A 286,660-nucleotide genomic window follows, 5' to 3' on the forward strand; every position below is an offset into this window, starting at 1 on the left:
ATTTTAAGCTAACTTTCTGTTACAAGCAAAAGGCTGCCTGCCCCTTTAAGAGCTCCATTTGCAATCAGCCCTCAGCAGGGCTTTTTTCAGCTGTACTTGACTCTCAGCCACAGTGCAGCTAACTTATCAGTTTCTGCTGTGCTGACTGAGACTGCTTTTTAAACAAGTTAAAGAATGGACAGCCAGCAGATAAAGTTTTAACCAATTATATTTTTCAACATGAAACACAGAACAACAATCATTCAAACAACCAAACAAAAACAAACATGAATTGACAGACATATGGACAATTTGGTGCACCAAAAACAGACAATAGACAGACAGGGAATAGAACTTGGTGTCTCAAAGGGACACAGATATCCTAACCAGAGCTAAGAATATCTCCATAGAAGCCAGAGAGGAAGCAGGACGTCTCCCATTTTCCTTCTGTCCCTAGGAGAGCTCTGAAATAGCTTATTTTCATTTTTTTCCTTCTTCTGGGAATTCTGCACAGTGGCTGCTTCTAATAGTTACTCCTCTTTCCCTGAGAGCTATCTTTAAGCCTTTGATGAAGGCTGCCTCTTTAGTCAAAGTCCTCGAGAGGATGGTAAATTGACTTAATTTTTCATTCTTTACATTATCTTATGAATCTTTATATTTTGGTTTCTTTTCCTTTTCTCTCTTTATATCTCTTCCTCTACTTATTTTTCTGCGCATGCCTTCTTTTTCATTCCTCTCTGTTTCTGACATGCTTTCCTGGTGCTCCTGCAAAAGTCGCTGCCCTTCCTTAACAGCTAGTTCACATTTCTTGTCCTGAATACAAGCCTTAATCAACTTCCATAACGTCTTGTTCCTGCTTTCACTTTCCCTTCGGCTTCCTCTCTTGCTATATCTCTCCCTAATTTTTCCCAACTAGGCAGCGTCAGCGACCCAGTGGGGGCAAACCAAGGAGCGAGTCTGTCTATCTCTTTTAAGAACCCACTCACTGTACTTTCAGAAATCTTTAAACCTCGTTCTTTAAGCAAGGCTACTAATGGCGTAAACTGGCCAGTACCCATGATCATCCTGGACTAAAGTGTTCCTGAGACACTCACTTATCTTAGTCCCAAGATTGACTCACAAGTTTATCTTATGTACCTGCCAAGCTATTCCCAGCAGATACACTCATGTCCAGGGCGATGACAATTAAGGCAATGGCATCAAGGCAAGAAAGAGAGCAAGCAACACAACCCTAGCAACAACCACAGGATCTATTCCGTAGGAAAGCATACCTCTCAGAGACTTACATTAATTTCTTTTTACTTACCAGTACCACCATTCCCCAGCTGAAGAGTTCTGAATCCACGCAGTTGAATCCTTCTCAACAGCCGTTATTACGGGAACACTTCATTAACCGCTCTTCCCCGTGATGCAGTTCTGAATCCTCCCTGTAACAGGGGGTCTTCACTCATGCCTGAAGATGTTTCTTTTTCCCGGGTTTCGGCCCCACTTGTGAGCGTCCGACTCACCAGCAAGAAAAATGCCACAACAGGATCCTTCTGCAACACGTTTATTGGGAGAGCATGACTGCGAATGCGAAAGACCCCGAGCCCCAGAACTCGTGCTGCTTATATAGGCCTAGGAGAGGCATGTCCACACCCGATTGGTTATGCATTCAGTACCTCGTTTCCATGCCCCAGGCCAGGCAGTGACTCTGCAAAAACTCTATTGCACATGCGCACATTGGTTGTTTACCCAAACTTATGGGTGGTGGCCAGCAGTAGCCAGCGCCACCTTGTAATGGCATATGTGGCTTCCCACACAAAACCAACTCAGATGAGGAAAGTGTTTATTTCTGAGAAGGACTTCTCAGAAAGACCACTGTGGGATAACAGAGCTAATACCAATCACCTGATAACAATTTCCTGAAAGCTGGTTTTTACTTCACATCTGCCCTTTTGTCTACGCCTTCCCTCTGCTACAGAAAATCTGTCCAGATGGTGGGAGCATGGGGCAGTCCAGTGCCTGAGTGTGTATCTTAACTCTTGCCTTGCCTAGCCTGGAAGAATAAAAGTGCCTGGAGCAGACAAAGGACCTAGTGCTCCAAGACTAGGCCCAGTGCCTGGTCCTGTCAGAGCTGGAGTCCTCAACCCAGCTCTGCTGCTTGCTAGTGGGGACTGAGCAAGATACCACACTCTGTGCTTCAGAAGTTTGTGAAGACAGAATAACTTGGTGGCATTGAGATGGCTCAGGGGTAAAAACGCTTACTGCCAAACCAGGTGATCTAACTTCTGTCCCCAGAAGTCATGAAAAACCTGGATGTGGTGACTCTCATCTGGGATCCCAGAACACCCACAGGGAAATGGGAAGCTGAGGCAGGAGAGCTGGCTAGAAGTTCCCTAGGCCAGCTAATCCTTGAGTGAGCAGTACAGTGACAGAAACACAGTCCCTGCCTCAACACGGTGGAAAAGAGAGCTTCAAATGTTGTCCTCTGGCCTCCACACACATGCAGTGGCATGCATGCACCCCACGCCCACAAAACACAAATGCACATGCATGCACACACGCACACATGTGAGGAAATTAGGAAGAAAGGGAGAGCCTTTGAAGAGATGGCTCAGGAGTTAAGATCATAGATCTTGTGGGCTTCTTACTTTTTAAGTTGGAGTTGGAGGATATCTTTGAGAGATGAATGCTTGCAACAGACTTTCCAGTAAATGCCCCCCTAAAACCATGGGATATGAATAAGAGTGCTGTCCCTAGATCTTTCTGTGATGATGGAAATGCCCTAGAATTGAGCTGTACCATGTGGCAGCCATCAGCCACCAACCCACATGTGGCCCCTGAGTCAACAGGAGACCAGTTCATTGACAATAGAACTGAGTTCTTTGTTTTACTACATTTTGATCCTTCAAGTTGAGATGCACAGGCCACCTATGGCTTGCATCTGAATTGTACCTCTCTGAGGATGTCACTTCCTCCTCATAGATGGCGCCTGTAAATCAGGAGCTAGTATGTTCACACAATGGGAAGGAGAGGTATCCTGTATGAGATGCAGCCAGGGAAGTGGGCCTTTGGGGAAGGTAATAAGGTGTGTTGTGCTTCCAGATATTAGTCTACAAATGTTAGCATGGGTTTACATGCCTGATTGGTTTATCCCGAGTATTAAATGAATTTGTAGACATGAAGCTCATTGAACTGAATGGTGCCTGGTACCTGGTAAACATTACACAGGATGTCTTTTGTCAGCTCAATTGAAACTCTACTCTTGATGAGTGTGGTGGCACACACCTTTAGTCCCAGCACTTGGGAGGCATAGACAGGCAGAGCTACAAGAGTTCGAGGCCAGCCTGTGGGTTAAGAGGGGTCCCACATCCACTCAGGGCTTGGGCCACTTGGTGAGGTAGGACACAGGAGTTTTGACTGCACTTACCCTACATCTGCACTGGGTAGGCATTGGGATATGGGAAGCTGCTCCGGGGGTGGGGAGTGCAGTCTGAGGTCTCTGGGGACTGCTGGAGCTGGCTCAGGATCCCCAGGCCTGCAAAGAGGCCAGTCTGTCTGGTTCTCAGACTCTTGGTCACCCAAATACCCTCTGTCTTAGAGCAGCAGAAGAGCTGAGAACAGAGTGGAGGCCTGTGGGCTGGATCTAACCCGGGGCCAAAGGGAGCTCCAGTTCTGTAGGCGGCTTGGCTTGGTGGAGGCCATGTCTGAGAGCACTAAGAGGCCTTCTGTGGGAGACTAGACTTGTCTCTTTAGACGAACCCCTGTTCCATTGCTCCCCACAGTGGATCCCGATGAAAAGGGACAGTCCATGGTTTTAAAGCATTTATTGTCACAGCAGAGAGCTGATGAGTAAAACTATACCTACCCCCTCTCCTCTTTCTCAGGGCAGACCTGAGGTTAAATACTTTTTGCAGAGAGGAGTGTCTGGGAAGGGGAGTTTATTGGCTAAGCCTTTCAGGCCTTTAGATGCCTCATTAAAATGGAGATCTGTCTTAAGGCTATATGATCTGTGGTCATGTCCTCTACCTGTAGAGGGGCTTGGGGCATTGCCCTTATGTGACTGATAGCCAAGAATTATGGAGAGCTGCATAACAGGGCGAAACACCTACTGTTCCTTGCAGGGTGATCTCCTGAGGGGTCACCTGCAGGGTCACCGGGGTTTCAAATCTAGCTCAATCAGAAACCAAGCTGCCTTTCACAGTCCCACTCCAGCCTACTCTTCAAAGGAAGTTCCAGAACAGTTGGACATTTATTGTCACCTTGTTTAAAGGCCTGGGGATGAGAGCACAGCTGTTAAGAGTTGAGATTTAGCAAAGTCCTCAGGAACCTCGCAGCTGCCTCAGGTGGGGACTTTAAGGCACATGAGAACAGACACAAAAAAATGTGGAAGGAATTATTTAAAAATGAAGTCTTAAAACCAAACATGGTGGCACACACCCATCCTCTACTTGGGAGGTAGAGACAGGAGGACAGGAATTCAAGGTCATCCTCGGCTACATAGCAAGTTCAAAGTCAACCTAAGCTATGTGAGGGCTTGGTTTAAAAATAAATAAAAGAAAACAAAACAAAACTTTCCAGGGCCTGTTGGCACACTTTTAATCCCAGCAACTGGGAGGCAGAAGCAGGTGTACACAGTGAGGACAGTGAGGACTACGTGTGGCAGGAGAACCACAAGGACAGAGGGAGGGAGGGAGGGAGGGAACCAAAAAAATAAGTCAGTTCCTCCCTTCTAGCCTCCACCCTCTCCCCAGCTCTCATTAGTGAGGAGGGAACCAGAGCCTCATGGATGCTAGGCAAGTGCTCTTCATTAAGCTTTAATCTCAGCCATCCTCATCTCCTCTTAAGGGAAAATTCCCAAGAACTATCCCATGACACATTCTCTCACTTCCCGTTATTCCCATTAGCTATAGGCCATGTTAGTTGCAAGGGAAGCATAGTTTTTAAGTCTGGGGAGCTCTTATACAGTTATGGAAGGAGAGGGAAATGGATGCTGCCCATGCTTATGAAGGACATGTCAGGAAGTGAAGCTGGAACAGTTAACAGGGCTGGGAGCAGGGGGTTAAACATGACTCTGAAAATGACAGGAAGCTGGAAAGGTATTAAATACCTCAAGATCACACTGACAAGCTGTCCAGACCACTAAATTTTCTCTGCTCAGCTACTTAAACCAATGGGCAGTCCAGAGATAACCATCAACACCTGGCCTACCCAGGGAGAATCGGAATTATCTCTGCTAAATACTTTGCCCAGCTCTCTCCTTCCTTGCTTCCTTCAGCCCCTGCTCCTCCTGACATACAACCAGGCCTTCCGAGGCCACCTGACCATTCTCCATTCCCCAACTCTCTATCCAGCACTCTGTACTTTTAAAATATATTTGCTTGTTCTCTGGCCCTTCCTCCAGCAGAACAGAAGTATCATGAGAGCAGAGACTTGTCTGTTGTAACCTCTTCCCTCGTGTCCCACACCTAGGAGACATTCTGATAGCCTTCTTGTCTTTGATAGATATTTGCTTAGAATAAATTTTTCCCATGATCACAATAGTGTGCTTCTATCCTGGCAGAATATACACGTGTGCTCATCTACATGTGCTGCCATGCCTGCCTGACTCTCTACATCCATGTGTCTCGGTGTGTGGAGGTGTCTGCTCAGGATTGTATAGCCATCAGGAAAATAGCAACAGAAAGCAGTGGCTTCTGCAAAGTTGGTCGAGGCAGCTTGGGATAGCCCAGAAACTTGATGCTTTACTTACAAGGAAGATGTGGCCTTGATGGTCACTTCATTCTGCCCTGCTTCTAGGGAAAAGAGATGAGAATTCACCCGGAGCCTGGAGTGTCCATGGGCTCTCCCTGCCCCATCTTCTTCTGCAATTGGCCACATTTCTTCTTTGAGCCCTGACATTCAGATAATCCAGGGGGTGAGCAGAAAGCAAATAGAGGACATGAGATTCACATTTGCCTCAGCTACAGTTTAGATCAAAGTGTACCCAGAAGTGAGCATGTATTCAAACCCTGGCCCCTGTGTAAGTGTTGATCAGAGGTGGGGATTTCAGTGTGAGCCTGTGTAGGCCCTGTGTGGGATCCTAGGGACCAGATGCCTTCATGGGTAGATTCATCCACTGCTAGATTTATAATCCAGTGGGTGGAACATTCTGGAGGTGGAGCCTCGCTGGAGACAATACGTCATTGAGCCTTTGGGTCTAGCTCTTGGCCTCCCATTACCTGTGCTCTAGCTCCCACAGTTCCAAAGCAATGGAGCTAGCAATGCTGGACCTCTGAAAGCATGAGACAAAAGAAGTCATTATTTCCTTAAGTGGTTTTTCTTGAGTATTTATCACAGCCACAAAAATAAGTGACTAAATACAGCTCCAACCTTAAGCACTTACCATTCTCAGCATTCTGAACAGGATAAGGTTTACCTAAGGTGTAATACTTGTGTCCTATTTCATTTTATGCTAGATTCCAACTTAGAAAGATCTGGGATCACTGTTACTGGAGACTTGATGACTAGATCCGTTAGTACCTGCCAATTGCTTGTAAGGATGCTAAACGCAGGGTATACATAACAGTGGGAAGAAACAAGGGGCATGCTGGCTAACACACTCCGGATCCCTCACCCTCCAATTTTAATCCTCACCACTTAGTGGCTGAGTGATCCTCCAGCCTGCCTGCCTTGACGGAATAAGGATATTCTAAACATAACACACTTTTGCCCCTCCCTTTGGCTATGAGATTATTGAAACAGTCAACCTCCAAATTTTGATTTTCCCCAACAGTCCCAAGCTAGGAGGAGATAAAGGTTAATGCCAAGGACCAAACAGATGAGTCACTGTCTTCCAGGAAGAGAATTACAACTTTTCAAAACTCCTTGCAGGATAGATTGAAGCCAAAAAAACAACAAAAAAAAAAAAAACAAAAAAACAAAAAAAAAAACACAAAACAAAACAAAACAAAAAAAAAAACAAAACAAAACAAAACAACAAAAAAAAAAAAAAAACGGAGCAATGATGGGCAGTACCACACCCAAACCAGGACTGCTTAGCTATGCATAACTATAGCGCTCTACTTAAACATAAATATCCTATCAGTGCCCGGAACATGTACTTGGGTGGGTCATTGTATGTTTTTGTCTTCTGCTTTTGCCTATTAACTGTTTCCTGGGCATACTTAGGAACAATGGTTAAATACAGCTTATTAGGACTCTGATCTTTAATGACTCTGCTAACACTTAAAGCAAATTATTTAACTTTTTTTTCTTAAGCTGAGCTCTCCACACCGCTGAGATTCTTAGCCATATTTAAATTCTTTACAGGAGGGATTCCAAACACCGAAGTGCAGAGGCGTCCCCACTCTGGACGGCCATATGAGCAATCCAACCAGGTGATAGATAAGCCTCCAGTGGCCGCCACAGGGCTGAGCGAGAGCATCAGGTGTTAGCTAGCGGCTGCCGCCGCGTGCGCATGCGCAACCCGAGCGGGCGCTTGGACCACGCCTGCGCAGGCTGTCCGTCATGGCGGCTTCCTGAGCCCCATGGCTAGGGTTCCGCGTGGGACTTCAGACCAGTGTCATGGCGGGTAAGCGCCCGGGAGAAGGGGCAGGACCGGGAAGAACCCAGGGAGCATCTTGGCTTTGAGAGCCAAGCTTACATGACCTTGAAGTCTGAACTCTCAGTTTCCCCTTCTGTATGGGACGTCCAGGTTTCCGTGCTGGGTGAGGCAGTCCCACTTTGTCTCGGTTTAGGAAGGGAAGGAGAGGCCCAGTCAGTGACGGGCTTCTTCAGAGTGCAATGGCTAGCCCACAAATCAGAGTGACTGGCCGCAAAGGGAGGAGGTCCCTGAGGCCGCTGACGCCGCCCTGCGCGCGTGGCCAGCCCTTTCGTGCACCTCTGAGCCCTGCGCCCTCCAGCTTCCTGGCGTTCCCTTTCCCAGCTCCTAAGTTTTGATTGTCCAGTGGGTGTGCATCCACCTGCCAGGGAGGAGGGGAGTTCTGTCCACCCCGGTAGACTGGTTTGGGGAATAACAGTGGCTGTAACCCTTGAAGAATTCGTGGGAATCCAACTCCGCCAGCTCCCCTAGCGGAATGAATTTGCAGCGTGAAACCTGCGACTGCTTTTCCAGCAGTACCTAGGAGGAACTGGACACCTCTCCATACCATACATTTTCTAAGTAGAGAAAGTGTCTCAAGGTCTTTAGCCATCTCCCCAGGACACTTTTCTATAAACTGTAGCTACTTACAGGTTACTGATGATCCCTGAAAGGGACGGTTGTCACGTTTAATCCTCACAGAGGCCTCAGTGCCTCCCTATTTCCAGAATGCTGATTCCCAGGCGAAACCCTTAAAGGAGACTCATGACCTGGGACTTCTCTCTCAGGCCACATTTCCTGGGAAACCGGCTTCATTCATATTTTTAAGTAGACGAAATCGACCAGAGGTTAGTAGAGAATTTGTTTTCCACCTATATGTTAGACAATTTGGCCCTCATATAATTCCCACTTACAGAATGAGCAATGAATATGCATTCTCTGAGGTGTAAATATGTGCAGCATAACAACACATTCTATCCTCTTATTCATGGTCAGTGTTCCCAAAGATGGCAGAGAGGATTTTTTGGACCAAAACCAAAGCCAAGTCTTGTCTTCCATTCAGAACTAGGGGAGCCAGTCTACCTCGAAAGAGTAGGTGGTTAGGGCTAGGCTGTGTTTCCTCTGCCTGAAATCATGTCTGATTTTTGTTGCCAGTGGTTTTGCTGAAGGCGGAGTACTTCTTTGATTTCATTCCCATGAAATCCCGCATTGGTTTCATTCCCAGCCTCAGTTCACACCTGCTTACCCGCTTACGTTTTTGCTGGCTTATTATGCTGTGGAGGGAAACAAAGCAAGCTTGGAGAAGAACTTTCTGGGTTGGCGCCATTGCCGTTCCCTGGCACTCATCCATATACAAAGCTCCAGCTGTGGGTAGTTAGAGCATGAAGACATCTGAATTATGATAATAAAATTAAACCGTTTCCATCTTCCAGTTTGAAAACAAATGGAGGTTCCTAAGAGTTTGACACACAGTAAGCACACCAACCACGTAGGAATTGTCCCTGTAGGCACTGGAGAAGGGCAGGTTTGGGCCAAACACTTGAAACCAACCTCGTGGCAAAGAAGTCGCCGCTATTTCACACCTGTTGTAATTGAAAGACTCTGCTCAGAGCTTTACCCACACCTCACCCTACTCCCACACTCCTGCAAGGTGGGAATATGGCTGATAGAACAGGTCCAGAGAGGAAAGTGATTTTCCCCCAAGGTCTGTAACTGGGAGGCGGGGGACCAGAGTTTATACCTAGTTGTCTAGCTTCGAGGCCCGTCAGACTTCCGCTGGTGCTCTGTGGTGAGGTAGAACAGTTTGTTGGAAGGAAATCCTTCCTGTTTGCAACCATTGTGACTTGGATATGGCTTTCTAATTGTAGTATATAGTTATATAGGAAAGTATTCCTCAGAGACAGGTAATGAAAGAATTCAGTAGTAAAATGTCATGCTAGCCAGGCGTGGTGGCACACGCCTTTAATCCCAGCACTCGGGAGGCAGAGGCAGGCGGATTTCTGAGTTCGAGGCCAGCCTGGTCTACAAAGTGAGTTCCAGGACAGCCAGGGCTATACAGAGAAACCCTGTCTCAAAAAAAAAAAAAAAACAAAAAATGTCATGTTGTCTTCAGTTCACTCTTAAGAGAGTTCAAGGGAGAAAATCCTAGATAGATAGATAGATAGATAGATAGTAGGTAATAGGCTTTACTGGATAAGATAGATAATATGTATTAATAGATGATTGCTAGATAATACATTATTAAATATATGGTCTCTTATTAGGTAGATGGTCTCTTAGATAGATGGATATATATTATTTGATAGTCTCTATTGTTAGGTAGGTGGTCTCTATTAGAAATATAGTCTGTTATTAGACAAATGATCTATTATATATAGGGACTCTATTGGGGGGGTTGTTTGTTTGTTTGTTTTGATTTTGAGACAGGATTTCTCTGTGTAGCCATGGCCGTCCTGGAACTCACTCTGTAGGCCATGCTGACGTCAGACCCACAGAGCTCTGCCTCAGCCTGAGTGCTGGAATTAAAAGCATGCACTGCACCGCCACCCAGCTGCGTGCCTGTTATTACACAGGCAGTCTCTACTGTTAGATTGATGGTCTCTACTATTGAGTAGATAGTCTTTTGTTAGGTAGATGTTCTAGTATTCATAGATAGATGTTCCCTATTATTAGGTAGATGTTATATATTCTTAGATGGATTGTGTAACTACACATAACAAAGTGCTAGTTTTCCATCAGTCCAAGTGGTGGATATGCCATTGTTTACTGTGCGCTTTCCCCGGCTTTCTTGGCTGCTTGAAAAGTGCAGGTAGCACAGACCTGTTACCCCACTAAGACCACAAACTCAAGCTTGTCTGAAATACAGAATAAGTCAAGGCCAGTCTGTCTCAAAATAAAAACATGGCTGAGATATAGCTTAGTGATGGAGAGCTTGCCAAGCCGGTGCAAGGCCTTGGACGGATCCTCAGCCACAGAAGAGACATGGGGGGCAGGGCAGTATAAAGGGTGTCATCCAGGAAGATGGTCCAGGCTTTCCCTTGGCCACCTGGACTTGTTCTTCTGTCTTAGGTGCATCCCAGGAATAGCATGGGCCCAGCCATGGACGAGGTCACCTTCAAAAGCGACACTGTGCTGTCAGATGTCCACCTGTACACCCCCAACCAGAGGCACCTCATGGTGCGGCTGAATGGCATGGGGCAGCCAGGTAAGATCCGGGTCTGAGTGGAGCAACTGGCTGCCTGCTGGGGCCCTTTATCTTCTTTTCTTTTATTTTATTTTTTTTTTTTTTTACATACTTCTTTAGGGGGAAAGCTCTTCTTTTTTTAATCAAAACTTTATTGCAAAAACTGACAAAGAAAACAAAATTCACCTACAAGATTTAATGAGACTCAGCCAACTTCTATATGTCTCAGCCAACTTCTATATGTCTCAGCCAACTTCTATACACTTAGCCATTTTGTATACCTCTATACAGAATAGCCATTCTGACACTGGGGAGCCTCACATTGGATTTTATGATTTCACTCTTAAATGTTCTCTCTCTCTCTCTCTCTCACCACTTACCATCCACCCAAAAAACCAAAACCAAACAAACAAAAATCCATGATACAGTTAGAACTAGAAGCCACAAACGTTCTATGTTCTTTAGTGACTCGGGTGTTACTTCATTCATGGTGTCACTTAAGTCTTCCTTCACTGTGCACATGCTGTGCTTTCCTGCTGTACCACATCTGACCTACCACCGACATGCAGAAGTGAGCAAGCCCACATTGTCATGCAGGAATGATGTTGGAGCTCTGTGTGACTGTAGGCCCCAGGTGCATAGATGAACAGGTACATAGATGGTGGTACTGCCTTGACCCTGTGCCTGGCTGGCTTTGTTCCTTCTTCCTCGGCTTCCTGTCTTTCCTTCTGCACAGGCTCCCTGATTCCTCTTCCTGCATCTTGCAGCCAAGCATAGCTTTTGAAAATGCAAACCCAACCAAAGCACTGCCCTGACATGGATTCCCCACCAGTCCCCCATGGTTCTAGGGAACATGTGGCCTTCGACTGGGCTTCTAGCCAGTGTGCCCAGCCTGTCGCCCTCCCCTCCGTGATCTCTGTGCCGCTTCAGTAACTGTCCCAGTTGGATGACGCATTATACCACGCATTGACAAATTACAGCCTGTGTGGCCAAACCTGGTCCTGCTTTGTTTTTAAAAATAATGTATTGAAAGACGAACAGAGCTGCTTGTTACTGTGTTTTTATGGCTGTAGACAGCTGGGTCGTTGCAGCAGAGATCCTGTGGCTCAAAGGGCTTATGATACTCGTTTCTTAACCTGCTAAAGGAAAGATTTGCTGGCCTTATATGGTTGCCACTATGTATCACACAAAATACAGTTTTATTATGTCGGGGCAGGGAGCTCACAGTCTATAATCACCTTGTTTACTTTGATGTTTTGCCACTACAATCCCTAGATTGTATAAGCTCCCTAAGATGCTGCATTCTGGTTGGTGTCTCCAGCCCAGCCGATGATCAGTGCATGTTTGTTGAGTGGATGGATAGATGAATGGACTGGTGGGTGGTGGATAGGTCAGATGAATGAATAGATGGTGGGTTGGTGGATGGATAAATGGACAGGTGAGTGGAAGAAATAAATGATGGTCAGGGTGGGTAGATGAACAGGTACTTAGATGGTGGTAAGTAGCTGGATGGCAGGAGTAAGATGGATGAATGGATGGGTACATAGAGTAATAGATGATGGATAGTTGGGAAAGTGAATAGATGATAGATAATAGACTGGATAAATAGATGGATGGGTGGATGACTGAGTAGGTGGATAAGTAAGATGCATGGATGGATGAGTAGGTAGGTGGTTGGGTGAATGCTCAGAACTTGATGTGGGATGTGGTACTATAGAAGCCTGAAGCAGAGCTAACTGACTGAGTACTAAAAGCTAGAAAGGCATCCCAAGAAGAGGAAATGGCTGCACAAGGCAGTAAGGGCTCGCCTCAGGTCTTCCCATGTCCCCTGCTCCTCGATGATGTCTGCAGTGTGAGAAGTTGGTAGCAGTGAACTGGACCTAATATCAAGTCAGTTAGAGAGGACTGGGGACTCTGAGCCACTGCAGTTCACTGGCCTTGGCCTTGGCCTTGGCCTTGGCTGGCTGCAGGTGGATTATTCCTTATTCCTGGGATGCAAGTATGGAAACAGGCCCAGAGTAGACAGATGCCTGACCCAGCCTAGGGTTATCCATTCTGAACTCCTAGCTCTTTTTGTTTCTGACATACCTCCCCTGGAACGTGCACTCATACTGATATCTGTCTCAGTGACTTTCGGGCTACCTGGTGGTGAGGGATAGGCCAAGAGTGAGTGAGTGAGTGAGTGAGTGTGTGTGTGTGTGTGTGTGTGTGTGTGTGTGTGTGTGTTTGGGATTGTTTTGACCTAGCATCCTTAAGAAGCACCTGAAGCTGCCTTGGCCACTTAGCAAGCTCTCTCACCCTCTGCGCCTCAGTGTTCACGCACCTCTGAGATGGCCGCCGCTGTGCTCTCTTCACAGTTACACTGCAGCTAATCGACTCAGGCCAGGTGCCTGCACAGGTGCTCACTCAGCAGAGGCTGCTCCATGGGAAGCTGGTGGCTGGTGGCTTCTGCTGCCCAGATGGTCACTGTTAAGTGCAGCAAGTCTCTGCTGCTTAGCCCATTCACCCCTATATGGCCTTTAGAAATATCTCTAGTTGAGCTGGGCATGTGACTCAGTTAGTAGGGTGTTTGCTTAGCGCACACAGCCCTGAGTCTTAACACCAGCAACACATAAAAGTGGGTGTCATGGTGCTTGTGTACAACCCAAACACTGGGTTGTAAAATTAAGATCAGCATTGGAAGGTCACTGTCATCTACATAGTGAGTTTGGGGCTAGCTTAGGCTACACGGACCCTGCCTCCAAAGAAAAACTAACTATCTCCTGTCGGCAGTCAGACTTGTCAAAGCAGAGGAAAGGAACAACGACCTTGGTGTTGCTCACTCTGTGTCTCTCGCTTACAGTCTTCCTGTCCCAGTTCAAGCTCTTGTGGAGTCGGGACTCTTGGACAGACTCGGGGGCTGAGGACAGTGGTCCCAGAGACGTCTCCACAGAGGAGATGCCTCCTACTGGGTCAGGAAGTGGCCACAGTCATGAGGATTTGTCCCTCCAGGCTGGGGATGACAACACCATCCAGGAAGGGTTGAGTGTTCCCCTGGACGAGGATGGGGACCTGGATGTGGTCCGAAGGCCACGGGCTGCTTCTGATCCCAACCCGGCAGAGCCCGCAAGAGACAAGGTACACCCCACGATTCTAGCACAGGAGGAAGATGACCTCGTGGGAGACCAGGCGCATGAGAGCTGCCCCCACAGCATCATCAAAATAGGTAAATAAAGGCTGTGCTCTCTGGCCCCTGAGGGAGCCACACTGGCTGTTGGGGCACAGTAGAGCTGTGGGCATCAGTTCTTAGTTCAGATTGGTTCTAGTGAGCTGAGCCCAGGCAGTGCCACGGCCAGCAGAGTCTATTCAAATCCTGTAGATCAACTAACTTGCTGAAGACTTCGCAGAGGCTCCCATTGCCCTCTGGATGGACTACAGATGACTCAGCTTAAGAAGCGGGGAGGTAGGGGGGACACAGTTCTCACTCACCTCTCATCAGCACTGACCAGGACCCCAGACCCTTCTGTGCTTTCCTCACTCTGGTTCTCTGTTGGGCTGCACAGTCACCTCTGGTGCCTGCTACCAACCTCTACTTTCTAGCATGCTCCCAACTGCCCAGCTCCTGACTCAGGTACTACTTCCTGCAGAAAGCCCTGCTCCTGCCTCCAGCTCCCCGGTTCTCTAACCTGGTGTGTGGCTCAGGACGGAGTTTGTGAGGTGCTTAGCTGGGTTCAAGGAGAAAGGAAGCCGTGGGAAATTGAGTAGCAGAGCGTGAATGGAGGGAGGTATCAGTTCACAGCAACCTGGAGTGGGCCAATCAAATGGGTCGGAAGCTGGGGCAGTGGGCAATGAAAGGAGAGGTGAGAAGGCCCAAAAAGGGGTTTTGACAGACACTCGGAGACAACACTGTGAGGCCTGCTGTCTGGGCTCAACAGGCAGAGCAAGGGTCTTGTGACCTCAAGTGTTGTGTGACACTCATTTCTGAGAAGACATAAACAAGCCCCTCATCCCAGAATAGGGAGCAGATGACAGACCCACGTAAGGACACCGCCAAAGCCTAACTTAGTGAGCCAATGGGCTTTATCTGGGGACGAAGGGTTTTATCTGGCTTATGTCTGATCACAGTCCACTACTGAGGCAAACGAGGGTAGGAACCCTGGAGGAACACCACTTCCTGGCCTGCCCCAGCCACCGTGAGCCACACGACCCATGGGCTGGTGGTCGTGGACTGTATGAGAAAGGAATGAGCCAGTAAGCATCACTCCCCTCAGTCTCTGCTTTAGGCCCTGCCTCCAGCTTCCTGTCCTAGATACCTCCTTGTCTTCCCCTTGATGGACTGAGATGTACAAGCATAAACCAAATAAGTTCCGTTTAGCCAGTGTTTTATCACAGCAATGGCAAAGAAACTAGGGTGTTCCCTCCCCTCCAGGACCAGAGTGTAGAGTAAGTGTTCCATAGTGACTGGCCTCCAGCTAGTGTGTGCTAGGAATACTGTCTTAGAAGCTAACAGCAAATTCCCATGGGAAAGCTGCCCCTTCTCCTGCTTTCCTGTGGCCTTGGGTCTTCAAACATGACTGTTCTTCCCTCTCAGCCAGGGGCTCAGGATAGCATTAAGTTTCTGAAGTGGTGGCTCTTGGCGGTGTCACCATCACCACAGCACAGTCTTCCGCCACAGTTGCATGGGTTGGGCTCACTGCTCCTCTGCCAGGACATCTACCCTCAGAGTGCACACAGCCTTAAGCAGGCTCCCAGTCACTCACCCTAGAGCACCACACCTCTACACAGAGTCAAGGATACAGCTCTCGCTGGGTGCTAATGATAGGTTAGCAGACTCAAAGGGGTTGATTTAAAAATTCCTCTTCTGTTTCAACCTGACATTAGGAAAGCATTTTGACACATTTTGACTTAATAAGTTTTCTCTTGAGCTGGTCATTTTCATGGCCCAGCTCCACTGACTACAAATGTGTGAGTGTTGGGGACATCGATGAGATTAGCAGTTTCTAGCCATCCGCTGAGCCCGATCCCTGTCAGCATGGTCTGACTGTACCAGAGCGCAAGGACAGAAGTTATCTGTGTGTGTATGCAAAGGAACTGGGGCTCAGAGCTGCTAAGGGTCAAGTCACCCAGGGACAGTGAAAACTCTGATACTCGTGAGTGGCAGTCTGACCAAAGAGCCACGTTCTGTCCCTCAAGGGGAGCAGACTTCCCATACTCTCCAGATTCTCTCTGCATCTGTGAAATGGGGTGACCCAATCCAACTCAGTCTCAGGGTGTGCACCCCAGGCTGGCTCATGTGAACATGCACACATGTTCAGTGAGGCAGTGTGTCCCTGAGAGGTTGGTGGGCGAACTTTGTTCTGATTCCCAGCTGGTGGCGCATACTGAGCCCCAGCATGCCTCTTCTGAGTCCATATTTTGTTGTGTTACCCCTTGTCTTTAGGGCTCATGTGCCAACCTAGCTCCCAGAGGCAGAGAGGGAAGGCATCCAATTTGCTGACCTGGAAACTCGGTCCCTTTTTGCTGGGCCCTGGGAATCACTCAGACATCAGGACTGGCCATCATCCCCATAGCAGAGGCCTGTATAGGTCAGGTCGCACCTCTTCTTCTGAAAGGCATGGGAGTGGTTTAGTCCTTCAGACCAACAGCCAAGACAGAGACGGCTACTGTTTGGGCTTTAATCTTGTTTCATTTGGTTTAGTTTGTGCATGTGTGTGTATTGGTGTGTGTACACATGCACACATGGGGAGGTCAGGGGTCAACTTTGTGAAGCTAATTCCCTCCTTCCACCTTTGTGTGGATTCCAGGGACTGGACTCATGCCCTTGCCTGAGGTGCAGTCTCTCCAGCCCTTGCTTTGTTTGTCTTTTGGAAGGCTCTTGCTCTCCAGGCCACGCTGGCCTCACGCCTGCAGGTTTATAGATGTGAACCTGCTTGCTCCTCGGGTTTTGTTATAAGACTGTTTTAGTTTGTGTGAGTTTGGCAGGCCCTGGAAACATCTCTGCTGTGTTTGTTCATTTGTTTGTTTGAACCTCACACAGCTGTTTGCAAACATTTAGTACATAGTCCCTTGGCCAATTTGGGCTATGGTATGAGACCCCATTTCAAAAAAAAAAAAAAAAGAAAAAGAAAGGAAAGGAAAAGACTGCTATTGAGTTGTAACGTCACCGCAGAGATGATATTTTTGCAGCGTTTCTTTTTCTCCTTCATCTTGTGTTTCCACTCCTTCCCACCATCAAAATCTTGTTCTAAGATAGTTTGGACTTGAGAGTGTATACCAATCACCTGTCTCATGAACATTTTATTTAAAGAGATGTAAATGAAACTTACTCGTTAGCTTCTGGTGCGGTTGTTAGCACAAGAACATACTTTGGAAGGAGCTGTATTTATTATTAGTATGTACATCTGTTTCAGTTTTAGAATAGAAGTTCGGGTTGTGTGATACAGGTGTGTACTTTAGCTGGGTTCAGACCTGATGTGCCTTGGTCCACGGGACACATAGCAGTCATCCAGTGACCTAAAGGCCTCTTACCTGCTCGCACCTGCTCCACCTGCTCCCACCTGCTCCACCTGTTCCCACCTACTCCCACCTGCTCCACCTGCTCCACCTGCTCCCACCTGCTCCCACTGCTCCCACCTGCTCCCACTGCTCCCACCTGCTCCCACTGCTCCCATCTGCTCCTACCTGCTCCACCTGCTCCACCTGCTCCCACCTGCTCCCACTGCTCCCATCTGCTCCTACCTGCTCCACCTGCTCCACCTGCTCCCACCTGCTCCCACCTCCTCCTGCTCCCACCTGCTCCTCCTGCTCCCACCTGCTCTCACCTACTCCCACCTGCTCCACCTGCTCCCACCTGCTCCCACCAGCTCCACCTGCTCCCACCTGATCCACCTGCTCCACCTGCTCCACCTGCTCCACCTGCTCCTACCTGCTCCCACTGCCTCTGCCTGCTCCCACCTGTCAGTGCAACCCGTGCTTCTGCTTCTCTTTTGGTTGTTTAACTCTGCCACCTGTCTAGCCAGAAGGGCAGACACCCCCACATACATACATTACCCCCACCTCTGTTTTCTGTCCACTTCCGTTTCACAATGGACACTTCTTTCTTGGTTTCTATCCTTTCCAGAGCACACCATGGCCACGCCCCTGGAGGATGTAGGCAAGCAGGTGGGTAGGCCCTGTCCACTTCGTGTGGCCCCCTCGAGGGTCTCTCCTGAGCCTTGACTCAACCTTTGCTTCTTTGTCCTCTCATACAGGTGTGGCGGGGTGCCCTACTCCTGGCAGACTATATCCTGTTCCAAAGAGACCTCTTCCAGGGATGCACCGTGCTGGAGCTTGGGGCAGGCACAGGGCTCGCCAGCATCGTGGCAGCCACGATGGCACACACCGTTTATTGTACAGGTAACAACTCTTTACCTGTACAATAGGGAATAGTGGGCCCCTGATTTGTACCATCTGTAAAAATGAACAAGGTCACCAGGTTCTCTCTGCCCCCCACCTCCCATTTTTTGTCTAAATGACTATCAACACCCAGTCACCACAGTGTCACCCTGTGGTCAGGAGATCATGGGCATGCAGTGTCTGGTGTCCTTTTTCTGCTCACCCTCCCAGAGCAAATGACTCAGGGAGTCCCTAGGTTGTGCTCTTCGTAGGCCTCACACATTGACTTAACATTTGTGTCTAATGACAGAAACAAGCTTGTTCTTAGGGAAAAGTGAGAAGCAGAAGATGAAATGTACTCATAATTTCCCGAGTGATTCAACAGTATGCAATGTCGTAGGCACCCACTGTGGGCTAGATACAGTTCCAGAGAGTTAGCAAGTAAGTCCCTGCCCCAGGGACTCAAAAGAAATGTGCTTGTAACCGTTCATGTATGAATGTGTGCATATGTCTGCATGTGTGCTATAGTTTCCAGTCTTTGTAATTATCATCTTTTTCCTCTTACATGTTCTCCTTTCTCCCCCCCAAATTTTGTTTTGTTTTGTTTTGTTTTGTTTTGTTTTTCGAGACAGGGTTTCTGTGTAGCCCTGGCTGTCCTAGAACTCACTCTGTAGACCAGGCTGGCCTCGAACTCAGAAATTCACTTGCCTCTGCCTCCCAAGTACTGGGATTAAAGGTGTGCGCCATCACTGCCCAGCCTCCCCCAAGATTTATTTATTTATTATATATACAATGTTCTCCCTGCATGTATGCCTGAACGCCAGGAAGAGGGCACCGGATCTCATTATAGATGGTTATGAGGGTTGCTGGGAATTGAATTCAGGACCTCTGGAAAAGCAGCCAGTGCTCTTAACCACTGAGCCATCTCTCTAGCCCCTATATTCTACTTTTTTAAAAAAGAGATTTTTTTTTTTGAAATTTTGAGACAGTCTCACCATATTTCTCAGCTGACCTGGTACTTACTGTGTAAACCAGGATAGTCTTGAACTCAGAGATACATTGCCTCTGCCTCCCAAAGTGTGGAATTAGAGGGGTGTTCCACCATGCCCCACTTATTTTTATTTTATATTGTATAATGTGTGTGTGTGTGTGTGTGTGTTAGGAGTATGTACATATGAGTACAGATGTCCTAGAGGGCATAAGATCCCCTGGAGCTGGAATTACAATTGGTTGAGAGCCATCTGATGGGGGTACTTGGATGTTCTGCCAAAACAGTGTGACATCTTAACCATGAAGCCATCTTCCCATCACGCTTTAATGCATACTCTTAAGGAATAACTGAAATCTCTATTAAATAGTTGTATAAATATAAATAGTGCATATACACATGCACATACATGTACACACATGCACACAAACACACTCAACCAAAATCTTGAAAAGTATTGAAAAAACATGGTCCTGTGCCCTTAAACATTATTCTAAATGACTCTTAGTAAGGAGATCATCGTTGCCATCTGTTTAGCCCTTTGCCAAGCACTCTGTCCATGCTGTTCTTTCCCCGTTTGTCATCTGCAGCAGTGAACACCTGTGTGCCTCATCTGACGATCCTTAGGGTGATGAGTGGTCCTGGGTAGAAACTGAGCACTGTCTTAATATTTGCATTTGAACTTACATCACACTCACAGAGAAGTTCCTAAGATCATTCAGAATGTGTCACAGGCCCGTCATCTGGCTTCCAGAGATGCCACCACCTTAAATGAGCGGAGCTCAGTAGTCTGGCCATTGGTGGTAGCTCGCCATGAAACATGCTGGAGACAGGTGTCTTAACCCCTATGTCACAGTGCACCCTTCTGTCATTCTAGATGTCGGCACAGACCTCCTGGCCATGTGCCAACGAAACGTTGCCCTCAACAGCCACCTGACTGCCACTGGAGGTGAGGGCCAGCTGCAGAGGGGTGGGGTCAGGTGGGAGTCACCCAGCGGGCCCAGTGTTGGTGGTGGCTTCTCTTTGCATCAGATGAAGGAGAGATGCCAGGTGTTCCCTTGGTGTAGCACAGTTTCTGAGCATAGATGGCCTGCCCTGACACCGTGAAGCCTTCCTGACATCCCTGGGCTGACCGGCAAGTTCTTTCCCTCATGCATTTGGCTCATCCTCTTAGTACTGCCATAAGCATGCAGTCTTAAGTCATCCACCAAGCTGCCGTCCCCTGTTAGGGTGACCAGTCCTGTGTCTTATTTATAGAGTCACTGTCATTGGTCACTGTGAACAAGTAGGAAGAGAAGGGGGTATGGGAGAGAGTGCAGACAGAGGAACTGAGGAGGTAGATAGGCGCCTGTTTAGATCGTGAGGGTGGGTGGCGGAGTCAGGGTGTTTCTGTGGCCATTTGTATGCAGTCTGGGAGTTCTGTCTCTGCTTTTGCAGGTGGCGTGGTTAAGGTCAAGGAGCTGGACTGGCTGAAGGACAACCTCTGCACAGGTGTGTGTTTCGTGTGTCCCCTTGCTTTAGTGACTCCTCTGTGGCACCTAGAGTTCTCAGCTCTTTGACCTCATTGAGCCAGAGCCCTGGCTATTCTATGCTGGGCCCATGATCACCTGCTGCGCACACCTCCAGGGCCACCATGGCGGAATCAGTTCCGAATGGTATGGAGAGACCAGCACTCAGAGCGGCCAGGGTGTGACCCCAGGTCTGTGACCGGGGCCTAAACCGCTTCCCAGAAAGCATCGTGAACGCCTGCAAGACCAGACGATGTCAGACCCGATGCTTGCTATTTATACAGCAGCTTCTTTCCTTTTATCTGTCAGTAAGGAAACTCGAAGTACCTGTCACCTGACAAGCACACTGTGCTGTGACCCTTTGACCCTTGGCCTTCCCAGACTTCTTCTGAGAGAGGTTTTAGTAACCTTTCTGTAAACACAAAAACTGAAATCCAGAGTGATGTAACCAGTTTCCTGGTGTCACATAGTGAATTGATTGGGATGATGATTGACAGATAATGTTCTCACAAGGCCTAGGGCAAGTGAGGATGGAACCAACCTGCCCCTCACTGGTGGCAAAGGTCCCCCTTAACTGTGTGTCTGTCCCTAGGTACAAGTCGACTTGTTTCCAGCCCCATATCTATCTATCTCTCCCTCTCTGTCTCTCCCTCCCTTCCTCATTTTTCTTTCTTTTGTGCAACAAAGCCTCATTAGGTGGCCACAACTGGCCCAGCACTCACAGAGATCTGCCTGCTGAGTGCTAGAATTACCAGGGTGTACCAGCACTCTCAGCTCAGCACACACAGCTCAGCCTTGTCTCTTGTTCCGAAGCTTCCTTCAGAACGTTTGCAGTAAGAGCTGGTGGCCAGCACAGGAAGGAGTGGGCCACTCAGTCTTCTCTTCTTTGTAGATCCCAAAGTTCCCTTCAGCTGGTCAGAAGAAGAAATCGCTGACCTGTATGACCACACCACTGTGCTGCTTGCAGCCGAAGGTGAGACCATCCTGTCATCCTGTGTCCTTGCCATCACCTGTGTGTGTCACAGTATCCCCTGGGGTAGAGGGCACAGGGAAAGCGGGAATGTTAAATGCTCCAGGTTGCCTCCTCGGCAGTGGAGATGAACACCTGTTTGCCGCCCAGAAGGCTGGATGTAGTTAACAGCCCAGTGATCTGTGCTATCTGCAGGTCAGGCCAGACTTTCCCTCCCTAGACTTTATCTTCAATTTTGTTTCTTAGTCAATAGGGAGATGTCATATATACTAGGTAGCCTTGTGACCTCTGGAATGACCTAGACCACAACCTACCCTCCATTAAGCCCTTAAGGTATAGAACCCATTTTTATGGAAACGGTCACATGTACTTTGCAGAGGAGTTTTGATGCAGTCACACCCTAAGCTTTATTGAGATAATTGTCACCAGGAGACCTTTTTCCAAAGTTTTACTGTGCTTAAATATGTCTAAAATAGGGGCTGGAGAGATGGCACAGCAGTTAAGAGCACTTACTGCTCTTCCAAAAATCCTGAGTTCAATTCCCAGCAGCCACATGGCAGCTCACAACCGTCTGTAATAAAATCCTATGCCCTCTTCTGGTGTGTCTGAAGAGCACACAAGTGTACTCACATACATAAAATAGATAAATAAATCTTTTTTCTTAAAAAAAAAAGTCTAAAATAACCTGCCCGGTGACAACCTGTCCATCTGAACCAACAGCAGCTAATTAAGTCCTGTTGAACTGGATGTCGTTGCTCACGTGGATCGGGACTCTGCCAGCCCTGGCCCCTGGCCTACTCTGAGTCACCTCTTCAGGGAGATACCAGATTAGCACCTGCCCTGCAGTGGGAGGTACCAGCAGCCCAGAGAACGGCTCCTTCAACTTTCACTAAGGAGGATGAGTTTGTTGGGAGTTACTTACAGACAGACAGTGGCCATCTGTGTGTCCCCAATGTCACTATGCCCAATTTACCAAGCTCCTATTTTGTATGCCTATTAGTCCACAGCAGAATTGATGAAGACCCATGTCCAAGCAGTGGAGGTGACTACAGGCTCAGATACACGCACACACATACACACACACACACACACACACACATTCTAGGAAGGTCAGAATCTTCATGCATGCTCCATCCTCGCCCTTCTGAGTGTCTCGGTAAACTGTCCAACCGTGAAGAGGCTGGCTTTGATTTTCTGTGGTTTGCTGTGTAGAACAGCTAACAGTAACTTTCTGTGAGAGACCCTCACCAGAACAAGCCTCACTTCACTCTTAGACACATCCTGGAAGCACCGTCCAGAGCATTCCTCCTCAGTGGCTACTGTTTGTGATGCTAAGGAGCCACTCCGTAGTGATTCCATGGGTCCCTTTGAATAGATCTCTGCCAAAGGTGCACTTTCTTCCTAACCCTCTTCTTTCCCTAGTGTTCTACGATGATGACTTAACCAACGCTCTGTTTAACACACTCTCCCGACTGGTCCACAGACTGAAAAATGCCTGCACCGCCATCTTCTCAGTGGAAAAAAGGTGAGCTGTGCTGCCCTGCAGCTGCATCCCTCCCTCGATGCAGTCATCACTGTGCCTCTCACACACCTACTGTGTGCTGGGCTGTGGCTCTCCCAATCTCCCTCCCCTTACTTAGTCTCTTTAGGCTCTATTGTCGGGCTTGGCCAGCCTGGCCCCATTTTCAGATGGAGCAGGGAGGTTATGAGACATCAGGGTAATGGCCCCAGAGCCACAGTGAGACAGGGAGAGGACCTGTCCAAGACCAGGCCACAGCCGTCTCCCACGTGCTAAGGCCATTGTCATTAAGGCCTGCCGTTGGCATCACTTTTACTCTGGTTTTCTGTAGTCCCAAGTCTTCAACAAAACTTAAAAATGAAAGTTGAGCAGGGCAGTGGTGGTGCACGCCTTTAATCCCAGCACTTGGGAGGATTTCTGAGTTGGAGGCCAGTCTGGTCTACAGAGTGAGTTCTAAGATAGCCAGGGCTACACAGAGAAACCCTGTCTTGAAAAACCAAAAAAAAAGAAAAGAAAAGAAAAGTTGAAATGGTTAGTAATAAAAATAGAAAGGCAGGGTTCTCTTGTAAAGACACATCTTTCCACACACTGCCCTCCTGCCGTGTGCTAGCCCTACACAGTACCCCTCACACTGCCCTCCTGCCGTGTGCTAGCCCTGCACAGTACCCCTCACACTGCCCTCCTGCCATGTGCTAGCCCTGCACAGTACCCCTCACACTGCCCTCCTGCCATGTGCTAGCCCTGCACAGTACCCCTCACACTGCACTCCTGCCATGTGCTAGCCCTGCACAGTACCCCTCACACTGCCCTCTTGCCATGTGCTAGCCCTGCACAGTACCCCTCACACTGCCCTCCTGCCATGTGCTAGCCCTGCACAGTACCCCTCACACTGCCCTCCTGCCATGTGCTAGCCCTGCACAGTACCCCTCACACTGCCCTCCTGCCGTGTGCGAGGACCCGCACAGCATCTCTTGGCTACGGCCTTGCTGCTTCCACACCAGGTTTTCGGTCAAAGCCAAACATTCTTGGGCTCTCCTCACAGCCTGTTTACCGGGCCGGGCTTCTCCCTCAGACACAGTGACCGGGAGAAGGAAAGGCCCTCAGCTTGATCCCCACTCAACAGCTTGTAAACAACAGGCTTGGGGCAGACGGGAAAAACTGAACTACAACTGGTGTTTAAAGGGTTGTGGTTTGGCCATAGTGGCCCCCAGCGCTTGGGAGAGAGCACCCGGAGGATCCGGAACGCCAGGCCAGCCTTGGTTACACAGTGAATTCCAGGCCAATCAAGTTACTGTAAGACCCTGTCTCTGAAAAACAAGAACCAAACTAAAAGTTGTTAATTTAATTTTGAGGAAAGAATTGTTACCTTTTTCCAGCCATGGCAGACATATTTGCTGGAGAGATGCTGGAGCATCTGGCACTTGCGTGTTCGTGAGCGAGATGGGAGGGACTTTGGGGAAATGGGGACAGAGTGGCCCATAACCAGCAATGGCTGAAGCTGGCCGTGGCAGCTGGTTACGCAGTTCTCACTTATTTGGATATGTGAGATTTTTCACAATAGAAGATTTGAGAGAAGAAGAAGAGGTGATGGAGCTGGTCCAGCAGGTGAGGCACTCGTTAGCTGGGATGAGCATCCCAGCACCCATGAAAACGCCACACAGGCGGGGTGGCCTCCAGATCACAAGCCTGGCTGCAAGTACAAGACAGCCCTTGTCAACAGAGAAGGTAGAAGAAAATATCAACCTCCAGGCTCCACACTTACACACACACACATACCCTATCAACACATGAACACACACAAATACAGAAACACACATGTATGTAACACATGTGAAGAAAAAAGAAAAGGATAGACAAGTGAAGAGGTTCAATTCAAGGTAAATCATTTTACAGATTCTGGTGTCCAAAGGTACAAATGGCAGTGCCGGAGAACTCTGTGCGCTCCTTCCCCTCTCCCCTCCCCCTTCCCCCTCCCCTTCTTTCTTCTGCTCTCTCTTTCTCTCTCTCTCTCTCTCTCTCTCTCTCTCTCTCTCTCTCTCTCTCTCATCTCTGCCTTTGCTCCCAGCATGTTCTGTGCCTCCCTTTGCCACAACATCATAGTTCCCAATCCCATAGATAGTACCCAGTCCTCAGCACCCAGCCAGCAGATCTGCCCAGAATCCGTATGCAGGAACTGGTATCCAGAGTGCCATCTTTGCAGCTGAGGTCAGCTTCATATAACCACATTTGAAGTGGAGCCAGTAGCCATTCTGGGAACCCAGGTGTCCGGGGAGGGTCAGGAAAGAATTTGCTCAAAGGCTGGGTGCAGAGTAGCCACTTAAAGGCCAACCTCGAGACGTGCACTGAGCAGGAGGCAAGCTGTGAGATGAAGCAGACTTTTCTGGTCATGATGCATGTGTTGCTGCTGGTCAATCCACAGGTTCAACTTCACACTGAGACACTTGGACGTCACGTGTGAAGCCTACGATCACTTCCGTGCCTCCCTGGACTCATTGGAGAAGCTGGCCGATGGCCAGCTGCGCTTCATGGTGGAGCCTGTGGAGGCCTCCTTCCCGCAGCTGCTCGTCTATGAACGCATCCGGCAGCTGGTAGATGCAGCCCCGTGAGGGTGGTGGGAAGCAAGGCAGTGGACCTGTCACACACCTACTGTGTGCTGGGCTGTGGCTCTCCGCTCATCTCCCTCCCCTCACTTAGTCTCTTTAGGCTCTATTGTCAGGCTCAGCCAGCCTACCGTCCATCCATGGTCTGCCCAGGAGACAGAGATGCTGCAGACGCTGTGATCTCTGAGCCGGCTTAACCTGGTCTCAGCAGTCACATGACCACAGCAGCTCTGTGGCTAAGTCTCAGGTTCTCTATGGGCAGTTAAGACACCAGAGGAAACTGGGATGGGAAGAGAGGTGCCAGTTACTCTCCTCCTTACTGAAGTGACATCACAGTTTTGAGGACAGCCCCTCACAGCAGGGAACTGCAGGAGCTAGAACCTTGCATCTGCAGTCAAAGCAGAGAGGGATGGTGCTGCTCAGCTTGCTTTTTTCTCCTTTGTATTAAATCAGTGGCCAGCCCTCAGGACAGCGCCACCCACGTACAGGATGAGCCTTCCCACCTTAATTTACCAACTCCGCCACAGACACGCACAAAGGTTGTCTCTCAGTGATTCTAGATCCTGTCAGTTTGGCGGTTTTAACCATGGTGCTAATGGGCATGTTTGCTCTAAGGAGGCTGACCCTCTGGCCAAGCACAAAGGCTCGTACTAGTAGGCTCTTGGCAATCCAGCAGCAGTTGTCGCCAACATATGTCAGTGCTACACACCTTCTGTCCATTGTCTTAGCACACCCAGCCAGGAACTGGCAAATCTGGGACAGACAACATCTTAAGAGCCAAGGCACCTGCTATTCCAGCTTCTGAACCCAGCACTTAGAGGAAATTTGAAAACCCAAAATTACCTTGAAAATTACCAGGAGCTGAATTCACAGAAGTCCATCTGGCATCTTCTGTTCTCTTTGCCTTTTGGCTATGGAGATGAGGCCTCGTTCTCAGGAGAGGGGAAGACAGTCTCAGGAAGGCCAGCCTTCTCACGCTTCTTCCTGTGTTCCTTCTTAGGAAGTGGGGCACTGCAGACTGCATGAGGCCCCCAAATAGCAAAACTGGCCACCTGCTACCATTTCTTTAGTCCCTGTGACAATGTAACAAACCAATATCCTATGGCTAGTTCCAGACTTGGTCTACCCAGCCACTGTGCCACCATATAATGGCCAGATTCTCAAAGACAGGAAGGACTCGCTCTGGCCCTGGCCCTGCCCTGGTGTCATGTAGCTCTGCTTTGTGAAACCTCAGAAGTTTTTATCTCTGTGTGTTACAGGAGCTCTGGAAGATCGTTGTGGAACCAGCAGCATGAGTCGCCCCTGTGACCTCTTGACTAGTATTTTAATGTATTTCGAATAAAGACAAACCCTCAGCCATCTTGCCTTTGAGACGCTGTCATTTTAAATACAGTGAATGGCCCTTGCACGACCCTAGCTGGTTTCCTGGGGCCCATCACTGCCTACAACAGTAACCCAGATGTATAATTGCTCAAGAGTGTGGTGCTTAGCACTTGTCACACAGCTCCTGAGTGCTCCCGAGCCACTTGGTCAAAATGAGCAAATGCCGCCTCTCTGCACTGGTTATGTCCACGGTGTGCTTCCCTGGCAGGGCCATGGCTCTGCCTTCACTTTCATACTCCCTCTGCTCAGAGGACTGGCTATCACCCAGCATGTGTGTGCTCCTGGGTTCCACTGAAAACTACATAGAGGTGGGCTGAGATCCAGTGCCGTTGGCAGGGTGCTTGTCTAGCAGATACACGGCATGACAATTTTCCCCTAGCACCATGTAAAATGTATGTGACCGTACATAGCTGTGATGTCAGGGTTACAGGGATTCCACGAGAAAAAACTGCTTGGCCACAGTCGTCTGGGTGTACTGGTGCATCCTGGAATTCCAGAGCTCAGGAGGCACATGCAGTGGGAACTCTGAATTTGAGGCCAGCCTGGTAGAGACCCAGTTCCAGGACACCTACACAGAGAAACCCTGACGTGGATAATTAACCAGCTGGTAACTACACAAGTGCTCTGAACCCAAGTGCAATCCTGAGCATAAAATCCACACCCTATGTTGACACCACACACAGTTAGCGAGAACAGCCAGACATGGAAGTACAGAAACCAAAATACAAGCTTAATACTGTCCCAGAACTGTGGACTTTGGTGGATGAGGTCTTTGTTCTCATTTTGATAGATACTGGTGTCTGCATGCTGAATCCCAAGGACTGAATGGTACTTCTATCATGGGATCGATCGAGTGTGCCATGATCAAGGCACTCAGGGGTTGAGGCAGGAGAATGAAAGTTGAAGGTTGGGATGGTAACATGGCTGCTTCTAGCAGAGCTTGAGGACCTGACTTCAGATCCCCAACACTGACATAAAATCTAGGCACAGCCCTGCAGAGGGGAGCAGGGCCAGGCAACGACAGGCAGATCCAACCAAGCCAAACCAGTGAGCTCCAGGTTCTGGGAGAGCCCTTATCTCAAAATAAGGTGAGGAGCAATTGAGGAAGATGCCTGATATCAATCACCCTCTGCCCCTAACGTATTAAATAGACACTGGGGGGAGACAGACAGAAGCTCATTGGCTGGCCAGTCTGGCCAACTCAATGAGCTTCAGGTTCAGTGAGACTAAAAAGGTAAAGACCAAAAGAGGAAAGACACCCAGCATCAACCTCTGGCCTCCACACACATTCACATAGATGCACACACATCTGTGTGCAGGTGTATATATATATCCATGCTAACGAGTACATATACCATAACACACACAGACTGTCTCTCCCTCTAAAATACAGTACTCTTCAAGACGACCTTTAGAAAGATCCAGGCATGGGGGCACACACTTTTAATCCTAGTACTTGGGAGACAGAGGCAAGTGGATCTATGTGAATTTGAGACCAGCCTTCAGAGAAGAGAAACCCCATCTCAAAAAACAAAGCAAAACAAAGGACCAGAGAGGAGGACCAGTGAGGGGCAGTTCCCTAGCCCCTACGTATGATTGGCTCCAAGCACTAGAGTGGCCTCAGCTTTGTCACCTAGCTCCTGAGGGCGGCTGCTTTTATGTCTAGGCCACTGTCCTAAGAACTTCCTCCTGACGCAGCCCAGAATTCATCTTGGCTGTAATCCACAGCGCTATCAGAGCTTCCTGTCCCAGTTCAGACTCTGTGTTTTACAGCCTCCAGAGAGCCTCTGCCAGAAGCGATGAGATTTCAGAATCTTCAGACCATTGAGATACATGCTAGGTAATTAACCCAGGTCATTGGACTCAATTCTTCTCTTGACACAGTCTAACATTTACTGAGAAATTTATGGCCCAAGGAGATGATGCAGCTGCTCAACCATAGCCTGAACAGAAAAGGTTGTTCAAATCAACAAAGCATGGTGCTGTAACCCCCACCCCCAGCTTCTCAGATGAGAATCAGCAGGGGTCCAGATGCTGCCATTTCTAACCTGGTTCCTAGACAGGGCCTCACTCGGCAATTAACTCTGCCCATGAAGTGGTCCGTGATGCTGGTCCAGAGCACGTGGGCAACACCAAGGCTGCAGTGTGTCATTGCTGGTTACAGACACACTCGGGGCTTGGGATTTGAGTCAGTTGCCTATCGTGCAGAAAGGCTTGAATTTAGTCTCCAGCACTGCATGAAACTGAGCACCTGCCTTTAATCCCAGCACTGGGAAAGGGGGAGGGGAGACAATCAACTCTGACTACAGAGTAAACCTGAGGCCAGCCCCAGCTACATGAGAACCTGTCTCGACAACAGTGAAGGCTCGGTACTGTATAAACATGAGGACCTGAGTTTGGTCCCCAGGCATGGTGGCACGCACTTGTAAGCCCAAGTCTGAGGAAGCAGAGACACAAGGATCTTTGGGGCTAGTGGGCCAGACACCCTAGCCTACTTGTTGAGTTTCAGGCCAATGAGAGACCTTGTTTCAAAAAAAAACAAGGTTGGAAAGATGGTTCAGAGGCCAAGATCACTGACGGCTCTTGCAGAGGACCTGGGTTGCATTCCCAACATTTCACAACCTTCCACAACTCAAGCACTTGTAGTATAAAAATAAAATATTAAATATTAAAATAAGCTATGGGCCAGTGAGATGACGTAACAGGTAAAGGTGCCTGAGTTTGCTGAGTTTAATCCCCAAGGAACCACAAGGTAGAAGGAGAGACCCAACTCCTGGAGGATGTCCTCTTGACTTCCACATATATGCCATGCATGGCACATTTGTGCCCACATACATAAATAGATACATGGGGAGGGAGGATGGGGGAGAGAGAATAAACTGGTAAAATTTAAAGAAGAAAACCATGCTAGGTGCTGACCTGTGGAACAAACTCAAGGTTGACCTCTGGCCTCAATATGAACACATATCCCCAAAAACATGTGTGTGTGTGTGTGTGTGTGAGTGAGTGTATCATGAAGTGCATATCTGTACCTACCATCCCAGCATCTGAGAGGTGAAAACAGGAAGACTAGAAGACCAAGGCCAGTCTCTGCCACAGAGCAAGTTCAAGGTCAGCCTACAATAGACCCTATCTTAGTGATAATACATACCAACTCAGGAATTCAGGTCCTAGTCCTAGATCTACTGCATACCACCCAGGCGGCCTCTGGCAAGTGCACAGGCCTCTTAGCATCAAATTCGTTTGTATAAAAGTAAGACTCCTTTCTCCATGGCACCATGAGGGTCTTCATTGGGTGATTTAAGGTTCACCTTGGGGCTATTGACATGTTGTTTTGCTACACTGTTAGGATGTTGGGGAATTAGGTGGTACTAAGTGCTTTCTGTTGACTTATTTTCAACGTAACAGCAGGTCTGAGGAGACTTCCCAGTTAACTGAAGAGCGGCTACCCATGCATCATGTCAGGGAGCGTAAAGAGGTGAGGTGCAACGTGACCTTAGACCAAGACCTTGACAACAATGTTTTTATACATCGTTGATTAGAATGTGTGAGTTTTACAACACCATAAAAACTAGAGCCACAAGATGTTTTTCTGCACCGGGTGATAGTTCCCATGGAAACTCTGTAGGACATTTGCTGGGTTTATGTCTCGCAGTGCTTGTGCCTCAGCATTTTGCCCCATCCCCATTACCTATCAAAATCCCTGGGTTCTCATATCCTTTGGTGAATGTTTTGCTGTCTCGTCCTTCATTGATAAGGAAGACTTTGAGGTGTGTTATCTCTCATTTTTTAAGACAAAGCCTCATGTAGCTTAAGCTGGCCTCAAACTCATTAGATAGCTGAAGATGACCTTAAAGTTATAATTCCTCTGCCTCCACCTCCTGAGTGCTAGGATCATACCCACCAGCACATCTAGTTTATGTGGTGCTAGGGATGGAAGTCGGGGCTTCTTGGGTTCTAGGTGGGCCTTCAAGCAACAGAACTGTAGTCCTACCCCTCATCTTTGTTCTTGATCCCACTTCTGAGATCATCAGGGAAAGAGACTCCTAGAGATGAGATTCCTCCTTTGTGGTCCAAGGCTGGAGAACATCCAGTATCCCCGCCTGTAACACTTCTTACCACAAGGTGGCATCCTAACTTCATGAATCACCAGTGGGGTGCATGTGTAAGGCATCTGGAGGTTTTGACCTTGACAACCACTCCAAAGTGTGTCCCCAAGGACTCTTGAGATTCCTTCAGGGACATGATCACACCATACAGTTGTTGGACAGTAGCTCTGTGTATCTTAGCACTCAGCCACTCCTGTACCCAAATTCAAATCCCACCCTCAAGACTTAAGCATTTACCGACTCTTGATCTCAGTTATCTGAGTGTTATAACTCTTTATCCATTTTATTTCTGGCAGTGTTGGGGATGGCACCCAGGGCTTTATACAGGCTAAACAACACACTACCTCTAAGCTACATCCCCAGATTCTATATCCATTTAAGATACTCATAAGCCAAGGCCCATAGGCTTTCATGGGCTAACCAAGGTCATGGGGCTCAGAAATAGCAAGTATGTAGTTTAAACCTTAGTCTATCATCTTGAAAGCAAAAGTCCAGTGTTTTCTTCATTCTGGCTGCCTGGGAAGGAAGCAGGAGGTCAGGGGCCAAGTGGAGATCTGGCTATTCCAGTCCTAGGATGAATAGAAGGGCTAGTCCTGCCAAGAATAAGATGTGGTCCCAGCCTTTTTCTTACTTTTTTGGAATTCAGGAAACAACTAAGTTTGAAAGGTGGGAGCCTTTGTGTGGTGGTCCCCACTCTGGTGGATCATCCACCACACAGTCCATGGTCCACAAGGGCAGTGGAAGCAGAGACAACAGGGGAGATTAGGATTTGGAAGTTCTGTGAGTGTGTACAGCGAATGACCACAGCGGGGCCAGCTATCAGGAGGCAGATCAACTTTACTTAGGATGATTCAAAGCTTATAAAGTTTTGTGGGACTGAAAATAGGAACATCCAGGATAGGCAAAAGTCATGGGTGGGGACTTAGAATACCAAAATGCCTCATTAGCATGGGGAAGCATTTTGGGTATCTCAGGTGCTGGCTGAGCAGGTTCTTATCAGGAGAACAGAAATTGATCCTGTGATCTAATTTAGGCTATGTAACATTCCTCAGATAGAGGTGTATGTGGGGGCTTAGAATTTCCCAGACATGGTCAGAGAAGAAGGCCCACTAATGAAGGGAGCACCCTGTTATGCTCCGAGACCCAAAAGGCCATCCGATCAATGGTAGACTTCAACCTTAATTAGCAGAGTTTCCCCACACCTCTGTTTAGAGCTGCAGTGTCTCAAGCCAAGTCCCACAAGCAGATGGTAAAATCTCCAGCTTCAGAGGTAACCTGGAAATGGCTCTGCAGTTGGTGGCCTGATGCTAGGGCAAAAGACAGAGCAAGCACTCTCCCATGTCCTTTTCCTCTGGGGTTTCCTGAGAAGTGAAGCTCGGTAACTAGAGCCTAGCTCCTGGCATCCAAACTCCAGTCCACCCTGCCTTCTCTCAGTGCCCTGGCCTTGTCAAGGTTGCATTTGGTAATGCGACCACAGTATCTAGCATGTGAGCTGCAGCAGAAGGACTTAAGACATGGTAGCTTACACCACCACCACCACCATCCTTATCACCACCACGACCATCACTACTGTCACCATCATAGCCAGCATCATGACCATCATTGGTATTACCATAACAACGATCACCACCACCACCATTGCGTTGGTTTGAATGAGAACAGACCAATAGGGGGCTCTTATATTTGCATGCTTGGTCCCCAGCTGGTGGACTGATTAGGAAGGATTAGGAGGCTTGGTCTTATTGGAGGAAATGTGTCACTAGGGACAAGCTGTGAGGTTTGAAAATCCCACGCCAGCACCCCCTTGCCCTTCCTCTCCCTCTCTCCCTTTCTCTCTTCCCCTCACCTCCTCTCTCTACCTTGTGCTTGTGATGAGAGCTCTAAGCTACTTCCTGCCTGCCTGCCCACTGACATGCTCCCCATCATGATGGCCATGGACTCTGGTTCCTTGACTCCTCCAATTAAGTGCTTTATTTTATAAGTTGCCTTGGCCATGGTGTTTTGTCAGACAATAGAAAAGTACCCAAGACAACCCTCATCATAACCACTGCCTCTTTCTATTAACTGCCTACTTCTAGGTGATGAAAGCTCCCCAGGTAGGTGCCTCCTAGACGTTAATGACGGTAAAGCCATCTTACTTATCTAACTGCTTCACCTGAGCGTTACTTGATTGATGAGGTGGGTTATTTTGGGGAGGAAAAAAAAACCTGCCAAGTTCTTAAGAGCATTATCACTGAAAGGTTTCTATGACAACACACACCTAGATGTTCCAGGGGAAGGGCAACCACCCAGGGAGGAGTTAAGAGAATCACGAGATGGGAATCCTCCCACTCCTCTGTTTCTGGCTGTGCTCACCCAGCCCCAGCTGTATCACTTCTGGGTTAGATGCTTCATTCTCTAAAACCTTAGACAGCCCTATGGAACAGTGCTATGATTCTGACCTCCATCCTACAGATGAAAAAACTGAGGCTCAGAGAGGTTAAAGCTTTGTCAAGATGAGTCAGCTTGTCATATAGTGGCGAGTTGGACCTTTGAAATTCTACTTGCTAAACTAGAGGTGTGTGGCTGGAGCAGGTTTCTCAGGATCGTGCTGGGCTGCTACGGGACTCCCTGTGCACTGACCTATGCTCACCATTGTCACCCATGGGAAGTGAAATGGCTCCCTTCCCCTAGCATCATAGTAGTGACATCCAGGGTGTCCCCAGGGCAGTAGCACTTGTGCTGCTCAAAATTCATCCTGGGACTGGCAGGATCGCTCAGTGGGCAGAGGTGTTTGCTGCCAAGCCTGATGACCTGAGTTCAGACCCCCCAACACCTGTGCAGAAAGCCCACCGTGATGTTACATGCCTATACTATAACCCAGTGCTTAGGGAATGGAGACAGATCCCATGGGCCTGGCGGTCAACCAGAATGGCCAGAACAAGAAGCTCCAGGTTCAGTGCAAAGCCCTGTGTCTTAGTCAGTTTTCCACTGCTGTGAGGAGACACCATGGCCAAGGCTACTTATAAATGAAAGCTTGCTTAGTGTATTAGAGGATTAGTCCCTGGCCATCACAATGGGGAGCTTGGCAGCAGGGAGCCACACATGGTGCTGTTAAGGTAGCTGAGAGCGTCATCCTGAACTGCAGGTAGCAGCCGGGGTGGGGTGGGGTGGGGTGAGGTGGGGGGTGGGGGTAGGCTGGGGGGGGGGACCGGTTTTAAAAACTAAGGTAAAGAGTGATTAAGAAAGACATCTGGCATCAGTCTTTGAGCTACACACATGTATATCCTCACACACATGTATATCCTCACACATATCCTCACACACACACACACGAATATCCTCTCACACATGTATACACACACACACATAGACAGATATCATCCTCACACACAGGTATGTCCTCACACACATGTATATCCTCACACACACGTATATCCTCACACACACAGATATTCTCATGCACACACACATATCCTCACACACATGTATAATCTCCTCTCACACACACATATCCTTACCACATATGTTAAAGTAGTTTTGAAAGTGGTAGTTGTTTTTCTTTTAATCCTGGCTAGCTCCCAAATAAATGAGACAGAGACTAAAGATTTATTTGATAAGCTTTACAGCATTAATATCTGAGCAGTTATTAATCTATTCTAATCCTCTAAGCTAATCTGGCTACCTCCCAACCAATATCCCCAAGATGCATGCATTTTCCTATTGGTCTGGCTCTCTCTGCTCCAGGTGTTTCCCCATGGTGTCTCCAGGCCCTCTCCACAAGGAGAATCTTCTCTTTCTCTCCTCTCCTTGCTGGCAGAAGTCCAGCCCTATTCTCTCCTCTACTGTGCTATCGACTGATCAGTTTTATTGACAAATAAGGGAATAAATGAGGAGCTATGTTTACACAAACTTGAGATAGGAGATCCTTAGAATAAGCATTCCAATGCCATGTCTGGATTGTAGCAAGACCCAGGGAGCAGAGAAATTAGCATTTACATAATACAAGGATAATCCTTACGTAGTGCACAAACACATTATGCCTACACATGTATATTCTTACACACATCCATAACCTCACACACACATTCACACACAGGAACATGTACACACATACACATCCATAACCTCACACACACACATGCACACACAGGAACATGTATACACACACATCCATAACCTCACACACACATGCACACACAGGAACATGTATACACACACATGCACACACAGGAACATGTATACACACACATCCATAACCTCACACACACATGCACACATGGAAACATGTACACACACACATGCACACACAGGAACATGTATACACACACATGCACACACAGGAACATGTACACACACACACATCCATAACCTCACACATACCTATGCACACACAGGAACATGTATACACACACATGCACACACAGGAACATGTATACACACACATCCATAACCTCACACACTCATGCACACATGGAAACATGTACACACACACATCCATAACCTCACACACACATGCACACACAGGAACATGTATACACACACATGCACACACAGGAACATGTACATACGCCGCACACATATCCATACTGCAGTGGTATGGAAGAGGCTGCCCCCCACAGGCCCAGATATATGAACACATGGTCCCCAGTGGTGATGCGGTTTGGGAGGTTTAGGGGGTGTGACTTGGATGGAGGAATTATGTCACTGGGGCTTTAAGAATCGAATGTCCGCTTACTTCCAGTCTGTCCTCTCTGCCTCTTGCTCACAGCTGAGGATGTGCTCTCTCAGCTTCCTGCTCCAGCTGCAATGCCAGCCGCCGCCTCCTCAGCCTGATGGACTAATATCCCTCTGAAACCCTAAGCTGAAATAAACCCTTTCCTCTAGAAGTTGCCTTGGGCTGGCATTTTGTTACAGCAGTAGAAAGTAAGACACGGGCTGGTGAGATGGCTCAGTGGGTAAGAGCACCCGACTGCTCTTCCGAAGGTCCGGAGTTCAAATCCCAGCAACCACATGGTGACTCACAACCATCCGTAACGAGATCCAATGCCCTCTTCTGGAGTGTCTGAAGACAGCTACAGTGTACTTACATATAATCAATAAATAAATCTTTTTTTTTTTTTTGGTTTTTCGAGACAGGGTTTCTCTGTGTAGCCCTGGCTGTCCTGGAACTCACTTTGTAGACCAGGCTGGCCTCGAACTCAGAAATCCGCCTGCCTCTGCCTCCCGAGTGCTGGGATTAAAGGCGTGCGCCACCACGCCCGGCGGGAATAAATAAATCTTTAAAAAAAAAAAAAAAGTAAGACACACACACACACCAAAACAAACAAATCCTAAGAGAGAGAGAAAGTCCCTAACTCTCAGCATTCCTTATGTCTTGGCATGTCCACCTGTCCTCTGTCCCTGAGACTCGGTCTGAGGCCTCTCTTTGTCCATGGAACTGGCTCGGTCTGAAGGATCAGGGGAACTGCTGAGGAGTGGTTGGCCAGTGAGTAGATCTTGATTAATGGCCCATAGCTGACATCCTCCAGCTCCCTTCCCCCTTGGTGGGCTGACTGGGATGACTATTCTGCCCTGGCCCCAGCATCCCCAAGAGAATGGAATCCCAGTTCCCCTCCACAGTCGTTAGCTAGGGAATCAAATAAACCCCTCAAGTGCTTATCTCAAGATCATTGGTGTTTGAGGAACACAAATTATAGTTCTGATGACCATAGTAAGACTCACAATATCATAGGCTAACCTCATTCAGAGCTTCCTGCCTGTCAGCCACTCCACTCCATGCTACAAATTCTAAGGTGTTTCTCCCACATAACACAACATTAAACCATTAAACATTCAACACACTCATGCATTAAAACCACCATCCCCTAGCCCGGCATGGTGGCGCACGCCTTTAATCCCAGCACTTGGGAGGCAGAGGCAGGCGGATTTCTGAGTTCGAGGCCAGCCTGGTCTACAAAGTGAGTTCCAGGACAGCTAGGGCTATACAGAGAAACCCTGTCTCGAAAAACCAAAACAAACAAACAAACAAACAAACAAACCACCATCCCCACATTGTAGATGAAAACTTACTGATGCTCAGAGATCTTAGGTGACCCATGTAAATTCACACAAGTATTTTTATATACACCAGCGAGTATATTTTTATTGTATGTGCATTGTTGTTTTGCCTGTATGCCTGTGTGAGGGTGTAAGATGCCCTGGAATTGGAGTTGCAGACAGGTGTGAGCTGCCATGTGGGTGCTGGGAGTTGAACCCAGGTCCTCTGGAAGAGCAGCCACTACTCTTAGCCATTGAGTCATCTCTCCAGCTCCCTCACACAAGTATTTTTTAATATTTACTTTTAATTTTATATACTTGTCTATGTATGGATATGTGCATATGGATTTGGGTAACTGCAGGGACCAGAAGAGGACACTGGATCTTCTGTAACTGGAACTAAAGGCAGTTATGAACTGTCAGATGTGGATACTGAAAACTGAACTCTAGTCCTCGCCAAGGGCTTGACCACTGAGCCATCTCACCAGCCCCTATGGAAGTCTTAATAGTTGCAGTTAGAATTATGAGCTCAGCCAGGCGATGGTGGCGCATGCCTTTAATCCCAGCACTTGGGAGACAGAGGCAGGTGGATTTCTGAGTTCGAGGCCAGTCTGGTCTACAAAGTGAGTTCCAGGACAGCCAGGGCTACACAGAGAAACCGTGTCTCGGAAAAAAAAAAAAAAAGAATTATGAGCTCATATAACTACACATAACTACATATAACTACACAGTTTGAGAGCATATCCTTTGTGTCACACTCTTTCCTGGGGTGGGAGGTTGTTTGTGTTTTGTCTTTCCTTGACTGCTAAGAGGGAAAATGGAGAAGAGGAGAAGAAAGGATATTTGGATTTTCTGAGCCAGTGCAGTAAAAGGTCCAACTTAGTTTGAGTTTTAGCTACTGTGAAATTTCAGCAATGGAGGCTCTGGACAGCTCCCCCGGGCAGCGGCTCCCCTGGGAGGGGGAGATGAGACTGCAAGCCTATTAGGAAGCAGAAATAGACCATTCAGCATAGGACAAGCGGCATCGGAAACAAAGCCCTACAGGCGCTCACGGGGCACATCAGGCTGGCAGTTCTCTCCAGCAGTGAACATGGCAGTGCCTCTCTTCTGAGTCTTGGTTCTGCTAATGGCTGACTGAAGGTCTTCAAGTGTCCACACAAACGCCCTGCAGCTCAGCCTCTTGCTCAGACTTCCAGCAGTGAAAGTGGGAATGGAAATCACGTCTCATCCAACCCCGAGCCTCCCTGGAGATGTAAAGATGGCACCAGATTTACAATGGGGTTTAAAGGACAATTGCCTCCTCACAACCTCCACCAGCAGGGCCATGAAGCAAGCCCAACTTTTCAAGAAAATTGCTGATGCTGGAGTTCTGGAGAACAGCCACCCTCACGCCACAACTCTTGAGCATGGAGATTGAAAAACCAGGCAATCTGACTGAGCTGACTGACTACCCTGACGTTAGGAAAAACAGTTCACCCAAAGAGCAATTTCTGGGCCAGGCCCTCCCCCACTCCTTGTTCTCAACTACAAAAACCTATTCTCAGACCCTGTGCCATGTGTTCTTCTATACCCCCATATTCCAAGCTACAGAGTTTGGGATACCAACCTCTCACACCTATGAAACGTTGCTGTAAGTGTTCTAAAGGTAAACCGAATATTTTCTTTTCCTCCACTGACTTATTACTTACAAGGTTACCTTGTGATAAACCCATCTTAAGTTGAAAATGTCAATAAGTCCAAATTAACACACCTCAATCCTACCCATCTTGAGAGCTAAACCTGGCCTGCCTTAAACATGCTCAGACTTACATCAGACCACAGTTGGGTAGTCATCTAACACAAAGCTCGTTTCATAATCAAGAGCTGCCTATTTCATATCATCTGTTCAATATGGCACTGAATGTGAAAAATGTGGCTTTGTTGAGAGTGATTCCGACCTGCAGGAGGTCAAAGACACTAAAGTTATTGGCTGTGACTCGAGGATGCCACAGCTTCAGGGCCATCAATTTCTGTCCGGTTGCTACTCAGCATCACAAGACCATTACACCCTGTGAACTCAAAAAATATATCAAAATTCAAAACCCGAGGTACAGTTCCTATTGGATGCACATTGCCTTGACCTCATCATAAAGTAAAAAACTATAAACTAAATTGTGGCTGAAAGACTCCAAACTCCCAAAGGGAGGCACTTACTCAAGCCTCGGGTCAGCCGCGCACCCAAGAAGACACTGAGACCGGTACTTAAGATGTATAGATAGTAAGATTTAATACAGCAACGACAAGAAAGCAGACAAAACAAACAAAAAGCACATATATACCAGATATCTGGGGCCGGACCTCATGCAGCAGGTGCAGAGGAGATCCGGCAATTAGCCCAAACTTTTCACAAGCTTTTATAGGTAGGAGGTAAGGGGGGAGCAGGGCAGGGAAAAATACAGGTTTTACGTCACTAAGTGATTCAACCAAGGGTTTTTCCAAAGTGCTTTTGCAACCGCGTCCCACACTTTGGCCATGTACTTGATTCATTAGAACTGAGGTTTTTACTCACACCCTTTATCTCAAAAATGTCCCTGGCACAGTCCTCAGTTGGGAGGGGTTGGACTGGGTTCGTTCCAGGAGACCCTTATCTCAGAAATGTCCCTGGAACAGTTTTCATTTGAGAGGGGGTCTGACTCTGGTGTGAGAGTTCAGAATGTACTCTGGGGTGAGAAGTTCTGGTGGTCAGTAATTTTCTTCTTTCATTCCCCCCTTCTTTTAGTAAATAATTCTAATCTTAGAATTTCAGATACTGCATAATGCACCAAATGAAAGACTCTATTTTAACATGGGAACAAAAACAGAACAAGAAGCATTAGTAAACAGAACTAGGCAGGGGCCCTTTTAGCGAGGCTTGAGGGTCTGGGCACGATGTAGGTGCACGTAGATCAGATCTCTGGCTGGAACTGGTGAGATGTCCTTGGGATACCCAGCTCGTTCACTGTCTCAGCTGTTGGGATCCCTGGAGCAATGTTGTCCATGTACTCAGTCCAATTTTTCCCAGTTGTGACCAGACCACCTGCAAGCCTTTTAACTTAGCATACAGAGCATTATTATAACAGCATAGGTTTAAACACATCATTTAAGACTATGATGGGCATAGGAGTTTCATAAAGGATTTTAAACAGAGTAAAACTGAATACGTTTGAATAGGGCATAGGGAAGGAACACCAAGTCCATGCCAGTCTCTACGATTAATTTAGTCAAGGTCTGTCATAGAGTTTTAAACTAATTTTTATCTATCCTGAGCTCTGAGGTCTATACACACAATGTAATTTTTATTTGACCTCTAAATGCTTGGCCACACCCTGACTTACCTGGGCAACAAAGCAGGGCTATTATCTGACACTATTGCTTTTGGCACTCTGAACCTTGGAAAAATTTTCTTACCTTCAATCATGAGGCTACTGCTGTCCGTGTACCAGCTCAAACTCTCAGGCCAAGGCTGATCTGATCTTTACTTGCCGAGGTAAGTAGCCCCCTCTGTTGGTAGATGGCCCCATGGATATGAGCTGCTTTTCATCAACTACTGCTGCTCCTGTGACAATGCTGCTGCCATCTGTGTACCAGGCAGGCACACCTGGCCAAGGCTGATCAGTCAGATCTCTCCTTGTTCCAGTTTCCTCAGCCAGGACATCAGCACATTGATGTACAGGAGTGGAGTCATCCGCCAAGGAGCAGTAAACTCTGGTAGTGGGTATAGTCACATGCTGACCCAGAGTAAGCTTGTCAGCGTCTTTAACAAGCAGGGCTGCCTTTATGCTGTCAAAGGCTTTTTGGTGTTCCTCAGTCCAAGTGAATGGGACTTTTTCTTTCTGCAAAAGCCCGCCGTCCCCAGAAACTCACGTACTTGGCGCGGGGTGGTGGGGGTTGGGATCAGCATCACAGTCTTTTTTCTGGCCTCGGTGAGCCACCGCTTTTCGTCGTCTCGGCACCTCGGTCTCTGCCTTTAGCCAACCGCAGGGCTTGGGTTAGTGCCAGGAGTTCATGTTTTCCAGAGCATTAGTCAGCCATCGGTCAGGGGGCTGAACCACACTTTTAGGGCATGTGCCAAGTTTTGTCTCAGAGTCAGTTTATCTGCGTCCTTGACTAGAAACCACTTATGTGCAGACAAGCAGGTCATCTTACAGTCACCAGGTCTAATTTTCACAAGTATGCCACCGGTCTTTTTCAGGGTCCCAATTCTCTGAGTAAGAACCTCTTTGGCAATACTTTTATTCTCAGTCACATCTAGGAGTCCCAAAGTTAGGGACAACATTAGGGCAGTCTCAATAGCATCTAAGGCCATCCAAGGTTGTTCTTTATTTCTTATACGAAGGGCTGTTTATCTTTTTAATTCAGCAAAACCTGGAATCCACAGTCTGCAAAGGCCTGCAGTGTCCAGGAACCTTTTAAACTTGCTTTGCATTGGTCAGTGAAGGAATATGAAACACAGTCTCTTTTTAGCTGCTTTTAACAGGTAGACCACCGGTCTCTTTTAAGGACTCAGCTTCTGTGTTAGCACCCCTTCTGCTTTTTCTTTACTTTCAGCCACAAACAGGTGAAGGGTTTGGTCATGAGGGGGGGCTCCTCTTTTTTTTTTTTTTTTTTTGTTAGGACAGTCTCTCACCCAGTGCTCTTTTTCTTTAACAGATAACAGTAAACACTTTGATCTTCAGCCAAAAGCTTGCTTTTGTTGCCGGGTACTAAGTTTTCTAGCTTCCCTGACTTTTGTGACCAGCATTTCATTTCTCTTATCTTTTTAGAAAATTTTCTGGCTCCCTATTTCTTACAGATCATCTCTAAGTGCTAGTATTATTAGCAAGTATCACTGTGCTAAGTTCTAATCTTTGTCATTTATCTCTCTTTGCTCCTATTTCTTAACTGCAATGGAGATCTCATATAATGTCTCTCTTTCTATCTATATATATCTCTTTCTTGTCTTTGCTTACTTTGAATGTTATCTAATTATTACATCTATATTCTGTCACTTAACTTTTTCCATAGTTCGACTACCCTGGTTTATTTTTCTGTCTTACAGCACATTTCTGAATCTGACTCTGGTCTCTGTACTTGCCAGCCTCATTTTACTGGTTCCTCTTTTAAATATTTCTCATTTCAGACCTAATTTTCTTTATCTCTATTTTTACCTCTTTTCACTGTTAACCTATCTCTTCTGAGTCTGCTGAAGCTTTGCTCTCAGCTCTTTTTTTGCAGACCTCTATCCTTCATCAGAGCCTGGCAGTTAGACCCGCAGGTGTTCCTTACCTTGGATATCTCCCTCACCGGAGCTTAAAACAAACTCACACAGCTCAGGGCAGTGCCTGAGAAGAGAAAACACATGGGGCAGAGAAGGGAGTGCAGCTCTTACATCATCTGGCTGCACCAGACCACTGATATCTCAAAATGAACACAATTTTTTCTGTTAACAGTTAGCAAGAGACAGGATACAGGGGACAGGAGAATGAGCCTTTCTCCCACCCAGGAGGCAGGCAAAGGCTGAGTCTCCGCCGCGCGCCACAGCGAAAATGTGGGAGTGGCAAACAAACGCTGGCAGGCAGAGGAACCAATTTAACTATTTAACTACCTGATAGACTCCCGGTGTTCTCTGCACTGTCTTTGGGGAGGGAGCACGCAGCCGGGCCGGCACAAGGGAGTGCGGGTAGACTCTGGGGGGGGGGGGGGACCAAAAGAGGGACGCTGTAGTCGGCCCCTCCCCAGCTGTGGCAAGCTTCACGGCCACTCCGGGACTGGCAGGCGGGGGCTGGCAGGCCGCTGCACTCACTATCAGCATTTTACAACTCGGGGCACAGACAGCCTCTGCTTCTGCCGTGCCTGCAGAAGCCAGAACCTCAGCACCACTGCTGCTATCAAAGCCCCAACTGCGCCACCAGAGCCGGAAATCTTTAGCCCAGCTCTGCATTTCAGAGCTCTTTTGAGCAGTCTGGGACTCACCAGCACTGAGTTTTTTTCCCTTTTTTTCCTTTTTTAAAACTATTGCTGACAAATTCTGTCCTGACGTCAGTCCAAGTCTACAGTCGACAAAGGGTTAACACACACACACACACACACAGTCTTGTCACGTGACACAAACACAACCAGCCAAACGCCACTTTCTGACGGGGTCGGATTCTACATTGACTCTTTTTCCTGATAGGGGTGGGATTCCACATTCACTCCCGCTCTGGCAGAGAGGACACTCTCTCTCTCTCTCACTCTGCCAGGCAACAGCCAGGTCTTTTTGACTGTTCTGTACCCTGGGCACTCCTTCCAGGGTCTCCCTTGGAACACCTTTTTGGGGTGCAAACTGTGAGGCCATAGACAGTCGTCCTCTCACAGCCACTGCCAGAATAAACCCACAATCTCAGAATACACAAATGCAGCAGTTCCACACCTACACACCCAGCAGATTGTCCCATTTCTAGAATAATAGCAAACACGACAAAAGCAGACACAAGACTGAGACAGAAAGAAAAAAAACCAAAGCACGAGGTGGGACTCCAACCCACGATCTCGCAACCAGAAGCACGAGGTGGGACTCGAACCCACGATCTCGCAACCAGAAGCACGAGGTGGGACTCGAACCCACGATCTCGCACCCTGAAGCACGAGGTGGGACTCGAACCCACGATCTCGCACAGAGGGGTCCACTAAGCGTCCTTAGTCCTCCCCTTGTCTTCCTGGGGCGTCCCCCAGGGCGATCGGACGGTGGGCACCAGATACGTCTATCCTACCCACCCCGTGCTCTCTATTGAGACCTGCTTGGTCTCCAGTCAGATGGCCTCTCCCAGGCCCACAGTCCCGGAGCACGGTCTCTGGTGCTCGTACTGAGCACAGAGCGTCAAGCAAACCCAAAACAGCGATCGCACCAGATACAGATTCAGATGGCCTCTCCCAGGCCCACAGTACGAGACCTTCCTGGCCTCCAGAAACAGAACACAGACACTAGACCAAAGCAGAACAGTAAATCTTACTTCTGGGCGGGTCCAGGACTTCTGGGTAAACGCGCTGTTTCCCGGCCAATGCACCAAATGAAAGACTCCAAACTCCCAAAGGGAGGCACTTACTCAAGCCCCGGGTCAGCCGCGCACCCAAGAAGACACTGAGACCGGTACTTAAGATGTATAGATAGCAAGATTTAATACAGCAACGACAAGAAAGCAGACAAAACAAACAAAAAGCACATATATACCAGATATCTGGGGCCGGACCTCATGCAGCAGGTGCAGAGGAGATCCGGCCATTAGCCCAAACTTTTCACAAGCTTTTATAGGTAGGAGGTAAGGGGGGAGCAGGGCAGGGAAAAATACAGGTTTTACGTCACTAAGTGATTCAACCAAGGGTTTTTCCAAAGTGCTTTTGCAACCGCGTCCCACACTTTGGCCATGTACTTGATTCATTAGAACTGAGGTTTTTACTCACACCCTTTATCTCAAAAATGTCCCTGGCACAGTCCTCAGTTGGGAGGGGTTGGACTGGGTTCGTTCCAGGAGACCCTTATCTCAGAAATGTCCCTGGAACAGTTTTCATTTGAGAGGGGGTCTGACTCTGGTGTGAGAGTTCAGAATGTACTCTGGGGTGAGAAGTTCTGGTGGTCAGTAATTTTCTTCTTTCATGGCAAGTTGCAGACTGACTGCATTGGCAAGAATTTGTGGTAGGTGTGGGGAAGATATCCCCGGGCACAAGACAAAAGGACCTAGGATGTGTTCAGCATCTTCCATGTTCTTGAAATTCTGTACACATTGATGAGTGCATCTCTCACAAGCTTACTGACATTTCAAGACATCCATTGCTGCCATGTGCATTGTCTGCCCAAAAGAAGCAGTAGTTGTGACCCAACTGCAATTATTCCAGTGTGTTCTGTGCTAGCCTGGGATCAGCACAGTTCTTCCCCTTCCTGCTCTCTCTTCCCCTCCTTCTTTTCAAGACAAAAACTTTCAATAGACTGGGCTGACTTTGGGCTGATAGGAATCCTCCTGCTCTAGCCTCCCAAGTTCTGGCATTATAGGCAATGTGTACCACGATACTCTAGTTATAGGAGGTTTGGGAAGAGGGAAGAGAAACTGAACAAGGTGTCATGTAGCTCAGGCTGGCCTCAAACTTGACCCTTGCACTTCCTAAACCCACTTCCTGAGTGGCTGGATTGCAAGTGTGCACCTGGTCCATAGAGTGCTGAGAATCAAACCCAGGACTTCACACAAGCTAGGCAAGGACTCTGCCATCTGAATCTCCCTCAGCCCCCTGCCATGGTGTCTCTCTCAAGCTTGGAACTCTGAAAATCTCAGGCATCACTGATTGCAAGATAAAGTTATGCCGGATCAGCTCCGTGTCAGACGCGCAGCAGCTTCAACTATAAATGCTGTTGGGTCTTACTAGTGAGGGTCCTCTCAGATGAGGAAAGGGAAAGGCAGCCCGGGTCTTCTGGTACCCTAGCACAGAGGCAAGATACCTGGGAAGAAAGAGGAAACCCATGCGAGGCTCTCTTTTCATAGTTATACCTCAGCTAAAATGTCACACTGCTCCAGATGGCCCCTAAGCAGCAAGACTGAAGCCCCGCCCTTCCCTGAATAAGTCCTCTTATCACTTCTTCCTCCTGAGCACTTTAAAAAAAAAAATGGACTTAGTTTTCTCTTCAAGACAGAGTCTTGCCAGGCGTGGTGGCACACGCCTTTAATCCCAGCACTCGGGAGGCAGAGGCAGGCGGATTTCTTGAGTTCGAGGCCAGCCTGGTCTACAAAGTGAGGTCCAGAACAGCCAGGGCTACACAGAGAAACCCTGTCTCGAAAAAACCAAAAAAAAAAAAAAAAAAAAGACAGAGTCTTATTCTGTAGCCCAGACTGGCCTAGACCTTACTACATAGCTCAAACTTGAGGCAATCCTCCTGCCTCCCGAGTGCTAGGATTACAAGAGTGTACCACCATAGCCAGCTGTCTTTGAGTACTTAGGAGAGACTACTTCCCTTAGTTACAAAGTTCTAACTTTTTGTGCACTGTATCCCAACTCCTGATGGAGGCTTCTAGGAGCAGGGCCTCAAACCCCGCCGGCCGGCCGCCGGTGAGCACCTAACACACAATAGCTACTAACTGCATTAAGTGTTTGGTAGACTAATGGGTGGGAGATCACTGGGGCGCTGGAGGGAGGTTATGGGCCTGCTGTTTCTCAGAGGGCTCGCACTTTCCAGCACCATATCAGGTAGCTTACGACTGCCTGTGATTCCAGCTCCAGGGACTCAGACACCTCTTCTTGCCTCTGAGGTTGCACATACATGGCACCCACAGAGAAACATATACATATGCAAATAAATAAAGATAATTATAATAAGTGAATGCTGCAGTTTGAATGAAAACGGCCCCATAGTCTCATATGCTTGAATCCTTACTTGGTCCCAAGTTGGTGGAACTGTTTGGAAAGGATTAGGAGGTGTGGCCTTGTGGGAAGAGGTGTGTGGATGGGCTTTGAGGTTTTAAAATCCATGCCATTCCCAGTTAGCTCTCTCTTTCTCTCTCTCTCTCTCTCTCTCTCTCTCTCTCTCTCTCTCTCTCTCTCTCTCTCTCTCTCTCTCTCTCTCTGCTTTATGATACTGTCTTAAGATGTAAGTTCTCGGCTATTGCTCCAGCATCATGCCTGCTTGTCTATTGTCATGCTCCCTTCCGTGATGGTCATGGATACTAACCCCCTGAAATAGGAAGCTCTTTTCTATAAATTACCTTGGTCATAGTGTCTTATCGACGTACTGGAGAAGTAACTAAGACAGTGAGTTAATTAATGAACTCTAGTCATCTTTCCCAATCAAGGAGACAGTGTAGTAGAACTATGCAAACAAAAGGTACACAGTGTGAAGTCAGACAGGGTGGCCCACCCTTGTAATCCCAACATTCAGGAGGCAGAGGCAGGACCGTGACAAGCTCAAGGCCATCCTAGGCTACATAGTAGCCTCTAGACGAGCTAGGAGTACATAAAGAAACCCTGTCACAAAAAAGTTACAATGTGTCTGTCCTCATTAGGAGCCAGGAGATAGCTCTTGGATAGCTCTGCATTGGATACTTCTTATTGCTACAAGCAACAATATTAACCATTTTAATCATTTTTAAGTATACAGTGGAGCTCTGTAAGCATAACCACAATGTTGTACGCTGAGCCATAACTATTTATTTCTCAACACACACACACACATCCTAGAAAACGGAGAGAGAAGGGAGGGAATAAGGGAGAAGGAGAGAGAGAGAGAGAGAGCAGTGTTGTTGTGGTGGCCACTCCTGTAGACCCAGTTACTACAAGCAGAGGCAGGCTTTTGAGTCCCATAACAACCTGGGCTACATACTAACAGTGTTTAAAAGGGGGAGGGGTAATGGTAGAAGGCTTAGATAGCTTAGTAGTTAAAAGCACTAGCTTCTCTTCCAGGGTCCTGGGTTCAATTCCCAGCACCCACATGGTGGCTCATAACCTACCACCAGGGAATTCAGCACCCTCTTCTAGCTTCCATGGGCACCAGGTACACGCATGGCACACAGACATACATGCAGGCAAACCCAACCACACAAGTTTTTGGTTTTGTTTTTTAATTGGGCTATGGGCGTGGCTTAGTTGGTAGAGGGCTTGCTTTGAATGCATGAAGCCCATGTTCCATAGCCAGCACTACATTAAACCAATGAGGAGGTGCATGCGTGTAGCTCCAGCACTTGGTAGAGGCATGTGAATCAGAAGTCTAGGTTTTTGTTTCCTCGTTGTTGTTTTGTTTGTCAACTTGACAAAAGCTTGAGTTTGCTGGGAAGAGGACCAGTAGGACTATCCCTTCATCCCAGACTGGCCCGCATACAAGTATATGGGGACATTTTTCTTGATTAATGAGGGCTGTAGGAGGGCCCTGCAGGGAGGACCATCTGTGGACACTCAGTGGTCCCGAGTGCTGTAAGAAAGCAGGTTGAGCAAGCCAGGGGCAAGAAGTCTCAAAGGCTTCCTCCACATCCTCTGCTTCAGGTCCTGCCTCCAGGTTCCAGCTTGACTCTTCCCTTCATGGTGGACCATGCTGTAAACTGAAATAACCTTTTCCTCCCGGGGTTGCTTTGGCCATGGTGTTTATCACAGCAATAGAAACCTAACTAAGACCCAGTCAAAGGCTTAATGCTAGAGAGTGTCTGTCTGGTGCTCACAGTGTAATGCCATCCGTTTGTTCACAGTACTGACGGAGGAAAAGAAGAAAAACCATTGCAAGTGCAAATTTCAGTCATGAAGGTTTGGCTCTGCCTTTCTGTGTGTTTGTTTCCCTAACGAGTTTATAGTTGTAGATCCTAAATCAGCTTGCCTCTGCTTTCCCAGCCCTGGAATTGCAAGCATGCACACCACGCCTGGACTTCTTTGGGTGGTGGTTGTTTTGTTCTGGGAGTCATGACCTGATTATGGTAGCCCCAGATGGCCTGAACTCAGTGTAAGCCTGGGGCTAGCTTCTTACACATAAAGATCTGCCTGCCTCTGCACCACAAGTATATGTACCGTAAACCCCTGGCTACGCCTGGGTCTTTTTAACCCGGGTTTTAGGGATTGAACTCAGGCCCTTATGTTTTTGAAGCAGGCACATTACTGACTGAGCCTTCTCCCTGACCCCTTAGCTTTTGGGGTGTGTGTTGTCCAAAGCACAGGCCTGGAAAACAGATGTGTCTTGTAACTGGACTCCAGACAAGTTCTTCTGGGTCTCTGGGCCTCAGTTTCTTCTTCTTTGAGTGAGAGAGGGCCATTATCTCTGATCAGAACCCAGGCTCCCTTTAAACTTCACACTCTCCACACTCTTCACCTGCATCCCCACAGTGGTACCCCATCCCTACCCTCTCACCCCTACTCCCCATCCCCTACCCCACCCCCACAGCTAGAGCGGCCCTCTGTCCTAGAGGACAGTTGCTGAACATAGGAAAGTCCTCCAGAAGGACTCAGTATTCTCTCTGCACTCCCAAGGCAACCACTGTCCCAGCAGTAGGAAACCTGCAGGACTGTGGAAGTAACTGTGCAAACGGCTGCCTCCAGAGGCTGACAGTTTTCTTCACAGGTGGCAGAGTGGAGCTATTTGAGAATCAGCTTGCAAAGCACCTGGCCCTAAACACCTCCTTCCTACTCCTGCTTAGCCAGAGAGAAAGCAGCAGCTTCCCTCTCAAGGGAGCCCCGAGGTAGGGCCCTACAGTGCTGTCCAGACCTGGTTGGGTGAAGAAGGCAGAAGAGATTAATAATTAAAGGCCTTAGCTAGGGATGAAGCAAACTTTTCCAACCAAGAGCACATTGCAGCCGCTCAGCTCTGTCATAGCAGTGCCATCGGCCACACAGAAATGAATCTGGGTGGCCTTCTCCCAGGAAAGCTTTAGTCATGCTCACTGAAGATTCCATTCCTGAATGATCTCACAGGGCTTTCTTCAGGTTTTCTCCAGCCATTTAAAATATATAGCCTAGATTTAGTTCAATTTCATTAAAAAAAAAAAAAAAAAAAGATGAGTCCTGGGCCTTTAATCCCAGCACTAAGCAATTTGATACAAGAGGAATCAGGAGTTCAGGACCAACTTGGGCAACATAAAAGACCCTGTCGAAAATAACTATCTCAGTCAAAAATAGTGGTACATGCCTTTAATCCCAGCACTCAGGAGGCAGAGTCAAGTGGATCTCTGTGAATTAGAGGCCAGCCTGGTCTACAAAGTGAGTCCAGGACAGCCAGGACTGTTATACAAAGAAATCCTGTCTCAAAAACCACACACACATACACATACACACACACACACACACACACACACACACACACACACACACACACACAAAGTATCTCTTGATGCATTTGGCTCATGAGCTAGATTGCCAACCTACACTTAGATATTTGCTTTGGTGTTTTTTTTTATTTAATTTTAACTATTTTTTTTTAATCAGAGGAAGGTATGCATGCGTGTGTGTGTGTATGCATGTGCATATTGTGTGTGTGTGTGTGTGTGTGTGTGTAATTTTATAGCACATGCTCACAATCTCAGCATGCAAGAAGTTGAATCAGCAAAATTTAGCCAGATATGGGGGCACATGCCTTTAAATCTAGGATTTCAGAGGCAGATGCAAGCGGATCTTCGAGTTCAAGACCAACTTGGTCTACAGAGTGAATTCTAGAACAGCCAGAGCTAAATAGAAAGACCCTGCCAAAATAACAACAAAAAGATTGCCAGAAGTTTAAGGGTTATATGGCTAAGAATAATAAATAGCAACATTAAAAACAAAATCAAATTAGAATAATTCATAGTTTCAATATGCAGAGGTATCTATTCCTACCAATGAGATGATTTACCTGTCCTTCCTGTCTAGGTAGCTTCTTGTATCACTTCTGTCTAATATGATAGCTACTCATTTTGTTTGTTTGTCTGGTTTTAGTGAGCAACAGGGGTGATGTTTGAGACAGAGTCTCAATCCCACATTGTAGCCATGCTGGCCTAGAATTTGATAAATAGCTCAGGCTAGCCTCAGACTCTTGGCAATCCTCCTGCCTCAGGCTCCTGAGAGCTGTGATTGTGTCAAGGATGACCTTGAACTCCTGATCTTTCTGTTTCTACTTCATGAATATTGAGATTATAGGTACGCACTATAAGATTGTATTTATCTACCTATCTATCTATTGATCGATCGATCTATCGACAAGGTCCTGTTACCTGGAACTCACTATGCAGAACATTCTGTCTCCAACTCTGCCTCTACCTCCCCAGTGCTGGGATTAAAAGTGTGTGCCACCACACCTGTAAATTTTTTTTAAGGTGGAAATTCCAATTTCTCTCAAGCATGGCTGAGATGAGACTGAGGCAGCAGTACACGAAACTGCACAGTTCTTCGAAAGCCCACAGAAAGCAATAAGGCCAGAGCCATCTTGAGGGCTGAAAAACAGGCGTTCCCATCCTTTTGCTTTAACTTGCTTTTCTTTACAAAGTATTCATTGTCCATTTGCTCTCTTTGGGCAAGCAATAAATGGATTATCAGCAGGCTTAGGTTTTAAAGAAGAAAGTGCTAGATTTACAACACAGCCTCCGGAAAATTCCTTGGGTCAGGTGACAGGGATAACATGGCAAAGCAACTGACAGGATAGCTACTCATTTTGTTTGTTCCCAAGGGACCGAGGATCTAGGCTCTCACCTGCTCAGTCTAGTCATTGTCTCTTTGGGGTTCAGTTAGGGATCGCAGTGGATTGCTTACTTGGAGTTATTTCATTTGTTTGTTTGTTTCAGGCCTATCTTGATACCTTTATTTCTAGGTTTACAATCCATAATAACTATATATGAGGCTGCTTGGATTCCTGGACTCAACAGGGACCTCCAGGCTCTGTAAAAGTTGGCCAGATCATGACACAGTTGCCTGAGAAAATCCTAGAGGTGGTTAAATGTTTGCATCTTTGATTTTATCAATGAGTGATAACACCTTGTGTCCAAATAACATTGGAAAGTTATAAGACCATTAAATATGAGCAAACAAGTGAGCAACACACACTGCATCCCATCAAACTAAAATAAATCCTCCCTCCCTTTAAAAATAAACAAATAAATAAAAATAAAAAATGAAAAAGGAGCCAGGCATGGTGGTGCCTTTAACCTCAGCACTCTGGAGGCAGAGGCAGCCAGATCTCTGTGACCTGGAGGCCGGAGTGGTCTATATTGCGGGTTTCAGGATAGACAGGGCTATGAAGAGAGACCCTGTCTAACAAATAAACAAATAAATAAGTGAAATAAGAAAGAGAAAAGGAGAAAGGGGAGGAGATGGCTGAGCAACTAGGGCCACACATTGCTCTTGCAGGGGCCCTGAGTTCTATTCCCAACACCCCATTCTGCCAGCTCACAACCACCAGTATCCACAGCTCTAGGCAATCCCAGGATTCCAACAGTCTCCTCCAGCATCCATACACATATACATAGACAGAAAGACACATGATTGAAATAAATTTTATTTTTAATGAAAGAAAAGGTGTGGGACTTGGTCACTCACATATTCGTTTTAACTGGTTTCCAGTGCAGCTTCAATTTTCTGAACGCATCTCTATTACATCTAAGATCTTGTTTCTACTCATAAAAGAGATAGAACTGATTCTGCCTTCCTTTACCATTAAGGAAACGGAGGAAGGATTGGGAAAGAGACCTGCCCTGAGCCCTGGTCTGACTCCCAGTTTAGCACTCTTATTGCCCTGCTGTGCACCACTGATGCACCAGAAGGTGGCATGGAGGGCCAGTGCCGACAGGTGCTTTAGTTCTGTTTCAGGGCCCCGGATTCTCAGGTTCCAGAGACCAGATCGAAGCACAGAGGTCGGGGTTGGGGTTCAGCTCCATTCATCAGCAATTCCCAGGATCTTAAAATAGTGATGTGGGGTGGGAGTACACTGAAGATTCGCCTTAGCCTACAAAGTCCCTCCCTCCTGTAAGGAGAGGACTCCTAGCCCCCATCTGATTTGCTGGGGATCCTTCGGCTGCCTCTTCCCCAGTCCATTGCTCCGGCCCTCGCGGCCCTCCTCGGAGACCCCCGGGCGCATCCTATCCACGGAGGTCGGACTCTGCCCCCGCCCCGCCTTCCCCCTCCCCCCGGGGGCGGTGGCCCATGGCGGGTGCTCTCATTGGCTGAAGCGCAAGCAAGGGCTAGAGGCAGTGGTGCTGATTGGCCAGGGCGGCTCGGCGAAGCTTGGGAGCCTGGTGAGTCGCTGGGGGAAGCGGAGCAGACGCCAGGCGCAGCCAGGAGCATCGGAAGGTGATCGCTCAAGTCGGACCCGCGGATCGCAGCCTGTAGATCGCAGCCCGGGCCTGGAGGTAAGTGCGACGCGTCTGGACGCGCATGGCCCGCCCTTCTGAAGGAAGCCAGAGAAGGACATCTTCCTCTAGAATCTGGGCCCTCCATCCAACCAGGACGCGGGCTCCTGCTCCGAAAGGAAAGGGTCTCCCACCTCCCAGGCCCCAGAAAGCAAAACAGCTTCGTGTAACCTTCAGAAATGGGGCCGTCCGTCCTGCCCACTGGCTGGAGGGGGAAATCCCTCCCTCCTCGTTTAGTCCTTGGAATAGAATGCCCCCCCCCCCAACCTCCAAAGTGGAGTCCTGCCTCCGCTAATATCTAGACCCTTTCTCATCTTCCTTTCCTAAAAATCTAAGTTAGATTCTCTTGCTTCTCTCTCTCTCTCTCTCTCTCTCTCTCTCTCTCTCTCTCTCTCTCTCTTTCTCTTTTGTCTCCTTGGAATGTTGAGGACACAGCTCGACTGAAGGGTCCTATCCCTCCCCGACTGTGAAAGTCCTGGAGAGTAAGACCCTCCCTTCAACAAGGCCATCCCAGGCCAAATCACCTGCATGCCCATTCCAGAAACTAGGTGCTGGATTCTGGGGACAAATGACTTCTCTTCTATTCCTATGAAGACTCTTCCCACCTATAGGAGAAGCCATAACCCCCTAAACAAGGCTTTTAGGGCCCCCCTTCCCAGGCCTAGAGCTTCTTTCGGGAGCCTCCAAACTCTAAGAGCACAGATGGCCTTGGCACTGTAGGACCAGCAGGCACCCCCTTCTACCCTCACCTCCAACACAAATGTAAAAGTCTGTTATTCAGTGTTATCCTACAGACGCAGGTCTCTCTCCTCCTGGACAAAGGGCTATCAACATAGAGAAGAGCTGTTGGCCCACTTCCAAGGGTCCCCTGTTTGTTTCTTGGGGCTGCCCCCATCAACTCCCGTGGATATTGCCTGATGGAATTCCCTGGGCATTAGGCCAAGAGAAGGCTGCTGCTGGGCTTGTCCACTGGTCTAGGGACACTGTTGGCTTATCTGTGTGCCTCCCTCACACTAGCTTGAGGAGGTCTGGTGGGGGCAGGTCAGGAGACCGGAAAGAATTGAATCTTGGCCTGTTCTCTGGATCTGGGTTGGGGAGAGAGATATTTCCTGGAGGCCATAGGACAGCTCTGGGAGGGACAATTAACCCTGTCTGCAATCCTACGATGTAAAAGAGCATCTACATTAAGACTGACCATTCATTTGGTACTTGAACCAACTGAGGCACTGGCTCAGAGAGAAAGGAATGGCTCAAGGTCACCCAGCCAGTCACTGACAAAACCAGCATAGCTCCTATAGGGTCACTGGGGCTCCCCAACACTAGCTCCAGTCTTCACATGTACAGTGGGGACATCTGGGCACCATGTCCACTCATCACAGGATGCAGCAACACTGAGAAAGGCAACACAGAAGGAGCAGAATTTGTAGGTCTGTGGACACTCCACAGACTCTGGTGGGATCCATTCCTGGGGGCTTAAGGGTTTCTGTTTTGCAACTTCTGCAGTGAAAAGCTTGCCAAAATCCATATCAACCCAGTAGAATGGGTGTTATCAGTTACAATAAGCTAGAGCCAAGGCTACTGTGAGGACCTCGGCTGCGTGACTGGGTTTGCTCCAGGAAGAGGTGCCTGAGGAAGGTGCACCCTTTCCTTTCTGCCTCTGCTCATTCTCTCTGGCTCCCATTCTCTACAGCAATGGCTTGTCCCTGCTTAGATCCAGCGCCCTTTCCTGGCACACGGGTGATTTTCTGGGACCATTTAGTGATCACCAAGCAGTAGTGACCAGACCCTCACAGATAGGAGAGCTGGGGGACCAACTCTCCCTGCCCCTTCCTCTGTCCAGCTATCAGCTGGAGTGTAGCTGTCACACGTCAGGGGAGAGTCAAGAGCTGAGTTCAAGGTGAAAACGTAGGGTAGTGGCTTCCATCTGCTTCTTGGTGTGTGATCTTGGGAAGATTTCCTTTTCTCTTTTCTTTTCCTTTCCTTCCTGTTCTTTTCTTTCCTTTTTAAAGGCAGTCTCATATAGGACAGGCTAGCCTCCATCTCCCTGCATAATGGAAGATGACCTTGAACTTCTGATCCTTCTGCCTTCACCCCCTGAATGCTGGGACTGTGTGAGTTTACCACATCATCACAGCCAGCTTCCATGCAGGGCTGAGGCCAGGGCAAAGGGCTTGCTCCATGCTAGGCGGGCACTTTACCAGCGGAGCTATATCCCCTGACCTTTGGGGAAGTCCTCCTCTCTCTGTTACTTATCCTCAGAGTAAAATAAGTTGGTCCTCAAAGTATATAGCAGTCTAATAAGTACAAATGGTGCTCACCATTTCAACTACAAAGGCAAATCAAGCCAGGCAGTGGTGGCACACAACCAATCTCAGGTGAGGTGAGGCCAGCCAGGTCTACAGAACAAGTTCCAGGATAGCCAGAGCTACACAAAGAAACCCTGTGTGGGAACCATCCTCTCAAAAAAGAGACAGCTGGAATGGGTAATGTGTCAGCAGTGCCTCTGGATGCACCCAAGAACCTCTGTTGCAGACAGTCCACAGGACAAAGGCAACAGACAAACCCGGGCCATAGGAGAAGTGAGCATTTCAAGGAAACAGAGCAGTGTGTGCAACAGACCTTAAACCCAGTTGGAACCTAGGGCCAGCCATCTATTGACTACTTCTGCCTGGAGCAACATGCACAGTCATTGACTTGTCTGAGTCTCGGCTCCTTCTCTCTAGCCTGGAGGGTGGGCATCCATAGGGGTGGGCATCAGGTAAGGGGTGGGCATTGGTAAGGGGTGAGCATCAGGCCAGGGGTGGGCATCAGGCCAGGGGTGGGCATCAGGCCAGGGGTGGGCATCAGGCCAGGGGTGGGCATCAGGTAAGGGGTGAGCATCAGGCCAGGGGTGGGCATCAGGCCAGGGGTGGGCATCAGGTAAGGGGTGAGCATCAGGCCAGGGGTGGGCATCAGGCCAGGGGTGGGCATCAGGCCAGGGGTGGGCATCGGGTAAGGGGTGTGCATCAGGCCAGGGGTGGGCATCAGGCCAGGGGTGGGCATTGGGTAATGGGTAGCTTGCACTGAGGTTTCTTATTTTTAACCCACTGGCACTTTGAGTTGGGTGATTCTCAGCTGTGAGTTTTATCATCTTCATTGCATTTTACACACTTAGGAAATCTCTCCCGTTAGGACAGGATGGATCTATGGCTATGATGTCTGATGTGTGAGCATGAGTTTGGATCCCTGGCACCCACCTAAGCCAGGCTAGCCATCTGGGGAAAGGAGACAGGTAGATAGATCCCTACTGAGCCAGTCTTGCCAAAAAGATGAGCTCCAGGTTCAGTGAGAGACCCTGTTACAGAGAATAAGGTGAGTAGCAGTAAGACACCTACTGATGACCTCTGGACTCCACACCACACACACACACACACACCATACACCATACACACACACACACATACCACACATACACACACACACCACACATACCACACATAAACTCACACATGCACACACACCATACACACACATACACATGGGCATGCGCACATACACGCACACACACACACACATATACACATATACACACATACCACACATACACACCACACCACATACCACACATACACATAAAACACACACACCACAATACCCACACCACCACACAGCACACACACACACACACTTCACATACACACACACCCTTACATCACACATACACACACACATACACACACCACACACTCATACCCATCCACACACACACATACACTCTCCAGATGACTCAATGTCTGGTAGAGGATAAATTCTTCCTCCTCTCCTTCCTCATTGGGGACAGCTGGCCCAGTGTGGCTTCAGACATGGCTGGTGTTTGAGTTAAGCCCACCCTGTTGCCCCAGCTCCTTGCTGTGGTTTCTCCCTGATGGGAAGGTGGGGAGCACTCTGTTGGTAAGCCTCCAACATCTGTGTCCCTTTAGTCTCTGTCCTTTCAGGAGAACTCTGCCATTTGCAGGGCACCATTAGGATTCCCATTTCGCAGACCATAGAGATGAGAAGTCTGGTCAGAGAGCATCTCCCCTTTCCGCACAGAGGCCTAAGTGCTGCTCAGGGAGAAGGTGCTGGACATTGATTACATCTGTTTCTCTCCATGGGAGGGGGTTTGTACACGCCACAACGTGCATGCTGAGGTCAGAGAACAACTCTTTTAGGGTCCACTCTTCCCTAATTGGTGGGGCCCCAGGATTGAATTCAGGTCTTTAGTCTTGGGAGCAAGTGCCTTTACCTGCTTGCTGAGCCCTGCATGCAATTTTAGAGACCATCTTGTTCGAGAGACTTTCTCAGAAAACATGAGGCTCTCACACAGTTTAAACTCCATGGAGACCCAGCGGCCAGGGATCTGCTCCAGCGATGTCTCCACCTGTGTGCAGATTACTAAGGAGCACCCACGTGTCATCCCAGTGTGGGAGGGGCAGCGTCCTGTATGCTCCAGTGGAAGAAGGAAGTGACTTTTTAGAATAAGGTAGATTTAGGCCCCGAGCCTGGAAAGGTCTCAGAGATGAGTGATTTAGTGAAATACAGTCACTGGGACAATATAGAGAGGATGGTCTCATTTTTAAAACATAATATAAATACACAAGAAAATGGGAAGTTAGGGGCCAGGGAGATGCCTGAGTGGGTGGAGAGACTCCTCACCAACGACCTGAGTTCCATCCTCAGGGCCTACAGAGCCAAGGAGAGAAACAACTCCTAAAAACTTGTCCTCCAGCTTCCATGAGGATACTGTGACGCGCACACACACACACACACACACACAGATAAATGTATTTAACATTTTTAAAGAAGATGAATCACCTTCTCGGCACTTCACACAGCTCATCAGTCTTATAGGAAGAAAAAAATGACAGTTGAAAGGATTAAAAGGAAGTCCTGGGGGGGGGGGGCAGCCCATTCGCTTGTGTTCAGGAGGAGCCCCGCCAGTGGCTCCTGCTGGCACAAAGCGAAGCCCATGCTTTGTGGATCCATACCTAATCCATACCTGATCCATACCTCAAGTTGCCAAAGGCAGAGGTTCAGACTTGTCCCCTGGCAAAAGACAGACCACAAAACCCTCCTAAGTGATAGCTGGGTGGCCCAGGGCCTGCAAGAGAGCTCAGCAGAGCGGATTGATAGCCTCATGCACCACTGTGTCTGACAGGGTTCTCAACTGAAAGTCAGGGGAGGACTCTGGGGGACCGTGCTCCAGGGCCTCCTCCCACGCCTGACTAGCCTCTCTATAACACTAAACACTAAACTCTTAAAGACTGGCTTCCAATCACACATTCCCTCAGTAATTCCAACTCCAAGGGCAGATTGTCCTTCAAAAGCCGCTTCAAAAGCTGTCTTATTTTCTCTTCCTTTTTCTCCTCTCCTCCCATCTCCCTTTCCTTCTTATCTTCTCCCCTTCCTCCCCCTCTTCCTTCCCCTCCCCTCCCCTCACTTCCCCTCCCCTCACTTCCTTTCCCCCAGCCCTTAATATTTTGAGACAAGGCCTTATGTAGCCCAGGCCAGCCTTGCATTGGATATGTAGCTCAGGCTGCTCTCAAACTCATGACAGTCCTCCAGCCTCAGGTTCCATGTGCTCAGTTGTAGACTCTGGCACCTTTATGGAAATTTTCCTTTAACCCTTCTCTACCCTGAGCCAGAAAACCATTTCTCCCTCCACCCACATCCTAGTCTCCCTTAGTTCCTTCACTGTTGCCTGGTTTTCTCCCCTTCATTAATTCCCTAGCAAGCAGGGCTTGTGCCAGTCTTATTTGTGCCCACCTCCCAAATGCACTGCCGGGTTTCTAGCAGTAAGAGACATCACTGCATGAATCTCTGCATTTAGAAAAATTATTTGTGGGGCTGAATAGATGGCTCATCAGTTAAGAGCACTGCATGCTCTTCCAGACAACCTGGCTTCAATTTCCAGTAGCCACATGGCAGGTGGCAGGTCTCTGTAACTCCAGCTTCAGGGGGCTGACATCCTCACACTGACACCAATGCACATAAAATAAAAATCAGTCAGGCATTTAAGGAAAAGGAAAATTATTTGTATTTTATGTGTATGACTGTTTTTGCCTCTGTGTGTGTGTGTGTCTGTGTGTGTATGTGTGTGTGTGTGTGTTATGTGTGTGTGTGTGTGTGTGTGTGTGTGTCTCTGTGTGTGTATGTGTGTGTGTTTTGTGTGCGTGTGTGTGTGTGTCTGTGTGTGTGTGATGTGTGACTTGTCCCTGAGCAGGTCAAAGGAAGGCACCAGATACCCTTGATGAACAGTTCTGAGTAGACATGTGGCTGCCGAGAACCAAACCCAGGCCTTCTGCCAGAACAGCAAGTGTTCTTATCTACTGAGCCATCTCTCCAGGGCTAGAGTCTAGTGGACTCTGTGAATTGTCATTGTGAGAAAACAGACAATGCATTAAACCGAGTGTTTAAAGTACCTTATAGGAGAACGTTCTGTGACATTAAGCGTATCCACAGTGCTGCTCTGCTGTAACATAGCTCTAAGCTATCCTCATCACCCTCTAAGGAAGAAAAAGTGGTCACTCCTCACGCCTTGGATCCCGGTCTCTGCAGATTTGTCTGTCCTGAGTACTTCCTATTGGTGGACCCGTATTCCATGTGACCTGTAGTGTTTAGCTTCTCCATGTCTGTGCATGCAGCAGTACTGCTTCCTGTTTTAGGAATGAACAATATTCCGTCATATAGGTTGATCGTGACTTGCTCCGGCATTTATCAGCCACCCAATAGGTGTGAGAAGGTGATAGAAATCTTGCCTACTGTGAACATGTGTGTGCTGGTCATGGCTTAAGGACCTGCTTTTGAGCCGCAGGTGCAGCTCATTTGGTACAGTGCTTGCCTAGCGTGTACGAAGCTCTGGCTTTACAGTCATCCACAGCTACAAATGAGCTTGAAGCCCACCTAAGGTATGTGCAGACCCTGTCTTTAAAAGGAGGGCAGGTATCTGCTGGGGAGGTGGCTTAGCAGGGAAAGTGCTTTGCCTGCAAGAATGAGGAGTGGAATTTGGATCTGCAGAGCCTTTATAAAAGCCAGGCAGACTCACTGGCCACCACCACCACCAGCACATCACACTAAACATACACACTGGACATGCAGGACAAAGAGAAAGAAAAGCCCACTTTCAGTATATACCCAGGAGCCAACTGACACTCGGGCTGACACCCTGTCAACCTGAGGAGCTTGGGCAACACTATTTACATTCCCACCTGCAGTGCGTGAGGGCTCCAGTGTCCACAAGTCCTCAGTAAATTCCTGTCTTCTTCTCTGTTAACTTAGCCTGCTCAGTGCCATGTTGCTACATTGTTGTTTTGACCTATATTTTGGTAACCGCTGGCTCTCGCTGTGGTGTTGAGTATCTGCTGCTCACGTGCTTGCGACTCCTTAATGTCTCTCCAAGTCCTTTTTCTACTTAAAAAACAATTATGGACTCAGTGTGGTGGGGCACCTGTTTAATCCCAGACCTGGGAAACAGAGGCAGGTGGATCTGAGCCCAAGCCCAGTCTGGACTCAGAGAGAGCTGCAAACCAGCCTGAGCTACTTTGTGAGTAATCTCATTAAACTAAAGTTTCAATTAAAAAAAATTATCACAGCCGGGCGTGGTGGTGCAAGCCTTTAATCCCAGCACTCGAGAGGCAGAGGCAGGCAGATTTCTGAGTTCGAGGCCAGCCTGGTCTACAAAGTGAGTTCCAGGACAGCCAGAGCTATACAGAGAAACCCTGTCTCAAAACAAAACAAAACAAAAAAAAATTATCACATTAATTTATTAAGGGGTCACAAATGTATTGTGTGGTTGTGGAGGTCAGAGAGCAACTTCCTCCGGGTGACTTCTGGGCATCAAACTCTGGTCGTCAGGCTTGATGGCAAAGCCTATACCCGAGTTATCTTGATGCCCCTCATGTCCCCTTTGCCTGCTTTTCTACTGGGTTTGCCTTTCTAAATTGAAGTTGTGATTACTTTCTTTATATTTATGTTAGTTGGTTGGTTGGTTGGTTGGTTGGTTAGCTGATTGGTGTGTGCGTGCATGTATGTACATGCCACATATGAGGTCAGAGGACAACTTTTGGGAATTGGTTCTCTCCTCCATGTGTGTTCTGGCATTGAACTCAGGCTGCTACGCTTAGCATCAAGCCCCTTTACCCACTGAGCTATTTTGCTGACCCATGAAGTTGCGATCTGTGTCACTATTTCCTGGTCCATTTAAACTGTTGCTCAGTTCCTGTATAAATCAGGAACTGTCTGTGACCTTGGAATACAGGTGACTCCAGGACAGTTCCTGCCCACAAGGAAATCACTGTGTAAAGCAGGTTTGCAGCCTCGACGCGGCTGGCTTCATAGGAGGGGGCAGCCATCTGCTTTAAAGCTTCTCTCTGAGATGTCGGTAGCATACCTCCACACAAGTGGTGACAACCACAACCTCTCCATCACTGAGTGAGTGTTCTGTTCCAGGTTGAGAATCCCCTGTTTAGAGGTGCTGTGTGACTGGTCCTTGGAGACATGTTATTGGAATACCCAACAACAGACCAAAGAAAGCTTTGGCCCAGGTCAGTCTTGGTGAACCAATATGTTTCCCAGAATTCTCTACATGGGGTGAGTAGCTCGGAAGCATGGGTGACGCTCACAGAAGCTTGTATGTCTCCTCGGCTTCCTGGAGTCCTGTAAGTCTCCCTGTCCTTGCTCCGGGAGGAGAAACAACTACAAAGAGGCTGAACAAACATAGACAGCCATAATTTCTGTCTTGAGGCATATTGTTGGATGTTGGACAGGTGGGTGGGTAGATAGATGGATGCATGCGTGCATGCATGGATCAGCGGATGAGCAGATGGATGGATGGATTCAACTGCTTTATTTGTTGGACAGATTGATGAATGTGTGAACGGATGGATGGATGGACGGATGGATGGATGGACGGATGACAGGCTGTACTTTGTAATATTTGGACATGTTCCTGAGGCTGTACTGAGGTTGCACTTTTCCTACTGGAATTTGCTACATTCATTTACTTCACACTTTTAACATGGGCATGCCCTAGAGCTTTGTAAAACAGACAAAAAGCTTAATAGAATTGCCAGCTGATAGACCACTCTCAAACCAGCTTCCTTGCCCTCTGCAAATCTTGACCAATCCCTGTCCTACCAATCTGACAATTCCCAGAAGTCCCATTGCCTTCTGCCAGACTCTTCATTAGATACTGACGTCATAGAGGAGCATGCTGACAGCACAGAGTCCTTTGGCTGCACTAAGTCCTTCAAACCTGGGCCCACTGAGCTTTAGAACCTCTTTATTTGCACTGAGGAGATGGCTCAGGGGATAAAAGTACTTGTCATACAAGATGAAGATCTGAGTTCCAATCCCTATAACCCACATAAAAATCAGATGCATCCCAGTGCTTCTTTGAGGAGATGGGAGATGAAATCAGGATAATCCCAGAAGCCAACCAGCCAACTAACCTTGTGAGCATGTGAAACACCACCACCACCACCACAGGGACTGACACCTGAGGTTGTTCTCTGACCACCACCACACACCCCAGCACACACAAGCACTGATGTTCACATGAGAGGCCCTGGGTAGGCCCAGCATTTTCTTCAGTACAGAAGGAAAAAGAAACAGAGAGGGAGAGGGAGAGGGAGAGAGAAGAAAGTCTTTAAGAACTGGAAGACCACATAGTAGGTAAAGTGTTTGCCACAAAACCATGAGGACCTGAGTTTGATCTCCAGCATAAAAAGCCAGGCATGGCGGTGCAGTGGTCACCCTGCACTGGGAAGGTAGAGCCAGAAGGATCCTAGTACTCATTGAATCTTCAGTGTAGCCTGACCATAAGAGACAAGGCGGGGTGTTCCTAAGTAATGCCACTCAAAGTTGACCTTTGTCCTACCCCCACATATGTCACACATGCATTCTCCCATGTGCATGTGCATACAACAGAAAAATAAGTTGTGGGGGAAGGGTGAAAAAATCACGGCTCTTGTGAAATGGAAAAAACCAAATACTTGTCATTGGGTTTAACAAGCAGATGTTGCAAGTTCAAAGGAAAAGCCAAATACAGCACACCGAGAGAAATGATGGTGTGGATCACAAGTGGAGGCAGAAATGGTCCTGATGGGGCAGAACTTGCTTATCTATCGGTTTCCTGAAACTTACAAGGAATTTTAAAAGAAAACAAGCTGGGAAAAGACTGGAATCAGATAACCCAAAGGCTGGGGTTTCTGTAGCAGGGGGCAGTTTCCCAATGATTTCTCCCTGTAAAACCAGGGTTTCCAGAATGGGGAGGCTCTAGGGGGGGACGGAGGCAGGAGAGTTCAGGACAGAGCAGCCACCAGCTAGGTGACCCCTCTGTGAGTTTGGGCTGTACTCAAAGATCCCCTGGGACCACAGTGGGGTTCTGAGCCAGGTAGTGAGGTGATTTCATTAGCTCTTGAAGAAACCTCGCAGCGTGTGGCAGCCTATCTTCTTCCACGGTTGAGTCCAGGTTCCATTCGGGAACCAGCCAATCCTGGCCTCGCACCCACCGAGAGCTTTTAAGACCTTAAAGCTCCTTGGGGGCAAGGTTGGCGGAATGCCAGCCGAAAGAGCAAGGCTCCACCACACAGGCAAGCCTGTTCCCAAGCAGGAACAAAGGCAGCCTCCCCTCTCCTTGTCCACTGCTGTAAATAGCTCTCCGCTGGCTCTGCAGTCTGAGCTCCTTTGTGGGGACAGGCTGGAAATGAACATACTGGGAAGTGTTTGTGCAAATTACTGCCTGAATGCACAGTGTACACCTGGCAGCCTGCCCCGGCCCTGTGTGCACCACCTCCCGGGACCTGCAAGCCAGGCTCAAAGAACAGACACACACAAGAGCGTGGACACTGTGACCTAGGGACAAGCTTGAGGAAGACGTCCAAGCTGAGCTAGTAGTCAGGTTAAAAAGAGAAGAAAATCTTCAAAGGACCCAGACCAAATTTCATTATCCTGGCAGTAACTCACAAAAAACAAAGGGGCAGACATCCTAAGAGCACGCCTGAACTATGCATCCCGCAAGACAGGACTGAGATTTCAAACATGGGAAACAGACTCAGAAAGTAGGCCCCAGAGAGGGCTGTTCGTACAAGCAGCATCCACTGTCTACTGGCCACATGGATGTGTCTGGGAAATCTTGCAGCTCCCTGGTTTCAGGGGACTCGTCTGAAAGTTCAAGCAAGAATGTTTCTAGTCGCTGTGGACTGGGGTGAGGAGGCCCACATACCACAACAAATAGAAAAGTAAAATCAAAACATTTTTTTTTTAAATGGGGCTGGTGAGCTGGCTCAGCACATGAAAGGGTGGAGTGGGATCTCCAGGACCTATCCTGTGGGAGCGGAGAACCGGCTCCTGCAGGTTACCCTCTGCCTGCCACACGTTCGCCACCATGCTGTGTGCAGTCCCAAGTAAACCGAGTACTTTAAAAACTGTAATTAAAAATTCTGCTGTGTGGGATGATGAATGGCCGTAATCTCAGTATTCTAGAAGCGGAGGCAGGAGAATTGTGAGTTTGAAGTCAGCATGGTATATGGTTCTATCCAGCCAGGGCTGTATAATAAGATGGGGTGGGAGGGAGTGGGGTGGGGGGTGTGCTGAGGGTGCAGCTCCATCGGTAGAAAATATACACAGCACACACACATCATTAGCACCACACAAACCAGACATGGTAGTGCATGCATGCCTGTCACCCTGGCACCAAGAACTAGAGGCAGGGAGATAAGAAGTTCAAGGTCATCCTTAGCTACAACTATTTAGCAAGTTTGAGGTTAACCTGAGAGGGGTGAGACCCTATCCAGAGGGAGTGAGCGCCCTGCATTCCAGAGACTGAGGCAGGAGGATCACCTTTAGTCGCAGACCAGTCTGGGTCACAGACTAAGACACTACTTAAAACAAATGAACAGCCAGGCTAGGTGGCCCACCCCTTTATAATATCAGCACTCAGGAGGCAAAGGCAGGCAGATCTTTGTGAGTTCAAGGCCAGCCTGATCTACAGAACAGCAGAACTATATAGTGAGACAATCTCAAACAAACCCTCACATAAACATTCGGAGGGAAGCTTGGCCCCTGCGTGCTGATTTCTGAAACCTTTCAACTATTGTCAATTCAGAGATGAATTGGTTAGCTGATGAGAGGGACATCTTCCCCACGGAGTCGGGAAACTCTTAGCAGCCACCGGGTTCTGATAGTGCTTCTTGGAATGGAGTAGGCTCAACAGTTTGCATTCTTGTTGCTTGCCATGGCACAAAAGGTCACTGTCGTTATCCAGGTCAGCTCCCCACACATGTGTCCTATTTGGATCCTACTTTTCTATTTGTGGTAAATGGTCCCCCTCACCCCAGTTCCCAGTGACTATTTAGACTTGTATGGGAAGGGGTGGGGGGAGGAGAGGTAAGCATACATATCTTGCCTTTTATATTCTCCTTTTCTGGTTGGTGTTTTGCTCCCTGCTCTGTGAATGAACACTTCCTCCAATGAATGGAAAGAGAGAAGGGCTCAGGATCCAAAGGATATTTCGCACTAGGCCAAAGATACTTTATCCTAAATGATTATAGATTACACCTGGGGCTCATCAAGACTGCTAATCTTTAACTTGGGAAAGAATACAATGGACGCATAGCCCTTTTCCCCTGAGCTGACAGTCAAGTCTCTACAGATAGTCAGATAGGAACTGCAGCTGTCCCTCTCTTCTCCAACTTAGGGAGCAAGGACAACTGCAGGAAGCAGTTGCACAAGCCCCTCACATGGGAACTTGTCACTTATCTGCCGGCTCTGGGGGCCACACCCAGGACCTGAAAGGAGTGTCGGGTTGTTGAAAGGAGTGTTGAGATGTTACAGCTATTAATCATTGAACCCTACAGCAACACCCAGGGTGCTGGTCGGTATTTCACAAGCAAGGGAAGTGAGGCACATAGAAAAGAAGAAAATGAAGCCCGAGCTATAGACACCTGAAATTCCCAACTATTTCATTCAAGTTGTACCAAGGGCAAGGCTGTAGTAGTGTTTGGCTACCACGGATGAGGCATTGGGTGGACTGGGGGACACAATAAGCACAGCAGTTCAGAGAAGCATCACCACTGGTTGCTCTTTGGGGAAGGAATTTCCCCTGTCCCCTTTAAGGGAGGTTGACACTTAGTAACCTTAGTTCATCTCCCTGTCCCTAGCAGGAGACCACACATCTCATAGGTTAAGATTCAACACATCTGAGCCCTTTCTATGTCTCTAGCATCGTTCTAGGCTCAGCATCAGAGCCACGGATCACTGGTAGCCGGATGAGTATGAGGTATTGTTTTTTAGTGCTTCTGGGATGTTCGGTGTCCTGATTTGCTCAGACAGGCTTGTTTTCTTTTACCTTGCCTGCCGCCTTCTCCTCTTTTCTTGTTTTGAGACAGAGTCTCGGGTAGCACACAGTGGCCTTAGACTTGCTGCGTAGGCAAGGCTGGCTTTGGATTGCTGTTCCTGCTGCCCCCACTTCCCTAGTGTCAGATAGGATCAGAGGCGTGAGTCACTGCGTTCAGGTACTTGCCTTTTTTTTTTTTTTTTTTTTTTTTTTTCCATTTTTCGAGACAGGGTTTCTCTGTGTAGCCCTGGCTGTCCTGGAACTCACTCTGTAGACCAGGCTGGCCTTGAACTCAGAAATCCGCCTGCCTCTGCCTCCTGAGTGCTGGGATTAAAGGTGTGTGCCACCACTGCCCAGCCTGGTATTTAACCTTCTTATAAACTTTTTACACGAAAATGACCATCAAAGTGTAAGAGGTACAAAGACCCCAGATGCCCTTCACCAAATGTCCTTAGGTCCTTGCCTTCTTATAAATAAGCATTTTACACTGAGATGGCCGTGAAAGGGTAAGAGATACACAGAGACCCCATGTGCCTTCATCAACTGTTTCCCCATGACACCCATCTTACTAACCCATAGATAACACACTAGATGGACTCGGAAATGGATATGGACACAACCGCCCTTCAGTGGGATTTCCTCCCATTTACACAGATCCACTGTGTACATCTAGGTTTTTTGGTTTTGAATTTATTCTTTTGATGATTTTTTCTTCTCTCTCTCTCTCTTTCTTCCTTTCTTGTGTGGTGCTGAAATCAAACTCAAGACACTGTAACAAGCTACTATTCTCTCAGCTCCCACCCCCACCTCCAAGTATTTTTGAGCAGTTATCAATCTCATTGGGAGGCAAGTGAAATCAGCGGGAGCACCGACTCAGGACCACCCGAGTCTGCAGGAGAGGCTATGCAGAGTGAGCGGAGCTATGAGCCAAGGAGTCAAGGATGAAACATCCTAAAATCTGCCTCTGTGGGACAGGGAGGACCCTGCATGGAGGACCACATGGTTTTGAGAGTTTAAGCAATGCAGCTCATTGTTTCTGCAGCCCCATCCTCTTCAGCACTCACTCTGGGGGTTTGTCTTTGCCGAGCGCCACCTAAACCTAGTTTACAGGTTCGAATCCCAGCTTAGCTGCTTCCCAGCAGAGAAACCTCGGTCAGGTTGACAAACCTCTGCACACCTCCTTTGTAAAATGGGTCAACAGTTGTATGGATGCAGGAGTTTTGAGGGGGCTAAAGGGGGGATTTTCGGGAAGGCCTCAGAAACAGGAGCAGTTCCGAAGTTTGGTGATGCTAAGTAAATGCAACTGCTATTTTTAGTACCCATTATTTCTTTTAATTAAACTGGTCTGCTTAATTATGAGCTTCAGCTATAGGTGACGGGTCACAGATCTCTGATGTTTGCTTATTTGCTTCCTTCTCTTAGAGACAGAGTCTGTGTAGCCTGGGCTATCCTTTTCTTTCTTAGAGAAAGAGTCTGTGTAGCATGGGCTATCCTTAAACTCTTGATGCTTTTGTTCTACTTCCCAAGTGCTGGGGCTCCAAGCATTCGACTTCACCATGCCTGGTTCTCTGTCACCGTCTTCTCTCTCTTTCTCTCTCTCTCTCTCTCTCTGTGTGTGTGTGTGTGTGTGTGTATTCATTCCAGGACACACACATATATATGGAGGTTAGAGAACAACTTGTGGGGGCCAGATGTTTTTAGTTCAAACTCGGGCTATCAGGCTTGTCAGTAAAAACCAGACTGAGGTTTTTATCCAGTCCTGCAAGGGTTTGATTCAAAGCCATCAGCTGTTACAATCACTTGATTAGGAGTGGGAAGGGCTTGCACCCAAGGTCCAGTAATAGTATGGCTGTGACAGGCACATTTGCAAAGTGGAGACATCCCTGAGGTAAGTTCTGGTTTCTGTTCTGAGCTAGGTTAAGCCAAGAGTTCCTGAACAAGGAAAGAAATGCAGAAAAAATAAAAACCCAGCAGGCTGCCACATCCTGTTAACTCCATTCCGGTATGGAGCCCCGGGGTCCTGGTGCTTGGAGACATGGAATCTGTCTGACCAGTGCCTGAGTCTGTGTAAGTGCAGTTTTTCCTGGGTCTCCTTGAGTCTGAAATAGCAAGTTCCAGCCTTGTCTTGGGATGTCCTCTGGGAACAAGAGTGACGTGCTGACACCACAAGGCTTTTGGGGAAAGTTGCCGAGTCGACAGGACAGCTCCCCGGTTGAGCTGGTGGTGTGGCAGGGAGGAGAGCTCCTCAGAGGCTTCTGTCTAAAGATGGCATGAGAACCAGATGGCTTCCGGGTGCTTCGATAAGAGCCTGGCTCTAGCTGCGGTTTTAATTTCCTGCAGGAGCCAAATGATCGTGAAGATTGTCTCTGCAGAGCGCCCCTGAGCTCCGGCTTGTGACTCTGCAGAAAAACGACCCGCAAGAACAGAGGCAGGTTCCCTGAGAGTCAGTTTCTCCCTTGACAAAATAGCACAATTCTGTGTCACAAGACACATGACAATGACTGACTGTCACTGGGGCTGGGGACGTGACTCAGTGAGTAGAGCGCTAGTCAAGCCTGACGACCTGAGTTCAGATCCCCAACACCGAAGTAAAAATCCAGGCAAGGCAGCATGCATTGTAACCAGTGCTGAGGAGAAGCAGAAAGACAGACAGATCCAAGAGCTTGCTGGTCAGCTAGTCCAGTCCAAACAGCAACCTGCTGGTTCAGTAAGAGACTCTGCTTCTTAATTAACTAGAATGAGGTGAAGTGACTGAAGAAGCATTCCAGTGTCAGCCTATGTGTGTTGCCTACCCAGACAAGCATGCCTGTATTACACACAGACTACATAAGCAGTAAAGAGTTAGCCATGTCTGAAAATTAGTTTCCATAGGGTGAGCACCGGAGACACCTACCCCAGAGGAGTTGGGGGTGGGGGCTCTGCAGGAGATCTCCCTGTGGTGGAGAGATGCTGAGTCTAGTCTGAACACAGACAGTACTCATGGTTCAGAGAATCACAGGGCAGCTTTGGGTGGGAACTGAAGAGTGGCTTGCCCCTGGGTCACCGGAGCATGGACCTGCCATTCCTTGGAGCAGAGGGTTTGCCCAAGGGAGTTTACTACCAACAAGGAATAGAAGCTCATTGTGTGAAGCAAGCCTTTCACCCCAGCTACTATGGAAGCCAAAGGAGAATCACAAGGTCAAGGCCAGCAGAGACAACTGAGCAAGACTTGGCGTTTGTGTGTGCTTGTGTGTGTGTGTTTGTGTGTGTGTGTGTGTGTGTGTATCTTTGGAGGTGCTTGTGGTGCTTGTATAGAGGAAAGATAACAGCATCAGGTGTCCTCCTCTGCTGCTTTTCCACCTTAGTTTGTGAGACTGAACCCTGAGCTCACCAACTGGCAGGACGATGGGGTCCTCCTGTCTCTGGCTCCCAGCCTGTAATCCCAGCTGAGATCATGCAACTCCTCACACTTGTGTGCTCACACTTGTGTAGCAAGCACTTTACCCATTGTGCCGTCTTCTCAGCCCTTTGTTTTTTGAGACAGGTTCTTACTGCACAGGCCTGGCTGGCCTGGATCACAGTAGGTAGCATTGAGCGGCCTTGAACTGGCAGCGGTACTTAAGGCCTCTGCCAGTTGTGTGTGATTTCAGATATGTGCCACCATGCCTGATATTTAAAATGATTTTAAAAGTCTTGGGAAATTAATAAAATAAAGTAAAACAGGGCTGGGTGTAGCTCAGAAGTAGAGTGGTGCCTGGCACATGCAAGACCCTGGGTTCAGTCTCCAGTAGCAAAGGGTGGATGAATCCAAGAACAGTGCATAGAAGCTCAGAACCTGGGATGTGGGGACCCTCTGAACTACTGAGGAAGCTAATGCTTGAAGCTTCTCTCCAGCAGCCTAGACCAAAAGGGACCAGCCTGGGACCAAGCTCATACAGGAAGCTTCCGGTTCGTTCTTTCTTTCCCAGTTTGCATTTATAAAACTCTGCATGTGGGGTATCAGGAGAGCTAGAACTTGAATCCAGGTCAGAGTTCACAAAATCACATCTGTGACCCCTGAACCCTGTGTCCTCTACCACCCAGCTTTCTCCTGCTGTATGACATTTTAACCACGGCTTAGCACAGCGTGTGGCACACTAAGACTAAGGAGCCTGACTATTCATGAGGAACAGGAAAGGCAGGTCCCTGTACCCAGGAGTTCTCCGGAAGGTTTGGGATCAGCAAGCAGTCTATCTGTGTTGCTAGAGCAGTAGTCAGTTCCTATCTGTGGGTGCTTATGGGAGCTTATGGGGTTATGGAGACATTACAGGGAGAATAAGGGCAGCCAGGTGTCTTAAGGGACAGTCTTTTAAAAAAAAAAAAAAGATTTATTTATTTCATTTATATGAGTACCCTGTAAATGTCTTCAGACACACCAGAAGAAGGCATCAGATCCCATTACAGATAGTTGTGAGCCACCATGTGGTTGCTGGGAATTGAACTCAGGACCTCTGGAAGAGCAGCCAGTGCTCTTAACCCTGAGCCATCTCTCCAGCCCAGGAAGCCTGATCTTGTGTAAACCTGTCTCAGCTGACCAAAAGTGGTCTATGAACCTTGTGGAGGAAGCACCTCAAGTGGAAGTCATCATTTGTTGATTTTAATTTTTCCTGTTGTTAAGTTGCCACGTGTCCCCATTGCAGGAGCCGCTAGGCTGCAGTAACAGAGGCGAGCAAGGGAGATGTGGAGCCCACGTGCCTGAGAAGATTGGTGCACCAATCACAGATAAGCACAAATGGAATATGGTGCTCCAAAGTGGCGGGACCGCTTTGATCAAGTCACACCTTAAGCAAGGTCTCACTCGAGGAGTGATGTTTAGCATGAGGAAGAAGCCACCAGCATCCGGTGGAGGCCAGTCAGTGTCCAGAAGGGCCTATTGGAGAGAAGACATCAGCCTATGGTTAGAGAGCTGTCCTTTCCTCTCTTTGCAACCAGCCCTTTGGCAGACATTTCCTCTCAAATTGCCACAACAAAATAACCTGTAACAAAAAACAAACAAGGAAACAAGGGCTTCTTTGGTGCGAGGGGTGGGGGTGGGTGTCTGAAGGCTCAATCTTGTCACGTGGCCCCACGTAGAGGGAAAAGTATCACAAGAGCGGAGCCTGTGGGTTTGAAAGCTGTTCACCTCCTAGCGGACAGGAAGCAGCGAGGAGGAGCTGGAAGGCATACTCCCTGTGTCAGTAGCTAGTATTGGTCAGGGGGAGGTGATTTGAAGTACACAGGAGGGCACTCACAGGTCTTGTGAAAATGCTACCCTGCTTTATACCTGAGTTTTAAACATGCACAGCCTTTTAATCTCACAAGGGCCCTGGGACAGATCCCTTCAGGTACCAATTGCTGACAAACTGGTTTCCTAGGATTGCTGCAAGACGTGAGCATTAACTGGGTTACTTAAAGCAGCAAGGATAGATTCTCCTACAAAGCCAGGTTGTTAGTAGGACCCCACTCTCTGATGGCCGGACACTTCCCCATTAACTACTACCTGAGGAAGAACTGAGGGAGTGCAGAGCAAAGCGGAACTGACCACAGCAGAAGACAGAAGGGCGCCGTGGAGAGGGTGGCCATAGATGAGATTTTTGAACAGTGGAGAGGGAACAGCAAAACTTTGGGAGTCAGGCTCACTTTGCATAGTGTAGGGACAGCAAGAAGCATGCTGACTGGGAGGAGCCGGAAGGAGAGAAGCAGGTGGCAGGGGTCATGGAGAGCCTCCTGAGCCCATTGGGACAGGGTTGTCTTTCACCCTGGGACAGGGACCATTGCAGGACTAAGGCCAGAGGCAGGCCAACTTTTACACAGGATCACCTTGGCATACAGACCACAGGAAGCTGAAAAAGATCCAAATGGGGCAGGGGTGGCATGGTGGGAAGTCTAAGCTTAGACCTGGAGGGTGAGGGTGAGGGTGGGAATAGAAGCGAGGGAGGAAGACCATTCTGGAGCTGTTCTGAAGGTGGAGCCTAATCCTAGGCGCCCGCGTTCAATAGAGTTGAGCAACAGCCTTGTTGAATAGCTTTTATAGGAGCTGTTTATCCATATGAAACTATGTGGACTTTCTAAATTCAGTAGTGATACAGCTGTCCACTTAAATGTATTGCTGTTAAATGTTAAGATGCAGGGCTGGAGAGATGGGTTAGCAGTTAAGAACACTGGCTACCATTCCAGAGGACAGAGTTCCATTCTTTTTGTTTTGTTTTGGTTTGGTTTGGTTTTTTTGTTGTTGTTGTTTTTCGAGACAGGGTTTCTCTGTGTAGCCCTGGTTGTCCTGGAACTCACTCTGTAGACCAGGCTGGCCTCGAACTCAGAAATCCGCCTGCCTCTGCCTCCCAAGTGCTGGGATTAAAGGCGTGCACCACCACCGCCTGACTTGAGTTCGATTCTTTGCACCCACATGGTGGCTCACAACTGTCTGTCTGTCTGTAACTCCGGGTCTGGCTTGGGTTAGAAATGACTGACACCCTCTGCTGGCTTCCACAGAGACCTGACACACATGAGGTTCATAACATACATGCAGGCAAAACTCTCATATAAATGCAATAATCATCAAAATAAAAAAAATTTAAGTTATCTACTCTATGAAAAAACTTAGGATGATTTCAAGAAGATACCTTCTGTTCCCCATTTTGTTTTGTTTTGTTTTCTTAAACAAGGTTTCTCTGCATAGCCCCGACTGTCCTAGAACTAGCTTTGTAGACCAGGCTGGCATTGAACTCACAGAGATCTACCTGCCTCTACTTCCCAAGTGCTGGGATAAAAGGTACGCACACACCACCACCACCCTGCTTATGTTTCCTCTCCTTGTAGTTTGGATTTCCACTTTTATTCTGTGTGTATGTGGTGGGGGTAGTGCCTCTGCTTATGTGAAGTTCAAAGGACAACTTATGGGAATCAGTTTGCCCCTTCCACCATGTGGGGCTCAGGGATCAAAATCAGGTCCTTGGTCTTAGTGGCAGGCCTTTACACACTGAGCCATCTCTCCAGCCATCTGTTCTCATTCATTCATCCCCACCCCCCTCCTCACCTCTTCCCCCTCTCCCCCACACCCTCCTTACCTCCTCCCCTCCCCCTCCTCCCTCTCTCTCTCCCTCCCTCCCTCCGCCTCCCCCTTCCCCCTCCCTCTCTCTGGTCTACATTCCCAGTCCAAGGAGAAACGCTATAAAGGACGATAGATATGCTAAGGTGGAGTTGGGAAGAGATGTATTTTGTGCCTTGCTGACACATTAGGGAATGCGTCACATGAGGAACACATTAGGAGATGATTTCTTATAGCAAAGGGACCTGAGTCTGGGAGCATTCTCTTAACTTCAACTCCTGGTAACCAAGTCCAGAGCATCCCCATTTCTTCCCTACTGTTTGCGACCGCACAGCTAAGCCTGGAATACCAGGTTAGGGGCCATTTTCCCAGCTACTAAACTCAGCTCTAGTGCAAAGGCAACCAGTGATGAGAGGATATAGCTGTGTTGCAATAAAAGTTTATCTTAAAAGGCCATGTGGCCATGGGTTGCAGACTCCTAATCCAGAATAGGCCAGCGTAACCTGGTCCCAGGAACACCTTCAATCCTGGCCTTCCAGGAATTCTGGGTCTTGTCCTCCGAGCTTCGCTGCTATCCACTGATGTGAGATAATAAAGTTTCACTTTGTGCTGTGAATGTGCTAAACTCCCTGATTGTGCTGACCTACTTTCAGCTTTTAAGTGTTTCCCCCTGGGGACTGGAAGCCATTTTGACCTGGTTCAATGCCAAAACACTAATGTCCTTTTATATCCGTTTGGAAGCTCATCTCTTTTCGCACTGCTCAAAACCAAACTGAATACAGATCAATGTCCAAGCGCCTTTGGGCTCTCTGCTAATACCCTGTCGTGTAACTCAAGAGTGTTTTTTCATAATTAACTATCTAGAAACATTCCATTCTGTTGCTGTCCTCCCATGCTTCCCTCTGACCCTCGACTGTTCCCCTGTTTATTGAGGCAACCAGACATGGTCTTTTACCTACTTGGTAAAATTAACTTGGTGAAATTAACTTGGTATCATTAACAAGCAATCAGAAGGTAGGCTGCGGATGTGGCTGTTGGTGCAGTGCATGCCTAGTGTGCCCAAGGTGTTCGATTCAGTCCACAGTACCACATATACCACAGGCCACAGAGTGGCACATGCCTGTAACCCCAACTCTTAAGAGGTAGAAACAGGAAGGTCAGAAGTTCAAAGTCACCTTAAACTACATAGCAGGCACAGTCTGCGTCATAGACAACACTGTCTCAAAAAAAGTGGAGCAAACTGGAAACAAAGAGGGGAGGGGAGGAAGGAGAAAAGGGTAGAAGAAAGTGGCTCCCACCTTATATCCTAAAACACATAATGTTAGACAGGCTCTGCTCTTCTGCCAACCTTCCTTCGCCCTGGGCTTAATTTATGTCTTTCAGACTTTACATAAAATTCTATGGGCTTCTGTGGCCAGGTATCGGTGACACACCCCTTAATCCCAGCGCTTGGGAGGCAGAGTCTGGTGGATCTCTGAGTTTGAGGCCAGCCTGGTCTGCAGAGTGCGTTCCGAGCCAGCCAGAGTTACACAGTGAGATCCTGTCTCCAAAACAAATAAACAAAGAGACAGAAATGTAAGATTCCTCTTCTCTCTCATTATGTGGCTTCAGAAATCATATTTCCGACTTTTTGCAGTTTCTGCTAGCTGTCAGGAGTACAGGGGTCTTCACACGGGTGTCTTCTCTGGGCAGACCTCAGCGTGAACAGCCTCCATTCCTTCAGTTGTCCACTCTCGTGTATCGTAGATGTGCTCGAGAACTCTCCCTTCACTGGAAACTTCCTGAATTAGCTAATTTCCTGGAGTAGAGATTATTTAAGATCTCGCCCTGGGGAGAAGGCTCAGGAGCTGAGGGTGCTTGCTTTGCAAGCCCAAGGACCTGAGTTCTGATCCCAGCCCTACATAAAACCAAACAGCGAAAATAGGGGAGCAATAGAGTCCCTGGGGCTCACCAGACAGACAGGCTAATGGAGAAATGGCAAGTCTCGTGTTCATCAAGAAATCGAGTCTCAAGGAGATAAGGTGGAAATGGATAAAGGACACGTGATATCTTCCAGTCTCTGCCAGCACAGACAGACACTTGAGAGCCTTCACAATTAAAACAACAACAACAACAACTTACAATTAAAATCAAACGAACAAAACCCAGAACCTCTTTTTAGCCCTTGAAGCCATATTGTTTCCCAAAAGGGTTGGACACAGGTGGTCCTGGGAGAGTTTTGACTCTCAGACATGTGATTCGCAGAGAGCATTAATGCCTGGGTGGTTTCTTAACTGACTCACAGGCTGAACACACACCTTCATTTTTTTTTATTTTTAGTTTTTTTAGTTTTTGTTGTTGTTATTTTTGTTTGTTTGTTAAACATTTAAGAAAGAGGACAGATTCCACAGTCCTCGCAGCTGACGATGCCATGGCCCATGATCCTCAGTAGAGCATCTGTTCCCTCAGAATTGGATCTTGTGCACAGTAAGCTTTCAGGCCACCATTTACAGAGGGCTACGTTCCTTCTGCACACTCATCTCCATCTGTAGACTGGAATAGTTACTCAACAGAGGCTGGTGAGAAGGCTCAGTGGGTCGAAGTATGTGTTGCCAAGTCTCTGGGGGGCCCACATAGAAGAAGGAGAAAACCTACTACCCACAAGTTGACCTCTGCCCTCCAGGAGTACACCCCATACCTGTGCAACAGAAACACACACACACACATACACACACACACAGTGAGTCAGTTATGTGTGGGTCAGCTACTCCTGAACGTGAAGCCTACCCTGGAGTGGTTGGTACACCTGTATCACGCATTGGAGAGAACGGATTTTCACTCTCCCAGCAGGTTTAAGGGTAGTATAAAGTATAAGATAAAACAAAAATTATCACATCAAAATTGGACAAGACAAAGTAACAGAAAGAAAAGAGCCCAAGCGAAGGCACAAGAATCAGAGACTCATTCATTCACACACTCAGGATTCCCATCAAAACACTAAACTGAACCCATGAGACACACACAGAGGACCTGGAGCAGACCCGAGCACGCCCTGTGTACACTGCTTCAGTCTCTGTGGGGTCCTGTGAACAGCAAGGGCTCTTAAACACTGCACCCTCTCTCCAGCCCCTGTTGTATACTTTGTAAGTGAATGCCTAAACAATGTGTTACATATTGGCCAATCAGTTTTCTCTATGCATGTGTGATTGACAGTAACGAAATGTTTGTCATCGATCACCAACAACATGATAGGTCAAGTTTTTGGTGAACTCTGCTTTCCACAGCAGCTCCTCAGATTAGTGTTAATATGCTGGACAGATTCCTAACCACTGAGGCACCATAGCATAAATGCATACCTAATTCAGAGGTGACGAATATGAAAATCTCATGTACTGGCTTTTGTGCTGATTACATGTTGATATGGTGAGGTTTTGGACACAGGCTAAATAGAATATACTTCTTACATTAATTTATCAATTTCTTGACTTTTTATTGTGAACTAATAGAAAAGTTTATGTCATAGATATTACTCTGTGTGTGTGTGTGTTGTTGTTGTTGTAGGGATTGACCTCAGAGCCCCTCCTGCCTGCTAGGCAAACACTCTACCGTGGAGGTACATCTCCGTCTCCTATGTTTCCCTTCAACAGCACTTTCCCAAACATATCATTTAAGAAGTAGAGACGATCCCACAATGGGCACAGCATAAACTGTGTAATCTGAAAGATGTGGGGTAGCCGGGCGTGGTGGCGCACACCTTTAATCCCAGCACTCGGGAGGCAGAGGCAGGCGGATTTCTGAGTTCGAGGCCAGCCTGGTCTACAAAGTGAGTGCCAGGACAGCCAGGGCTACACAGAGAAACCCTGTCTCGAAAAACCAAAAAAAAAAAAAAAAAGATGTGGGAGCTGCTAGGATGGCAGATGTAAAGGATGACTGGGAAACAGGGTAAAAGAGCAGATGAGTGAGCAAACAGAAAACCTAGCGGACTTTACTGGGTTTCCGTGGAACCACAAGTACTTGGTTGTGTCCTTTTATACAGGCTGGAGCATTTTAGGAACAGGAACAGGATCTGCAGTTTAGTTTAAAATGCACTGAAAAGTCAGCCAGGGAAGCCCTCACGGTGACAGTTAATGCCTGAGTGTGGTGGGCACACACGTATTCATTTTAGACTTTGGTCCAACTTTGCTGTGCATCGGATATTCCCAAGCTAAATTCATAGAAAACATTTCAACAACAATTAATTGGCAATTTCATGTAGCTTCTCCTAATATTTATTTGTCCCTTGGCTAAGCAATCCTTCCAAGTTTGCCATCTGTAACATCAATGTTTCTACCTCTCGGGGCCTCCTTTGGCCTATTCTCCCCAGATCTGGGGACCAGCAGTTGCATTTCTCCTTCCTGGGGTTCAGGTTGAATCACCCTGACATGCTGATTACTGTGCTGAACACACCAGTATCTGGCTTGTAATAATTATAGATTTCCTCTGCTATTTGATCCAATTAGTTGTCCCGGCAACGGCGTAATAGCTCAACTGAAGTGCTGTCACTGTGATTTAGAACCAGCGAATCTCAGCCTCCTGTCTGGGTGCCCCTGTTGTTGCCATGGCAACCGATGAGCAGCACATGACCAAATGCTCTGTATCATACCCCTTAACTCCCCCACCACTATACTGTGACCATCCCCTCTTCCTCTTCAGAACCCCAAAGTCAATGACCCTGGTTTGGGCTATAGGACGAAATACTTGATTCCCAAGGTCATCATCATCTCATCCTGAGAAGGGAGGGCAGGCGGACCACAAAGCCAGAGAGATCTCTGGTCCCTGGAGGCCTTGGAGTTACTACATATACTCTTGCATGGCAGGGCTGCATTTGCTCAGCATCAGCACAGATACCAGAGTCCAGGGAAGCCATTTAGGGATCTGAGGCTTTGCCTATCAGCACATTCCTCAGGAATGTCTCAGCCTTCCAAGGAAATGTCTGAGGAGAGGCTCCCTCCTGCAATGAGAAAGAGGGGAAGAAGCCAGTTTCAAGAGGTCCCAGGTGCTTTGTTTCTTCCTTTGGGTTTGAACCAAATTGGGCATAACACATCTTTTTGAAACAGCTGTGTTCTATTACCTCTCTGCCTTTCTTTGCCTGTGCCCATTTTGTTTGTTTTATTTGTTTTTCTCTGGCTACTTCACCTTCTCTCCATCCCTTTCCCACATGCATGACCTGGGTACCAACTCGGTCAGTGCATCATCTCCCCAGGACTGTGTTCCTTCCAGAGGGCCCCCTTTGCCTTGAGTCTGTGTTTTGGGGACTCCCTGGACATTCAGAGCTTCTTATATTCAGAGGATGAGCCCAGCGACATCTCTGGCTCCTACAGAATAACAGAGGAAATGTTTTACGACAGGAGAACTAAGCTGGTTTCAGAACGCTGGCCCAGCGAGCACGTGAGTGCAAGTTTGTGTGTTTGTGTGTGTGTGTGTGTGTGTATGCGTTGCATTCATACCTTTCTCCTGGTATGTATGGAGGCGTCTCTCAATGTGATGTCAGAATATGTAATTGTATGCTTGTAGCCCTATACAGTTGTGCGTGTGACCTGTGTGTGGCTTTGTGTGTGAAGGTCACAAAGATGTACATAAAAATTTTGAAGGATGCTTTATGAAAAGAGCAGGTTGAGCCGCTTTAAAGAGGGAACAAAATAAAGACAGTTGTAAAGACAGTAGATCAGGAGTGCCCTTTCATGGAGAAGATGGAGAAATGCTGAAGGCATTTGTTCTCTGGAAGAGGTGTAAGGGTCACCTTGAAAGGCATTTCCTCAAGCCCCAGAGTATGTTTGTCCCCCCCTGCTCAGGACTGACATTTTCCTGGCATCTCTTTGTGTTTGAAGCCACTGAACAGGGTGCCCAGAGGTACAACCTGCATCACAGTTACTTGCTTCGACAAGACAGAAAATTTCCATTAAGAATCACAGGCACAACCTGATAAGCTGGGGCTGAGAGCAGTGGGGCAGCTTTGGTGCCCAGCTCCTTCCTTGCATGTTTCTTGCTCGATTAGAAGTTCATTTTTAATTTTTCTCTGGGAAGCATCCCGTACTCCCCAAGAGGCAGCCAGAGGAAGTGATTTCAGAAAACAAAATTTCATTTGCAGGGTGAGATGTGGGAATCCTGGCAGCCTGCCTGTTGAGATCCTGCGGCCAGTGTCTGTGAGCTGGCAGCCAAGTCACCCTGGCAGGGAATCCTTTGTGCTTAGTCTGGCCCTGAATACTTGGGAGACTTGGCAAGCAGCTGCCAGACAGCAGGCTGTGTGAAAGCTGACTGTGGTGTGGAAAATGTCCCAGGTACCCTGAGAGAGGGGAGAGCACCCTCTGGGAGTCTCTACTCCAGGGCAGAACAGATCAGATGGCTCCAGGCTCACATGGAGCCCCCACTCAGAGCTTCGTGGCCAGTTTCCTCCTCCCCAGGGCCCATCCATCACTCTTTCTGCACTCCGTTCTGCTTCATAGTTGATCTATCCAGCCTCTGTCACGGCCACTTCTGTCATCTTGTGGAGATATAGCCATCTGTAAACGTCCCTGTCCATTGCTTGCAGAGAAGTGTCGGTTTGTGACGGGGCTTCAGATAACCTAGGTCCTCATTGAGCTGCCACAGGCTAGCCTTGAATTCTTCTTTCCCAATTTAAAGGAGGATTTTATTTTGCCAATGATCTCATTTATTAATTGCTGATCGTCTTTAAAAGATATTTAACAACTTCATACATATATAATGTATTTTGTCATATTTGTCCTCATTTTTATTTTATTTTACCATATCTATCCCTCTTGCTCCCCTGCCATTTCACCAAGGCCCTTACTCCTCCTTGCTGTCTCCTGGGGCGCCTGTGACCCACTGAGTTGGTTTAGGGCACTTGCATGAAAGAGCAAGGAGCTATTTGGAAGAACTTAAGCAACTTACTAGTGGCGATATCACTCGCAAAAATGGCTCCCTCTTTAATCATCATCTTCCAGTAGCTCCTCCAATGGGGTCTCCTGAGCCCCACCCCTGGCCTTGAACCCTTGAGCTTCCTATGTCCATTTCCCAAATAATGACCACAGGTGGTCACTACCCCACACAACTTCTGGGAAACCTTTAACCCCTACCCACACAAGCCTCTCAGATGTCTGCCCTGACTCCTCTCCTCACATTTGCCCTTGACTCCAGTCTTTTTTGCAGAGAATTAAAGAGAAATATTGATCAACTAAGAAAGAGTATGTGTAAAGTAACTGCCTTCAGCTCTTAAATGTCAGTGTCTCCAAAGGCAAAATAGCTAAGGATTGCTTCCAGGTTAAATGAGATAAAAAGCTACAGATTGAAATGCAATGTGTAAACTGGGGTGGAGCTGAACCTGGGGAACCTAAAAGAGCCACAGAGACATTTTGGAGACAAACGGAGAGAAATTTGAGCGTAGACTGTGTATTAGATAATATCTCAGTGATCTAGTTCACTCGCTTTGCTCTGAGTGTCCACAGGAAAGTGTCTGGTTCTTAGAAGGTACAGGCTGGGGATGAAAGGATGAACTATCACAATGGTGGTGACTCGGCTCAGAAGGCAGATTTAATGGCTGGGGGCGGTGGGTCAGGAGGGGAAGGTTGGAGGCAGCTCAATGGATTCTACAGTATTCAGTAAAATGTAATCTATAAGAACCTGAGTTCAGATCCCAACACCCATGTGAAAAACTAGGTGTGCTACTCACAGACCTGTGGCCCCTGTGCTGTGGAGGTTAGAGACTAGAGGATCACTGGGGAGTGCTGGCTTCCAGTCAAGGTCCAGTTTCAGTGGGAGACCCTGGTAGAGCAGGACACCCAAAGCCCTTCCCTGGCCTCTGTGTACATGCTCTAGACATGAAAGGAGAAATAAACAGTGTGTAAAGAGTGTGTGTGGGGAAGTGTTCATCTAACACTTGAGGGTTCGGTGGTCACTTGTGCTCAGTTGTAGTTTTTGTTTAAATTTTTGTTCTCTAGGTGTACTGGAGGTGGGATTCAGGGTCTTGTGTATGCTGCAAAGCTACGTGCCTATCCTTTATATTTATTAATGTTTATTTTGCGACAAGATCTCATCAAGTTACTGAGACTGACTGGCCCTTGAGTCATTCTGTATCCCAGGCTGACCTTGAACGTGTTCCTCTTGCCTCAGCCTCCCCAGTGCCCGAATGATTCCCAGTGTGTCATCACAATAGGCTACCAGTCATCACTGAACCGTGCTCATGACACTCTTAAAGGCATGAAAGTCTGTGTTCTGTCTGTACACAGATTGTCTCCTTTTGCCCTCAGAGCAGCCTGGGGATCAGGGAGCCCCTCAGACCATTTTCTCGTTGAGGAATAAGAGGCAGATCCATGTTTGCTGACTGCTCATTTATAGCACAGTGTCAGAAGCCTTCCATAAGCTGAAAAGCAAGATGAGTCTCTAGGACTTGCTTGTAAAACAGATGTTCAGCCTCTGGGTTGCAGGCCTAGGACTCTGTCTGGAGTTCTATAAGAACTCCATGTATACAGGCCTGCTCAGTAGGCATTTCATAGACGGGCAACCTCACCAATGCCTCCAAGGTTGGACCCTGCAGAGCTGGAATGGGCTCCTGTATTGTATTTGGATTGTGGTATTTCCCTTCCTCAGTATGATCTCTGATTCCTCAGAGGAATCAGAGACTGAAGTATTTGGAATTGTTCTCCTGGTTCTTCAGACTCTTTGGAGAAGAGATGGAGGAGGAGCCACCATTTGGAGCAGGTGGGTAGAGCCCTGTCAGTCAAGTATCTGGAGTGTAAAGAACGTTGCTCTGTGAAGTCAGATATGTGTCTCCTTGTTTCTGGTCTGCCTTTCCTGATGGAAAGGATGCAGAGGCTTTCCTACCTGCTTCCATACCCCCTCTCAGGTCCTTAGAACTTAATATTGTATCTTGTGGCAGTGAGTAGCCAGGAAATATCAGTATCTAACAGTGAATGGATGGATGGATGGCCTAAAGGGAAAGACCAATACAAAAATATTGCAGGTAAACAGTGAAACAGTCCTCGCTGTACTGGGCTGAGGCTAACTCAGTTGTAGAGTGCTTGCCTAGCATTCACAAAGCTCTGGGTTTGAGCCTCGGTACCAACTGCATGTTGTGATGTATGTCTATAATTCTAGGACTCAGGAGGTAGAGGCAAGAGGATCAGAGGTTCAAGGTCATACGTACTGACATAACAACTTCAAGGCCAACTGTCTCAAAACATAAAGGCCATCTCATTTACGTTTGTAGATAACCCAAGTATGCATGGTAGATATTAGCAGCTGTTAATACTGGACAGTGGAGGATGAGCATAGCCCAGGGCTATTCAGACACCCTGTATACCTGAAATCTTTTATAACAAAGCCAGGCATGCTGGCCCATGACTATAATTCTAGCACTTGGGAGGCTGAGACAGGAGGATCACCATGAACTTAGCCTGGGCTTTAGAGTGAATTTCAGTCCAATTTGAGATACAGAGTTAGGTTGTCTCAAAAACAACAGAGAGAGGGTGGGAGGGAGAGAAGTAGAAAGGGGAGATGGAGAGAGAGAGAGAGAGAGAGAGAGAGAGAGAGAGGAAATGCAGATAAATGGTCTCTAACCTGGTAATAAAGGTAAGAAGGCTTCCTAGAGGGGGTATCCTGAGGTTCATAAAGATGCACGAGGGAAGGCGGCTCATTTGGCCTCAAAAGCACGAAGGCCTGAATTCAGATACCTAGCACCCAAGAAAAAACTGCCATGCCCATTACCATAAGACTTGGGGAGCAGAGGCAGGAGGACCCCTGAACCTCACTGGCTGCCAGCCTCGCTGATCAGTGGACTCCTGTGAGCAACCAACCGTCTCCAGACAGTAAGGTTGAGAGTGATGCAGGAAAGTACTCACCATTAACCCCCAACTCCACATGCAGGTGCACACACATGCACACACCCACAGGACAAACTCAGCTGTAACACACACACACATACACACACACAAGAAAAGAGGAAAAAGATGCCTAAGGCTCTGGAAAATGTCAGCAGGGGATGCAGATGAGTTAGTGATACTGGTTGAACAACAGAAGGGCACAGTAGGGTCAGCTCTGGTGAGGCAGACAGCAAGGGAGTTGGGAGCACATTGTGCCCCACCAAGACCTCAGGGTACCTGGGAGCCAGGTGATGTCCAAGCAAGAGAGTGACCTTCCATAGTTTCACTATGGAAGAAAATAAAGGGGTTTGAGGAAAGCCCTGAGGCTGACCTTTGTGACCCTTCCCCCTCCCCCTCGAGGGCAGCTAGGGGTTCAAACCTTTCCCTAGGATTCTCTTTAAGGTCTGCTTTACTTCAACTGGCAAGTTGCTTTTTCCATATAAGTGTCAATCAGAATAAGAAATAAGAAAGGGGAGTTTTTCTCCAAACTACGTTGGGAGCCAGGTACCCCAAAAGCTTCAGTAGCTTTGGAAAGAATGCCACACAGCAAAAATCCTGTCCCAGTTTTACTTAGATACTTAGCTCAGTGTGGACATTTGGTGGAGAAAAGTTGATTCTTTTTAAGAGAGACAAAGTAGCAGTTGCTGGCCTTGAGCACCCATAGCCAGAAGCAGCTCACAGCCCATGGTGAGCCTCCTGTGATGGTGAGCCTCCAACAGAGACTGCTTCCCCTTCCTGGCTCAGCCTTCCATTCCCACTCTCTTCACCAAGCAAACCTGAGCTAAACAACTCAAAGACGTTGTGGGTGGCATTGTGGATGGCCCCGTTAATCCTTTAATGGCTCCTGCCATCTGCTTCCTACTAGCCCATGTGAAAATGTTCCAGGCACCCTCTATGTGGATGGAGGGTGCAATTCCATCCATTGAATTGCATATCTCATGCAGACAAGCCACAGGAGGTGGGTCTAGACATGAAGATTTTCTAAAATAAAGACCCAAGTGCCATCCAGGTGGACTGAAAGTTTGGTGGGTGTCAGATGGCTGTTATAGCCACACCAAAAGCAATGAGCAAGGGCAGGCATAGACACAGAGCTGCAGAATCAAACACACCAGCTATCATCTTGGGGATGGGAATGTAGCTCAGTTGTAAGAGAGCTTGCCTAGAATGGGTAAAGCCCTGGGCTTGATCACCAACATGACATAACCCAAGTGTGGTGGTCCTCATCTGTAGCTCCCAGACGAGGGAAGTGAAAAAAGAAAGACAGATGTTAGGGGTCATCCTTGGATATAGAGTGAGTTCATAGTGAGCTAGCTTGGAGTAAATGTCCAAAATAAAATATTTGAAAACGATTGAGGAACATCTAAACAGTTTTCACGGTGGCTGCCTTCACAGAGCTCGTATGTGTAAGTAGCTTGCCATGAGATAACACAGTGCAAACAGAGAAAATACCAGAGGTCGGAACTTCTGTGTTTTCTCTACTTTAATAATTTTATAATTTTTTGAAACATTTGTAGACATAAATAAAACCAACCTACAGTGTGAGGGAGGGAGGGACCAAGTGGGAACTTAAGGGTTCTTTGGAAAGTCGGTTGTGTTGGATGGTGTTTTCCTGAAGCAGACACAGGTGAAAGGATGTTCTGCTAAAGCAAGCACATGAAAGGACACATGATGAAGGATTCTTTGCTAACAACAAGCATGCATAGTCCACTTTACATTACATAGTTGAATTGCATTTGTCAGGACTCCATAGAAAGAAACTCGACAAAAAACTTCTGGAGTCGTGCTGTGGCTTCCTGCTGCTTCTGCAGACTCAGGCTGATGGGTGAAGTGATGTCAGCTGAGACAGACGCACATGCTAAGGCAAGACCTGTGCTGAGGCAAGGCCTATAGAGGACATGTGATGTTTGGAGAGAGTATAAATAAGACTCGATGGACAGTGATGGAGGCTGAGCTAGGCTTGCTTATAGAGCTAGTGCACAATGCTTATAGATCTCATGTCTTCTCTGATCTTTGCTTTCCTAAGATAAGAACTTCTTCTGGCATCCCTCTGGGTCCCTCTTGCTGACTAGAGCTGAGGCTGAGGCCTGGCTGTCTCTGATAATAGTGCCATTACTGCTGATTTGTGTTTGCTTCCCTGACTCTACCGAACTAGACTGCCATTTGTTTGTTTATTTGTTTGTATGTTTTAAGAGACAGGGTTTCCTTGTATAGTCCTGGCTGTTCTGGAACTTACTCTGCAGACCAGGCCGGCCTTGAACTCAGAAATCCACCTGTCTCTGCCTCCCAAGTGCTGGGACTAAAGGTGTGTGCTACCACTGCCCAGCTTGAGCTAGACTACTGATGTATCTGTGAAGTGTTTTTGAACTGCCACTGCTGACCTGTGAGCTGAACTGCTGCTTTCCAGACAACACAGATGGGAGTTGCTCCAAAGAACCTTTCTAAACAGGTTCTCTTCCCTGTATCCTTTCTTTCCCACTACCTCTGGTGGGTGGTGGGCTAAAAGGGAGGATAGAACATTTAAGAATCATCATCACTGAGCAAGATGGCTCAGTGGGTAAGAGCACTGACTGCTCTTCTGAAGGTCCTGAGTTCAAATCCCAGCAACCACATGGTGGCTCACAACCTTCTGTAATGAGATCTGATGCCCTCTTCTGGTGTCTGAAGTCAGCTACAGTGTACTTATGTATAATAATAAATAAATCTTTGGGCCGGAGCAAGCAGGGCTGACCAGAGCAAGCAGAGGTCCTAAAAATTCAATTCCCAACAACCACATGAAGGCTCACAACCATCTCACATACATAAAAAAAAAAAAATCAATCATCATTAAAAATATGTTTTAGGGGCTGGTGAGCTGGCTCAGTGGTTAAGAGCGCCGACTGCTCTTCCAAAGGTCCTGAGTTCAAATCCCAGCAACCACATGGTGGCTCACAACCATCAATAACGAAATCTGATGCTCTCTTCTGGAGTGTCTGAAGATACACTACAGTGTACTTACATATAGTAAATAAATAAATTTTTAAAAAAAGATAAAAATATGTTTTAAAGAAACTAAAGTTACAGAGGAAGTTTATTTGCATTTAACAACAAAAAGGGGGAACAATCGGTACTTTATAAAGGAGAAAACAACAATACTGTCTTTTTTTTTTTTTTTTTTTTAGATTTATTTATTATATGTAAGTACACTGTAGCTGTCTTCAGACGCACCAGAAGAGGGCATCAGATCTCATTACGGGTGGTTGTGAGCCACCATGTGGTTGCTGGGATTTGAACTTTGGACCTTCGGAAGAGCAGTCAGGTGCTCTTACCCACTGAGCCATCTCACCAGCCCCAATACTGTCATTTTTTAAAAATTGGGCTGGACAGTTGGTTCAGTGGCTAAGAACACTTGCTGTTCTTACAGAGAACCAGAGTTCACTTCCCAGCACCCATATCAGGCAATTCACAAGTGCTTCAGCTCCAGGAGATTTGATGCCCTCTTCTGGCTTCATCTAGTACCTTCATTAATATGTACACACACACACACACACACACACACACACACACACAGAGAGAGAGAGAGAGAGAGAGAGAGAGAGAGAGAGAGAGAAGGCATCAACTGCAGAATAAATCAAAACAGGAAAATGAGTGGGCTCCATGGTAGACTATTTGAAAATACACAGTTTGGAAGGGGAGGAGGAATGCATATGAATCTAAAAGGCTTTGAGAGCTTTGGTACCACATTCAAAGTACATATACTCACGTTGTTGGGCTCAAAAGGGACTGGGAATGACCAAAAGACCTCTATATAAAGAGATAATAACAATAAAACCTTCCGGAATTTAGTGAGATTGTGGATAGGACACACTGGTTCAACTCAACCATCCTCACTGTTCTAGTTTTATTCGCAGTGTTGTGGGAAAACACTATGATGAGGGAAGGGTTACTGGGTTCATGCTTCCATGCCACAGGTTGTCTCTGAGGAAGTCAGGGCAAGAACTCAAATTGGGACTGAAGCGGACACCGTGGAGGAACGAGGTTAGCTGGCTCACACACTGGCTTTTGCCTCATTAGCTCTCTCTACAGCCCAGGAGAACCTGGTGTGGCCCACAGTGGGCTGAGCCCTCCTGCAACAATGACCAATCACAACAGTTTTCTGCAGTCATGCCCAACCAATCCTAGCTGGGCGGCCCTAGCCTGAGGCCTCTCAGATGTTAGCAAAGAAAACTAGGCAGGACACCTACTCCAAGATAAAGGAAACAAAAGGAGGGGGTTCCGGTTAAAGCCAGCAGGAGACTTCTCAGGCAGGGGGAGAAAAGACTAGATATTCACAATGTTGAGTAAAAACAAACCAAACCAAAAGAAACCCTGCCGACCGAGATCACAATGTTCTGCAGAGCTATCCTTTAGAAATAAGAGAGAGAAGGAGGTATTAAGTTAGTTTTTTCTTAGACAAAAGCTGACATGGCCATCAATCCTGTCATACAAGAAATGCTAATCCCTCGGGAGGCAGAGGCAGGCGGATTTCTGAGTTCGAGGCCAGCCTGGTCTACAAAGTGAGCTCCAGGACAGCCAGAGCTATAAAGAGAAACCCTGTCTCGAAAAACCAAAAAAAAAAAAAAAAAAAAAAAAAAAAAGAAATGCTAGAGTGCCGGGCAGTGGTGGCGCATGCCTTTAATCCCAGCACTTGGGAGGCAGAGGCAGGCGAATTTCTGAGTTCGAGGCCAGCCTGGTCTACAGAGTGAGTTCCAGGACAGCCAGGGCTATACAGAGAAACTCTGTCTCAAAAAACAAAAAAAAAAACAAAAAACAAAAAAGAAAAAAGAAATGCTAGAGTGTTTTTCACATTTAAAGAAGTGAAAATCAGTATGAAGAAAACATCGGAAGATGAAAACTCACTGGCAGAGCTTGGGGGGGGGGGGCTGCAGTTAGGTTAGAGCTGGAGAGGTGGTAGAGTTAGGTTAGAGCTGGAGAGGTGGTGCAGTGGTTAGAGCTGGAGAGGTGGTGCAGTGGTTAGGAGCACCTGCTGCTCTAGCAGAGGACCTGGGTTTGGTTTCTAGCACCCACCACGCTTCTGTAATTCTAAAATCCAGGGATCCATTGTTCTTCCTCCCTTAATTTTTTGTGGGGAAGGGCATTTGGTTGCAGCAATAAGAAAAGTAACTAATATAACAAACCAGTAGTGAAGGACCGACTTGGGCACATACACTTCCCAGGAAATGATTCATAAAGAAACAGAAAACTTGCAGTGGTGGCGCACGCCTTTAGTCCCAGCACTCACGAGGCAGAGGTAGGCAGATCTATGAGTTTAAGGTCAGCCTGGTCTACAGAGTGAGTTTCAGGACAGCCAGGGCTACACAGAGAAACCCTGTCTTGAAGGAAAAACAAAACAAAACAAACAAACAGACAGACAGACAGACAGACAGACAGAAAGAAAGAAAGAAAGAAAGAAAGAAAGAAAGAAACAGAAAGAGGAGCTGGAGAGATGGCCCAGTGGGTAAGAGCACCCGACTGCTTTTCCGAAGGTCCTCAGTTCAAATCCCAGCAACCACATGGTGGCTTACAACTATCCATAATGAGATCTGATGTCCTCTTCTGATGTGTCTGAAGACAGATACAGTGTACTTAGATATAATAATAAATAAATCTTTAAAAAAAAAAAAACAACAACAACAAAAAAAAAAAAAACTCCGGCTGGAGAGATGGCTCAGTGGTTAAGAGCACTGACTGCTCTTCCAAAGGTCCTAAGTTCAAATCCCAGCAACCACATGGTGGCTCACAACCATCTGTAATGGAATCCGGTGCCCTCTTCTGGTGTGTCTGAAGACAGCTACAATGTACTTACATATAATAAATAAATCTTTAAAAAGAAAAAAAAAAAAAAACAGAAAGAGAAAACTCAAACATCCCAACAATGCATAATGAGATTAAATCCATAATGAAATGTCTCCTTTCAGAGAAAAGCCTAGGATCAAAGGGCTTCATTCTTGAATTCTACCAAATTAGCCAAGGACACAACAGAAACTAAAGAAGCCATGGCCCACTCTGCCAAAAATCTTCAACAGAATACTGCCAAACTGAGTCCCATAGTAGATGACAAGAGTGTTCACCTGATCAAGTACATAGGAGGCATACAGGGATGCTAGAGTGGTCCAACATACACAACATACTATTCTAAGCAGAACGAGGAAGACAACCCTGTATGCTTTTCCCAGGAGACACAGGGAAACTATTGAAATTCAACATTCCTTAATTTTGAAATCCGAGTAAATTAGGTATTACAAGGAACATAAGGTAGCGCAGCCTGTGTGTAGCCAGCCGAAGCCAACATGCAGAATGGGGGAGAACCAAAGCTTTCTCTGGAAAGTCTGGAACAAGACAAAGGTGGCGACTTTCAGCACTGTCTTAATCAGGGTTTCTATTCCTGCACAAATATCAGGACCAAGAAGCAAGTTGGCAAGTTGGGGAGGAAAGGGTTTATTCAGCTTACACTTTCCACATTGACACCAGGACTGGAGTCAAGCAGGTCAGGAAGCAGGAGCTGATGCAGAAGCCATGGAGGGATATTACTTACTGGCTTGTTTTCCCTGGCTTGCTCAGCCTTCTTTCTTATAGAACCCAAGACTACCAGCCCAGGGCTGGCACCACCTAAAAGGGGCCTTCCCCAGTAATTGAGAAAATGCCCCACAGCTGGATCTCATGGAGGCACCTTCCCAACTGAAGCTCCTTTCTCTGTGATAACTCCAGCCTGTGTCAAGTTGGCACAAAACCAGCCAGTACAAGCACTTTACCTCAACAGACTTCTAAAGATTCTAGGACCCAACAAAAAGAAGCAGTAAGCAGGATCTGGGAAGGAATCAGAACCTACACTAAAAAGGTCAAAAGATCATCAGAACAAGCTATCCTCGCATCTCAGGGAGTGAGAAAAAAAAAAAAAACAATCAGGCAAGAGAAAAAAATAAGACTGCTCAGATTTACAAGTACTGAGTCAAATGGGCATTGCTTGAGGCAGCATGGTATAGAAAACACTAACGATTACCAAAAATATTAGAAACAATAAACCAATTCAGCAAAGTTGTTTTATACTGTACATCAGCATGCCTTTCATCTTTAAAATGCATGCACTACTTTTAAAGTTACATTTTTTATTTTGTGTGCCTATATGTATGTGGGCACACTTGTGAAGGCCACAGGACAACTTTCAGAAGGTGGCTCTCTCCTTCTGCCACGTGAGTCCTTGTAAATGTAATTTTAATTCACCTGATATAATTGTCTCTGAGCTATATATATATGTCTTGCTAACCTAGTCCTGGAAGCTTCTAGCCTTTGTACAGTCTAAGCGTCGAATGATTTTGGCCTCTGAGACTTGCTGCTGAATAAGCTCACCCTTTCTTGTTCTTTCTGAACTCTGGCTGGCTGGTTTAACTCAGCTGATCTGGCCCAAACTCCTCTCCCAGCTGACTTATTCAATCTTGCTCTTCTCTCAGCCTCTGAATTGCTCTGCTTGGCCTCAAACTGACTCCAGCAATCTTTTCTAATCTGGCTCCTTCTCATTCTCTTGCTCGCTGTCTTTGCCTGTGTCTAGCTTGCTCTCTCTTCAGTCTGTGTCTGTAAAACTTTCCCAGTAAAGCTGCCTCCTTCTCCCTCTCTGGGCTGCTCTACTCTCCCTCTCAACTCTACTGCGCTGCTCTCCATGGACTCTACTGTATCCTTGCCGTACTCTCTTCCCTGTACGTCTGCCTCTCCTTAAGTAGCTTCCCTTTCCTCTCTTCTCGTGATAGTTGGACATATCCTATTCTGTCAAATCTTCCTCTGATTCATCACTTTTTCTGCCTCTCAATTAGACATCACTTTCAAACATAGGTGTTTCCTTCTACAAACTACCTTTACTTTCATTCTTTGGGATTAAAGGTATGTAGTAAGGACATTTCTGTATTCCAGCCAGAGGGATTAAAGGTGTGTGCTAAGGGCTGAGCCACACCACAACTAGAAACTGGTTCAAATATTCTCTAACAGGTCCTGGGGATGAAACTCAGATCATGAGGCTTGGTGGAAAGTGCCTTTACTCACTGAGCCACTTGCTGGCCACATTTTTATATAACCCTTTTTATTAGTACATAATAAGTGTAAATAGTGATAGGCTTTATGAAGACATGAAGATATGTGCCTTGCCATATCCGGATGGAGATTGCACTGAACTCACATGTACATGCACATATCTACACATGTATTTATATTTATTTATGTATCTATGTAGAATTCACAAATAAGAGAAAGTAAATGTCATCTTTCTGAGCCTGTCTTATTTAGTGTGATGACCTCCAGTTCCTTCCATTTTACTGCAAATGACATCATTTGGAGCTGAATGAAAACTCCATTGTGCATGTGAGCCAAACTTCCTTTATTCATTTCTCTCTTGACAGGCTGATACTTGGCTATTGTGAATGGTGCTGCAGTCAGCATGGATGTCTAAGTGTTTCTATGACTTAGACTCCCTCTCAGGTAGACACCCAGGAGTCACAGTGTCCTGAGTCTCATGGTAGTTCTATGCCTAGTTCTTTGAGGAACTGACTCCCACAACAACTGACCAATCAAATATTCCCGACAGCAGGCTGTACCAGTCCCCCACCTCCCATCCTTGCATGTTGCTGTTTGATTTCGGCTATTCCTTGTCTGTCAGAGGTGTCATCGGGAGTTGGCTCCCACCTGGGCACTTCCATCACTCAGCTGATCTCTCCTTTTCTGAGGAGAAGCTTGGTTTCCTGCTCTCTCATCTGTCAGTTCTTGGTTTTGTTTCTTGTGCTCTGGGAGAACTTTTGGAAAGTCCTTTTCTGGGCCTGCGTCTTGACGTTTCTCTGTGCATTCCTTACCCAGCTTCAGAGTTGCAGGCATTTAGCAGGAAACAGGTTGGTCTGTATGGGATTCATTTTCATCCGGGATGAGAGGGAGCAATCTGGCTTCATTCTGTGTAAGGGGATGTTCACTCCTCCTAGCTCTGTGTGTGGAAGAGCTGTCTTTTCTCCAGTGCATTCTTTTTGCAATTTTGAAAACTCAGGCAGTTGGGCAGGCTCAGTAGTAGAGCTGGGTTCAATTCTCTGTCCTGTGTTCTGTCCCAGTGCCCCGGGTTGATTTTGTGTGTCAGTAACAGTGTTTGTTACCTAGTTATGTGTTGGAAGCCGACTGTGGCTCACATGAAACGGGGTACACCTGGGAGGCAAGCTGGGGCTGAAAAGAGAGGGGAAACTAGGCAGTCGAAAGAAAAATGGAGCCAAGACAAGGTTCCTGATCAAGGCTCAAATGTTTAATGGCAAATGCGCTTATAAGGGGGAGGGGGGAGGCTCATTCCCATTAATTCATCCTTGGAGCTTGGAACCAGCCGCAGGTGATAGGGTGTAGTTTCCAGAATAGCTCAGCAGCCTCCCAGCAGTAACTTGGAGGGGAACAGCGGCAGTGATCTAGGGAGGAAGGCTCCATCCTAGGTAATCAATCTCCTTAGTGGCAGCAAGGTCAAGGTCTGGCTCAGCCTGCTTCAGTCTGGGGGGGCGGGGGGGAGGTTACAATTTCCTCCCTGTTATTATATTTAAAAAAACTGGACTGGGGCATAAAATTTATTTATGCTCTATAGTCCTGCCTGGGAGTTATGGTAACTGGCAACCCCGCCTGTCTTAGGAAATCTTAGATCTTCCCGAACCATCCAATTCCATCTTGGAGGTACATGCAGCTTGTTTGTGTTATATTTCACACAAAACATGGCTCTGTGGTGTGTTATCAACAGCCATGGCCTTTTGGCATGTACCTCTGTTTTAGATTGGTATGGTTCCAAGATCTGGGCGCCCGCCATTGACTGTCCGGCCCTCATTAGCACACCTTATTCCCAATTCAGACCAAAGCCACAATATGAACTAAAAATGCTTCTTCAATGAAGATTAATAACTGCCACCTGCACTGTTGGAGGTGAGGGTGCACACCTGCTGCAGTCAGGCTGAGGGGCGTTGACTAAACCTGCTTGAAAAACAAAGTTGAGACAGTGAAAAGCAACAGTACTGAAGCTTCTTTGGGGAAGTCCAGGTACTCCATTCAATTGCAAATTAGCAACAATCAAGTTTAGACTTACAGCTCCCTGGTGTGAGGGAGGTGGCCTTGAGAATTGCAGAAAGGCTGCAGCTTCTCTGGGAGTGGAGGCTGTGCTCCAAATTAACTTTGCTAGGTAATTAAGATTTTAGCTATCTTCCCTAGGATTCTCTAATACTGGAATTGTTACTAGACCAGTCCAAGATTGAGTTAGAATAACTGGTCACAATGAGGGAAGGAGAAGAATCACTATAACTCTTTCTTGTGACTAATCTTTCTAAGTCAGATTACACAGTCTCTGATGTTCTATGTCCCATAAGGTTTAAAAAGCTTGAAGCAAGGCAGCTTAGCTTGTCCAAACTGGGAAAATGGCAAGCAAGAGTGGGTCAAAAACATATACACAATTCAGCTTTCTTGTCACTACAGTCAGGGCACTCAGTGAACTCACCTGTCAGCTTGTCACACGAATTAGCCGTCATGCTTCTGCAGCATTCTGTGGAGAGAACCTATGCTTTTCCCTTTCCCAATAAGGTAGCTGTTCAGGATCAAACCATATGCCAATAAGTAGATCCTTTTCATCTCACCTAGACATGATTATGAGGCATTTATTAAGTTATTGACATCCAAATTTCAAAATTCTTAAAATAAAAGTGTGATTTAAATAATGTGCACAGGGATATATTAAATAATGTGCATGGGGATATAGTTTCCCCCTTCCTTTATTTTTTAAGAAGAAGAGTTTTTAAAGTTCCACAATACTCTGTCTTTGAGAATTAATAAATTCTTGACAACATTTCAAATGCTTGACTGTTATAGTCAGTATTAATATAACAAGGACAGTGACTATTTACACTTTCAATTGTTTCTCTTGAAGAGCTGTTGTAACTAGAAAGCTAAAAAGTTATTAATAGTCACATGTGCATAGTTTATTTATTTAATAATCAGAAATAAGAACATTCATTTGCAGCAATTGATTAAGTATAGGTCCTCAAGAATTAACACCATTATGTGGAAACAGGTAGGAACTGAGGACACCAAGAGCAAATTTTTTACAATTTGACATGCACATTCTCCAAAAATACCAAAATATTATCTTAAACCATTACTGTTTTGAATATATAAAGAATGAGATTATATAGCCAATTTTTAAAAGTGCGATGAGCACATTCAACTATTCCTTGTCCCATGGGGTTATAAGGAAGCCCAGTTTTATGTTTGATGCCAAATTTTTTACAAAATGAAGTAAAATTTTTGCTAGAATAGGATGGCCAATTATCTGTCTTAATAAGTTTAGGCAATCCTATAGCATTAAAGGCTTGTAGGCAATGATCAATTACTTTTTTAGAGGCAGAGAAGCAAAAAGAAATCCTGAACAAGTGTCAATACAAACATGTATATATTTTAATTTTCCAAATTCTGCATAATGAGTTACATCCATTTGCCAAATATGATTAGGCATAAGACCTCGTGGATTAACTCCTAAATGTGGCACTGGAGATAATGTAATACATTTAGGACATTGTTTTACAACCATTCTTGCTTGCTCCTTAGGGATCTTATGTCAGAGCCTTAAGGTATGGCTAGAGAGATGAAATTTTTCATGATCACATTTGGCCAAAGCAACAGGATCTGAAATTAAGTCTTCTCCTATTAGAGCTCTGTCGATGCATTCATTGCCTTCAGCTAAAGGTCCAGGAAGACCAGAATGAGATCGTTTGTGGCCAATATAGAATGGGTGTTTTCAGGCAAGAATGATGTTTTGCAATTGTGAAAACAAGGATCCTGCTGGCGTATTAAAGTTAAAAGTACCACAGGTCTCCAATAAGGGTACCAATTGTGCAACATATAAACTATCAGTAAAAATATTAAAAGCCTCATTCACAGACTGAAACACATTCAGTACTGCTGTTAATTCTGCTAATTGAGCTGAGAGGCCAGGAGTCTTTATGATTACCTGTTGATTATTTATAAGAAATCCAGGGGCTGGTGAGATGGCTCAGTGGGTAAGAGCACCTGACTGCTCTTCCGAAGGTCCAGAGTTCAGATCCCAGCAACCACATGGTGGCTCACAACCATCCACAACGAGATCTGGCGCCCTCTTCTGGAGTGTCTGAGGACAGCTACAGTGTACTTACATATAATAAATAAATAAATAAATCTTAAAAAAAAAAAAAAAAGAAATCCAGCTCGCCCTTTAGAGGAGCGATCAGTAAACACCAGAACAGCATTGTGTAAAGGTTGTAAAGAGGTCATATTAGGAAATATCACCTCATATACCTTTAAAATGTTTATCAACCTATCTTGAGGGTAGTGGCTGTCTATAGTTACTTTAAACCCTATTTGAGCAAGCAACTAATCTGTACTGTGCTGTTTCAGCCAAGTGTCTTGACCTACGCTGTAAGGCTGAACAATAATATCTGGCTCTTTGCCAAAATAAGTTAGTGCCTGCTTCCTTCCAAGGATAATCATCTGAGCTACTGCTTCATAATATGGCAAGATATTACGTTTAGGAGAAATCCTCGAATGTATCCACATTAGAAGAGACTTTTGCCATAACAATCCTGTAGGCACATGAATTGTATTAAAAATTAACAGATGTAAAGGCAAAGAGTAATCTATATAAATGACAAATTGCTCTTTTATAGCTTTTTCCACTAGTTGCAAAGCCAACAATCCTTCTGAGGCTAAAGATCTAGAGGAGGTAGGATCAGAACTCCCTTTAAGAATATCAAATAAAGGTTTCAACTCCCCTGTAGTAAACTTTAAATAGGGGTGAAGCCAATTAATATCACCTAACAATTTTTGAAAATCATTCAAAGTCCTTAAGTTGTCTCTGTGAATAACTATCTTCTGGGGAAAAACAGCTTGATTAGTAAGTCTAAAACTCAAATAATTATAAGGATCCTGGGTTTGTATCCTATCAGGAGCTATCTGTAATCCTTATCAGCTAAAGCTTTATGTAAACCTCTGTAATACAAAAGCAAATCCTGGGGGTCTTTTCCAGGCTACCCAGGACAAATTCTTAACTGTCCAAAAACAGTCTTCTTAAAGGAACAGTATTTTTTCTTATGAGTTGCATAAGCAATTGCAAGCTTGAGAATTAATAGCATCTCAGGGATGAACAATTTTAAGCAATTGTAATCTCTGAGATACATTTATTAATAAAGATACAAATTAAAGCTTGATTATTCAACATTTTGAAACACCATCTACAGCACACAATTTAATTATCTGTGTTGAAGCAGGAGAAAACTCAAAAGAATAAGCGTGTGATCCAATTCACATATACTTTTCTCCCATAGAAGGGCTGTTTTTAAACACAGTAATTGGGATGCATGCATGCATGAATTTATAGAAGATACAAAAGCATGCATAAAAACAATTTTTTAACTTATCTTTGGGCTAATGATTGTCAATTTTATTTAAAACAATGGTATGCAATAGATCAAATATTAATATTCTGTAATAATCAAATTAATTGCTGTTTTGAATAAGGAACACATGCTTAGTCGACTTCTTTTTTTTTTTTAGATTTATTTATTTATTATATGTAAGTACACTGTAGCTGTCTTCAGACACTCCGGAAGAGGGAGTCAGATCTTGTTACGGATGGTTGTGAGCCACCATGTGGCTGCTGGGATTTGAACTAAGGACCTTTGGAAGAGCAGTCGGGTGCTCTTACCTGCTGAGCCATCTCACCAGCCCTTAGTTGGGTTCTTAAGACACAATTTTGTTATAGGTTTTCTAAAATATACGAATATATCTTACAATTCTTTATTAGCACCACAGCAGCCTTAATAGGATGTTAAAACTGTGCTTTGAGGTGAACGCTACCTCTGCCTCGCCCACCTCCAGTCCTTTTCCCAGGCTGAAGAGACTGAGGCAGACCAATCTGTTTTAGGCCAGGAAGCCCAAGTGAGGGCGGCAGAGCACCCCGAGTCCTAGCGGGAAAAGTACAGCTACCCCCGGCGGGGACAGGCGGAGGCTCATGAGGGCAATTGTGAGTGTGGCCCTCCCCTGAGTTTACTACAAAGGCACCTACTTTCTGGTGGCCTCCCATGCCACCACCGTTCAGGGAAGGCTTCGTACCCCATGGCCCCTCCCCGCAGCAGCTAGCAGCTGACCGGCTCCACGTGGGCCAACAGTCAGCCAGGAGGAGAAGAAAAATGACTTTACAATAATGTTTTCTCTTGCCAAAGAATTGCTGTGGGCACAGCTAATATTTAATTACTATTGATTATAGTTGATAACAATTATAAAAGCTTTCTTTATTTTCTGCAAAGCCTTTTGTTCTTTGCCAGTTAATTTGTGTCTCACTTAATAGCACCTAACAAAAGCTTAAGTTCTCCTGTGGTGAGTTTAAGGTGAGGTCTTAGCCAATTAACATCTCCTGGAAGCTTTTGAAAATAAAATTTTGAAGAAAATCAATTTTTCATTCTAGATTTTCTGTACCACAATATTATAGTATAACTAAAACCCTAAGTATTAAAAAGATATTGCCTCTGAATCTTTTCTGGAGCAACAGCTACTCCCCAGAACTTAAAAGCTCCTTGTGTGAGAGCAAGGATTTAAAGTAAACTTCACTTGAGAGGCATTAGCTAATAAAATACTTTCCACTTAGGAAACAATATACACTGAAAGATTCAAACTCTTAGCTTCTTGTATTGAAGCAGAGACACTAAGAATTTCTCTTACATGAGGTAAGGCTATATAAGCCAAACCTAGAGGCAAAATTTTCCAGTGATTACAAGCTCACTAGAAGCAAGCTCTTTACAATTTTCTGATTGCAAAGGAAAAAACAAACTCTTAAATCTATAATAACATTACATGAAGTAGGCAAGTCGAACCGCAATGTCCTGATAAATTCTACAGCCTGATTGACCTTTTATAAACTTAGAATTTAAACTTTTTTAGAACATCTGGGTAGATCTGCAAAGGTGCTCTTTTAGCTAAAAGGAATTCTCCCTGAAGGCAAGGAGAGGCAAGTTTTGAGAGCTTCCTTAGGCACCATTTGCAAGACAAAAGAAGTCACACAAGCCTTGCAGAGGCTGCTCTGAGCTTAGTTCCTCTTGCAGTGAGGACAGATTTCAGAATTTTTAAGTTTCTTTTGCAATATTAGACTATAACTACAACCTTGGGAAAGCAAAACCCAATTTCAAAACAATTTATCACCTTAGAATCAACATTAAAACTTCACTATCACGTTGCGAAATTTGACTGCCAATTTATACCTATGAATGCATGACAGTGCAAGTTTCAATGCTTCATAAAAGAGACATTGCTTTAAATCTTATCTTTAATTCTACTTTCTAGGATAAGAATCACATTAAATATTATCTCAACTAGAAGTATCCTTAGAGGCCCAGCCTCTTGGCCTGCCTTATGCCACGTGTTGGAAAGACTCCAAACCTGAGTGACCAGGTTAAAGCCAACTTTCTAGTAACCAGTGTTACACCCATTTGATCACACCCAATAACTTATAAGCTAATACTCTACGATGAAGACACGCAGAGCATATTATACCTCTAAGACCAGTAAAAAACCAAATGAAGCGGCTACACAGGTCTAATAAATTTAGACCAATCAAAGAATTTCAAATTTTCTAGCTATAATTGTAAGACAAAAAGCACCTTGTCATTGGCTAAATGCAATAATCACGATTGTAGAGAATTTTCTTTGGAAGGAACAACTACCAGCCTATTTGCCTTGAACTAAGAGGTTGCAAACTCCTTTTCTCAAAAAACTATTTTTCCAGCAGGAGCCCTCCTGCTGTGCTAGATTCTCAGCCAAAGTGTGAGCCACTTTCTTGCTGAACCAGCAGATAAAGTTTTAGCCATCTTTATTTTCCAACATGAAATACAGAACATTCAGTCATTCAGATGACAAGACAAAACACACATGGATTGACACGAGGTGCACCAGACATTAGACTGACGACACAGAGAGACCAGAGAACTTCTGCTGTAGGAGCCAGAGAGAAAAAGGCAGGGCGTCCCCCGACATTTCTCTCTGCCTCTGGGAGAGTTTCAAAATCCATTTTTATCTATATTATTACAAACCCTGTTTCTGCCACCTGATACAGCTCCCATCTGCTGACATCTGCCTGATTATTTAATTTAAACCCTTTTTCCTCTCACCTAAAGCAGTTTTTTGAAAACTGCAGACAACTACCTGATCAGTTCCTAGTTCCGATAATTCACTGCTGAACTAAGTGAATCCAGCGTTGGGTTAGCACTGATTCCAACCTTAGCCTGTATCTTTCTGCACCTTCAGCAACACTTTACCTGTTGCTTCACCGTGCCCCAATACGATTCTTTTCTTTTTCTTCCCATGGAGCTCTATACCAGGCAGCGTTCCTCCAGTGTTTTCTACCATTCCTCAGATCCCACATTAGGACGCCAAACTGTTGGAAGCCGACTGTGGCTCACATGAAACGGGGTACACCTGGGAGGCAAGCCGGGGTTGAAAAGAGAGGGGAAAATAGGCGGTCGAGAGAAAAATGGAGCCAAGACAAGGTTCCTGATCAAGGCTCAAATGTTTAATGGCAAATGCACTTATGGGGGGCGGGTGGGGGGGGGGAGATCAGGCCCATTCCCGCCAATTCATCCTTGGAGCTTGGAACCAGCTGCAGGTGATGAGGGTGTAGTCTCTGGAATAGCTCTGTGGCCTCCTGGCAGATAGCAGTGTCTTGAAGGGAAACAGCAGCAGTGGCTGAACAATAGAGTGATCTAGGGAGGAAGGCTCCACCCTAGGTAATCTCCTTAGTGGCAGCAAGGTCAAGGTCTGGCTCAGCCTGCTTCAGGCTGGGGGGGGGGGGTGTTACAGTTATGCATCTCTGTAGCATAGCTGAAACCCAGTATTGTAATGCCTCCAGCCACTTCCTATGTGCTCAGGATTGCGTTGCTATCTGGGGTCTCTTGTGCTTTGCTGTACATTCTAGGATTGTTTGGTTTTAGTTCTGTGGGAATATCATTGGAATAGATTAGGGGGTTGTGTTGACTCGGTAGGTCCTTTTTGTTAATATAGCCATTTTCATTGTATCGTTTTTCTGAACTGATGCTTCTCTAACCCAATAGCAAATGATCTGGAAAAACAAATCAAGGAAGCAGTCCCTTTCATGGTAGCTACAAAAACAAAATAAAATGCCTATGAATAAGTTTGCTCAAAAGTCAGATGATCTCTGATGCACACTAAAAAGCACTGATGAGAGAAATGGAAGAGGACACACACGTGGGAAGAGTCCATGTTTGTGAATTAGAGAAAAACAATCTTGTTTAAATGACCGCAGTACCTGAAGTGGTGTATAGACCAAATGCAATCCCTAACAAGATTCAAACAGTGTTCTACAGAAATAGAAGCAAACACAAACCTGAAACTTATATGCACACAACGCACAGAGAGACAGAGAGGCACACATAGACACAGACAGACAGACAGACGGTGGGGGGTGTGGGGGGAGGAGAAACCTTAGATAAAGAGCAAAGTAGGAGTTTTTAATACTACCTGATTTCCAAATACACTGTGGGTGTGACTCAGTGGTACGCCCTGTGCTTAGTATTCACAAAGCTTTGAGTTCAGGGGCTGGAGTCATGACTTAATGATTAAGAGCACACCCTGCTCTTGCAGAGAATCCAAGTTTGGTTCCTAGCACCAGTGTCAGGCAGCTCACAACTGTCTGTAACTGTAGCTCCAGGGGGATCCAACTCCTCTGGCTCCTGGAGGCCCTGCATTAATGTGGCATACAGATGCACATAATTTAAATTAATAATGAGAGAAATAATAGAGCTTTATTTTAAGCCCTAAGTTCAAAACCCCGAATACACACACACACACACAGAGGAGTATGAGTCTGCTTGCTTATTGTTCTTTTATGGAAGGCAAGACATTAGTACTTGAGATATTTTTCTTTACTACAACCTTGGGTCTCCCTTCATTGTACCTAGACAACTAAATCTTTAAAGGGTTAATGAGAACAATAAAGGGGAAAGGTGGGAAATCACACATTACTTTGAGACATGATATCACCATGCAACTCTGGTTGGCCTAGAACCAACTGAGTATACAAAGCTGACCTTGGACCCACAGAGATCTGCCTGCTGCTGCCTCCCAAGTGCTAGGATTAAAAGTGTGCGCCACCATACCTGGCTCGCTCTTTCTTTCTTTCTGATCCATGAAATATTTTGTTTCCTGGAATTGCTTGGTCCTGTGGAGTTATAAATGTCATGCCAGGCAAAGGACGGCCAAAGGAGCTAGTGCAATGGCACACCCTTGAATCCTTGCACTCTGGAAGCAGAAGGGGGAGGATTGCTGTAGACTAAAGGCCAGCTTGGTATACCTAGTGTACTTTGGAACAGCTAGAGCTACATAGCAAGAAACAGTCTCAAAAAAGAAAAAGAAAAAAAAGACTGTCTCAGCCCTTTCCGATGGCTATTCCCAGTTTCCCAGTTGTCAAGTTGACTACACTGGAATGAACTACTGTCCAGAAATGGGGGCACCCTGTGATTCAGATCTTGAGCCTGGAAGACACAGGATTTTGATCCAGATCTTAAGGCATAGTAGCCACAAAAAAAGCTTAGGCCCAGGCAATGTGATACAGCCCTTTTATTCCCAAGAGACAGAGGCCAGGAGATCTCTGAGTCCAAGGCCAGCCTGGGACAGAGCAAGTTTCACATAAAGAACAGCTTAGGCCCAGGCATGCTGGTATATACTTTTTTTTTTTTTTTTTTTTTTTTTTTTTTTGGTTTTTCGAGACAGGGTTTCTCTGTATAGCCCTGGCTGTCCTGGAACTCACTTTGTAGACCAGGCTGGCCTCGAACTCAGAAATCCGCCTGCCTCTGCCTCCCAGGTGCTGGGATTAAAGGCGTGCGCCACCACGCCCGGCTGGTATATACTTTTAATCTGGGCCACACCTTCTGCTGGAGGCCTAGGTAAGGACAGTGGAAGAAGGAAGGCTTTTTCCTCCTCTCTCTGCTTGCACTTACTTGCCTGCACATCTGTTGAGGCCTCCTCCGTCAGCTCCTCTTTCGGGCTTACATAGATGACCAGCTGAAACAACTAGCCTCATGGGACTGAGAAACTACTAGATTCTCTGAGTTCCCATTCACAGCTGCCCATTGTTGGCAGTTGGACTACAGACTGTAAGTCATCGCGATAAATTCTCTTAGTATAGAGAGACATTCCCTTTCAAGTTGCTATAACAAAATGCCATTGACTTGGATGCTTTTTAGACAACAGAAAGTTATTCCTCATGGTGTTGGAGGCTGGTGTTCCGAGGTTTAGACTGAGATACTAGTAGATCTGATGTCTCTAGAACGCCCACTTTCTGATTCATGGATGACCAACTTTTCTCAGTGTCCTTACATGGAGGGAGGGTTGAGGGATTTCTCTGAGGTATCTTGATGAGGGCACTGACCTCATTTCTGTGACAGATTTATCCTTGCGACCTAATGCACTCCCAAGCCTATGCCTCCAAATAAGACCTGCAGGCATAGCCTGCAACAAGTAGATTTCCAGGGTGGGGCATGGGACAGAATATTGATGTGATTAGGTCATTACATTTACACCTAACCTGCCTCCCTCTGCCCTAACTCGCTGTCTATTGCTGAGTGGTCTTGTGTGGAAAGCAAAACCATTTCTCCTCCTAGTAAACAAGGACAGGTGCATTTGGCTTCCAGGATCAGAGTAAAGAGTGTGTGTGCAGCCTTGATGCAAAGGTGTGGCTCTGGTCTCATTTCTGTTGCTGCTATAAAATACTTGTCTGGAGTCGCCCAGCTCAGCTGTGCTCTGTTGCTTAACTCCTGGCTCCTCACTCTGCAGCCCTTGTTTTTTCTTAGGTGCCCACCCTGGCTCATTTCTAGAACACTGTTCCTCTGTCCTTATAGAGGTGACCATGAGATTATAAAAACTCATAAGACAGGCTGAGGAAGAACACTCCGTATAGAAGGAAGGAGTGTCCCTGCTATAGTGAGTGCAAGCAGACCCCTCCAGACCTCTTCTGGAGGAAGGAAGGTGATGGAACTGAAACCTGTGTTGCAAGCCACTCATTACTTCTCTGTGAATGAGGCCCTGCTAACCATCTGCAAAGACCCAGCCTGGGCTGGCTTTATTGGTTTCCATGGAGATCCCTGGCCTTGAGAGACACTTGGCCATTATGTGCCTTTGTGTCCCATTGAGTCTGCAGGAAAAATGCCAGCTGCAAATCAAGAAAGGAATGTCCTGAGACCCTGTCAGTACTTTGTTTTAGGCCTAGTGAGATAGGAGAATGAAAAACCATTCTGAAGCCCAAGAGGGGCTGCAGGGAAGGGGCCTTGCCCTCTAGCTATGATTTTCTGTGCAAAGGGCCTGAACAGTGCAGTGAAGACATGTCAGACGCTATCCTCAAGGTTTTTGTCAAGCACTTAGTGTTTATTCAGTGATTGTGCAAGCAGACATTGCTCCTGAGCCAGGCAGATAACAGGGGCCAATGTCCCGGTTCTCAGGTCACACTCCACCCATCCACAAAGTAGGTATATTTGATATGACCTCCATTTTGTAGAGGAGGAAACTTAACATGCCTGAAGTCACAGCCCAGGAAAATGAAGAATTATGAAGAATTGGAATCAGGGATGAAGTGTGTGTGTGTGTGTGTGTGTGTGTATGTGTGTGTGTGTGTGTGTGAGACACCAGGAGTTTGCATCCATTACTCCACCTATTTTAATTCATTTTTGCTTGTTTGTTTGTTTTTGAGACAGGATCTCATTATGTAATCCTGGCTGTCCTAGAACTCACTGTGAGGATTAGGATGTCCTCAAACTCAGAGAGATCCACCAGTTTCTGCCTCCTGAGTACTAGTAGCCTGGCTACACATCTAGTTTTTGAAACTGTCTCTCTCACAGATTTTGTGGCTCTCAGATTAGGATAGACTGGCTGCCCAGTGTTCCCCAGGGATCCTTCCAGTTCTGGAATTACAGATGTTCTCAGACGTGCTCAAAGAGTGTAACTTTGAATGTATGTACCACGACTTAACATCAGATCCTCTGCCTTACAGTGCAAGCACTTTATAAAGTGACCCATCTCTCCAGCCCCTGGGATGCCATCTTTCGAAAGGTGTAAAGAATTGGGTGATGTGCAAAGAATGGGAATGGATCTGGCTTTGTTCTCTTGTATCTCTGAGATGCTTGATCTTTGGGGTCAGAATCCCTGTGTCAAGGTCCCGCTGTCCTATCTACCCATGGTAGATGGCAGAAATTATGAGCTTGTGCCCAGAGCTCTTCCTATGCCTGGTTGGGGGCAGGGGTGGGGTGGAGGTGGGTATACAAGTGAGATGCTTGGTTTGAGTGATTGGTTTGAGTGGGAGCCTGACACAATCTGGCACCCAAGTCCACCAGTCTCTGACTTGGCATCTTTTTTTTTTTTTTTAAGATTTATTTATTTATTTATATGAGTATACTGTAGCTGTCTTCAGGCACACCAGAAGAGGGCATCAGATCCCATTACAGATGGTTGGGAGCCACCTTGTTGTTGCTGGGATTTCAATTCAGGACCTCTGGAAGAACAGTCAGTGCTCTTAACTGCTGAGCCAGCTATCTCTCTAGCCCCTGGCTTGATATCTCTAGGAACTTAGACAAGCCCATTCTGACCCTGTGAGCCAAGGCAGACCCTACTGACAAATTAAGTTAGATATAAAATACATCAAAGGCTGGGGATGTGGCCCAGTGGGTCAAGTGCCTGGAGCCTCGGGTTGGAGTTACAGCACAAAACCAGGCATGGCGGTGCATGCCTGCAACCCCAGAACTCAGGAGGTGGAAGCAGGAGGCTCAGAAGTGCAAGATCATCCTTAGCTACATGGCACATTGCCTTAAAAGGGGAGGGGGGCTGAGGTAAGAAACAAATGTGAGGGAAAGCCTTTGCTGTCACTGTCCCTGCAGAGTAATTCCCCTGGGAGGGTTATGTTGTTTGGGTGTTGTTCATTTTTATGTGATGTGGGACATTGTGCTTACCAGGCAAGCACCACATGGCTTCGTGACCTCTCCCAGAACAGATTGAAAGGATCTTACTTACAAGAGATGGCTTTGGTTTCTTTCCCTGTCCATTTCAGATGGACACTGAATTCTTCTCACCTTGTTGAGCAAAACATTGAACTCCTAGCTGGTCCTACTCCAGCTCCATTTTCCCATTGCACAGGGCAGATAAGAAGCACAGCAACCAATTAGCATTTTAATTAAGGTGGGCAGGACTGAGGCATTAGCTATCTGAATAGACTCTGGAATTACTGCAGAGCCATGGCAGAAGTTCTCTTGGTTTTCCATGAACTCGACTGTTATTGATTTTAAACCACACCTAAGGAAAAGGTCCCACGGAACTTTAGGCCACCTTTAAAACTGTCTATGCTCAGCTAGTTTCCCAAGTCTACCATTTTGCTTAGTCGGTCGCTTGGGGAAAGGGGAAGAGAGATGGGGATTAGGAGGGCATTGGGGAGCATTCGTTGTTTTGAGACAAGGCCTCATATAGAACAGGCTGTCCCAGAATTCAGTACATATCTGAGAATACCCTTAAACTACTTCTCTCTATGGTCACCTCCGTGCCGGAATAGCCAGCGCCACAGTGCCTGGTTTAATCACCACTGGAAATAGAACCCATGGCCTCGAACATACTAGGTGAGCACTCTGTCAACTGAGCCACCTGACAGTCCTGGATTTCCCTGGGTCACAGGAATGGAACGTCTAACACGGGGCTTTGTCTGAGACATAGCCGGTGTCTGTCCTTTGCTCCTTCCTGTGTTTATCTATCATCCACTGGTGTACACTTGGATTCTGAGAGCCTCTTGGCTATTTTGGACAGTGGTGCAGTGAGCAGATGAATGGTGGGTTTGAGTCCTGTTTTCAGGTTTCTTGTTACATAGTGTCTGAGTGGAATCTGTTACATGGCAATTCTGTAGGACTTCTTGAAGAACTCATAGACTCTTGTTAGTTAGAGTCTCTGTATGTAGCCCAAGCTAGACCTAGTTTCCCTGAGTAGTAGAATTACAGGAGTGTAGTACTGCACTCTGTTTAGGAACTGTTATTCCCACCAATCGAGAATAAGACCACTACCACAATTTTTGAGCCAAATCTGAAAGCAAGCCTTAATTAAATACTGGCCAGTGTTGCGGCCCGCCCGCGGTCCACAACACGAACGGTTCAACTGAAAATGGCAGTTCAGGCTGAAAGAGAGGTAACTAGACGGGGCGGAAGAAAAGAATGAAGCCAGGACAACAAGTTCTGATCGAGGCTCAATTTAATATTTCCAGACACCCAGTTTATAAAGGAAGGGGGAGGGAACCCAATTTCCCGCCATGTAACTCGGGGTCCAGTAGCAGGACGTGTGTGCCTCCAGACGGCAAAGGCAGGTTCCAGCAGTAGGTAGGTGCGGCAGGACGAATGAGCCGGTAGCTCCACCCTTGAGCAGGCAGGTTCCAGGCTGGGGGAAGGGAGGCCACATTTCCCCCCATTAGATAACAAAACAAAAATAAAAAGGGGGTGGCCTGTGGCAGAAAAATTATCTATGTTCAATAGTTCTGCCTGAGTTCCTAGGGCTAAAGAAAAAACTTGTTTCCGTGGGGTTCCCTAACTTTTCTAATGGTAAACTGTATCTGGCTAAGACTGTCTTTAAGGCACTGACTGAATAGCAGCGCTGGGCTGTAGGCTCTGACTTTATAATGCTAATTAGTGCTGAATAGGTAGCTACCTGTTTGCATTGAGTAGGGCTTTGGAACCCTAGCTGAGTTTAACTAAACGATTTAGAATAACACTGAGCTGATAATTATCCACAATTTTGGGTGAAAGGCAGGGGGACAGGGAGAAGGGGTTAAGACTGGCTGGCTCCTAGTACAAGGCCAATTGGCTTTTTTATTTTTTGGGTGGGAGGCAGTGAAGGGCCTGCTCTTACAACAGCAAGGTCTCCAATCTCTCTCCCCCCTATTAATTAAGTTTAAATAGGCAATGCTTAACAGAGGTGATCAAATGATTTTATCATCCGTAGATGAGTGGGCCTTTAACCTTGACTTGGGTGGACATTGACCTGATTCCTCCCGTGAGCATTGTAACAACTCACATCTGTGGCTCTTGGTATCTTTTGGGGAGGGGAGGCAGAGCCTTAAGTATTTTTGGTTTTTAGCTGGAGTCAGATACCAACCTCCTTCAAATCAGGTGTGTCGCACAGGGAACTCAGAAACGGTCAAACTGGACCTTCCCTCCGCAGTAATCTCCTGCGCCAAGCGGTACCCATACCGTATTCATATGATTATGAATCAGTAGCGCAATTCTGAGTTATTGTGAGGTCTCTATATGAGACTTGTCAACCTCAGATTTAGCAAGGCCTAGACAAGAATTATGTCAGTATTAACACCGTTAATTTTGGTTAAAATAGGAGCTGAAAGTCTTTCTTCTTCATCCCTGTTATTCCCAGTAGCCTGAGGAACTAAGGACACCTTGCAGTAACAGCAAGGGTGAAAAGCCAGAGGCCAGCTAAGGGACTAAGCCTATATCTATCAAAATAAGAACTAATCTTTGTAAATATATATGAAATTTTTACTTTCCTAGCTCTCCTGTTAAATCTAAATCTTCTCTTAGACTGAAAAGCCACATGCTGGGATGTCCCTGGAAGGGAGATTAGCAATACCACCTGTTTGCTCGTAGAGGCGGAGAACCGGAGAATGTAGATTGACCTGCTTGAGAGAAGGAAGAATTCTAAACAATGAGAGTGTAGCAATGTAAATTTTCTGTTCGGAGAAGTCAAGGTACTTTATTTAGATGCAAATTGTAAAGCTAAAGTTAATCTCCGGCCTCTTGTAGGGGAATTGGCTCAGAGGAAACAGTGTTTTTTGAGAGCTTCCACTCCCAGCTCAAGAGGAATTTTAGTCTTTAGAATGATACTTACGAGGAGAGACAGAATCTGTGTTTACCTGACGAATTAATCTCTCTGGTAGCCACCGTGCTTCATCTTCATCTCGTGAAAAAACACAAACCGAGCCTCTTCCCCAGATTAGAACTGGATCTGGACCCTTCCATTTATTAGTCAGGGCGTCCTTCCATTTTACCAATGCATAAGAATTAGAAGTAACTGGGTGCCAGTGGCGTTCCGCTGCAGACTGACCTTTAATGTCAGTTTGCAAAAAGTTTAGGACAAATAAGGTAAAGGCAAGATGAGCCTTTGGTGACCTTGGGGGATATGCTCTGAATTAACTTTGCTAGGTAATTTAGAATATAGGAATCTCTAATAATTGAACTGAATATTAGACCAGTCTAAGATTGAGTTAGAATGGCTGGTCACACTGAAGAAGAGTGAAAAATCATTATGACTCTATTAAATGACTAATTTTACTAAGTCTGAATATACAGTCTCTGATGTACTATTGCCATAAAGTTAAAAGGCTAGAAGCTAGTCTAAACTGGAAAAATGACAAGCAAGGATGGAACTAAAACATGAATTTAATCTTTTAGTCCTTTTAATCAGGACACTGAGTTAACTTACCTGTCAGCTCAGCACACGAATTACCAATATGCTTCTGTAGAGTTCTGTGGAGAGAACTTGTTTTTCCCTTTCTTAATAAGGTAGCTGTTTTAGGATCAATCTATAAGCCAATAAGTAGATCCTTTTAAGATACTAAAAAGCATTTATTAAATTTGACATTTTAATCTCAAATTTTGAAAATAAAGGTATGTTTTAAATAGTGTGCATGGAAATGCACTAAATAGTAAATATGGGGATACAATTTCTCTCTTTTGTCTTTTAAGAGGTTAAAGTTTAAAATTTTACAATATCTAACCTTTTGAATTAATAACTTTTTGGACAAAACATTTTAAATATTTGGCTGTAAAGGGGCAGTGACTGATTGCACTTTCAATCATTTTTCTTAAGGAACGGTTGTAACTAGAAAGCTTGAAAAGTTATTAAGAGTCACACGTGCATTATTTATTTATTTATTAACTAAAAATATGTATAAGCAATTATAAATTTGAGAATTAATAGTATCTGAGGGACGAACAATTTTAAGTAATTATGAGCTCAGAGATATAGCATTGACTATCAATACATAAATTAAGGTTTGATTGTTCAGCATTTTAAAACACCATCTACAGCACACAACCAGATTATTTGTGCTGGAATAGGGGCAACTGTGTGTCTTAAGACTCCGCCCCACAGCAGCTAGTTGGGCCCACGTGGCCAACGATCGGCTGGGAGGATGAGAAAAATGACTTTACAATAATGTTTTTTCTGGCCAAAGAATTGTCTTGGGCACAACTAATTTTTAATTACCAATTAACAACAATTATAAAAGCTTTCTTTATTTTTTGTAAAACCTTTTGTAGTAAACTAAAACACTAAATAATAAAAGGATACTGTCTCTGAATCTTTTGGGTGAGAGCAAGGATTTAAGGTAAACTTCCCTTGAGAAGCATTAGTTAATAAAATACTTTCCACTTAGGAAACAATATATACTGAAAGATTAAAACTTTTGGCTTCTTGTAAAGAAGCAGAAGCACTAAACATTTTTCTTACATAATATAAAGCTATATTAGCTATACATAGAGGCAAAATTTTCTAGTGATTACCAGTTTACTAGAAGCAAAAATCTTTGAATTTAAGCATTATTTTAAACATCTGAATAGATCTGTAACACTGTTAAAAAGAAATTTTCTTGAACACAGGGAAAAACTTTTTTAGGCATTGTTTGCAAAACAAAAGAAAAGGCCACAAGCCGTTCTGGGGCTGCCCAGAGCCCTGTATTGACTCAAAGGTAAAATACCTTTTAATCTGAGCATTAATCTTAAATTTGCAATCAAACTGCAAGCTGCAGTCAATGGAACAATGGCAGTTTTAACCATAATTTTTAAGTTTTTTGTGCAAGGTTAGGATAATATCTACAACTTTGGGAAAGCAAAACCTATGTTTAAAACAATTTATCACTGTTAAAATCAATATTAGAAGCATTACTATCATATTACGAAGTTTGGATATCAATTAATACCTATGAATACCTATTAAGGCAAGCTTTAACGCTTTAATAAAGAGGCATTGCTTTATATCTTATCTTAAATTTTACTATTTAGGATAGGAACCACATTTATCATTATCTAAACTAGAAATATCTTAAGAGACTCAGCCTCTGGAGCTTAATCTCAAACTCTAACTCGCTTCAGGGCCTCACCAACTTTTTCCCAGGTTCCACAATCTATCGTTTCTTCTTCTTTGAATCATGGACAACAGCTATCTATCTTATCTAAAAGATTTCTGACTTTGAACCCTTCCTTCTTCCACCTAAGCAGCTTTCTAAAAAAGCTGCGGCACACCGCCTGTCTCCGTATCTAGTTCCGATTAACGAACTGCTGACCCCAAGCAGAAACAGTGTTGGGTCAGCACTGATTCAAACTTGTTCGTATCCTCAGCAACACTTTACAAAACTGAAATTTTTTAGGCTAGCGCTAGCATGTGTACCTGTCCGTTGCTCCGATGCTCCTCCAATACGAAGATTCTTTCCTTTCTTGTGGAGCTCCACACAGCAGTCGTTTCTCTTAGCATCTCTCTGCCATTCTTCAGGTCCCAGTTCTGGCGCCAACTGTTGCGGCCCGCCCGCGGTCCACAACACGAACGGTTCAACTGAAAATGGCAGTTCAGGCTGAAAGAGAGGTAACTAGACGGGGCGGAAGAAAAGAATAAAGCCAGGACAACAAGTTCTGATCGAGGCTCAATTTAATATTTCCAGACATCCAGTTTATAAAGGAAGGGGGAGGGAACCCAATTTCCCGCCATGTAACTCGGGGTCCAGTAGCAGGACGAACACGTGTGTGCCTCCAGACGGCAAAGGCAGGTTCCAGCAGTAGGTAGGCGTGGCAGGACGAATGAGCCGGTAGCTCCACCCTTGAGCAGGCAGGTTCCAGGCTGGGGGAAGGGAGGCCACAGGCCAGGACAAGTGACATTTCACAGAGGCTTCTAAAGATAAACCCATAAGGCTGAGAATGTCCCTCCAGATCCAGCTGGGCAGGCGTACGTCCTGACGGACCTCCTGCCTCCGTGGGATCAGGCACATCCTGTGCACTTGAGTCAGACCAACACGTGGTTTGTCTTCACCCCTAGACGGCAGCCCCCAGCATCTCAGGAAGTAGCTGTCCCTGGGCAAGGGGATGGATTATAGGTTAGAGACGTTTGTGTTTTATGGATCTCTTAGGCATTAAAACTTAAAGCATAACTTTGGCTTTCATGGAACCTATAATTCCGAGCCTACAAGATGACTCAGCCAGTAAAGGCACTTGCACCAAAACCTGAGAATCTAAACTCGGTGGCTGACACCCAGGTGATGGAAGGGAGAACTGACTCCTAGAGTTTGTCCTTTGACCTCTACTTTTCTATATGCACATGCTACACATGGTGGAGGGAGGGGTGACTTTTTTTTTTTTAAAGAACCCAGTAGCCCTTGCTGGCCCCAAACTCTATAGTCCTGCCACAGTGTATTAGTCCGTTTTTTATTGCTATAATAAAGCACCGTGACCAAGGCAGCTGGCAGAGGAAGGGTTTATTTGCGCCTGTAATTCCGGAGGGGTCAGGGTCCGTCACCACCATGGGCTCCTATCTCAGGCTTGGTAGCATGCTGGCCTGGTGGCTGGAGCAGCAAACTGAGAGCTCATATCTAGAAGCACAAGTGTGAAAGAGAGCCACTGGAAATGGTGTAGGTGTTTAACCTGTCAAAGCTGGCCTCTAGTGACGCACGTCTCCCACAAACCCACACCTCGTAAACATCCCTAAACAATGCCACCACCTGGGAGCTGAGTGTTCACAGACATAGGCCTCTGGGGAATGTTCCTGTTTAAAGCATCACACACAGGCTCTGTCCAGTTCTGGAATTACAGATGTGTGCTGTCATACAGGCCCTGAACCCAATCTCCGAACATCCACAGCAACATCAAGGCTGGGGATTATAGACTTATCCTCTGGCCTGCTCTACCCTGTCTCTCGTGTCAATGTCCACAGCAGGCCTACTGTCTGCTCAGTGATAACTCTGGCACCAACCAGATGCACATCCTGCTCCTCTCAGAAATCTGACAGCATGGCTAGTTAGTCTCGTTTCTTGGAGATATCTCTCTGCCCCTCTGTCTCAACCCCCTTTCTTCTACGTTTGGAACCTACTTAACTTTGCAACTCAGATGACACCCCCGGGGCCTAGTGGGGAAGGAAGCACCCCATCTTCCCATAGCACCAGGCAATCAATCATGATTCTATTCTGGAGTTGTTTGGTTGCAGGGCTTTGCGATGTATTATTGGACCTTAACCTTGCTATGTAGCCTAGAGTGGCCTTGAACTCGCTGTCCTCCTGCGTCAGCCTCCAAATCCTGGGGTTGCAGGTGCAGCACCACACCAGGTCTTCCATTTTATGTTATGTGAAGTTCATTGTTGACAGTGATGAGGAAACTTTTTATATGAGTACCTTGCTGGGTTATTTTAAGAAGTTAATGACAGGGTGAACAAGGCACCTAGTATATTGGATTCCCCAACCCTTTCGCTGGTCATAGTCCTCGGCCAAAAACTTATGAGCATGTTTTACCCGTTTTTCTTCCTCCTAAGTGATCCAGTGCCTTGCCTGGAACTGCTGCCTAATTAACTTTGGTTGATTGAATTAGTGGGCAAGAAAGTAAATGAGCATGGACTCTTCTGATTATTTGAAAAATACCTTGAGAATTGGTGACCGACGGAGATTGTTTTGTTAAAAGGTGAGCATCAGCTGCAGGGCACACAATGTCACATGTCACTAGGGCATGTTTCCCAAAGTAACTTGTCAATTGAAAGTGCATAGGTGTGACTCTCACTTTTGTGGGCTAGTCAAACATTAAGGCTCAAGTCCTGAAGACACTTCTAAAACATACTTGATAGACGAAACCTGAATTATGTGACGACGTCTTAGCGTTCTAGGACAAATGGCCTTAAGTGAGAGGTGGTGGCTGCTTTTTCTACATTGTTATTCTACTGCTGAATTAATAGGCCTGCCTTGAGTTGGATATTAGAAACAACTTTTAAAAAACACATTAAATTGTCAAGAGAAGAAAATGGCTTCTATGTTAATTTATGGTCTCAATTTTAAAGCCTACTGTTTTCTCCTAACTTTTCCTCTTATAAAAAAAAAAAAAATAAGATGGAGTCTCTGAATTGCTTCCTTTTTTAGACAGGCTCTCACTGTGTAGCCTCTAGCTGGCCTGGAATTCACTATGGAGAGTAAGCCATAACAAAGCTGTGGTCGGGAGCTGGTGAGATGGCTCAGTGGGTAAGAGCACCCGACTGCTCTTCCGAAGGTCTGGAGTTCAAATCCCAGCAACCACATGGTGGCTCACAACCATCCGTAATGAGATCTGACTCCTTCTTCTGGAGTGTCTGAAGACAGCTACAGTGTACTTACATATAATAAATAAATAAATCTTAAAAAAAAACAAAAACAAAAAAACAAAGCTGTGGTCTGTCCTTCTCTTCCTCCTAAGCACTGGGGTTAAAGTAATGAACTGTCATGTCTAACCTTGAACTACATCTATTATTTTTTTTATTCAAGTCTTCTATCTACTGTGGCTAGGTTAACTGAATAAATTAGTCTCTTACAAGTAAAGAAAGATTTTGAGGTCAGGGAGTCACTCCTGAAAGAGCACCTCCTCAGATCTGAAATGGGGTGAGCCCTGTTTGTTGGACCATGCAGCAGATATCTGGAGCCAGACAGTGTACTCTTTGAGCATTTCAACCAATACTCACATGACAGCCTTTCTGCCCAGGAAGAGTTAAGATTTCCAAATCACAGTGAAGCTAACTCTGGGGTGGATTCTCCCAGAGACAAAAGATAAGATTGCACAGAATTTGCTACTGTGCAGTATCCCTCAAGAACTCTCTGTCCACCAAAACTACTCCAGCTTAAGCTGGCGAGCAAAGCAAGGGTGGTCAGGCTGCAAAGAAACGTCTACACTTGCTTACAAAGGTATTGCTCAGGTGGGAACCCCTTCCTAATGCTCTTCATGTTTCCTTTTGCATAAGGGGACATCAGTGAATGCAGCACTATCTCTCCAATTACAGAAGGGATTTCGGTCTAACACCACACCCAGCTTTTCCTCAAGGTCTCCAGGGATCAGACTCAGGTCCTCCTGCTGCTTTAGCAGTTGAACCCTTTCTCTGGGTTCCCTGTCTAGAGAGTGGATGTGCTCCTCCTGTCAGAAGTGTGGAATGTGTAAAGAAAAAAGAATGTAAATTAAAGTGTATATTCTATTCGGCACAAAATGTGCTTAAGTAAAGAGAGTATTTGTATGCAGCAAGAGAAGTTGTATCCTAAGAGTCTTTTCCACAAAGTGGGCAATGGTGGGTTTAGAATGCAGAGGTGTGGTGCCCATGGGTCTAAGTCTGTGGTTTTGGTCTCTTTCAGGACAGCAGCAAGTGAAGGGGGTTCCTCTTTCAAAAGGAGGGGGTCATGGCCTTCTTGTTGATCACCCGACGGCTGGCCTGCAGTTCCCAGAAAAACCTCCACCTCTTCATACCTGGTAAGTCCCACCAAAGTCCTGGCACTACCTGCTCCTTAAAAGACACTGTGCAAATGAGAGGTCTGTGGTCAGAGTCCTTGAGGATAGAAGGATCTGCCTGCTTCTTCCCTAGCTTCCTCAGTGAGGCTATCGCCATGGCTACCCCAACCCCATCCATAGATGGACACTTCTCATGTAGCATGGGAGTCCATACAACTCAGAGCCACTCTGTGCAGGAGGGATGGCCTCAAGGCCAGAAGGACCCAGAAAAAAGACACAGTGCTATGGTTACTGCCAAGGAGTACTGAAAGCCACAATATCCCATCCCGTGGGATTCAGTTATTTGTGGGTGCGAGGGGGACCACAAATCTGAAAGGAAATGGGAGGAAGGGAAGGAGAGGCAGGAAACCAAGAAGGGTACCTATCAAGGTCGCATTTATTATGCTGAGGTGCCTTCTTTTTAAAGCATACATCTCAGGGCATAGGGGAGGGGTTGAGGGGGAATTTTACAAAGAACAAAGGAGCGGGCATCTGCTGACATGGGGGCCAAAGTCAGGCGCCAGGCATCAGGCACTCTGCATCTTATCTCCGGAACATAGATCCTCCTTGACAGCCTTGGGTGTCAGGCTGGGCTCAGGCTTGACTCATGTCCTTGGATGTCATGGGAATTCAGGAAGAGATAGGGAAGAGGGGACTATAATTCAGCTTTTACAGCCTCAGGTGCCAGGAAGGGAATAGGGAGGAGGGAGTGATAACCAGCTCCTAGCAGGAGGCCATTTGGCCTGTTAGGGAGATCGTGAAGGGCTCGCTTTCTCACGGGATGGTCTCTGACACCACAACAGTGAAGCTGATGGGGTGTGTACCTCAGGGGCAGAGTTCGTTCTTAGTACTCAAAGACGCACAAAGTTTAATCCCCAGCTGGGCTGAGGAGGTAACTCAACAGATAAGGAATTTACTTACTAGAACTGGAATTCATATCGCAACACAAAAGGAGGTGGGCATGGCAGCCTGCTTATGTGTCCAGCCTTTAGGATTTAGAGAGAGGAGATCCCCAAGCCAGGGTAGAGTAGACAAATCAGTCCAGGGCTCATCAAGAGACCCTGCCTCCATAGGACTGAAGAAGACACCTGATGTCAGCTCCTAGTGCCCAATACACACATTTGAACAGTTACACACATGCACAATTACACAAATGGATGAGGTGGTAATGACCCTTAATCCCAAAACTCAGTAATTCAGAAGGATCAGGAATTCAAGGTCATCACCAGCTAGACTGCAAGTCAGAGGCTACCTTGGGTACGTAAAACATTAATAAAAAGGAAAAAGGAAGCTGAAGTTATAAACATGATACCGATGGTCATATAGTTTCATCCAAGGTTAAGGAAGGAGAGTCAAGAGTTCAAGGACAGCCTTGCCAATGTAGTAAACCTTGCCTAAAAGGAAAGAAAGGACAGGGGGTGAGGGAGGGAAAAGGACGGAGTGTGAAAGGGGGAGGTGAAGGGAACAGTGCCTGGAGGGGACACACAGCCTCCAGCTGGTAACTGTCTGACTTGAGCATTCAGGCTCTGAGCTCCAGCTGTGAACTCTGATCCACTCCATCTAATCACGCACAGCATGGGGCTGTCTGGCCGTGCCAACCTGCATCGAGTCATGCATTTGTCACCAAACCATTAATTTTACTTGTTTACTTTTGAGACAAGGTCTCTTGTAGCCCTACTAGCTCTGTAATCCCAGCACCCAGGATGCTGAGGCAGAGGGATCCTTTAAGGTCAGTCTGGAGAGCTACAAAAGGACTTCTAGGACAACATCATAAGATCTTGTCTCAAAAACAAACAAAAAGGGTCTGGGGAGACGGCTCGGTGTTTTGGTTTTTTGAGACAGGGGGAGACGGCTCGGTGTTTTGGTTTTTTGAGACAGGGTTTCTCGGTATAGCTCTAGCTGTCCTGGAACTCACTTTGTAGACCAGGCTGGCCTTGAACTCAGAAATTTGCCTGCCTCTGCCTCCCGAGTGCTGGGATTAAAGGCGTGTGCCACCACGCCCAGCTTGACCTGCACTGTGGAGACTGAGCTCAGGTCATTGGGCTTGAGTGGCAAACACCTTTACTAGCTGAATCAACTCTCTGGTCTTAATAAAAGGGACTTGCCACATAAGCATGACAATCAACGGCCATTTAAAAGCTGGCTGTGTAAAAGCTAGGTGCAGAGGCACACACACACACACACACACACACACACCCGCAACTCCAGCATTGTAAGAGCAGCAGGAGGGTCCCTGAGATTTAGTCTACCCAAAGCATTGAGTTCTGGGTTCACTAAGAGACCCTGTCTCCAAAAATGAGGGGGAGAGAGATGGGCATGCACTTCACACCTTCACACACACACACACACACACACACACACACACACACACGCACGTACACACACACACACACACTGACTGAAAGAATGAGAGGTAGGCAGGGCAGGGCAGGGCGGGGTGGGGTGGGGCCCCACCTGGGCTTTACCTTCCTGTTGTGCAGGTTTACATAAAGAACAATTGTTTTCTAGCTATGATATTTTCATTTATTAGGACAAGAGAGTTGGCTCAGCCAGTAGGAGCATTTGCTGCTTGTGCTGGCTACTTTTATGACAACTTAACACAAGCTACAGTCATCTGAGAGAAGAGAGCCTCCATAAGGTCTGACTGTGAGGCATTTTCTTAATTATCGATTCTTGGCCAAGAGCACAGACCATTGTGGATGGCGCCATCCCTAGGCTGGTGACCCTGGGTTCTATGAGAAAGCAGACTGAACAAGCCATGGAGAGCAAGCCAGTAAGCAGCACCCCTCCATGGCCTGTGCATCAGCTCCTGCCTCCATGGCCTGTGCATCAGCTCCTGCCTCCATGGCCTGTGCATCAGCTCCTGCCTCCATGGCCTGTGCATCAGCTCCTGCCTCCATGGCCTGTGCATCAGCTCCTGCCTCCATGGCCTGTGCATCAGCTCCTGCCTCCATGGCCTGTGCATCAGCTCCTGCCTCCATGGCCTGTGCATCAGCTCCTGCCTCCATGGCCTGTGCATCAGCTCCTGCCTCCATGGCCTGTGCATCAGCTCCTGCCTCCATGGCCTGTGCATCAGCTCCTGCCTCCATGGCCTGTGCATCAGCTCCTGCCTCCATGGCCTGTGCATCAGCTCCTGCCTCCATGGCCTGTGCATCAGCTCCTGCCTCCATGGCCTGTGCATCAGCTCCTGCCTCCATGGCCTGTGCATCAGCTCCTGCCTCCATGGCCTGTGCATCAGCTCCTGCCTCCATGGCCTGTGCATCAGCTCCTGCCTCCATGGCCTGTGCATCAGCTCCTGCCTCCATGGCCTGTGCATCAGCTCCTGCCTCCATGGTCTGTGCATCAGCTCCTGCCTCCATGGCCTGTGCATCAGCTCCTGCCTCCATGGCCTGTGCATCAGCTCCTGCCTCCATGGCCTGTGCATCAGCTCCTGCCTCCAGGTTCCTGCCTTGCTTGAGCTCCTCACTTCCTTCAGTGATGGACTAGGGTGTGTAAGTGTGAGCCAAATAAACCTTTTGGCACATTCAAGTGTGTGTGTATGTACATGCGCATCTGTGCATGTGTTTGTGTTTGTATGTGTTTATAGGTATACCTATATGTGTATGTGTGTGTGTATGTGTGTGTGTATGTGTTCATGTGTGTGTATGTACATGCACATCTATGCATGTGTTTGTGTGTATATGGTATATGTTTATATGTGTGTGTGCATGCATGTGTGTGTGTGTGTGTGTGTGTGTGTTTACAGTGCTGGGGATTGAGCCCAGGTATTTGCACATGCCTCAGCCCCTAACATATTATTTCAGTATCTCTGAGCTCCAGTTTCCTGTTCTGTGAGATGGAGACAATGAGGCAGACAGAAGATGGACAATAGGTAGATAGATGACTGATAGGTTTATTTTTTAAAGATATTTTTATTTATATGCATGTGTATCTGTGTATGTGTGTGCCTGTGTGCAAGTGTCCTCAGAAGTAAAAAGACAACATAAATTCCATGGAGTTGGGATTATAAAGAATTATGAGTGGACCAAACTACTGAAAGCAACTACTGAGTCATCTTTCCAGACCCTAGAAGTTTGATAGATGATAGGCTATAGATAGATAGACTATAAGTAGAACATAGAAGATAGATAGATAGATAGAAGATAAACAGACAAAATGATAGATAGATAGATAGATAGATAGGTGATAGATAGAGGATAGATAAACAAACAAACATAAATGGTCGATAGGTAAATAGATGATACATAGATCAGTAAATGATAGAGAAGTAGATGACTGATAGATGATAGAAAATAGATAGTAGCAGATAGGTAACAGATGGATAGTAAACGCACATATCCATTTATATATATAAGGGTAAGTGCAGCCTCACATATGTCCCATGATCCTCTACTTTGATGCAGCTATAAGAGTGTGGCTCAGTGAGAGACACTAATTATCTGCGAGCATGCCAGGAAGGTTAAGATGGCAACACCACCAAGGGGACTCGTAGGAGTCACTGTCCTGGCATGCTTACAGCTGTCTGTCCCTCTGGGATGAGCCAAGGCAGGCTTGGGCTCGAGGCCATCTTTGTGTGGCTGACCACACGCTGAACAAGGGTGCCAGTGGGACTCGTCTGGGAACTTAGCTCTTCAGTAAATTTATTACTCTGCAAAATGCCAAATGGGATTCCAACCAATGACTTGAGGTCAGAACTTTTTAGCAACCACAAAAGAATCTGTTAAATGAGGACCTCGTTAGTCTATAAATTTACCTTCTCCTGGACAATCCTTTTCCTCCCTCTTCCCCTCCCTCCTCCTCCTTGAAATAGTATGGTAGTTAATGTGGCATGTGTGTAGGTATGTATATATGTTATTCTATATGTGTGTGGAGACCAAAGGTCAATGTCAGGCACTCTCCTCAGTTCCTGCCCTGTTTAGTTTTTGAGTCAGGGTCTCTAAATGGACCTGGAACTCACCTATCAGCTAAACCTACTAGCTAGGGCTGGCCAGCATGCCCTGGGGAGCCTCATGCTTCTACCTTCCCAGCACTGGAACTAGCCACCTTGCCCATTTGTTTTGTCTTTAATGTGGGAGCTAAGGATGGAACTAAGATCCCCAGCTTGCATGGCAAGAACTCAAACACCTGAGCCGTCTCCAAGGCCCCACGATGGTTAATATTGACTGCCAACTTGGCAGGATCTAGAATCACATGGGAGACAAACACTAGACATGTCTGTGAGGGAGTTTCGAGATTAGGCTGAGGTAGGTTTCCAAAAGACCCACTTTGCCTGTGAGCAGGACCTATTCCAAGCACTGGGGTCCCAGACTGAAGGAGGAGAAGGAGAAATCCACTGAACAGCAGCAGCAGCCATCCCTTCTGGCCTGAGGACAGTCCTGCCCCCGAACCTCCCCCACCACTGTAACCCCTCCTCCTGCTCCTCCCTGAGTTGCCTTTTCCAGGAATTCCATCACAACAGTGAAATAGTAGCTGATACAGACAGGGCCTCGTGGTAATTCCCAAACTGGCCTTGAATTCTTGGGGTTCAAGGGACCTCCTGCTTCAGCTTGCCTGATGTCTTGAATGAGACGCATGACCTTGTACCTAGCTCCCCTCTTGGAGTACTCCTGGAAATGGGTGCACATTGTGTCTTGTGCTCAGATGTAAGGATGCCTCTGAGCATCCTGCAGTGTTTGATAGCAAAGGATCACCAGCCAACATGTCAGCAGTGCCAAAGTTGAGAGATTCCTCTCTCTCTCTCTCTCTCTATATATATATATATATATATATATATATATATATATATAAATATGATTTTACTTAGACTGGCTTTGTTTTATTTTGTTTTGTTTCATTTCGTTTTTATGTATATTTTTTATATTGGTGCTTTGTCTGCATGTATATCTACACACTATAGCATTCAGAACACTCTATAATAGGATTTGATGCCCTTTTCTGGTGTGTAGATATACATGCAGACAAAGCACCAAGACATCTGGAAGAGCAGCCTTAACCCCTTGAATTTCTTTTCTCCGACTCTTGTGGTCTGCCTAATGTGGGTGCCAGGAACCAAATGTGGTCCTCTGTAAAAGCAGCAAGCGCTCTTAGTCCCTGAGCCATCTCTCCAACTCCTAGAAAGAAGTCGGCTTTGGACTGGTAGGAGAGCTCACCAGGAGAAAGCACTTGCCATTCCGGAGTAAAATCCTAAGTTCAACTCCTGAACCCACAGTGGAAGGAAAGAACCAAGCCCCCAAAAGTTGTCCTCACACACACACACGCACACGTACACACACGCACACACACACACACACACACACACACACACACACACACACACCTCAGCTCATCCTGCTGCCTTAGGACAGGAGCATGCCTGCTTTCTTACAACCTCATTGGCCCTGGTTTTTCCATTTTGGAATCCTTATTGTTCTCAGAGTCTAGGTGTCTAAATTTGTTCAGACACGGTGTACTAAGGTGAACTTGTCAGACAGAACAAAGCTGAGGTCTGGGACCACCTGTTAAGGACTGAGGGCACCTGTTGGAGCTGACCCTCCTTGTATCTTGTCACCAAGGGTCTCATTTGTCTTCTGTATTATAGGATCCAGATATATCAGCCAAGCCGCTGCCAAAGTTGACATTGAATTTGATTATGATGGACCACTCATGAAGACGGAAGTCCCGGGGCCTAGATCTAAGGTGAGTCAACCTCTCAGAAACAAAGACCCAGGAGGCAGGTGCACAGGCTGCTTAGAGGCACTTTCAGAGCCTCTTCTAGAGATGGGCATGAAATAAGCCCGGCCATTGTGAAGGCTTCAAAGGTGTTTCATGTCTGCTGTCATGAGGACATTGCCTAACAGCAGGCCACAGACTGGGACATGTGGCAGCCAGATTGTGCATGCATTTAGGGCTAACTAGCAGTTAGGTCGGTGGCTGGCTGTCACCTGGTGTACTTTATACCTGAAATGGCTTGCCTCTGCTCCATGGCTGCTCATCGTCCAACTTGTCACACTGGGCTTATTCTGATTTCACTCTAAGTCTATTCAGACTGAAGCTCCATACTGCCTTTTGAATGCCCCCACCTTTTCTATTGGCCAAAGCAAGTTGCATGGCTGTCCAGAACACCAGAAGTCACAGCACAGGGCCTGGACATCAAAGACTTCTGAATGACTTTGATCTTGAAGGAGAAAGAGAAATGTAACAAGAAAGGCGGTCTGTACAAGTGATAACGGGACAGAATGGGGGACAAACTTGGGGACGGAGAGAAAGGAGCCAGAGGCAGGCAGAAGACATGGGGGCAGGGAGTGAGGGAGAGAGACAGTGAAAGCAAAGGTGCCACAGTGAATTCATTACTTTGTATTCTAACCCAATAAAAAAAAGCAATAATAAGATGTGATCTTCAAGCCTGACTTGAACAAGCCTGGCATGAAGCTGTTCACACCAGGCTTAGTGGCTCACACCTGTAATTCCAGCACTTGAGAGGTGGAAGCAGACAAATCAGGAATTCAGGGCCTTCCTCTGCTATGTAAGGAGTCCAAGGCCAGCCTGGGACATCTCAGGGACTCCTTCCCTAAGACAGATAGGAGAAGCTGTCTTCTGTGCAAGAGACATGGTATAAACCTTTCAGTGCTTCACGGGTTTTTTCTCTAAGATTTAACAGATTTTATCCACAGTGGGATGCTGTCTTATTTACTGTAAAAAGATCACGCCTTTTGCTACAGTTGTGGGAACAGGGATTGGGAAGTGGGGAGAAGAGTGGAGATGAACCCACGAAGATGCCCGGGATTCAGGCTCCAGAGACCAGAATCAGAGTGCAGATTTAACTTCATTGTTTATTATATAAGCTTATATACAGCTTTTTAGCCAATTAGGGTATGTTTATGTATTCAAGGGCAAATGGGGTACAACCTGTGTTGTAGCCAAATCTGACTGGCCTGTCCTTGAACCTGTGGGGGAGAGGCCAATCCCCAGGGGCACTTCTATGTAGACAGGGGAAGCAGCCACCGACTTGGGTCCTTTGTGCTGTCTCACTGGTATGCTGGGAGCTATGTCAGATCACACACTGTGTACAGTGCATGAGGATCCTTCAAGGAATGGGAGGAGCTTGTGGTGCTCGACTCTCCCGCCCACTTCCTCCTCCGCCAAGTTTACCTCCACACATAGCACCTGCTTTATGAGTTCAGAAATATTCGTCTTATTGTGTTTATCTTTCTGTTGGATGGTTTTTGTCAAACAGAAGGAGGGTGCTTTCTTATGCATATTTCTGTTGGGGTGGATTCTAATTTAATGGAGAAATGCTTAGAATAACTTTTCATATTTTTATTGTTAATATTATTTTATATTTTTGTGTGGAAATGTGTAACATCAAAATGCTGACTGTTGAAGACTTCTTTATGCTGAATTATTTTGGAGGCTGAAATCCTGTTACTATCAAGCTTTCTATTCCCAGTTTCTGTTTGAAACAAGGAAAGTGAATTTTAATGAGAAGTGGGTCTTTGTTGAGAAAATTAATATTGTCAGTTGATTTTACCCCCAGCTACTGATAAGGAAATTACATCTTTTCTTTTTGTTCTCCCCAAGTGCTAGAGGTCAAACTTTGAAACTCGGGGCTTCATGCACACTTGGCAAATGCTTTACCACTGAGCTTTGAATTTATAATTTGATGTGGATGTAAGTCTACATACCATGTACATGTCATGTCCGTGGTGAATGGCACTAGTGATTGCAGCCCTTGGAACTGGAGTTGCAGACAGTTCTGAGCTGCCACATAGATTCTGGGCATTGAATCTGGTTCAGTGCTCTTAACCTCTGAGTTATCTTTCCAGCCTGACTAAGCTATTTTAAAATGAGACTAGGGGATGGCAAGGTGGCTGTGCAGTTAAGAGCTCTGGCTGCTCTTCCAGAGGTCCTGAGTTCAATTTTCAGCAACCACACGGTAGCCCACAGCCATCTGTAAGAGGATCTGATGCCATCTTCTGGCCTGTGGTTGTGCATGCATCTGAGCACTCATTAAATAAAGTTTGGATATATTATATTATAATATATAAGTTATATATGTAAATAATATAATTATGTAACGTCTCTATGTGTGTATGTATATATATGAGAACATGAGTTGGCACGTGGCTGACAGAGGCACCTGCCGCAAAGCCTGATGCCCTGGGATTGAATCTCAGGAATCCATACGGTGGAAGGAAAGAGCTAACTCCTGCAAATTGTCTTCTGACCTTAACATGTGTAGTGTGGTGGCTATATACCCACCCACAAACAAAATAAAATAAATAAAAATGTAAAATAAAACTAGAGCTAGCGATGTAGCTCAATGTACAACGCATACCCAGAATAAGCAAGGCTGTGAGCTCTAACTGCAGCACCACAAAAAAAAAAAAAAAAAAAAAAAAAGAAAGGAAGGAAGGAAGGAAGAAAGAAAAGAAAAGAAAAAGAAAGAGAGAAAGAAAGAAAAAGAAGGAAAGAAAGAAAAGAGAAAGCCCTTTGGTTTTGGATATTGAATGCCTCCAGCATCAATTTTTTGTTACGTGTATACTTCCAGAGTGGTGTGGTAGAACAAAGCCCTTAGGCCCAGTACTCTAAAGTTTGTAAGTTCAAGGACAATGTAGCCTACTTACTGAGCTCTAGGGCAGCTGGAGCTACACAATTAGACCCTACCTCTAAAATAATAAAATAAAATAAATTATATTATATTATATTTCCTTTTCATTTCCAGGTACTGAAATCTGAATTTTTATATGTCTATTATAATTGCCACTACTGTGCTGTGGAACAGAATTTATCAGTTATTTGTGTTAAGTAATTTAAAATATTTAAAAATATTTACATAATTATTACAATATTGACTAATAGTCTCTCAAGTTTTTGGCATCAGAGTGGAAAACAGCCTCAGGAACTGGGAAACCGGGAGATATTTGAGCTTTGGCAGGACTGTGCTGCCTGTGGCTAACACTTTTGTTCTTGCCCGCAGGAACTAATGAAACAGCTGAACACAATCCAGGTAAGTGGGTGTAAGGCGATTCCTTTTACTCTTTCTTTTTGAAATGATCTTATTTACATGTGCATGTCTGTATGTGAATGTGCATATGTGTAGTTGCCCACAGAGGCCAGAAGAGGGAGACAGATTCCCCCACCCCCACCCCCCAGCCACAGTTGCAGGCAGATGTGAGCCATTTCTCATGGGTGCTCAGAAGCAAACTCAGGTCCTCTACACGAGCAATACAAGCTCTTAACCATCTCTCCAGACATTTTTTTTAAGATTTATATATTTATTTATTTTATGTATATGAGTACACCACCATTGCTCTCTTCAGACAGACCAGAAGAGGGCATCAGATTCCATTACAGATGGTTGTGAGCCACCCTGTGGTTGCTGGGAATTGAACTCAGGACCTCTGGAAGAGCAGTCAGTGCTCTCAACCGCTGAGCCATCTCTCCAGTCCTCTCCAGACATGTTTTTATTTCTTAATTTCTATTCACTTCTAGCTTTGTTAGTGGCTTCTCTGAGGCTTACCACATATTCTTTAACTTGTCAGAACTTACTTCTGAGTTTCTTCTCAACCTTCACAAAATACAATACCATGGCCTCATGAACCAATTTAAAGCAAGCTGCCTGTATCATTTCTTCCAGAAAAAGACATAGAAGCTTGTCAACACCCACAGATTCCCATGTGGTATAGAACAAACAGGATAGAAAACAGTCTGTTTCCATAGTTCAAGCTTATTCCTATGAATGTGGGGAATAGTAGCTAGCCTGAACCAGTTTTCTCTTTCCCAAGAATGCAGAGGCCGTGCACTTTTTCTGCAACTATGAAGAGAGCAGAGGCAACTACCTAGTGGACGTGGACGGCAACCGCATGTTGGACCTGTATTCTCAGATCTCCTCTGTGCCCATAGGTAAAAGTTGGACAGTCACCTCTCACTCCTTCTTTGTTATGGCCATCAGACTTTAGATGCCTATCTCCAGTGTTTTACCAGCCTCTCCCCCAAGGGTAAATGGATGAACAAGTAATGGTGGAGAGAGCATGATTAGACATTGTTGTTGCTAGGGGTTTTTCTTTTAATTTTAAGTATGTGGGTGTTTTGCTTCCATAGATGTGTGTATACCGCCTGTGTGCAGTACCTGAAGTGGCCTAAAGAGGGCATTGCATCCCCTGAGACCCAAATTCCAGATCGTTGTTAGCTTCCATATGGATGCTGGAAATAAACCCAGGGGCCTCTAGAAGAGTAGCCAGTGCTCTTAACTGCTGAGCCAATTTTCCACTCCCAAGACACTTCATTTGTGTTGGTTTTCTAAGATTTATTTTTAATTCATATATGTGTATATGTATACACATGTATGTGAGTGCAGGTGCCCATGGGATTCCTGGAGATGGAGCCTCAGATGTGAACTACTAATACTAGTGTTGAAAACTGAATTTGGATCTTTTGCAAGAGCAGGAAGTACTCATACCCACTGAGCCCCAGCCCTTTAGATATTGCTTGAAATAATAAAGATTCTTTCCAGGTTTGGTAGATAGATTTTGATGCAATCAACTTCCGGTGATCAGATCCTTTAATGACTCCAGCATGTGAAGTGAGGGAAGCTGGGATCTGAAAGCCAACAGCAACTCACAGGGTGGAGGAAATCCTTACATTTATAGACTTTAGGGGTATCACTGAGCTTAAAAAGAAAATGGCCTCTGAGTTTGGCAGGTTAGTGAAGGAACTATAGATTGCACAAAAGGCTGTCCTCTTTCCCCAGCAACCTTGGCTGTTAGATGCTGGGTTGCTAAGGCATTCAATAGGTGCACTTCTGAGATCTAACACTTAGGGGGGCCTTCTCTCCTTTCTGCCTCCAGACACCGTCAGGTGAGTGTGTCCTCCTTTCCCTATTGTACAGCGAGGTGAAGAAGGCTTGAAGAGATAAGCTTGCAGAGCAGTAGCTCAGTGAGCTGTCTAGGTTGGGTTTCCTAGCAGAGCCTGTGGTGAGGGTTTTTCAAGTTATCTATGGAGGAAACACCCTCAGTTGAAAGGGAAGACAACAAGGGATCGAAAGGATGCTGCTAGAGTGACAGCCGACTCTCACAGGGGACTCTGCATGCCAGACTGACACAGACACTGGTCTTTTTGCACCCCTTAGCTGGCCGCTCATTGCCTGCCCACTGCCAGGTAAAGGTCCATCACATCGACCTTCCGTGCATGGAAGACAATTTCCAGAGGAGGGGGCAGTGGAAGCCATTATCAGCCAACACAGATAGCTGCTGGAATATGGGATGATCTGTCCAGAAAACATGGCTCACCATCCAGCCACATAGAACATGACACAGACAATAGGGACAGACAGGGTTAATTTGGAAATGAAGGTAGCTATTATTTGAAGCTTGGACAGTTATTATCTCTTGAATTGATAGATGCCCAGCTGTGCCCAGTGGCCTGTGGCCACTGTGGGCTGTGCCTGTCCCTGCACAGATAATACTGCTTGTCTGCTGCAGAAGAGACAGGCATGGGGGAGTTGATTGTAGTGCTGTGTATTAGCAGCTCCCCACCCCCACCCCCTGGTACCTGAGATGTCCTCTAAACCCCCAGCCTTGGGTGACCATTCCTACTCTACCTCCCCAGCATCTGTCCTCAGATCTACTTATGTCCTATTGAGATATGACCAGACAGCAGTGGTGTCTCAGCCTCTGAAGGCACCAAGGATTTCAAGATGTACAAACCCTTTCTCCCTTGGTTTTCATTTGTTGTTGTTTGCTTTCATATGTATGTATGTATGTATGTATATATGTATGTATGAGTGTATGTATGTATGTACGTGTGTGTGTGTGTGTGTGTGTGTGTGTGTGTGTGTGATATACACATCAAGGGCTATCATAGGCATGTACTACCAACCTGGCTTCCAGGTTTTAAGCTCATACTCACTGAGAATTTACCAGACACCTGGCTGTTGCCAAGGGCTTCATGCATTATTAGTAAATGACCATGGCTGCTCTATTACAGGGCCTTTAGTTATTACCTCCAACTGACCACACTTCCGATTCCAAGAGGTCATAGATCTGCCTGGTGTTTCAGAGTCTGAGGTCCTGCCAGGATGCGGACCAGTGAGTCCACCCCTTTTGTTCCTACTGAGCAGTCTTGCTTTGGGAGGTCTTACCACTGAAAGCCAGGTTGAAAGTTCCCTAATCGGAGTTCCATTTTCATCTCTCTCCTTCAGGAGCCAATGAGTCAGGCTGCCTCTGCAGTTTAATGAGCTTTACTGGGACCAGGCTTATCTACTGAGGCAGAAAAGTCATAAACACCCAGGCAGCATGATAAGCCAGAACTCTGGCCAGAAAACGTTTGGAAAAACCCAGAGAATGTTCTGTCCTTGAATGGTGAGCAGTGTCTAGTCCTGGGCCTTGCCAGCCTTGCGTGGGCTAGGGAAGAGACCGGAATGTGTTAACTCTCTCCCCCATGGTCTCTGTTTCAGTTCCACAGTGTATCCTCCACAGCAGGCAGAGGGAAACCACAAAGATTTCCCTTCTCTTTAAATCTTTTCACCCTCTAGAGGAAGTCTCCCCTAGGTGATACTTGGTGTTTAATACTTGTCTAAATCTCACAGTCTTGGAGGGAGAACAGGCCTGGGGCCCAGCACCTCAGGCGGACAACAGCTTTCCACTGCACTGCAGCCTCTAGCCTCAGCAGTACAATGTCTCCTTTCAAAGTAAATGTCTTTCAATTAAAAAGCACCAGTCTTCCTCACCTGAAGCTGCTAAGACATAATACTAGAGACTAAGTAGCTTATAAAGAGCAAACGTTTCTCCCAGCTTTCAAAGCTGGGAGTGCAAGATCCAGGTCCCACCCACTTAACGAGCGCTTTCTTTCTGGAACAAGGTGCTATCTCTCCACAGTGTCCTCACAAGATGGAGGCAGGAGACTAAAAACCTCCTCAGGGATCTTTATAAAGGCACTAACTCCCTTCCCAAGGATTCCCCTCCCATGACCTAACCAGCTTTTAAAGGTCTGGTTGAGGCTGCTAAGGAGCTCTGCATACTATCAGGTCAGGGGCCAGGATCTCAGCAGAGGCGCTGCAGTCATGTGTAGTATCACCTTCCTGCTCTAAGCTTCTCGTATTGCTCTTCCCTCATACAGCTTGTAAACTTCTGTGCTCTTGCCCACGTCACTGACTTACTGTGCTATTAATCCATTCAATTACACTGTATTGAGCAGAGTGAGCCTTGGTGGAGTGCAGTGGGCAAAGGTGTCTCACGCTGGTCTCCACACACCAGTGCCTGGACACATCCTCCACACACCAGGGCCTACATCTTCCTTTGGCCTTTCTGCCAGAGTTACTGATAGGCAGGTCAAATACTGTCCCTGTTGCTGTCTTAAAACACTCTGACAAAAGCAACTTAAGAGAGAAAGGGTTTGTTCTGGCTCACGGTTTAAAGGTCTAGTCTATCAAGTCGGGGGAAAGAGTGGTGTCGGGACACTAAAATGTCACACTGTCTCCACAGACAAGCGTAAAGTGATGGACGCTGGTGCCCAGCTCATTCATTCTACCTATCTGCCACCTATCAATCAATTTTTATGTCTATCATCTATTTGTCTATCGTGGAGACAGGATCTCACTGTACAGTCCTGGCTGGCCTAGAAGTCAATATAATGCCACCCACTTTCAGAATAAGTCTTTCTACCTCAGTTAACCTAATCAAGAAAACCCTGCCAAGACACACATAAAGGCTAGTTCTTAAGTTGACAGTCAATATAAACCATGACAACGAAACTAGCAATAATGGATGTAAAGCTCCCTGCACATGGTAGATACTCAATAAATACAAATTGTCATAAAAGAGAGGAGGCTGGTTCTAAATAGACTGACAGGGTCCAAAGCCTGCCTTGACATATAAGAGACTGGAGTGGTCTCTAATTTCTCACTCATACTTTTTTTTTTCTTGGTGGAGACTGGGGAGAATCTCATATAGCCCTGGCTGACTTCAAATTCACTATAGCACAAACTGACCTTGAATTCCTGATTCCCCTGCCTCCACTTCCAAAGTGCTGGGGTTACAGATGCACACCACCACACCCAGCTGCATCTCCTGTTTTCCTCTGCATCAGCAGACTGGTCATGCCTGAGCCCATAGGGCTTCTGGCAGAATGAGGAAGGATTATCGGGATCAAACATTAGCTCAGAGCCAGACACAAAGCTGATGCTCAGAAAGTGGGAATTGGAATGAATTACAATAGCATTCATTTTGTTTTGTTTGTTACAGAGTCTTGCTATATACTTCAAGCTGACTTAGAACTCTTCATGTAGTCTAGGCTGGCCTCAAAAATCACAAGTCTCCTGCCTCAACCCCTTACTACTATGCCTACTGGCTTTTTAAAAATTATCATCATACTTACTTCGTGTGTATGTCCTCATGCACACATGTACCATGCTGTGCATATGGAGTTCAGAGGAAAACTGTGGGAGTCAATTCTCTACTATATAGGTCTGAGGAATTGAACCTGGGTCATCGGGTTTGGGGCAAATACCTTTACCTGCTCATCCACCTAGCTGACGTGTGTGTGGGGGGGGGGGGTGCGCATGCGCGCTTATATATGTTATGTATATGTGTGTTTATATATGGTGTATGTGTTTGTTAGAAATTTATAGGTAAGGCTAAGTTTTTGTGAACATTGTCTAAGGTTACTGAACCAGATCAAGCTATATTTTACATGCTTTCACCCATTCACAGAGCAGCAGGCATCCAGTGTTTAGGGGGCACCTGTTGGAGAGGAAGTCTTAGAAACAGTGCTGTTTAGTATACTTTTCTTAGACTCAGTTTTGGGTCATTCATTGCAAGTGAATAGAAATACTGTTCACTTTTGAGGTTGTTTGTTTGTTTGGGTTTTTTTTTTTTTTTAATTTCTCTTTTCAAGACAGGATTTCTGTGTGTAGTCCTGGCTGTCCTAGAACTCCCTCTGTAGACCAGGCTGACTTGAACAGAGATCCGACTGCCTCTGCCTTCCAAGTGTTGGAATTAAACCTGGGCACTGCACCCTCTCCCCCAATACACGCAGAGTTGTTTTTGTAATATTGTGTATGCACATGAGTGCAGTTGGAGTCCATCGGCATGGTAACGCTGCAAGGAGTTCATGTAGGCTTCAGTTACAGTTGATGGATGTAAGATGCTTTCAAAGCCAGAGATGCTGAGTGTTACCATTAACACCGTAGATAGGAGAACTTTATAGAAGAGCTATTGCTGAGTCCCAGGGTATCCTGAGCCAAGGTGCGTGACATCAGCCACAGTGAGACCCTGGAACATGCATGTGGATATATGAAGGTAGGATGTGGCATGTGACATAGTGGTCACTTTCCAGGTGGTATCCTTTGGTCCTTGTGGAAACATTTATTGGGCTCCACCTCAGCCTGTGAACACTGGGAAATAAGAAAGACCACACATAGTTCACCACATTGACCTCTTGATGCCAGCACTATCCTTGCATTTATGTTTGTCTGGTCCAACAGATCTCAAACTTGAACAAACATCTAAGCGTCCCCAGGGAACTTGGAGCTCTCCAGGCTGCACTGAGAGAAACTTCTAGTCAAGGGTCAGAGCCTTTGACACATACAGAGCACTTCAGAGATGGAAGCCGAGGGGCAGGGAGAGAACTAGGACAGAGGAGACCTCAGATGCAGGAGCACTCTCTCACCCTGCTGTACCTTCCTCTCCCCAGGTTACAACCATCCGGCTCTGGCGAAACTCGTTCAACAGCCTCAGAACGCGGTATGTCTCCCTGATGTGCTGATGTGCGGACTAAGGACAGACTGTGCCAGACCTGATAGGCATCTTTAGGCCTGTTTCCTACGCAGCACTGAGGTGTTTGCTGAGCTTGTACCCCGTTCAGGCCTTGGAGCAGTGTTGGTGACTTTTCCTTAACTTGATATAAACTAAGTCACCTGGGAAAAGGAGACCTTCCACAGGGGAAATGCCTCCCATCAGACTGTTCTGTGGGCGTGTCTGTGAAACATTTCCTTAATTGGTGATAAATGTGGGAGGGCAGTGTTCACTTGTGAGCAGTACCACCCTGGACAGCATCCCTGGGTTGTGTAAGAAAGCAAGCTGAGGGGCTAGAGAGATGGCTTAATAGCATCTTGTTAAAAGCACTTGTTACTCTTGCAGAGGAGCTGGGTTGGGTTCCCAGCATCCACATGGCGGGTCACCACCATCTCCCAGCACCCACATGGCAGGTCACCACCATCTGCAACTCCAGTTCTGAGGGATCCAATACTTCTGAGCTCTTCAGGCTCCTGTACACATATTTAGGCATACCCATAAACTAAGATAAATTTTATTGGAAAAACATCTGAGCAAGTCATGGGCAACATGCTGGTGAGACACATTCCTCCATGGCCTCTGCCTCAGGTCCTGCCTCCAGGTTCCTGCCTGGAGCTCCTGTCCTGGCTTCTCAGTGATGGAGTGTAGCCTGAAAACCAAATAAACCCGAAGCAGTTTTAGTTCTGGTATTTATCACACTGACAGAATATAACTATGATCATAAAGAAAGCTCAACATCGCCATTCCCATGGAGACAGCTACTTAACCCCACACATCAGGTGAGAACTGTAACCACAGTTAGGCTACAGAACAAAAGATACAGTGTAGGCATAAGACAATGATAATGGTTAACATACACGAACAATGTAGTATGTGCCAGATCTTGTGTTCTGCGTTTTTATTGCCATGTGTTTTGTTGGAGAGTGTGCACTGTATGTATGCATCACTCTCAGAGGTGAGAAAGGGCATCAGTTCCCAGGGAACAGGAGTTACAGGCTGCTCTGTGCAGCTGATGTGGACACTGGGACCCAATCCCAGGGCTTCTCCAAGAGCAGCAAGTACTCTCAACCCTGAGCCATCTCTGTAGCTCTTCTTTTTAAATGTACGTCTATCAAACCTTAATTAGTGTGTATATTGTGTGTTGAGGCTACTCCCCCATAACCACCGATGTGGTTTATACATCATAACTATAACATCCTAGGATTCAAGAATGTTTAATAGATAAAGACACTGAAGAGCAGAAAGACTGTATATCTGCCTGTATTAGTTGTTTCATTTGCTATAACATAAGCAGCTTAAGTGAAAGGGGGGTTTATTTTGGCTCATAACTTGAGGGTACACATCATCAGGTGTGTGGCGGGCGCGGGCACCGTGGGAGGACCAGCGCGGCTCCCCACAGTGCACCTGCATTCAGAGAGCAGAGCGATGGAAGCCACTGCTTCGCGCACTTGCTCCGTTTCATTCAGGCCAGAACTTCAGCCCGTGGGGTGGTGCCTCACACACTTAGGGTGGGTCTTCCCAGGGCAGTGTGATCTAGAAAGTTCCTCACAGACATTCTCAGGGGTGATCTGGATCCTGCCCACTCAACAGTCAATATTAATCACCATGCTGATTAATGAGGCGGTGTGGACCAGGGGAGGTGCTTGGAATCCAAAGAATCAAGTTCATCTGTGATGGAGCAGTCAGATGGCATGGGAGACCTCCCAGGGAAACGACTTTAAACAGAGATCTGAAGGAGGAGAGGCTGTGAGGTGGCAGGCCATGAAAGTGAAGCATGCATGCTTGAGGAATAAAGGACAAGATGGCCTGAGCAGAGACAGCAGCAGGCAGGGTTCAGGTTGGACAAGAACAGCCCTAGAGTTGCCACCACCTTTGTCGTAGTTTGGCTCCTGTGACAGTGAACAAACACTAACCAGAAACAGCTTGAAGAAGAAAGTGTTTGTTTGGCTTAAAGTTAAGGTCCATCGCTAACAGAAGTCAGGGCAGAGATGTGGAGGCAGGAGCTGGAGCAGAGGCAGTGAAGGGCACTGCGTATTAGCTTGCTCCTTATAGCCTGCTCAACCCAGGACCGCTGGCGTGGGGATGGCACCACCCCTTCTCACAGGAATCTTCAATCAAGAAGATGTCCCACAGACAGCCCACAGGCCAGCGTGGCAAAGGCAAGGCCTCAGCTTAGGTTCCCTCTTCCCAGATAAGTGCAGGTTCCTGCCAAGCTGACAGAAACAACCCAGTTCAACCTCTAATAGGCTTTCTCAATCTTGGTACTGAAGCCTCTTGTCATGGCAAAAAAGGAAATGTCTCAGAAGTGCCTGTATTTCCTCTGGTGGTTATAGTAACCCTGGTGGAGAAGCCTCACGATAAAAGAGCTCTCCTGAGCATGGTGGGACGCCGTGAGAAGGCCTGTCTGTCCTCAGTGTCCTTCCATGGTGTACTCAGTGAGTCTGTCCACGAAGCCTATTGCTTCCCAGGTCTGTCCTTTTAAGCATCCTTTTTAGATGTAATTTTCCTGAGGTTGGGGTGTCACTTACTTGTCAATGTGCCCACGATGCAGGAGGCCCTGACTTCTATCCACACCACTTAGTGAATTCAGCAATGGTGATGAATATCAGTAATTCCAGTTCTCGAGAAATTGGAGGCGGGAAGATCAGAAGTTCAAGAGCACCCTCGGCTATATACTGAATTTGAGACCAGAATGGCTTACATGAGATCCTATCTAAAAAATTAAATAATAATAATAACGGACATTTTACTTTCCTGTTTCTTCCACTACCATGCCATTCTGATGCTCTTATATATTCATTTTCAATTACTATACTAACAGATAGTCACAAATTTAATTAAAACAATGCTTAAAAGCCACACATTCCAGGCGTGGTGGCACATGCCTTTAATCCCAGCACTCAGGAGGCAGAGGCAGGCAGATTTCTGAGTTCAAGGCCAGCCTTGTCTACAACGTGAGTTCCAGGAAAGCCAGGGATATACAGAAAAACCTTGTCTCGGAAAAAAAAAAAAAAAAAGCATGTGTGTGTGTGTGTGTGTGTGTGTGTGTGTGTGTCTTAAATTCTCTTAAACTCAGAATTGAAGATCTCTGGAAAGAGCCATGATCAGGGGGCATGAGAAGGGCTGCTTGCCTAGGAAAGACTAGAGGACAGTCTTGCCTCCAGTTAATTGAGCAGGTACAAAGGGCATTCTGAGAAGGCAGCCAATGAAGCCAGAGGCACAAGGGATGTGTTTGTGCTCTAAGCTGCTTTGTTTCAAAACTTGTGCAGATCCCAGATGCCTTGGCAGCTGGTGCTGAGCAAATGTGTCAACAAACATGTCACACATATTTGCAGTGTCAGCTGCCTGCGGAGGCAGTCTTCCCAACACTTGACAAGGCCCGAGGATTCTGATTCTTGCAATGACATCTCCCTGCTCTTAGAGGAACCTTGCCTGTCCCCCCACATACCCGCCATGTCTCACCCAGGCAAGGACTGGTCCTCACCTTACTTCCCCACTGGGAGACATGGCAAGTCTTGCTAGCCAGCTTGCTATAGGACCCTGTCTACCATCTAGTCTTTTAAGGCTGGAATTGCAGGTAGGCCACCAAGCATTTGCTTGGGTTCTGATCCTCATGCTTGCCCAACAAGAGCTTTACCCACCATCTTCCGCAGCCCACTCCTGGCTTATCAACCCTGGTGGCCACAATAGCACCACTGTGAATCACAGCCTGGTGATTTCATGTCAGTGCAGAAATGGATACTGTCTCATTGAATCGATCTAGGTTCGAGGTCATATGTCTCTAGGGCCATCTCAATACATTCCCCCCACACTGTGCACTGTACTGGGCCTTGCCTGTGCATGGTCACACTGCCATGAGAAACGGCTATGGTCTGACTTCTCTATATCTGGGATGGATGCACACAGTGGGCCTAGTAAGACACGCACACCAATCTGAGACTTGCATGCTTTTGTACCATACCCCAGGAGCCCTGTACTCTGTCTATGACTTCTCTCCTAAAGACTCTCAACCAGTACCTGGCAAGAAGTGCCCCCATTAGCCAATGAAGACCCTGAAGTTCAGAGCTGTTAAGTGATTTGCCCAAGGCTACACAGCCAAAGCCAGTTCTCCCATTGCTGCTCTCTGAGACAGGCAAACCTTCTGGAAACGTGTCCTCATTTGTTTCTGCGGCCCCATGTCCCAGATAGCTTCTGTTCTTAATGTCACGCTTTGTCGAGCAAGAACACCACCCCCACATCTTTTCTGGGCCCAGATAGGCAATCAAGCTGCCAGCCTGCCTGTCTCTCTCCGGGGGCCTTTCCCCCCTCAGCCCATGGCAGCAGCTTGCTCTCAGCCTGGTCTCATCACAGGCCTCATGAGCAGGTCAGAGCCAGAAGGAAATGCTTCCTAAGGCCTCACCTACACAGCAAGGTCTTCAGCTGTGTCTAGCAAATGGGTACCCAGCATCAGCATTTCTGAGCAGAGGTCCCTAGAGTGCCTGGCCCAGAATGCTATCAGAAGCCAGTAAACCCACACCGGAGGCATGCCTGTGTGTCTTGGGACAAATTGCCTGACCTCTCTGGTCCTATGCAGTTCTTCTCATCCTTCCTGCCCCCTCTATGTCTCCTAGACACACCAGGAAGGAGACACAAAGCAGGAAAGCAACAGAAGGATGAATCTGCCCCCCTTCTAATGGCCCAAGGCACATCCCAAAGCCACCAGAATAGCTGCTAGGACTCCTCTGTCCAGAGTTGCAATGACACCGTTCAGGTTTGCATTGAACCTATCATCCAATCATGTCCAAAAGAGACAAGTGTCTAGAGGTCCCCACATCCCAGGGAGTCTCTACTTGTTTGCTTTGGTTCATTTGTCTGTTTTTGAGAAAGGGTCTCCTGCAATCCTCAACCTCCCTTTGTAGCCAAAGAGAGCCTTGAATTTCTGAGCTTCCTGCATCCACGTCCCAAGTGCTTGCAATTTCTGGCATGAGCCACCTAGTACTAGGTTTCCGCAGTGCTGGGCATGGAACCTAGGGCTTTGTGCATAGCAGGTAAGCACGCTAGCAACAGAAAGATATCCTCAGCCTAGAGTGCTCTGTGTGCACCAAGCCGGCCTTGGACTTGAACTTGATAGGAAGCTACACCACACCCTGCCAGATCCCTACTCTTTATAATAAATGTTCCTATTCATAGCAAGAGAACAGTTTATTTACAAACTGCAGAGATGGTTCCTGTCTCCTTTCTCCAGCTGCTCCTGAAGTTAAGGCCATTTCCCAAATGATGCAAGCTAAATCAGATCAGGGCCAAGCCACAGGCTTCACTTGGAACTTGCCAGTCTTCCCCGTGCTTTCTTTGTGATGTGCCCTAGAATCCAAGCCAAGATGCCAAGTTGCATTTGGTGTGGATCCCTTTCATAGTCCAGGTCCACTTCCATGTCACTCACCCCTTGAACAGCCTCCCCTGTGACCTCCCCCATCCCTGCCGGTGTGGGTGAATCCCCAGGACTGATCTGTTCTTAGTCCACTGTGGGTATGTTGGTCACTAGCATGAGGGCCAACTCCAGCACCAGGACAAGGGAGTGGGCTCCAGGTTGACCTCCAGCTGTGTCCTTGGCTTCCCATTCTGTGAGCCCAGAGTGACTCCCTCATCGCTCTCTTGAAAACCTGAACTATTCTGAATTCACTAGCTTTCCACAGGATGCCACTAACCCAGCCCAAGACTCTACCTCAGCGGTTCTCGGCTTTCCTAACGCTGCAGTCCTTTTATACACTTCCTCATGTTGTGATGCGCCCCCGACCATAAGATTATTTTCGTTGCTACTTCATGACTGTAGTTTTGCTACTGTTATGAATTGTAATGTAAATCTCTGTGTTTTCCTGGGGTCTTATGCAACCTACAGGTTGAGAGCCACTGCCCAGCTGCTCATCTGATCAGTCACAAGTTATCTTAAGGATGGGGAATGACCCTGTCCAGGGCCCACCAGGGAGTAGGTGACCAGGTGCACCATGCTTCTGCCCTGGTCTCTCTGTTTCGTGCTATGTGGGATCATCTCCTCCTGGTGGGATGGGGCAAAGAGGACTGTCATGGGTAGGAATTTGACACCTCTTGGATTGTTCCTAGAACCCCTGTGAGCCAAGACAGGCACAGCTCCTTGCCAACATCTGCTGTCACCTGAATTTTTGATCTTAGCCATTCTGACTGGAGTGAGGTGGAATCTCAAGGTTGTTTTGATTTGCATTTCCCTGATGATTAACGATCTTGAACATTTTTTCAGGTGCTTCTCAGCCATTCGGTATTCCTCACCTGAGAATTCTTTGTTTAGCTCTGTATCCCATTTTTTAATGGGGTTATTTGAATTTCTGGAGTCCAGCTTCTTGAGCTCTTTGTATATACTGGATATTAGTCCCCTATCAGATTTAGGATTGGTAAAAATCCTTTCCCAATCTGTTGGTGGCCTTTTTGTCTTATTGACAGTGTCTTTTGCCCAGCTTTGCAATTTCATGAGGTCCCATTTGTCAATTCTTGATCTTACAGCACAAGCCATTGCTGTTCTGTTTAGGAGCTAGAGAAAGCACCCAAGGAGCTGAAGGGATCTGCAACCCTATAGGTGGAACAACAATATGAACTAACCAGTACCCCCGGAGCTCGTGTCTCTAGATGCATATGTAGCAGAAGATGGCCTAGTCGGCCATCATTGGGAAGAGAGGCCCCCTTGGTCTTGCAAACTTTATATGCCTCAGTACAGGGGAATGCCAGGGCCAAGAAGTGGGAGTAGGTGGGTAGGGGAACATGGGGGGGGGGTATAGGGGACTTTCAGGATAGCATTTGAAATGTAAATAAAGAAAATATCTAATAAAAAACAAAGAGAGAAAAAAATTTTTAAAAAACCAGGCACAGCTCCTCCCCTCTGTTTTAAAGATAAAATTGTTGAGGCTTCATTTTAAGTGGTTATGTATGCTTAGTAACTTTAACTTTTTTTTGCGTGGGGATTTTTGAGATAGGGTTTCATGTAGCCAGGCTTTGAATTCAATTTGTAGGTGGTAAGTTCACCTTGAACTTCTGATCCTCCTGCCTCTATCTCCCCAGTTCTGGGGTTACAGATAAGTGCCAGCACACCTGATCTATGTGGTGCTGTGGATGGAGCCCGGAGCTTCCCTCTACGCTAGACAGACACTACCTAGGTGGCAACCTGAGCTTTGGCTCCAGCCCCTAGAGGCATATTAATACAGTATTTTACTCTTAAAGGCATCTGCGTCTCTTAGGGACTTGCACTAACCAACCCTCAGCCAGAGGCCATTTGAAGCTACATTTTTATTAGAACCAGGAAGTCAGTGAATACCTCCCACTTCTTTGGAAATGTGTCCATGCTGTCTCCCCAGTACCAGCCCAGCAGCCACAGGGCAGGGCAGACTCAGCTTTGAACAGACTAATCCCTTCCCAGAACCCCTTACTTCTCAGGTATGAGGAACAAATAGCATCAGTTCAGCATTGACCACACTGTCGACTTCCTTGCAGAGGGAATTAATTGTCTGGACCCATATCTATCAAAATGGAGCTGGGGCAGTAGGGAGTAGACTGATGTAAAAATGTTTATGGTGGTCTGGCTTTTCTCCTCTAGTTAATTAGCCAGCTCCACCAACATACCTCCATTCCTAGTTAGAACTCCCACAAGTGTGTGTGTGTGTGTGTGTGTGTGTGTGCATGTGCGCACACCATGGCACATGTGGAGGTCAGAGGGCAATCTCAGATGTCAGTCCCTGCCTTCCATCTTATTTGTGACATAGACTCTTGTTCCCCACTGTGCACTCCAGGCTGGCTAGTCTGGGCGTCTAAGGATTCTCCTGTATCTGCCTCCCATCTTGACATAGGGACACTCAGGTTATAGATACTCGCTACCAAATACTTTACACACTACCACACACTTGATATGAGTTCTGGGGCTCTGAACTGAGGTCCTCACATTTTCCCACTGCCCTAGTAGGGTTTCTATTCCTGCACAAACATCATCACCAAGAAGCACTTGGGGAGAAAAGGGTTTATTCGGCTTACACTTCCACATTGCTGTTCATCACCAAAGGATGTCAGGACTGGAACTCAAGCAGGTCAGGGAGCAGGAGCTGATGCAGAGGCCATGGAGGGATGTTCCTTACTGGCTTGCTTCCCCTGGCTTGCTCAGCCTGCTCTCTTATAGAACCAAGACTACCAGCCCAGAGATGGTACCACTCACAAGGGGACCTCTCATCTTGATCACTAATTGAGAAAATGCCTTACAGTTGGATCTCGTGGAGGCATTCCTCAACTGAAACTCCTTTCTCTGTGATAACTCCAGCTGTGTCAAGTTGACACAAAACTAGCCAGTACACCCACCACACCAGCTCTCCAGCCCCTGCCTTTTTAAAAAATAATTAAACTAGTGAACACCAGCAGGCCAGCTGTGCTGTGTGAGAACTTCAGCCACTACATTAAACCAATGAGCCTACGATGCATCATAGAACCTAGCCAATGCCTCAACCGTGTAAAGGTACCACATGGAAGGGGGTCTGGGTCAGTCCCCAAGTACCGACATGTCTGCCTGCTGTTCCTTTCCAGAGCACTTTCATCAACAGACCTGCCTTGGGCATCCTGCCTCCAGAGAACTTTGTGGACAAGCTCCGGGAGTCCTTGATGTCGGTGAGTTTGGAGACAGCCCTCCCATGTTTGAAGTCCCACCACCACCACCTTCCAGCCTGTCTGTCTGTCCTCACAGGTGGCCCAAGCGGGCTGGAAAGGATGAGATCCATAGCCAGTTAGAATGGGTGGGCAGGTGGCAGCTGCTGCTGTAGCTGTCTGGCTACATGAGGCCATCTCAAAAGGAAGGGAGGGAGGGAGGAAAGGAGGGGGAGAGGAAGGAAATAAGGGGAGGAGGGAGGGAAAATATTTTGAAAGAAGGATATAAGAGACAGCCTTGCCAAAATGACCAATTTATTACTTAGTTCTTTCATAAAAAAACCATGTGTGCATGTGTGTGTGTGCGTGTGTGTGTGTGCGTGTGTGTGTGTGTGTGTGTGAAGTGTAAACAGGGTCTCATGTAGCCCAGAATGGCCTCAAACGCATGGCGGATAGCCTCAAACTCACTATGGGAATAGCCTTGAACTTCTGATCTTTTTATTACAGGAGTGTGCCACCACACTCATTTTGTGCAGGGCTTGTAATCTAAATCCAGGCCATGTGCCTGCTAGGCAAGTGTTCTACCAACTGAGCCTCATCTCTAGCCCACAAGAAGATTTTTAATTTGTTTTTTGAAGAAAAGCAAGGGTTTTATGTGCAGAACAAAAGGCATCCTGGGGAAATCTGTTTGTGTCCTGTGAAGAGAATGAGGGGTTTGGTCCTCCTTGGACTTCCCTTCAGTTCTTCTTGCCACAGGAATCAAAGTCACTGAGGACCTCAGCTTATAGTCCTGGAAGAGCAGGTATCTCAGGAGACACAGAAGGGACCGCTGTTCACACACACACACACACACACACACAAACACACACATTTTTATTTAAGTTTGAGAGTCTCACCACGCGGTCCCAGCTAGTACTGAGATGGACAGGTGTAACATCACCCTGGCCTGGGCTCTGCTGCCGTTTCTCTTGTCTTCTTTCCTCTCTGCTGACCTCAAAGCTCTTCCTGGGCTTCTCCACTGGAAAAGTCTGAGCCTACTCTTCCAACCTGCTGTTTTTGGTGCATTCCTGGCTCCCTCCCCACCCCCCTCAGCTCTCCCACCAATGCTGGAAGATTCTGCTCCAGGACTAGAGACAAAGTCCAAGTACTCATCCTGGACCCCCTCTGCAGGTGGCGCCCAGGGGCATGTCCCAGCTCATCACCATGGCCTGTGGCTCCTGCTCCAATGAGAATGCATTCAAGACCATCTTCATGTGGTACCGGGTGAGCTACAGTGCAGGAGCACCCGCACTGTCCCCCCTCCCTCCACCCAGAGTGTTCCACTTGGATATAATCTAGAGAGAGCCTGGTTGGAGCTTTCCCAGCATCCCAGTGTGTTGTGGCACAAAAGGCTTGGGTTCTGCTGTCAATGCAGTTATATGGAGCTATTAGGATGGAGCCTAACAAGCCAGGCTTAGCCACCAGTTAAATTAATAGTTGAAAAGAAACCAGGGGAATTTATTCAATGTGGCCACATTGGGAAGAGGGACAAATAAAAAGGTCTAGTCATACCCCAGTCTGTCTCCCAGGTCCAGATATGAGACTTTAGTTTAACTGGAAGGGCAGAGATCTGTATACCTAGGCAGTCCTAATCAGGGTGTGGTCCCATCGCATCACTGTCTCACCTCCAGTCTCTCCTGAAAGGTGCTGATGATTTGTCAATCCATCTCAAGGAAGCAGGTTCCCTTCCAATAGCCCCTTGGGCTTTAGTCCTTTTTTCTCACAATTTGAGACCCTGGGGGGAATTTCGATTTCTTGGGGGTCAATTGTTTCAATAGCCTGGCAGCCAAATCTCTTTATTCCTGCCAGAAGGATTATAGTCTCAATTTTTTCTGTCATAAATTGTTCCATTTCAACAACCCTGACTGTGGCTAATAAAATATTAATATATCATATAGCAGCACTTGCATTTATTTCATTGCAAGCTCAATGAGTGTTGTGTGCCTACCTAGACTTGTCATGATAGAACATTACGTCAACTCTTAAGAAAATACTCTGGGTGTCTGGATTAAGCATCACCTTGGTGGGGGAGGGGATGTCTCTTAAAAAAGACAGGCTAAAGCCCAGCCTGTCTCTGGTCTCTGATGTACTCTGGTCTGTTTCGGCAGAGTAAGGAACGAGGGCAGAGAGGTTTCTCCAAAGAGGAGCTGGAGACTTGCATGGTTAACCAGGTAGGTACAGAGCTGGAGAGTTGGCTCAGCAAAGGTGCTTAGTTCCAAGCTTGATAATCTAACTTCAATCCTAGGAATACACAAACATACACACACACACACACACACACACACACACACACACTCCCCTGTGCTCATCATGGTGACTGATATCTGCCTCTTTTTTTTTTCCATTCTAGAGTCCTGGATGCCCAGATTACAGCATCCTCTCCTTCATGGGTGCTTTCCACGGGAGGACCATGGGTAAGGAAAGACCAGTATGGTCCCAGAATGTTGTCTGTCACCACAGATGCTAATGAGTAGGGACAGAAGCTGCCTTGTATCTAGAAGACAGTGTTAAAAGTGTGCATGTGTGCATGTGCTTGCACCCCTTCTCCTCTCCTAGCATGTGTTACAGGCAGTAAGAACAGAGGTGTCAGTCATTCTGAAGTTCAGCATTGCCCTCTGATCAAGGGTCAGCCTCCTCTCTGAGGTCTGGCATTGTCCATCCCTCCTTATCTCCTCCTGAACTTTTCCCTCATTATTATCTCTCCCTGTGCAGCAGTGTTCATATTTCTCAAGCCTGCTAAGCCTCACAGTCCTCCCAAGGCACCACCTAGGCGAAAGGTTAACTCAGAACAAACTGTTAGCAGTGTACACAGCAGGCTATTGCAATGTGGACACTTGGAGCTGAAATGGCTCAATGGGTAAAGTGCCTGTCACCAAACTTGTTACTCTGAATTTGATCCTCAGAAACTACATGGGAGATGAGACTCTCATTAGCTGTCATATTGCCCTCATATGCACACTCTGGCACATCCATGAACCTAGACAGATAGATAGATAGATAGATAGATAGATAGATAGATAGATAGATAGATATGATAGATATGATAGATCAATTGATAGATAGATAATGGATAGATAGATAATCAATAGATAATAGATAGATGATTGATAGATAGATAGATAATGGATAGATGATTTATAGATAATAGATAGATACATGATAGATAGATAGATAGATAGGCAGATAGGCAGATAAATAAATAAATGTCGTTAAAACAGGGGACTCAGTAGTTAAGAGCACATGTTGCTCTTGCAGAGTACCTGGGTTCAGTTCCCAGCACCCACATGGTAGCTCACAATCATCCATGACTCCAGGTCCAGGGGATCTGAAGACCTCCTCCAGCACACAGTATATGTAAAACACTCATATATGTAAAATAAAATATGTTTAAAGTTTTGAAAAAAAAAACAGTATGCCTGTAAATTTCCTTTAGCAATACAAAACACAAATACACTCTTACAATATAGACTATAAAGAGTTAGAAAGGCAGCTCAGAAGTTGAGAGTGCTTGATACTCTTCAGGGACCTAAGTTTTGATTCCCAGCATCCATGTCAGGTGGCTCACAACCACATGCAAGTTCAGGTTCAAGGTGTACTGGCCTTTCCTGGTCTTCTCAGTCATTCCACTAACATGACATACATTCACACAGACATGTATATACACATTGATAAAATAATAACAATAGCATAGAATATTAATATGCCCCATCTGCGCTTCCTACAGGGAAACCATGTGGTTAGACCCGATCAGTTCCATCAGTTCCCTGAAGAGAGGGGATGATTATGCCCATGTGCAAACATGGATTATGGCTCAGCAATGGGAGAAACTCAAGGCCATTGAATGACAGAGCAAGGATTTGAACCATTGTCTCTCCTCTTCAGGGTTTAATTTGTCATAAATCATAAAACAGATGCATGCACACGTGTGCGCAGACATACACACACCATCCAAGGGTTCTACATGCACAGGGCTGAAAAACTCACCATACCCTGTTTAAGGACACTGTATGCTATTGATCCAAGCCAAGTATCTGTTTTTCTGTTTTGCTGGGCTCAGGTTGCTTAGCGACCACACACTCCAAAGCAATTCACAAGATTGACATCCCTTCCTTTGACTGGCCCATTGCTCCATTCCCACGACTGAAATATCCCCTGGAGGAGTTTACAACAGACAACCAGCAAGAGGAAGCCCGCTGCCTAGAAGAGGTAACTAGGGTCCCCATAGCCTCCTTCCAGTATCTCTGTTTCTCTCAGTATCCTGAGTTTGAGCCCAGAAGAGGACAAATGCAGGAACGGGTGGTGCTCCCCGAGGAGGAAGGAGGACATGAAGACCTGTAAGGGAAGAGACAAGAGGCATTGGTTTTTTTGTTGTTTGTTCAGGTTTTTTAAGATCTATTTATTTTATGTGTATGAGTACACTATAGCTGACTTCAGACACACCAGAAGTGGGCATTGGATCCCATTACAGACGGTTGTGAGCCACCATGTGGTTGCTGGGAATTGAACTCAGGACCTCTGGAAGAGCAATCAGTGTTCTTAACTGCTGAGCCATCTCTCCAGCCCCCAAGAGACATTGTTTACTATCTAGCATGTATTCCCCATGTCTGGTACCAATTTCTCACCATTTCTTTGGGCATAAGTTTAAGTGACTTCACAATAAGGGATAACAGCTTTTTTTTTCAGCACTATGGGTGTCTGGTAGGAAGAAGGCTCCATGGTCTGGTCCTGCAGTTACCACTCTTTCCCAAGATCTAAAGCGTCTTTACATTTCCTGGCTTGTCACTCTAGAAAGAATGAGGACTTGCCTCCATGTCTCCATTTCCTCAGAAACAGCCCCCTTTAACCTCTCTCATGCAAGAAATAGAACAATATAGGAAGAGCTTTACGGCTGGACCAACAATGATTCTATTTCCTATATTGGATTATTATTAGACGGATGCTTAAAGAACTCTGTTGGCTTTCCTCCAAAGCATTCGCTATTTCCGTCAATAATAAATTACTAAATCAAACACCTACCAGGTACTAAGCAGCATGCTGAGGGGTAGGCATTTAGCAGTAAATGAGAGAGACAAAGCCATGGGGGGTCAGGGTCATATCAGTAACTGTAGACTTCTTAGTTATTGCAGCTTTAAAAGTAAACAGAGGACTAGGGTGGGGTGAGGTTAGGAGAGTGCTTTCCTGGCATTCGCAAAGTCCTGGCCATCTCATAAAATCAGGTGTGGTGGCACATGCCCACAATCCCAGCACTCAGGAGGATCAGCTGCATGGTGCATTCAGGACCGCCCCGGAATATAGGAGACTGTGCCTTAATAAATAAGCAGAAATTGATGAAATTTACTTTAACAGCATCTTTCATTTGCTTCTTGAGACACGGAATCTCGGATTCTAGCCTAAGCTGTCTTAGAACTTACTATTTCGAATAGGCTGGCTTCTGACATACAGAAATTCGCCTCAACCTCTCCAGTTCTGGCGCTCCAGGAGTGAGAATATAACATTTTATTGAACTGAATATATCCAAAATATGATCTCAGTATGAAATTAATACTTTTAAAAATAGTAGTAAGATTTTTCTTGTGCCGGGCGTGGTGGCGCACGCCTTTAATCCCAGCACTTGGGAGGCAGAGGCAGGCGGATTTCTGAGTTCGAGGCCAGCCTGGTCTACAAAGTGAGTGCCAGGACAGCCAGGGCTACACAGAGAAACCCTGTCTCGAAAAACCAAAAAAAAAAAAAAAAAAAAAAAAAAAAAAAAGATTTTTCTTCATACGAAACCCTTGGAATACTGTCTGCATAAAGACTACTTGAGTGTGATTTGGCTTTTTTTTTTTTTTAAAGATTTATTTATTTATTATATATAAGTACACTGCAGCTGTCTTCAGACACTCCAGAAGAGGGCGCCAGATCTCGTTACGGATGGTTGTGAGCCACCATGTGGTTGCTGGGATTTGAACTCTGGACCTTTGGAAGAGCAGTCGGGTGCTCTTACCCAGTGAGCCATCTCACCAGCCCGGCTTTTTTTTTAATACTGATAAAACAACTAATAACCTATCATGGTATTACTTGTTCATCATTGATAAGATAATACCTGAGTCAGAACAAGACTTCAAGAAACACAAACACTTGGGGAGCACTGAGTACCCTTCTTATACACCATCATCGTTTGTTGATTCAGGTGTCTAGTTCAGTAAGCTTTATGACTCAGAACACCATCCTCCTGCCAGGGATGTCTAATCACCCTGGGCCATCTTCCCCAGTCAGCATTAGTATTCTGTCCACACAGTCCCCAAGCCCACAACACAGCCACGATGGGGCTGCTTTCCCTGCAGAGAGGTTTTACACCAGCTTCTCAAATGAACCTCTGTCTCGGTCTGCCAAAGAGCCCTGCACACAAGTAAGAATAATGTAGCCAGGGCAACAGCAATGACAAGCTTAGAGAGGTGGCTCTGCCCACCTTTCAGTAGCTTATTCTAATATGTCCACATAGAGAACCTGGCATGGTGGCACACGCTTGCAATCCCAGAACTGGAGGTAGAAGCAGAAGACTCTAGAGTGCATGTCCACGATTGGTTTCATAGCACACGCCTTTAATTCCAGCACTGGGGAGGCAGAGGCAGGTGGATCCCTTTGAGTTCAAAGCCAGCCTGGTCTACATAGTGAGTTCCAGGACAGCCAGAGCTATTTTACAAAGGTTTCACTGTGTACCTCTGTCTGATCAAGAACTTACTCTGAAGTCCAAGCAGTCCTTGAAGTCAGAGTCTCACCTGCCTTTGCCTCCCGAGTGCTGGGATTAAGGGGGTTATGCACCACCAGGCCAGACGCTGCATAACAAATTTAAGGCCAGTCTGATCCAGAAAGAGAGGCTTCAGGAAATTACTCGCCCCATGTGTGTTAGTCCAAATAACAGAGGGGCGCATTCCCATACACAGTGTGGCGCCTAACAGGCCTCACACTTTTCATGGGAAATGTCACAGACGTACTTTCTTTTTTTTTTTTTGTTTTTGTTTTTGTTTTTTCGAGACAGGTTTTCTCTGTGTAGCCCTGGCTATCTTGGAACTCACTTTGTAGACCAGGCTGGCCTCGAACTCAGAAATCCGCCTGCCTCTGCCTCCCAAATGCTGGGATTAAAGGCGTGCGCCACCACGCCCAGCACAGAGTACTTTCAATATGACCTCAAGGGGTTCCGGCAGCCCCTCCCAATCCCAGCGCCCGTCCATGGAATCTACTCCTGTTCCAACGGCTCTGCGAGCAGCTCACTCCCCTTCTGGGTTCTAGGTGGAGGATCTAATTGTGAAATATCGGAAAAAGAAGAGAACGGTGGCTGGAATCATCGTGGAGCCCATCCAATCCGAGGGTGGAGACAACCACGCGTCAGATGACTTCTTCCGGAAGCTGAGAGACATAGCCAGGAAGGTGAGAGTGTGTGGAACGAAGCCAGACAGGACTACAAGGATTCTGGATTCTCCAGGGCAAAAAGTTGGCTCCACTCCTGCCCCTGGGGCCCATGACAACTTACACATGTGCATAAACTGACTGGCGTAATTGAGGGCAGAGCCTTTGGCGTTGGTACTCAGAGTATAGTTCAATGGTTGGGGTTTACTTAGCTTGTACAGGGCCCTGGGTTCCATTTCAGGTGTGGGGGTGGGCAGGCTTGAACTGGGAGCATGAGTGATTTTATTTAAAATTGCTTTGCTGAATAGGCCTCGGGGCTGGGGGTGTAGTTCAGTGGTAAAGCACTGGTATAACATGCCGGAGGTTCTGGCTTCAGTTCTCAGCACTGAAGGAAAAGAAAAGGTTTGTGGGATGTGATGTCTCATGTCTATAACCCTGTATTTCAGAGGCTGAGGCAGGGAGATTACCCACAGGTTCAAGGCTAGCCTGGGTATGTAGAGAGTTTAAGACCAGGTGATAGAGTGAGACGCAACTGAAAAACAAACAAGCCCAGCCTCCAAACGACTGGAGTTTTATGTTTGTTTCATTTTTAATTTATTTACTTATTTTATTTCATGTGTATGGGTGTTTTGCTTGCATGTATATCTGTGCAGCATGTTCATGCATGCATGCAGAATCCAGAAGAGGACATCAAATCCCCTGGAACTGGAGTCACAGATAGTTGTGAGCTGCCATGTGGGTTCTGGGACTCAAAACAGGGTCCTATGGAAGAGCAATTGGTGCCCTTAAACCACAAAGCCATCTCTCCAGCCCCAAACCTGTTTTGATCAGGTGTCTTATTTAGGGTTTCTATTCCTGAAATGAAACACCATAACTAAAAAGCAAGTTGGGGAGGAAAGGGTTTATTTGGCTTTCGCTTCCATAGTGCTGCTCATCATCAATGAAGCCAGGACAGGAACTCACACGGAGCAGGAACCTGGAGACAGGAGCTGGAGTAGAGGCCATGGAGGGCTGCTTCTTCCTCATGCCTTGCTCAGCCTGCTTTCTTACAGAGCCCAGGACTACCAGCCCAGGGATGGTTTCACCCACAGTGGGCTGGGCCCTCTCCCATAAATTGCTAATTAAGAGAATGACCAACAGTCAGATCTTATAGAAGCATTTCCTCTGTTAAGGTTCCTTGCTTTCAGATAATTCTAGTTTGTGTGTCAAGTTGACATACGGCCAGCCAGTACATCAGGACTTGTTCAGTTAGGAGACCCCTGAGGTGGCCTCAACCTCTCTTCTCTTTCTGGAACTTGCCTTGTCTTGTCTTGCAGTCCACTGTGGTCTATAGTCAGCAGGTATAAAATAAACAATGCCAATATCAACTCATTCGTCTAGTGGGCATTGTATGTACTAGCTTTTTATCATCGCAACCAAATACTTGACTCAAACAGAGTAAGGCCCCAGAGGAAAGACTGACTTTGCTCTATTTCAAAGGGCTCAGTGCATAGTCATTTGGCCCCACATGCTTGGGCAGATCATCATGGCAGCAGATATATGTGACAGAGGAGAACCATCACATCATAGCTGACAGGAAACAGAATGAAACAGGAAGCAATCAAGAGATGCTCTAACCCTCCAGAGATCTGCCTCCCAGTGACCTACTTCCTCCAGCTAGATCCTCCCTTCTAGAGTGTCCTAGTAGCACCCTGGCAGGAGACTAAATAGTAACAGGTGCATGTGCAACGGACATAAGAAACCAGTCAGTGTATAGATAAGAAAAGTGGGGCATGAGCCAGTTTACATACACATATGGAACTAGTGAATCTAGGTAATGCAGAGGAGGTGGCAGCTGTCTCAGAGGGGGTGACTTTTCAGCTTCAAGCTTGCACACATTGCTCTCTGATGTCTATAGTCATGTCCAGGACTACAGCCACATGCAACAGAACACTGAGATGCTATGGGGTGTGTTAGAGGTTCTGGTTTTGTTCCATCTGGACAGTTATAGACCATGTTCAGATGCAGCTACGATCCAGACTGTTCTGGTGTGCTCTGCATAGCTGAGGAATGGGTCGGGTGCACAGCTGGGCTCCAGCCTGCAGGGGATGGGGGGGGGGAGTCCTTGGAAGCTTACAAGTGTCTGTTCCTCCCTCCCCGTTTCTCGGGACAGCATGGCTGTGCCTTCTTGGTGGACGAGGTGCAGACTGGAGGAGGCTGTACAGGCAAGTTCTGGGCCCATGAACACTGGGGCTTGGATGACCCAGCCGATGTGATGACGTTCAGCAAGAAGATGATGACTGGGGGCTTCTTCCACAAGGAGGAGTTTCGGCCAAGTGCTGTGAGTGTCCCCAGCTTTGTTAAGAGCACATAACTGGTCTCTTTCTGTACCTGAGGAACCCAGGGGCATTCCTGGGTGGCACAGAGGTTTCCTTTGGTGTCACATGCAGTAATAATGCCAGTAGTTACTGCTGTAGAGTGGACACCCTGTACCTATTTCTGATGGTCCCTTAATTCACACAACAATCTAATCAGGGAGCCTTGTATTATCTCTGCACTGCTTTACTAATGGCAGATCAGGTATAGCTTCTGCCATGGTTACCTTTCTCATCTCTGTGACCCGGTACCTGACAAGGACGTCTTAAGAAAAAGTTTGTTCGAGGTTACAATTTGAAGGGATTTCATCCACCATGATAGGAGGCATGGTGACAGGAGGAGATGACTAGTTACATTGTATCCATAGTCAGGAAACAGAAGGGAAATGAGGTTGGACAATAAAACCTTAAGGTGAGAACCCAGTGCCCACCTCCTCAGCAAGGACCCACTCCTTAAAGGTCTGCCAGCAGCTGGGGAGTACACTTTCAAACGTGTGTGCCTATGGGGGACATTTTATATTTAAACCGCATCACTCTCCAAGGTCACTGAGCCTGTTAGTGACAGAGTCAGGAGACTCACAGAGCCTCTATAACTATGCATATACCCCACAAATTTCCATATGTGCAAATAAATGTGCGTGTATTTATGTGCATTATGGTACTCTAACAATGATGAAGTCACTTAGCGGGACGTCTCTCAGGACAACCTTCTTTTTAAATAATGTGTGGCTGCAGTTAAGGAATTAGCCTCTATTTGACCACCAGGTCTCTCAATAGTGCCAACCTGTGGGGTTGTCATTGGAAGACTTTAAAAACATATTCAATGTTACCTTCCCAGCCCTTGAGAGACATCTGTTAGTTCAGTTTCTCTTCTTTGTGGGAGATGAAAATGTGTAGGTGCAAGGGAGATGCTCAGTCAGTGAGCCGATTGCCTTGCAAGCATGAGGACATGACTTTGAGCCCCAACATCCAGGTGAAAGCCAGGCATGGAGGTGCATGCTTGTGATCCCAGGCAGAAACAGGAAGCTTCCTCAGGCTGGCTGGCGAGGCAGCCAGCCAATCAGTAAGCTTCAGCATTGGAGATAGACCCTGTCTCAAAACAGGTGGTAGACAGCTCCTCAGCCTGGTCAACTTCTGACCTCCACATACATGTGCACGAATGTGCATGTATACCCACATGAACATACACATGCCCCTACATACATATACATACACATACACATACACATACACATACACATACACATACACATACACATACACATACACATACACATACAAAAAAGTCAGGGTTTGGTGTGAGGTTGCTCAAGCCAGGTCAGCCCACCTGGGGTCAACCTGAATGAGGGACAATGTTGCTCCTCAGGGGCTGTCCACCTTTTTTGAGACAGGGTCTTTCCCTAAAGCTTACTGATTGACTCTGGCTAGCCCCAGAGGATCACAGCCTTGCCATAGCCCCATTGAGCTGGGCACCTCCAAGGGCGAAGCACTATCAGTGCAGGCCAGGCCATGACTGACTTCCAGCTGGGCATCATGCAGCTCTGGCTAGGTGGCTGGGAAGACTATATATGCACTGGTAGATGAGCAAGACATCCTGCTAAAGGAGAGATACTCCTCTGAGGCTCAAATGTAAGTAGATTCTGATGAAAACAGTGCCTTCCTTCAACAAAAAACAAACGGGACTTGAGTGGGCTTCTCTATGAGAGCCTGTGGGAACCACACAGGGAGGCATGGCCCACTGGTTTCAGGTAGAGCATCTCAATATTGTGACAGGGGATGTTTGCCTGGACAACCTGCAGTTGATGCTGTGGAACCGGCAGACCAAAGCTAAAGAGACCTCCAGTAACAAGGGAGCAAAGCTTATACTGGCTGGCAACCCAGCAGCTCTCCACGGACCCCAGAAAAGAGCAGTCCCCTCTCCTGGATGTGACTCAGCACCGCAGTGCCAGTGGGGTGTGGTGGAGGAGAATTCCTGGAGCCATTCTGAGTGTCATCATGTTCCCTGCAGTGACTGAGAAGCAGCTTCCAGAGATCAGCCTTTGTGGATGCTGCCAGGTGGCCTGGGACCCGGGATCCCAGGTGCCAGCAGCAGGATTGGATTGCCCACATGAAGGACTTGTCAGGAGAGGAAACGCCTCCCTAGCATAAACCAGAGACATGACAAGCCAAGATGGCCATTGCCAGAAGTTTACAGCTTCCAGCTCTTCATGGACACAGTGCAAGACACAGTGCCAGTTGAACCTGGTGGTGCCAAAGAAGCCAGTGGCAGGTTCAGAAGAGCTTCATGAGACCTCCCAGTGCATGCAGCCTGTGGGGACCATGTCTCTCTCTCCAGTGCTCATCTCCAGCACAGACAACAGGGACACTCCCAGGACTGTTAAAACTGTTTATTAACACATATACATTTTTTTTTTTTTTTGCATTGGAGGCAAGGGGACAGTCAGAAACTTCAAGAATCACTCACTGAATTCCTCAAATGGCAAACAAACACCACTCAGCTAAAGGCTGTTGTGTAGTAGAATTTCTCTCCTGGGCAGTGGAGGGCCCACATAGAGACCTGCAGAGTCTGAATGAACAGAATCAAGGGGTGGAATCAAAACTAAGAGGCACGGAAAGTTGTGCCTAGGGATGGGGGCAGACCCTGTGAAGTACTCTGATGTGTGAGCTCTTCTGATCGATTCTGGGTCTCATTCTAGCCTTACCGGATCTTCAATACCTGGCTGGGGGACCCATCCAAGAACTTGCTGCTGGCTGAGGTCATCAACATCATCAAGCGGGAAGATCTGCTCAACAATGTGGCCCTTGCTGGGAAGACCCTACTCACAGGGCTGCTGGATCTCCAGGTATCTGTCCCAATTTGATGGCATGATGTGGTAGGAGGGAGTGCCTTAGTGGGCCCATGCTGAGGCACCCCTACCCAAGGTATCAGCCATATGATGGGTCTAGCATAAAATGAAGTTTATTTGGGACATGGGAAGGGTGTCTGGGAAAGGGAGTAGAGGCAGAGAAAGAAAGGCCAGAGAAGGACAGAAAGAGAAAAGAGAGAAGAGGCCACCCGGGAACACGTGGAGAAAGAGACAGGGAAAGAGACAGAGAGACAAGGATAGGGATGGAAAGAGAGAGGGAGAGGAAGAGAGAGAGGGAGAGAGAAAGAGGGAGACAGGGGAATAAAGGGGGGGGGGACAGAGACAGAGAGGGCGAGAAAGAAGCCCTAATAGTCTCTTTGTATGTGAACCAGGCTCATACCTGGCTGTTGCTAGGTAACTGTTGGGCAGAGCTTGCTGCCCTGCAGTTCAAAGCTAGCTGTGTTGCTTTCAGATCCCCAGGCCTTTGCAGGTACAAAACTAGGTAGCTCCATTCTTCCATCTCAACCCCATTCCTAGTCCCTCATTGTCTCTTGACATGAAATTCAAAAGTTCCTTTGAAAAGATTCCCCCTATAATGCTTATGTGGCCGTCATTCCCTCCTCTGTACTGTCCAATGGGGTCTGTTGCAAGCCACATATGGTTTTGGGGTTTTTTTGTTTGTTTGTTTTTGTTTTACTATATTGAAAAAAGGGATCAAGTTGCCCAGGCTGGCCTTGAACTCGATATTGTATCAAGGATGACCTTGAACTCCCCATCCTCCTGCCTTTGCCTCCAAGTCCAGGGATTGCAGATGTATAGTACCATGCCTGGCTCATAGTTATTTTAAATATCTTAGAAGCCAGATAAAAAGCAAATTAGACTAGGTAAAGTTACCTTTAGTGATATGTTTTCTGTAAGCCAGCTGATGTCCAAAGACCATTACTCCTAAGAGTCATTACCATGGAGAGTGGGGGCCAGGACTGTGTCTCACTCCAGTGATCTCAATACTGAAGAGACAGAGAAAAGCAGGTCAAAAGACTCACAGGAGAAAATATGGAGACAAAGTGTGGAGCAGAGGCTGAAGGAAAGGCCATCCAGAGACTGCCCCACCTGGAGATACATCCCACATACAGTAGCCAAAACAGAATGCTATTGGGGATGCTGGGAAGTACGTGCTGACAGTAGCCTGATATGGATGTCTCCTGAGAGGCTCTGCCAGAGCCTGACAAATACAAAGGCTGATGCTCACAGCCAACCATTGGACTGAGCGTGGGGTCCCCGATGGAAGAGACTGAAGGAGCTGAGGGGGTTTGCAGCCCCATGGAAGGAGCAACAGTGTCAACAGGCCTGACGCCCCCCCTGGAGCTCCCAGGGACTGGACCACCAACCAAAGAGTACACATGGAGGGACCCATGGCTCTGGCCACATATGTGGCAGAGGATGGCCTTGTTGGACATCAGTGGGAGGAGCAGTCCTTGGGCCTGAGGGGGTTCGATGCTCCAGTGTAAGGAATGCCAGGGCAGGAGACAGGAGTAGGTGGGTGGGTGGGGGATGGGATAGGGGGTTTCTGAAGGGGAGACCTGGAAAGGGGAAAACATTTGAAATGTAAATAAAGAGAATATCCAATAAAAGGGAAAAGAAAAAAAAGAAAAGCAGGTCATTGCATATTGGAGAGCAGCCTGGTTCACATAGCAAGTTCTAGGCCAGCAGGGGCTGTAGACTGAGACTCGACCACAGAAAAATTATGTGGGTGTGACAGCGCCAGCTGGTACCCAAGTAACCAGCTTTGATCTCAGTTTGCCTTCCTGTTGCAGGCCCAGTACCCTCAGTTCATCAGCAGAGTGAGGGGACGTGGCACCTTCTGTTCCTTCGACACTCCCGATGAAGCCATTCGGAATAAACTCATCCTAATTGCCAGGAACAAAGGTAAGGAGGGGAGGGGTGGTCACCGAACTTAATCATTTCATCAGGATCTACTGATGTCTACTCTCCCGGGTATGCTAAGCTTTGCTGGGTACAGGGGAGAACTGGAGGTACAGAGGAAAAAAAGACTCACTTTTCTTTCTCAGAAGAAAACTTACTGTGGGATTCATTTTCCCTCTTTCCTCTGTTTCTTTTTCCTGTATTTTTGAGGCCGCATGTCATGCATCCCAGGCTCATTTTAAACCTGCTGTGTAGCTGATTGAGGATGGCTTTGAACTTCTGGTCCTGCTGCCTCCACTTCCCCAGTGTTAGGCTTACAGGCATATACTACCACACCCAGCTTATTCAAATGCTGAGCATCGAACCCAGGGCCTCATATAGGCTAGGCAAGCCCTACCACTGAGCTACACTCCAGAAGAGATTTCTCCATCCACTCTCGTATTGCGGGCATTCACTGAGAAGCCAAGATGCACTAATGGTGAAAACAGGCACACTAACCCTGCAGCCCTTCCTCCAGGATGCTGTGGTTTATCACGAAAGCAGATAGCAAACACAGTGCATTTGGCAGAGTCACTGCCGTGGTCCAGGGCAGGGAAAGACAGTGGAGGTGGGGGGCACCGAATATCTAGGAAGGCTTTCTAGAAGTGTTGCTATTTTCCTGAAGGCAAGAGGATGAGCAAGGACTGGCTAGGTAAAGAAATGGGGGCAGGGCAGTGTGTGATGCCCTGAGATTGGGGGGGGGGACTTGGGGGATGTTGTGTGTGACAACCTGGGCAGGAGGATGGGCATGTGATATAATAAATTGGGGCAGATAGATGGCAGGAGTGATGCTGGGGAGTAGACCAGGCTACCTCACACTGGCCTGAGAGACAATTCCAGTGCTGTGGAGTTTTCTAAAGAGTTACAGGAAGCCAGGCGGTGGTGGCGCACGCCTTTAATCCCAGCACTTGGGAGGCAGAGGCAGGCGGATTTCTGAGTTCGAGGCCAGCCTGGTCTACAAAGTGAGTTCCAGGACAGCCAGGGCTATACAGAGAAACCCTGTCTCGAAAAACCCAAAAAAAAAAAAAAAAAGAGAGAGAGAGAGAGAGTTACAGGAAACCATTGAGAGTTTTTTGTTTGTTTTTATATTTATTTATTTATTTATTTATTTATCTTATGTATTTATCTTGTGCTCTATCTGCATGCCTGAAGAGGGCATCAGATCCCATTACAGATGGTTGTGAGCCACCATATGGTGGCTGGGAATTGAACTCAGGACCTCTAGGAGAGGTGCAACCTGTGTTCTTTTGGTTTTTGTTTTTGAGAAAGGGTTTCTCTGTATAGCTCTGGCTGTCCTGGAACTCACTTTGTAGACCAGGCTGGCCTCGAACTCAGAAATCCACCTGCCTCTGCCTCCCAAGTGCTGGGTGCAGCCTGTGTTCTTGACTGCTGAGCTATCTCTCCAGCTCCCCTGCTCCCTGTTGAGAGTTTTTAAGTGGGAGGATATTGTACTGAGATCTGAGTACCCACTCTGGGTCATGCACACAGTCAGACCTTTCTCTTGTCTCTTCTGTTTCTTTTTTTGTGTTTTTCTACGTTAGTATGGGGGGCTGAACCAAGGGCCCTGTAGGGAAGCCCTAACCACTGAATATAAGCATGTGTATGATGTGCCATGGTGAATATGTAGAGGTCAGACGATAACTTCATGGGGCCACCTCATTCCCCCTGCTTTTTAATTTGGAGACAAGAGTCCCAATAAGTTGGCCAGAGTGACTTTGAACTCCCCTATAACTGAGACTGGCCTTGGACTTGTGATCCTCCTTCACAAGCCTCCCGAGAGCTAGGATTGTAGGCATGCTCCACTAAGCCTAGCTTTTACACTTCTATTTACTTATGGTTTGAGATAGAGCCTTATTGTATAGCCTAGGCCTAGAACTTGGAATCCTTCTGCCCCTGCCTCTCAAGTGCTACAATTACAGACATGTGCTACCATGCCTGGCTTCACCTCCTTTTTCAAATGTGAAAAACCATCCTAAAGAGAGTGAGCAACCCAGACAAGTATTCCCAGTACGAATGATGAAATCCCCCTTTGAAAATCCGCAGAGTCCTCCCTTCTTTGTAATGGCTTCTTCATGTGCTTTTCTAATGTCTTTGTTTGCCTGTTTTCTGACTCCAGTATGCCTTAAGTTTCTAACAAGCAAGAACTTTTTTTTACCTTGAGATTTCTCTACCATCTAGCCCAGTAGGAGGAGAGCACACATTCAAAGTTAGAAGGGCTGGACCCGGTAGCTCACATCTTAATCCCAAGTAGGTAGGCCTCTGTGAGTTCAGGGCCAGCCTGTTCTGCATAGCAAGTGCTAGGCCAGCCAGGACTACACAGTGAGATCCTGTCTCCAAGGGGGAAAGAAAAGAAATAAGCAGAAATCAAAATTAGGAGTTAAGGAAAGGAGAGGGTGGGTGAGGGAAGAGAGAAGGGCAAGAATGGAGGGATGGGCAGTGGGGGCTGCCTGGGAGAGCAGACTTGAGGGTGGATGACAGGGGCCGCTCACCCACCATGTCTCCCAAATGTGGCCCTAGAAACTTACACTCCTAATCTACTCCTGCCTCCTTCCAGGTGTGGTATTGGGGGGCTGCGGTGACAAATCCATCCGTTTCCGCCCCACGCTGGTCTTCAGGGATCACCACGCCCATCTGTTCCTCAGCATTTTCAGTGGCATCTTAGCAGACTTCAAGTAACGAAGCCATCTCCATGGCGCTCAGAGAGCCCTGCCTCAGCGGCGTCAACTTGATTAGTTTGCCTAATTCATATTTTCACTTCAAAGTTTATCAGAGGCGAATGCATAAACTAAAGGGTCATTTGTGGGGCAGGCTCATTGGTTCGTGCTTGTGGAGGAGTGGGTGAGGAGGACCATGGTTTGAGGATCGCCCCTTGCAGAGCTCATGGTGACCATTAGTTAAAGCCCAGAAGTTCTGTGTAAGCATTGAACACTGTCTTAGGAAAGGCCATGAGGCCATATTTCTGCCAACCCTGGACCAACCAGTCTCTTAGAAGCCACTCAAGGGTATAACACATGCTCCGAGGTGGGTGCGTCTCTGACCATCTCAAGCACCCTATCTTGTGTCCCTCACAAACAAGCTCTTGTCACTTCTTACCGAGTCCCTAGTTCCATGCCCCTCTCGTGACTTACTGAGGGTCCGGATGGCTGTCAGGAAGATGACAAGGTAGGGAGGTAAGGACCGTGTTTGGAGGCTTCTGGTATCCTAAACACCAAGATCCACTCAGCCCTGTGCCCTGATGATGTCCCTGGCCTGTGAATTCTGTCCTTGACTGACCCATGCTCCTGGAGGATCTCCAGTTGTGTCAGTGATAGTTTAGTCAACCTCCCCATCCTGTGTCAGTCTGGACTCAGAGGAAGGAGTCAGCATTCTGAGCATCCAGAAGATTCATGGAACCTGAAGTTGCCTCTGGAGCCTCCACTGAGGAACACGGACAGCAGAGTCCTTCATCCCATCTCCAGGGTCTCTGACTTGTGACCCCTCATCCCGGGAGCGCCATAGTCCATCTTTCACCCACACGCCTTCCCTCCATTCCTGAGCAGGACTAGTCTGTCCCAGAAGGTCACTGCTAGACTTCCTGTTAGGGGCAATGTGTCCCAGCCTGGACTTCTCCTGAGTATGGGGCTTTTTCTGGCAGCCATGGGGGGAGTGGAGAAGTCTAAGAAAACCATCAGGAACCAACAAGCTGGTGTGGTGTCCTTATGCTTTTATAATGAACACATTGCCAGCCAGAAGCCAATGCTTATGCAGGCCCCAGCATCTCAGCCAGAGGCCAGACGTTCTTAGAACTGACTTGACCTAAGCAGACCCCCTAACCCTTCAGACAGGCAGTGTTTATTTAATGCGTAGAGTGCAGAGGGGCTGTTTTATCCAGACCCCTCTTTGTATCCTGGTGCCCTTGTTGACTGTCTGGGAAGATGAATATACCAGGGTTTCCAAATCCAGCCCTTTTTGTTCTCTTAATGATGAATCACCCAAAGACCTGGCTTTCATGCTTCCTTAGACACGGCCCTCCACTTACTTGCCTTGAAGAAGAAAGGCGCTGACACTCTTAACGCAAGCAGAATGTCCACAAATACCAGTTCACATCACAGCCCTGCAGTCCCCTCTTTGTAGCTGTGTCTAAGGTCATTTCCATCAGTGACGGGTCTGCTCCCTCCCTCCCTGTAAGCTTTCACTCACCAGTGTGTTTATTTACACATCCATTATTTATTCACTCATCAGACTGTCATGAAATATTTGTGTTGTTCCAGGACCTGTGCTAAGCACAGGCACCAAACATAAAATGAGAGAAAGTCCTTGCTCCCGGGAACTCCCACTCTCTCAGGAACCACAGACCACTAATGTTGAAGTCAGAATGGAAAGTGTGCCAACAAGGATTTCTGAACACTAAATCCAACAAGCCTTCACAGGGAAAGGATGTTTGAGCAGAATTCCTCAGAATGAATAGGAGTTAGCCAAGCAGAAAAGGCAAGAAGAGTGAAAGAAGCAAAAAGCATCTGCAGAGGTACACCCGTGCGTGCGTGTGCAGAGGTACACCTGCGCGTATGCAGAGGCACACCCATGCATAGTCTCCACCCTTTCCCTGGGGAGTCAGACCCCACCCAGAAATCCCAAGGTTCAAGGTCTTATTTAACAAACCAGAAAAATGCAGGCCAAGCCCTTATCCATCATATTGGTTTAAGCATGCTGCCTCCTGAGAACCACAGTATCATATACAGATACTTTAGCAGGTCCTTAGAGTTCAAAGGGTTTTCATCCAGGACATAAGCAGAAATCGCTCTCTTTAGTGAAGGGAGCAGCTGATTTTTCATTGTCTTGCCACAGGGCATGTTGACAGGAGAATGAAATTCTTTGTAGAAAGTCATCTTCAAATGTACTGTCCACCTCTTGCCTGGAGACAGTTCTTCCCATTTTAAACAAACAAACAAAATTTAAGGTGTTTATCCACAAGTTCTTGACTCGGGTACAGTGCGTTCCTGAGACACCCTCTTTGGGAGTACAGGAGGTTAGCTGGAAGAATTCCAAGGAAAAGAATTTTCCACAAAACTCAAGAATGTAGAGACTTAGAGAAGGCTGATGGAAACCCAGGAAGCCCAGTGGGCAGCTTCTGCCTAGGGCAGAACCCACAAACAAGTGCGTCTGTGCAGAACGTCTGGATGAACACCCATCATGCATTAGTGCAATAGAGTCTAGTAAGTGTCTCTAGCCAGGCTTGTCAGTTGTGCAGAAAACAAGGCCTGGTACTAGCAAACCTTAGCATATCTTCCCTTTTTATTATAAATGGGTGGTTGGTTTTTGTTTTTTGTTTTTTTTTTATAATTTTTACTGATGCTCAGTAACCATGAAAAACTGTGCACATTCATGTACTAATAGATCTGTACCTATCTATCTCTGTACGCATATATACAGCTCACTGTAGAAAACCACAGCTAGCGAGCATTGCAGACTCATGCAAACCAAGTGATCTTGTTTACAGTAACCGTCAACAGTGCCAATAAGGAATGAGGACACTAACCTGTCACGGTGTAACTGGTGACCACGTGAACAGTTCCATGAATTAAATGTTTCCTGTGTTAATCAGTATTCTTAAATTAAAAGAAAATGTTTATAATGGAAATGTCAGAGTGAATGTGGGCTTTTTCTGGAGGTTGTATTAATTCTCAGAAATGTCAATTCACCCAAGATGGTACAATGGCACAGTAAGGATGGATTCCACCCAAGTCCAGCCTGGTGAGCCAGTGAACTTAGAGGTTACTGTGAGGAGCATGGGGGACTCACACAGCTGCATCCCTTGATAGCCCACTTGAGCATGGTCGAACAATCAGAAAGCTGTGTCGTCGAAGCTCCACCAATGAGCAAGGGTTTATGTAACCTTATGGCTGCTGCGAGTGGGCTTCTATCTTCCTTACCTTCCTCCTATGACCCCGTATCTGACAAGATGGAAGTTAAGGAGAAAGGCTCTGTTTCAGCTTCAGGTTTAAGAGTGGACACACAGGTAGGCTCAGCAGGTGAGAGCACTGACTGCTCTTTCAGAGACCCTGAGTTCAATTCCCTCAAACCACGTGGTGGCTCACAACCATCTGCAATCAAATCTGATGCCTTCTTCTGGTGTGTCTGAAAACAGAGACACTGTATTCATATACATTAAATAAATAAATAAATCTTTGGTCTATCCTGGAATAGAAGGCATGGTCACAGGAGCACAAGGCAGCTGGCCACACTGGTTCCTCACTCGAAAGCAGAGAGCAGACAGAAATGGGACTACAGTAGAGAACCTCAAAGCCTACCCCAAAGATTCACTTCCTCCTAAAAACTTCACAGCTGGGAAACAAGGGTTGAAACACCACTAATTCAGGGAAGAGAGGCCACACTCACAGATCTCCAACACAGTGAGTTTCTCTGGGAGTTTCCTGGGCCTCCAAGCCTCTCTTCTGTCTACAAGGGGCTGCTTCAATCCAGCAGAAAAGCTACGGGATATGTGGGACAGGCAGGTGAGAAGTCAAGCTCCCCGCCCCAGGTTCACTTTCAAGACTTTGTAGGGGCTGCCTCAGTGACTGAGCAGAGAGCAGAAGCAAGCAAGGTAAAGACAGGAGGGCTGATGTCTCTGAGCTCGGTACTGCTGGGCCACAAGGAGGTGGAGATGGCATGATAAGGGGAACAGGACAAAGAGGCAGCCCGGCTCACATCCTGGAGGGCCCTGTGCACCACACTGAGGGACGGACTTTCTATGGGGGTGAGGGAGCTGCTGAGGGTGCAGGATGGCAGAATCAACCAGGATGCACTTAGAAAAACCCCTGAGTGAGTTGGGATTGGAGAGATGGCTCAGCAGTTAAGAGTGCTTGCTGCTCTTGCAAAAGACCCAAGTTTAGTTTCTAGCACCCATGTTGGGCAGCTCATAACGCCCTTTAGCTCCAGCTACAAGGGATCTGATGCCCTTTTCTGGCCTCCATGGCACCTATGCTCATGTGTACATACTCAAATTTAAATGTATATGTATATACATAATTTAAAGTAACTTTTTTTCTGTCTCAAAAAGCTTTATTTTTACTTGGTCCAACACTTGAGAGAGGCTCCAGAGCAGTAACAAAGCTGCCTAGTGGCTTGAGAGGTTCCTTCAGGTGGAGGTCCTGAGGCGGGCTGGTGCAGAGCAGAGAGGGGAGCCCCTTGGAAGGCACAGAGGCCTCCCAGTCATGCTTGAGAGTGAGGCGCTCAGAGAGATCCTCGCCCAGAGATCCCTGGGGCGCGCCAGTCTGCGCTGGTTGTGGCCCTGCCACCCTACGGAGGTTGGCCAGGTGGTTGCCCATCTTCTTGATGAGCTTCACCTCCTTATCCAGGAAGTGGCTTTCCAAGGTGTCACAGAGATGAAGGTCTGCGCAGGCAGAACCCAGGGCATGCAGATCCAGGAGGGCCTGGTTCAGGTTCTTCTCCAGGGCCAAGGCAGCTTCCATGGCCTCCTGCAACTTGAGGAGACGCTCGGCGCCCTCGTGCTTCTCCTCGGCCAATTCGCCCGAAGAAGTGGCCTATGCCCTCCAGAGCTACGTCATCCTGATCAAAAAAGAAGCCCAGAGAGAGGTAGGTGGAGGAGGCCCGCTGGTGCCGGTTGAGCAGGCGGTTCGCGGCAGCTTCCACTTCGGTGGAATCATTCTGACGAATCTGAGAGGTCATGGCTGATCCGGAGTATGAATAGACGGTGCAGACTGGTCCTAGGAGCCAAAGGCGGCAAGGAGATGATGGTCCCAGAGGCTGCGACTGGAGAGACTTGTAAGGCGGCTGGAAGCTAGTACAGTGGGAGTCCCTGGGTCTGTTCCATCCACTGTTGAAGCAAGGCACAGATCCACGGGACCTCCAAGACGCTGCTCCTAACGTGACTTTAAAAAGAATTCCTGGGGCTGGAGCAATGGCTCAGGGGTTACAGGCACTTGATATTCTTGCAGAGGACCCAGGTTCAGTTCCTAGCACCCACATGGTAGTTCACCTGTAACTCAACTGGCCTCCAAGGACACCATGCATGCTGATGGCTCACAGATATACATCAGGCAAAACACACTCTTAAAAAATAGAAACAACTCTCTTAAAATCTGTGAGTGCATGAAGCACCGAGATGCTGGAGAGCCGTCCATGACCAGTGGTGTTGAAATGGTCTACAGCCTGCATGTAACAGCCAGCACATGTGGGAAGTGACTGGCTCAGATGGCAGCATTTTATTTATTGACTTTTCATTTATTTTTGAGACAGGGTCTCACTTTGCAGCACTGGCTGGCATGTAACTGCTAATAGACTAAGCTGCCCTCAAACTCACCCCTGCCTGCCTCTACCTCCCAAATGTTAAGATTAACAGCATGTGCCACTGTGCCTGGCCCAGTAGGCAATTTTTACCTTAATATCAACTTTTTCTAACTTTTATTTGTATGTGTGGAGTGTTTAACCTTGGCATATACATCTGTGCACCACTTTCATGGAGTGCCAGAAGAAAGTGCCTTGTCCCTTAGAACTGGAGTTACCAGGGGCTGGAGAGATGGCTCAATGGTTAAGAGCACTGACTGCTCTTCCCAAGGTCCTGAGTTCAGTTCCCAGCACCACAAGGTGGCTCACAACCATCCATAATGAGATCTGGCGCCCTCTTCTGGGGTGTCTGAAGACAGATACCGTGTACTTAAATAAATACAATACATAAATAAATTAAAAAAAAAAAAAAAAGAACTGGAGTTACCATTGAGAGTCACCATTTGGGTGGTGGACGTTGAACCTGGGTCCTCTGGAATAGCAGGCAGTGCTCCTAAGTGCTAAGCCATTTCTCTAGCCTATTTGCCTTTATATTAAATGTGTTTTTAAAATAATCATATATATTAATGATGATAATAATAGTCTAATGATCATTTTGAGTATCTGCTATGACAAGAATACTCTCTTGGTGTTTTGAAAATTCCCTAACAACTCAAAAGGTATATGTTTCTGTGTGCCTAATTTTTGATACATGAGGGGGTCAAGGCAGGATATCATTATGTAAACCAGGCTGGTCTTGACCTGCTGATGGTTCTGACTCCATCTCTCACGTGCTGAGATTATGGGTACATTCACCATGCCCAGTTGGGTTCTTTATTTTTTGTTTTTTTTTGTTTTTTTGTTTTGTTTTGTTTTGTTTTGTTTTGTTTTTCGAGATAGGGTTTCTCTGTGTAGCCCTGGCTGTCCTGGAACTCACTCTGTAGACCAGGCTGGCCCTGAACTCAGAGATTCACCTGCTTCTGCCTCCCAAGGGCTGGGATTAAAGGCGTGAGCCACCACCGCCCAGCCCTTAAAAATTAAGTATAAAAGCTAAAGTCTTGTACTAATTGCCTGTCAGGTGGGGAGAGTCTGGTATGTGATGGTTCCTTTCAGTACTGCTTTTCTCTTTGCTGGGCTTGGTGGTGTAGCTTGTAGCACTAAGGAGGTAGAGGCAGAAGGATCACCTCAAGTTTGAGGGCACCTTGGTCTACAGAGCAAGTTCCAGGCCAGCTGTGGCTATATAAGGAGACTCGGTCTCTAGAAACTCAAAACAACAACAATGAAACAAAACACTACTTTTGTGGGTTTTTGTAAGCCCAACACCACCAAATAGTGTGTTTCCATAACAACCACATTCCCACAAATAAACATTGCCCATTTCCCAGGCCTGGCTGTTGCTGGAGTATTTCAACCATTAATCAGTGAAACCAATATTTTGTCTCTGGTGCAGGCACAAACAAGGCCAGATGGTAGTAGGCCTGCCTGATTAAGTCTAATCAGGCAAAATTTTATAGTTACAGGATCAAAACAAGGCCATAAAACCTGGCCTCAGCTTGCAGCTCCGAGGGACACTGTTGCTTTCCCTATGTGCTTCTATTCTGGACCCATGCTGGGTGCAGTACACACAGTTGTTGAAAAGCATTTTGAACCCAGGAGTCTGGAAGTCATAGGATAGCAATGAAATGAAAATTCCAACCAGCTTGTTGATGTGACTTATCTCAGGATTTGGACAGGGGATAGACCCCTGGGCTGAAAGACAAGATAAACTTGCTTTAGAAAAACAGAAAGGACAATAGCTAGCAAGGGGCAGAAAGGACAATAGCCAGCAAGGGGTTGTGTAGTCCAGGTGCTGCTCTTTAACAATGCAGGAGCCTTGTTGGAGCTGAATAGAACCTGACAAGCCACAGACCACTCTGCCCCTAAGCATAGATGATGCAGAGCCACAGCTCTTGACAGGAGTGCTAAGCCCAGACAGTTCTTAGCAGACAGGAAGGAAAGCAAACAAACAGGATCCCATCCAAAATGCTTTTCAACAACTGTGTGCACTGCACCCAGCATGGGTCCAGAATAGATGCACATAGCTGGCAAGCTTTTGCTTTTTTTTTTTTTTAAGGATTTATTTATTTAATGTATTCACCATTGCTCTCTTCAGACACACAAGCAGAGGGCATCAGACCCCACTGTAGATGGTTGTGAGTCACCATGTGGTTGCTGGGAATTGAACTCAGGACCTCTGGAAGAGCAGCCAGTGCTCTTAACCCTGAGCCATCTCTCCAGCCCATGGCAAGCTTTTCTCTGCCTAGAAAACCAGATGAAGGCGACTGTGGAAATTGTTCAATCAGTGAAATACTTGCTGAGCAAGCATGAGAATTGGAGTTCAATCCCCAATACCTACATAAAAGCTAGATGGGGTGACAGAGGAAGTGGGGACTAGAGGATCCCAGGGTCTCGACGGCCAGCTAGCCTAGCCTACTTAGTGAACAATCCTCTCCAACTCAAAGGTTAAGGTGATCACAAGGGGATGTGGTGCCACATCCCTGTAATCCCAGCACTTGCGAGGCAGGAGAATCAGAAGTTCAGGTCATTCTTGACTACATAATAAATTTGAGGCCCCCCTGGGTTATACGAAGCTTTATCTCAAAATCATCATCAACAAGAAAAGATGACAGGGGTAGACATCCTTGGATAGCAGGTGGCTCTTGATATCCTGGAGAGACACAAGAGGAGCCAGTGCAGCCACTCAAGTGCTATGGACCTGACACCTCAGCAACATGGCCTCTGGCCTCCAAAGTCAGCCTGTATCAGATTCTGCAATAAGTACTAGTTTCTGTATTTTATCATTTTATTTTGAGACAGAGTCTCATGTGGCCCCGGCTATCCTCAAACAAGATCTTCCTGCCTCGGTCTCAGAAATACTGAGATTACAGGAGTGCACCAGCAGGCCCAGCCTCACCAAAACAGTTTTACGTAATCTTTTCCTTTTTTTTTTTTCTTTTTTCTTTTTTCTAGATTCTATTCAAATGCTTTTCTTTTTTTCTTTTTTTTTTTTTTACGTATTTTCCTCAATTACATTTCCAATGCTATCCCAAAAGTCCCCCATACCCACCCCCCACTTCCCTACCCACCCATTCCCATTCTTTTGGCCCTGGCGTTCTCCTGAACTGGGGCATATAAAGTTTACAAGTCCAATGGGCCTCTCTTTCCAGTGATGGCCGACTAGGCCATCTTTCGATACATATGCAGCTAGAGTCAAGAGCTCTGCGGTACTGGTTAGTTCATATTGTTCCACCTATAGGGTTGCAGATCCCTTTAGCTCCTTGGGTACTTTCTCTAGCTTCTCCATTGGGAGCCCTGTGATACATCCAATAGCTGACTGTGAGCATCCACTTCTGTGTTTCCTAGGCCCCGGCATTGTCTCACAAGAGACAGCTATATCAGGGTCCTTTCAGCAAAATCTTGCTAGTGTATGCAATGGTGTCAGCGTTTGGAAGCTGATTATGGGATGGATCCCTGGATAGGGCAGTCTCTAGATGGTCCATCCTTTCATCACAGCTCCAAACTTTGTCTCTGTAACAATCTTTTCCTTTTTTAAGTATATTTTTGAGTCTCAGTGTGTGAGTGTATGCCACACATAGCATGTGGAGGTCAGAGGACAACTTGTGGTACCAGTGAAGTGGAAGATACCCTTGGATTAGAAATAGTGATCGAGGCAAACAGGTAGTCTGACCTAGGACTTTGTGGTTTGGATTATGCTCACATGCATCCTCGTCATAACGCACTTGGCAGCACAGACCCTCACTTCCATGGACTGTGCAAACACCCCTCCAAATAATGCATCCAGCAACCTCAGAAACTACCCAACCCCCAAGTGCCTTGGGCTTTCCTCCCATCGCAGAATAAAATATACAGTTCTTGCCCCTGGTAATAATCTGACTTGGGCATTTTTCTATTCAAGCATATTCCCAATGCATTCTTATGAGGAATAGAAGACCCAATCCATCATGAACTTGTTGTGAGTGTGCAATGCACTAGGACACACTATCCCTCAAGTGAACTTACAGGGAGAATTCCCAACTTACTACCTGATACATATGCACAAATGACCATGCAAATGATTTAAATCAGATGCACTATGGGTATGCACATAATTAAAATCAGATGCACTATGGGTATGCATATGACTAAAATCAGATGCATTATGGGAAGGGACAAATGTAGTAGAAAAGAGAATGTAGGGAACCTTGGAGTAGGCTCAGGATATCCCAAAACCAAGTTCTCAGCACAAGGATTAACTTGCCCCAGAGGGACAAAGGGCAGGGATAAGGACAAAGACAGGAGATAAAGGAGGAGAAGGAAAAGGAAACAAGGGAGAGAAGACAAAGGGCACAGAGAGAGAAGAAGGGGTATTTTTTCTGGGGATGGATGGTGACAAAGGACTGTGCCTCTGGATAGAGAAGAGGCAGGCATGGCCTATAGGCAAATGGCAGTTTATAGAGGTAAGATGGGAAACCCCATGTTAGGATGAGGTGTTTAATTTTTATTGGGCATACTAATTAGGGCAGCCAAAGGGAGCTTTTGGTTGCTGGACTTCAGTTCTTTGATAACTGGACCTTGGTAGTCAGCCTCAGGAGGAAGAGGCCAAATAAGGAAGTAGACCTTGGCAGCTAGCTTTAAGGATGTAATCTAACCATTTTTTTTTTTTTTTTAGCACAGAAGAGGGAATGGGGGAGAAGGACAAAGCCTGCCACAGCCATGCTTGCCATGCTCGGACTGGCTAGAGTCCCTTCAGTGAATATGATTTAAAATCTGTCAATCAAAATCGAGCAACCACTCTGCTCCTCCCTCATGGAACCTCGAGGACTCTAGCTGTAGCCTCACTTCCTCCCTCATGGAACCTCGAGGACTCTGGCTGTAGCCTTACTTCCTCCTTCATGGAACCTCGAGGACTGTGGCTGTAGCCTCACTTCCTCCCTCATGGAACCTCGAGGACTCTGGCTGTAGCCTCACTTCCTCCCTCATGGAACCTCGAGGACTCTGGCTGTAGCCTCACTTCCTCCCTCATGGAACCTCGAGGACTCTGGCTGTAGCCTCACTTCCTCCCTCATGGACCTCGAGGACTCTGGCTGTAGCCTCACTTCCTCCCTCATGGAACCTCGAGGACTCTGGCTGTAGCCTCACTTCCTCCCTCATGGAACCTCGAGGACTCTGGCTGTAGCCTCACTTCCTCCCTCATGGAACCTCGAGGACTCTGGCTGTAGCCTCACTTCCTCCCTCATGGAACCTCGAGGACTCTGGCTGTAGCCTCACTTCCTCCCTCATGGAACCTCGAGGACTCTGACTGTAGCCTCACTTCCTCCTTCATGGAACCTCGAGGACTCTGGCTGTAGCCTCACTTTTGTGCCCCGTTGTCAGTCTTGACTGTGTATCTGTCTATAATCTGCACTCTACTTCATCCGAAATAAAGTGAGACTGCTATTTATGCATTTGTGTGAGCAGCAAATCCTTATTTTCAATTCTCTGGATAAGAGGTCAAGAACCTGGAAACACTAGGCTCAGAACCCCTTCACCACCAACCAAAAGGCTCTTCTTAGCCTTCCCCACATCCAGAGTGTTATGAATGCCGTCTGAGTTACACAGTGCCCAGCATGGGGTGGTGGCTCTTCTTTGGTTAGTGTTTTGAGAGAGGGTCTCAGGGAGCCCAGGCTGGCCCAGAGCCTTGTACCTGAGGATGGTCTTGTGCTCCCGATGCTCCTGCTCAGGCTTTCCAGGCGATGGGATCAGAGTCATGTGAAACCCACCATGCTTGGCTGGGAGGCAGGCTTGGGTCACATTCTGCATGTAGCCTAGGCCGGCCTCACACTTAGGACAATCCTCCTGCTTGAGCTTTCCCAGTGTTGGGATTTTAGGCATGAACTACCATGCCTGGCTCTTATTTTTTTTTATAAACCAAAGGGGTTGAGTGGCAGAGTGCTTGCCTAGAGTGTACAAAGCCCTGGGTTATTATTTTGGAATTGTTTTTGAAAGGGAGAAATCATCACTATAGCTACAATTGGAATCTAAATGCCTTTCCCCTGTGGCCTGGAACTTGTTAAACTACATTGGTCTCAAACTCAGAGCAACTTATCTGCCTCTGCCTGCTGGCAGTCCAGGCCTACACCACAAAACCTGGCTCTTGTTTTGGGGGCTACCGGATCCTAACCCACTTCCTGTCCTCAGCGGCAAGGGCTCTGATTGTAGCTGGTGTATAAAGAGAGTGATACACTTGTTCCTTGTGTGCTCTCTGTTGCCGCTTGTGATCAGGCTGCACTGGGAAGGCCACGCTGGTGAGAAAGCTCTCATCTCCCAGGCATGTCCCTTGTAGGCCTAGCAGTCTTTTAGTTAAGCAGTGTGCAGACTCCTCTCATTGCAGTCACTGGGGGACCTGGCAATGGGAGGTCCAGGAAAGGCTGGGCAGTGTATTGAAGATATTACCTTCATAAAAGTGAACCAAAGGCAAACTCAAAAACAGAGTCTTACTGGTTTGTTTGTTGTTTTGAGATAGTCTAATTTAGACCTGACTGACCACAAATTTACTAAAAGGCCAAGGACTCCAGATCGTCCTGCCTATGCCTCTCTAGGAGTGGGACTACACACATCTGCCAACCAATTTATGTGGTGCTTGATATTGAAACCAGGACTTAGCGCTCTACCAACTGAGCTTCATCTCCAGCCCCTTAAGCTGGCATTTCTAAACTAGCTTGAGGCCCCCTGGCTGCAATCAGGCAATACCTCTAACATTCCAGTAGAATCAAATTCTAAGTCATTCTCAACTACACAGCAAGCTTGAGGCTAGCCTGGGCTATAAAACTCAAAAGGCCCTCTCAAGCAAAACAAAATCATAAAGGACTTCTCAATTTTTGTGTATTATGTGCATGCCAGTGTACGTGGGGAGGTCCGAGGACAACGCAAAGGCAGTTCTCTCCCGACACTGTAAGGGTCCCTGGATTAAATTCAGGTTGTCAGAGATGATGCCAAGCACCCTCATCCACTGAGCCTTTCGCAGCCTCCTACCCCCAAGTTTATCACTCACATAATCCTTTAAGGTTTAGAGGATCTTTGTTGGTAAAGTAGGTCCAAAACCTTCTGGCATCCTTCGTTGCTGACATCCTGCACACATGGCTGTGCTGTCATGGTCCAGGGCATCCACTCCCTACATCACTTCACGGCCATCACAGTGGGAAAGGCTTGGAGGCCAGAGGCTTGAAGCTATGGTGTAAGCTTGCTCACATCTAGGTGGATAGGACATCACTAAGAGAATCCCAGTGCTCCAGTTGTGATGGAGCGGAAGGCTTTATTGTTTTCAGACAGGTTCTATGCAATCCTGGTACTATGTAGATTGGGCCTCAGATTGGCAGTGCTCCTCCTGCCTCTGCTTCCCAGATCCTAGAATTACAGTATGATCCTGTCTCAAAACGCCGAAACAAAAAGGCCCTACCAAACAGGCTACCTGTGTGGTGGTAGCACATGCCATTAATCCCAGCACTCAGGAGGCAGAGGCAGGTGGATCTCTGAGTTTGAATCTACAGAGTGAGTTCCAGGACAGTCAGGGCTACACAGAGAAGTCGTCTCAAAAAAAACAAGCCAACAAACAAACCACTTGAGATTGTGGCCTGACATGATGGTGTACACTCAAGAAGCAGAAGCAAGTAGATCTCTTTATCTCTTGAGTTCAACAGGCCAGCTTGGTCTACATAGTCAGAGCTTGTCTTAAAAAAAAAACAAAAAACCCTGGAATTGTGGTGCATACCTCTTTATTTAATCCCAACACTCAGGAGGCAAAGGCTCGAGGATTTCTGAGTTCAGAGCCAGTCTGATCTACATATAGCAAGCTCCAGGATAGCCAGGAGTAAAATAAGAAGATACAGTTCAAAAAAATAAAAACTACTAGGCTGGAGAGATGGCTCAGCAGCTAAGAGCGGGCTGCTCTTCCCCAGGTCCTGAGTTTAATTCCTAGCATTCATGGTGGCTCACAACTGTCTATAATATGAACTGATGCCCTCTTCTGATGTGCAGACTCTACAAGTAGAAAAAACACCCATATACATAAAAATATATGCATTTTTTAAAAGTACCTTAGGGAAAAAACAAAGGTAAAAAGAATCCTAGGTGGGACCTACTGAAGTTAGGTCACTGAAGCATGGCTTCGGAGGACACGAGGACCTCAGGCTCCTAACAGCTTAGTTTCCTTACTTCCTTCTCTATCCACAGCAGGGACACAAACAAGCACTTGTTTATTACTCTTCACTTCAGTGTTATCGACTGGAGGAGATAGCCCATGATGTCCACTGACCTGCTGAGTTGGTAAGCATACATATACATTCACATTCAAGTGCACCCCAAAGAACTAGCCCACAAACACTTTCATTGACTCAAGTGTATTCATCTCTGACCACCACCAAGTTAGCACTGGGAAGCACAGGAGGAAACATATCATGATTCCCTTCATGGATGTCAGAATAACAAATTCAGACAGAGTAACTGCTGCCTACAAACAGGCAGAGGTGGAGAGGACGAAGGCAGGGACAGCTATGGCCTAAGTGCCTACATCCTATCTGGGAGAGTGAAGTGCTGGTACTAGCCAGCGGCGATCGATGGCAAGGACGTGCTACATGTCCAGGACATTGAAAATGGTTATAATCTGATATGCACATTTTAAGTGGTTTTTTATTTTTGAGATTACAATAGAATTACATGTACTTCCCCCTTCCCTTTCCTCCCTCCAAACCTTCCCTTGCCCTTTCAAATTCGTGGCCTCTGTTTTTCCTTAATATTGTTGTGTATCCGTGCGTACGCTTCTAAACACAGCCGGCTCACTCTGTGCTTGCATGTGCCAGTTTTCAGGGCCGCCCACTCCACATTGGGTGTGCCCTTCCCTGAGGGCACTACTCCTGCTCTCAGCGTTCCTATGGTGCCTGTAGCTCTTTGTGTAGGCCTGTGGTGGGACCCCCCCAACACACACACTTTGGCACGTCTAGTCTAATGTTACCTGTGTTCACGCTCTGCTTACTTTAGAGAGGACCAGCAGGATGGCTCAGTGGGTGCAGGGGCTTGCTGTCAAGCCTGACAACCTGAATTTAACCCACAAGACCTAAATGCTAAAAGGAACGCACCTTGGAAAAGTTGTCCTCCATTCTCCTTATATGTACAGTGGTACACACACAAATAATTAAAAGAAAAATTCTTAAAGGAAAGAAATTACTAAAAAGCTACAAAGCAAAGCATTCTGGTAGACAAATTACAAAGATCACGACTGCTTTCCTTTTAATGCAGGTACAATTACCTATTTGTTGTTATTATGAAAAGCATATGCACTGTCCTCCAGATGATGAATTTTTGCTTGGACAGAGTCCCTCTGCTGCGATGACACTACAAAGCTCTTAAGTGTGAGCACCCCCGGACCTCCTGGGGGTCAACGCAGTCTCAGGGGTGCTGTCCCTACCTCTGTTGGTGTACAGTGACTTGCTGATGGGAAAAAATAAGTTCACTCTGGGCTTTAGCCATGGCCGTCCAGCTGGTGAGCATGAGTAAGTGCCGGGCCCCATCAGCACCCTAGAAGCCTTGCTCTATGTTGTAAGCTCTGGGCTGTGTGCCTTACACAGCACTCAGTATTCACTGGTTTTGCCTGTTCTGTGGTGCTGGGAATGGAACTAAGGACCTTATACATGCTAGCCAAGAGCTCTGCCACAAAGTCCCAGCCATACCCATCCCCATGAGAAGGGTTTTCCATCTCACAATGCAATTCAAGGTTCAGAAACTTAATACCTTGCCCCAGGTCAAGGAACTAAGGCTCAGCAGAACCCAAGTCCCCAGACTCCACATCCTGTGCTCCTCTGCCAACCCTCTTGCCTTCCATCTTTACAGCAGCGGGCTGCCTTAGTGACCTTGGCATAGTACTCCTCCAAGAACTGCCTCTTCATAGAAACTTCTCGCCACTATATGATGGGATGTCCTATAATGTTCCACTAAGGGCTTTTTCCTAAAGCTTCCTTTTTGGCCCAAAACAACCTTGAACTTTTTCTCCACCTGCCTGTGTCACCAGTTCTGAGTACAGGCAGGCATAGCCATGCCTGGTTCAGGGCAGTGCTAGGAACTGAACCCAGGGCTTCCCATCCTGCACAGTAAACAAGCAGTCTACAAAGTGAGCACCAGCCCAGTCCCCAGTATTAGCTTTTGTCTCATCTGTCCTTGGCCTTCTGTCTAAAATCCAAGTGTAACCAGGGCTACGAGAGGCCTACTTGCTGTTCTTCTGTGTGGCCAGGGTTCCGAACACTTGTGCAAACCGTTCCCTGTCCAGGATTCGGCCATAGCGTAAGGTGAGGTAGAAGGTCTGCTTGCCACTGTACTGCTGGATGCGCACGAACACATCCTGAACCCGTTCCTGGGATTCTGACAGGGGTATCATGTCTGACACGGCACAGTACGTGTCCTGCCGCCAGCCCCAGAAGGTCAGGTGGGCCACTCGGAGCAGGGTGCCCGACTCATTCACATACAGGATGCCCACCAGTCTCCGGAAGAAGTGGCTCATCCAACAGAGCATGGCCAGGGCAAAGCTGGCGACCCCACCCAGAAGGCACAGTGAACTGAGCGTCATGAGGCCTTGTGAGTAGCAATAGAAGCCCGGGGGCAGGGCCACCACAGTCACAGCTGTCTGGGCCAACTTCAGCCGCGAGAGGACCCCAATTGCTCGGATGGCTCGGAACCGGTAGATTGTATGGAATGTTTCGGTCTCGGTGCCTGGTGACTTCTCCCGTGAGTGGGGAGACCTGCTCCCCACCCACCTTTTGGAATCCCCCTGCCCAGAGCAGCACCACAGTCCCTGTAGAGGCCTCCTCCACGCAGTGGGCCCCTGCAACCTTGGTACGGCTCGAAGGAGGAAAGCCTGGAAGAGAGAGGTTCATTTCAGAAGTCACCCATGCTAATCACACAATGACCAAGGCAAAGCATCTCCCAGAAGGGCTCCAACCAACCCTGGAAAGTCACCATGACTGCCGGAGGAAAGTGACAAAGCCAGACACTTAAAAAACATTTTTTTTTTTTTTTGGTGGAATTCTATTCTAAATAGGTATCTTCTCCCATTTTTACAACTAAACAAATAAAACCCTAATCGCAGTTAGTGAGATAGCCCATCTAGTACAGGTGCTTGCTACCAAACCGGGTAACTTGAATTTGATCCCTCAGGCCAACTTGGTGGAGGAAGAGAAATTACTCGCGCAGGACGTCCTGGACCCCCGTATGGCAAAGCACAAGCATATACACACAAACTAAACACACAAGATTAAAACAAAACAACCAAAACATTTTTAAGAACCTAAGCCCTCCCCCACCCCACCTCACGGCCCCAAGTACAGGGAAACACGGGCAGTCTGGCGCTCGGACGGGCCCTTCCTCCTAGGCAGGGCCAAATGAACATAGAAAACCTGCCGTTTCAGCTATTCACTAGAGACCGGCCAACAGCGGACTTGAAGGACCGTCCTTCAAGGGGGTAAATCAATCGGTGTCAGAACCCCACACAACAAAGCCGTGGGGTACTTATCACAGGGCCTCTGCAGTTCTCCGAGTGCCTTGCGCGGCCAGAGAACCTCTTTGTATTATTAACCTGGCTGGGAAGCAGAGACGTGAGGCACGGAGGCCCTCAACACACTGCCTGTGGTTCTCTGGAGTGTGCAGATTCTGGGCTTTGGAGTCAAGAGGACACTAGCTGTGCATCCTTCTTCACCCTTCCAAAGAAAACCTCAGAATACGCTGAGGGAGACACGGTTCTTAAGCTCTGAACCGGGTGTGTTCATACGAAGTGGCAGCGACACAGACCGTCCACGTGACCCGGACAAAGCAGGAAAACAGCCCAAGCTAATAGACTCTGGCCTTCCACTGGCCGGTTTCCCAAATGGTCAGCCCAGGCGTCCTGCCTGCCAGTCCTAGACCCGACCGGGGACGGGGAACGCGTTCCCTCCTGACATTCCTACCATGAGCCCGCCGCCTGCCACAGGACGCACGCTGTCCTTGTCACCGGAAAGTTGAAGGGCGCATGCGCGGGCGGTTAGAAACCCGCATGCGCTAACTCAAAAAAAAAAAAAAAAAAAAAAAAAAAAGTACTATGGACTATGGCTTGGAAACTGGAAACTGTAGTTCAAATTTTGTAACCGCCACCAGTGTTCTGTGAACCATTAGGGAATCTTCCCATGGTGCCTTGGAACTCCAGGGCTCGGAGCGGGCCCGGAAGTTCCGGGTAGAGTTCCGGGTGCCGTTCCTGGTGCGGTTGAGGCTTCTGACTGGAGAAATGGCCACTCTCTGTCTCTTCGACATGGATGGGACCCTGACTGCCCCGCGGCAGGTAGGCGGCGCCCGGGAGGCTCGCGGTGGTGGAGCAGAGCCCTTGCTGCCCCAGACCGTGGTAACGACTGTCCGGGAACCAGGAGACGCGAGTCCTGAGCGGGGTCCTGATGGGGTGCGCAGGAAGAGGGGCCCCCCAAAAACGTTCCGAGTAGGAAACGTGTTCAGAGTCAGAAAGTTCGGGCCCTCGGGGCCGGTGACCTGGATTGAACTCCAGCCTCGGCCCTCTGACCTGCTGCTTCGCCTCCCCAGCCCTGTCACCTTTGGCTGTCTCTTCTAGTATACCAAAGGCAGGTTCTCAGTCGTCTGACCTTCAGCAAATCTATCTCGGAGCCCTTGAAGCCACTTTAACTGGGGTATTACCTGTTGCTTGGGGTGTTTTGGTGAGGATCACTGAAATTCATGACAGTTCCTCGCCAGATCAGGCCTCAAAAGTGAGCCCCTGCAGCAATGGGGACCCAGGTAGTAATAGGCTGTTTGCTGAGAGAATCAAGGATCCCAATGGGACTTTCTTCCACTAACAGATTTTAGGTTAGGGCCAAAGATAAGTTTGTGTGGTTTCGTTGTGGTGATGACATTCTCTCTGCCTCCTATACACAAATTCGTGATTGAGCAGAAATCATTCAAGCTTGAGACTGGGCTTAAATAGCTTGGGTGTCTCTGCCCCACTCCTTTTAGATTTCATGGACTGTTCCAGAAGCCCATGTTAAGTGTGTGTAACCTTAGATATGTGAGTCTTACCTTTTTAATTATTTTATTCCTTTGCAATTACATGTGTACAATGTATCTGATCATATTCACTCCCAACCTTCCTGTGCTCCCTCTGGGGAACACCTACTCACACATCCCTCTTCCATTTTCATGTCCTTTTTAAAATTTTTATTTTAATACCTCACTAAGTCCAGTTAGTGCTACACACAAACACACCCCAAGTGATAGGCAACATATCACCCATGCTGAAATGTTAACTGACTTGATCTTGTGCAGGGAACCACAGTTGCTGAATTCATGCAGGCAACAGCCATATATTGTCCAGAAGACAGCATTTCATTCACCACACTCCTCCCCATCCTCTGGCTCTTACATTCTTTCTGTCCCCTGAGCCTTGACAGGGTTGATAAAGGGCACTTATTCTTAGCACTTTGACCAGGTATGAGTCTGCATTGACCACTGCCCACTACAAAGAGAAACTTTTCTTACCCAGGTTGAGAGCGACATTAATCTATGGATATAAACATAAATATTTAGAAGGCAATTTGACAAGATTTCCATTTAACAAAAAGAACACTAGTAGGTTTCCCCATAGTGCCTGTGAGCTCCTGAGTCATAGCTTTTGACCAAGTACTGTACCAGGCACTAGTTCCTTCCTGTGGAATAGATCTTTGTTTGTTTGTGTTTTGTTTTTTCGAGACAGGGTTTCTCTGTGTAGCCCTGGCTGTCCTGGAACTCACTCTGTAGACCAGGCTGGCCTCAAACTCAGAAATCCACCTGCCTCTGCCTCCCAAGTGCTGGGATTAAAGGCGTGTGCCACCACTGCCCTGCTGGTTTTTTGTTTTTTCAAGGCAGGGATTCTTGGTGTAGCTTTGCCTGTCCTTGAATTATCTCTGTAGACCAGGCTGGCCTCGAACTCATGGAGATCCCCCTGCCTCTGCCTTCTGAGTGCTGGGAATAAAGGCATTTACTGTCCAGCTACTACCATTCTAACATAAGGAAATTGAAATGAAACTAGTAAGACTTGGCACCTCCGCTTCTTACAGCAGCTGTGGTTCAAGGACCTGAGCTCCCGGGCACTGTTGACTGTCTTGTTTGTCATTTCCTTTTCCTGTGTAAGGGTGGAGACCACTCCAGGTACTAGATAAGCTACTGGAAAAGTGCTTCTGTGTCCCTAGTTAAATGGCAGTAGATGGACATGAAGTATAAGATAGAGAAGGAGCCAGGTGATCCAGATGTGCTTTCAGCCCTTGGAACACTATGCGGGCAGTGATCACAAGCAATTGGAACAATAAGAGAAAACTAATTTAGAAGAGAAGTTTCCTGTATGTTGGGTTCTGCAATTAAAATATTCTAGCAACAGATCTGTGTATCATCAGCCTTCCCTGTCTCCATCTGTGTGCGTTGTCAAACATCACTAATCACAGTGCAATCTGGAAGAGGAAGAACGGGTTATCTTTTATTGTGGTTGTTGTAACTGGATATGGCCTCTGTGGGCTCCATGTGACTAGCACGGACTCAGAGGTTTGCACATTTCCCTGTTTGTATAGAAATCTGTCTTCCTGGGTGCTTTCTTCCCTACCCTTTAACTTGAGATAAGATTCAGAACAAAAGAAGACAAATGAATTCAGGCCCTAACAGCTTCATGAATCATTGTCCAACTGTGGCATCCTGGAAAATCTCACAGAGAGATCATTGACAAAAATAGTGAGCAGAGAAGCCCAGTCCCTGTCACTGTGTGTTTGCTCTTGCTGAGTGACTTTAAACCAGGGTCACTGAGCTACTTCACCCCTTTCCTCTCAGCATGAAGGTCAAGGGTACCGCCCTTCATGCTCAGTGTCATCATCTCACTAGTATTCCATTACCATAGTGCAGGGTTGGCATACTCTTCTGTACAAGGCAGAAGCACACACACACGCACACACGCGCACACACACACACACACACACACACACACACGCACGCACGCACGCACGCACACACCTTTATTTGTTGGTTGTGGAGATCGAGCCCAACACCTTGAACAAGCTAGGAAAGCACTCCTGCTAAGCTAGCCCCCAGGCCCAGAGAGTCATGATGTTGAGGTTTGCAGGCCACATAGTCTCTGTGGGACAGAAGCCACAGGAACACTGACATAGACCGTCAGTGTTCTGCTCCAGTAGTACTTAGTTATTGGTCTAATGGCACACAGGTCTGTTTGATGCCTCCTGGAATCCACAGCTGTTGCCACCTCTGAAATACCTTCCGTTATTCTTTTTCTTTCACCTCAATTCCGTCTTTCAGGTGTTAACCTGCTCATTATATTGTTTTATAATTCTCAGCACAAGGATTGGTTGTCTGTTTCACTTTTGAAATCAGCTGGTGAGCATGAGCATCAAAGGTATTTTCACAGCCTCTTCACTTTGGCGATATTTAAGCTGAGAAAAAAGCTACAGAAAGAGCTCAGGTGGGCACAGAGCTAAGGAAATTGTCCTGTGAATTGAGAGACCCCTAGTTGTTTGTTTGTCTGTTAAAAGACACTTTTAGGAAATCCAAGTAGGCCTTGAATTCCTGATCTTCCTGCTCCCATTTCCCAAATACCGGTATTGTAGGCTTGTGACACCTTTAAAAACCAAACGATTATGGGGCTGGAGAGATGGTGCTGTGGTTAAAAGTACTGGCTGCTCTTCCAGAGGACCCAGCATCCACAAAGTAGCTACAACCATATGTAACTCTGGTTCCAGATGATCTGGTGCCCACTTCTGCCCTCAGGCAACTGCATGCATGTGGTATACAGACATATATTCAAAGAAAACCAACAAAAAAGAATAAGCTAAATCTATGTATAAAAAGGTCACCACAACACAGAATAAAAAAGCAAGTCATAACCCAGGACAGAATAACTCCATAACCATACATTATCTGCTCATGTGGGAACAGAGGGATAACAGATTGACAGGTACCTGGACCAAAGGAACGTGGTACTGCTACACGTGCAGTACTGGCTCTTTGTAGGCCAAGATGGGGGTGTTCTTTAGCCAGGAGTTCAAGGTTAGCCCAGGCAGTATATCACAACCCAAACTCAAAACGAACACACAAAAAAGTGGGGAAAGGAAAAAAAAAAAACAAAAAAGGTTAATAGCCCCAAATAATAACTAAATATTTAAATTTTCTACAGGCCTAGTAATACCGCTGGGCTTGTGTAAGGCAAATTAGCTTGCTGATTCAGGGTAGGCTGGATTACTTTGCAGTTTTCATTTGATTATGTGACTCAAAATCTTCCTGTCTTCCTTCCTGATATGTAGAAAATTACAGAAGAAATGGATGGCTTTCTACAAAAATTGAGGCAGAAGACCAAAATTGGAGTGGTAGGTGGGTCAGATTTTGAGAAACTGCAAGAGCAACTGGGAAGTGATGGTAAGTGCTGACTGTACCCCGGCCCACAACTAATACTGAGGCTACTGAGATCTGCCACCATCACCCACGTAGCACACTTTCTGCCTCCTCGGGGAAACATTTTCTTTGCCCTTATTTGGCCTTTGCTTTAGTCATATAAAAGTAAGTTCTGTGATCTCTGACAGACCCTTCCCTCAGGTGTACAGATAGACTCACCCTGCCGTGTGTGCATGCCTGTGTCTGTGCTTGCAGAACCTTGTCACTTCTCTGTCACTTCAGCCCAGGCCCCACTTCCTGGCTGTCTCCCCCCCCCCCCCCCCCGCCCCCACTCAGATAAGGAGATACCTCTGGTCTCAGTACATTGTCCCTGTTGCTCTGACCCGATGTATTCCAGGGCTCCCTAGTCATGAGAGGCACTAGATTCCCATAGCACCAGTCTTCACACACAGGACTGGCAAGCTAGAGAACCTTTGAGCTAGGGTCTAATTCTGTAGCCCAGCCTGGGCTCAAACTCACCTCCTGTCTCCACGTCCCGGGTGGTGCCGCAGTGACAGGCATCGGCTGGAGAGTCTTCCGGCCTCTTTCTTGGAGATGGTGAAACAGCGGGTCTCTAAGACCTGGATATCATGTTTTCGCAAGTATCTCCTCCCAAAATTCTGGGGCCTGACCCTGCTGGTAGAGCACTGTCTTAAAGACTAAACTTAAGTCTATGTTGCAGACTGTTCTTTATCTCTGTTTTCCCAGGATCTCTGGGGTAGCTGGTCTGTGAGAAGCAGTGAGCAGAGAGATTGACAAACAGAATTCTTCACTACCTGTTGTAGTGTGGAATGTCTGTGAACCAGGCACCTGGGCAGCTGAGACAAGGGAGTCTGGAGTTTGAGGTCAGACGGGAATACAGAGTGAAACCCTGTCTTCAGAAAGCTAAAAAAGCCAAGGCTGGAGAGATGGCTTAGCAGTTAACAGCACTTGCTGCTCCTATGGAGGACCCACATGGCAGCTCACAACTATCTGTAATTCCAGTCTCATAAGGTGCACACACATACATGCAGATAAACCACTCATACACATAGAATACATTTTTTTTCCCTTTAAAAACTGACATGAGTTTAAAACATACAGAAACCTCACTGTTGTCCCAGGGTCAGGTTAGTACTAAGGACACATTAGGCAGGATAGTTCATTGTAGCAGGCTTAGGGCCATCTCTGGCCTCTCCACTAGGTGCCAGTAGAGTGCACACACACACACACACACACACACACACACACACACACACACACACACACACAGTCAGCCAGTGTAACAGCTCACACTGTCTCCAGACATTGCCAGTTGTGTCCTGGGGATCACATTGCCATGGTTGGGACTCAGCATGTCTTGTCTGAAAGTGCAAGTCTGTGGGTCACATCAGATCACTGGGAAGCCGTCTCTGCATCTGCAGGACACATGCCACTTCATCTTCCTCAGAGGTGCTCACTTTAGAAACACTAACAGCAACATTAAGAGGCATATTCAGCCCAAGAAATCCTGTCACAGAGGTGTTTGCCATCCCTGCCTCCAGTGCTGTAGTTAACAACATGCTCTGAGAGGTTTTCTGTCACTGTAGCAGAACTGTGTTTCAGGGAGGATATATCAAGAGTTAACATTCACCTAGAATCTAGTTGAGAGCTCACCTTGCATCAACTCCAACAGGGGCAGTGGACACGCCTGTAACCTTAGCACTCTGGGGACTTGCCGTGGGCCTGAGGGCATGCAAGACTGTATAATGAGATCCAGGCCAGCATGGGCTTCATGAGGGCCTGTCTCAAAAACAAGCAAGCAGGCACGAGAGCACGTGCCTTTAATCCAGCACTGGGGAAGCAGTAGCAGGCAGATCTTTTGTGGGTTATATGCTAGTCTTCCAGTCTAAATGAGTGTAAGAATCATCTTTTAAAGCAGTATTTAAATTTTTATTTTTTATTAAAACAAATATTTTGGGGTCTGGGAGATTGCTCAGTGGGTAAAAGCAATGAACAACAAAAGTTCAGTCCTTAGAACCCGCATAGAAGGAGAGAACCAACCCCGCCTCCACACCATGATGTGTACATGCCAAATGCACACATACACACAAAATATGGGAATGTATTTGGTTTTTGTTTGTTTCTTTGTGTACCCCAGGCTGACCTCGAACTCAGAGATTCAACTGCTTTTGCCTCTTGAGTGCTGGGATTAAAGGCCCCACCATGGCCTAGCCAAAGATAATAAATATTAAAAAAACAAAAACAAAAAAGCCAAACGGAGCCGAGCAGCTCTGCTCTGGCACGCCTGAGAGCTGTGGGGTTGTGTCCTTTCCACTTTGTTCCTGGTGTGGATTCATGGCAGCTGGAAGCAGGCGTGGGCCAGCATCTTACCCTACAGGCTGGGGGCAGGGTCCACCCGCAGCTCATTTGTCATCCCTCAGGCTCACAGCCAAAGCTGCTGTGGCAGTCCCCAGCCTCTGGACGAGAAGGGCTGCCACAGCCCACAGGTGCTTAGCCAGGTCCTTCCTTGGTGGTGGGTGTTGAGGGAGGAAGAGAAAGGCAGGTTTCCATTCAACGCACCCTCAGTTTTATCTTGTTTTGGTTGTAGTGGTTGAGAAATACGATTATGTGTTCCCAGAGAATGGCTTGGTAGCGTACAAAGATGGGAAGCTATTGTGTAAGCAGGTAAGTTTTTACGTATGCAGCCCATTCTGGATCACTACTACTGTGTCATAAGTAAGCCAGCCCTGCTGGGACAGCCAGTCATCTTAGGTACCTGGACTAGAAAGTGAGTTCAAGACCAACCTGGGCAGGTTAATGAGAGTCCCCGTTTATAAAGAATAAAGTAAACGGACCATAGAAGACCACACTGTGTGAGATAAGGATGGATTGCCTCTGGGCACACGCTGGGGAGCTGAGGGCAGGAGGGAGGGAATCTTCACAGTGTGTTCTTTGTTAAATTTGAATTTTGCCTGTGCAGCTGTTGCTGCTTGTTCCAGATAGTGACTGCTCCTTTATAATGGCCTTTTAAAGCTGCTGGAGTCCAGCGTGCCTAATACAATAGCCAGAGCTAGAGCAGGCCACTCACCCAGACAGGAGCTGTGAAAGAGAAGCTGTACTTAGCACTAAGAGCCATTGCACTGAGCTCTCTGGCCCTTCTGAGGAGCGTGTGAAAGAGCTCCAGGTTCCTGAGTGCTGAAGCAGAAGCAGCCTCTGACTGAGGCACAGTGTTTTACCTAATGTTTCTCACCAGCAGACAAGAGAACGAGGTGAAAGGACATCAGGGTGTGTCATTGTCCCTGCTGGGTCAGCCGGTGACTTCTGCAGTGTTAGCAGGATAGCTGCATGTGCCATGAACCGTTCGAAAGTACTTCCTGTTGTATCAAATAACTCATGCTTTGTTTGCCTAGAATATTCAAGGGCATCTGGGGGAGGATGTGATCCAAGACCTGATCAACTACTGTCTGAGCTACATTGCAAACATTAAACTCCCTAAGAAAAGGTGAGTTCACCCTTCACAGAGAGGCTCTTCTAGAATACTGAGCAGTGGACTCATAGGTGGAGAGTGGTAGTGAAAGCTCTCGAATGCTAGCTGTGCACACGCACAAATACATTACATATGTTACATGCACAACTTACACACACACACACACACACATACGTACACATACATTGGTTTTGGCTTTTTGGGTTGTTTGTTTGTTTGTTTGTTTGTTTGTTTGTTTTGAGACAGGGTTTCTCTGTATAGCCCTGGCTGTCCTGGAGTTCACTCTGTAGACCAAGCTGGCCTCGAACTCAGAAATTCACCTGCCTGCCTCCCAAGTGTTGGGATTCAAGGCGTGCGTCACCACTGCCCGGCTACATACACATTTGTAAAAGACACGTACACACATAATTTTTAAAAAGCATCGGAAGCGTACAGTTTGAAAGTCTAAAGCTGGATGAATACAGAACCAAGTGTGTTTGCTTGTGGTGCTTGAAGTCCATGTTACACGGCTGGCAGGTGAGGAAGAGCTGGCTGTGCAAGCACGGAAAGCTCAGTGCACACCCCCAGGCCTCCATGTACACTGCAATCTAAGCACTGAGGAGGACGGAGTCAGGGCCACTGGGGCTCACAGGCCCTCCATAAAGCCAGGGTCATCCGAAGACCTTGTCTCAAGGGACTAAAGCAGAGAGTGGCAGAGCAGGACACCCCAAAACAAACTGTCCTCTGACCTGCATACATGCTTATCCTACCCGCTCCTCACAATATATATGTATTTTATTATTATTATTATTATTATTTTAGATCTAAAACTAAAGATATAATTTTTTAAGAAGTGTCTAGCCATCTTCCCTGGAATAACTGAAACGTGTTGTTCAGCTCCATTTTCTGTGATCATGATGGCAAGCCTGAATGAGCAGTCTGCCTCTGAATACATCAGGATTCCTGAGCCATTAGTGAGACTGCCTGGAGCATAATCTCAGAGCCTGTCAGTGTCCTCTCTTCATGACATCAGTCTGTTCAAGAGCTCACTAGCAAACCAGATGCCCTAGGAGCAGATTTGAGACTCTAAAGAGCAAGTGCCTTTGAACCGGGCTCCTTTCCAGCCCTTGTTACCATTAGATGCTCTACAACAGGTGTGGCAGAAACGGTGAGGCATGTGCGGTGATTAGTGACACAGCCTGGCTCCCTAGACTATACGTACAAACCATCATCTTGGCAAATGTTATGACTAGTGAGACATGGTGCCTCAAGGTGTAACCCCAACACTTGGGAGGTAGAGGAAGGAGGACCAGGGGCTCCAGATCATCCATCACTAGCTGCATGGCAAGTTCAAGGGCAGCCTAGGTTACATAAGACACTGTCTAAAAAGTGGGGAGTGGGATGTTCCTCCCTACGGTCCTCCCCACTCTTGGGACTTCTTTACTACATCTCTACATGTTGCTCAAAAAAAAAAAAGAGATAGGGCTGGTGTCTTAGTTTGGATTTCTGTTGCTATGAAGAGACACCAGGGCCATAGCAACTCTTATAAAGGACAACATTGATTGGGGCTGCCTGCTAGTTCAGAGGTTTGTTCCATTGTCATCATGGTGCTGGAGAAGTAGCTGAGAGAGTTCTACATCTGGATCCACAGGAAGAGATGGTTATACTGGGCCTGGCTTGAGCATCAGCAACCTCCAAGCCCACCACCTATGATACTTCCTCCAACAAGGCTGCATCTCCAATAATGCTACTCCCTGGTGACTAAGCGTTCAAACACGAGTCTGTGGGGGCCATTTCTGTTCTACCACAGCTGGGAGATTAGTGCAATCAATAAAACATTTTCTGTTCAAGATTGAGGACCTGATTTTGATCCCTACCACCCTCAAAAAAGCTGGATCTGGTAGTGCCTGCTGGTAGCTGGAGCTGAGGAGGCAGAAGACAGGTGCATCTCTGGGCCTGCTGATCAGGCCTTGAAGCTGATTGGTGAGCTCCAGGCTCACTGAGAGGCTGTCTTCAAAATCAAGTGGAGAGCAAGCCATGAAGATGCCCACGGTGGACGCTGCTTCCAGTGTGCATTCACACATATTTATGTGCGTACGTGTATACACGCATTTTAAAGATCTGAACGAGGATTCCATTTTTCATCCAAGCCAAGTCTCAGTTCAGCTCAATTTAGATGATCCACGATTTAAGTCTGTAGTACTGTGTGGCTCAAAGCTTCCATGATGTCACATACTCATGCTGTCTAGAATGTGATGTTGCCCAAATAAATAAGGTGTTTTATATTTGGGGGCACCCCTTGTCCCATTCTCCTCCCCAGGGGAACTTTCATTGAATTCCGAAATGGCATGTTGAATGTGTCCCCTATTGGAAGAAGCTGCAGCCAAGAAGAACGAATTGAATTCTACGAACTCGATAAAGTAAGTTCTCAGATGTATGTGGGAGAAATGGCCAGCTTTGAGAAACCGTATAGCCTGTGGGCAGTCTTTTAAAATGCTTCTATACTGCGATACAATGGATAATTGCTGTCTTTTTGTTTGTTTGTTTCTCTCAGAAAGAACATATACGACAAAAGTTCGTAGCAGACCTGAGGAAGGAATTTGCAGGGAAAGGCCTCACATTCTCCATAGGTATGGCGCACACCCAGGCAGGCTTTGGTCCCTGTGCTCCTGGAGCATGTGAGGGCTGCTGGATGCTTAGGGGAATGGTGCATGGGATGGTAACTGAAGTTCCCATATGGGAACTCACAGTCTCACTAATAAAAGACATTAGAAGACTCAGAGGGAATCATGAACAATTTTATTAGTTTAAGAGAAAAACAATACAGGTTAGGTGAAGATCCCAGTAGCCACCAGGAGGAGAGGTGGGAAAACCGTGCTTTCAGAGTTAGATATGGAGTAAAAATAGACAAGTTACTAAGAAAGGAAAAGGTGCCCCAGAGTGGAAGTGGGTGGTGAGCATCCAGCCAGGCACAGCATGCTCTTTTATAACCCCTCCCTCTTTTTGTATTAGGTGGGCTTTGTTCACAGGGTGGTTTGTTTGTTATGTCAGGATAAGGAAGAGCTTCCAGTCTTCCTCTGCAACTGTCTTCTTTCATTTGTTAATCTCTCTCTTTTAAAGCTTTATTTATTTTATGAGTTTTTGCCTGCACGTATGTGTGAGGATCATGTGCATGCCCAAGGGGGCCAGCAGAGGATGTGGGACGCCCTAGAACCGCTGTGTGAGTGATAGCCTGAGCCCTGACCCTCTACAGAGTAGCCAGTGCTTTTAACCCGTGAGCCAGGTCTCCAGCCCCGATTTGTTAATCTTGATGTAGATTTTTTTTTTTTTAACTTTCTCCACTTGTGCCACAGTTACACAGCAGCCAGTAGACTGTAGGCAAGCAGCCTCAGTAGGACATCCCTAAACTGGAAGTGGGTTCTGTGCTTTTGGGTCTGGTTCTACATCTGCAGCCCTCTGCTCTTGTCTCCTGTGTCTTGGAGCGTGACCAGTAAAGTCTTCACACTTATAGGTGGAAGAGAAGCCTGACAGAAACTCCAGAGGAGAGGTGCACAGAGCCTCTCAGATGGAGACTAAGGTGTCTTGAAATCCCGCATTGTGTTACCATCAAGGAACCACAGAAGTTAGTGGGTGGCTTTGAAAGAGCAAGAATCAGGCTCAGAAAGGAACAGACAGGTGTTTAGGCTCACAGAGCCTATGTTGACCAGCCTTGAGCCAGCGCTGACTCTGGTCAGAATTGTGTCTGAAACGTGGCCCCTGACTTAGCACTTGATAAGTGATGCCTGTTAAGTTGGATGACTCTGTTTGGCTTGTTGTGGGGAACACACAGACCACAGCACATGTAGAAGTCAGTTCTCTCCTCCCATCATGTGGGTCCCAGGGGACTGAGGTCAGGACATCAGACTTGGCAGCAGTCACCTTCACTCGCTGAGCCATCTCATGTATCCTTGCTGGTTAAAAGCTTCAAACACTGTTCTTTCTCCTAGTAACACTATCAGCCTTGTTTTTAAGTCCTCTGGCTTTGCCAGCTTTAACACGAGAGTGCAAGCTGTAGGAAACTGTCCTTGCAAAGGAACCACAACCAGGGAGATTTTCAATTATTCCTGAACTGTGAGAAAATGTTTTTCTGATAGCTTTGAAAAATATTTTTAGGGTTTTTGTTTGGTTGGTTGTTTTGTTTTTGTTTTGTTTTGTTTTTGCTGTGGAAAGTACCTACATAGCAGCTAAAGAGCTTGTTAAGAGCACTGCTGCTCTTTCATAAGACCTATGTTCAATTCCCAAGGTCAGCATGACAGCCCACAACCATCTGTATCTCTAGTTCCAGGGTTTCCTTGGCACTAGACATGCATTGGTACACAGACATACATGCAGGCAAAACACCCATGCACGTGAATGAATGAATGAATGAATGAATGAGGGAAGGAAAGGAAAGCAAAGCAAAGGAAAAAGGAAAGGAAAGAGGAGAGGAGAGGAAAGGGGGGAAAATAGGGGCTAACTGCCTATAAGCTATCTTGCATGTGACAGACCTGTTGTGTACAGGCTGCGCTCATACAGCCTGCTTTTGCTATTTTCCACCAATAGTGGTTTGGTTTAGTTAGGTTTGCTTTTTTTGTTTGTTTTTTTTCAAAAGGTTTTCACTGTGTAGCCCAGGCTAGCCTGGAATTCACATGAAGTCCAGGCTGACCTTGAATTCATCATAATCCTCCTGTCTCAGCTTTGTGAATGCTGTGGTGTTAGGTATGAACTACCATGCCTGACTTAGGGTATTAAAATGCCAGACAGGTCTGCTGGGGAAAGGGAAGCCATTGCAAACTCTTACTTAAGCCTCTTCTTCGGGAAAGCATTAAGAGAGATGGCTGCTCTTAGACCCAGGTGAGATGCCACGGGGAAAGCAGCAGAGGACCTGTTCATGAACTGACAGGGAGTGGTGAGCAAGGATATGAAAGAGACAAGCTGCGTCCTTCTCCAAAGGTGTTGGTCTCTCTCCCTCCTCTCCCAGCCCTGCTGAGCCCTGTCTCCTCCCCATCCTGCAGGTGGCCAAATCAGCATCGACGTCTTTCCTGAAGGATGGGACAAGCGGTATTGCCTGAGACACCTGGAACATGCTGGCTATAAGACCATTTATTTCTTTGGAGACAAGACTATGCCGGTAAATAGGAAGGTCTCCTATGCTGTTTTGCCATCTTGCATCCTACCTGATGGCCTCCCTCCCCTCAGAGCTTTGAGGTCCTGCCCAGTAGGAGCAAGGACTGTAGATGGTCATCAGTGTGTCCTTTGCCTTAAGTATCTTCACTACTGCTGCTGTATGATTCTGCTCTACCCTCCCTCCTGTGTCCATAGTAAATGCACGCTAGGGTCACAAACATGGGAAGGTGGGGCATTATCTGAGTCTGATGCACACTGTTAGTCGGGATAACTGAAGTGAACATCTGCCTAGAGTGTCACCTGGAGTGCTGCAGGCCACAGTGAGACCACTGCAGAAAGCCCAGTCCAGCATAGGTGAGGTCTGAGTGCCGTCGTTTCCCCAGAGCCACTCTGCAGCATCTGAGGCTCTCCCTGCACAGCTGCCTACGACCACGACCCAAGGCCTGAGAGGTGCTTCAGAACCAGCTACTTACTGCCTGTGCTTGGCCTTGAGTCCCGGTTGTGTTTGTCAGCTTCTCACCCTGCACTGGCCATGTCACCTTTTTGTAGGATCCTGATTCAGGCATGGTAGCCATTGTGAACCCTGTAGGGCATCCATCATAAATGCTGCAACTGTGGAGCTCTGGTCCCTTTGACGGCTGCTCACCCTGTCAGGATCAGCACTGTCCAAGGTCTGCTTCCAGCAGGGTCCTGGTAACAGTGGATTATCTTACTTAGTGTGACATCCTCCAGATTTATCACTACAACAATAAGAATTTCCTTTCTTAAGACTAGATAATCCTGCACTGTATGGGTACGCAGTTTACTTAATCCATCCTTTGGCAGACTTGTGAATGTTGTTCTCTCAGTCACCGTTAGTAATGCCTCTGTGAATGTGAGCCTGTGGCTCATTGTGTTTGGTTGTCTATCTGTGAGCTGACATGGCAGCCCCCCTTAGAAAACATAGGCGGCAGCCTCTGGACATTGTCGTGGGCAGCGGAAGCCAAATAAACAAGCAGGCCTGGACCAGGCAAAACCACTACTGCTGCTCAGCAAGAAGAGCACAGCAGAAGGCGGCCTGTGGTCGGGCGGCAGTGCACACTCTCAGGCCCAGCACTTGGGAGGCAGAGACAGGCAGATATCTGTTTAAGGCCAGCCTGATCCACACGGTGAGTTCCAGGTCAGCCAGGGCTATACAGATAGACCCTGTCTCAAAAAATCAAAACAAAAACCAAAAGAGCCTATGAAATGTGAGGGAACAAATACTCCACCAACCATATGTCTGTCGGTTCAAATGTGCCAGGCTCCTGCAACTCGGCAGCAAAGTAAGAACTCCACGTAAGGGCTGGAGAGACGCTCAGCAGGAAGGAGCACCGGCTGCTCTTCCAGCGGATCTGGGTTTGGTTCCCAGCACCTATATGGTGGTTCACAACTCTGTAATACCAGCTCCATGGGAATCAGAAGCCCTGTTCTGTCAGTCCTCTGTAGGTATCAGGCACACAGTGATGCACAGACACACACACAGGCAAAACACCCATACATATAAGATAATAGAAATAAAGAACCTGATTTAACATGTTTGAAGACACACAGTGGACTCCTGAGCACATAGGGTTGACATCTGAATCACAGGTCATAAGAATGTATATCCAGGTTACAGTGAGGGCCAATTCTACTGTTAGACTGGCCATTTTTAATAGACATACACAAAAGAAGGTAGAAATTAGTGACTCTTTACCTCAGAACAGTGGTACAGCCAATATGGACAACTATATAGAGTGGTCTTCAAAAATCCAAAAATAGAACCTCTTATGATCCAGGAATCCCACTGCTGAGTATAGATCCAAAAGACTGGCGATCTGGTCCTAGGTAGAGTCTTTACATGAGTGAGCACTGGCATGCCATGGACTGTCTCCAGGGAGGGGACTCTTTGCCACATCCTCAATGAAAACAGTGCAGATCCTAGCCTGAGTTATCTTTATTTCTGTATGTTTTTTGCTCTAATTCAGTAGCCAAAACTGGCTTCTAAATGGTAATCCTCTTGCCTCAGCTTCTAGTGCACAGATTACAGATGGGAGCCACCATTTCTGGCTGCTTTTATTTGTTTGTTTGTTTGTTTGTTTGTTTGTTTGTTTAAATTCTAAGACAGGGTTTCTCAGTGTAGCCCTAGCTATCCTGGAACTCACTCTGTAGACCAGGCTGGCCTCAAACTCAGAGAGCTACCTGCCTCTGCCCCCCAAGGACTAGAATAAAAGGTGTAAGCTACCATGCCCATCTAGGGGGTTTACATATTTATTTGTTTACTTATTTATTTTCTTAGCCTTCTTTTTTTTTCTTTTTCTCTTTCTTTTTTTTTCTTAGCCTTTTTTTTAAAGATTTATTTATTTATTATATGTAAGTACACTGTAGCTGTCTTCAGACACTCCAGAAGAGGGAGTCAGATCTTGTTACAGATGGTTGTGAGCCACCATGTGGTTGCTGGATTGAACTTAGGACCTTCAGAAGAGCAGTCAGTGCTCTTAACCGCTGAGCCATCTCTCCAGCCCTTTCTTAGCCTTCTTAATGATGGTTTATGATCAACCCTTGGTTGATTTCACTGGATTCAAAACATTTTGAATGTAGACCTTAAAAGAGTCACATCACGGGCTGGAGAGACGGCTCAAACATCTGCTTAAACGTGTCGAGTTTTTCACAACAACGTAGCTCTCTGACCAGATAATAGACCTAGTCCAAGGCAGTGTGACAGTGCTCCAAGCCAGCCAGCTCTGAAGCAAAGCAGCCTTGTTCTGAGGGTAGAATAACAGCACAGCCATTCTCCTAGAATGTTCACACAACAGACTTCTCTGTGATCACGACCCCAGCCCCATGTGGTATGGGAATGCCATCTAGACGCCTTGCTGGGACTTCGCAGATGAAAATGCGATGAAGCTGATGGGACTCGGAGGGTTTGCTACTCGGTTTACCTCTTGCATTACCACTGCTTTGAATCATGTTTTTATTAAGTGAAACCAGGTGTGGTGGTATATTCCTATAATCCTAACACTTGGGAGGCAGAGACTGGAGAATTGCATGTTGGAAATCAACCTGAGCTAAGTAATGGGATTCTGTCTCGTATTCCTCCTCCCACTCTCTTTCTCGTCTCTCTCTTTCTCTGTCTCTCTCTCTCTCACTCTCTCACACATGCACACACACACAGCTTGTTCTCTTTTGTATTCTGGTTTATAGCTGAGCTGTGTCAGTTTAAAGCCATTCCCCTGCTCTAAAGAGGCAGAGTAGATCACATGGGGGGGGAGGAGGTCTGCAAAAGAGAAGGAAGTGCAGCCAGCTTCAGCTCAGGAGAGGGGTGCACAGCCTCACAGTGGGCAGTCACTGCCTGGGGTGATTCAACCAGGACATTTTGCTGTTCTTAGAGTCCAAGGTGACTGCAAGTTTAGGGCAGTAACTCTTACCCTTTCCAGTTTTGAAAGGAGTAAGAGGGATTGGTTTAGTGACTGACACTCAGATGGTAAGGGCTGAAGCGAGATATGAAGTCAGTCCCTGTGTGTTTTGCAGTGGATGCTTCCAAGTGCCTGCTGTGTGCTTTCTACAGAGGTCCTGTGCTTACAGAAGCCCATCCCACTTGAGACTTCCTCTGAGACTCCTGTGCTGATCTCTCTACCTGCTGCTGGACTCACTCAGACTGCTGCCTACTTTGTAGTCCCCACCCTGCCTTCTTTCTTCCTGTCTGCTCCGATACTGTTACTGGGCCACTGCAGTGTCATTAAAGTCACATGACAGTGGCCTGTATCTGTAATCCCAGCCCTAGGGAGGCTAAAGCAGAGCTCTTAAATTTGAGACCAGCCTGGTTATGTAGCCTAACTTCCTCAAGATGCTGATGCTGGTGCTCATGATGATGAGAGAATAAGCTCAAAGCTGGGGAGATGGTTTATGGCCACTGGAGAGGCAGAGACAAGTAGATCCTAGGACTCTCTAGCCAGGTAATCTAGCTGGTTCAGTGAAAGACCTGTCTCAATAAGATGGAGACCAGCTGAGAAAGACACCCAGTCAACCTCTGCCTATGCATGCATAAACCCATATACCACACAATTGAATAAACTCAGTTCACTTCCCCTCTCTTACTGGCCACACTTCATGTGCTCAGTTCTCCTATGTGGCCAGTGGTGGTGGGCAGACTGAGCAGCCATGGTCATTGTCACAGGGCATAAGCAGCCCCACTCTAGGCTGCCTACCCACCAAGGCTCCTGTGACTTGCAGAAGTGTGGGCACAAAGACACAAAGATAGCTGTGAGATACTGTCATTTACTGTCTTTTCACAAGAAAAACGAGCCTTAGACAGATCTTCACAAAGGCAACCTGATGACGATCGTGTGCTTGATTGTGGTTCACAAGAAGGTTAGACAACTTGCTCATTGCTACTAAAATGTCAGCCTTGGAAACCAAGGGAAGATTAAGTGAAGAAACCTTAAGTGAAGATGGGAGCGTCGGGGTTGCAGTAGCCATAGACCAAGACAAAGCCTAGCCCACTGCTTCTGTTGTGTTTCTCTGCAGGGTGGCAATGACCATGAGATCTTCACAGACCCCAGAACTGTGGGCTACACAGTGACGGAACCCGGAGACACACGCAGGATCTGTGAGGGGCTCTTCCCTTGACCCGAGGAGTGCCGTCCTGACCAACAACACTGGAAGGTCACTCAGGGGCAGGGGTCACTTAGGGCCAGAGGTCAGCTCGCTGTGCTTGCCAGTGAGCCACAGCTTCATGCAGTACCAGCAGCAGCCCCAAGGGAGAGGGTTTATCAGAGATGGCTGTGGCTGGGTGTGGTGGCTCCTGTGTGTAATCTGCGCTCAGGAAGCTGAGGCAGAATGAGACCATGTCTCAAACAAAACAAAAAGATTGGTGGCTCTGTGTTGGGGACGCTTGCCTCGCATGGGTCCCAGCCTACGACTTAGGGACCTCAGAGACAGAAGTAACTCCTACCTGACGCTTCTCCCCACCCATGGTGTAAGAGCGAGCTGAGAGGATACATGCTGCTCTGTGAAAGTTTCCCACCATATGATAGAGGGAAAAACAAGAATATACCTGGGTCCCTTATGCTTTGGGGAATTTAAAGTGTGGGTTCTGGTGGGTTTGGGGGGGATTCTTTTTCTCTTCCTTTTTTTTTTTTAAGATTTATTTATGTATTTGAGTACACTGTCACTGTCTTCAGACACACCAGAAGAGGGCATCAGATCTCATTACAGATACCATCAGTGGGCCACCATGTGGTTGCTGGGAATTGAACTCAGGACTTGTGGAAGAACAGAGGGTGCTTTTAACCACTGAGCCATCTCTCCAGCCCAGGATTCTATTTTGAATACATGGTCTCACTATGTAGCTGTGGCTGCCCCAGACCCTGCTGTGTGGACCAGGTGGACGACCTTGAGCTCAGGGTCTTCCTGCCTCTGCCTTACAAATGCAGATTACATGCACCCACACCAGCTAAGGTTTAATAAAAACCTGCAACCTTCAGTGCTCACACCCATATCTTACCACCAAACAGGGGCATCTGATGATGAAAGAGAGCAGCCATCCAGAGTTACCCATCTGGGATAGAACTGAAGACTTCTGTGATTTGCTCCGTCTGCAATCTGTGGTGGAGGCTGAGGCAGGAAGTAGCACCACTATTCTGTCAAAGGGTTAATGTTTCTGTTTTCAAGCCAGCTTCCCCTCTGTGAGCTGCAGACCACAGTGTGGCCAAGTGACAACTGATCCCACAGTTTACACCTACACTGGCCTGGCTGGCCATCTCGATTTGCTATATCGTAAAGCCAGACTGCTTTCCTGTCACCGCAGGAGGGGAGGACAGAGGACCCAGCAAAGCAGCACCTCATTGCAGTCCTCTTTAACCCCCAGGCTGACCAACCTAGGTAGCAGACCCAGTACCTAAGGCCACAGCAGCAGGGGCGCTCTCCAGCCTCTTCTTGGAGAGTGCACGTGTCCTCCCGGAAGCTCGAAGCTCAGGAAAGCCTTCCAAGAACACTTCCCAGGCAGCTTTCCAGTGCCCAGCCACCATGTGTATCCACTGCCCTACCCTTGGCTGCCCCTACTCTGTCCACACCCACAGCAGAATGCCAGGTCCTCACCCTGTGGCATCCTTGGGTTTTATGGCAGTGCTGTGAAGCCCACTGAAGGGACAGCACCATCTCTCACTTCTCAGTCTGGTCACTTTAACCCTCAGTGTCAAAAGGGTGTCTACCCCAGGTTGGCAGAGAACTTGGCTTCTGAGAGCTGCTTTCTCCGCTTCGCTCCAGTAATGCTGGAGCCCCTAGCTGGCCTGGCTGTAGCAGTTCCTAGCCAGCCCAGAGGCTGTGTTCTACCTGCAGGTCCAGTGTCTCCCATTGTGCCAGGTGGACTCCAGGCCTTGCCAGTTCCTACAGTGGCTGTCACAGAAACCCCCTGCCCCACTGTCTTCATTCAACTCTCCCACCTAATAAAGGGCCTCTGCTCTCCAGGCAGTACATGATTGTAGCCAAATCATAACATGTGTGATCTTGCTGATGGGGCAGTGTGGCTGCCCAGGTCTAAGGACTTGTGCTAAACAGCTGTGGCTCAAAGCAAGCTCTGGCCTACCTGTCAAGAGTGCAGACCTACCAACTAGGGATTGCAAAGGACTTGGGGGGGAAAAAAAAAAGTTGGATAAAGACTACATCACAAGAAGTAAGCAGAGGCTATACTAAGCACCGCAGGGCTGTGCAAGAGGGTGTCAGTCCTGCAACTAGCTGCCCAGCCAGGACTGAGATCACCAGCTTTTAGGAAGCCCCAAGAAAGCCTAAACTGACAGGAAATTAACAAAATATTTGGATATTTGGTATCCCAGCCATGTTGGTGGGAAAACAGGTACTGAAGAGCAAAGTCATTGTGTTAGTTCCTACGCACAGTCTAGGCATGCACAGTAGTACTTAACCACTTTCCTCTTCCTTACCCCATGCTGGGCACACCTACCATCCCAGCACACCAGTCTACCTGGAGAAACCCAAGGCTAATGTATGTGATCATCTCATCTTGTCTGGCCTTTACCTGAACAGGCCTGATGGGCTGGCTATTTCCCCAACCTCTGGGAGAGTCACAGAAACATCAAAAGCCCCATCCCTTGGTAAAGCCACCCCACCCTGGGTTGTCATTACCCTATCAGCAACCTGCCATTCCTCTGCTCCAAGGCAGCTGGCCTCACCATTACCCTTCTGAGCCACAGGATCTATATGAGGGGCAGCCTCCTCTCCCATCCCCCCACATGGTCCCTGGAGAGCCTCAAGGCCCCCTTCAAACATTGCAACAGGAACCCCAAGAGCCTTCTCACATTTACCTATATCCCATATGCCACCACGGGGCATTTGCCCATAATCCACCACATTAATAAGCCTGTTCCAGAACTCAGCTTTTCTGTGTTGGAATAATAAAGGGACCTTGTCAGTTAGAAGCACACTGTAAGACTGTCTGCCATGTGAGTGGCAGGCACCCTGACCTCCCAGAACTACACACACAACCTTTTACAGTCACCTAATCCTGCACAAAACAAACTTTATTGAGAAAGAGTTGGCTTATGGGCTCAAACATCTAGATTTGGGAGTCTATCAGTCTCCAGCACTGGATGCTGGAGGTCCCTCCTTATCTATAAGTTGACACTCTCTGAACAGAGGGGGTCTTTTCCAACACCGGGATAAGTCTATAGGCTGACGTGATCTGACCATACAAGAAAAGCCCCTACAAAGGGTTCTGTGGAGCAGAAGGATTCAGAGGCCAGCCTGCCAGCTCAGTGGGGGACAGGGCTCACTAGCAGGTCAACCATGTGCTGCCCAAAGTCTAACCATACCAGAGTGAAAGCAAAGCTGTATCAGTCACTAGGAACAGTGGGATATCAGAAGGTTGTCAGTCTCAGGGAGCTTTCCCTCCTAGGTCATGGCAAGTATGGGTTTAGACTTCTGTTCCTTGGCCCCAAGAGAGCCTCTGGTCAGTAAGCCAAACCTGTTGTGGGGAAAAGGCCACATTTGACCAAGTAGAAAAATGGTCAGCAGCAGCTCAACAACAAAGATGGTCAGCTGGGTGGTAGTGGAGTCCACTGCACAAGACCCTAACAAGTGTATCCACATATTTTTTGTGTTCTCATGCATGTAGAACCAGAAGACAACCCGTTTTTGTTTCTTAGGTGCTAGGCACTTTTTTAAAAAGACAAAAATAGGTTCTCTGACCTCAAACTAGCCAAATAGGCTAGGCTGGCTAGATGGCCAACCCAAGGCATCGTGGCTCAGCCTGCCCAGTTCTGGGACTACCTAAGCATGCACCACTGCATCTTAGCTTTTTCTGGGGATCCAACTCATTTTTAAACACTTTACTCTATGTCTGAAAGCCACAACCTTTGTACGTTTAGGATGGAGGACAGCCCTCAATGCAGTCGCCACCGTAGAATGGGCGTCCCTATTCTGACACGTGAGTTCTCAGCTACATTTCAAAACCCATTTCCCAACTACTTCTATTTTTGAATCACAACTAAAGCCAACCACCAAAAAGTCTAGGGGTCAATTCATTTGAAACACAGCTCTCCAGTGTTGCAGGCAGGGGCAAAACAGGGCTCTGTGGAAGTCTGAGCTATTAAAAAAAAGAAATCAGCAGGGAATGAAGGCACACCTGTGACCCCAGCAAATAGGAAGCCAAGGCATGAAAGGTGCTAAGAGTTTGGGGCCAGCCTGGGCTATACAGCAGGAGCTTGTCTTCCCCCACCCCCAAACCCCAACTCTACACACACCCAAAAAAGAAACAAAGCAAGCAGAGGCTTCATCATAGCTCTGTGCTGTTGGCATTTCCAGGGCTCTGGGCTCCCCAAGCACTAGGGAAGAAGGGGAAAAGATCCTTAGGCATGTCTTAAAGAATATACCTTTGATTCTCCTTCAACTCCTCTCCTTACAAGGCCATCAGAAGAAAGCAAGCTGCCTTTCTTCAGTGGGTCAGTGTCAACACCCTAGGGTTTATGCTAGCAGTGGAACGGAGACTCCTTCACACACTGGGCAAGTAAAGCACTCATCACCACTGAGCTATATCCCCAGCCCTTGTTTTAACATTGATTGTAGCCTAGGCTGGCCTAGAATGCTGTTTCAACCTGCCAAGGACAGAGATTACAGGCATGCACCACTAGCCTGGATTCTGTTTTTAAATAAAGCACCACCCTCCCTCTTGGGCCTTCCTGCTGAGGTCTCTTCCCCACCCCCCACAGCCACCTCCAGCACTACTTTAATGATAGGCTTTTAATGCCACATGGAGGCCGCCTGATCCCTAGAGGCCAAGTGGGAAAGCACAGCCTTCTCTGGAGTGGTGTCAGTGCCCAGTCCCAGGTTACTGTGCTACAGCAGGGATCCTAAGCATTAGAGTCTTTCCCAGAAGGTGGAGACAGACCTGCTGCAAAGGCACCAAGAGGCAAAGTCCCCTGGAAAGCTCCCCCAACCAGGGCATTGGGTCATGGAAAGTCTTCATAGGGCTGGTGACATCCCTCAGAGGGCCAAATAGATCTGAGGATTTCTGTTTCGGGTTTGAGGAACAGTCTTTACAGGCTTGATCTGAGGGGGCATTTGGGAAAATAGCACGTTTGGCCTACTCGGGTGCCTTGGGCTGGGACTGCACCCTCGCCACTCAGCCTCCGCAGGTGCCTCTCCTTTTCAAATGCTTTTAATGCTTTTCAGACAGTGAGAGCTTGTTGCAATGGCTGGAGGCTGCACTGGTGGCTGAGAGCACCCCTTGCCTGCCAGCAACTCCTTCCCTCCAGGAAATGCTTGAGAGGGGCCACGCCTGCCTTGAGGCCCCATCTTGTATGGTAGAATGTTCTATCCAGGATGGCCCTGCTCCTCCTTCCCCCAAAGTCTCCCTCAAGCCCAGGAGAAGGGGTTCTTGCAGGTCCCTAGTTGCTGATGACGTGCCCAGACCAGGTCTCATGCTTGGTCCCTGGTGCCAGGTGTGTGATGACCACCTCTACAGCCTGCAGCTTCTCGTTCTTGGGCGGGATAGAGCACATCTTATAGGTGACTTCGTCGCCTTCCACCGGCACATACTCCCCTTCCACACTGCAGGAGAGAAAAGAGCGGTGGTCAGGGCTGAGAGATGGCTCGGGCCAGAAAGTGCCTACCTTGCAAGCATGAGGACCTGAGTTCGGATCTCCAGCACCCATGTAAAACAGCCAGGTGTGGTGGGGTGTACTTGCCCAGTGCTAGAAAGGCAGAATCAGGAGGACCCCCAGTGCTGGCTGGCCAGCTAGCCTAATATTCCATGTTCAGTGAGAGACCCTGTCTCAACAAATACAGTGGGGGTGGCATGGGGGTCATGGCATTTGCTCCTACAGAAGACCTGGGTTCAGCGCCTGGCACCCGCATGGCAGCTCACAAACCACACATAATTCCTGTTCCGACTCACACACACACACACACAACCACACACAGCAGTCACTGCACAGAGAAGACAGGCCCCACAGACCCCACAGTGGGACACCAGGACAGACTCCATCTTCCCTGTTCCTCAAGAGTCCTTCTAGAAACAAGTGCCTCCTTGCCCTTCTACCAGCTCATGTCGTGGTTCCTCTCTGGGGCTGAAAGACATCCCAGCTGCCTAGGATGTTCGAGTATCAGAACTGAGCCCGTGGTTGGAAATGAGACTCCCACTCAGAGACCAGCTTTCCTTGGCTGCCTTTACACACGGTCCTTGATCCTGGCTCCCTCTCTGAAACAAACCATGTCTTTGGCCTCTTTTCCCCCAGTGAGCCTTCAGAAAGTGCCTAACAAGCCAAGCCCGGTGGCACAGGCTGTAACCCCAGCTACATGGGAAACAGAGACAGGAGGGCTGCAATTTGAAGGTCTACCTGGCCCACAGAGAGCTGAAGACTGCTGTGGGCAAATGTGGCCACTTCGTTGAGATCCTGTCTCAGAGAGTACAAAGGGGCTCTAGCAGGATGAAAGGGGTGGGGGTGGGGAGTAGATCATGTCTCACAATAAGGGCAGTATCCTGATGGTCCTGAGCACTAGGGCTGGCCAACATTCCCTGGACCTGCCTTGTTGTGATGAAAGAATCTCAGAGCAGTCACACCCCCCTCTCTGATGTGGACCAGGAAGCTTCCAATAGCCTAGTTTCAACAATGGCGCCCAGAGAGCTCATGGCAAATCCATCAGGCACGCTTGCCCCTCACATATGATCACCCTGCCCTGTGCTTCCTCCCTAATTACTTATCAGGTTGTACTGTGTCCTGGAAAGAGGCTGTCTGGATATTTATATAGCCATGCATGCATTCATACACGTTACAATGCATCTAGCAGCTGTCTCTCGGCTCTGTGCTAGGTAGGAAGGAGTATTTCATTTTGTTTGACTCTTTGAGACAAGAGTCTTATTACTATGTAACCCTTGCTGGCCTCAAATTCAATGTGTGAACCAGGCTGGCCTCAAACTTTCACCAACCCTCCTACTTCTGCCTTGTGCTGGGATTAAGATGCATACACCACCATACCCAGCCTTTTAAACATTCCTGGCATGTTTAAGCATACAGGGCCTTTTAAACAGATCTGGTGTATATGCATGCTGCGGCGGCAGAGGAGAGTGGGCTAGAACTTCCATCTCAGCAGAGGGGGTACAACACCACCCTTTCTTTCCAACCGTGGTTTCAGACTTGGTTGGGACTTCTGGGAAAGCCTCTGCCTGCCACTGGCAGAGTGAGACTGGACACATGGCCAGGGTGTCAGTCACTGGCAGGAGGCTTGTCCCGCATGTGCCCCAAGCTTCAGACTCATTCCCTGTTCCAGCCAAAATGAAGTCAGGGTGGGCTGGAGGCTTGGGCCAAAGGAGGAGGTCTGGTAGAGGTTCTAGTTGGGATCCCTAGGAAACCCAAAAGCTGCTAAGAAGCCAAATAGGGAGGAGACAGCTGGGGTCCTTGTGCCCCGCCCCCAACACACACACTCACTCACACACACACACACCAGACTCCTGCAAGCTTTCAAACAGGAAGGAAGAGCCTCAGTGAGCAAGTGGCAGGAGAAAGGGCCCAGCCTTGAGCTTCCTTCCTGGAGCAAAAGGAACAGACCCCAGCCTCACCAGGCCCCTCCTTTAAGAAGGCCAACACATATCCCCATCCCAGGGACACCCTCTCCACAGGTCAGGCACTGGACACTCAGACCCACTTAAACATGCCAGGCACAGCTGTCCTCATCTTGTTCCTACCATCTGTGGTGGACATATACCCAAGACATTACTCAATTCCTAGACATGCCCAGTCTCTGTCCCACGGAGCTGCTGCCCAGCCTCACGCACTGCATAGATGCTCTCCTGCCCAGCACCGTCCATTACAGTGGCCCATATAGCATGGGCCACAACAGTACCCCTCGGCTTCCATCCCAAGCCTCCCCAAACCTCCAGATATGCAGCAGTTAACTCACTCAGAGATGTGCAGGAAGATGTCAGGCCCACCATCGGCTGGGGTGATGAAGCCATGGCCCTTGGACCGGCAGAAGCATTTACAGACTCCTTTGTAGACAGGGCCCTGCGAAGCCCGCACTGTCCTGATAGGGAGATGCAAGGAGACAGCCATCAGTCCTCTACAAGAGCCACCACTCCCCTGGAGCTACTCTCCCAGTTGTCCCAGGAAGGCCTGACTGGGGGCCACCATGAACAGTCACACACAGGCTTTGTGTTCAGCCCTGGGAGCCATTCACGCAGTAGAAATGACTGGGCAACCGTGGTGTGTTTTTCTCAGGCCTGTTTGTCCATTTGGTAACAGGAAACTGAGCTAACTTAGCAACACCTCTCGGCCCTAAATTCTCCACCTGCCAGTGGCTACCCTGACACTATCATTGTCCTGTATCTCGTCCCCCCCCCCTCCTTTTAACCCCTCCCCCACGGCCTCATAGAAAAAGGCTCCTTTGACTAAAGTCCAAAAACTTAACACTACAGTCAGGGGCCAGTTCCCACGGGTGGCAAGGATGGCACCCTGAGTTTTAAAGGCACCCTCCTGTTTTCTCACTAGCACTTCTATCTAGTCTCTAGGAGTAGATCCTGCTAGATCTGGTAGCAGCCCCATTTGGGGAACAGTGCTTGACCAGCCTGAGACTTACGCTGAGAAGGTCCTTGTCCGGCGGGTAGGCAGAGGGCTAGGGACCACATTGCCCCGCAGCGGGGATGGAGAGCGATCCCGGGTGCGAGGGGTATCCAATAGCCCTACAGAAGTCTGATGCGTGGGGGGCTGCAGCGGCTGTGGAGGAGGCTCAGATGACATGGCTGACCTACAGAGAGAAGGGGGCTCTCAGAGTCCTGCCTCAGAAGACTAGACAGGACATAGCTTGAGACTCCTACAGGCTCACTCCAGATCACCTTATCTGTAGTCACACCTTGGCTCAAGTGTCTGCTCAGGTGCCAGCACTGGGCTCCCATGGCACCTACCAGCCTCCCTCCATCTCCACTGTGAAATGGTCTAGTCAGTAAAATAGTTGCCACACAAGCAGGAGAACCTGTGTTTGAATCATGTATAACAGAATAGCCTAGTGTGGGCTGAAGAGATGATGGCTCAGCTCTTAAGAGTCCTCACTGCTCTTGAAGAGGACCGGAGTTCAATAACCAGAATCCACATCAGGCAGTTCACACCACCTGCAATTCCAAGGGCATCTGATGACCTCTTCTGGCTTACACCTCGCTCACTCACACACACACAAACCCACACAGACCACATCCATACAGTTAAACAAGAATAAAAATACAACTTTCTTGTTTTTGGAGACAGTTTCTCTGTGCAGCCATGGCTGTCTTAGAACTCACTCTGTAGACCAGGCTGACCTCAAACTCTGAGATCTACCTGCCTTGGCCTTCCAAGTGCTGGATTAGAGGTGTTCACCACCATGGCCCAGCTAGTAATTTTTTTAAAGACTAAGATGGTGATATGCACTTGTAATCCCAACACTGAGAAGGTTAGAGGCAGATGACTTCTCTAAGGCATGTTGGGCAGCCAGCCTAGCCTTCTAATCAGAGAACCCCAGGTCCCAGTGAGAGACCCTGCCTCAAAATAAACAAACCTGGGAGAACAACAACTGGGGTTATTCTGTGGTCTCAAGTACATACACATACACACACACACACACACACACATATACACAGGTACATATATCAGGCAATTCCCTAAGCTAGCACCTCTCTGTCCCCGAAACAGACCTTGGAATGCTTACGACATAAGTAAATACTGTGAGCAGGAGGTAGTACCTCAGCCAGGACTTCATTGTTAAGAGCACAGAACAACCCTCCCTTATTCTGGGTCACAGGCCAGAATAGGTTCTCTGAGGGGCTGCCCGAGCTCAGTGCCAGGAGCTCAGTGCCAGGCGGGTCACCACTTAAGTCCCCAGGGGAGAAGCATTCCCAGCACTCACACCTAGCCCCAGGTGCCACTCCCTGCTGTGAGGGACACTTCCCTCAGCCACTCCTCAGAGGTAAGGATTCAGGCAGACAAAGGCAGTGGCTCTTACAAGGAGTGGGATGGGCTGAGGCCAAGGGACTGCTATGAGCCAAGGCAGATTAGTCTACATTGAGACCAAATGAAAAGTCCAAAAAAAAACGATAATTCGGGAAGCGGAGCATTGTACACAAAAGGGATAGGGTGAGACCAACCAACCACCTTGGCTCAAGGGTCAGTCTTCGGGTAAGTCTTTCAGGGCTCAGAATCAAGTCCAGGGTGTCCCTTTACATCTGGATGGAGATGGGAGAGCAGAAGCAAGGAAGCCAGTGGGACAGAAACAGGCCTGAGCAGGTTTGTGTGTCTCTGTGGCTATCTTCTAAACAGTGCAGCTTCGGGTTTGCTGTTTGTTTTGCTTTGTTTTCAGGATCTCCTGTAGCCCACACAGGCTTCAATCTCCAAGTGCGAGGATTACAGCTGTATACTACCATGCTCAGTTTTTGTGAGGCTGGGGATTGAACCCAGGGCTCTGTGCACACTAGGCAAGCACTCCACCAACTGAGCTACACCTCCAGCCCCCTCAGCTCTCCGGACCCTGGCCCCAGCTCAGGGCCAGCTTCTTCCCACTCCATGGCCCCAGGGCTGCGTTTCCTCCTGCACTGCCCAGCAAGGCCCACTTGCTTCACGTTCCAACCCTCTACCTTGGAGTCCTGGAGCTTGGGGACAGGAGCTGTGCAAGGGCGCCTGTCTCCCCAAAGATTGAGACTGGTCCTCTGTATGCCCAGCCCCTCTCTGGGGACTCAGTCCTGCCTGGCTGGAGAGGTGTCACTGGCCAGCCTTCCAGAAGTAACATGGTGACTACTGACCTCTTCCTAGCTCTGGCCCCAGCCAGGCAGGACCACAGATTCAGAGAAGCCCCCACCTTGAAGAGGTCCTGGCTGCTGGCCTGGCCGTCAGGTCTCCAGCACAGGTCATAGAGTCCTAGAATGTTCCAATGCCAGGAGTTCTGGGAAGAAGGTTGGCCCAGAGAGGGAGAGTGGGCCCCACCCATCCTCCCATGACAGCAGGGTGAGACCATCGGGACCAGATGACATCAGCATGAAAGAACTTCCCCTCCTAAACAGCCTCCCTGCCTGTCCTCCCTTCCCCCAGCCCCAGTCAGGGACAGTTCATATCTTCCTGAACCTGCCAGCTAAGTGATTATTAAGTGACTCAACCTCTCAGGGCCTCAGTTTCTGTATCTGAGAAATGGAAGCTGTTTCAGCTTCACACAAATCATAACATTAAATGAAGTAATACGTACAAGTGTGAGGGTTACAGCTCTGCCCACAATAGGCAAGCAACAAGAACTAGCTATGATTATTGCTGTAAACTGCAATCACAAAGTCACTCAACATCAACAAACATGTCCAATATCAAGCCATAATCATGATACAGGAGACACAGGTCAGAACTTGAAACCAGAGGATAAACGGGTAAATCCAAGTGTCACAAGGTGGTGGGGTCACAGATTGCCAAAAGGACCACTAACAAAGGGGATGATGACTAATGAGGTGGGAGTGCCGGATGGACCTGGAATATGAGAGTCAGTCAGACATTTGAGAATCAGAGAGAAGCCAGGGGTGTTGGTGCTTGCCTGTAATGTGAGTGCTTTGGAAGCTGAAGCTAAAGAATCCTCTGGGCCAGCCTAGGCTAGGAACAGTGAGGTCTGGGCTACCCTAGGCTACAGAGACCATCTCAAAAAGAAAACAATGACAAAGGGAGGCTGTTCCAGGAAGAATAGACAGCAGGGTGTGGAAAGGCCTAAGACTGGAGCGAGCCTTCTGTGCTTCCAGGCCAGTGTGGAGTGTGTGGGAGTCCAGCAGGAGCAGGAAGTAAGGTTCAGGGGGCAGGGCCAGACCTGGAACCAAGTTGCATCACCATGGCTGTCATCATCCCTTCTTTGCCTCTTCCGCCCGTCTACTCACACCCTTCTCGTGCCCTGCTCCAGACAGGACTCTCTCACTCTCCACTCACGTCCCCTCAAGCCCCAAACCCAGCCTCTTCCTTGGAAAGGCCCTCGGAAGCCCATGGCCTTCAGAGGGCATAAGACTAAGGGCAACACAAGGGTCCCTGGATGTCCTGGGCTGGGCACCCTTGGTGTGTACTGAGTAAAACACCTACACTGACTAGACCGTGGAAGAAACTGAAACCCAGAAATGAAGCCCCTGAGGTAGGGGTGGGAGCTGGGAGACCCACAAAGCTGTTCCACTCCCCAAACTCCTGAGGCTACCTGAGCTGAAAGGAAGCTGGACTTGTCAGAGCCAGCCCACCCCAGCTGGTCCTAGAAGGGGGCAAAAGCCAGCTGGGGTTGGGGTAGGGCTATCCAGGAGGCCTCTCTGGTCCTGCACACGCCAGGGCGTAGCCCTGATCAGCAACAGTCCCGTAGCTTGGAGTTCCAACAGCCTCAGCTCCCACTCTACCCCTCTGCCTGCCGAAACCAGGCGTGGCCCTGGAAAAGGCACCGCCCATCTTCCATGATGCTCCACTGGGAGCTCAAGATGGGGCTGTGGCTCTTGCCTGAAGGGGCTCAGGACTAGAAAGACCCTAGTGAGCCTCTGCCAAAAACAAATTCTGACAAAATGAAATGCCCATGGTGATGTCATGACTACCAGACTAGGTACCCACGTGTGTTTTTCTGTATGTGAACATGTAGTGTGCACATGCATATGTATATGGAAGCATGTTTACGTACATCATCACAATAACACACATCTGCATAATTATGTGGGGTGATGTGCTTATGAGTGTATGACCAAGTGGCCATAGATATGGGGAGGAGGGGGCAGGGCACACACAACTGTGTGTGCACAGGCTTGTCACCGTGTGCATGAGGAAATAGTGCCTAGCTTCCCCTCTAACTATGTTATTGAGACAGTCTCATGTAGCCCAGCTGGATGCCACCTAGGGCTTCCTGAATCCTAGGCAGGCACTCTGCCAACTGCCCCCATCCCCAGCTGTGGACATCACGTCCAGAAGCACCCTCAAGTACCAGCAAGAGACCCGGGGCTTTCTAATGTTCACTGAGGGATGGGGGTGGGGTGGGGCACTGCACAACACACCTCAGGGTGAGAAATGCACCCCTGAGCCAGACAGCCAGGGTCTGGAGGGCAGAATGCTACACCCACCCTGACTGTCCACCAGAGAGAGCATGTCAGACTCCTATACTGAGAAATGTGGCAAAGGGGCCTTCTAGCCGAAAATAGCCTGGGAATTTTCCACAGGCCTTATAGCAAGCCCTGGAAGATTCTGGGAGCCCAACTGGACAGCGGTCTGGCCTCACCAGCCCCTTGATAGCCTGCCCCATAACCTAGTGCTGCTTTGTGTTAATACAACTGGCCAGGCCCAGCACCTTCTGTGTCTCAAAGCCCCCAGTTTCCAACATGTCTACCCCTGCCTCCCATTCCCATTTTTGAGACTGGCCCAAGTTGGCCTCAAACTCAAGGCAATCTTCCAGCCTCAGCCTCTCTGATATTGGAATTACAGGTGTTTTGTGAGCCATCGCGCCCAGCAGGGAAGGATCTTTTGAGGTAGGGAGACAGGTGCTTGCTTACCAAGGGAACCTAGGTGATGTAGGCCATTTACACTTCAGTGAAAGAAGTCTGCTTCATAGCCCCTGAAGGGCAGGAAAGTGAAAGGTGGAGAAACAAGAGCTTGAGGAGGCTGGAGGCATCCTTCTTGGGCATGGCCAGAACCTCTTGAAAGCTTATTCTGCTCACTTGGAGATCTATAATCTTGCAAGGGTGTGTAGCTACAGCTAGGCACTGGGCTGGCAGTTGCCAGCCCAGAGCCTGGCCACTGGTGAGTGGGTTAAAGACTCAGGTGAAGGACTAAAGCATCAGCGCCTCTGCCATGGAGGGAGAAGCCAGTGCTTTCTCTGATGCCATACGGGTTCATAAGCACTAGAAATGAGAATCCCCTTCCTGCTAGCCTGACAGGCAGACACCTCACCATTTCCCTGTCACATGAAGCAGCTGAAAACAGATGCAGCCGACCACACTTTAGTGCCCCCAGGAATCTCTGGCCAGTGGCCAAAAAGGGAAGTCCAACTCCACAGATGTGGGTGGAGTTAACATGGCTTTGCTTGGTCAGTTAGCTGGGGACTGCCCAAGGTTGCTTTTTGATTCTGGGAAGCCGGATCTCGGGCTCTAGCACTGACCTGCTCCCAGAAGCCCCCAAGTCTGCCTTTCTAAGGGACAGCTGCTGCGAAACTGCCCAGCTCCCAAGATGCAGGCCGTTGGGGAGGGGAACACATGTACGAACTGAGATGGCAAGGTTCATCTTCACCCCCAACTCAGCCAGACCAGCAGAAAAGAACCCAGAGCCAAGGGAAGATTAAGACTGATCAGCTAAACTGGACACACAGGGATCCTGGAAGGCACAGGACGAGAGGAGCAGGGGTGTGTGTTTTCCTGCGTGCACGTGCTGTTGAGGCTCACAGCAGCCAGGCTAGCCAGCCACATGCTGCTCCATTGTTCTGAGAAGAGAGAATTCTGTGATAGTAGCAGGGGATATCAGGGGCGGGGCCTCCGAACACAGAAGAGCAAACAGCACAGGATTAGGAGACAACACCGCGCCTCCAGCAGCCCAGCTGGGACCACCCTTCCCCCTCCCCGCCCTCAACTGCCAGGAAGCTGGAAGCTCCAGATTAGAGTCCAGAAACCCAAAGCAGTCCCTTCCAATAACGCCATCCCACGGGGCAGGCCAAGGAGACCTCTGTTCTCCATCAAACCTAGCCCTGTTTTGCCTCACCCCACCCCCCAGTTCTGCTCACCTTCCAGCCTGATTGTTTCCGTCTTCTCCTAGACCCGCTAATTCCCTGCCTCGGTTTGACAAGGACCTCACAAATCCCAGTAGCTCAAAGCTATAGAGGCAGTCCCAGCCACACTGCAGAGCAGAAGGTGGGCTTAACAATAGCGGACCTCTGGTGTGCATAGTCACACTAGGAGCATGGGGAGAACCCTCCCCTCCCACAGCTGCCAGATAGGAGGCACAAACCAGTCTTCCCCTTGCATTCAGCAGAACTAAGAAAGCCAGTTCCCCCAACCCTAGGCTGGGCTGAAGTCAGCTTATTCTGACCCCAATTCAGCTCATGGTCACCCTGGAGGGTGAGGTGATGCAAGGGCACAGAGTGGCAACCAGGCTGTCACCCAAGAGGCGATGATGGGGGGAGGGAGGCCAAACTCTGAGGAGACCCCAGTCCCAAACCAGGGAATGGCTGAGCTGAGGCTTAAGGATCACTTAGGGACACACTGAACAGTCAAGAGTCACAAAGCCGCTAGAGAAGGCCCTGTGGGAAAGTTTGAGCCTAATAGGACAAAGAACAGAAACATGGGACACAGATTGTAATTCAAGTTTTTAAGTGGTTTGAAGGATCTTGCTGTGGACAATTCCTGTCTTAGTCTCCCCAGTGCTGGGAATGAGAAGGAAGTTATTTACAGCAGCTGGCCTTGAACTAATTATGGAGCCAGATTGAACCTGAATCCTGAATCCTCTTTTACCTCCCCAGTGCTGGGACTGCAGGCATAACCCACCACTACTGGTTTAATGACCAATTATTTTTCATTCTCTCCCTCTGGCTTCAGCTTGGAGAGAGAACATACTAAAAGCACCAAGAAGCAACAGAATAGTCAAGAGGGGAAGGTTTTTTAAAAGCCCCTATTTCTCCAGACACTTAGGCTAGCCAGCTCCCTCTATTCCAATCGGCGGGGGGGGGGGGTCTCCTATTTTGCAAAGGGGCACCTCCATCTCTCAGAATCCAGGCCTAGTGGGAATCTACAGCTGACCCTGCACAGACCTAAACTGCAACCCCAGAAAACTGTGAGTTCAGAGCCTGGTTTTTTTAAACAAAAAGCAAAACCCAACCTTGCATTTCCGGCCTGTAAACAAGACCGCCAGTCCCGGTGAAGTTTTCCTCTATGCCCTAAGGCCCCCATCCTGGCGCAAACACCAAGCGAGCGCGCCCTACCGCTCCTCCTCCCTACATGCAGCCAACCGCAAGGGGTCAGGGCGGTTCCCCCTCTCCGGGCCTGGCTACTGTCCCGCCGCCCAGCATGCAGCTGGCGAGGCCCGGCCGTCGAGGACAGCTCCGCCTTCCTCTAGCCGCGAGTCCCCAGCACCTCCAGCCCGCCAGAAAGCACAGAGGGCGCGCCTCCTACGCTCAAAAAACAGGTGGCCCAGAGAGAAGTACTAACCGAAGTCAGACAAGTATCGCTGCTGTGGCCACACCCACCCGATTCCCCTTGGGGACGGTGAGTAACCCGCGCTCCCCAAACTAGCCCGGGCGACTGGAGCACTTCCCGGGGGTAGTGGGGGGGGGGGGCATCACGGAGCTGGAGCACGAGAAGGCCCCACAGAGGGGAAGCAAAAGAGCAGAACAGACCTCGGCCCCATCCCCGCGGCTCCGGAGATCCCGCGCGCACCATCACGCCCTTCCCTAGGGTCCCAGGACCAGCCACTTACCTGGCAACACGTCCTACTCCTCCAGCTGCTGCTCTTCGACTGCAAGAAAAGATCGGGGACTTGGGGCGTGGCCGAGGGCAGGGCGGAGTGTGAGACCACGCCCCTTGGAGCTCCGGGCCAATGGACACGCGGCCCGGAGCTCGGACTGGTCGGGGAGGAGGAGCGCGGCGCAGCTGCTGCCGCAGGACCTTTGTGTTGATGCCCGGCGGGCGGGAGCCGGGGACTGGGCGGCGTCAGGAGGTGTTCTCCCCGCTACTCGCCGGTCTGCGGGCGCCCAGTGCCGGCCGGGTGCCCGGGAAAGTGGCACAATCGGGTCTCCGCGTGCTGTGCCTGCCACTCCCCAGCACAAGTCCGGCCCCAACCTGCCCTTGACTCGAGATAAGCGGGCGCCCTTTTTTTTTTTTTCAAGAATTAAGAGATAGAAGGAATGCAAGAGACAGAAAGAGAAATATAAAAATAAGAGATATGAGGGAGGAGTTGTTTTGTTCGTTTTCTATTGTCTAATTGACTCATTCTTCGTGGGCTGATTTTGAGACAGGCTAGCCTCAGACTCACTAATGGATTTGAGATGGGTGTGGGCACCAACCCCATGTTTTTTCAAATTTTATTTCTACTGAATCCCTGAAGCTTTATGTACTGGCTGGTTTTGTGTGTCAACTTGACACAAGTTAGAATCATCCGAGAGAAAGGAGCCTCAATTGAGGAAATGCCTCCAACCATAGGGCATTTTCTCAATTAGTGATCAATGAAGGAAGAGCCCAGCTCGTTGTTGGTGGAGCCATCCCTGGGCTAGTGGCCCTGGGTTCTATAAGAAAGCAGGCTGTGAGCCGGATGTGGTGGCGCACACCTTTAATCCCAGCACTCGGGAGGCAGAGGCAGGCGGATTTCTGAGTTCGAGGCCAGCCTGGTCTACAGAGTGAGTTCCAGGACAGCCAGAGCTACACAGAGAAACCTGTCTCAAAAAACCAAAAAAAAAAAAGAAAGCAGGCTGTGTAAGCCATGAGGAGCAAGCCAGCAAGCAGCTGTCCTCCATGGCCTCTGTATCAGCTCCTGCCCAGTTCCTGTCTTAACTTCTTTCAATAATTAACAGAAACATGGAAGTGTGAACCAAGTAAACCTCTTTCTCCCCAGTTTGCTTTTTGATCAATGGTGTTTTCATGGCAGCAGTAGAAACCCTTACGATACTTTATCTGTGGAGGTAAATGGTGTTTCTTCCAATTTACAGAAAAGGAAACTGAGGCACAGAGACATGCTGTGATCTATCTCCATGGCCAACAAAGAGAGCAAGCCCTCAGCGTGACCCCCCAGGGTCAAGTTCATATTTCCTAGGTGTGGAAAAGAGGTTCCCTGTAGGTGTGATAGGCAGCAGGCCCCAGGCTTCCCAGAGATATCTCATTCCTGCTGAGACCTCTAACCCTACCCCCAGGGCGGGCATGCTGAACCATCAAAATCAAGAAAGCCAACTCCTCAGGTAAAGAGAAGGGCTCCCACCACTCTCTGGCAGGGGGGACTAGAAAATGGTACAGTCACCTTTCAGGAAGGAAAAAAAAAAAAAGACAGATGCCCAGGCACAGGCCCACGAGACTGAAGTATATAGCCACACAAGCTTTTTGGACCCCGCATGGTCGGTTTATTTATTTTTGAGGCAGAGTCTTTTGTGACCCAGTATGATTATGAACCATGGCTGTCACCTTTACTGGATCTGCAGTCACCTGAAGAGACAAGTCTCTGTGTATATCTTCTTGGCTAGGGAAATTAAAAGAGAAGGGCCGCCCTAACTGGAGACAGCAGTAAAACCTTTTTGGGTTTTGCCAGCTTGCTTTCCTGTCTTCATTGATGGGTGCATCTGCTTTGTTGCTGTTGCTGCTTCCACCATCCTTCATGAACATCAAAACCTAGCGTTTTCCACCTTCCAATCTGGACCAAAGACCAGCGGCTCTCCTGGAATCCTCCTGATGTTTAGTGCCAGGTTGGGCATTCTGTCTTCCTCTGTTCTCGGCCTTCTACTTTGCAGCAGTGTCTCTCACTAATCTAGAATCTTGCCATTTTAGCTCATCAGCAAGCTCTCAGAAGTCACTACTCTCAACCCCAGCCCCTAGGGTTGCAAGCATGTACAGCCATGCCTGGCTACTTCTGTGGGCACTGAGGACTCCCACTCAGATCTGTTGCCTGTAGAGCATGCATTAACCCACTAAGCCATTTCTCCCCTGGCCTATGTCACTTTATGCCAGACTTTGTACGTGAAATAAGCATCCAGCTTGTCTCCATCTGAGAGGGCAGAGACTTTGGATACACACTAGGCAGGTCCTGCAGAACACTGGCCACAGTCTCGGGGATGTCCAAGAAAGGGGAACTACACCTAAACCCATTTCTCAGTTCCTGTGCCTCTCTCGCCTGCTCACGACTCAACACCGCCCTCTAGAGGGAATTTGAAGAAAGTGTGAGGCACGGGGGGTGGGGGGCGGCTCCTGATGAGGGGTTCCTGTTCCTGAGGTTGATGGCCAGGGATGAGGAACAGGCTTGGGGTCTACAGACCAGGCTCCCAGCTCTGCTCCCACACTTGTATCTGTGGGACTAAGGACCTGTACAAGGCTGGACCCTACCTAATTGGACCCCACCAGCTTTTACGTCTAATTCTGAAATAGATATATCAAGACAATTTGTGGATTTTCCAGGGAGGCTGGGGCCAGCTAGGCTGAGATGTTTCAGAACACTACCACATCTACAATGTGGGACCCATGACAAGGAATCAGTCTTCCATCCTCCGGGTCCTGTAAACCCAGGCACCAATTTCAGAAACAGGAAACCACTGCAATAGTCAGGCTTTTGTTTGTTTGTTTGGTTGGTTGGTTTGGTTTTTCGAGACATGGTTTCTCTGTATAACTCAGAAATCTGCCTGCCTCTGCCTCCCAAGTGCTGGGATTAAAGGCATGTGCCACCACCGCCCGGCTTGTTTATTTTTATAAGATGGACTCTCATGTCATCCACACTAGATTCAAACTCACTATATAGCTGAAGATGAGCTGGAATTTCTGGTTTTCCTGACCTGAAACTCAAAACAATCCTCCTGCCCCAGCATCCTGAGTTCTGAGATTGCAAGCATATACCACCATGCCTAGCATTCCTCAAATTCTCATGTGTGTGTAGGGGGGTACAGGGGGGGCAGAGAGAGGGAGATTGGTGGTGGGTGCTCTGGAGGGTAGAGAACAACTCCCACCTTTACCTGGGCTCCAGGGATTGAACCCAGGTCATGGAAGTGCCTCCACCCACTCTGAGCCTCTATTTGAGACAGGGTCTCATATAGCCCAGGCTGGCCTTGATCAGTTCAGTAGCTGATGATGACCTCAAAGTTGTGATTCTCTTGATCCAGCCTCCCACACATCAGGATCACAGGCATATGGCACCATGCCTGAGTCTCTCTGATTATTTTAAAGGCACCGCATCTCTTGAAGAGTTTGGTGACCAGGGTGAGAAGGGTCCAGTCCAGCTGAGTGAAGGCAGGAACACAGAGCAGGAGACGGATGGCAGGTGGGGAATCTGGTCTCCTGAGGCTCTTCATATGCAAGAGGAACAGTGTGGTCAGCGCCTGCATTGGGACGGTGCCTGCACTGTGGACACGCCCATGTGTAGGCAGACACTGGCACACGCCCTGTCTGGTTCCCCACAGATGACGATGGTGGTTTGCTTTTTATTACATTTTCATTTTGTGTGTTATATGAGTGAGCATATGTGGCCAGGGATTGGAGTCAAGCTGTTGGGCTTGGCCGCAAGCACCTTTACCTGCTAAACCATCCGGCCGACGGCGGCCCCTACTGCTTTTTCAACCACATTTGATACACTTCTCAGTGTGGTCCTAGGATCAACCGTGACTACCAGGGTCTGAGTCTTATTATGCACCAGGATGCTACACTCTCCTTGTGCACACAGTGGTGATTTAGTGCACCTCTCCCATCAGTCCACATATCAGGAGTTGAACTTGGGTTCCTAGGATGTGCCAAAGCATGACTTCTTTGAGCCATTGAGGACAAAGCCCCTCACCCCCAACACACATGCAGAACATGAATCACCTTTTCTCTGTTGGAGCCACTTCCTCCCAGGTGGTCACCTACCTGTGCTTAGCCCTTTGCAAGGCAACATGTCATCTAAGAACAGAGTCCTAGTCCAAACACATATACCTCTCTGTACTCCAGTGCAGTGGCATCTTAAGGCTTTTTTGGTTTGTTTTTCAAGCTCCCCATATGTAGCTCTGGCAGGTCTGGAACTTGCTGATAAACTACCAGGCTCACAAACTCATGGAGATGGAGATCACTTGCCTCTGCCTCCTGAGTGCTGGGATTAAAGACATGCATGTACCACGATGCCCCATTCGTTTTAGAGCCTTTCCACCCTTTCCCCTCTGCTGGAACTCTGTCCCCCAGATCTCCCCAGGTACCTCCCCTCTAGTTATTACAGCTCAGTGTTCTTTCCTCTGAAGAGACCCAGGGCTTGCTCTGGACTAAACGTATTTTCCCCATGCTGAGCCATCTCATTGGTGCTCCCCAGGGGAGTCCTCCCTGACCTTCTGTAGCCCCTCCTATACTCAGCCCACACACTGTGCCCTGTGCAATGGTTATAGCACTTTCCGGAGTCCTTCTTTCTCATTCCCCAGCACGCACTGGGTCCTCCTGGGAGAAAGAATGAGCAGGCTGAAAGATGGGGTTAAGCAGCCTTGCCAGGCTGAGATCTAGCTCATGACTTTGGGCTGGCTCCTTGACTCCTCTTATGAATCCTTACCTCTCCCAGCCTTGTCTGAGAGTTACTGGGTGAGAGAGGGGATGACCATCAAGGCAAATGAAATCCTGGCCGATTTATGGCATGCTGGTGCTCCCCCTGGTGGTTGAGGGTTAGAATTTTCGGGGCACACCCTCCCTTCATTCATGATTCCATAGTTCATTCATACTTCCCAGTTCATACCCATCCCATGAAACCCAAGCCTGTGTCAGAGGGAATGAGATCCTCAAAATCCTTGCACTGGATCTAGCTCAGTCCATAAGTGCTTGTGTAGCATTCATGAAGCCCTGGGTTAAATCCCCAGCACTACACACAACCAGGAGTGCTAGCCTGCCTGTAATCTCTGAGTCTGAGGCCGGCCTGAGACCTATATGACCCTGTGTCAAGAACAGGATCCTTATAGCAGGCAGCCCCTATTTCTATCTTATAGCAGGCTGCGACATTCCAGTGGACATAAGAACCCTAGGCCTCAGACCATGGCATCCAGGGGACTCCAGGCAGAGTAAAAAACTGTAATTCAGCACTCGAAGGCTGAGACAGAAAGATCATCACAAATCAAGGGGAGCCTGGGCTCCACAAGACTCTGTCTTAAAACAAAACAAATGAATGAAAACGGTGATCTAAAACTGGCATCTGGATGGCAGTGGTGGCACATGCCTTTAATCCCAGCACTCAGGAGGCAGAGGCAGGCAGACATCTGAGTTCAAGGCCTGGTCTACAGAAGGAGTTCCAGGACACCCATGGCTACACAGAGAAACCCTGTCTTTAAAAAAAAAAAAAAAAAAAAAAAAAAAAGCGGGCTGGTGAAATGGCTCAGCAGGTAAGAGAACTGACTGCTCTACTGAAGGTCCTGAGTTCAAATGCCAGCAACCACATGGTGGCTCACAACCACCCGTAATGAGATCTGACACCCTCTTCTGGTGCTTCTGAAGTCAGCTACAGTATACTTACATATAATAATAAGTAAATCTTTGGGCCAGAGCGAACAGGGCCGACTGGAGGGAACAGGGTTGATCAGGGTTAATTGGAGCAAGCAGAGGTCCTAAAAATGTCAATTCCCAACAACTACATAAAGGCTCACAACCATCTGTACAGCTACAGTGTACTCACATACATAAAATAAAATAATCTTAAAAAAAAAAAACCCAAAAGCAAAGCAAAACAAAACCAACACAGCTGACATCCTACTAGTTTTATTTACTGGAAAATTATCTTGATTACCTTGACTGGGGTGGAAAGTCTAGTCCACAGTGGGTGGCGACCGTGCCCTGTGTGCCCTGGCAGGATCCCGAACTGTGAGCTGCAGACACAAAGGGCTGAGCGTCACAGCAGGTGTCAGTTTTCCTTGCTGTAGACTTGAGCTGTCCAGCCCTTTCAAGCCACCCTGACTTCTCTGCCGTGGTGGACCGTCCCTTGAACTTGAAGCTGAAGCAAACCCTGCCCTTCAAGTTTCTCATGTCAGGGTATTTATCACAGCAAGAGACATGAAACTTAGGACACTGGATGTGCACAAGACCCTGGGTTCCAGCCTCACAACCACATAGAAACAGTTGTAGTGGTGTAGACCCATAATCCCAGCACTTAGGAATCAGAGGCAGGGGGACAAGAGCTCATCACTTTCAGCTGTGTAACAGGTTTGAGCCTGTCTAGCAACACCATGAACTTCAAACGCCCATTCACTTTGTACGTTAACTTTAAACCTAATTTACAATATTCAGATGTGCAGAGATACTGAAATGATTGTGCAGTTCACTGCCCTTCCACCTTAATCCCACCCTCATCAGCACGGTCACACAGCCCTTTCCAGGGGCCTGAGATGGATTACTTTCATGACTGCCACCACCCATGTTTTTGGATGCTTAAGTTCCTTATAGCAAAAGACGGTCGGGTATTGGCCAACTGCCCATGCTGGAGATGTGGCTCAGTGGGTAGAGCACTTATCTCGAATGCACAAAGCCCTGGGCAGATCCCCAGCACTGAGAATGTGGGTGTGGTGCCACTTTTAGGGAAGCCCACTGGGAGAAGGGCTTCTGCACTTAGAATCTAGGGCAGGAAGACTGTGAGTTCCTAGCCAGCCTAGGTTACAGAGCAGTTCAAGTCCTATCTCACAAACATATAAACCCCCACCAAGGTTGCAATTATACCCATCCTTCAGATGCAAGGTGAGGAACAGAGGTAAGGAGAGGTAAGCTCTCCCTGGGTTCCTGGAGCTAAACCAGCAGGGGAGGCTGATGGACTCCGAGAAGGCACACACAGGTTTGTGAGTATCTAGGTGTAGACCATGTGACTAGATTTTATTATTTTTTTAGACAGTGTCTCCTATAGTGTAAGCTGGCCTTGAACCCACTATATAGTTGAAGATGACCTTGAACTCCTGACCCTCCCACCTCTACCTCTCTGATGCTGGTTTATAGGTACATGTCACCACATTTAGCTTATGTCCTGCTGAAGATCGAACCCCAGGCTTTGTGCTTGGCAATTACTCTACAAACTGAGCCTGTTTGTTGTTTGAACTTTGTATGTAGTTCAAGCTGACTTGGAACCCACTATTAAGACCCAACCCAGCTTGGCTTTGAACTCATATTTACAGTGATCCTCCTCTCTTTACTTTTCAAGCACTGAGCTTATTGGCATATGTATGTATGTATGTATGTATGATGTATGTATGTATGTATGATGTATGCATGTATGTATGTATGCATCTATCAGTGGCAACACTTAGCTCACTCTTTTCTTTTCTTTTCTTTTCTTTTCTTTTCTTTTCTTTTCTTTTCTTTCTTTTTTTGCAGGACCCAGCCAGTCAGTCAACATGACTGGGAGAGTGAGGATGATTATAGGAAAAGCAGAAAGAAGATGCAAGAGACAGAAATGGGAGGACTGCAGGCCAATGCCACACCAGCAGCAAGTGTATTTTCTGTCTTTTAAAGGCAAGCAACACAAAGTATGACCAATTCCAGGAGGTTAAACAATGACCACAAATGCTTGTCTGGCAAGTTTATGGTACACACTATGTTTGACTAAACCCTGTTCCTCCAGGCTTGAACAGTCTCTCAAAGATTTATGCATAAGTCGGGGAACTTGGCCAGGTATATTGCATGCATGTCTTAACTAAAAACAGACAGATGTTGGCAGATTCATTGTTGACTAATTACAAGCAAGAAGTCAGCCAATGTTAACTCCGGGGTGCGTGCTCCCCACACTTCTTCTCTTTCTTTCCTTTCTTTCTTTCTTTCTTTCTTTCTTTCTTTCTTTCTTTCTTTCTTCCTTCCTTTCTTTGTTTTGTTTGTTTTATTGTTTTTTTTTGTTTTGGGGGGGTTGTTTTTTGGTTTTGTTTTTTTTTTCTAGACAGGGTTTCTCTGTGTAGCCCTGGCTGTCCTGGAACTCACTCTGTAGACCAGGCTGGCCTCGAACTCAGAAATCCACCTGCCTCTGCCTCCCGAGTGCTGGGATTAAATGTGTGCACCATCACTGCCCGGCTCTTTCTTTCTTCTTGATATGTATCCCAGATTGGCTTTGAATTTTCCATCCTCTTGCCTCAGCCTCTGAAGTGCTGTGTGAAGACATCACACAGGCCAGTGACAGCAGGCCTGGGTCCATACTTACCTACCTTCTAACTGAAAAGACACTGGTGGTGACTAGTACCTCCATCATGCCTCACATCACCGTGTCTTAGCTGTCTCCCTACTCAGCTCACAAAGCTTAAGCCTGCTGTTGGCAGCGAGGCAGCAGTGGGTATGGAAGGGTCCTTCAGGCTGAGGCATAGGCAGGCACCTCCCTCCCTCTCCAGCGGGACGTGGACACAAGAGCCCCTGCTTTGTGCACCAAAGACATCACAATGGCTGGCTGTGGCAGTTGTAAGAGCTCTCCTTTCTCCCCAGTGGGGTCTCTCCAAGGAAACTTCTGGAACCAGGGGCCCATCCACTCAGAACCTAGAACCCCCTGAGTCTGCTCAATGAATACTTCTGAAACAAAGGACTCTCATGGCACCAAAAGAGGACCCTGACCATGGTGAGGGACCTCATTCGGGTTGAGTGAGAGCTTGAGGAAGCGAGGTGGGAGGGACAATGTATTGGTCGGTCTTGGGGCTGATCCCATCTCCTCCCCCAAGTCTCACTGACCCCTACTGCCCAGGTGACCTGGTAGGGACAATGGGTAAGTTAGGCCTCCAGCATCACATGGAATCTGCCAAACAATACTAATGGCTCCTACATCAATACAACCTCCAGGCGGTACGGCACATAGGACAGGGCAGGGGTCAGGAGGTGGAGCTGCCTATATTCTGAGGTGGCCAAGGAAGGTGTTTGACCCACCTCTGAAGTGTTTCCTCTTTGGAATTCCTACTGACTACACGTAAATGGCCAAGAGGGTTCAGGATGTAGTGGCCTACATAGCTAATCCCAGCACTCAGGAGGCAGAAACAGGCAGATCTCTGATCTACATAATTGAGTCCCAAGACTACATAGAAAAACTCTATCTCCAATAAAATAAAACAAAATGAAATGAAACAGAGGACCCAGGATTATTCAGCTGCGCCCTGGCCCTGTTGGAGTTGGGCTGACTCTAGTACTGGCCACATGTGCTTCATTTCTGACATTTGGGTTCTTCTTTGTAAGAAAAGCCTAAAAATCGATACACCCTGAGTCCTCAAAGTGGAGACAGGAGGGCTACATGGTCAGGGGCTGCCTATTCTGCTTGGTCCTGCTCTGGAAGGAGACTGTATAGGAAGCTGTGAGGGGAAGTCATGGAAATTGGCTCTGAGGGGAAGCTCTGAACAGAGAGAATCACTCTTAACTACTAGGTCCTGCAAATTGGAGTCAGGCCATTGGTGAGCAAGCCCAGGTCTTATTCATCTATGGTTACACAGAAAAACTCTGTGAATCTTGCTGCCAGCCCAGATCATGGTGGCTTAAAAAAAAAAAAAAAAAAGCCATGCCTTTAATTCCAGCAATTTGGAAGACGGAAGCAGGTGGATCTCTGTGAGCTGAAGACCAGCCTGGTCTACAGAGTGAGTTCCAGGACAGCCAGGGCTACACAGAGAAACCCTGTCTCAAAAACAAAACAAAACAACCCCCCCAAACCCAAACAAACAAACAACATGGTGTTTCATTTTGGGTGGTGGCTTATACCAGAAATCTCAGCACTCCAGGCACTGAGGCAAGAGGGTAGCAAATTCCAGGCCAGCCTAAATGAGATTTGTTTTGTTTTGGTTTTTGGTTTTTCGAGACAGGATTTCTCTGTGTAGCCCTGGCTGTCCTGGAACTCACTTTGTAGACCAGGCTGGCTTTGAACTCAGAAATCCGCCTGCCTCTGCCTCCTGAGTGCGCCACCACACCTGGCCTAAATGAGATTTGAACTTAAAAAAATGAACCTGGAGATGCAACTCAGTCAGCTGACAGAGAACTTAGCATGCACTGAGCTCTGGGCTTGTCAGCATTGCATAAACTGGACATGGGGTGCAGGCCAAGGCAGAATGGTAGATGCTCCCTCCCAGTGAGCCTGGAGACACACACCTTCTCTCAACTTCCTCCCGCTACTGAAAGCATCAGAGGAAAGGTAAATATCCTGACTTCAGAGCCCACGCTGAGGTTAGGTCCCTTGCCTTTGGTCAGAAACCTACCTGGTCTCTAATACATATTTACTGAAGGACCTCATGCAAGGTATTCAACCTTTCTGAGCCTCCCTACCTGCAACATTCGGCTCCCGCTTCATTGAGGAATGGGTGAACCATGTTTCCTGTTTGGCACTGTGTGGCCAAATAGCCCTGAGCTAGGCTGCATCTCAGATCTCTTGCACTTCCCCTGTGCAGAAGGAGGGCATAAGTGGAGGCAGAAGTGCCTGAGTTCAATTCCTGGTCCCTCCACCTCCTAAATATATATAACCGTGGGCAACTTAGCTCACAATGGCAGTGTCAGCCACATGGTGGCTCAGTGCCGGCAGATCTGAGTCCTGGGGCCTTGCCTCTTGCTTCTCTCTCAGATGTTCAGCAGCCCAGGGAGACACCACCTCCTTTTTACCCTCCTGGCACAAGAGGACCAGGATCACCTGGAGTTTACCCCGTGTACAACCAAGTCCCACCAGGTAAGTAAGGAACCTGCCTCTCCTCCCTGTGTCAGGTACCCAGAAGGCCAGTCACCAAGCAGACAGCACCTTCTCTGGTGAGCCTGGGCCTCACACTGCTCACCTGAGATGGTGCCATACCTAGAGTTTCTGAGATATCTTCCTTTCTCTACTGCAAACTTATTGGAGGATTTTAGTGTTTGTTTCTTGAGACAGGGTTTCTCCACGGAACCCTGGCTCCCCTGGAACTCACTCTGATCTGACCCATCTTCCCTGCTTCCCTTCCCCAGGCCTGTTCACTGGCATACCTTATATGCCAACTTCGATCCCAGTGCAGACCATATGTCCCTACTGTGGGAACCGTATCATGACAGTGACCACCTATACCCCAGGCCTCCTCACCTGGCTGCTGTGCAGTGGCCTCTTTGTGTTTGGGTAAGTAGTGGGGACCTGCTAGAGATGGGGTGGGACAGCCGAGTGCAGAGAGAACTGGGGACAAAGGGAGGTCCCAGTCTGGGTTTGGTTTCTTCTCTCAGGGTAGTCTGCCCTCTGGCTGCGGGGCTGAAACAATGGATGGGGGTGGGGTGGACAATGCCCACCTGCAGGGCAAATGGCTCCACACAGGTCGCCATCACTGCTTCTGCCAAGAAACAGAGGCTCAGTATAGCTCTCAGCCCAGCTCTGAAGAACTGCTCCCAAAGAACTGAGACCCACACAGAAGTGTAACGAGGGTGCAGGTCAGAACAGGGACCCTACTCAGGTGTGAGGAGGGTGCAGGCCAGCACAGGGACCCTACTCAGGTGTGAGGAGGGTGCAGGCCAGCACAGGGACCCTACTCAGGTGTGAGGAGAGTGCAGGCCAGCACAGGGACCCTACTCAGGTGTGAGGAGAGTGCAGGCCAGCACAGGGACCCTACTCAGGTGTGATGAGGGTGCAGGCCAGCACAGGGACCCTACTCAGGTGTGAGGAGGGTGCAGGCCAGCACAGGGACCCTACTCAGGTGTGAGGAGGGTGCAGGCCAGCACAGGGACCCTACTCAGGTGTGAGGAGGGTGCAGGCCAGCACAGGGACCCTACTCAGGTGTGAGGAGGGTGCAGGCCAGCACAGGGACCCTACTCAGGTGTGAGGAGGGTGCAGGCCAGCACAGGGACCCTACTCAGGTGTGATGAGGGTGCAGGCCAGCACAGGGACCCTACTCGGGTGTGAGGAGGGTGCAGGCCGGCACAGGGACCCTACTCAGGTGAACACACACTGCTTCTGAGGCTGCAGGTGCTTCCTGGGCTGCTGTCTCATCCCCTTCTGCATACGGAGCACCATGGATGTGACCCACTCCTGCCCCTTGTGCCATCACCAGATCTTCTACTTCCATCGCCTGGGATTATGACTATAAACAGCAATAAAGCAACATCAGGGTGTTTATGTGTGTATGAGTGTATGTGTATATGCATGTATGCACTTATATGTCTATGTATATGTGTTTGTGTATGTGTGTATATGTATGCACTATGCATGCATGTGTGTGTGTGTGTGTGTGCCCACCATATACCCATTCATCAAGAGTGGTGGTGAGTGAGTGAAAACACCCTCCACTCTCCTCTGTTCTATCCATGTACCATAGATGGTACCTATATAAGCTTGGGTCACAACATGTGCCGGGTTGGTATCTTCCTCAGGAGGGCTGGAGCACAAGACTCCTCTGACTGACTATAGATGCCGCAGCTCCACCAGCCAAGCCACCTCTTTCCTAGCCTCTTCCTATCAGCTCCAGCTTCTGCCCCTTTGGGAAAACCTGTTAGCCACACCTCATCTGTATAATCCCCCAACCCACATCCAGGTTCACACCCGATTCCCCAGGGACCAGTGCCCCATCACTAACTGCAGTGCCAAGAGAGCGTGGTCCTTTCCTCACTGTGGGTCTCTGCAGTCTGGGATCCTTAGCCCCCAGGGCTGCAGATGTCCTCTGGCCACCCACTAGCAGCTTTCCTCAGCCTGCTTTGTCCCCAGGCTTGCTTGAGCTCCCTTTGGCCACCTCCCTAGGCTTCTGTCCTCTCCAGCAGCCCAGAGGCCTTTTTCCCTGGATGCCTCGGGCAGCCGACAAAGCCCTTGTGTTGGCATGGAAAGAAGATGGCCCTGTAATGAAGAGGAGTGAGGACAGAGTCTAGATCCCCAGAACACACACAGGTGCTGGCTGGGCAGGCGGCACACATGTAATCCCAGCCTTCTAAGTCCCAGAAAGAGGCTCCCAGAGCAAGCTTTGGCTAGTGAGACTAGCCATGTGAGCAAGCTCTGGGTTTGAGGGACCTTGCCTACATGAGTAAGATGATCCTGAACACCAACCTTGGGCCTCCACATGACTGTGCACCTATGTACATGCACACCTACATAGGTGCACCCACATATGTGCAGACAAACAGACAAATGGGGGGACCTCACCGGGTCTCGAGAGCCCTCTCCTGCAGGAGTGGGTGTATGGGGACGGTCTGGCTACCACCTCTCCTCCAATGGCCTCCAGTGCAACCTGCCTTTCTATTCACCCAGTCTCTTCCCCTCCACCTGCCCCCCACACTCTGCTGCTCCCTCATCCCTCGCCAGCCTCACCTGTGGCTAACAGTTAATGGTGCGGTTAATATGGACAAGAATTCAATATTTATTTGGGAGCCTAAGATGAGGATTACCAGCCTTAGTTACATAGTAAATGCCTGTCCCTTTAACAAAAAAAAAAAAAAAAAAGAAAAAGAAAAGAAAAAGCAAAGAGAAATCTGTTGCTGCTGTTGTCCAGATCTAGACTGTCTAGGCAAGGTGCCTTGCCTGGCGTGGGGGTGGACGTGTGATCATATTTATGGAGGCAGGAGGACCTGCCCGCTGTGCACAGCACCATTCCCTGGCTGGGATCCTGGACTGGTTAAGTGAAAAAAAGAGAGCTGGGCTGCAGCACGCAGTTATCCATCTCTGCTTCCTGATTGTGGGTATCAGGTGACTTTCAAGCTGATGCCTGGGAGCTAAAATGACCCTTTCTCCCTTCCATTCTTCTTATCAGAGTAGTTTATCACGGCAACAGTTGCTGCCCCAGAACTCACAGATCATACTCTTTCAATGAGCTGACCTGGGGCCATGTGCAGTGTTTCCTACCTCCCTCCGGACCCCACCCAGACAGCACCCTCTCTACGCACCCCAGAATAGCCCATCCTTCCAGTGCTTTTTCCAGGAAGACTCATGAGCCTGACACCCCTATGACCTAACAGAAGTTTAGGGAGAGGCTACAAGAGAAGTTGGGGAGGGAGGAAGGGGTCCTGCCGAGTCCTCTCCTGCGGTGGGCTCCTTCCTAGGGTTACCGTGCAAAGCAGCCAACAGGAAGGAAGTGGTTGTTAAAAGACCTCAAACTGGCATGTGGATGAGACTAATGGGTAGGATGAGCAGCATTAGGGGCAAGATCAGGAAGGAGGTACAGGGAAATCCACTTTCAGAATGGTTGGATTTTTGTCTTTGTTTGCAATGCTGAGAATTGAAGCGGGGGCTTCGTGTATGACAGGAAGCACTCTACATCCCAAACCCTCCTTTTCATTTTGTAGCAGGGACTTCACTAAATTGCCCAGGCTGGCCTTGAGCTTACTATGTATCTCAGGCAGGCCTGGAACTCACCATCCTCTCCTGACTCAGCCTCTTGACCGCTGGTTTGACAAGTGTGAACTACCACACTGGAGCTCAATTTAATTCTGAAAAAAACCAACTATACTGGTGCAGCTATCATTATATGACTAGAAAGGGGGAAGAGACTTGGGTAAATCACCTGAATAAGAGAAAGGGGGGCACAGGAGGTACATGAGCCACTGATCTGTGCTGGGTTCCCTGTAATACCCTTACTCACCACAGGGAGGTAGCATTGCACCAGCTGACAGAGGTAGAAATCCAGGCTTAGGTGGTCTGGTGACTGAATGCATGGGCAGCCAGAAACTCAGGTCTGCCTCCCTGTATTAGTTTGATATAAAAGCTGTAGATGAGTGGGTAGGTACATTGTGGGTGGGCTAGCAAGCATTCCAGGCTGAGATTGCCAGAAGCCTGAAAATCGGGCGAGGCACACTGCCCAAAGCAGGCAGCTCTCCAGACCTGAGGGGTTCCTTCACCCCCAAGCCTGTCTACCACCTGCAATGAAGGGAACACTGGGAAACTGGACTTCAGAACTTCGAACCTTAATAGCATAGAAATAGGTCTGACACAAGATCACACTATCATGCCAAGTCAGCGTGGGCCTCAGGCAGAAAGCAAGCCTTGGATGAACCTTCCAACTTCACCTGAAAGCTTCCTTCCCTGTTCAGGTCCCTCTCTGTCCCCCATGCAACGTGTTGGGCTTTGACTTGTATTCCTGGACAGGAATGTCTTAGTTGTCAACTCCACAGTGCCCAGGCTGTGACCCCCACACACAGACCCCAGGCTTGCCCATATCATAGAAAGTGGAAGAAACCCACAGTACTGCAGCTGTCTGAAGGTGCTGCTTTACATGGCATCAAGGCTGATGCTGTGTCCAGCTGCCGAGTCAGCCGTGCGAGCTTAAAAGGATGGTGCTGATGACGGTCACCCCACCCTGTGTCAGCCTTATCACTGGAGTGGACAGGTGGGTGTGGCGTGCCATAGCTGTGGTATCAGCAGCCACCATGGCCGGCCTCTGTGCCCACTCCCAGTCTACTGCTGCCAGCCCTGCCCAGCAGGTCCACCTTGGAAATCTACCCTCCAGTTGGTCTGGGGACAGTGAGCTAGGGCCAGGGAGAGAAGTCGGACAGCTTTTGATGTGCCCTTAGCACTGTGCGTGCCACTTAGCTGGAAGGCTAACACTATCCCTCAGCCGAGATGAACCTAAAGGTGCCCCCTCCCAATCTCCTCACCTCCCCCTACTGCAAGCCCAATCCTGAAAAACTGAGCTTAGAACATCCAAGAGCCCAGTATCCTGGCTGGCAGGCAAGGAAATGTGAGCTCACCTCAGAGACCTTTTGGAGTCTGGTCTCCAAACATGTTGAAGGTACAAGCTGGGACCTGCCATCTAGCCCTGCCACTCAGCCAGACCAGGCTGAATAACCTAACATGGGCCAATGGCCCCTGGCAGGGAGGGACAGAGACTATCATACCCACGATTTTGCCCTCAGAATGATCTCAAAGCAGAGGGTCCCAGCTTGCAGGGCTCATTCACAACCACCCATGTCCACCAACAGTAAAACTGAAGGACACAAGGAGATTTGGTCCTGATGGAGCTTTTTGTCTACCTGGGAAATCAAAGTCCCCTGGGGCTCCTTCAAGCCAGCGGGTTGTAAGAACTGCATCTCAGCAGTCCCTAGGAGCAAACTGAGTGCCAGGGGGGACATTGGACTTTGGCTGTGACCCTGTGCAACAGATTAAAGTGACTGTCCCTTCCCTTAGGAACTGAGCCCCATTCCTGGTGCTTAGCCACAGGCAGTGGTGAGTGGACACAAGGCACTCTGCCACAGGGGCAGCTACTGTCCGATAGCACAGGGTTGGGACAGGGACAACATGCTGAGGGCCCCACACATGAAGACAGCCCCAATTCCTACAAAAGCACCTGACCTCTGTCCCTCATCAGCTTCCACAGACATCCATTCCAGGAAGGGCTGTACCTATTCCCCATGTGGCACAACCAGACTTGGTTTTTACTTTGAGAGAGGGTTTGTACTATGTAGCCCAGACTAGTCTCATCGGTGGCTGGGATCACCACCCTGCCAGGCTTCATCAATATAACCACACATTTACCCTAACAGCCAGCTGGAAAGCAATATGGTATTCCTCCTTGCCAGATGTGCTTGGTCACAGGGACAGTTGGCTCCATCAACGCTCTGCTAAAGGGGGGAGTGGTCTCCGAGGAGCCACAGGGAGACCTGGGACCTAGCCCGGCTAGCTCTAGTGTTGAAGAAAACCACAGAGAGCCGGGCGTGGTGGCGCACGCCTTTAATCCCAGCACTTGGGAGGCAGAGGCAGGCGGATTTCTGAGTTCGAGGCCAGCCTGGTCTACAGAGTGAGTGCCAGGACAGCCAGGGCTACACAGAGAAACCCTGTCTCGAAAAACCAAAAAAAAAAGAAAACCACAGAGGCCAATGACCCATGGTTTTCAAGCTTGGGTCTCAGGCGTCCCAGACCCTTATGCGTAGCTAGGGATGGCTTTGAACTCATTACCCTGTTTCCACTTTGGTATGCACAACCATTCCAGCTTCATGCCCTGAGTAGAATCACACAGCCACCAAGGCTGCAAGCCCTCACTGAAGTCACAATCCCCCTCTATCAACACCCACGTCACAGAGCAAAGGGACCCGACGGCATCCTCAGGGGATACAGTGAGCAGGTTGGAAGAAAACCGTTTCTCACATTTTAGTAATACTTAAATTTAGAAGTAGAAATCTGCTTCTACCTCCCCCCAAATCAGGTAAATGAACTTGGTATTTTGGGAGCTGGTAAGGAATGGAGAAATGAATGCGGCACACAAGAAACACTACAAGAAGTTATTTGAAAAATAGTCATTTAATATTTAAGGGAGAATAGAAATCGTGGGTATCTAAGTCTGAGCAACCCCAACAAACCCTGAAACAGGAACACCTTGGGGTTCAAAGGCCAACATTGGGTGAGCAGTCCTCATTATCTTGCCTGTAACTACCTGTAACTTCTCATTTACAGGCCAAAGGGCCCAGCAGGATCGAGGCCCACCTGGCCCCCCACGATGTGCTGCTTTCCCCACTCATCTGGATACAATAAGTTATCAGAAGGCACACAATTCATAGTGCAACAGAGAAAGGAAGTCGGGTTACAGACTGGCTCAGAACCAGGAGGCCCGAGGTAACCCACAGCACACCAGTGGCCTCCCCCAGACGCCTCACGCAGAGTCCCTACACTTCTTCCTCAGTCTGAATACAGACTCCAAGGGACTCCACCTGAGGATGCTTGCATTTTCCTTAGATACTGGGGATGAAGCCCAGGGCCTTGCACATACTAGACAAGTTCTGTGGCGCCAGCTACATTCCAAATTCTTGTCAGGGTCTGTCTGCGTAGCACAGGCTGATCTGCCGCTCCTCCCCCAGCCTCCTAACTGCTAGGATTATAGGCCCATGCCACCACACCTTACAAACCCTTACCCCTCAAGCTCCAATGGGAAGCCAGGAGTTCACACCTTTAAACCCAACACTTGGGAAGCGGAGGCAGGTGGACCTTTGTGCGTTCAAGATCAGCCTGGTCTACGTAGCAAGCTTCAGGCCTGTAGGGCAAAACCATGTCTCAAAAAGAAAATAAAAACTGCCACCCAAAGGAAAAAGCCAGGTGAGAAAGCACGTGGCGGCTGAAAGCCTGGCTCAACGCAAAGCTCCCAGGGGAGCACAGTCACCCTCGGCTTCCACAGCAGTCATTGGATTATAATTTTTATAGAAAATTTTATTCAACATACAACATTTTCCAGCAAAAAGGCAATATACAGGAGAATTGGTGTACACTGCTGCTACAGAAACAAACAGAAGTACTGGGGGTGGGAAAGAAGTGTGGCTTGCTCCTTCTATTTGCACTCCAAACTAGACACGCAGCTGGCATTAGCTCCAACAAAAAGGGAAACAAGGAGAAGACTCAAATAAAGCTACGCAGAGTGTCCAAGTCGGCCAGGGTCACTCGCACTCACCCAATAGAAAATGGCCTCCTCCCAGGGCAAATTGTACAGGTTTCATTCATTAAATATACAATTTCATTTTCCATTTTTCCTTTTTTATTTTATCTTTTTTACAAAGTCAACAGCGTGCATGCGCCCTTGCTAAAAGGCTCTCTCCTCTGTCGCTCGTCCACTCCGTCCTCACAGAAGCCTAGAGTGACTTTTCACCTGCTCAGATCATTACATTTGCCAATGGGCAACAGAGTAAACCTTAATCGTATCTGACAATGTTCTCAGTGTATAAAAGACCCCTAACTGCCAGGACCGCATTCAGTGCATCCACTTCGTGAATAGGCTGCTGAACAGTACTAACTGACAAAGAGAGACGGTTATTAAAAAGCCTCCAGGCAGCTGAGGAGAGGAAGCCCAGGAAGGGCCAGCAACGGACATGGTGAAGGAGAGCGCTATTGACTAGGGTGGTTTTCTCTGGTTTGCCTTTACAGGTCACTGAAAGTCTAACTGAAGGAAGAAACTGGATGAGCCTACTCATCAGCCTGACGAGCTGCAGGGCAGGTGGCCAGGCTGCCTGCGCCAACCAGGGACTTCTGCCAGGGACTCACCCCCTAGGAACCTCTTCTCTTCTCCCATGCTGCGGATGGCTGCCTTGCATTGTGGTTACCATAAAAGAACTCTCATTGGCATCCAAGCTTTATAAAAACACCTTCATTTTGCTCCAAAAGGGCAGTCAATAGATACAGAGAAGCCAAACTGAACAGCCTCAACAAAATAAAACATCAGCAGCAAGTCCTCTTGCTGGAGACTTCGGGGAGAGTGCACGTGCACCAGAGGTCTACGGCTGTTAAAAAGGGCACACACCCACGCACTGTCCCTCGCCTTGGACACGGGAAGGAAGTCAGTTGTGGATTTTAATTGCCTTTTCTAGGTAAGTGTAGCGACTCCTCTTTGGGGCTTTGTTGAAGTGGTCAAGCCCTAGCCAAGGCCGAGGATGAGACATGTTACCTGGCAGGGACAAAGAACAAACCATTAAGACCCAGGCTCTCTGGTAACTACTAGAGTCACAAGTCCTCACATAGATGGCTGCTCAGTCAAGCCAGGGACCATTAGCCATTTGTTAAAGCCAGAGTCTCCCAGCCTCAGCCCCAACAGTGACCTGATCCCAGGACTGCTGCCTTCCAATGGCTGTACACTTTCAAGACCTACAGTCCAAACGACAGCCTCTCCTGAGAGCTTCTTACCAGGTTGTGGCTCAAAGTCCTTCAAATTCACTTCATACTCATCTTCATTGATGTACTGGTGCCGGCCCATCATGACAATTGCAAATTTAAACTGGAAAACACAAGCAAAACTCCCCAATTATCTTCTGCCCGCCAAAGCGGCCCAGCTACCTCACTCTGGATTCAAGTGCTAGTCACTGAGGTAGAGCCAGGCTCTCAAGCACACCTACCTTTTCAAACTCCTTCTCCTGGATGTCCAGCAGGCTCTGTATCCGCTTCATCACCTCTCGGAAATGCTCACCCTGGGAAGACAAGGGGGACAGGTGTGCTGGATGCCAAAGCCAGGGTTGTCTGTGCAAGTAGCTGAGATCAGCAAGGCATTCAAAGGCACAGGGTTCTAACAAAAGATCCCCAACCCTTTCAACTCTTACCTGGTGTATCCTCAGCAAAAATGGAATTCCAAACGTCCCAAACACCTCTTTGTGGAAATGTGCCACTGTGATTAGCATCTCGTTTTCCTTATCTATGTCTACCTGGTCCAAAGGTATTTCCTAGAGACACATTGTAAACACAAAGACACTAAATTTAAATTCTAACCTGACACGCACTGGGCACACTCCCATTTAGATACAGATGACCCTGAAAGGTTCACATGTCTACCACACTGGCACTACCAGGAGGTGACAGGAACTGACTAGGGTGAGTGGACAGAAGAGGAGGAAGGTTGCTGAGCTGTGGCCTGGAAGCTACAGTAGGAGCGGGTGTCTGTAGAGCACAAAGTGATTCCCAGAACCCCCAGTGGATCACAACATGTTACTCCACCTCCAGTAGATCTTGGCACCCTGTGCTGGGCTCTGCTTACAGCACACAGATAACAAATGAAGGCATAAGTGTGTTCCACCACACCTGGAACCAACGAATTTAAAGACAAACCCACATGATTTCCCTCACAAGGGGTCAAGGGTAACAGGATGAAAAGGCAGGCAGCAGTGGTTTGGGATGAACAGGCTCTGGGTGCCAATGGCTGCACAAGGCAACTGTGCTCGGCACCACCAGGTACACACCAGGCAGTGGCTCATTACCAGATGCTATGTGCAGTTTTTTCATACTGCAGCCTTTTTAAAGGCTAAGAGGAAATTGACCTCGATGAACTAACAAGCTACTTTGTGTACAGCAGAATGGATGCTACAGTGGCACCCACCCCAGCACAAGACAGCCACTGCATTGCAGGCCCACAAGCAGGGCAAGGCCAGCAAGGTGACAGTTACCTCTATTCTAAAAGTCCGACTCGTTGCAGGAGATAAGCATTCTAATAGTTCATCTTCTTGATGCACACCAATAATTTTGTAGCTCACAATTTCTAGCAGCCTAAAAGGAGAAAAATGGCGCAATGAAGTATTTATCTCATGTAAGGACACAAGCGCGGCAGGCATGATGGTGCTCAGAAGAGGAGCACCACACTCAGGTGCATATGGATCATACTCTCTAGTGACTGAGTTCAATACAGGAGGGGAGCAGGCTCAGCAGTAACCGGAGTCCTGCCTGTTGCTATGGAAATCCCTAAGAAAGCATTCGGAGAACCAACCAGTCAGTCCAAAGGCCACCTGTCTGACATTTGTAGGCAAAACCACAGAAATACACAGGACTCAGAAAAGCAGAATCACTTTACAGTCTGCATAGGGCTACACTCAACCACCCAAGAAGTATGGGCACCCAATCTGTCCTGCCGTTCTGTTCCTTTGCTACAGGCATCATACCCATTTACTACAGTTAACTGATGAGAAGTTGGGAAATGGGCTGGGGCTTTGCAAAAAGCAACTGCAGAAGGATGGGGCCGTTTGGTTTTGGAGTGAACGGCTGTTCCACCCTCCTGCAGCTCAGGAGATACTTGCCTAAGTCTCCCTGACGCTTTGTCACCGAGCTCCACGGCTTTTTTACATTCTTCTAACAGGTCCCGGACACAGCCATGCTTGTCTGGGTATAGTGTTATTTCCTATGTGATGACAGGATATTATAAGTCTTTAAAGAAAACAGACTTCTGCTGCAACAAACCCAACGTCTTCTCTAGTTCTAGTTGGGAGAGGCAGGATTCAGTCAGGAATCCTCTGTAGGAGGAGTGTCTCCACCAAACCAGGACTTGAGATGTTTCTGAGATAATCCCTGGGTTACCCCGAGAGCGCTCCTGTTCTCAGCATCAGGAGACTGGTCAAAAGGAGATGAAGATAAAATGGTCTGGTGACCAGGTAAGCGGGATCTTTCCTTCACAGATGTGGCATAGGGAGCAGCACAGCTTGGCTGTGTGCACATTCCTAGCAGGATCTACCCAGGTTAGGTTAGGCCACGGCTGCAGCAGCAGTGTGAGGACAACATGGCACTTGCTGGGCCAAGGAACCATAAAGACACTTCAAGCTCCTGTTTGGGGTCTTTTAGCTCAGCAATGCTTACTTCGGGCTTTCGCTTTCAAAGGCCACTACCATATGCCCCCACTGAGAAAATACTCTTAGTTCTAGAGCTCTGAAAGGGTAACAGTAACACTAGACAAAAATGCTTACCTCTTCCCTAAATTGGCTGTTTAACCATATACACTTAAAACTTCTCCTGTTCTCAAAGTCGGTGATTTTCATCTTAAGCTATTAAGAAAGAGACACTTGTTCAAACACACTCCTGAGAAACCACGCCTTCCCTTTGTTACCCAGTTTTGTTGACTTGGACTCACTTGCTGATAGTAAAGTTTCTTAGGTTGTCTTGGCTTGAAGAATTGTAGAAGATCTCTTAAAGTACCTTCGTAATTATGCCTAAGAGGATTACCGGGGCCGTCCCTATAACTGCAAGAAAACAGTGCATGAATAAACTGTTTACTGATCTACAATACACTCCAACTAAGAACAAAAGCAGACTTGGGTGTGCACTGTCTGAAAGCTGTGTGCCTACCTAGCCCATTTCTGTTCCCCATACCTTAGTCTCTCATCACAAGCCTTAAAAATACTCTCTGTAAAGGGAAAGAGCACACACAAGTCTCTGTAGCTGCCTAGGACCCTGGATCCAACAAAGCATGAAGGGCCAACCAAAACCTAGTCCAGCATGAGGAGGTGGACAATTACTGCACCACCTCTGGGTCATGTGGTTAAAATGGAAGTAATGAAATACACCTGTATGTAAACTTAGAGGTGATCTACCTATCTAGTCAAGCGTGCTCACACAACGCCGGGTGGAACTCAGCACATAGGAAAGAGCAGCCAGTCAGCAGCCAGAGTGAGGCTCACTTACCCTTGAGACTTGAAAAACTGCAGCAACATGGGGTCTGTGTTGAGCCTCTGTGCAACTGTCTTTGCAACCTAGGGAGTAGAAAAAGACCAGAAGAGGGGAGGTTGGCACTCTGGGGAAAGGCTGGACATTTGCTCATAAGTCTTGGGGTTCATTATTTAGTTAAGTTTCTTAAAAAAAAAAAAAAAAAGTGATATTCACATGTAACCTGAAATGAAATACCCTAGAAATTTTCTATTAGCCAGAACAAAACAATATTCTTAACATGTGTCACGATGGAAGCAACCTATTTGAACAACGGTTTTCAGTTGAACGCTTATGTATCTATGTAGCATAATATAATGTGATAGATGGCATCAGTAACTGTAGTTATATTTACACTTTATACTTATGTGATAATACATAATATATAAATCGCATTTATCTCTTTAGACATAGTCATCGTTTCTTTTCTGTGTGGCGAACCTTTAAACAAGTTTCACTTTTCAGAACTCTGAGGCACCTTACTGTGTGGCCCAGGTTGGTCTTACATTTGCTGTACAGTATAAGGAAGCCTGAAACTCAAAATCTGTCTCAAGGCAGTCTTCCTTCTTACCGAAGAGTTGAAGCCACAAGGAGCCTGTTTAATACCTGAAAATAATTCATCCTATTTGATAATGTGACCACAAATCCAGGGTCATTGGGGATCGTTTTGTCACAGAAGATGACGTCGACCCGGTGGTAGAGATCTCTGAAATATTCTTTAGCAGTGGGCAGCTCACTGTTATCGTTTTCTGGGTCATCCCTGGGGAGGAACAAGTGCATGTCAAGCAGTGTGATGATGGAAAGCAGACTGTGCTCACCAGAAGCTACAAGGAGCCGGCCTCAGCTACCTTTGTAGCAAGGCACAGCAAGATAAGCAAGTATATGCTTTAAGAGGTGGCTCAGAGGTTAAGAGCACTTCCAGAGGACCTAACAGCCATATGGTGGCCAATAACCATCTTTAATTCTAGTCCCAAGGGATCTATCCTGATATCCACACTACTGGCTTCCACCAGCAGCAGCAGGCACGCGCACTGTGCGTAGACACAGACAGACAAAACATTCATACACATAAAAGCAGCACAAACTAATTGAGGCTCTACAGTAAGGTCTCAGTGCCAGCAGCTTGCTCAGTGACTGCACACCTCCCCACAGACAGGCTCTCTGCCGAGCAGTGCACTAGCCTGGCCTGCAGGTGTGGACACAGGCAGAAGAGGAACCTTCTAAAGAAGGCCAGTCTCAAGTACTTTCAGAGAAGGACGTGGACTTGTACTCTACAAAGATGTCTCAGTTTGGCCCCTACAGACATTCCTCGGACATCAGAGAACGTGGGCTTGGGAGACAGGCTCTCACAGTCCCAGCAGATGTCAAAGCTTGCAATGTAGCTCCTGGGTCCTGCAGCCTCTCTGCCTCCCAAGGTCTACAACTGCAGGTGCTCACCACCGTATCACCAAGAGAACTCTAACTAAGGTCACTGTTCACATTCCCTAACACCAAAGCTGACCCAGAGTAGCAACTGCCCACGACTGAGGAGGACACTCCAAGGATACATACTTCTGAAACACTATGATGTCACCATCCATCAGCTCATCAAGGGCTTTATCAAGAGACACATCATAGTCCTGAATTCTCTCTGTTAAATTCGGCTTAACTTCCTACAGGAAGAGATAGCAAGTGGTTATATTTAAGAACTTCTTGTATGACCAGATTTTTTTGTTATTGTTTTTAAGCCTTTTCTATATTCAAATCTTTTTCATCTACATGTTGTGCATTTTAGTTTTTGAGACAGGGTCTACTTGGGTTTTTTTTTTTTTTTTAGGTTGGCCCTGGATGCCAGCCATGGCCTCTCAGGGTCTACTTGGGTTTTTTTTTTTAGGTTGGCCCTGGATGCCAGCCTTGGCCTCTCAAGGTACCAAGGACTCCAAACTCACACGACCACACCTGGCTTATGCACATTTTTATTAAGTTAAAATACAAATGGAAAAACAAATTTTTACCTATCTAATGATCCCCAATTCTAAACAGATAAAAAATATATACTTAAAATGGGTAGCACGGTGTGGTGGGCAATAGAGGTGGTAAGATTAGGAGGCCAATGTAACAATATACAAAGTAGCTATATATAAAGGAGCCTCAATCTGTTTGCATTATCTGAGGCACTTTCTCAATAAAACACAAAACACACTGGAATTGTCAACTAAAGTTGACCTGGTGGTGGTACATGCCCTTCAATCCCAGCAACTAGGAGGCAGCCTGGTCTACAGATCGAGGTTTCAGGACAGCCAGGGCTATACAGGCAAACCATGTTTCAACACCCATGCTACCCACCAAGAAAGAGAAGACCCAAATCAAGTACAGAGTAAGCAATAATGATTTTCAAGACTAAGAGAACCACGTCCCTCCCAAGCAGAAATGGTGTAATGACTACAGAGAGATAAACAAGCAAACCTCATAGAGGATAAGGCTGGTGTCCTGGATGAATCCTGCTCTGTCACACATGACCGGGAGCAAGTCACCTAGAGTAAAGACATCTATTAAATACACAACGGTAACGCACGGAGCAAAAGCCAGCCCAAAGGAGGTACAGCCAGGACTTACGTATTTTACAGGATATGGGTGTGTAGATATGTCCACAGTAATTCAAGCTCCGGGTTTTAGGATCATACATCTTCAAAAATAACATTACATCATCTACAAGTTGATGAACAGGCTGTTAGCGTCCTAATCTTTAGTGAAATGTTTGAAAATGCTAACAAGCAAGCTTCGGTTAAGTGACAACCCCTCACAGTGACAAGTCCCCAGAAGGTAACAGTGACACGAGGCTCCTTCAGGAGGCTGATTCTGTGATGGCAGAGTTGGGCTCCACAAATCACAGCTCGTGACTCAGTATTTGAGGAGGTGAACAGGACACTCAGTGCAACAAGTGAGGTGACTATGTCAAAAAAGTTGGGTATCCTCCACAAAAGTGACCCCTTGTCTATTCTTACAGAGCAAAAGATAGCTGGTTTGTGGGGCAGCCTCCTGTTTAGTGGCTTAGCCATGACTGCTTCAACATGCATTCACATAGGCTTAAGGAGAAGCATGTGTAACGTGACCCCAGTACATGCCTGCAATCCCTGCCTAGCCATCTGACCAGAGTGATGAGCAGGAGCCCGGAGCCAGTGTCCAGTGGCTTCCTTCCGAGCCCTCAACACGGAAGGGGAAGGGTCTGAATGAATAGTGTGGATGCCCCAGGAGCTCCTTCTCCAAGGAAAGAAAGGTTCAGCCCTCTGCTGATATCAATGAGAACTCCAAGCCTACTTGACTGCTCTAAAAGTAGCAGGTGGCTCGTGGGCACTTACGATCTTTATCAAACTTGGGCAATGTTGCTCCACTAGCAGCCAGCTCAGGATCAACTGTTTCCAGGAATATTGTCCAAGGGTTTTCATTATCACTCAGTTCAATCATCTATTTCCAAAAGAGATGCTGGTTTTAGAAGGTGGCAATGGCTTAGGTGACAGGGCGACTGACAACTACACTTGAGTAGTGAAGATGTGTCCAGCTCTACTGAACGCAACCCAAAGGGGCACAAGGCTGCTAACTGCAGGACAGGCCTCCCGCAGAGATCCATACGAGAAACCCGAGGATCTACCAACAATATTTACTGTTTTACTGCCGTCAGCTTCATTATCTAACATTGCAGGCCGCTTTGTTCCATTACTTCTTGCTTGCATAGGCCATAATCGAATCTGATCTTGTGGAAACCCCTGAAAAAAATTCAAAACTTTTATTAAAACAACAAGCATCTTATTTCATTATCAATTGAACACTTCTGTGAATACAAGGGAACAGGACAGGGTCAAACTTTACACCCTCTCCCCAGGACAATCTGTGCCTTCTAAAAAGTTAGGACTATTAAGACACTCCAGGGCTTAGCTCAAAAAGCTTAGCTTAGAAAGCTACCAGACACTGGTGGTGGCAGTACAAGAACAAACAGCCCGCACAAGCTCCTTCTCTGAGATTCACTACATGGTTAGGTTTGGGGACTGAAGGAAGTAGATGCTGAAGGAAGAGATTAAAGATTCTGACTGCTGGGTCAGGAGCTTGGCTCAACATCTCCTAGTCAGGCAGGGCTTAGACACAGTGAATTGGTGATTACCCAAGGTAGTAGGTCTCTCATGGATATGTATCTATCAATAGGCTAGGAGGATAGCAGAGGAGCTATACCCACCATGGTCTGGGAGAGGCTCTGAACAAACTCGGCCAGGGAGGAGTTCTTCAGAACCTTGAACACAGTGTACCTCACTTTCTCCTCATCGTACATGTCATTTCCTTGGTGGCCACAAAACTGGTCCTCTGCAACTATCTGAAGGCAGAGAAAGCTGAGCTTACAACCACTGAGATACATCACCCTGAGCCCACTCAAAAGGCTTCAGTCACCCGCCTCTCCACCTCTAGTGAGGCCCTGCAGCTGCACCCAATGCCCACGGCGCTTCCCGGCACATACAGCAAGTCTGTCCTGCTGGCCCAAGGCTGACCTGCACTTGCATGTAGAGATGGGCTTCCTGCCGCTCCTTCCGCTTCTGAGCCTCGATCCTTTTCTCTTCTTGCAATCGTTCCACCAACTGCTGAGGAATATCATGGTCGGTGACAGCTTGTAACACTTCACCTGCAGGACAAATGCATCCTCTTTCACCTGGTGCTAACTCTGCTTTCCCCTCCTTTGCAGGGGCCTCATGTTAGGTCTTCATTAATAACCTAGGATTGTGGAAGGATGTGGGACCATGTGGAGCCCACAAGCGTAGCACAGCTTGCTTTTTAAATGATGGGGATAGATAGACAGAGGGGGCTGTCTGTGGGGGTAGGGACTCTGGGCAGGCAACAAAGCATCCACTTTATGCTTTATGGTACTGTATTATACAGACAGGAAGCCAAGGCAGTGAAGATTCTTTGCAGAACTACATCAAGCTGTCACAGTTTCACACAAGCACTGGCACTCACTTAGCTTTGATTCCCTGATGTACACTAACATATAGGCATTTGTGCAGTGTCGAACAGACAGATCATCATCATGACCCCCGTAATTGTGCTCAATAGCTTCTTCCTTAGTACACCTGGACACCACGTCATCATCGAATTTACACCACTGGAAAGGAAGCAGGCAGATGTGAGCAGAGAGCAGCACTGAGCAGTAGGGACTGACTACCGAGCACACACACCCTCCTAAGACCCAGAGCACGGAGGAACCACGTGCCCACTGGTACTCCTTGCTACCTACTCAAATAGCTATTTCCAACTTTGGACCAATCATTCACATAGCACCAACCCATTGGAGAATTAACAGGCAGAGTACAATTAATTAAGCAAAAACTTCATGCTGTACTTATACAATTCAATAGAAGATTTTAATAAAGCAAAAACAAGAAATGCTGTGGCAAGCTTCTGACTTAAAAGTTATACAACAATGATCTTCTAATTTGTCTTGGAGAAAGTCATTTTAAACGCCTCAGCCAAAAAGTACCTATTCTGAAAACCTTCTTTGTCTCACTCAGAGCACCACACTCGGCCTTCATTCCCACCATTATAAAGACCATGGCCGGGTGCCACATCAGGGACTGCGGAGGATGATGGTGGACACAGCAAGGCCCTGATGCGATGAAACCTCCCTGGCCAGCCAAGGGAAACTGCTGTCAGCACTCATCACGTGCATGCGAGAGATTCTGTGAGGTAGTGTTAAGTACTGGCACAGAAGCTCACTTTGTAATGAACCATCCTCCTTCACACTGTCGAAAATTAGACAAGAAAACAGCACTCCAGCCCCAAACAAAACTCCCTTCTCCCCCAAATCCAAGGGCTGGGAAGGACCCGAGCTGAGAAGCACGAAGCAGAAGAGAGGCTTTTAAACCTCAACACCCAAGGCCAGCACTTACTTTGCCATCCCCTTTGGGGTTTAGGTAAACCACGTAATGTCCACCATGATTATCTCCACTGTGAACCAAGACTGCATGGAGAATATAATTTGCAGGGTCCTTAGGGTCTGTTTTTTGCAAAAATTCATCAAGTGGTAACTGTTCTGGAAATTCAAACCTGTTCAAAATATTTTTTAAAAATGTATTAAAATTATTTTTAAAATCAATATTGATTTCCACGTAAAATATGTTGTTTTTTGAACTCTTATAATTGGGCATCATTAATCATGAACTATGAATGACTCTGAAGGCTCTTGAAGCTACTTCTAAAGAAGTAGCTACTTACGAGTACTTACGAGAAAATCATCAACTTAAAGTTCAGGGGAAAGTCAGTGAGAACAATACGATACTAACTAGGAGGTTCAAGTTCACAGAGCTTGGCCCAACCATCTCATAGTCAATCAATTTACACTGAATGAATGTTAGTGCCTACAGAAGCCTACGGCATCTGTAATGTACTGACAACACCATGACGTTAGAGAGAGAGGTGTATAAAGGACCGTGACCCTTAGATTTTACAAAGGTACTATATTTGACAATCCTAAATTAGTGACCTCCTAACTTGTGATTTGGTTAAATCTTATAAATGATAAATAAGCTGTACGCAAGCATGGGATGAATAGCTCAGTTGGTACAGTGCCTGGACAGCATGCAGAAGACCATAAGCTCTTTCACCAATTGGGTATAAGCGTGTTGGCTCAGTTCCACAGAGTGAAGACAGGATGGTCAGAAGTTTATGGTCCTGGTGAACTGGCAACCAGCCTGAGTTAAACTATCTCAAAATTAAGTAAATAGCTTTCAGAGGCAAAAAAAAAAAAAAAAAAAAAAAAAGGAAAGCCACACAAAGTGGATCAGAGTCCAAATGAGTATAGGAATCTCGTGGCTGAGGGCTGCTTGAATCCAGCCTTACCATCTTGGGAATGTTTGCTGAAAATGTCCAACTTGGATATTTAGGGGGAAAAAAAGTCACAATTTTTTAAAATGATGGCAACAATGCCATTGAAAACAGGGAGAAAAAGGAGGCGTACAGAAAACAGGTTAGAAAAAAAGGCAGTTGAGCCCACACACTCCATTTGTGAAAATAAATTCTGTCATATTCTACCTTCAAGTATGAATGGTGACTAACCATCATCTACCCTGCTCAAAGTTGATGTTCAAAAAAACCAGGGTGAAATTCTGTATACAAACTCAAATAAGTCAAGCAGTAGTGTCTCTACAGAGTGAGTTCCAAGACTACCAGGAGCTATTACACAGAGAAACCCTTCCTGTCGCAGGGTGTGTGTGTGTGTGTGTGTGTGTGTGTGTGTGTGTGTGTGTAAACAAAACCCAAAAACCTTAGAGAAACCATTTATCATCGAGCATACAAAGGCTCATCAACATTAGGAGAGGCTGACCTCGCTGGATATCTAAGGATCATCTTGAAAGAGTGTCTAATGTTGCTTTCTCCGCCTGCCCTATGGCTGAACCATGCCTAAGGTTCATGCAGTGCTACAGAGGAAGCCCAGGCCTCATATATGGTAGCCAAACATGCTACCAATGGAAGCACATCCCTTAATTCTTGAATCTATTGTCTTAAAAATATGAATAAAAAATTATAATGGGGTAGAGACACACACCATCATTCCTAGGACATTCTGGAAGCTAAAAACAAAACATTTGATTTGTGGTAAAAATCTACATTTAGTCAAAAGCTCTGTGACCCTGCCCTTTGTCTTCAGTGTGGCAGAGCAGAGGGTTGGGGTCAGGGCACTATCACTGAGAGGGACAATCAACCGAGAACCACCACCTGTCAGATACACCTCTACCCTACCCTAGAGGAAGGAGAACAGAGAGCACAGCACAGCACAGAGGTCACACGGAGCCCCTCCAACACCCCATTACCTGTCATTGATCTTGATGTTTTGGTCCGTCTGAGGGTCATACATGAACCTCATAAGTTGCAGGTGTAACACTGGGGGCAATGTTAGGAATTTCACACCTTTCTCTGCCTCCTGGAAGTGGAGAAGAAATGGTGATTTTTAGTTCACCTCTGTGTATTTTTGGTTTTCTTGGAGATGGGGGTGGGGGGAGGTCTCACTTTATAAACTTTGAACCTCCTACCTTTGTCTCCTACATTACCACTCCAGGTTTACCAGTCTTTTAGGGTTTTTTTTTTTAGAGAGTTTTACCATGTCACCCTGGCTGGCCTGGAACTCCTGTCTCTGCCCATCAAACACTGGAATTAAACCCGGGCCCCATCACATCCAGCTTCACCTGTTTCTTAAGCTAGTAAAGAAGTGTTTCTGACTAGGGAGATAGCTCAGAGATGAAGAAAATTAATTGTCCCACAAGGGTGACAGATCTGACGTGACCCCTAAATTCAACGAAGCGCGGGTAAACGGCGGGAGTAACTATGACTCTCTTAAGGTAGCCAAATGCCTCGTCATCTAATTAGTGACGCGCATGAATGGATGAACGAGATTCCCACTGTCCCTACCTACGATCCAGCGAAACCACAGCCAAGGGAACGGGCTTGGCGGAATCAGCGGGGAAAGAAGACCCTGTTGAGCTTGACTCTAGTCTGGCACGGTGAAGAGACATGAGAGGTGTAGATAAGTGGGAGGCCCCCACTGCTTACCAAAAGTGGCCCACTAGGCACTCGCATTCCATGCCCGGCTCCACGCCAGTGAGCTGGGCTTCTTACCCATTTGAAGTTTGAAAATAAGTTGAGATCGTTTCAGCCCCAAGACCTCTAATCATTCGCTTTACTGGATAAAACTGCGTGTGTGGGAGAGGGAGAGCGCCAGCTATCCTGAGCGAAACTTCGGAGGGAACCAGCTACTAGATGGTTCGATTAGTCCTTCGCCCCTATACCCAGGTCGGATGACCGATTTGCACGTCAAGACCGCTACGGACCTCCACCAGAGTTTCCTCTGGCTTCGCCCTGCCCAGGCATAGTTCACCATCTTTTGGGTCCTAGCGCGTATGCTCGTGCTCCACCTCCCCGGCACGGTGAGCGAGACGGGCCGGTGGTGCGCCCTTGGCGGACTGGAGAGGCCTCGGGATCCCACCTCGAGCCCCTGGACGGAGCCCTTTACCTTCATTGCGCCAGGGCGGCTTTCAGACGAGCCCCTGACTCGCACACATAAAGATGGAGTGAAAGAACCGTGTCCAAAGTTGCCCTGCCTTCCCAACATGTCTCCACATACACGCCTACTCATCTAGATGGGGAAAAGCAGACTGCAGGGCTGCTTCTCAAGTTCTCCCCAGCACTCATCCTGTGCAGCACAGTTCAGTGCTCTGAACCAGCAGAATAGAACCATGATACCATGAGTTACAAGTAACAGGCGGTCAGGCAGTGGTGGCCCACGCCTTTAATCCCAGCGCTTGGGAGGCAGAGGCAGGTGGATTTCTGAGTTTGAGGCCAGCCTGGTCTACAAAGTGCATTCCAGGACAGCCAGGGCTACACAGAGAAACCCTGTCTCAAACATACATACACATACACCCCAAGTTGGCAGGTCTTGGTAAGTGCTATGATAATACGTTCCCTAAATCCCGCCCAGCACCCACCTTTTGGAGGCACCCTTGGGAGGCAGAGGCAGGCAAATTTGAGGCCAGCCTGGTCTACAAAGCAGTTTCCAGTTTACCCAAGGCTACACAGAGTAAACCTTGTATCAAAAAATGTAACAAAACAATAACCAAGAAACTTTCTGATACAAAGGTCAGGAAATGTTCTGGTGAGGCACAAAACAGAAACTGTCAACCTTCACAGCACATTTCACCTCCTCTAGTTCTGTCAATGAAACATTTCACCAAACAAATATCTTCCCACCTCAGCAGACCATTCAGACAGGTGAAGCTGGATGTGATGGGGCCCGGGCTTAATCCCACTGTTTGATGGGCAGAGTTCCAGGCCAGCCAGGGTGACGTGGTAAAACTCTGTCTCAAAAAAACCCCTAAAAGACTGGTAAACCTGGAGTAGTAACGTAGGAGACAAAGGTAGGAGGAGGATCACTATATTTCATTTCTCCTCTTCACCAAAGAAATATCCTCCCGAACCTCAGCAGACCATTCAGAGAGAGAAAACGCCTGTGGGCTCAAAATCTCAAAAGCACAAGCAAGAAGCGCACAGCCCAGTGTGATCAGTGCCTGGGTAAAGAACTGGAGACAGCTCGGGAAGGAAGTTACCTGCAGGCCATGCTCCCCAGCATCGTATTTATTGTCACCGTCTAGTTGTTCTACTGCCACATAATCCACAAATGATTCAAATACTTTAAAAAGAAACAAAAAGAATAGGTCAATCGGTATGATCAATAAAGCTCAAGTACAAGCACAGGCAGCCTGGGTGACATTACATAGATTAATGTGACAAGGACATCCAGCAGAGTATGAACAGCAACTTCCCCATCCACTGACTACAGTGACACAGGCCACTGCACCTTCTCTGCTGAAAGATGGCAGAAAAGGAAGGGGGACTCAAGTACTTCGCTGAAACATTTATAAGCTTAGTCAATTAAGACAGCATGGGACTGGGGCATAGACAATCAGTGGGTGTGAAACTCAAGGAACCAGGCAGAAGATGCACCTGCATGGGGCACCGTGACATCAGCCCTGGAACAGTGACAACAGAGCAACAACTAATACAGTGACGTCACTAAAATCAGCATATGTCATTCAACTAACAGCAGCATGAGGTCACACAAAGGACCCCTGGGGGTTGGGGAGTAACACACCAGACAACAGTCAGGTCAGCAGTTACACTGAGGGCAACCACGGGTGGTATGGGACAGGGGTCCTGAGAAGAGAAACAGAAGGGCCAGGGAGAATAACCAATAAAGCACCAAGAGGAAAAATGAAGCGGAAGTCAAGACAGTAAGAACTAATCAGCAAAGGAGACCCGTGCAGCAGCACAAGACGTGAAGATGGTGATGCTTACGCACAATGATCAGAAACTCCAGCTTAACAAAGGAAAGGGGACCCAACTGGAAGACAGTGGTACAAATAAAACCCCTGGCAATCCAATCTATGCCCAGGAAAAACTCATCTACATCAGAGGAGCCTAACCTGTTAAACAGGCTTTACAATGAGATACACAGAATCATTCTTTACACTGGCGTGACTGACTGGCGGAAAAGCACATACACTATCACTAGACTTAGGTATATCAGTCCACACCATGAGATAAATGATGCTGAGCCTGCCATAAATGCAAGCAGGAAATGAATGAGAGCAATGGCCTGAACCTGTAGAGAAGCAATATACCGGTACATAAAGGCCCCTAAAATGAACACTAGGTGATGATCAAGCCACTGGTCCTGTAAGGAACACATGAAGCACACATGAACAAGATGCTGAAAAAGGCTCAGACTACAACCGGGCCAGCCCAAGTTGCTGAATGCTAGAGGTGTTTCCTCTGATGGGGGGAGGGGGATCCAGGGATTGGGCAGGCCACAAGAGGCTTCCAGGCAGCTGGACACACTGCTCTTGAGAGTTGGATACACAGAAGCAGGTAGTCACCCAATGTGCTGTATGCTTAAGATGTCACTCCCTGCATGTAACCTTAATTATAACACAACGCCTGTTCCTAATGAGACACTGAGCGAGAGCAGCAATGAAACATGGAAACAAGACTTACTGTTTTTCTTTCCTTTTATACTTAGCTGGATATCATAATAGTCTTCTCTCCTATCAGAACGGTAGTCTACTTCTTTGCACTGAATATAGGACTGTAAGTAAAGAGAGGGCAGCGTCAGCATGGCTGTCAGGCTACATTCAGTCTCTCAAGCCATTCTTTAAAGCTAATGCTCACATACCACCATTTTGCCTCGGAATAACTTTGGAATGGTGCCCTCTACACAGGTGCCTTTCATTTTATTTTCCACATTATCAAGCAACTGAAAGAGAAGATTTGAGCATTAAAAACAACTTATACTTGAGTAACACATAGTAATTTAGCACTTTACTTGGAAATGCCAACAGTCAAAGAATTTCTAGACTATAAATATATTACCTTTGGCATGCAATTATTTAAAAAAAAAAACATACAAAATCTTTCTTGGCTGGATTTTGTTGCTTTTACAAAAAAATATCTCCATGCAATAGTTGATGTTAACCTTTTACACAGTCTTTGGGATGAATTAGTAATCTCGAGTGCCTTTAGAAGCATTTTTTATGTTTATTTTACCTCTGTGGAAAAGCATGTAAATTGATCACTAAACTTAACTCGGAATGGTCCACACCAAGAGATTAATGAGGTTGAGCCTGTCAACAGGATTGACTGGTTTGTCCATGGATATTTAATGAACTGATTCAATCCAGCTAGTGCTGCAAAAAAGAAAACACACCTTGCCCAGCCAATCACCTTGAACATCCATTCCAAGTCTGCGTGAGCACGCTTCTATGTCCTTCCTCAATCCAGGAAGGAATGACTAGTGACTAATGGGGACAGGCAACAGCACCACCTCTGTAGTCCTGCAGCTGCCTAATCAAAGTGAGTTTCCCTCGCTTTGTGACTCCTTTGTATATGCTCAGGCAATCAATGAGAAACCCACTACTCACAGCTACATCTGTTCAACCTTCCCCAGCATCACATCACCTTCTGACTCAGTTTCCCACAGTTCGAAACTACACGAGCCCTAAACCAGGCATGTTGGTGGGATCCCAGCACTCTTTTAACTCTGGCCTACACATCAGTCCTAAACCAAGGTAAATGGTCTTAGTTGTAAAACTACTTGGTAAAGACCTCCAGCATTGTCTCAAACATTCACTTTGACAACCGAATAGTTACTGCTTGAAACTTACCACTCGACAAAGCTCTTGAACATCGTGTTGCATGAAGCTATCTAAAGTTTCCCACCTTTCAAAGAGAAAAGGAGGATCGACATTTCAATTTCTGAATTTCAAGGGAGTAAATTAAGACGCAATCTAGACTGCAAACTAAATTCAATTAACCTCTAGCCTCAAATTCAGTGGGTGGGTTTTTTTGTATGTAAAGAGTATCTTGGGGATTGTCATAATGCAAAGATTAAACTGAATTTTATTAGTAGTCAGTGAAAATTTTAAATTTTTTTAAAATCTAAAAGGTGGTAACTACAAGTCACATACACTTCAATGCAAGACACGCCCCTTTGTCAAAAAGCGAAGTGGTGAAATCTTTCAGGAAAAACTCTAACACAAAGCCTTACTTCCAAAGAGGGAAAGGATAGAAGCCCTGCGGCCAGCCGTGAGCCTGCCTGAGCCTGAGCCAGATGCCGGGTCACTCCTGTCTCCACTCTTGTCCCTTACACAGAAAGCAGAATGGAGGTGGATTGCTGATACATACCCAAATGACTTTGTGAGCTTTTTTGTTCCTACGGGCTTATCGCTGTGCTGTAATTCATAGAACACTCTTTGTAATGCTAAAGGGACGCTTTTAGATGAATCATCGCCCTCTGTTGGCATCATGTACACAGCCTAAAAGAATTGATTTAGAAGTGTTTAATTTTAGATAAAAGTATCATTTCTAATATCATAAGGAGTAAAGCAATTTGCTAGGGGCTCAAGTTTGTAAAACCATCAAATGTCTGTAGAGACAATTTAGAAAAAAACAAAAGAGAATGCAAAAAAACTTAAGTCACCTACAGCTCACCCCCGGCACTCCCTGGGGCGGTGCACATTTAACCCTGCCAGTGTGTAGGAACCAGAGATGATGAAATGCAGATGGCACTCAAGCTACCACTCTGCGAGATTCCACCTCAGAGAGCAGCTGTCGCAGAAGCGAGCAGATGAGATACACATACAAGTACCTTCTCTGTCCCACTCCATACTGTCTGCAGTCAGAAAAGCACCACCCTCCATCATTAGACTCAAACTGCTTATTATGAAGCTGAGGCAGGAGAACCACAAAGACTACTAAGTGACTAAAGCCAGTCTAGGAACATGTGTAGACACCTCCTCTCCCTAACATTGTGAAGAGGGTGTGGGGCTGGCTGTGGTGCCACCTATCTTTAATCCCAGCACTCCACATTAACCAGGCAGGCAGATCTCTGGCCAGCCTGTCAGCTACAAGACAGCCAGTACTACACAGACTCTAAATAAGGTCAGAGAGAGCCTGGGAATATACTTTAAAGGTAAAAACATTAGCCCTAAAAATCAATTAATTGTTATCATTATGTGTTTGTATTTTTAAATTTGATCACATAAGTTAGCTCCAAGAGCAGGTGGACCCCACCACCACCAGAGACTAAAGGCATCCTGGCAAGGCCTCCCTGCAGAAAAAAGGGCTGCTGTCTGGGAGGTAAGAGAGTATCTGCTGGGCCTTTAACATACCTTGCAGAAGAGAAGGCAAAAAGCTGCTGAAAGGAATACTATTCATTTACCTTTCGTAACTGATTTGTGAAAAACAAGGTCTGCAGCAAGCTATTCATGTAACACGTTGCTCCCTGATTCTTTAAGCCGACATAGCCAGTATGCTTCTTTGAGTCCCACCTGAAAGACAGTCCAAGTTTGAAGGTCCACTGCCAGGGACACCTGGCTTCTACAATATATAGGGCTCAGTTGGCCATTTGCCCTGGCATCTGTGCAGCTGAGCATCACCATCACATGTCATCTTCTGCTATCTAACATGCTGACAAAGGAACACAGACCATTCCTCTAGGCACAACACTGGGAACCGAGGTCTCACAACACACGGATCTTTCACTGCCGTAGCCATTCAAATTCAATTTCAGCATTCACCTAACAGTCTCCTAACAGTTCTCAGCACCACTGTCATTTATAAAGATCAGCACTCAGACACCGGGGATTACCCTTTACATCAAATGTGACCACAGATCGATCGATCGATCGATCGATCAATCAATCAATCAATCAATCAATCACTCTCTCTCTCTCTAACACACACACACCCCCCAAAAATATGAATGCCTAATGTGTAAGATGTGGCAGACAACCCCATCACCAAATCTATAGAAATAAATTTATGCAGGAGAAGACAGGAAGTGTAGATCTTCAAGTTTTAGAATGCATTTTTTAAACCTCAAGGGCAGCACCTCTTTGTTATGCTGAATGGCTACTTAAAATGGTAGTCTAAGCTGTGTCCCAGATTATTTTCAACCTATGTGACCGCCCAGCAGAGAGAAATCTACTGGTAAACAGAAACCCACTACTTCTTCCAGGCAAACTTCTGATCCTCTTACATATCTAGCATGCTGACAAAGGAGCACTGACAACACCAGAGAGGATGAGTGACTGCAGTCCCAGGGCCTGGCCAACAGCCCAGAGTAGAGCCTCACACCTACAAAGGGACCTACCTGTCAGTAGTCCCCAGTACATTTCCTGTGACAGGTTTTCATACCTGTGCAGGCTTCAAAATAAAAGCAACAGCCACATACATGAAGGCCCTGGTTTCTTTATAGATAAGACTGTGACTGGAAAACCAGTGCTGGCTGGTGGAAAACCCACTGGTGAGGGTATAAAGTAGGCAACTATATTGTTGAGTATTGGGGCAAACTCTCTCAGGCATACTCTCGGGCGTCACAGAACAGCACAGGAGGGAGTACCTAACTGGACAAAAACTTACGCAACTCCATGGGGAGCATCTGCCTGTACAAAAACTTCAAAGGTGACTTTGTCATCATCTATGAATCCTTTCTCAGGATCAGTCACTTCCTGTAAAATAAAAATATCAACTCGCATAAGAACACACAAGATCCACCTTCCCCAGAAGAAGCGACTGTCTTTGTACTCTGCACTCAGTAAAGCACTTCTTCAAAATTTAATGGGGCACTCCTTTAAAATTTTCCCACACCTTTGCCCTAGTTTGGAAGTGATCCTTTTTTGTTAAGTATGACCCCTAAGAGCTTTGCAAAGATCAAGGTGCTCAGGGTTCTCCGTTACAGCCTGAGTGAGCTGATGAGAGTCTAAAGTACTCTAACTAGAGAGCAACCCACCACTAGCCACTTCTTCAGAAAGGGGCCCCAAGAAAGGTCACCCCTACCAGGAAGGATTTCCACCATGTGACTAAAACATGCTTCAGTGGGCAGGAGAAACAGCTCTGCTAACAGGCTTGCTGCTGTCATGGGAATCAGAATTTGGTCCTAACACCCACACCTCACAAATGCCATGGCTCTGACCCCAAAGAATCTGACAAGCAGTCCTGGCCCCTGTGGCACCCTCACACACATACAAACAAGTTTGTGAAAGATACTCTAAAACTTCATACTCAATGCCAGATGGTGGTGGCCCACACCTCTATTTTCAGCACTTGAGCACTCAGGATGTGGATGCAGAGGCCAGCCCGGTCTACTTAGAGAGTTCCAATACAACCAGGGCCACAGAGAAACCCTGTCAGGAAGGGCAGAGCCATGCCTGAGGAGCCAGTGAGATGACACAGACAGCAGGTACTTTGTCATCTAAGCCTAAACCCATGATTTGAGCTGAATACACAGAACCCACACAAATGGACCACACCTTAGTTCATGTATGCCTACACTCAGTTATTTGCATATAATAAAGCTTGCATACCATGTACACACAGCATAGTAAGTAAAAATTTAAAGGCTGCAACCGGAATCTTTATATATACTGAACACATAATGCCAGAAAGCCACACCAACTTCCAGGTGTCTACCTGCTAAACTCACAAAGCAAGGTTTTTGAAGATAAAAAGAACAAGACCAGGCAATACCAGTTGAGATATTGAGTCTAAACACTGTCACTTACACTCCAGGCCATGAAATTAGAGAATCCCCAGTCGTTTTCCTTGTGGAAGAACAAGTGACTGATTCGCCGGCTGAATGATTTGTCATCGTCCCTGTAATTTATGATCTTCAGCACTGCTTGTGCGTGGCAGGACCACGACCTATTGCAGAAGGAAACAAAACCCACCGAACCTTAACCGGCATATTTAACTGAGACCCACACGTCTTTAAAACACCAGAACCAGCACATGAAAATCTACCCTGGATAGGATAGAAGGATTTGAAGCCACAACTGCAGTAGCTCACAGTTCTAGTTTATTATTTGAGGACAGGATCTCGCCATGTAACTCTAGCTGGACTAGAACTCAGATCTACCTGCCTCTCTGCTTTCTGTGAGGTAAGATTAAGGTGTGTACCATGACCTGGCTTGGGTTTGTTCCTGCCTGAACTTTAAATATCAGCCTTAGGTTTTACGAAACTGTGGCTAGGTGAGGGGTGTGCCTCAGTGGTTGCATGTCATGTACAGAGAAATCCCTGTGACAGGGGATACAATAATAAAACAGTGGGTGAGCAAGAAATGGTAGCACACACACAGTCTCTACCACTGAGGAAGTTGAGGCAAGGGGATTACTGTGAACTCAAGTCTATCCTAATAACAAAGCAAAACCCTTCCCTTCCTCCTTCCATCCATAACCGAGGATGGATGCACCTCTGGGTTCTACCACAATGCAGTGTTCCCAGCAGAGCTTGCAGCAGGACACCTGCCCTATGTATCAAGAGTTCAGGCACAGAAGCATGTCCTGCCAGTCAGAACACCAGAGGGCGGGTCCATGACTTCCATCTATGCAGTTCAGTCTGGGCCAATCAATTTACTACCAGAGACAAGAACCACCTTAATCTGTATGTGGTCCTTCACTACAGATAAAGCTGATTTCACACCTTTCTGAGGGGAAGAAGCAATGCTGAGGCTGTAAGCCCACCCTGTGAGCTTGTACTGGGCAACCGTTTACCGCTACCACTCGCAAGCTTAGCTTGGCACTTCTCAAACATTAAAAGAGACGGAAATAAACTGTGTTCTTCCTGGGAGTATGTTCAGAACAACCAAAGCTGCTATCTCCTGGTGAACACTTTCCTCTGGGTTCCCAAACACCAGAATCGGAGGGTCATGGGGCCTAAGCACAGCGTTTGGCTCCTTGGTGCAGACAAAGGGATCTCTACAGCCCACACACACCCTCTCCCAACTGTCACACTAACAGGAGTTTACAGCGAGGATGTGGACTAAAAGGAGAACCACACACTTCTGAGATTAAACCAAAGGGGTAAAGTTTGAAAGACTCATATACCATGAAACCCCTTTCGTGTAATTGGAAGGACCTCCAAGATGTCTTTGTTTCTCAGTTACTGAGACAGGGTCTCATTTAATCCAGGCTGGCCTTGAACTGAACCTCCTGCCTCCATTTCCCAAATACTGGTATTAAGACACTTTAAAAAATAAAACTCCTTTTGAAAAGCATGACCAAAACTTTCCCCCATAACTAGGCCAAATCCGTGCTTTTAAACACCTCACTAACATCTGTGAGGTGTGCTTTCCAGCTAGCCCATAGGCACAAGCCTTCAGAGGACAGAAGGGCTAGCTGTGTAAGCTACAGTCACACTTAAGGCATCTGCTTCTGGGGACAAGGGGACAGTTCAGTGACTGGCAGAGTCCAAATGGACGCAGTCCATGCTGATGGGCACTTACATACTAAAGTTACTTTTTTATTACACTCTTTATAATCAGGGCTGGGGCTGTAACTCAGCAGTAGAATGCTTCTGTAGGAGTCCCTGGGTTCCATCCCCAGAGCCAAAAGAAAAGGGACTGTTACAGAGTGACAAAGAAACTAAAACTGGGCGAGACTGATGGAGCTTGGCCTCCAGAAATGTGTGCATTTGTAGTTGCATCAGTTAAACTCTTACGTGGAGTCAGATTCAGCATTGCACTGGAGAAAGAATCCTACGCTTTTTTGGTGTGGTCTGTCTGGATAAAAGCGTGGCATCACCATAATCTTCCATGGCAGATTTCGCACAAAACACGGAGGGCTAAGGACCGACTCACTCAGTCTGCTGAAGCGCTCGACAGTGAACTGAAAGGTTGCCTCGGAGCGCCAACTGGTGTCTGCAAGAAAACATGCCATCAATCACAGAGCCAGGGCATTAACCAAAAGCATATCAACACTGCAGTAAACTGCTCTACAAGATCTCAATCCAGTCCAACTGCTGATGCCTCTGGGAAATGAAAGTGGCTTTTCCAGCGTATGAAAAGGCACTAATAAAGACAGTTTCTACACAGCTGGATGCTAGCAGAGGGTCCACTCACCCACGCCTGCCTTCCCTCAGAGAACTAAGGGTTTAGGGGGATGAACTTTACTTCAGTTTTCACCCCCCACACCTGGAAATCAACTGAGGGGACAGACTTGGGAGTGAAGAAAAAGAAGGGCTTATGCTTATACTTTTGTATGTATGTGGGACTGACTGTAGAGGAGGGAAGAGGCCATCCGCTTTGTTAGGAGCACAGTAGAGCACAGGGCTAACAGGCCCTCAAGCTTAAAACTGTAAAATAAGAAACTGGATTCCTTATGGTAGCAATTTGTTTACAGAGAAATTAAAGTTCTTTCCAATATGAATATTAGCACAAGAATGAAGGTTTCTGCCCCTCCACTGCCTCTGCTCAGAGGTTTAGTGTCTCAATCAAAAATGTATCATCTAAAAGAGGGCACCATTCACCCATCACTGGCAAGTGGCCACAGGCCAGTGAAGCTGATACAGTCTCAGGAATGTCTTACTGCTTGCTTCTCAAGCTATAGCGAGTGAGCCGTCGTCCACAGCCACTCTGTCACAGTTGCTACTGACAAGCACCAGTAAAACATGACAAAATTCACAGGAAACCAAGGGGCTGCGGAAGGGTCTGAAGGAATCACTTTCTATGCTTTCTATCTTGCAACAAAGAGAAACCTGCTCCCTGACTGGTAGGAACTGAGGGCCACCTCCCCCATATAGAATCAGGTACTGACTTCCCTGGCTACTGGGTCCCAGAACATAATCAGAGGACTATGTATAACTAGACTTATGAAGAGCATGTTAATTTACACAAACACCCTGCCCCCTCCTTACATTCCCAGAGTGCTGAAGGCCATCAAAATAGAGCCCCACAACCCTTCCATCTCCAAACTGCACATAACATGGGTTTGTGGAATCACCTGTTCTAGATATACTAAAGTTGCTAGAAGTTTGCAACTACCTGGGTCTGTTCTTAAGAAAACATGTCCATCAGTCCTCACAAGAGGGTATTCTTTACCGAGGTCTGTCAATGTTCCCTCACCCCGTTTTTGTAACCAAGCACATCCCGGCTCCCTCAGTCAGGGCAGGAACGCAATGGAAGAGCAGCTCCAGGAAGCTGCGTCAGGGTGCTCATGACTGACCTACGTCTACTGGGTTGGATATTCCTGCACCTGCCTGAAGGGGGAAGAATTCTGCCTATGAATTTGCCTAAAAGGACTTAGCAGAAAAGGTTAGCAACATGGTTTAATGGACATACAAATTGCACCTGAACAGCATTAATTTCCACTTTACAGAAAAGAAAACTGAGGCATGCTGACATGATGCATGTCATCAGTGGAGATGCCAAGGACAGGGGCAGTGCACACTACAATAAAGCTAGCCTGTCCCTGTAACTCAGACTTGTAAGATTATATTTATACCCACAAAAATTGGAGCAGACTACAATTTTTTTTGTTCTTCCATGCCACACATTAGTCAAATCGACAAACTATTTTTTAAATGTCAAGGGAAAAAAAGTGAGTGGTGACATTGATCTTAATGTGCAAATCTTTTCAAAATAGAACCTGGCACTGTCCGTGGTCCCTATTCACTAGTCTGCTTCCTTAGATGTCACACCGGATTTGTGCATTATACTGAAGGTACATTCTTAGAACAGGCTAAGGAAGTTGAAACTTCTTGTGAGTAACCTGGGGGCTGGGATACAATCCAATCTTAGAGCTGACATGATGAACAAGGCCCTTGGTGCTCAAACAAGTAGGACAAATGAGAATTTTTAACAGCCTAAGGAAACCTGAAACCTATCCACAGTCCTCCTAGAGGGAATTCCTCGAGACTGACCAATCTGACAAGGGTCTCTGCCCAAGAATGAATACAGTGGCACATGGGAGTGGGAGTTAGATCCACTTAAAACAACTCTGAGTGGACTGCCCTGGCCTCAACTCTGTAGAGAAAGCACACAGACAGGACACTTCAGGTTTTAAAGGGATTAATTTCTCCATATGGCGACTCTAGAAGGATGTCTTCTCAAACCTTCTGACATACTAGTCATTCTAACACAAATTTTACAAGTCTGTTACTCTTAAGAAATGGGTTGTTTCTAGACACCTACAACTTAATGCACCTCTATCTAGGTCCTCATAGCCCATGTGTTTGCTCTAAAACCTCTCATCTAAGGACAAGCAATACTTGATGAAATGAGAAATATGACAACAAAAAGGCTCTAACACCTGCCCACCCCATTAGTCTGTTAACAGGCATTTAAAAAATATGCTCTTTTCCTCAACTACACGTGTCCTCCACTAATGTCTGCACTGCCAAGCTACCCAAGTTCTTACACGAGAGATGAGCTCAATAAAGTCACAGATCATATGGTTACAAATTGGCCTCAATCCAATGTTTTCTAGATCATGTGTCCTAGTTTGATATATTTTTAAAAGATCTAAGTAAAGGGGTTCAAAGCCAGAGTCTAAGGGATCATTAAGAAAACCCCAGGGTTTCTGTGGTGGCGCACGCCTTTAATCCCAGCACTCGGGAGGCAGAGGCAGGCGGATTTCTGAGTTCGAGGCCAGCCTGGTCTACAAAGTGAGTGCCAGGACAGCCAGGGCTACACAGAGAAACCCTGTCTCGAAAAAAACCAAAAAAAAAAAAAAAAAGAAAACCCCAGGGTTTCTAAGGGATGGCTGAGGCATGGGTAATGCAGAGCTCCTCAAACTTCCCAAGGTTCTGACCTGGCCACATGACACATACAACCTACATCAGCGGTTCAGAGTCACATTACTTCCGGAAAAGCTCACCAAGATCTGCTCCAGAAACAGAGCCCTACCCTCCCTTGCCTCTGCCATGCTGTAAATAGGCCCAGGCCCAGGCCCAGCCCTTGCTGAAGACACTTCCAACTGCAAACCAAGAGGACCGCTGGCTGCTCTGCTTTCCCATCCGAGAAGAAGACAAGCTGGGCCACTGCTACTCTTAGGTATTGTGATAAAGCATGAGTACTTAGTACTAAGAATTCAATATTATTTACCCTGAGATAAGAGAATGCTGACTCTTAACCATGGTTCAATCTAGGCCACCCAGGCTCCCAGGAGACATTTAGCAATGTCTAGAGCCATCTGGTTGTCTGTTATGGCTGCAGAGAGGAAGCAGGTAGGGTTTAGTGGGAAACACTGGTGTATTCTAATACACAGAATAACCCACTGTCTCATAGCTGTATCTATCTCTCCCTACACTCCTAGTAAGAGGAATTGCTTAAAACAAGCTGCACTGGGAGAGCTGATGGGGTGGGCTTGGCTACAGCTCTACATACAACTCAAATTGACCCCAAATGCACACCTGGCACCTCTGCCTAGCCACTTTCCCAAATGTCCTCTCTGAAAAGATCCTGGCATCTCTGGTGTCCAAAGTGAAACCACCAAACGCCCAATAACCAATAAGACCACACCCACACCGATGCCCTTCATCTACAGTGGAAAGCGCACTCCACGGGGAACAAAGCAGCGGGGTGTAGCCCACGCCTCTTTACCTTCCTCAGAAATTGCCTCAGCCAGCTGCCAGGGGTAAACCGCACTGTGAGAGAACTCTCAACTGCGGCTGCAGTTTCGCATGGAGGCTGAACTTTTGGCAGGAGGTCTGAACAGCAGTCCTTCTGGTGGTGCAGCCCGTGCCTGATGGTTTCTTTCAACTGCCCCGTTACTCCCCTGGGAAGGACACAACCCTCATGAGGATTGATGGACATGCTTGTACAGAACATGGTTTCATATTACACTGCAAGATTCCAGGGGCTGCATAAAATTACTGGCTGCTCCCTTCTCAGGACTTTGGCTTGCAAATGTTTACATCTCTTAAGATGATATAAAAGAAGATTTCTCAAAAGAAAAAAATGATTCCCTGACACAAAATGCCCATGCATATATACATAAGCATATGTTTTTCCACATGACCGATACAGAGAAAAGTGAGTGGAGGAAGTGCAGGGCCCAACGCTTGGCTCTTTCTTCATTCCTAACAGGAGCTAGGAGGCGCTCTCATTGTAGGACCGGTAAGACACGAAAGTGGGAATGCAGTAGAAAACCAAATCCCAATGCCTGGAAGCATCTTGCTGCAAACAAATGGGAAAAGACAATCTCTCTGGCACCCTGAACACTAGCGGTGGCTGGAGACCTCCTGTGGGTGTGAGCAGACGCCACTCATGAGAAAGCTCTGGATTTGAACCCCTTGCCTAGACTGAGGAGAAGCGACTCACCTTGAGATTTCACACAGCCTGGAAATTCAAAACAAAAACAGGATCCCAAACAGCCTCAGACAGGCCCTCCAACAAACTAACTACTCTAGACTAGGAAGTACTCGAGGGAAATACAGGTGGGGTTGTTTGACAGCGCTCGACAGCTGAGTGAGTGAGTGGCACTTACCATCCTCCATGTCCTCTTCTGCGTTGCTGTGCCCATCACTCAGGGTGACATTCCCATTGATGACAGGGTTCTGAGTAATTCTTGGTGGGTCATCTGTATCTCCAGCTTTAAAGAAAAAGAAGAAACTTATGAGCTGGTCTTCACAATTGGACTAGATGCACAAGAATACGCTTGATAATTTGTAGTCACTAAATTCTAACTGTAACATAACTCTTGCATATTCTAATTCAAGTTTTCAAAGTTTGAAGGCTATTGAATATTGGTCACAATGCATGATAATCTGCTCCATTTGTTTTTGTTTAGTTTTGTTTTGTTATTGTTTTTTTTTCCCAAGACAGGGTTTCTCTGTGTATCCCTGGCTGCCCTGGAACTCACTCTGTAGACCAGGCTGGCCTCGAACTCAGCAATCCGCCTGCCTCTGCCTCCGGAGTGCTGGGATTAAAGGGGTGCCCACCATGCCCGGCCATCTGCTCCATTTGTAATTAAGAAAAGGACTATTCTGTATATATAAGACGTTTATGTGCACTGTCTACTTACTCTTATTCCGAAATGGCTAATGGCTTAGACTTAAGAACCTTTACATAATTGATATGGAAAGTCATTTTGCAATAAGCTTCCTAACTAATTAAAATGTAATCCTCCAGAGATGGGCCATAGGTCCTAGGAGAGCTTTTGCCTAGCATGCACAAAGATTCCTGGGTCCCACACTTAGCATTGAAAAAAAAAAAAACAAACAATAAAACTTAACCAAGGAACTAAGGTTAAGAGCATTCATTGCTTCTGGGGAGTACCTGAGCTTGGTTCCCAAACCAACAATGCAGTTCACAACTGCCTGTAACTCTTAATTCCCAGGAATATAATGTCCTCATCTGAACTGCCGAGGCTACCTGTACTCACGTGTACATATACCAATCCATCTACACACAAACACACACAAACCAAAAACATCTTTGAATAAAAAAACCATACAATTTTCTTGAGTTTATTAAACATCTGAAAACAAAGCTGAGTAAGACACCACCAGTTATTTTGGGGTTTGCGATGTTCAGACCACAGCTGGAACCACCACATCTGGCTAATCTTGGGAGTTAAATCAGCCCCTATATACCATTCCAAAACACTGAGTCAAGTCCACAAATGCTGCCATCTTGTCCAGGAGCGACACTTTTCCCCTGCCATGACAAACACCCAGCAGCAGGAAAAGGGTCTCACTACCCGAAGGAGGCATGCTTTTCTAAATAGCTAGGGAGCTGTGTGCTGAACCTTCACAATCCCAAATCTTACTGTTACCAGGGATGGACATGAGACTGGGACAGACCCAGGGACAGGGAGACAGGCAGGCATGAACACACATGCATGCGCTCATGCATGCATGAATGTGTGTGTGTGTGTGCACACACACAAAAACACACGTTCAGAACCATGGACAGAGCTGAGGCTAGTCCCCTCCTATTGTTTGGCTCTTAAACTCCTGCATCACCATCTCTGTATCTAAAAACTCTCAAAATGTAAGAAATAGACATTCATCCATATTTAGACAGACAAATTTAAGATCACACCCAATCTTCACAGTTTAATAATACACACTTGTATTAGAATGCTATGTCTAAAAACTAACACTTTTAAACACTGGCCCACAATCCCTTGGATAAGGGTTTGAGGGATGTGGAATCCTGGAACTCACAATAATACCTGCCTTATGCCCCAAGTGCCAGCCAGGTGACAAACCAATGAGGTTTCAAATGACAAAGGCTCTGTAAGAGCCAGCGAGAATCGTTTTGGTGATTTACCTAGTCTAAATTTTCTAAACAATGAGCATATATATAAGAGCTGCAAGGCAAAGAGAAATGGGTACTTCAGAATCTCTTTGATCTATATCCCCTCAATGACATCAAATCACCCTTCAAATTTTATAAGTTCTCAAGCATTCTGTCAGTGCTGCCTGTGTTTAAAAGAGTCACAATACAACTTCTCGACATATACTATTTATTTCTTTAAAAACTGCTTTATATGTAAACCTCTCTCTGTTACTGAGCAGAAGGGCTGTGGCCAGTGCAATATAGCTGCTCAGCCCTAGTTAAAGTGCTTGCCAAAGAACCCTCATACTCCTTCTGAAATGCAGTGGAAGGAGGGACCAACTCTCAAAGTTGTCCTCTGAGCTCCATGCATTCACAGCATATGAACATCTGTTCATGCTTTCTCACTGTCTCTTTCCCCCAAGCTCTCCCTCACACCACACACACACACACACACACACACACACACACACACAAACACACACACACACACACCATAAACTGGGCATGGTCGCACATGCCTTTATCCCAAGAGGCAGGTGGATTTGTTTGAGGATAGCCAGGGATTCACAGTGAGACCCTGTCTCAAAACAAACACCACAAATATAAATCTAGGAGAGCTGTGTGTTGAAATAGGCAGAGCATATCATTCACTTCCCTGACAAATTCTCAAGGACCTATTCTTATTTGACCCTGTTCATCTGGAACCTCACAGGATGTTAAGCGACAGTGACCAGTCTGATTGATGCACACACAAGTTTGGGAGTCAGATCCTAAAAGAATTCTCTTCTCCAAACGCTGACACCGTTGCATACACTAGCAAGATTGTGCTGAGAGGACCCTGATATAGCTGTCTCTAGTGAGACTACGCCAGGGCCTAGCAAACACAGAAGTGGATGCTCACAGTCAGCTATTGGATGGATCACAGGGCCCCCAATGGAGGAGCTAGAGAAAGTACCCAAGGAGCTAAAGGGATCTGCAACCCTATAGGTGGAACAACAATATGAACTAACCAGTACCCACCGGAGCTCGTATCTCTAGTTGCATATGTATCAAAAGTCGGCCATCACTGGAAAGAGAGGCCCATTGGACTTGCAAACTTTATATGCCTCAGTACAGAGAAACGCCAGGGCCAAAAAGTGGGAGTGGGTGAGTAGGGAGGTGGGGGTGGAGGGTATGGGGGACTTTTGGGATAGCATTGGAAATATTATAAATGAGGAAAATACCTAATAAAAATAAATAAATAAATAAAATTCTCTTCAATGATACCTGGCAGTAGTCTGATCCTATCACAAATGCCTTTAAACACAATTTATGTCAAAACACAACCCAACAAACCACTCTCAGACATCCTTCTAAATTACAAGCATCCTGAAACATTAGTAAGTGAAGGCAAAGGCTGCTTTTATTCCACTAAAATCCAAATATGGTAAAATAATTCAGAGTGCAGCTACAAAGGGGTTGTTTCGGTTTTGCAGGAATTAAAGGTTGTTGAAATAAGCTGTGCAAAAATTGAGTTCCAAAGAGCTATGGCTCCACATGCCACATCTGACACACATGTGGTCAGAGTAAACTGAGCAAGCAAATCCCACCACTTGCAATGTGAGACTGAAGTAAGCCTGCCGTCACAGCTCTCCTCCCCACCCCACCCCCAAACTAAAGAGGGGTGATCTACAGTTGGCAGATCCAAGGGGAAAACAGTATCTAATCTCCAGAGCCACAAGCAACTCACAGCCAAAGTAACCCACCACACAGGTAGACAGTTAAGGCTGGGTGGCTATAAAATGTCACAAGGTCACTTGTTGGTCTGCCAGGTGCTGGAAACTCAACCACTGAAAGCTAACCGATTAGCCAGGCAGCTCAAGTCTATCTCCCAAAGGACCAAATATCTACTGTGTAAAGTTATTCAAGAGCATTTAAAACTTAAGATATGGTAATTCCTGGGTCAGAATAAGATACCAGAAGGCTGATTTACACAAATGGGTTTCACTCCTGAGCTCTATCCTACTGCCTGGGTAGGTATGTGAGCAGTCAGTCAGTCCTTCTTTGACCACTGCAGAATGGAAAGGCCACAAGCTGACATCCATTTGTCTTCTCACTTTCCACGTTATATTTTGGGGCTCAAGAATTCTAACTTTTAGAACATGACTCCCACCTACTGCACTAGACTGGCTGACCAATGAGCTTTCAGGATCCACTTGTCTCAAGAATGCCCCAACTCCCAACCCTAAGCACTGGGGTTACAGGTGGGCACGTTTTATGCAGGCTCCAAATAAAGGTTCTCATGCTTGCCCAACAAACATTTTTCCTTCGGATGTCTCTTCCTGGCCCCTCGTTGGAATTTTACAAGTAATTTAACATTATTTGGTCAAACAAAAACCCAGTATTAACTTTCTGACACACAACCATCACAAATAGTGAAGAATCATGTAGCCAACAATGACAGTACACAAAGCTAAAATGGCTAGAGAAGTCCCTGGGGCTGGGAGCTGGCCCAGCAGGTGGTTCTGGTTCAGTTCTGAGCACTCCCTCCCAACAATCTCCAAACTTCCCAAACTTCCTATGCCCAGCATCTGCAGAGAATAAAGCTACTGCCATTCTAAAGCGAGTGTCACTCAGAAGAGGATACATCACTTTCATCATGGTATCAAGTTTAATTTTGTGTCCTTATTAAAAGGCAAAAACGGGTCTCTTTTTTAGAACCACTCCAGCTGCTTGACTAGTTATAAAGCCTAAATAAACTTCCACCTCCTTACTGAGGAGGGCTACATTTCCTGCCATCTACCTCCATTTGTGATGTCATAACAGAACTACCATCTCACCACAGAACACTTGCCAACTGCTATGGAAACTGGGAGCACTAATTTAGCACCTCAGTCTCAAAAGATATTAGAGCTCAGATGAAGAACCTCATATTAGCATAAAAAGGATAGAGCAGAAGACATATTGAACATTCCAAGTAACTATCAAAATTCTCTAACCGAGTGCATCTTGTGTATTACCACCACCATGTGGGAGCCTTGGCTGGAAATTCTCTAACCGAGTGCATCTTGTGTATTACCACCACCATGTGGGAGCCTTGGCTGGAAATTCTCTAACCGAGTGCATCTTGTGTATTACCACCACCATGTGGGAGCCTTGGCTGGAAATTCTCCAACCGAGTGCATCTTGTGTATTACCACCACCATGTGGGAGCCTTGGCTGGAAATTCTAACCGAGTGCATCTTGTGTATTACCACCACCATGTGGGAGCCTTGGCTGGAAATTTCCAGCTCTCTCTTTGGGGCCCTAAGCATCTCTTCACTTGACCCCAACTCCAGACTCTTCTACGTGTGGTAACAACCTACTAAAAACCACTCAGTACTACAAAACAGAACACACAGAGTACAGGAGCCAATTCTTGGGGCAGGTCACACCACACAGAGCCGCACATCTTCACTCCCATAATCCAGTTCTATCTACATGGTTTCTCCACCTCTCAACCCATACTAACTCAATTCAGAATATTACTTAATATAAACATTTAACAAAAGAGTTGGTACAGCTGGGGGTTAAAGTCCTTGCCTAGAATATTCATGAGGCCCTATGTTCAATCTCCAGTACCATAAAAAGGGAAAGAAAGGAGGTGTGGGAGAAAAAAGGTAGGAGAGTTTTGAAGAATAGGGGCAGAGAAGTGGAGGGAGGGAAGGAGGTAGGTTAAGGGAGGGGAGGGTATAGATTATTCTGCATATATATCTTAATACTGGTATTACGCCCGGCGTGGCGGTGCACACCTTTAGTCCCAGCACTCGGGAGGCAGAGGCAGGTGGATTTCTGAGTTTGAGGCCAGCCTCTTCTACAAAGTGAGTTCCAGGACAGCCAGGGCTATACAGAGAAACCCTGTCTCGAAAAACCAAAAAAAAAAAAAAAAAAAAAAAGGGCTGGTATTACTTAATCGACAACCCCAATCATTTGAGGGGTAAATGAGCTATGCAGGTAGTGGTGTGGAAGTTTTCATTCACCTTCTTGCCCAAGCCTGTAGTTCCCAGCCATGTCTCATGGCTCTGTAGCCCAGCGAGTCTAGGGGGCTAGAGAGGGAAGGTTCTATCGTCCACAGCGGAGTGAATGCATAGAATCTTCAGGAGCTGTACACCTCAACATTCTTTTTTTTTTTTTAAGTGTCCTGCAAAATTCTTGTTTTTAGGACGAAAGAAAGAAAGAAAGGAAGGAAGGAAGGAAGGAAGGAAGGAAGGAAGGAAGGAAGAAAGAAAGAAAGAAAGAAAGAAAGAAAGAAAGAAAGAAAGAAAGAAAGAAAGAAAGAAAGAAAGAGGAAAAGCAAAGCAAAGCGAAAAAACCTGCCAACGACAATTATCAATTGAGACAAGGCAAAGTGAAGATGTGACCGATGTGACCAGTAAGAGGACATTTATGGGAACACTAGTGAAGCCACAAAAGCAGCCTTAAGTTTGGTGAGCAGAGGTGTAGGTAGTAAGGTCAATTCCACATCTGTGAACGGATGGAGATTTTAGCCTAGGGAAGAGCCAAGTGGGAGATAAAGGTAATTCCTTGTAGCAACTCTGAAACGCTCTATAAATCTCAATGACTCCAAAGTTGTTCAATTACTAAGTCCTCAGGCCTAAGAAGGAAAAGGACTGAGAAAATTTTACCATCTGAATGCCTTAGGTCTCAACTAAAGGGAAAAAAATAAAATAAAAATCAAGGGTTATAGAGTTCAAACACACACACACACACACACACACACACACACACACACGCACTTATTTCTGTGTAGGGGTGGTATATAAGGCTTTGTCAAGTACCTGAACAGTTCAGAGACTGACTTGAGTTGATCTTTTCTTTCACAATATGTGGGACTCGGAATCAAATAAAATGCAGGCAAGGCTTGGTAGCAAATACACAGTCTCCCACAACGAACAGAGTACTAGAAGGGAACGGGTGTCAGTGAGGTACGGAGACAAGGAGAAGCCTTGTGTGTGGGGGGTCCCAAGGAAATGTATGGTGTTTTTACTGGCCATGTCAAAGACTCCATACCTCCACAAGTAGTGAGGCTAGAAGGGATGGCAAAGCTTTCCAGCTTTCCTCTGGTCCACATGCAGATGTTGATAATATGCAGAAAATGCCCAAAATATCCATCCCAGTTATAGCCTGAAGTCTGTTTCTCTACCAAGATTAACTAAGCCAGCTTCCTTGACATTCAGCTGTATACCATAACCTGCATCCTTGATTCAGCTCTATTATGTATGTATTATGTATGTATATATGCCACTTCTCTGAATATAATAAACTGTATATACTACACTGAGCTTCTGGGATGTTCCCATTCCTCCTGAGTGCCCAGTCCAAATGATCTTGGCTTTTCTATGCTTCTGTATGTTTATCTCTTCTCCACCTTCCTTCACCACTCCCTTCCAGTTTGCCCCTGACTGCACTGGACACAGCAGCGGGACAGCTTCTATCTGGGCTGGAACAGAGGCAGTAAAGAAACACTCCCAAGCATTTCACTAACCAAGATCATGGTGATACACCATGGATGGCACTGGGGATAAAGCAGGAGAGTGGAAAGGTTTACAAACAAAAGCCTGACAGAGGGCCTTGAGCTAGCCTAGTGTGGACAAAGGTATGCACCAGGTATGCAGGTTCTCAGTAATAATCACAGCCCTTGTTTACTGACAGAACCACGACCTGACTAAGACACACTTGGACTAGTGAGAAGGCGAATAAAGTGCTTTAAACATGTATAGATGCTTCGTCACATTTTGTACTGAGCTGGGGCTAGGGCTCCAATGGAGGTCTGGGTTCCATATTTTGGAAGCACATAGTTAGGTTGTGGGTGGTGGCCAGCACTGGGGGGGAAGACAAAGGAAGGTAAGGGATCTCTGGCCAGCCTGGACTAGAGATTCCCATCTCAAAATGCAGACAAAGCAGAGAGACTGGACTTTTCTCTTGGTTTCCACTAGTGCAGACAACAGAACTATGTCCTCGTCCATCTGGTCCAGGAGTGATGCACCAAACCTAACCATAACTCAGCATGTCCTTATTGTTTGGTTCCATATGACTTTATCACACCTGTAGATTTGTACCCATGACCAGAGAAAGCAGAAAAGATCAATTTCAGCAGAAGGGTTCTTTAAAAGTTATTTGTATGGGGGGCTGGAGAGATGACTTAGAGGGTAAGACTGCTCTTCCGGCCAGGCGTGGTGACGCACGCCTTTAATCCCAGCACTTGGGAGGCAGAGGCAGGCGGATTTCTGAGTTCGAGGCCAGCCTGGTCTACAGAGTGAGTTCCAGGACAGCCAGGGCTACACAGAGAAACCCTGTCTCGAAAAAACAAAACAAAGCAAGACTGCTCTTCCGAAGATCCTAAATTCAATTCTCAGCAACCCCATGGTGGCTCAACCATCCGTAATAAGATCTGACTCCTGAAGCAGCTACAGTGTACTTACATAATTAATAAAAAATAAATCTTAGGGGGAAAATTACTTGTATGTATTCTCCCCTCCCCCACTTAGAAGTCAAAAGTGGGAATCAAGACACTGGAGCTAAAATTACGGGCAACTGGTTGTGACCTGAACAAAGTGCGAAGTGGGAGACAAACTCAGGTCCTCTAGAGAAGCAGCAAGCACTCTTAACTGTCATGCAACTTTTCCAACCTATCTGTTGTTCTTTTATAACCATAACCTGGCAATAATTAATCTCTTTGATTTTACACTGGGCATAGTGGCACACATCTTTAACCCTAGCACTTTGGAGGCAGAAGCAGAGTTTGAGACCAGTCTGGTCTGCATAGTGGGTTCCAGGATAGGCAGGACTGTATAGTAGGACCCTGTCTCTGGGGAGCAGAAAATTTTGGAATTTTGAAAGATGACATGTTCTTCTGTCCTCTCGGCTCTTTCATGTTTGTGCACCCAGCCTGGCCCTGTACTTTAGTCTGCAGCACTCAGTTTCAACACCAAGGAGTCTTTCAGCCTCCAGAATCAGCCAAGCCCTTTCCCAGTGGCACAACTGACCACACTGATAAGCCAAGACGAGCTCTAACCAAACAATTTGGAACCCTGACCACAGGACCAACCCTCTAGCATGCAAGTAACTAATAGCAATGGAAAACTCTGGATTTAAAGGTATAGGGCCTGGACTTAGCATATGCCATAGCCAGAGAAGATTCTGGAGATAACAAGCCAGCAAACCCTGATAAGAATAACTCACAGCTGGTGGACAGTGTAAGCCAATGAAGGAACCAGAACAAGGGCTATACAAAAAAAAAAAAAAAAAAAAAAAAAGGCAAGGCAGAGTTGGAGAGAAACAGGACCACAACCATGGAGGACTCTGAAGACCAAGAAGAACTCAATCACCTTCTGAGAGCTCCCTCCCAGCAGGTCCCCCAGGACCTCACTATGAAAGGGCACTACGGCTCTGACAGAGTCCATAGTGAAGAACAAAGTAGTCAGTACTCAGTGTTGGACTTCTGTCTGTCTTGGCCATCAAAAGCAAGAGATCCCTTCCTAAGATACTACTAGTTCTGCAAAAGTATAGAGAAAACTGACTAGCTTGCCCTCCCCCTACCCTGTGAACCTCTATGTGCCAGTTAGTCTATGAACTCCATACAAGACCTTGACTGTCTCAACTGACCTCATGAAGCTAAAGTGGTCCAACTTGGGTTTGCACTAGGTCTGTAGCTCCAGGCACCCGTCATACAAAGTAGGAAGCCCACTTCAGGGGCCACTGCCCACACAGGTTTTAAGGCAGTGGAGCCTGAAAGCTAGAAATAGACCCTATTTTACAGAACAACATCTTTAAGGTCTAAAAGAACCCTGATTTAAATTAGTTACATGAAAATGAAGCCCCAAGGAAAGACACTGTAATCTGTACTCCTTAAATAAAACTGGGGCTTTCAGTTTAGCTTTATCATGTAAAAACCTGTTCCCTGGAGATCCTTATTCTAATGTGTTTTCAAAACTCTAGTCAAAACATCACAATGGGAACAGAGAAGTGCAAAGTACCAAGGAGCTGCTGACTATACACCTGTATTCTCTTCCACAGAACTAAGGTCTGCTAAAACTGTGGTGGGCCCCAATTGCTATGGGGGCGAGGGAATCATAGTATACATGAACAGGTACACAGGAGTGCTAGGCAAGGAGAACAGCATGCCAGGTAGGAGCACACAAGCTGTCCGTCCTTCCAGAGACGAGGCATTAATCCTCTGGAGGGCCAGAAGCTTCCCTCTGACCCTCCTGGCTCCAGCTTTGGGTATTTTTAAGTGAATTTGTAGCCTTATAAAACTATGTACCTGGAAAAAAAAGAGAGAGAGAGAGAGACACAGAAGACAGACAGACAGACAGACAGACAGACAAGCAAGCCGGGTGTGGTGGCGCAAGCCTTTAGTCCCAGCACTCAGGAGGCAGAGGGAGGCGGATTTCTGAGTTTGAGGGCAGCCTGGTCTACAAAGTGAGTTCCAGGAAAGCCAGGGCTACACAGAGAAACCCTGTCTCAAAAAACCACCCCCCCCAAACAACACACACACACACACACACACACACACACACACACAGTAACATCAATACCAAAAGCACAACTAAAATATTAGTTAAGTCAAGACCCTCCTTGGGTAGCCCTACAACGATATGAAGGGCAGGAGCAAGCACTGCAGACTACCAGAGCTATCTGTGTCCTAGAAGGTCTCTAATACCTGAGAATCATCTTTCCTTTCATACCTAGTTTCCATTCAAAGTCACTCAAAGATAGGCCAGCTTAAAGGGCGAAGTTAAGAGTGAAAAGGATGTAACAAAACTTTCCAAGAGGCTGGAAGAGATGGCCAGTGGTAAAAGCACTGACTGACTGACCTGAGTTCAATTCCCAGCAACCACATAGTGGCTCACAACCATCTGTAATGGGATCTGATATTCTCTTCTGGCGTGTCTGAAGACAGCAACAGTATACTCACATACATAAAATAAATCTTTAAAACAAAAACAAAACTTTCCAACAAAAGGACTATAATACAGATACTCTTGGGGCTGAAGCAGGAGGATGAATGAGCTACACAGAAGACACAATCTTCAGAAAAAGCTTACAGCCAGATATGCACTCCTTTAATCCCTGCACTTGGAAGGAAGAGGGTGAGATCTCTAAGTTCTAGGCCAGTCTGGTCAACAAAGCAAGTTCCAGGACAGACAAGGCTACACAGTGAGAACTTTTCTCAAAAATAAACGAACAACAATATTGAGGTTTGGTCTGTTGCTATGTATTGTGGTGCTAAATTCTGTACCTGAAGGAAAGGTCTAGGCCTAGGAGTGAATTCTCACATTCAGCAGCTTTTGTTATGCAAACCTTGTTCCTTGATTTAAAACTACTGATAAAACTGGCTACAGCCAATTACTAGAGGGTTTACAGATAGGTGGTTTTTGAGTTCCAAGGTTGTGGGTGAAGAGAAAGGAGGAGAGACCAGGTAAAGGAGGTCCATGGAGAAGAGAAAAGGAAGCCACCATGAGGGGAGATGGACCATGAGCACAGGACCAGGAGAAAGAGCAAACATCTGGGGTACACTGCTGGGGAGGTAGCCAGGCCAGCAGTCAGAAAAGTAGATTAGAGGTTACCCCCCAATAATTGTCAAAGCCAAATAAAATAAACAGTCTTAATCCCATTTATTTGTAAGCTAGTCAAGGATAAGCTTAAAGTGGTGTTGCTACAAAATCTATAGCCAGACATGGTGGCACACACCCTTGATCCCAGCACTCAGAAGGCAGAAGTAGATAAATCAAGGCCAGCCTGATCTACAAATTTGTAATGGGGCTGCTACAGATAGAACCCTGTCTCAAAAAACTGAAAGTAAATAAATAAAAATAAATGAGCAAAGGTTTTACGTTCTTTTATTTGACTAAGACTTAATAATCTCTAACATGAAATCCAAATTAATTTCTTTTTTAACACTTTCATCATGGGATGTGTGCCTCATCTTTAGCCACCCAAGTTTCCACTATGACAGGTTTCTCTCCTTGGAGCCTTACCCAGCCTCCTTTCTTTCATTCAAGAGCTGATGTACTGTGAGAGCTTTATAGCAAAAGAAGCCCAGTTTCAATGTAAAGTGAAAGGAAGCCAATAACAAAGGTTGAGCTTACAGAGCAATGGTGAACTCAAGACTGGCTGTCCACACAGCACATGAATAAATACTAGCCATTGAGGTCAAATCACCAAGGAGGTTTATAGCACTCACAGATGGGAAGCTTCAACATGGCAAACATGGTCTCCTAAATTAAACATTTCAGCACTAAATGACAATAGAGAAAAAAAATATCTTGTGAACAATGAATGATGATGAAATCCTGTGATCTCAGGAGGAGGCAACAAAACAATCAGGAGTTCAAGAACACTCTTGGGTACATAGAGAAAGCAGCTTTAGGCCAACCAAAAAGGACTGAAGAAAAGACCCAAAAGAACAGCACCTGTTGTGCAACCGTGATGACAGGAGTTTGGATCCCAGCATCCAGGAAACAAACAAGGACACACTTTGTAATCCCAGTTGCCCTGTGGGGGAGGAGACAAAAGGCTCACTGGGGCTTGATGGCTTTGAGCCTCCATGAAAAAATGCAAGAGTGGGTTCAGAGAGATGATGCCTCAAAGGAATAGACAGAAAGTGGTAGAGAAATGCACCCAAGAACTCTCTGGACTAGCACTCAACACTGGTACACATCTATATAGGCATATGCCCATATAATACCACATAAACACACTAATTCAAGAGTACACTTTAAAAACACAGACATTTCAACTGAAATCCAGTCAAATTGATGACTATTTCTACGCCTATAAGAAGCTGAGTCTAAAGCTGACAAACTTAATATGAAAGATGGCCTTTATTCTAAAGATTTCCTTCTTTGAAATAACAGGAAAGGGCGGAAGCTGAAGCAGAGACAAACTGAGGAGATAGGTACCTGGATAAGTGGATCTCATGACTTTTACAATGTCCTTTTTTCTGAAAAGATGGGACAATGAACTTCTTCTGTCAAAGTTGATCCATATAATGCAAAACTTACAAACCTTTTTAAAAATTAAAATTAGTGGATATGGTGGTTTAAAAGAGAATTGCCTTCGTTGGCGTGTGTATATTTGAAGCCCAGTTACTGGAATTACTTGGGAAGGATTCAGAAGTGTGGCCCTGTCAGAGGAAATATGCACCAGGGGTTGCAAAATTCTACATCATTTCCAGTTAACAGTCTCTCTTTCTCTGTCTCTCTTTGTCTCTGTCTCTGTCTCTCTCTCTCCTTCTCCTCAGGGCTTGAGATCAGATGTAAGCTCTCATTTACTGTTCTAGTACCATGCCTGCCTGTCTGCTGCCAAACTGCCCACCATGATGTCCATGAACTCTCTCTGAATCTGTAAGCCAGTTCCAAATGAAATGCATTTTTTGACAAATTGCCTTGGTCAGAATATCTCTTCACAGGATTAGAAAAGTAATTAAAGCCGTGAGAGAGAGAGAGAGAGAGAGAGAGAGAGAGAGAGAGAGAGAGAGAGAGAGAGAGAGAGAGAGGCATATTGAAAACATTTGTGTGTGACCTCTCTAGCCTCAAATATAAAAATGTACTTTGGAAAAAAAAAAAAAAAAGAAGCTGAGTCTAACTTTTTTTTTCTTTTTTTTAGTTTTTCAAGACAGGGTTTCTCTGTGTAGCCCTGGCTGTCCTGGAACTCACTCTGTAGACCAGGCTGGCCTGGAACTCAGAAATCTGCCTGCCTCTGCCTCCCAAGTGCTGGGATTAAAGGTATGGCCACCACTGCCCAGCTGGGTCTAACATTTGTACATATAAGTAGATGAGGCAAAACTCCTTGGAAAAAGAACATAAGCCTCCCTCCTCTCACTCAGGGAAGGAGTCCAGATGCAGAGCAGCAGGACCACAGGTTCTGACAAAAGCTCAACAACTCCTGAGATCCAAACAGGCAGAGAACCAGCAGGAGGGGCTGAGCTATAGATAGACCAGCACGGATAGGGTTACATGGTAAGAATATAAACAGATGATGATAGGACAGATGATGATAGGATGGATAGACAGACAATAGATATTCAGCAAGCAGAACTCAATGAAAAGAGGACAGTCACTTTAAATCAATAATACAAAACAAATGGACACTTGTAGGTTAAAAAAAAACAAGGGGCTGGAGAGATGGCTCAGCGGTTAAGAGTGCTGACTGCTCTTCTGGAGGTCCTGAGTTCAACTCCCAGAAACCACATGGTGGCTCACAACCATCTGTAATGGGATCTAGTGCCCTCTTCTAGTGTGTCTGAAGACAGCTACCGTGTACTCATATAAAATAAATAAATTAAAAAAAAAAAGAGGGGGGGGAGGAAGGAAGGAAGGATGGACAGACAGAAGGAAGGAAGACAAGTTGCTGGAGAAGAGCTGGCTGAGTGGGTAATAAAGCTCGGTTCCCAAAAGCCCACCTGTAAGCATGGTGCTCCCACAGAGATGGGAAGATACAAATAATTCCCACAATCTCCCAGGTCAGCTAGCCTGGACAGAGCAAGTTGGCTGAACTCAGAGCCCACCTCCGGGTGTGGTGTGCACACCTTTACTAACAGCACTAGGGAGGCAAAGGCAGACCTTCCAACGCCCATCAGCCTACACAGTGAGTTCCCTTTCTGAAGGGGAAAGGGGCTTCACACACACAGAACTCCCTAGAGTTGTCATGTGAACTTCACATATGTGCTGTGAATTCATTTGTTCTCTAACATTTACTCATGCATGTGTTTGAGGTAGGGCCACAGTTGGTAACACCCAAGGGCAGAAATCATTCTCTCCTTCCACCATGTAGGATCTTGCTTGGTGACTGAGTCATCAAAACAGCCAGTTTGGGGGGCTTTGTTGTCGTTTAAACAAAAGCAAAACAAAAATACTTCTGAGGCAGTACCTCCTGTTGTAGCTGTAAGGTACATTCTTTACTTGCTCAGTCCTGGGTTTTGTTGTTTGATGTATGCAGTGTAGGCAGATGTGAATGAACACACAGATATGCATGTGGAGGCCAGAGGTCAATACTGTCTTATCGGTACCCACTGTGTAGTCTTTTTATTTTGTATGTGCACATGGTACATGGCATGGAATTAGAAGGCACCGCTGGAGTGTGCTCTCTCCATCTACTTTAACTTGGTTTCTAATCCAATTCAAGGAGATGAAACTGGAAAGTAGGTGCCTGTACCTCATCCCCTCCCATGGGCCATTCTCACTGTCCCCATTTTAGTTGAGATAGGATCTGAGTCTCTTGCAGAACACAGAGCTTGCCAATTCAGCAAAACTGACTGGCCTGGAAGTTCCTATTTCCACTACCTCTGCATTGGGATGACCCAGCTGCAGCTGGACTTTTAATATGGGTACTGGGGATATGAACACAGATCCTTGTGCTTTGGGGACAAATAGTGACTGAACCATCTCTCTCCCTAGACCCTCAGCTCTGTTTTCTCTGATTCACCACATAACAAAAAACCAAAGCACCTACTTTTTCAGAGCTACAGGAGTGACCTCCCACCCCTATCATTATTCCCTGGTATCCCACCTGCCCACCACATGTTGTCAGTGAAACTTCATAAGGTTTCCTACGGGACTCGGAGCATTGCATCCATGTACTGCCTTGGATCCATCTCAGATCTTGTCAACTCCCTTTCTGCTGGAACCAACTGGCCAAACTTCTAGAGGTCAGAAGTCTGAAGTGGCCTTACTGGTCCTGGCTTTAGTCAAGGTGTGCCTGGCCAATGTTCCCATGTCCAGGCTCTTTCCAATTTCCTGAAGGCACCCACAGTCAAGATCTTAAAGCTAGGAGGGCTGCTGACATTCTCGAATAGGTCATCTCGGTTCCACCTCCCCTTCTGTATGTCAAGGACCCTGGCAATTAAACTAAGCCCAGTGAACAATGTAGGATGGTGATTTTCATTTTATTTGCAGAAGAGATTTTGACAAGTTTACTGGCTCAGAAGATTAAAAGGGACATCTCTGAGAGGGTGGAAACACTACTTTGCTTACTATGAACTTGTAAGCCCTAGTGAGAGATTGGGAAATATCAAATGCCTCCCACCTCTGGGCACACTAGCCCTTTAGACTCTTTTGTGAAGCCTCCCCTGATCCATTGTTTTCCAGAACTTGCTCTGAACTCTGGTCGGTCGATCAGTCGGTCAATCTCTCAATCTCTCTCTCACTCACACACATACACACACTCACTCACACACAATGGCTGAAATGTAATCTTATGTTTGCTTAACTTGCTAATAAACGAGGACTTTAATAGATCATTGTGCTGCATTGTTTCTATACAGTATTATCCACAGCACTAGAAAACTAAAATATCCTTGACCTGTTACATTCTGATATGCCCTGCCGTACACAGTGGGTACTGGTAAGAGAACCATTTATAGATAAATTTTCACTGTTTTTATTCATTCAATTTTTCTGGGATAGAATGGTATTTCCCAACATTTACTGTAACTTCAGTGTTATTGGAAACACCTAAGCAAGAATTCAATCCCACCAAATTGATTAAGGGAACAGTGCACTAAAGCTGTGCTGATAATGTGTTCTGTATCTGTGTTCCCTTAATTTTGGTACAATAGGGTTACCAACATTTGAAAAATCTCCAATTTCCATCACCATAAAGATGCCTTGCATAGCTGCTATGTGAGTGGTTGGATGCTTAGGGGTCTTTTAAATCCTTAAACCACAGACCCTTTGTCACAATATAAAAATGGAAACTGGATACTGTGGGACTAATTGTCCCAGATTAGTGCTATAAGTTCAAGGCTTGCCTGGTCTAGATAACAAGACCTTGTTTCAAAATTTAAAGTGTAAAACCAAGTTTGTTCTCATTAGCAGCAGCAAGAGTAGGGACAGCTAAGAGACTGCAGAGACTGACTTCACAGGCTACCTGAGTGCATCATCCTCAAGGACAGGGTCTAAGCTCATCTCCCTGTACCTTCAGTTCTTAGAAGCACAGGGGAAAGATGGACACTCACTATAAGACTGTGGTGTAGGGTACACATGTGTAATCTCAGCACTGAAGGGCAAAGCATGAGCACTGTGACATGCATGACCCCAAACAGGATGCACCCACAAAAGCATCTTAAAACAGTTAAACCAGGGCCTGCAAGATGACTCAGTGCATAAAGGCAGGTGCCATATCCAAGCGTGGCATCCCAAGTTCCATTCACGTAAACACAAGGAGAACCAACTCCATCAATCTGTCCTCTGACCTCCACATGGGCGCCACAATATGCATACTCACACACATACTAATATTTTTTGAAAATACAAAACAGCCAGGCATAGTGGCATACACCTTTAATCCCAGTAATAAGCAGAGGCAGGTAGGTCTCTGAGTTTGAGGCCAGACTGTTGAGGCCCTTCATACAAGGGCCACATAATAGCCAGAAGGAAAAACAACAGATGCAAAACACAACAACAAAACGAATTTAGGAAGTTTTCACTAGTTTCATTGGCTTAATCAAACACTCTCAAGTGAAGAGGTTCGGACTTCCACAGGCCCCACCCTACACTCTGAAGAGAGGTGCTTGCCTAGGCTGGCAGACACATGCCAAGTGCTACATGTTTTCATTTTAAAACAAACTGCTGGGGTCAATTAAGAGTTTTCAAATGTAACGTATTCCCCAAAGCGATACTGATGAAACACACTTGCGCCCAGGCAGTGGCCCACAGCCAATTTCTAGAGGGTTGTTAGATGGTAGGGGTGTTCTGCCCACAGTGGCAGAGAAATACCATGTGCTTTCTTTGTGATGCCTCCTTAACCTTTTCTGAAGGTGCCATGGGCCGGTGTCACATGCCTTTAAACCCGGCACTCAGGAGGCAGAGGCAAGAGGATTTCTGAGTTCGAGGCCAGCCTGGTCTACAAAGTAAGTTCCAGGACAGCCAGGGCTATCCAGAGAAAGAAACCCTGTCTCGAAAGAGTCAGTCCTACCCAAATCCCTGTGGCGACATCTCAGTGTAATGACGCACAGGAGAAACCCCCCTGTAGATGTGATTCAGCTCTGTGGAAGCAACAGTCAGCTCATCAGGAACAGACCCTCCCAGGGAGCATATTCTGGGGCTGATGCCTAGCCTACAGTTCTGCTTGCCCAGTCAAGACTGTCAAGGATCCTTAGCACTGGTATGGGATCAGAACTAAGGACCAGGCTTTACTAGTCAGCAGCAAGCCTAAAATTCACTCAACTCTCCTCCCCTCCGTAAATTTCCATTCTCAGTCACCCAAAAGAATGAAGGGCCACCCATCAGCTTGAAACTAGGACACACCCACTGGCTCCCAGGTTCCAAACACCAATAGATTTGAAGCAGCTGTCAGTTGACAGCATGAGTTGTTTGACAGGACATCTGGGCACCTACCAACAACTCTGTCTCAGCAGTGATCTCCACCCCTCACCTCCTCAGGGGTTGAGCAAGAACTAAGAATTCAATTCAGAAAACACAGGAAAAGTGCACAGCCCCATCTCTGAGAACAGACACCTTGCTGTCCACCCTTCCTTCTAGTGCAAGCACTCTTGTTCCCAGGATAGGGCTTCTCCTGGGCATCCCTCTTCTCTTCCTGTTTGGGTCACTGCTAGTCTATTCTGAGTCTCAATCACCTTATGTACTATACCTTGCAGTGTACTGCCCTAAGAAACTCTGTAAATGACTGCAGTGAGAAGCTTCAATTCCCAACCTCTGCCACAGGTCTGCTTCTGGCTAACAAGGTCAACTGTCTAACTCCCTGCTGGCCATGCACATATAGCCAACACACGATGCCTGAAAACCTGCCTTCTTCCAACTTTCTCAAATCCAAATTGGTTCAGAGCAAGTATGAAGCAGGTGAAATTTAACACCGGCCACTGTGAAAACATACCCTGTTACATACCTTGCTGTCCAGAATTCAACTTGGGGAATAAGCAGCAATTCCCTAGCTCAGTTATTACTCTTCTAAAAAAACTACAAACAGTAACAAAAGCAAACTTAAAGAGACATCAAGGGCTGGAGAGATGGCTCAACAGTTAGGAGCACCAACTGTTCTTCTGAAGGTCCTGAGTTCAAATCCCAGCAACCACATGGTGGCTCACAATCATCCCTAATGAGATCTGATGCCCTCTTCTGGGGTGTCTGAAGACAGCTACAGTGCACTTACATATAATAAATAAATCTTTAAAAGAGAGAGAGACAAACAGAGCCATCAAAAGCCTTCAGCAGACCTTACAGATGGTCTAGAGAAGGTAGGTGCTGAAGGAGCAGAAAAGGCTTTTTCCCTATAGAACTTCCAATACACAGCAATGACAAGGTCAGCAGCTATCACAACTGCTTACGCGCTCTCCCACCCTCTTTCATAACGAGTGTCCTGTCAGCTACCAGCTTTCTGCCTTCTGTCCAGACTAAGTTCCTTAAAAACTGTAGTCCCGGGCTGGTGAGATGGCTCAGTGGGTAAGAGCACCCGACTGCTCTTCCGAAGGTCCAGAGTTCAAATCCCAGCAACCACATGGTGGCTCACAACCATCCGTAACGAGATCTGGCGCCCTCTTCTGGAGTGTCTGAAGACAGCTACAGTGTACTTACATATAATAAATAAATAAATCTTAAAAAAAACAAAAAACAAAAAACAAAAAACTGTAGTCCCAGGGCTGGTGAGACAGCTCAGTGGTTAAGAGCACCTGCTCTTCCAAACATCCTCGAGTTCAAATCCCAGCAACCACATGGTGGCTTCCAACTATCAGTAACGAGATCTGAGCCCTCTTCTGGAGGGTCTGAAGACAGCTACATTGTGTTCACATATAATTAATAAATGTATAAATCTTTAAAAAAAAAAAAAAAAAACTTATCTCCCAAAATCCAGAGGCACCTGAAATGGTCACTTTCCAAGCCAACAATTCAGGTCTGCAAAGGGCTGGATGAAGGCAGGTACAGCAAAGGATCCACTGGTTCCTTTCCAGGGCCTTACCTCAGATGACCTGCCAAGCTCTTTAGGAACACGGACATGCAAATTGCTTGAGGTCTTGCTTGGTGTTTTATGGGAGACCAAATGGAAATTTCAATACTTTGCCCATAACTACCCAGAACTTGTGATTCTTCTGCCTCTGCCTCCCAAGTGCTAGATAGGACAACAGGTGCCACCTGCCCAGCTATGATTGGTGTTATGAGTCACTTCCCTTCCTTTTCATAGGGCAGGTCTAACAGTCCCATAGGTAGACAGCTTGGCAGTAACAGACCATAAGGAGAGCTATTCCAGCCGAGCAGCGGTAGCGCATGCCTCCAATCCTAGCACCTGGAAGGCAGAGGCAGGCAGATTTTTGAGTTCGAGGCCAGCCTGGTCTACAGAGTGAGTTCCAGGATAGCCAGGGCTATATAGAGAAACCCTGTCTTGAAAAACCAGAGAGTGAGAGAGAGAGAGAGAAAGAAAACAAAACACACACTACTGCCAAAGTCCCAACAAGGGTCCCACTTAAGATAGTGCCTGGAAAACCTGATAAGAGAATATGGGAACCCAGCAAGAAGTCTAGAGGTCTGGTGACCTGTTTCCCTGCCGCCACCCAGTAGCATTCAATCACTAGGAGTAACACTACAATAAAGCAGCTGTGTGTTGGTGCACAGCAGTAATCCCAGCACCCAGGGGTGCAGGATCCTCAAGCCCAGACTGCACTACAATCCGAGCCTGCCTCAAGGCAGTACCAATGACCTCCTGAACAAGGGTTTCCAGGCACCAGGTAGACAGTCCTGCCATCCATTTAGTTTTCTATTGCATATCCCTATTACAGGACATCAATACCAGGATTAACTGGTCATTAATCGGGAGTTCAAGCACTTGGGAGGTAAAGGCAGAGAGAGCAGAAGCTTACTCAAGACCAGTCTTAGCTGCAGAAAACCTGGCTCAAAACAGGTATAGGGAAATCTGGGGGTGTAACTCAGTCAGACTGTGTGCCTTGCAGGAAAACCTGGGGTTGGTCCCCAACACTACATAAAGAATATGACTGACCCAGTGAGGGTTCAGGAGTAACTACACCTAAACTGATACTGTTACCTCCTACTCCCATTCTGCCAATGTATAATTACAAGCAGGCATTTCTGCATGCCTCGTTTCCTCACCTCAGCTTCAAGTCTGTCCACACTCAGCGCACATCTATGGCTCTATCTTGTGCCTGTCCTTGACAAGCCTGGTGGCACTGATTTCAGCACAGCCTTGGCAGATTTTCCTAGGATGTAGAAACTGAGGCATCAATGGCTTAAACAACAGGCAGAGGTCACACAGCAACTAAACACAAATTCTCAGTAAACCTCTAGCCTTTGCTGCCATAGGACTAGCCAACTGTGAACTAACCTAGTGACCTGCCTAGTTTCCTAGCTCCACAGGAAAAACAGAGGAAGCAAGGGAAGGGTGCAGTTTCTCCCCTATCGGTGTTCTTATCCCTGGACTGTGGGCAGAAAGGCTGAGCACACAGACTGAGAGCACCACAGACCGGGAGCACCACAGACTGGGAGCATCACGGGCTGAAAAGAGCAACTCTGCAGCAAGCAGACCCGACTGGTTAGCATCAAAGGGACACATTTCTGGGCCAGGACTGATTTCTCTTCTACTGGGTTCTCTGAGGTGATGCTCACAGCAAGAATTCTTCCACTGGGACTGGAGAAATGGCTCAGAAGGATAAGAAAGCTGGCTGCTCTTCTGGAGGAGCAGGGTTCAATTCCCAGCACCTACATGGATGGCTCACAACTGTCCAGTTCCAAGGGATCTGGAACTCTCACACAGACATACATACAGGCAAAACACCAATGCAGAGAAAATAAAAATAAAAAAAATTAAAAGAAAAAGAAAATAAAAATAAATAAAACTTAAAAAAAAAAAAAAAGATTTCTTCCACAAACCAAAGCCTACCTAAGCTGCAGTGGTCGCACGATTTGCTCCTGACAGCAAGTCTGTCCACTTACTCAGCTCTCAGATACTGCATTCTGAAAGAAACAGTGCTCGCATGCAGAAGTGTCACCCAGAGAACAGCACATTCTCCTGTTAGGGAGATTACTATGGGGTACAAGCAAAGCACACAGCAAAGCTTGTGTGTCTTCAACAGAACCTACAGACAGACCAGACTGTTACCAGTCTTATGTGTAAGCCACCTCTTCAGATAACAGGCCAGTGAAGCTAGACAATAAATGAAATGCCGAATAAATTCACCCCTAGTCAGATATACTCTGCCTCTACCTCCCAGCAAGAAGCAAGACAATTGCTTTCCCAGCCTTACAGACAGCAGGCTGTGGTTACACCACCAGTAAACTGTCCCTCATTTTCTCTCCCCCCGTATTTTTCCCTTCCTAATTTTCCTCAGCACTCATAACAACTTAAAATAACCAATTCTCTAGTGCATGTATGAGCACTGTGTGGTCACTCAAGAACAAATGTAACTCCGACAGAGCGAGGCAGGACAGCATACTAGCATACTAGCCCTGACTACCGATGGGAGGGGAAATTACAACCAACAGAACCAGTCTCCCAGCCTCCCTCTCCATCGAAACCACCCTGCCCTAGAGGGCAGGCAGACAGGATACGCCTCACAAAAGCCTTCCTTCCCAAGCTGGTCATAACTCTGACCCCCCTCCAGCCGCTGGTTCTACCAAATCCAAGCAAATAATGGTGCAAGCCATTAGCTCCCCTCTAGATCCCATTCCTGGCTTGTGAGACCTACCGAAGTTGTTAACTCTCAATTCGGCTATTCTGGACTTGGGAAGAAGTTATCAACCCTTCCTGATCCTAATTGACAACAGCACAGTACCCTATTTACGGAGTGCAAAACTAAAATAAGACTGCCTAACGTGTACGCGCCCACACCAAAGCACTATACTAACTAGCTCACATGGCCACAGCCCTGAAAGACTGCATTTTCTACAGAATTAGAGCAAGAATAGAAAACTGAAAGCCACAACACCCATTAAACACTAAAACTCAAACACTAACTCTGATAGGAAATGAAAGTTTCATGAGAAAACTCTGGGAAGCAAGCATGAAGCCCAGGATATCATGGGTAAAAAACCTGTGAAGATCTTCTAAGCTCAGGATATCATGGGGTAGAAAAACCTGTGAAGATCTTCCACCACCCTAATCTCTTAGCAAAACTCTGGACATTTTTCCAGATACAGTCTGTATCAGAAATATGATACAGTGCTGTCCAATTTTATTCTCACAAAGCCCTAGAGGAGCAGTGAGGAAGACTTGAAAGGGAAACGGATGTTCAGGTTCCGAGCAACTCTCCACTTTAGACGTGCATGAAATTATAGCATAAAAGGAGTACACTAATCTCCCAATGATGAGTTCCATCAGCTATTTGGTTTAATCACACTTGCCAGACACTCTGAAATTATTGATTTGCTGAGGCCAAGAGAAACAGCCTAGTCCTTGGCATGAACTTAGCTTCCCACCTTCCCCAAGCCCCCTAGGGCCTTTTTCCCTCTGCTGCAAGGTCAGACAATTGTTTGATTCCACTGATCACCATCAAGTAATTCACAGGGGGTCAAGGGTCAGTATTCCTATCCTAGAGCATGCTACACCATACAGAACAAATACAGTTTTACCCCAACTTCCTAGGAACCTCCATTCATTTATGAAAGCCACTATCCCTTGCTGAACGGTCCATTCAGTGCCCCTCACTGGGATTCCTGCCTGTCTGACCCCTTTAGGGCAGGTAAGTGAGCACATACTGCCTTCACTTACTTTAAGTACCAAGTCAAAAGAAAAGAAAATGACCAACCCACCACGAGATCCCGAAGCCAGAGTCCCTTCCTTCGACTGCGCTTTCACAGCAAACCTTGATAGCGAAGCTCTACAAACAGTATAAAATCCAGTACCAAGATAAACTCCTGCGGCTCGGGTAGAAAACGTAGTTACCTCCAGAACCTAATCTGATTCCGCTGTAGGCAGCCATGTGTGGCGGAACTCCATAGTTTCAAGCACACTTTTTAGCCGGACGTGGACCGCACCACCTACAACCAGGTACCCAAACTCCTCCAGAAGCCCAGGTAACTTATAAACTAGGCGAACCTGAGTACTTTCCCAGCAAGTCCAAAGGCTGAGGGCAGCTGCGCGCCTTGCAGGTGTCTCCGCAATTAAGCGCGACGCCCGGCAGAGCGCTCGGAAGTTATTGGGGGGAGGCTCTCCGGGGGCGCGTTCAGAAGCAGGTGCAGGGGAACCTGCGCACCCGCTCCCACCCCCATCCCAAGAGCTCAGCGGCCGGGGAGCAGGCCCAACCAGCCAGGCCAGAGCCACACACCCCGGAAAGAGGACGGTCCCCGGGGCCCGCCTCCCAACCTGGGTGCCCGGAGCCAACACACCTCGATCCTAATTTACGACTCCGGCGCTTTGTGCCCAGCAGCCCGTGCGCTGCACAATGCGCGAACTCGGGGGTCCGGGGCCACCCCCCGCCGGGCCGCATGACTGTGCAGCCCCGGCCCCGCAAGAGCGCCGGGCCGAGCCCGGCCGAGCGGGAGCCCGGCCTGGTTAAAGATGGCGAGGCCCTCGCGTGGCTCCCGCGGCCGCCCGGACCACAATGAAAGCGCCGGCCCCGCTGCGGGCCTCACCTTCCATCTCCATGTCCTCGGGCTCGCTCAGCTGCTGCTCGCCCGCTTTCTGCTGCTGCTGCTGCTGCTGTTGGTGGTTCATGTCGGCCGCGGCCTGGGCCTCGCCTGCGGCCGGAGGCCCGGGCTGCGGGCCCGGCGGGCGGGCGGCTGCTAGCCGAGGCGGCGGCGGCGGCGGCGGCGGGGCGGCCTCCTCCTCTTCCTCCCGCGCGTCGTCGGCGGCGGCGGCCCCGGGGCGGCCCGCGGCGGGCGGCGGCGGCGGCGGCGGCGGCAGGGAGACGCGCACGTACTTGCTCGCGATTCGCCCAATCTCGGCGCCGAGGCGGGCGGGCGGCCGGCGGGCCGAGCCGGACGGCCTCCTCGCTCGCTGCGGCCGCCGCTGCCGCCGCCGCCGCCGCCGCCGCAGGGCCCGCCTCCCGCCGCCGGGGCCGGGGCTGCGGGGCCGCGGGCCGGCCGGGGGCGGAGGGCGGCCGGGCGGGGGCCGCGTAGTCAGCCCCGCCTCGGACCGGGCGCGGAAGGCTGGAGGCCGGGCGGGCCGCGGCGAGCCTGCGGGCCCGGGTGTGGGCTGCGGCGGCGACCGCTGAGGCTGCGCGGGCGGGTGACCGGCTGGCCGCGCTCGGGGCGCTGAGGCCTCCGCCTCCTCGGCGTCGTCGTCGGGGCTCCGGCAGCGGACGCGGTGCCCGGCGGCTCGGCTCGGCTCAGCTCGCTCTCAAAATGGCGGCGGCGTGAAATGTCACATCCGCATGGGGGGCGAGAGCGGGGCGAACGAGACGAGGGCGGGCGGCGGGCGGAGCGGGAGGCGGAGCGGGAGGCGGAGCAGGGAGCGGCCCGCCCGCCGCCACCGAGGAGCACCCACCCCGCGCGGCCGCCAACCCGTCCGCCCGCCCTGCTGGAGCGGGGCGCGGGGGTCTCCTCTGTGAGGCAGCGGAGCGCAGCCCAGGGCCGCGGGGCTCCGGCTGAGGGTAGGGGTGCTCGCGGGAACTGGGCCTGACAAGGAGCCCAAGGCGCGGCGCCGTTTTACGGGCCCGTAACCGGCCCCGGGATTCTCACCCGGGCAAATACGTGGGAAACTTAACTCTTTTGCACCCTAGATCCAATAAGGCAAAGTGTAGTCCCTCGGCTCTCACCTATCCCAGCATTCATTTACTTCCTCTCTAGGAGACCAGGTTGGCCACGATCGTCCACTGGGAAAGAGTCTCTCGGGTAGTCCAGGCTGGCCTGGAACTTTTCATGGTGCTTGATGGACACCTGATCCTCCTTTCTTAGTTTTGGGAGTCAAATATTTTTTTAAAAAACGAACTTTTCAATACAAGAAATTTGAAGAGGGAAAATCTGATTGATTTAAGGCCTAAGCGCCAACTGACTTGGGGGGTGGGGCGGGGGAGCCCGGTGTGTTAGTACATGCCTTTTTAATCCCAGAATTTGGGAGGCGGAAGCAGAAGCAGAGGCAGTAGGATCTCTTCGAATTGGAGGCGGCATGGCCAAGCCAACCAGGACTCAAACAAATCAACAAAACTAGAACATCTTGGCCTGAAGGTTTCCCATCAAGGAACTTCCTCCTACCAGGTCCCAAAGGCACCTGATTCACCAGAAACCTGCCCCTTCCCCCTTCCCCCTTCCCCCTTCCCAAGGTCACCCAGAGTTGGGTGCAGGGGGTTTGGGGTAGTCGTACTGCAAATACTATTGAACAACTTGCTTTCACAAAAAAAAAATAATTAATAATAATAAAAATAAAAGAGCCTTTTCTAGCATTTCATGACTTGCAAGGAAAATAACCAGCTAGTCCAGGAAAAAATGCAACAATTTGCTACCTTGCCCTAGGACACCAGCCAACCCAACTTCCCTTGCTGAAGTTCAAAACCTAAACAGAGGACAGCAAAATGGCAGAGTGAGCAAAAGTGCTGTCACCAAGTCCTATGACCTGAATTCCACCCTCAGGACTCCCAGTAGAACTGCAAGTTGGCCTCTGGTTTCCACTGTGCATGCCTTCAAAAGCACACACACTCAAATAAATATATGTACATGTAATTTTTTTTTCCTTAAAGGGGGAAAAAACCCAAAGTGGATAAAGGAGATATGGTTCTGTATCTTTTATCTAATGTGCCTGGCACCAGAAGTGTTTCACATCTCAGTCTGGGGAATTTTTGACTGTACATAAAAGGAGGTATCTTTGATAATAGAACCCAAATCAAGGTAAAATTCATATATTTCTGAGATACCTTATACATAGCTTGAAGATAATATACAGAATTTTGTATTTCGACTGCAACCCCGTATAAGGTCAGGTATAAAATTTTCAACTCTACTTGGGGCCAGCAAGAAGGTTCAGCAGGTAAAGGCTGTTGCCACCATGCCTGACCAGTCAGATCCTTGAGCCCTACATGGTAGAAGAGAACTGACTCAATAGTCCTCTGACTTCCACTCACACTCATGTGCCATCGCACATATGGTGGGGTGCCAATTCATGAGCACACACACAATCAAGTTCCACTTCCAGCATCATATTGGTATTCAAAAGTTCCAGACTTCAGGACATTTTAGATTTAGGAGTCTCTGACTAGAGCTATTTAACTTGAATATACACATAGTGAAATACTACATAGCAGGGAAAAAAAGGGTAAGATCCCGTCAGGCATGGTGGCGCTTGCCTTTAATCTCAGCACTCGGGAGGCAGAGGCAGGCAGATTTCTGAGTTCGAGGCCAGCCTGGTCTACAGCGTGAGTTCCAGGACAGCCAGGGCTACACAGAGAAACCCTGTCTCGAAAAACCAAACAAACAAAGAGTAAGATCCCACTATGTGTTACTTATAACAGGGATGAATCATGCTTTAATAAGACAGCCCAAAGGCTACAAAATACTTCCACCTCCATCAAGGTCCTTAGCAGGCAAAGCAATTTCAAGAAAAAGAGAAAATAGATTGAACCTTGGCGGCTAGAGACTGGCGTGTTGGGGCTTGGGGATTGAATGCTGTCTCTCTAAAGTTTTCAAGGAAAGACAGAGACAATAAACAGCAGAGGATAGCCTTGGAGTGTAATGAAAACACTCTCAAACGAGATCAGGGTCATAGGCAAGTCTACAGCAGAAGTGACTTCATTGTATACTTTAAACATCTATTTTATTATGTGTACATGTGTGCATGTACATGCCCACCCGTGAAGGCCAGGGCAGGGCATCAGAACCTGTGCAGCTAGAGTTACAGGCAAATGTGAGCTGGCCAATGAGGGTGTTGGGAACTGAACTCATATCCTCTAAGAGTAGCAATTGCTCAGAACCACCAAGCCCTAACTATACATTCTAGTCATTTTTTTAATTGCTTCAAGACTATGATTTAACACTTTAAAAGCCCATTGGCTTGTTAGCCTCTAGAAGTCACTGCTTTCTTTCTTTTGTATGTAGTGTCTCTGGGTTTATATGTATGTCCACATGAGTGTGGGTGTGGCTTACCAGTGGAGCTGTTCTAGAGAGCAAGCCTGCCTACCCAGCTTGTTCTGGGTCTCCCCTTCTGCTCCTCCTGCACTGAGGTTACAGGTCAACTGTGGACCATAAATGGGCAAATTGTATGGCACATGCATTATTATATCAACAAGCCTACTGAGCTTCCACGTATAAACATCCCAGGAGGACCAGTTTCTTAACCCAGAAAACCCAACAGGATTATGCAAATCCAGAGGGTCAAATCACCCAGTTCACTTGAAGAACACCCAGGAAACTGCCCAAGCCATCAAGGGTACTGCATATCTGAAATACCACCAAGTATCTGAGCAATGTAAAGAAGCCATGAGGAAAGAAACCCCTTCTGTGCTACAATGGAGGAATTGGCAGAAGCACCCGGCACACGTGCGGCTGGACTGAGGCTCGGTGGCCATGCCTAAAAATGCAAGTGGCGATGTTGAACCCCAGCGTTTGGGTGCAGATTCTTTAGTCATTGAGCACATCCATGTGAAGAATGGAGCTGACATAGCTCATGGCCTGGCTGGCCCATATATGAGCTGCACTGCCAAGCTGATGTGATCCTTGCTAAAAAGGAGCAGACTGTTCCAAAGCCAAAATAAAATACATGCAAATAAAAGGAAAAGACAAACAGAAAGCCTCCTGTGGTACCCAACTGGCATCTAGCTAGAAGTAACAATTAGTTCATTAAGAATCTGAGTAGCCGGGCGTGGTGGCGCACGCCTTTAATCCCAGCACTCGGGAGGCAGAGGCAGGCGGATTTCTGAGTTCGAGGCCAGCCTGGTCTACAAAGTGAGTTCCAGGACAGCCAGGGCTACACAGAGAAACCCTGTCTCGAAAAACCAAAAAAAAAAAAAGAATCTGAGTAATGGGGCTTGAGAGATGGTTCAGCGGTTAAGAGCTCTGACTGTTCTTCCAAAGGTCCTGAGTTCAATTGCCAGCACCCACATGATGGTTCACAACTATTTGTAATGGGATCCAGTTACACCTGGTGTGTCTGAAGACAGCTACAGTATACTCATATAAATAAATAAATCTTAAAGAAAAAAAAAAGAATCTGAGTAAAAATGTCCCAGCAAGAGCAAGATGGCTCACATATAAAGGCACTCGCTGCTGGCTTCACTCCCATCCCTACAACCCACATGGTAAAGGGACATAACCAACTCCCCTAGGTTAGCCTCTGACCTCCACTGGCCTACCAGGTCACCCCGACTCCCCCCTCCACACGTATGCACAAAAATAACTAGGGACTCTTAAAATGAGGATACATCAGAGGTACCTATGCAGACAGCTGGGAAGCTGTGGGTCTGGAAGGCACACGTGGTCTACAGACACAAGCCCGAGGCACTAGTGAAGAAGAGTCACAGAGACCCTCTCTTGCCCCTCACCCCCCAACCTGGTCACTTCCTGCATTACTTTTTATTTTATGTATATGAGTACACTGTCACTGTGTTCAGACACACCAGTAGAGGCATTGGATCCCATTACAGATGGTTATGAGCCTCCATGTGGGTGCTGGGAACTGAACTTCTTTGCACTGTGTGGTATTATTATACAACAGACCTGGGAAGGGGGAATCTAAACTCCAATACTATTGCTAGTCCTGTGCTTAACTTGTATTACATAGCAGGGCTAGGGTGCAGCACTATAGTAGAGCACTTGCTTAGTATGGGGCAGGTTCTGGGTTCCATCCCTAGAAGCGCAAATAAAAAGTACATATGAAGAAGGATTTGGGGGATTCAAGTTAGTAAGTTGCTCAAAGAAGCTTTTCTCAGCAGTAGACAGGCGGTAAGTGCAGAAATCTATGACTGATCAACATGAGAGAAGAGAAGACTTCCAGAGCTCATCTCTAAAAGCACACAGCCCTTCCCTAAGGTTCAAAGACTTCACTGAAGAGAAGACAGAATGATGGTAAGAGCCAGGGGCGTGGACATCTACAATGAAATCATATTTGTGTGACCTGACAGGGCTATTCAGCACATGAACTCACAGCATCTGAGACTGCATACACACACCTAGGCCATCGAAAGCTCAGCATGGAAGAACCCCATGAAGTACTAGCTGAGTAGCTATTGACAAGTGATGGCTACCTGGGGCAGGAGGGTCTGTTCTCCTCTAAGATGTGAGCCCTACAAGGCTGTCCATGCTCCAAGATAGTCCCACACTTCATGCACATTTAGGCATACAGGCAGCAGGATATGGACTTGATGTGTTATAAATAAATAATAACTAAGCAAGCAAGTACATGAGATTGAAGAGGGAAAAATCATGGTGCTGGGTGTTAGGCATCAAACCTGGAACAAATGGCTGTGGTGTCTCTTTAATATATCAAAACATACCTGGTTCTCCAGCAATCTCTCAGTCCCTTCCCTCCTGACTGGCATACCCCACTCTCTACCCTGAATTCTCCAGCCCAAGGGGTAGGCTGCTCTTCCTATATAATCCAACCGTTTCAGTTACCCGCTTTTTTTTTTTTTTTTTTTGTATTTTTAGGCCTCCTGGTCACTGCTCTCCCTTTCCCCTTCCCCTTCCCCTCCCTCCACGGCACAGCTCAGTCTGGTGGCATCCAGTCTGAAGTCTCTCAGCTGTCTGTCTCTGTCTCTGCCCTCGTACTTATCTGCAATAACCTCCTGCTGCAGAAGCAGACATGTCCCTCCCTTTCTTCTTTCCTTCCCTTCTTTCTCTTCCTTTTTTTTTTTTTTTAATTCAGTGAGAGGTAGACTTAGTTCAATCATGTTCTATGCATGTGTGAAATTCTCAAACAATTCTGGATGATGAATCAACAAAAGAAAAAAGGCTAAACTAGAATAAGTGCCTCCCACCCCCCTGCCCAACCCCTGCTTTTAATCCCAACATTCTAGAGGCAGGTAGATTGCCCTGAGTTCAAGGGCAGCCTGTTCTACAGGGAGACCATTGCCAAAAATAACCACAAAAGTAAAGGTTAATCCAGTTAGGTCTCTCATAATTATATTGGCCTTTAAGCAGATCCCTAGGACCGGGTGTGTAACGGAGTTGAACTGCCCAGTGTATCTCAACAGTGAATCCCCACCCCTGGGACTGAATCCTGCAAAAAAAAGCCTAGTGAGTAGCCTTCCATAGGAGCATCCAGACCTGCCTTTGGCTTTAAGCAACCCTTTAAAGAGAGAAACCGTTGGAGTCCACTTAAGTTTCTGATCTACAGAACTAGAACAAAGCGAGTCCTTGTAAAGTTGCTATATTTATAGCAATTTATTATACACTAGAACTGTTGGGTTGCAGAGATGGCTCCAGTGTAATGGCATCTGCCACCACATCTCACGACCCAAGTTTGAACCCTGTGACCTATCTGCATGGTGTAAGGAGAGATCAATCTCCTTCAATTGTCCTTTGGCCTCTGATTCCACCCTGGAGCACACATGTGCGCACACACATACCCTCTACACAAAAACTGAAAGGAGAAAGTAATTTTGTTAAATCTCGTGAGGCTTAGTGTTAGCACCCACATTTAATCCTTCCATTCGGAGGGCAGCGGCAAGCAGGTTTCTGTG

At 47.2% G+C, this 286,660-nt stretch overlaps 7 protein-coding genes, 1 non-coding gene and 2 pseudogenes across 16 annotated transcripts; 5 read left to right on the forward strand and 5 right to left on the reverse strand.

Annotated features, from left to right (window-relative positions):
* Nucleotides 1-7,433: 7,433 nt before the first annotated feature.
* Mettl22 (methyltransferase 22, Kin17 lysine) lies at nucleotides 7,434-27,024 on the forward strand. Of its 2 annotated transcripts, none has more exons than XM_021184945.3 (11): nucleotides 7,434-7,534; nucleotides 10,613-10,748; nucleotides 13,570-13,932; nucleotides 17,827-17,867; nucleotides 17,957-18,101; nucleotides 19,946-20,017; nucleotides 20,506-20,559; nucleotides 21,469-21,549; nucleotides 22,969-23,071; nucleotides 25,485-25,653; nucleotides 26,925-27,024. In XM_021184945.3, exons 2-11 carry the CDS (start codon nucleotides 10,631-10,633, stop codon nucleotides 26,958-26,960), a joined length of 1,182 nt encoding a protein of 393 aa, XP_021040604.2. In that variant the 5' UTR covers nucleotides 7,434-7,534; nucleotides 10,613-10,630; the 3' UTR covers nucleotides 26,961-27,024. The 2 variants fall into 2 exon arrangements, with proteins under 2 accessions (XP_021040604.2, XP_085688256.1); XM_085832130.1 differs by having other exon boundaries at nucleotides 13,719-13,932.
* Nucleotides 16,239-16,321, reverse strand: LOC115029653 (small nucleolar RNA SNORD86). Its single transcript, XR_003835214.1, has one exon. It is a non-coding gene; the product is annotated as a small nucleolar RNA SNORD86 (small nucleolar RNA).
* Nucleotides 27,025-52,853: 25,829 nt separating the features above from the next.
* On the forward strand, nucleotides 52,854-160,421 carry Abat (4-aminobutyrate aminotransferase). The gene is made up of 16 exons (XM_021184642.3): nucleotides 52,854-52,975; nucleotides 114,694-114,808; nucleotides 121,404-121,501; nucleotides 124,782-124,811; nucleotides 125,590-125,707; nucleotides 131,495-131,544; nucleotides 140,161-140,241; nucleotides 141,388-141,480; nucleotides 142,365-142,427; nucleotides 142,607-142,670; nucleotides 144,314-144,462; nucleotides 147,526-147,663; nucleotides 149,795-149,962; nucleotides 152,693-152,839; nucleotides 154,657-154,768; nucleotides 157,359-160,421. Exons 2-16 carry the CDS (start codon nucleotides 114,739-114,741, stop codon nucleotides 157,478-157,480), a joined length of 1,503 nt encoding a protein of 500 aa, XP_021040301.1. The 5' UTR covers nucleotides 52,854-52,975; nucleotides 114,694-114,738; the 3' UTR covers nucleotides 157,481-160,421.
* LOC110311464 (zinc finger MYND domain-containing protein 19 pseudogene) lies at nucleotides 149,984-152,686 on the forward strand (annotated as a pseudogene).
* Nucleotides 160,422-161,832: 1,411 nt separating the features above from the next.
* Nucleotides 161,833-163,882, reverse strand: LOC110311988 (ferritin light chain 1-like; annotated as a pseudogene).
* Nucleotides 163,883-169,092: 5,210 nt separating this feature from the next.
* On the reverse strand, nucleotides 169,093-175,193 carry Tmem186 (transmembrane protein 186). The gene is made up of 2 exons (XM_021184647.2): nucleotides 175,069-175,193; nucleotides 169,093-173,984 (listed from the first exon to the last, which is right to left on the reverse strand). The coding sequence occupies exons 1-2, from the start codon at nucleotides 175,069-175,071 to the stop codon at nucleotides 173,337-173,339; spliced, it is 651 nt and encodes a 216-aa protein (XP_021040306.1). The 5' UTR covers nucleotides 175,072-175,193; the 3' UTR covers nucleotides 169,093-173,336.
* Nucleotides 175,194-175,200: 7 nt separating this feature from the next.
* Pmm2 (phosphomannomutase 2) lies at nucleotides 175,201-194,619 on the forward strand. The gene is made up of 9 exons (XM_021184643.3): nucleotides 175,201-175,436; nucleotides 179,431-179,542; nucleotides 182,127-182,203; nucleotides 182,929-183,020; nucleotides 185,305-185,404; nucleotides 185,539-185,614; nucleotides 188,018-188,133; nucleotides 192,657-192,794; nucleotides 193,646-194,619. The coding sequence occupies exons 1-8, from the start codon at nucleotides 175,383-175,385 to the stop codon at nucleotides 192,756-192,758; spliced, it is 729 nt and encodes a 242-aa protein (XP_021040302.1). The 5' UTR covers nucleotides 175,201-175,382; the 3' UTR covers nucleotides 192,759-192,794; nucleotides 193,646-194,619.
* A 1,027-nt stretch (nucleotides 194,620-195,646) lies between these two features.
* Carhsp1 (calcium regulated heat stable protein 1) lies at nucleotides 195,647-209,115 on the reverse strand. Of its 6 annotated transcripts, none has more exons than XM_021184872.3 (4): nucleotides 209,039-209,115; nucleotides 201,216-201,383; nucleotides 200,541-200,663; nucleotides 195,647-198,191 (listed from the first exon to the last, which is right to left on the reverse strand). In XM_021184872.3, exons 2-4 carry the CDS (start codon nucleotides 201,374-201,376, stop codon nucleotides 198,029-198,031), a joined length of 447 nt encoding a protein of 148 aa, XP_021040531.1. In that variant the 5' UTR covers nucleotides 201,377-201,383; nucleotides 209,039-209,115; the 3' UTR covers nucleotides 195,647-198,028. The 6 variants fall into 6 exon arrangements, with proteins under 6 accessions (XP_021040531.1, XP_085688372.1, XP_029326196.1 ...); XM_085832246.1 differs by lacking the exon at nucleotides 209,039-209,115 and adding an exon at nucleotides 208,959-208,991; XM_029470336.2 differs by lacking the exon at nucleotides 209,039-209,115 and adding an exon at nucleotides 208,442-208,546.
* Nucleotides 209,116-217,700: 8,585 nt separating this feature from the next.
* Nucleotides 217,701-221,274, forward strand: Litafd (LITAF domain containing). The gene is made up of 4 exons (XM_021185548.2): nucleotides 217,701-217,816; nucleotides 219,785-219,886; nucleotides 220,156-220,300; nucleotides 221,135-221,274. The coding sequence occupies exons 1-4, from the start codon at nucleotides 217,789-217,791 to the stop codon at nucleotides 221,247-221,249; spliced, it is 390 nt and encodes a 129-aa protein (XP_021041207.1). The 5' UTR covers nucleotides 217,701-217,788; the 3' UTR covers nucleotides 221,250-221,274.
* Nucleotides 221,275-226,362: 5,088 nt separating this feature from the next.
* Nucleotides 226,363-279,933, reverse strand: Usp7 (ubiquitin specific peptidase 7). 3 transcript variants are annotated; one of them, XM_021185633.3, is made up of 31 exons: nucleotides 279,687-279,933; nucleotides 255,335-255,439; nucleotides 250,569-250,767; nucleotides 248,635-248,773; nucleotides 247,493-247,581; nucleotides 246,291-246,399; nucleotides 245,255-245,385; nucleotides 244,735-244,789; nucleotides 243,747-243,827; nucleotides 243,569-243,659; nucleotides 242,122-242,204; nucleotides 239,836-239,945; nucleotides 237,916-238,072; nucleotides 236,987-237,131; nucleotides 236,524-236,654; nucleotides 236,217-236,351; nucleotides 235,651-235,752; nucleotides 235,348-235,453; nucleotides 234,605-234,697; nucleotides 234,455-234,522; nucleotides 233,561-233,661; nucleotides 232,616-232,769; nucleotides 231,989-232,056; nucleotides 231,438-231,546; nucleotides 231,274-231,351; nucleotides 230,614-230,714; nucleotides 229,990-230,089; nucleotides 229,153-229,272; nucleotides 228,952-229,023; nucleotides 228,743-228,833; nucleotides 226,363-228,506 (listed from the first exon to the last, which is right to left on the reverse strand). In XM_021185633.3, exons 1-31 carry the CDS (start codon nucleotides 279,766-279,768, stop codon nucleotides 228,400-228,402), a joined length of 3,312 nt encoding a protein of 1,103 aa, XP_021041292.1. In that variant the 5' UTR covers nucleotides 279,769-279,933; the 3' UTR covers nucleotides 226,363-228,399. The 3 variants fall into 3 exon arrangements, with proteins under 3 accessions (XP_021041292.1, XP_021041291.1, XP_085688501.1); XM_021185632.3 differs by lacking the exon at nucleotides 279,687-279,933 and adding an exon at nucleotides 261,132-261,177; XM_085832375.1 differs by lacking the exon at nucleotides 279,687-279,933 and adding an exon at nucleotides 254,449-254,623.
* Nucleotides 279,934-286,660: the final 6,727 nt, after the last annotated feature.

The sequence above is a fragment of the Mus caroli genome, unplaced genomic scaffold, assembly GCF_978045245.1.
Source record: "Mus caroli unplaced genomic scaffold, Mus_caroli_1 scaffold_17, whole genome shotgun sequence".
Taxonomy (NCBI): Eukaryota; Metazoa; Chordata; class Mammalia; order Rodentia; family Muridae; genus Mus; species Mus caroli.

Excerpts from the sequence above, each read along its gene's own strand:
- Usp7 (XM_021185633.3), bottom strand. The coding sequence starts at position 279,768 with ATGAACCACCAACAGCAGCAGCAGCAGCAGCAGAAAGCGGGCGAGCAG. Across the intron at positions 255,440-279,686 it reads CGAGGACATGGAGATGGAAG|CTGGAGATACAGATGACCCA; the intron begins GTGAGGCCCGCA and ends TTTTCTTTAAAG. Across the intron at positions 232,770-233,560 it reads GACATCATAGTGTTTCAGAA|GGATGACCCAGAAAACGATA; the intron begins GTATGTATCCTT and ends GTTCCTCCCCAG.
- Litafd (XM_021185548.2), top strand. The coding sequence starts at position 217,789 with ATGGCACCAAAAGAGGACCCTGACCATG. Across the intron at positions 217,817-219,784 it reads AAAAGAGGACCCTGACCATG|ATGTTCAGCAGCCCAGGGAG; the intron begins GTGAGGGACCTC and ends CTTCTCTCTCAG. Across the intron at positions 220,301-221,134 it reads AGTGGCCTCTTTGTGTTTGG|GTGCTTCCTGGGCTGCTGTC; the intron begins GTAAGTAGTGGG and ends CTGAGGCTGCAG.
- Mettl22 (XM_021184945.3), top strand. The coding sequence starts at position 10,631 with ATGGGCCCAGCCATGGACGAGGTCACCTTCAAAAGCGACACTGTGCTG. Across the intron at positions 13,933-17,826 it reads CCACAGCATCATCAAAATAG|AGCACACCATGGCCACGCCC; the intron begins GTAAATAAAGGC and ends TATCCTTTCCAG. Across the intron at positions 20,018-20,505 it reads CCACCTGACTGCCACTGGAG|GTGGCGTGGTTAAGGTCAAG; the intron begins GTGAGGGCCAGC and ends CTGCTTTTGCAG.
- Carhsp1 (XM_021184871.2), bottom strand. The coding sequence starts at position 203,390 with ATGTTACTTCTGGAAGGCTGGCCAGTGACACCTCTCCAGCCAGGCAGG. Across the intron at positions 201,384-203,238 it reads CCAAGCTCCAGGACTCCAAG|GTCAGCCATGTCATCTGAGC; the intron begins GTAGAGGGTTGG and ends TTCTCTCTGTAG. Across the intron at positions 200,664-201,215 it reads CGGACAAGGACCTTCTCAGC|GACAGTGCGGGCTTCGCAGG; the intron begins GTAAGTCTCAGG and ends TCTCCCTATCAG.
- Pmm2 (XM_021184643.3), top strand. The coding sequence starts at position 175,383 with ATGGCCACTCTCTGTCTCTTCGACATGGATGGGACCCTGACTGCCCCG. Across the intron at positions 175,437-179,430 it reads CCCTGACTGCCCCGCGGCAG|AAAATTACAGAAGAAATGGA; the intron begins GTAGGCGGCGCC and ends CCTGATATGTAG. Across the intron at positions 185,615-188,017 it reads AGGCCTCACATTCTCCATAG|GTGGCCAAATCAGCATCGAC; the intron begins GTATGGCGCACA and ends CCCATCCTGCAG.
- Abat (XM_021184642.3), top strand. The coding sequence starts at position 114,739 with ATGGCCTTCTTGTTGATCACCCGACGGCTGGCCTGCAGTTCCCAGAAA. Across the intron at positions 121,502-124,781 it reads TCCCGGGGCCTAGATCTAAG|GAACTAATGAAACAGCTGAA; the intron begins GTGAGTCAACCT and ends TCTTGCCCGCAG. Across the intron at positions 147,664-149,794 it reads TGAGAGACATAGCCAGGAAG|CATGGCTGTGCCTTCTTGGT; the intron begins GTGAGAGTGTGT and ends TTCTCGGGACAG.